General features: G+C 40.7%; 1 protein-coding gene across 8 annotated transcripts; it reads left to right on the top strand.

Moving 5' to 3' along the window:
* Positions 1 to 9,728: 9,728 nt before the first annotated feature.
* CALD1 (caldesmon 1) lies at positions 9,729 to 241,319 on the top strand. 8 transcript variants are annotated; one of them, XM_070369035.1, is made up of 17 exons: positions 9,729 to 9,873; positions 29,973 to 30,086; positions 80,955 to 80,995; positions 109,945 to 110,036; positions 133,776 to 133,887; positions 199,569 to 199,715; positions 203,371 to 204,457; positions 205,664 to 205,741; positions 211,791 to 211,933; positions 216,483 to 216,741; positions 219,373 to 219,513; positions 226,810 to 226,853; positions 226,959 to 227,037; positions 229,442 to 229,579; positions 230,085 to 230,180; positions 236,408 to 236,488; positions 238,943 to 241,319. In XM_070369035.1, the coding sequence occupies exons 5-17, from the start codon at positions 133,817 to 133,819 to the stop codon at positions 238,949 to 238,951; spliced, it is 2,373 nt and encodes a 790-aa protein (XP_070225136.1). In that variant the 5' UTR covers positions 9,729 to 9,873; positions 29,973 to 30,086; positions 80,955 to 80,995; positions 109,945 to 110,036; positions 133,776 to 133,816; the 3' UTR covers positions 238,952 to 241,319. The 8 variants fall into 8 exon arrangements, with proteins under 8 accessions (XP_070225136.1, XP_070225137.1, XP_070225138.1 ...); XM_070369037.1 differs by lacking the exons at positions 9,729 to 9,873; positions 29,973 to 30,086 and adding exons at positions 36,060 to 36,352; positions 75,989 to 76,059; XM_070369036.1 differs by lacking the exon at positions 29,973 to 30,086 and having other exon boundaries at positions 9,761 to 9,873.
* Positions 241,320 to 247,185: the final 5,866 nt, after the last annotated feature.

Below are 247,185 nucleotides of genomic sequence, written 5' to 3' on the forward strand. Positions count from 1 at the left end.
CATCTAAGTCATTTCGTCTTTTTGCTGGGCACATAATTAGACCACATTTCCCAACTTCCCATGCAGGTAGAGGCGGTTATGTGACTGAATTCTACCCAGTGAAATATGCAGAGGTGATATGTACTACTTCCCAGCCTGGACCACAGAACCCTGCCCCTGTCATCATCTCTCCTTTCTCTCCATTAGCTGCTGAATATAGAGGACTCCAAGGACCAAGAAAAGGGTGAATCCATAACATGGAAGAAACATTTCCTGAATTACACATGGAAAGCAGACTGTCAACCAGGAGAACTTCGCATGACTTTTTGTGAGTGAGAAATAAATTTCTATTGTCTTAAGTCACTGGGGTTTGGGAAACTTTTTTTTTTTTTTTTTTTTACAGCAGATAATAAATGCACCCTTCAAATAAAAACCTAAAATGGGACTACAAGAATGATAATCAAATGACATAACTTTATTCTTAAATAATCTATTAAACTATATGCCCTATGTTGTTCTTTGACAATCTGGATATAGACATCAATAGTCTCATCAAATTCAAAGGAGATAGCAGCACTCCCGGAGAAGGCAGTGGCACCCCACTCCAGTACTCTTGCCTTGAGAGTCCCATGGATGGAGGAGCCTGGTGGGCTGCAGTCCATGGGGTCGCTAGGAGTCGGACACGACTGAGCGACTTCGCTTTCACTTTTCACTTTCATGCATTGGAGAAGGAAATGGCAACCCACTCCAGTGTTCTTGCCTGGAGAATCTCAGGGATGGGGGAGCCTGGTGGCTGCCGTCTATGGGGTCGCACAGAGTCAGACATGACTGAAGTGACTTAGCATAGCATAGCATAGCATAGCAGCACTCCAGGAAAATTTAAAATGATATTCAATGATACTGTAGATCCAGTGTATCTTAATATCAACAAGGCGTGCATGCTAAGTGCCAACGGTCATGCCCAACTCTTTGCTACACTGTGGACTGTAGCCCACCAGGCTCTTCTGTCCATGGGATTTTCCAGGCAAGAATACTGGAGTGGATAGCCATTTCCTCCTCCAGGAGATCTTCCCAACTCAGGGATCGAACGCACATCTCTTACATCTCCTGCGTTGGCAGGCAGGTTCTTACCACTAGTGCCACCTGGGAGGTCCTCATCAGGACATTTTTGAACAAAATAGTGAAATAGGGGTACTACTCAATGAGCTCAAAGCTGTCTAATCAATTATACCCCAGATGATTAGTGGACACATTTAAGTATGTTCTGCAATTCCAGAAATATTGGGCTATTCTCTTAGCCTTGTCTTGGTCAGCATTTTTATTGGTGTCTTGCATGAGGATGTAATAAGTATGCTGATCAAATGTGCTTGTGACACAAGTCTGGAGGGGCTAGAAATGAGATATAAGATCACTGACAGAATCAAGATTCATTATCTTGATGTGCTGCAGTGCTGGGCCAAAACCAGCAATGTGGCATGTAATAAGGATAAATGCAAGGTCTTGTTTTTAGTTCCAAAAATGAATTATAAAAATACAAGATGGGGAACATGTAACTTGGCAGCAGTTGGTGTAAAATGGCTCTGGGGGTCTTATTTAACCAAAAGCTCAATTTGAGCCAACAGTGTGATATGGCTTCTCAAACATGTGCTTTAATCAAAGCATCATGGGACCATCATGAGACACATTAGGCAGTGTGCTCCTCAGATGAAACCTTGGGTATTATTTTTATTTATAATTTTTTAATGTATTTATTTTTGGCTGCTCTGGGTCTTCATTGCTTTGTGAGGGCTTTCACTGGTTGCAGTGAGCAGGGCTACTCTCGGCTGTGATACACAGGCTTGCCACCGCAGTGGCTTCCCTTGTTGAGGAGCAGGGCTCTCGCGTGAGAGCTGCAGGAGTGGTGGCACACAGGCTGGCAGGGCTCTCGGCGTGAGGGCTGCAGGTGGCACGCAGGCTCGGCAGTGGGGCCACGCGGCCTTTGTTGCTCCGTGGCATGTGGCATCTTCCTGCACCAGGGATCAAACCCATGTCCCCTGCACTGGCAGGTGATTCTCATCCACTGTGTCACCAGGGAAGTCTTTGAATTATGCCTGTAAACTTCTGTGTATGTCGAAACAGTGACGAACTGAAGACTCCATGGAGGAGGTGACGAAGGTGGTGAATAAAGATGTCTGCTGCCTTGCATCCATAGCATACCGCTATTACGCTCATTTCTCCAGCTTTGCACTACAGTCTGTCTCATCCACTAGGCAGGCTCCATGAATGAAGGGGTCCTAATAATTACAGCATCAACAATGGTTACAGGTAATATTGACTGAATTTTTCCTTATGCAAGGCGTTTCTCTAAACATTTTACATATATTCCCTTATTTAACCTCATGGCAGCTCTATGAAATGGATCCTACTAGCGATCCCCTTTTATGGATGAACTAAGGCATAGTGGGGTCAAATGATGGAATCGGGGCAAGTTTCAGGCAAGCTCTGAAATCCCCAGCCTTAAGCCCTCATGCTCAATCATTTTACTGAGGGAGAGTAGAGTGGTACATAGAAACCAAGTTGTACAAAGAACTGAGAGGGGCGGGTGTCAAAAACATTTTAAAAACACTTGATGCTCTTTAATCCTCCAGATTTCTTTGTAAATTAAGCGTGGCCAGTTTAGAATAAGGAAACAAGCCCAGAAAGACTACATTAGTTCATCCACCCATATGTTTATCAACATAACAAGTGTTTATCAACAAACACTTATTAAATGTCTCTTATACCACTAGATCATAGGAACTTTATAAAGCAGGTGTTATTTCTATTTCATATTTAAGGAAATGGAAGTTCTGGAAATGGAAGTTCATGTATACATATGATACATGTCTGGGTCCGACATTACATATTTTTCTTTCAAAGCTTGAAGTTGGAAGGGTCATTCTTCCTCAGTGTTAAATTTCACAGCCCTCTGTACTGGAAAGGGGTTTCCATATCTAATCAGTAATTGAGATCTTGGTTTCCAATATGATGTTCTTACCATAGGTTATGTGAAAAAAATCAAAGTGACATAAATGCAAAGAAGGGTCATCACTATCAGTAGGGATGAACATTCTTAAATAAACACCTGTTAGAAAATGAGATCATCCTTGGGAGGTGCTTTGAGATCTTTGGGAAATGTGATTGGGGTTGAGGGGAGCAAGCCGGGACGCCTTCCTGTCCAGACATTCCAGGCTCCAGGCCTCCCAGCTGTGGAATGTCTTGGAATGTGCTTGAATCAGTGTGGGCTGTGGAGTCTGGGAGCAGTAGGGCTCTGATAGCAGGGGCTGGTCTGGACCCACCTGGGACCTCTGGTGTGGTTCACCAGTGAGGTAAAGAAACTAATAGGAAATGCAAAAAGCCTGCCTGACAAGGCAGAAGACATGGGTTTGATCCCTGCATGGGGAAGATCCCCTGGAAGAGGAAATGGTAACCCACTCCAGTATTCTTGCCTGGGAAACCCCATGGACAGAGGAGCCTGGTGGGCTACAATCCACAGGTCGCCAAGAGTCAGACACAATTGAAGCTACTTAGCACACTTGCATGCACAGCTTGTCACTGCAGGCCTCCCTGAAAGCAGAGGTGGTTTCAGGGAGAAACCAAAACCAAAGAAGAGAGTGGTTGCTCTATCCTTTCTTACAAACACCCACCAAATCAGCATAATTTCCAGCAGGGGCTGTCCAAACATCTCCCTCACCCCTGTGACCACGGAGAGTTAGAAAGGCTGTGTCACCTATCCTTCCTTTTAAAGGAATGGTCTTCTTTAAGGTCAGAACTGAAAAGAAATTGTGGGCCCAGGCAGTGAAGGGTAAGGAGTTGGTAGTGAAAAGAGAAGCAGAGTGTTTGGTGCCTCAGTCCCAGAAGTTCCTGGGAACTCTCCTGCCCACTTCACCCTTTTAGTACAGATGCAAAGGCTAGCCCCTCTGCAGCAGCCTTTTAAAGTGCTGTCAATAAGGGATCTTTCAAGGATAGTTGGAATGCTCATCAGGGGAAAGATTTCTGTTTCTCTCCTGGGAGGCCTCAGAGACGTCTACATTTCCCAGAACTTCCCAGAAGAGAATCAAGGGGAAGGAAAATTACTGCTTAGACTGCAGTTGGCAGTGGCTTTGGGGATCAGCTCCCCGCACCCCAGGCTCTGGCTTGGTGCCTCTATGGGGAAGCATCTTTAACTTTCATTGCCAGGGGTGTTTTGCTTCTAGTGAGTGGAGGAGGAGATAGGAGAGGAAATAAAAGCACAAAAATGAAAAACAAAGAATTCCTGAAGGTCTGATAAGTTGTTCAGCTATGCACCAAAACATAAATATTTGGCCAAATTAGTTACTCCAAATGCTTTATATTTCTAAAATTGAGCCATAGTTTTGTTATACTTTGAAGTTTTTCAGCTCTTGACAATCCTGTGCAAATCTAAGGGGAGTGGAGCTTGGAGTTCATTTCCCTCCCTGAGATCCCAGCAAATACTTAGCTTCTTTTCTTTGAGGCCTGGTAAAATGATTTTGTTTTGTTGGTCATCTCTTTCCAAAGGGACATGTTCTGTGTTTGTGCAGTCACTCAAGTCAGCATTTTATTAGTGAACAAGCAACAAGCAACATGTGCTGGAAAATAATAGCTTGGAACTGATGAGAAAGCTCTAATGGTTATTAAAATATCTGCATCCTAATATAATCTGCAGTGATGCCGCAGCTTAATTTCTGCTCACCTTTTGTTGAATTCACCTTTTGAGATTTGCATGACTTCAATCATGGAGTATCTCATTACTGAAATCGAATTTACTTATGCTATGGCATGGCAGAAATCACTGTTCCCTCGGGCTGAAGAATGAACATCCATAAATTGAGTGTTTATATGATCCTCAGGCTGTTGGTTAATTTCCTTAGTGCAGTCCTATTACCTGAAAACTTGGGTTCACCTCTTGGTGGATGTCAAACCAAAAGACACAACCAAGCCAAGGAAGGGGAGATGGAAGGTTTTCTTACTATACTTGCAGCAAGTAAGGAGAACCAGGGATCTTTCCCAAAGCAGTGTTTTCCCGGACAGCAAAATTGGGGAAGTTTAAGCTAAAGATATTCATGAAAGGGTTTGAGTTGTAGGCAGAAACCAAACTTTAACTAATTAAAGTCAGGAGGGTCAGTAAAGGTCAACAGCCTCATCCTTTACGTTCCAGCTGACCTTGTGTGGTTGAGTGCTTCAGGCTAATCTTTACCTTCAAATAGAACTGGGACTCTTCACAAGTGGTATATTATCTTTGCTAGTGTTATTTCTCGTGCCATTAGAGTCTTTGTTTCTGCATTCTTTTGTTCCCTAGAGATCATTAATTACTGAGACTTGGTCAAGGGTATGACCAGGCTTGAGTCACAGAATGATTTAGGCCAAAAATGGCTTCTCTTATATCGAGAAAGCTATGCCTAGTTTTATTTCTCTGGGCATCCCTTCCTTAACTGCTTATCTGATCAGTTGTTTGCTATCATTTTAAAAAGCAGTGAGATATTTTAAGGTCTAGGAAACAATGTGTCCCTCTTCTCCTGCAGTACCTATGTTGAAGGAAGTTAATTATTTTTTTGAATTTATTTTTGGCTCTGATGGGTCTTTGTTGCTGCATGGGGTCTGCTCTAGCTGCAGTGAGCAGGGGCTGCTCTTCTGTTGTCGTGTGCAGGCTTCTCACTGTGGTGGCTTCTCTTGTGGAGCACAGGCTCTAGGTGCGTGGGCTTCAGTAGTTGCGGTTTGCAGGCTCTAGAGCTCGGGCTTAGCAGTTGTGGGCTTAGTTGCTCTGGGGTATGTGGGATCTTCCCAGACCAGGATCGAACCTGAGTCCCCAGCATTGCAAGGTGGACTCTCAACCACTCGACCACCAGGGAAGCCCGAGGAAGTTAATTAAACAAGGAGGGTATTAGATTAAAGCGGCTTTAATGCCTTAGTAGCCTAACCTAAGCCAAACCTAAGCAAACCCAAACCTAAACCTGTAGACACCTCAAGGTAAAGAAATCAAACCTAAGGAGCACCCATCAGAACAAACCAAGTAGATTTTCCCAAATAAGGCAACTGCTTAAGCTATAGTCAAGCAGATAATTGCTTTGTTTTGGCCTCTTCTCTATCAAGTCTCTACTCGAGCATCTATAATATAAATGGTGAAGCACTCTTGTTTGCTGGTACCCAATTCAAATCGATTTTCGCTCAAATAAACTCTTAAAAGTGTAATATGCCTCACTTGACCTTTTATCAAGGGGAAGATCAAGACAGAAAGATGAAAGAACCAAGCCCCATGGTTAAGCCTTTGGCCAGTGGGAAACTTCTTCTCTAGTAGTAGCTCACTGTGCATCATACTAATGAAAATTATTTTAAAAATTATTTGGCCGCGCCGGGTCTTAGTTGCGGCACGCGGCAACTTTAGTTGCAGCATGCGGGATTCTTTTAGTTGTGGCATATGGGATCAAGTTTCCTGACCAGGGATCAAAACCGGGTCCCCTGCATTAGGAGCATGGAATCTTAGCCACTGGACCACCTGGGAAGTCCCAAGAACTATTTTTGTTAAAGAAGACAATGTGTGGTGTTACTAAGAACTGTCACTTTCTAGGCAATGTGCTAAAGAAGTATCAAGCCTGCTCTCAGGCCCCAAATCTTTTGACCTCATTCCCAGGAAGCAAGACTACGGACCACCTCCGGATGTTGCTGATGAGAGTGAATGTGTAGCTTAGAGTTCAGGTCAGATATTTAATGCAGAAAATCAGAGGTCCTGCCTCTTTAGAGTTAGCTCTAAAGATTTATTCTATTCTCTTTTATTAGGAAATACTTGTGTTTGGGGATGGGGGAGGTTATGGGAGGGACAGAGCACGACTGAGTGTGTAATTTTTGTGTAGGAAACTTTGAAGATATTGAAAGCACAGGTGATTCACCTATATATGCAGACACTGACTGAATTACTCTGAAATTGTTTCTGTTGTTCGATCACTCAGTCATGTCCGATAATTTGCAACCCCATGGACGGCAGCACTCCAGGCTTCCCTGTCCTTCACTATCTCCCAGAGTTTGCTCAAACTCATGAGGATGAGATGGTTGGATGGCATCACCTACTCTATGGACGTGAGTTTGAGCAAGCTCTGGAAGTTGGTGGTGGACAGGGAAGCCTGGCGTGCTTCCCTGCAGTCCATGGGGTCACAAAGAATCAGACACGACTGATCGACTGAACTGAACTGAACATTTAATCAAAGTAAACCAATCCCAGTAAGCTTGCCAGAGCAAAATTCTTCAGAAAATATTATCTCCACATCTTCCTGGTCACTATCACTTGATTTTATCAAAGGAGCCTCTCCCTCTCCTTGACTGGCCCCTCAGTTCCTGCCCTTCCTAAGCCTTGGAAGGCCTGTCTCTCTTTTCTCTTGAAAGAGCAGATGAAACTCCTGTTTCTCCAGGAAGGCTTTCTTGGAGAAAAGGAGCGACTTGCCTTTCTCTGGACTTTTGCAGAACTTTACTTGCACCATTTCATGGCAGTTATTTCATTATGCTGCATTGTAGCAGTGTATATTCACATCTTATCTCTTCTACTTATCTCATCTGACTTATAAGCTCCTGGAAGGCAAGATCTGTGATATATAGATAGTCCCTAACTTAGGATTCAACTTACGATTTCTTGACTTTACAAGGATATGAAAGCAATATGTATTGAGTAGAAACTGTACATCAAATTTTGAGCTTTCCCCAGACTAGTGATATGCAGTCCAGTATGCTCCCGATGCTGGGCAGTGGCAGTAACCTTCTCTCCCAGTCAGTTATGCCACTGTGAGGATAAACAATGGATACACTCTCAACCATTCTGTACCCACACAACGATTCTGTTTTTCACTTTCAGTACAGTGTTCAATAAGTTACATGAATTATTCAACACCTTATTGTAAAATATGCCTTAGATGATTTTGCCCAACTGCAGGCTAGTGTAAGTGTTCTAAGTGCATGTATAATATCATATAAGAAATGAATTGCCAGTCCAGGTTCGATGCGGGATACAGGATGCTTGGGGCTGGTGCACTGGGATGACCCAGAGGGATGGTACAGGGAGGGAGGTGGGAGGGGGGTTCAGGATGGGGAACACATGTACACCAATGGCGGATGCATGTTGATGTATGGCAAAACCAATACAATATTGTAAAGAAAAAAATATATATATATGACGTTTGGTAGGTTAGGTGTATTAAATGTATTTTTAGCTTACAATATCTGAATGTAACCCCATTGTAAGTCGAGGAAGATCTGCATTGTACTTCTTGTCACTGTGCAGTCATTAAGCCATGCCTGATTCTTTGCGACTTCATGGACTGTAGCACATTGGGCTCCTCTGTTCTCCACTATCTCCCAGAGTTTGCTCAAATTCATGTCCACTGAGGGGTGATGCTGTCTAACCATCTCAGCCTCTGCTACCCGCTTCTCCTCTTGGCTTCAGTTGTTCCCAGTATCAGGGTCTTTTGCAATGAGTTGGCTCTTCACATCAGGTGGCAAAAGTATTAGAGCTTCAGCTTCAGCATCACTCCTTCTAGTGAATAATTCAGAGTTGATCTCCTTTAGGATTGACTGGTTTGATCTCCTTGCAGTCCAAGGGACTCTCAAGAGTCTGCTCCAGAACCACAGTTCAAAAGCATCAATTCTTTGGCTCTCAGCCTTCCTTATGGTCCAACTCTCACATCCATACATGACTACTGGAAAAACCATAGCTTTGATTAGATGAACTTTAGTTGGCAAACTGATGTCTCTAGTTTTTATTATGCTGTCTAGGTTTGTCATAGCTTCCTTTCCAAAGACCAAGCATCTTTTAATTTCATGGCTGTAGTCACCCACAGTGATTTTGGAGCCTAAGAACATAAAATCTGTCACTACTTCCACTTTTTCCCCTTCTATTTGCCATGAAGTGATGAGCCCAGATGCCATGATCTTAGTTTTTTGAATGTTGAGTTTTAAGCCAGCTTTTTCTCTCTGCTCTTTCACCCTCATCAAGAGGCTCTTTAGTTCCTCTTCACTTTCTGCCATTAGAGTGGTATCATCTGCGTATCTGAGATTGTTGATATTTCTCCTGGAAATATCTTGATTTCAGCTTGTGATTCATCCAACCTGGCATTTCGTATGATGTACTCTGCATATAAGTTAAAAAAGCAGAATGACAATATATGGACTTGACGTACTCCTTTCCCAATTTGGAACCAGTCAGTTGTTCCATGTCCAGTTCTAACTGTTGTTTCTTGACCCATATGCAGGTTTCTCAGGAGACAAATAAGGTGGTCTGGTATTCCCATCTCTTTAAGAATTTCCCACAGTTTGTTGTGATCCACACAGCCTATGGCTATGTGGATCGTAATTTGTATCTTCACACTATTTAGCATAGTACCTCGTACTTAAAAGGCACACTGCTATTTATTTAGCAATGAAATAAATGCAGCCAAGGCCAGATCTACTGCGCAGCAGTATACTGCCTGTGACCAAAATGTTCTTACAAATAAGGATAGAAAAAGTCAAAGCTCCACTTTCTAAGTTTCAAATAAATACTTCCCTGATTTTCTCTATCAAAACTCAATACTGAGCATATTAAATTTGGTCAGAATCAACTGAGCAGTTTAGAGTGTAAACTCAAGTAAACTCAAGTAAACATTTTTCTTTCTCTTTCTTTTTTTCTTCCTTGGGAACAGATGACACTTTACTGGACAAAAAGGAAAAATATCTGGGTGGGAGAAATTGGGTGGGGCCAGTTAAGCCCACATTCCACTACTAGATTTAGTTGAAAACACCAAGCTGTTTTCAAGAAGTCTGAATTTAACTGACTCCCTCACACCGTACTCAGGGGTGCCTTCCTTGGAGAACTGAAAGCAGAAGGAGTTGGGAGCTGAGAGTAATGCTGAACAAAAGGTAATTATTTTAAATCAAAACATATGCAGGAAGGGTGAAGTTAAGCTAAATTCCAAGGGGCAATTGCCACTCAACTTTCACTTCTCAGACCTATCTTCTCTGATAAATTTTCCCTGGTTACATAAAAAAAAAGAGGTGGGGTGGGGTTTGCTCTGCCGTTCTTTAAAATAGCACTTTTAAATAAACTGTCTCCTTTTAATATGCTAGTACCTCTCATCTCCTGATTGCCCTATGTATAATACCTGGTACGATGTGGTCTTAATATGCAAGTAATGAGAAGATGAGGAACAAGTGGTAGAAGAATTAAAAGGAGGAAGAAAAGGTAGGAAAGATAGTTCCTGTCCTGTTTACTCAATGTCTGAGAGTTCTGGGAGACTTGGGAAGCCTTTTGGTTGTGGCAATGGTAGAATTTATTTTTCAGTTTGTAATGCATAATGTTATCTCTCATGGTTGTGTGGATTTGATGAAACAACTGCTATTAGTTTGGGATGATTGGGGAGAATCTATGGGCAATCAGTGCAAAGAGCCTAACTGGGCTGAAATCTCCAGCAGTGATAACTTTGGGGCACAGAACTTAAGTCCTGTCATTTGGATACTTGGACTTTGGGGAAGGAAGAAATTGGTGAGAAATAATAATTAGAGATTAGCCTAATGAGGCTAGAGAAATGCAAACAGAGGCTTGTTTATGTTTCTTCACAAATACAGAGAAATGCCTGTCAGCCCTGGCCCCAACAATGGAAGTGACACCAGAGTGCAGAGCAAGGAACAGGACTCTCAAGGCCAAAGCCAAGAGAGTGAGATCAAGGGCAGGTGTGCCGCGGGTCTAGCCTTGAAGGGCTTCTGGCACAGAAGGGCACGATGCACCCCCAGCTAGGGACCGAGATGGACACTCTAACTTTATGAACGGATTCTGTTTAGCCAACCCTAGACAGGGGCTTTTCAGAGTTTCAGAAACAGCAGGGAGTTTTAATAGTGCCTAGGAAATACACAGATGTCTGAGAAGTCAGAGGAGCAAGAGTGGGTGACATTTCTGGAATTTTATTTAGAGAACACATAGATATTTAGAGCTCAGGGTTGGAGCAAAGATGTTCTTGATCTCACAGAAAGAGCAAATTCTGAGACCTCTTTAGGGAATGCAATTCACAGTAAAGAACAGCATTCTAGGAAAAGCAGGTCTCCCAGAACTAGAGAAATAAGAGGAAGAAAGAGAGAACGACCCCTTCACAAACCCCAAAACAACTGTTCTGATAAGGTGAGAGCACTGGGGAACTCTGAGTCAGGACAGGTACTGCCCCTCAGGATCCTGAGACCTACCTGTCCTCTGAGTAACACCTCTCCAATGGACGACTTCCTCTGGCACATTTCTGCCCATTGATGACCCAGCCTAACTTCTAAATCCTCCAATAAAATGGCACCAACCACTTTACCATCCTCTCCAAACATCTGGCTTTCCTTTGATCTTCCTCTTGATCATGAAATTCCTTTTCAAAACCCCATTGGTTGCCATGGATTTTTAAAAATTTTTTATTTTTTGATATTTTCTTCTCACGTAGGGCTTTAGCATTCCCAATGCTTTCTCCATTAGTTCGGGTCCATTCAGAAGATACAACTGCTACTAGTTATTTGAACAGAGAGAATTTAACATGTTTTTAAAGCCTGTTAATGAGATATAGAGCTGGTAGCAAAGTAACTAAAAGAATAAATCTGTGCATGCTAAGTCACTTCAGTCATGTCCGACTCTTTGCGAACCTATGTACCGTAGCCCACCAGGCTCCTCTGTCCATGGAATTCTCCAGGCAAGAACACTGGAGTGGGTTGCCATTTCCTACTCCAGTGGGTCTTCTCAGCCCAGGGATCGAACCCAGTCTGTTGAGTCTCCTGCATTGGCAGGTGGATTCTTCCCCACTGTGGCACCTTGGAAACCCAGTACCACTATCTATACATAATTTATTTTCAGTGATCAAGTCTAGCTCTTACTCCTGTACTAGTCTTATCTGTCGGACGTGTGTAATAATTTCAAGCTCACTTTGCTTATACTGCACACTCGGTAGGTTAGGGAGACAGTATGACATAGTGTGAATCCTGGACCACATTGTGTGTGTATGCACTCAGTCGCTCAGTCATGTCTGACCCTTTGTGACCCCATGGACTGTAGCCTGCCAGGCTCCTTTGGGTCCAGGAAAATTTCAAGGCAAGAATACTGGAGCAGATTGCCACTTCCTTCCCCAGGGAATCTTCCTGACCCAGGGATTGAACCTGTGTCTCCTGTGGCTCCTGCACTGGGAGGCAGATTCTTTATCACTATGCCTCCTGGGAAGACCCATGAGAAGACCCCTGGACCAGATTGCCCATATCTAAATGCTTGCCTTCCCTTTTACCTGCTGTGCATGCCTTGTAAACACAGCTTCTTAAATGTCTATAAGCTTAGTTTCTATAAGCTTCATTTCTCTGTCTGTAAAATGTAATGGTACCTACTTTAAAGGATTGTTTTTAAGTTTAATAGTGATATGCAGGGAGTAAATAATCCATGACAGATATCATTAGTATAAGGATATTAAGTCTATCAGTTATTTCCTTCTCCTCGCCAATGTTCTGTGGGTACAAAACACTAAGTCCCTCCCAATACTCTTATTCTTCTTCTCATCTTACACTTGTTGTCCTCTACAGGTACCACTTTCATAGGTTTGTCAAGGTGACTGTCTCCCCCTCCTTTAGTTTTTCAATCAAGTCACTTATACTCTGGTTATACATACTTCCCTGGCCATGCATCCGTCACTCCTCCCAGTATCTAAGACCATAGTTTTGTCTTTTAAATCTCGTTTCTCATCATCATCTCTTTATTGGGATGTTCAACTCCCACATCTGCCTTTTTCTTCCAAGCCTTTGCTGTCAGTAGAGAAATCATGTCTATCATCTATGCTATATTGGCTTTTGATTCCTAGTCCAAGGCCTCTTAGTTTCTTTTCAGTTAATGTTGTTCTTGCAGCATTTTAAACCTGAGATGTGCTGGGAGGAGATTTCCAGGAGCAAGTGAACAGGAATCTTCAAGTGGCAGAGGAATCATGAGAGCAGACATGAGAGCGTAAGATAATAACTTTCAAGAGCTCGGTGATCTGTCTTGGGTATTTGACTTGGACAGAATGCTTATTTCATATAGGTTAAGCAGGGCATCTCAAGACTGTCAGAAAATGAATCTGTCTTTGTTATGCCAAAGAAATCTGTTATCTAGTCAAAACAACTAATCAAATAATTTCCACATTAATTTTTCATTTTATGCTTGTATTTGCACATCCAGCCCAAAACTCTCCAAGGAATAAATTATTATTTCAGTATGTGAAGGTTTAGTTTCTTTTGGCTACTCCAAACCATCCAAATTATAAAAGTTAAACTATCTATCATGCTTCATAAAGGTACTTCCAAGAGCCAGAGAAGAGGCATCAGGAGTGGGGAATTTCTTATGTGTCCATGCATGTACAGAGTCCAAGCTCTAGGAATAAATGTGTCAAGAATGTGTAACTGCTGCCGAGTAATTATGCAACTTACATTTCTGCCAATAAAATTTGAGCCTGAGTTATGTAAGATTGAATTATAAATCCAACCTTTGCACCAATTATCACTGAGATGTGGAAAGAAGGAACATTATAAAGGGTAGAGGGGAAGAAAAATGAATGACAAGTAATAGTCTTTAGGTAAATCTGGGAGTGCACAATAAATGTTAGTGTTGGTTACTCTAGCTTGTACAGCTGCCACTATCATTTTTAATTCCTGCAACATGTCTTCTTTGTGACATGTTAATAGCACACTTGTCTCAAGGGTGCAAGCACAGAATAGGAGTGTAAATTTTTAAAAATGTCAATAAAAAACACCTATATTCTCCTGTTCAACAATGTAAACATTAAAAGTAACTAAAACTGACTTCCATGCCTAATCCCAGTTGGCTCCCAGAGGTACCCCCATAAACTGAGGTATAATCCTTCTAGTGCATTCACATACAAAGACATACATATATGTTATATAATACATATAATTATATAATATACATATTATATTATAAAATTGATTACTGTGTGTGTATGAGAGGATGTTTTATATATCTGGTATCATACCATACATGTCATTATGAAACTTACTTCTTTCACACAACAGTATATAATGAAGATCTTTGACTTCACTACATACAGATATCTCATTCTACTTAACTACTAAACTCTATCTGCATACAAATAAGATGTTTCTAGTTTATGTGATTACAAACAATTCTGCCATGAATAACTTATATGTGTGAGAGTAGAGGTTTCTTTAAATGGAGAAATAAAATTGTTAGATCCTAGGGCATATGCATTTTTAATTAAATGTGTATTGTCACATTCATATCAGGAATGCAAGAGGATACCATTTCACTATACCCTAGCCAACAATGATATTTTACATCTTGTCGATCTGAAATGGTGTTTCTTAATTGATGTGAAATATTTTCTCATTATTGATGTGATGAAAATATGCTTCGTTGTTGTTCCAATTTGCACTTTTTTGACTGTGAGTAAGATTTGACATCTTTGTATATGTTTATTGTTACTTGTATTTCCTCCTCTTTGAATTCACTTTTCATATCCTTTGCACACTTTTCTTTTTTTTTCAATTCTGGTTTCCTCACTTTCTAACACCATACACAAAAATAAACTCAAAATGGATTAAAGATCTAAACGTAAGACCAGAAACTATAAAACTCCTAGAGGAGAACATAGGCAAAACACTCTCCGACATACATCACAGCAGGATCCTCTATGACCCATCTCCAAGAATATTGGAAATAAAAGCAAAAATAAACAAATGGGACCTAATTAAACTTAAAAGCTTCTACACAACAAAGGAAACTATAAGCAAGGTGAAAAGACAGCCTTCAGAATGGGAGAAAATAACAGCAAATGAAGCAACTGACAAACAACTAATCTCAAAAATATACAAGCAACTCCTACACCTCAATTCCAGAAAAATAAATGACCCAATCAAAAAATGGGCCAAAGAACTAAATAGACATTTCTCCAAAGAAGACATACAGATGGCTAACAAACACATGAAAAGATGCTCAACATCACTCATTATCAGAGAAATGCAAATCAAAACCACTATGAGGTACCATTTCACACCAGTCAGAATGGCTGCGATCCATAAGTCTACAAGCAATAAATGCTGGAGAGGGTGTGGAGAAAAGGGAACTCTCTTACACTGTTGGTGGGAATGCAAACTAGTACAGCCACTATGGAGAACAGTGTGGAGATTCCTTAAAAAACTGGAAATAGAACTGCACACTTTGCTATTGGATGGTTTATTGATCTTTTCTTCTTATTGACATAGGAGTGTTTTAAATATCTTGGATTTTGATCAAGGCAACTTTAGGGACACCATTCACACGGTGGTCTACATGAAAGTCTCCCCCTGGTGGTGCGCAGTGTACAATGTACATAGTCACACTTGGCAGTTCATCTTTGGTTTGTGATGAATTATGTAAGCATTTTATCCTTAATCTGTCTCCTGTCTTTTAACATTGCTTGTGTTATTTTTTTCATAGTAGAATAATCATACCTAATCAGTCTTTTCCTTCATGTTGTTCGCCTTCTCTGTTTTGTTTAAAATGGTCTTTCCTACCAAAGGTAATGAGACATTTTCCTGAATTTCCTCTGATTGTTTTCATAGTTATTTTTTAATGCTTGTATCTTTAATGTTTCTTAAAATTATTAAATTTTGTAAATGATGTGAAATAGGAATCTAAACATTATTTTTCCTATTAATCATAACCAATAGTCCCAACAAATTATTGGATAGTTATCCTATCCCCTTATCTAAAATACTACCTTTATTATATACTCTTTTTTTCCTATACTCCTGACTGCATTTTGGGGTTCTACACTATGGTCTTATGATTAAAATAATATTTGGAGAAAGTACTCATTTAGCTACACTAGGGTGATCGCTATCTACTAATAACTGAGAGGTTGAGATTAAAATAAGAATCCATTCAATATTGGCTTTAATTCATAGTATACAACTTTATGTTAAACTTTGTGTTATAAATTATGTGAAATTCTCACTTCTGAGAGGAGGCTCAGTCTATCATATTAATCTGTCTGTCATTTTTATAGAGTCCCTACATTGAAGACCCTGTCTAGTTGCTCTTATAAACATATAATTAGAACTGGTGGATGTTACACAATGTCTCTGGTGCCCAGATTCTGGTGCCCAGCTAAGCAGCCAAACTTTTTCTTCCCGAATACTGTGCTTGACTTGAAAATGCTTAACCTGATTTAACCATGTACATAGTAAATTAATAAAAATTAATAACTATATCTTTTAACTTTAAATGAATAGATCACTTGCAACAAAAGTATAAAGCATTTGAGCTTTTCTGTAGGGCCATGGGGAACTTAAGTGTAAGATTCATCTGATAGCCCAGTTTGACAGATAGTCAGCACTAAATACACATTTGCAAGGTGAAAGAAGCTAATACCAGGCTTAACTTTAAAGAAAAAAAACCTTTTTTTTAATGGGAGTATAGTTGCTTTACAATGTTGTGCAAGCTTAACTTTTTAAAAAAGCATTATTATTATTTCTTTTTTCTAGGCATTTGACTGATTTGCTTCATTCAGAGTTGCTGTTTTGCTCTTATTGCTTTACAACATATGATATTAGAAAAGTTCAGTCTCTCAGTCATGTCCAACTCTTTGCAACCCCATGGACTGCAGCACACCAGGCTTCCCTGTCCTTCACCGTCTCCTGGAGCCTGCTTAAACTGATGTCCATCAAGTCAGTGATGCCATCCAACAATCTCATCATCTGTCATCTTCTTCTCCTCCTGCCTTCAATCTTTCCCAGCATCAGGGTCTTTTCTAATGAGTTGGCTGTTTGCATCAGGGGCCAAAGTATTGGACTTGGCATTAATCTGTCAGAAAACTTTAAGTCAATTTATCCTTTTCTTTGAGATCTATTTAAATCCAAGATTTAGTTATTTGTTTATTGGTTAAAAGAAAAAACAACCTGAGGTATAAATCTCATTGTCCATATTTGCTTTCCATGTAGACCAACTGAATGAAAACTAACTTTCCTCTTCCTTCTCTCCAGATATGCTGGTGTTTTTGAGTGATGCTAGCTTATTCTGACTGTTCTTTGCAACTCTGTTCTTTCTTAAAGCATGTGTGAGATAATGCAAAAGTCAAAGTCAAAGCCTAGATTCACAGATTCTTAGAACTGGAAATGCCTTGAGATATTCTAGTCTAACCATCTCATTTTAGAACTGGAATGAATGCCCTGTTGACACAATTTGATTTATATATATATATGTATATATATATAATAATTTTAGTTATATATAGTTAAACTTTATATGAACCAATCATTTGGGATAAGAGTCTAAATATATTTACAAACACATGAAGTTAACTCTTCTTTCTTTAAAATATCCATAGCACCTATTGAATGTACATGAATGTGCAATTATAAGAATGTGAGGATGGAGAAGTTACTGATTTTCACCCATTAGCCTGACAGGAATGGTTAAAATGTGAAACAGTTTCCAGCAACGTGTGGATTTCTGGCTGGCTGCTTTTTTATTTCAAAGTCTGTTTTATTTTCTGAAACAGTTCCTTATCACATTTATTTATTATTTCTCAAAGGGGTGCTGGGAAATATTCTGCCTTTATTGCTATTCTCATGTTCACACGTGAGAAAATCAAGTTCACACAGAGCTTAGCATTCTCTTCCTGGAAATATGTACTTAAAATAACCCACAAAACACTCAGCTATCTGTCACTCAGCTCAGCACCCTTTTCTAGTCCTTTCTCTTCCAGCCTGAGGGCTTTCACACAGATGAAGCTGATATTGCATGGAAATTCCCCAAATCAAGGCTTGTTTAAAAATCCCCAAGAGACACTGGACTAGGCATATCCCCATGTGGCTGAAAATGCATGCACACAAAATGATACCAATAAACTTGGGAAGAAGACATGTAACACCAAAACTGCACAATTAATTGAAGAGAATGGTTGTCTTCAGCAGGGAGAGGTGAAATAAGAGAATGTTGTGAAAACAACATTAAGTTTTATTTTTGCTTCTCCCCACCCCCATTCCTCATCCCAACCCAGTTTTCCAAAAGTATCTTATTCCAATATTTAAGAAAAACTTTAGTGTTTTTCTCTGCACACAGTGGAATTTCACCAATTTCTTCAGAATGACAAGTATCCGAAAAAGTTCTGCGGCTGCTAAAATCACTGTCCCACAATCTATCAAGAGTCAAGATCTCACAAGAAGAAAATTTGCAGTATATTAACTTAAAGTTAAAAACACACACACACACAACTGACAGCCAGGAGACCACTTGGGTTTTAATCTTAGTTCTGTGCTGATAATGATAACCACTCAAAGCTAAGTACTTTTTTAACAGTTTATAAAACATGTTCACATTTATTAATCTATTTGATCTTCATAGCAACTCTTCAAGGGAGCTGTTATATAAATGAAAGAACTAAAGCTCAGACTGTTTAAATGACTTAAAAAATCATTTTAGAATATTTATTTTTACTTATTTATTTGGCTGCACCAGGCCTTAGTTGAGTTAAGGCATACAGAATCTTTGGTCTGTGTTGTGGCAGGCTGGAACTTGCAGCATGTGGAATCTAATTCCCTGACCAGTGATTGAACCCAGGACCCCTGCAATGGGACTGCAGAGTCTTAGCTACTGGACACCAGGGAAACCCCTTAATGACATTAAGATTGCTTAATTTGTGATCTATACTGTTTCTGTGTTCTGAGGGCAGGTTCCTAACCTTCCTTTGCTTCACATTAGTAAATATAACATTTGCCGATTGACTTTACAGGAATGTATAGGAGAAAAGTGATGATACTATGAATTAAATGGTTATTTGGGATAAAAGTGCTAAATAGGTTAATTAATATATAATAATAAATAATAAGTTGAATATTATTTAAATTAAATAATGTATTTAAATTGAGTACTATAACATTGTATTAAATTAATATATACATTATGTATAAATAAATTAATGTATTATTTATGTGTAAATAAGTTTACACAATATATGTGTATATATAGGTAGATATAGATAGTTACCATTATTTGTATGTTATTATTATTATATGGCTTATTATTACTTTTGAAATATTTGCAACCAAGTCTTTGCAGTTTATAAACTATCTCAAAGGGATGGTATTTAGCAGGGACCTAGGAACACTCAAATTAGATCCACACACTCAAGCAGCCTTCTCTTTGAGTTTCTCAAGAGAAATAATGTACAGAAGCCAGTGTTGGGTGAAGTATCTTTTCATCTATTAGCTGGAGATCTGGCCCCAAATCCAGGATAACTGCCAAGTGAGATTGGCTGGATTAAATTGAATCTACGATTGAATCTTGGATTTTATCCCTCCATTGAAGAAGCCCATTAGCTAGAAAAATGAAGAGGAAGTATGTGAGGAGGGAGTGGAGGAGATGAATGGCCCACTGCTCTCCTGAGGGTAGGCCCAGCTCTCCTTAATACTGTGATCTGGAAAAGGTAGAGCATCTCACCCTAAGGAGATCTACTCTAAGGCTCCTAATGCCTAGAAAACTAGCCCAATCGGTGTCCTTGAACTTGACCAGTCCCTAGCAATGATTTTCTTCTATGGAAGGCAAGAGTGTTAAGAGTGCTGGCTTGAAAGAGTTGCTGAAAGTTCTCCTAGCTAACTGTTTCCAAAATAAGAAGAATCCCCAAACTTGGGAATGATATTCAGTTCAGTTCCGTCGCTCAGTCGTGTCCAACTCTTTGCAACCCCATGGACTGCAGCCCGCCAGGCTTCCCTGTCCATCACCAACTCCCAGAGCTATCCCAAACTCATGTCCATCGAATCAGTGGTGCCATCCAACCATCTCATCCTCTGTCATCCCCTTCTCCTCCTGCCTTCAATCTTTCTCCGCCTCAGGGTCTTTTCCAATGAGTCAGTTATTTGCATCAGGTGGTCAAAGTATTGGAGCTTCAGCTTCAGCATCAGTCCTTCCAGTGAATATTCAGGGTTGATTTCCTTTAGGCTTGACTGGTTGGATCTCCTTGCAGTCCAAGGGACTCTCAAGAGTCTTCTCCAACACCACAGTTCAAAAGCATCAATTCTTTGGTGCTCAACTTTGTTTGTAGTCCAACTCTTATATCCATACATGACTTCTGGAAAAACCATAGCTTTGACTAGACAGACTTTTGTTGGCAAAGTAATGTCTCTGCTTTTTAATAAGCTGTCTAGGTTGGTCATAACTTTCCTTCCAAGGAGTAAATGTCTTTTAATTTCATGGCTGCAGTCACCATCTGCAATGATTTTGGAGCCCAAATAAATAAAGTTTGCCACTGTTTCCCCATCTATTTGCCATAAAGTGATGGGACCGGATGCCATGATCTTAGTTTTCTGAATGTTGATCTTTAAGCCAACTTTTTCACTCTCCTCTTTCACTGTCATCAAGAGGCTCTTTAGTTCTTCACTTTCTGCCATAAGGGTGGCGTCATCTGCATATCTGAGGTTATTGATGTTTCTCCCAGCAATCTTGGTTCCAGCTTGTGATTCATCCAGCCCAGCTTCTCTAAAATTCATTCATTCATTCCATAACATTTTGTGTTAGGTATTACACTATGTTTTGGGATACAGGGATGAGTATTTGCTTGTGACTGTGTGTATATAGAGAAAGAGATATGGACAGATTATGAATAACTGACTTAAATGAAAACTTCCCAGAAATTGTCCACACAACAGAGAACAGATATAGAGGTAGTCCTTCTCTGGAGATAATTTCTTGGAATATAGATTCCTGTAGATTATGTGAAGATAGTCAATTACAAATAATATATAAATTTGAGATATGTAAGTTGAAAGAATTCAATGTAAATAGTAGAATAGGCAAAGAGAAGTGTGGTATTTTAGACCTTTGGACAGAAGAAAATGCCAGTATTCCCCCAATACTGTTTTAGGAGAAGTTCTCTTAGCAATGGAGTCCTATTCTTCCAACAGAAATGTTCCTTAAAGACTGGCATTTTCGTCAGTCACCACTGAAGAAGTGAAATCATCCCTCCAAACTGGCCAGCCTCTTGGGCTTTGGGTCAGAACTTTCCCTAATACCTCCCTCGGCATCCTAAGCTGCCTGTTGGAAAGGAGACTTAATTCAAATGGCCACCTCAATTTTCTGTCTCAGGATATATTTTAACTTTTAGGTAATAAGTTAGCACTCTAGTTTCTAAGGCAACACTAGTCATACCCACTTGTCTGTTATTTTTATCATGGCTCTAACTTTCCTGCCTTCCAGAAGAGCCATGAGAACCCAATATCCCCAAAAGCCTGTACATGGATAGTTCTGTTTGAGGTATGCCTGGTATCCATATGTGTGTGGGAGTTCACCTCCCCCAGCCACCTGCTCCTCTTAATTAGGATCGCAACAGCAAGACTCCAGGGTTCCTGGCCTAGACCCAGTCACACTCACCAGTCCCCAAGCACTGACTTGAACTCTCAGTTTTGGTCCTAGATTTGCATACAGTTGAATATAAATAGTTTTTGTCAAGGTCTTACTATTTCATTTGCTTGTATTTCCCAATTCTGGTCCCCCAAAGCAGTGTTGGGGGGACCTAAGTAAGCATAATATATGGCCCCAAATTTTAAGTATGATCCCTGTTTCTATTTCATTTTTTTTTTTTTTTACTTATTTTATTTCTTTCTTTTTGACCTCCCTGTGTCTTTGTTGCTGGGAGAGGGGCTGCGCTCTAGCTGTGGTGTGAGGGCTTCTCCTTGCGGTGACTTCTCCTGTTGCAGAGCACAGGCTCTAAGGCAGGCAGGTCTCAGTGGTTGTGGAGCACGGGCTATATTGCCCTGAGGCATGTGGGATCTTCCCAGACCAGGGACTGAACCTGTGTCCCTCGCACTGGCTGGTTCACCAGGGAAGTCCCTGGCCCCTGTTTTTAAAAGTTCTGTGCCTTGTTTACCACTGCATCACTAGGACCTGATAGTGTTAACAATGCATAGCAGACAATCAAGAAATATTTTTGCATTATCAATTCAGTTCAGTTCAGTCGCTCAGTCGTGTCTGACTCTTTGCGACCCCATGGACTGCAACATGTCAGGCTTCCCTGTCCATCACCAACTCCCGAACTTTACTCAAATTCATGTCCATCGAGTCAGTAATGCCATCCAACCATCTCATACTCTCTCATCCCTTTCTCCTCCTGCCTTCAACCTTTCCCAGTATCAGGGGATTTTCCAATGAGTCAGTTCTGCACACCAGGTGGCCAAAGTATTGGCGTTTCAGCTTCAGCATCATCCTTCCAATGAATATTCAGGACTGATCTCCTTCAGAATGGACTGGTTTGATCTCCTTGCAGTCCAAGGGACTCTCAAAAGTCCTCTCCAACACCACAGTTCAAAAACATCAGTTCTTTGATGCTCGGCTTTCTTTATAGCTTTCATTATCAATTAATTAACCATTAATGAAATAACTGGTTAAGCCATCGTTAGTTAATTAATCTAGGATGTAAAAATCCAAATGAAATAATCAAGTCAGTAATGGATAAATAGAAAATGAATCAGTTTGACATCAGGTTTGTAATTCATTTAAGGAGGGCTGTTAACTGAAGGCTGAGATTTTAGTGATGGTTTTCAGGTGGATCTGGGGCTCAGGAAGTATGAAGGAGGAGGAGCCAGGTGACTGAAGTCCCTGAGGCAGAAGGTGCATCATCAGAATGGGAGGGCGAGTGATTTGTATCAGAATCATCAGAGGAGCAAGAAAGAGGGTGATTATGAAAATCACTGTAAAATGCCAAGTCAAGTTTTGACTTTATTGTTTTGTTGGTAAGATGATAGTGAAGATTTCTGAGCAAGGAAATTCATGATAAAACCTAAAGTTCAGGGCTAAATATATATTTTTATTTAAAAATACATTTATTTAAAAGGCAAGCCCCTTTATGGGAAGGGGCCATACAGGGCCTTATATAGGACCAAGAAAAGTTTTAGTATGGGGAAAGTACTTCATAAATGTTTGTCCTATGAATAAATAAATGAGCGTTTAGTTCACAAAGCAACTTCATAACCATTTATCTCATTTAATTCTTACATCTGCCCTGTGAAACAGATATTATTATTCTCTGAGAGAGCTCAGACCTGGGCATAGGGGGGATGTCCAAATTGTGGGAAAAGAAAGAACAAATGGGAAAATCAGAGAGGTAAGACAACAGTCAGGACACCAGTGGCAGGAGCCCCCAAAGACAGAGCCAAGAGAGTCTGGGGGCTGGGGGAGGACTGCACAGGGGTCAGCTTTTCAGGGGCCACAGACAGGACTGCTCAGAAGCGGGGGAAGAGGGGACAGAAGGTAAAATGTCCAGGGCCAAGAAGAAAGGAGGTCACGGAAGAAGTGGGGGTTGGGGCGGGGGGAGACTGCATCATAAATGCATCGTTTGGAGAAATTTGACATTGAAAGAGAGGAGTGAAGCTCAAAGAAACAAGATGCAAGGTGATTTTCCCCCAAGCCTCAAACATGTTTTGGATAGAGGGCAATGACCAGTGCAGAAAGAGGCATGCATGAGGGCGCATGAGGTGAGGTGATGCTGGACAGCAAAGACATCTCAGGTCTCACACGCGCTCTCTCACTGATATCATGTGATCAACCCCAGCATAGCTTGATCAGTGGTTAGATGTATCTAAGTACATAGCTAGATTGCTTGTTCCAGACAGCCATCCTTCCCCATGTATTTCCAGACTCCACTATCTTTGAAAATATGTTTTCTCTTTTGTTGAATCTTAAAAATAGTCTTCCCCCCAAGAGAAATCACTGCCTCTTAGATGACATTCTGCCAGGCCAAAGCTACAAAACCTCACCCAAAATAGATCAAATATTTTAAATATTTTCTTATTTGCACCCTTCACAAGTATGCTTGCCATGCAAAGCCAATTATGAGACTGACTTTTTTTTCCCCCTGAAATGACAGAAGATATATTTTCTGGTAAAAAAGTGGACACTAGGTCTCACCACATGGTGTTGGTTGGATTTTAGCCAGCCTTCCCTAAGCCTGGGACAGGGAGAGGGAACACCTACAGCTGGGTTAACACGGGCAGAGTAAGGAGGTCTCTGTTAGCATTTGCCATCTGGGAGTCCAGCTCGTGCACGTGTCTGAGCTTCCCCATTAGAACAGTGATTCTCTAAAGGCAGGTGCAGTGTTTTTACAAGATTACAAAAGGCACATAGCCTAACACTAAGCCTTTCAGGTAATAGATGTTCAGAGGTTGGTTAAATGAATGAATGAATAAACAAAACTATCTGAGAAGAATCCAGTTTGCAGCTCTGAGTGACAAGAGGAATTTCTTGTGAATGAAACCTTTTTGCTTTCTCTGAGGGGGAAAGCAAATCCAACAGAAAGAGTGAGGGAAGAGTGGAAACCATGGAGCCATAAGAAATAGGGAGACAGAGATTTCTTGTTGGACACTGAGGGAATTGTTTAGTCCTGTTGGGGGGAAGTGGAGAACAATAACTTGTCTCAGATGGCCCTTCTTCCCTCCACACTGGATCTTCTCACTGGATCTCACTCCCTTTCTATTTTGTCAAGTCCTCACCCTTATCCCATGCAACCATGTCCTTCTTCTTCTACCTGGTGCCTTGGGAGACCAGCCCCTCCTTCTTTCTTCTTTGCCCCATAAGTGCAGGCTTTTCCTTCAACCATACCTTATTCATAAAACATAGGCTACGGCTTAAGGTGTTAGCCCTTAAGGGTAACTACTGTTTCCATGGTGTCAGAGCTTTACTACAAATGTGTGACTAAGTTGAGGACTTCCCATTCAGGGCAGATCCCCTCTCCTGCTAGTCAGGCTGGCCCTGAGTGAGGAACACCACTGGTCTGAGGACAAAGAAGGGCAACGGTTTTCCCAGTGTCCTATAGGTGACCACATACTAGTGCCCTGGAGAGAGAGTTCTCATCTGTATAGCAGTTTCTTAAAAAAAAAAAAAGTTTAAGGATAGAATAAAACCTGTGCACATGCTCTGCAGAATTAACAAATGTCATAATTTTGTCATCATTGCCTGAGATCTCCTTTTATACACTGCAGAAAAATTTGAAGTTCCTTGATTTCGTGGCCAGTACCACTCTCTCTCCCTCTCACGGGAAACCACTATGTTGAATTTTGGGGCTTCCCAGGTGGTCTGGTGGTAAAGAGTCTGCCTACCAATGCAGGAGACATAGGAGATGTAGGTTCAGTCCCTTGCTTGGAAAAATCCCATGGAGATCCCTTTGGCATTCTTGCCTGGAGAATCCCATAGACAGAGGAGCCTGGCAGGCTACAGTCCATGGAGTCACACAGGATCGATCACAACTGAAGTGACTTGGCAGTAGCATGTTGAACTTGGTGTGGTTCTACCATCACAGGTATTTATATAATTCGTAGGAGTAGGATCAATCATCCATCCCTTTTGGCTGCTATATAGTATTCCATCCCATACTTTAGTTTATATAGCCTCTCCCTCACTGATGGCTGTTGGAAATTTTGCAATGATAATGCAATTACAGATGATATTCCAAAGAGCTGCCTTTTACATGTCTCCTTGCTGAAGAATGTGGGAGTTTCCCAAGAAGATATACCTAAAAATGGAATTGCTAGATAAGAAATGCATGTATGGAACTCACTGGATGTTGCCAAATCATTGCAAAGTGAATGTTCCAATTTACTTTCTTACACAAAATACATACACATTACCAGCAATATTCAGTTTTTCAAAATCAGATGTCTTTTTCTTTACCAATTTGCTGGTTATGAACTGGTGTCAATGTTTGATCATGCATTGTCTGGTTACGAATGAGTTTGAGCATCATTTCATGGGTTTTTGCCTTTGAATTTTTTTGTGTGGATTGTAATATCCTATTCCCATTTTCCACTGGGTTTTTCTCTCTGTGTGTGTCTTTGTGTCTTTCTCTCTCTCCCTCCCATACCTACCACAATTGATTTTCAGGCATTTTTTGATATTCTAGATTCTAATCTTTTGTTTTATACCTTGCACATCTTCTCTTGGCTGTCTTTTTTTTTTTATATGACGCTTTTGTTGCACAGAAGTTTTTACATCTTGAAATCTTGAAGTAACTAAATTTTCTTTAGTTTAAATTTCTTTAGCTTAATTTTTACTTTATAGAAATAAATATTACTTAGCCTTTTCTGGGTTAAAAAATGTTTCAAAATCTCAGTGGCTTATGACAAACATTTATTTCTTACTCCTTGGTCAGTAGCAGCTCTGCTGGCCCTGGCTGTGTTCACTGGCCCAGCAGAGCTCTTTGTGTGTCCTCTTCGGAAACTCAAGCTGAAGAGCAGCCATGATCCGGGCTGTATTGGACTCCTGCTTTGCTATAACAAGTTACCACAAACTGGGGGGCTTAAAATGACAGAAATTTATTCTTCCACCATTGTGGAGGTGAGGAGTCCAAAATCAAGGTGTTGACAGGATTGTTGGCTTTTTCTGAAGACTCTGAGAGAGAATCTGTTCCATGCCTCCCTCCTAGCTCCTAGTGGTTGCTGGCCATCCTTAGCATTACAAATATTTATTTACTTCTTAGGCTGCGCCAGGTCTTATTTGAAGCACCCAGGTACTTCACTGGAACATGCGGGATCTTTCACTGTGGTGCAAGGGCCTGTCTCTAATTGTGGTGCTCAGGCTCCAGAGTCCATGGACTCAGTAGTTGAAATGTATGGGCTTAGTTGCCCCACAGACTTAGTTCCCCCATGGCATGTGGGGAAACTTAGTTTCAGACCAGGGATCAAACCCGTGTCTCCTGCATTTGATGGTGGATTCTTAACCACTGGACCATCCTTTTCTTATAAGGACACTTACCATTGGATATAGGGCCTACTTAGATAATCCATCCAGGCTACAGTCCAGGGGGTCAAAAAGAGTCCGACACAACTTAGCAACTAAGCACAACATAGATAATCCTGTATGATTTCATCTTGAAAGTCTTAATTATTAATACATCTGCAAAGACCCCATTTTCAAACAACATCACATTGACAGGTTCTGGATGAATATATCTTTGCAGGGGATGGGGAGACTCCATTCAATTCCACGGCGCCTGTTGTCAGAGCTAAGGGCAGACACTCAAGAGTAAAAGCAAAATGTGATGCCTCTTAAAGCCTCCACTTGGGATGGGCACATCATCACTTTCAGCCACATCCCATGATTCACAGCAAAACCCAGGACAAGACCTCCTAGGAGGAGCACTGTGGCGATACAAGGCAGAGGATATAAGCATTTAATCCCAGTCACAGAGGAAGTGAATATTTGGCTGTAAGAATCCAATCTATTACAAACCACATTATTTTTGAAGTCAAATAATACATGCAGCTTTCAATAAAAGGCAGTCATCATCTACCTCACCCACTCCTGTAACTGATCCTCCCCCCAGGCAATGGCTCTCAATGATTCCTTCTCAGCCTCCTTTTCTGGGCTCTAAATGGGGTGTCAGTTCCCACACCTCTTCTCTTCACTGCCTACATCATTTTTTTTTTCCAGGTAACTTATTCCTGGTTTAAAAATACTATCTATCAGTGGACAACTCTCAAAGGTGCATCTCCAGCCTCATCCTCCCCCCATAACACCAGATTTGTTCATCCCAGGACCTATCTGTGCTTCTACTTGGATACCTCTTATCATCTTAATATGCTTAACATATGTCTCGTGTGATTCCCACCCCTCCTTGAAATCTATACCTCCCTCAGGGGTCCCCGTTTCATGAAATAACACTCCCACTCAGTTATCCGGACCATGAAAGGAGATATCCTTGATTCCTCTTTTTCTCACATCCCTCATTCAAACCATCCAGATGTGTCCAAAATTCAGTGCTTTCTCAGTCCCCTGAGCACAACGGCCCTAGTCCCAGGAGCACCTCATGCCTAGGAGGAGGCAACAGCTCCCTCCAGCTTCTTCCCTCGCATTCGTGCCACCTATTCTGCACAAGTGCGTGTGCACTCTGCCAGAGTGACCCTTTTCTCTCTGCTCAACATCTTCCAGTGCCTTTCCCTCTGCCTTGGAACAAAACCCAAAGTCCTTGCCGTGGCCATAAGGTTCTGGATGATCCGAGCCATTGGAGGTCACTTCTCCCAATTACTCTGAAATCTCTGTTATTCTTCAGTATGTACCCGCTCTGCTTGCAGCCAGGAATGCCCTTCCTTCATGTAGTCTCACTGCTTACTCCTTCATTATTTTTTTAATCCACTTCTCTATTGAAGAACTTTTCCAAAGAGGACTTTCTGATTTCCTCTCTTCCTCTGCACTTTCTTATTTTTTCTGTACAGCACCTTCCCCTGCCTCATATTATATATTTATGTATTAGCTAATGTGTTTATCTGTCTCCCTTCATCGAAATGTATTTGTTCACAGTGAATGCCTGGAACAGGCCCTGGCATGTGGGTGAGACTCAATAAACATTTGTTCTGTGAATGAATGAACTATTGTAGGGGGAGTTGGTAATTGCTTTCATATTCCTAACAATATACTAATTCTACTATCTATTAAAAGTTCAAGAGTAGGCATTTATTACTAATTTCCTGCTAAACAAAATGCAGATTTAGCTCTCTTATCTAGCATCATCCTACTAACATGTTCTTGCTCATTCTCCTCTGAATCTAATTACATCATCACTGTTTTGGTGAACTCAACATGTAATGTTTACACAATTACAGCTGTAAAATTTTCTCACAGTTGACCTGTGTAGTGTACTATAGCCACTTTTCCTTTCTCATACAAATATTTAATTTTTCCTGAAATTATAATGACCTCAATCATATAGTTACTTGTTTTCTACATACCTATCATAAATACTTTTCCCAAGAACATATCAGTAATCTATCTACTTGCCTTTTTCTTAAAATATCTTGCCTGGAGTCCTCTGCTCCAGTCTCTACTGATTGGTTTCTGGACCAGCTGTTGTCCTGGAATTTTCTTTCACCATCATCATGGGACCACTTTTTACCTCTGTCGTGGGTTTGCATCCCCTGTTTTCCGATCCTTGTCTTTGAAGCTTCTTGGTTTCTAGTTTTAGCTCTTATTTTTTCTCCCTTTAAAATATATAACTTCAAGAACTTGATGACTTCAGAATACAATATGTTTTCATTCATTTTACTGGATGACCAGTGGGCCCTCTGAATCAGGAAACTTCTGCCCTTTAGTTTGAGGAAATTTTAATTTATTATTTCTTTTGTAATTTCCTTCCCACAATTTTCCGGAGTACTCAGATGTTGGCTCTTTGGTTGATTCTCTAATGTTCTTTTCTTTTCTTTATCCCATCTTGTCTTTTTCTTCTACTTTTCTGGAAAATTTTTCTAAACTTTATCCTCCACTTCTTGAATTGAACTTTTATGAATTTCTGTCATAGTATTTTTCATTTACAATAGTTCTTTCCTGTTCCCTGCAAATACCTTTTTACAGAGTATTTCTCTTGTTTCGTGGCTACAATATCTTCTCTTCTCTTCCTGAGAGTGGTAATTACTGTTTTCTTGAAGTTATATGGTAATTATAGCTTTCTTGAAGTTTTCTTCCATTTCTCACCCTCCCCCTTTTTCCTCTGAGTTTCTTTTTGTTGTTGTTGTTCTAATCTTTCTTCCAGAGCTTTTCTTTAACTCGATGTTCATATTTAAGAGTGAGATGCTAAAGAGTTGATTGAAAGTTCCTTTCAATTCACAGAAGTTCGCAAAAGGGTTTTGGGTGATAAGATAAACATTTCCAGGGTCCCTCAAATTTTGTGCCTTTAGATCCTTTTTCCATGGGTCGCCAGGTTCTCTGGAGTGGGATCCCCCAGTTTCCTTTCTGTGGAGTACAGGCTCAATGTTCCTTGAGCAGACTTTCATTTCAAAGTCTGTTTTCAGCACATGGCATCTTTTCTGTCCTCTGCTTTGCCTGACATTCTGAGGCCAGCACTTCTCTTCAGAAAATAAACTTCATGTCTGTCTGGTTGGGTGAGGAGTGGGTATCTGGGTTGGTCGGGGCAGAGGAGTATCTAGACTTCTAACTGTTCCTTACTTGGATTTTCAGCCTAACCTGTTTTCTGCTCCATCTCTCACCTCAGAGATTCCCAAGCTTCCACATCCTGAGCTTTTCCTGGTTCTGAGGCTAGAATTGGCTTCTTTCTTGTCCATCGGCCTTCTGCTCCACAGGGCCAGAGTTCAGTTTCTCAGCTCTGGTAAGTCAATTACTAACCATCCCGTTCACTTTCCATATTTCAGAATTTGGCTCATATCGACCTGTGTTGACTCTTTTCCAGTACTCTTCACCCTGTAGGATTTATTTATGATTTTTTATTTCTTTGTTATCATTTTGATGAGATTTGGGAAAGGAGCAGAAATAAATGAGGGATATGCATTTAATCTGCTGAGTTTAACCATATCCTCAATTTTTTTTTAGTCTTTTCATTTGTAGGTTCTGCTTTTTATGATTTAAGAATTCTGCCATCCTCTATCTTAAATATATTCTCCTATAATTTTTCCTAATCGTTTTCAAGTTTTGTTTTTCATGTAGTCTATATTCTTTTGCTGTGGGTGGAAATTCTGAATCTAATTGTATTATTTTCATATAATTGATTGTGACCTTACCATGAAAAATACACCATTTTCTCCCTAATCTATAATGCCTTCACTATTATTTTAAATGTTTTCATAAATGCTTGGGACTGTTTCTAAGCTTTCTACTTTATCCTATTAATCTATTTGTCTTATTTTAACTAGAATTGTCCTATAAATATATTGGTGCTTTTCTTTAGATCTTTACTTTTCCATATTACTTTTAGGATTATTTTGTCAAATTCTATAAAGTAGATCATTTAGGGATTTTAGTTGTAATAGTAAATATATAGGTTAATATGAGAAAAATGTACATGTTTATAATTTTGAGGTTTGCCATTTTATAAAAGTGATATATTTCACCATTCAAGCAGAACTTTAATGTCCTTAAATCCAGGACATAAGCATTTTGTAATTTTCTTGCACATATTTTGTTACATTTATTTCCCAGGTAATGCACACTTTTATTGCTAATAATAACATATTTTTCCACTATATTTTAAAATTAAAGATGGCTGGTTACAGAAACTCTGAATTTTGAATACTGAAAACCTGATTGCAGTAATCTTGCTAGCCTCTTTTAGTAGTTCTAATGTATTTGATGATTGTCTTTCTACATAGATAATCATATCATAAATAGCAAATAAATAAATCATATCATAGCAAATAGCATGTTTTTCTTTCTAATTTCAATAGCTCCTATTTCTTTTTTCTATTTCTTTGTCTTGGCTAGGACTTCCAATCCATTTTTTAATTGCAGAAGAGATAATAATCATTCTTGTCTTTTCATTAATTATAATGCAAATACTTTTAAATTTCATCATTAATTGTGATGTTTGCTCTATATTTCTGGTAAATATCTCTTATGTTTACAAAGATTCTGGTGCTAGTTTTTCAAGAGCCTTCTTTTTTCCCTATAAGTGATTACTAATTTTACCAAGCATTCAGTTTCAGTTTCAGTTCAGTAGCTCAGTTATGTCCGACTCTTTGCGACCCCATGGACTGCAGCATGCCAGGCTTCCCTGTCCATCGTCAACTCCTGGAGCTTGCTCAAACTCATGTCCATTGAGTTGGTGATGCCATCCAACCATCTCATCTTCTGTCATCCCCTTCTCCTCCCACCTTCAATCTTTCCTAGATCAGGGTCTTTTCCAGTGAGTCAGTTCTTCGCATCAGATGGTCAAAATATTGTAGTTTCAGCTTCAATATCAGTCCTTCCAATCAGTCCTACCAAGCATTATTTTTTATCTATTGAGATGAGCTTTCACTTTCCTTTTTTCTATTTTTATAGACTTTTAAACTGCTAATAGTGTATAATATATCAACAGATTTTCAGATTTTGACCATCACAGAATTGGCCCTTTATATATATATATATATATATATATATATATATATATATTCTTAAATATGGTTTAATACTCTTCTCCATTTCTGTACATCACAACACCAAGATTTTGCTGTTTAGGATCTCTCTGTAGAGGCTATAGAGAATGCAAAAGCTACGGTTTTCACCCCCTCTTATTTATGTGTTTGTATTGTGTAAGTGTAATACATATCAGTATATACTGATACACACATCAATATATAATGCAATATATATCACTGAAGAGAACACATTGATTAAAGAAAAACAAAAATTTGGCATCATTTCCAAACTTAAATAGTAAAAATAAAAACTGCAAAAGGAGCTGCATACTCTAAATGTATCGTGTGAAACAACAAGCATATTCAAAAATGTAAATTTACATCCAATTTCTCTGATCTTGTCATATATCACATTAGACCCATTTACAATGGCAAAACCCTAAGGTACTGCTATGAAGAGAACATGTTTGCTTGCTCTTGGGTGTTCTGCAAACAAACAGCAGAGCCCAAAGAAAAAGCCTGTTCTGGTGAAGCCTCCCACATTGGTGAATACCAAAGAACTGACTCTTCTTACTGGGTTGAGACATCAGGTTATACATTGACAGACAGTCATTTGGACCTCAGAGTACAGTGTTGAGAACCAGAAGCTTTACATTTAAGACATACTCCCTTCATTCAAATGAAACAGGATTACTGGAACGATAGGCAGGTCTTCAACCTGGGAACAAGGAGTTGGTTCAGACCAATAAAGCTACGAGTGACTGAGTCAAGTCAGTGAAGAACAGCAGTCAGGCACTAAAGTGTTAAAAGTACCCAATTTGAAAATCAAATGCACCCCACTACCCTAGCAGTATGGGGTGATACCAATCGACTTTTAAAACCTGTGGTCCTTCAAAGTCCATTTGGTATACTTTTATCCATTGCTACCACTGGGCACGTCCTATACACTTTGTTCACTGTCACCACCTCAGGCACCCTGTCCGTGACCTTGCATGTTTGCTGGGGTCAGGTCTGATTTACAACCCAGCTGTGAAGCCTAAGCTTCAGGTTTTCAGGCCCACTTTTGGGTCCAACATGGTTAAGTCCTTGGTGCCAGAAGCTGTGTCCCCATCCCTTCCCACCCTGCCCTTCCCACCTTCCTCCCATAATCTCTCCCGTGAGAGGTGCTTGTAAGTCCCATATTTGAATGGCCCTTTTTTTTGCACTGTTAGATTCAATATTCTATTTTTTTCATCTAGGTTCATAAGTACATTTAGTCTAATTTTCGTTTCTTTTTCCTTCTTTTTTTTTTTTTTTTAACCATTTTTATTGCCCAACTTTGATATTAACATTCTACCAATCTGATTTTATTGTTTATAAACTTGAGTTTCTGGACATACTTCATTTGAGTAAAAGAAGGTATGTGTGTGTGGGAGACAGGTTGTTTTACTGCCTTTTAAAATGTTTGAAATATCTGTTCAATTCTATAAAGTAGATATTTTAAGTTGAAAGAATGTATATTTTTCATGGAACTCAATGAATTGATTTTCATTTTGAATGAGAAAAGTATGGCTTGCTTTTACTTTTCCCAAATTGACACACTAGCAAAATAAAACTGCTCACCACTGCAGGCTTGCAAATACTCAGTTGGAAATGAAAGAATACAGTGAATCATCCAGGTGTTTCCAAATGTCTTTTTAGAGTTGTTATGGTTTGATCAGGTAGATACAGCCTATGCTAGGCAAGCTGTTCCTTATCTAGGATGATCCAAGTGGGAAATATATTCCACAGAAGTTTCCTATGTAAATCCTGTATTTTTAGTGTCATTTACAAATGACTTCTGGAAAAAGTGAATATTATTATCCCATAACAGAGATTGGCAACATATATTTCTTTTCTTTCTTTTTATTCCCTTTCCTTTTTTATTCCTGTTTACTTTTTTAAAAGTAAAAGGACAATGAAAAAAGAATTTTTCTATGTCATGGTGTATATTACATGAAATTTGTTAAATTATTCTTCCAAATACATAGTTCCTGCACAATAAGTCTATTTTCAAATACACAAAATAGGTTGAATGATTGCTCATCCACAAAACCCTGGACTCAGAATTTATCTAGGGAAACATATGTCTCTTTTCTAAAGACATAATCCAAAAATATTTAGCCATTTATCTCCTAAAAACCATGCAAAATGCATGACCTTTCCATGTTTCCTGCTGATAATACTTTCCCCATTTGTAGCACAACTTTTCTTTCCTCTGGAAAGCTGGTACTTATTTTATTCATAGATGGTAAATTATGCCCTGATCCTGCTCAACCAAAGGGTATTACTCAAACAAGCAGGGAGAATGCTGCTTAGGATATAATCAGCAGTGGCCATGGAAAGCAGCACATTGAAACAGGCCTCACTGAGTTACAGTCATACTGCCTGGAGATCACAGGCACCAAGCCTGTCTGGACACAAGTCCTATCTTCACATAAACTTCACCAGCCGAGTTGTTTTCAGAGCTCAGGGATGCCTGCCCCACCAAGTGTTCAAGCTCAGCAGTTTACCAGACTGCGGAGTGTTATTCTATCTTTACAACCTGTCCCCAGCAGCCCAAACTGGTTGTGTTCCCAAAGTTTATTTCCAAATCATTTCATTGGGATCAGAGAGCATTTTCCCATAGGAACAATTTTTATAAACAGTGGTGTTCCACAAATGCCTGGTTGAGCCACAGCGTACTTGAAATGCAGCAGTGACTGTCCTATTCCCACAAGCCGTTATTTATTCTGCTTCCCTGGGAAAGTGCATTCTGGGTTTCAACTTGGGATGCCTGGAGCTCACCTCTCCCTCCGCCTGGCAGCCTTTGCTGTAGATTTTTTTTTTAGGCTGTGCTGCAGTAGCCGTTGGAAAGAGGGGTCAGAGTAGCCTTTCCCCTAAAAAGGTGAGTGTAGGTTGACAGAGATGCCTCGAGTAACTTAGTGCTTCGAAACTGAGGAAGGAAGGAAGTCACCGATGGGGCTCAGTCACTTTCCCAGTCTTCTGAGGGAGGCAAAATGGGCAGGGACTTTCTCCTAAGAAGAGCTCATTTCTAATTCGGATCTTCCTAAATACGAAAAAGGCTTATACAAGTTATACCTAAGATTTCTGAAGACCATGCTTCTGGGCTTGTAATTAGCCAGGGAAAATATTTTAACTCCTTCTGGTCAGTAATGGAACAGTCTCCAAACACAGAGCAATAATGAATGAGGCAGAAATGTAGCACCTAGCCCCAGCACCTGGCTCACAATCTCTTGTTACTGAATTGAGTACTGATCGACTGAATAAATTCTGTATTGAGAAGTACAAGACCACAGGATATGTATAGACACAGGCTGCTGCTGCTGCTAAGTCACTTCAGTCGTGTCCGACTCTGTGCGACCCCAGAGACGGCATCTAGTTAATTGCAGTTCAGCATCTCCTAATCCTGATGCTCTCACGGCACGCATCCTACCAAGGTAGAGCAGTTTGGAGTACTTTCAAGAAGACGCCAGGATGGCAGTGTCTCTCTGTGGGCATATGCGTCCATCTGCAGCAACTCCAAAGCAGGTGCTAGGTCCCTTCTCACCCTCTCTGTTGTGCACAGTTTCCAGCAATATCTCTCTGTCGCCAAATCGGAGTAAACAGAGGGGAGAGGGAAGGAGAGAGAAAGGTGATGTGGAAAACCAAAGAGGATAAGCCAAGTCTATAGGACCCTGCCTGGATGAATTTCTGGCAGCATACTTATTCTACTAAAAAAAGACCTGCTTTTTTTTTGATGAGTTGTTTTTATAGCACATATTTTAGAAGGCTGTGCCTCTTTCAGTTTAAAATTTAGCCTGTACGTTGGACCTGGGTCCTAGCCATTTCAGGCTTTAAAATTGCATACACAATTAAATTCCATTTTGTATGTACAACTACTTTTAAAAGAAATAGGCTATCAACTCTTTCAATTAAAAAGCCTTTCCCAGCCCCCACCCCAATAAACGTATGGACTGTTAAGTTTGAGTTCCATGGACCGTGCTTTCTTTTTAAAGCTCCGTTTGTGTTCTACAAGACAGCCTCTTTCTCCAAGATTAACATTTCTTATGATTGTTCCTGACAATGGATTCACTTCCAGAGGCCCTGCTAAGGATAACCAAAAAAGGGCATGTAGCAGGCTGGTTTTGGCAGCCTGCACACAGTTTCAGAGCTTTTTAGGTCTTGGTTTTTTCTGATGAGTGATTTCCTGAGCATGCCTAGGGAATGACAGGCATCTCCACAGGCAGGCTGCATCCACCTCGGCCGGGGTGTCGTCATTGGCTGCCTATTAGAAAAACTACAGGACAATGCATACCACCGATGCCGACTGTAAACATAGGGGATATGTGTTCACTTAGCATGGACTTCTGGGAGGGGCTAAGGAAGGGCGGTCTGGAGTTTTATTGAATAGAGCAGTGTGTATTAGGCTGCCTGCCTGCCTGCCCTCTTGCTGTGCTCCTGCTTAAAGAAATCAGTCCTTCCTTTCCAACTTAGTCCCCGGGAAGAAGTTTCAGCCTACGAGGTAAGGCACAGAGGGCTTTCTTTTAATCTCCTCCAGAGAGCATGGGGGCTTTCTCTGGGTTTCAGTCAGCATTCCTGGGCAAGGTAGCTGGAGATGCAAGATTATAAAAGTCAATAAACCACGCAAATGCTTGGGATTGGGCTTTGCTGCCCTGCAGATGTTCCCGGAAGACAAACAGGATGAGATTTCAAGTTTTGTTCTTAGAGTCAGGATGAGAGGAGAGATTATAGAGAAACTTATATTCAGGGACCACTGGCAACTTTGATAAGATAGCCTTTTGTTCAGGAGTGCCCTGGGGATTATACCTGATTGCCATAGGCCAGTGTCAAGAGTTGTGCGGTGCCTATTTGCTCATGCCAGCCGTCTCTCCTGCATCTTTTATTATCAGAGATTTACGGAGATTTTGCTTTAAAAGCAACAATAACTTTCTAGGTGGATAAGAAGCCGAAAGTGATCATTTTTAACCAAACACATTTACATTTTATTCTGCTACCAGTGTTTAAGACTTGACTTCTAGAGCTGCAAGGAGATAAGATCGGGGGTGGGGGGAGGAAGAGCACTGTCATTTAGCATGGGCTGGGTTAATGTAACTGATCTGCTATTTGCCCAGACAGAAGATGCCTCCCGTGATCTGTTTCCTATAAAACCTAATAATGAGAGAATGCATGTGCTAGTGGGTGTGTTTTTAAAAATCGCATTTCACATCTGACCAAACTATTTCTTAAGAAATCCTATTTTCTGTTTGAAAGCATGCCTGAGTGTCACTGGAGAATTTGAAAAAGGTGTAGGTTGCAAGTTTGTTCTGGGAAGGGAGGGAGCAGGCTTTCATTTCCAGACAGTCAGACATATTGGGGCATCTTAAACAGTAGTGCAAGGCAGCTAGTTGGTAGTAGCCTGGAACTCCTTTTAGAAAGAGATGATTGTAAAGGGTGGGGAAATTTTAGTGGCAATACATGGTCAAAAAAAAAGATGAGTGAGAACAAAGTACTTGGTATTCATGGATCTCATCTGTTAATCAGACTATGCAAATGGGCTTGTGAGCTGGAATAGTGAAATCCTTCTAATGTGTTTGGCAAAACCAGACGTGGATGTCTAGAACTTAAGTGAAGACTAGGTGGTATGGGGCAAGAAAGGCAAATCTGAGCATTTTTTTCAAAAATAAACCTGGATATTAAAGGTTTCCAGTTCCAAATGACTGACTCGATTTGATTTTATTCCATGAATAGAGGTGGGTTTGTGTTGAGATTCATTAAATAATCTTCTGTCTTCGTATTTAAAAGTTTGAGGATAATTTTCGTGAGAATGCTTCCCTCTCCTTCTAGAAGTGATATATGAGAACAGAATTCCCTGTGAGTTTCTCTTCCTGGAACAGTTCTGAGTAAGTGTGAAAGAAAGGCTGCAGGCAAAGCTACAGTTTGATTATTGTCATTCCCTCGAAGAGATCAAGTTCCAAACTATTTACACAGTGTTTTTAATGTCAATCAAAATATGGAGAGCAGTTTCTTTCTCAGCTGCTCTCTAAACCATGTAGGGAATGTAGTTTGGGAGGAAATCTATAATCTTGGGATTTGAGGATAAATTCCATTTTGAAACCAACATCTCTGAATCCCTGACAGTTCAAACTTTGCTACCACTGCTCTCTCCTACCTTCCCCGTGTGCTCCCCACCCCCCAAACAACCACAAAAATACATTTTCTCAAAATAATGCTTCAAGTGTTCTACTCTACGTAGTGATGGAGCAACGGGATTTGGGCATTATACTTTAGGTAGGACTTCAGGCCACTCTTTCTGCTACTTTTGTTGAATATTAGCTAGCACTCATCTCCCCAAATAGTAAAGCAAAGGAGCACAATGAAACCACAGCGCAAAAATTTTTGTTTGATTAAAATCATTTAATAAAAAGAAATACAACAGCAAAAATGTGGACTAAAAAGACACTAGTGAAAAGTGATCTCAGCACACAGGAGGAACAGACAATAAATTGATCCATATGTAACATGCTGGGTTGTTTTCATTATTCAAAACCAGCAGAATGTACAATTTAAATAATTCAGATCAAAAGACTGCTTTAAATAAACTCACACTTCTTACATTGAAGAAAAGATTCAAACTGAAGTTTAAAGGATTTGAATGAGATGCATATAAGTATTCCCTGACAGTGAGGCCATTAGCAGTTCTAATTGGCTCTTGTGACTGGCCTGAGGCTCTGCTCTGGGGCAGATGGTATAGAGTGGTTCTGTACCTGGCCATATTTTCTGTTCTGATGAGTACAATGTACCCATGTACATGCTCACTCAGTCATGTCCTACTCTGCGACCCCATGGACTGTAGCCCACCAGGCTCCTCTGTCCATGGGATTTTCCAGAAAAGAGTACTGGAGTGGGTTGCCATTTCCTTCTCCAATGGATCTTCCCAACCCAGGGATCGAACCCAGGTCCCCTGAGGCTCCTGCATTGGCAGGAGGGATTCTTTACCACTGAGCCCCCTGGAGAAGCCCTCAAAATGTACCTTAGTAGACCTTTTCTTAAGAACACACGTAGTTATCAACATTTGTCATTTTCATGGTAGGATGGTTACTGGTTAGTCATTCTTTAGCAAGACAAAAAAATGACCTGTACATGGGCATGAGGAGGGACTGGCAGGTTCCCCATCTGCCTGCAGCCTGTCACGTGTCTCGGAAATGTGGTAGGGTGAGGCCATGGTGAGGGACCAGAGAAAATGCTGACGGGGTGGTATGCAAATAGCATGGTAGGACTAAGGAGGAGGTTAGAAAGATGCTGCCAAGGAATTTTCAGACTTTAAAAAAGAATTTTCTGGGTAAATTCTCCCAGGGCCCAAAAATAGAAACATTTTCTCCTTACTGAAAGGCCTTTATCCATCAAGTTAATTCAAGTTTGATATTGGAGAAATGCCCATAGGATTGGAGTAGTTGGTTAATTTAAAGAGATACTTGTAGCTCTGGCTTCACTCCTGAGAGTCAGTCTGAGTACTGGTTTTCCTATTTAAAAAGCCCAGAACTTTGAGGGAAGTCATCAATCTTTAACCTCATCTGTGCAATGGGCCTTCTAATGCTTCTCCTACCTCCCACAGTGGTTAAGATGTGTGAATGAGATGAAGCTGTTTCCCCTTCTTCTCTACAGGCTGTACGTTCCACTGCCTTCAATTTGAGTCCTTTGGACATTATGCTCATTTTGGCTGGCATCTCCCCTTCTTATCTATTTCCCCTAATTATCTGCTCCATTCTTCCTCATATTTGAAGACCTTTGAGTGATACCTGCTAGCTCCTGGTTCTTTCTAAAACCCAGAACCCAGAGTTTAGGGAATACTGGTCCACCCCAGTGTTGACTAAACTTTGGCTTTCATAATCAGAGACCAGGACAACAAAAGTTTCAGGAATCAAATAAGCTGGGTCATCAATGGTGTGAGGCCATATCCAGGAACCAGGAAATCTGAAGATCCTGGTGAATAGAAGACTAGTGACAAGGTGCTGACAACAGAATGGCCTCGGTAAATGAGGCAGTTTCTCTGCCCTCAGCCAAAAGTGTGGAACGAATCCCAGCATGTCAGGCCTGGGTCTGTGAGGAGGCTGAGGTAATCGAGAGTGCCTGGCTGTGGTTCCTGTTGGTATTGAGACCAGAGAGAGCCATGCATCTGGCCTCTCATCTCTGCTCACTTCAGTCTTCAGCACCCCCAGCTGGGTCCCCTGTGACAGACCCTGCGTGGCATCCCTTACTTCCTACCCCAGGCCTCCGCCTCTACCAATTTCTCTAGTTCTTCCATCCCCAGGCCAAACAACGGGGCTTTTCTGATCCAACAAAGACAATTTACAGTGGCTGCTGGGCTGTAGGGTGAGGCCCAGACAATAGCAGAAGGATCAAGCCTAGATATACTCGAGATAGGGAAAGCCTCATCACATTTTTAGGTCAAGGGAGAAGGCTGAGAGCAGATGCAGAGCAGTTTCTGTGGTAAAGAGCCACTCTTCAGCTCTCAGGCTGGCTGCTGGTGGATGAGTGTTGTGAGCAGAGGGGAAAAGGCAGGGCTCATGGGGTGGCTGTGAGGAAGAGCTGCGAGGGCTGCTCTGTCAGCTGTCCTTCCTTGTGCTGCTGTCGTTGTTTTCTCATGGAAGCCTTTGAGAAACTGATAAAAACTCTAATCCCTCAAGGTCCACTGAGAACCCTCTTTTCTGACTGACTTGTGAGAAACCCTTGAGCCAGTAGAGGTTGGGGTGGGGAGTGGGATAAAGTGTTGGTTCTCCCTGGAGACAAGAGTGAATGGGAGCAGAACGTGTGAGGAGGTGTCCTTCCCTGTTTCCCAGATTCTTTGGGAGGAAGACAGGATGGTGTAAATATACACATATATAGAAGGAGATTACCTCATATGGCCTCCATTTCAAAGAAAACATCATCTCTAGAGAAGCAGTTTTCTGTGGAGAACTGAGGGGCTGAAGAATTCAGGAAAGGCTGCTGTTAAGCTCTTAAGTGTATGCTGAGAACTTAGTAAAAGGATTGATAAGAATGGTTGAAAGAAAATGAATATTTGGGGGAATATTTTAGGTGAATTGGGTATTCTTACTAAGCGCTCATTTTAGAACATGACCTTTCTTTTAAAAAATGTATGTGTACCACTGATGGCTAACTTGAAGATAAATTACTTTTTAATAATTTCCTGAGGCTTCTAACATGGTTTTGAAAACATGTAGATGAAAGCACAGAACTGTAAGGAAGTCATCTCACTAGGAGGGGGATATATTAAGTAGGAATAGGTAATTAGTTTCTTTTACCCTCACATGCTACATCCCCTCTTGGCTCAAGCTGGGGAACTGGGCAGATTTCACCGTGTGCTAAAGAGGGGCAGGACCAGGGTGAGCCCCCCACCCCCACCAGAGAGCCTAGGGCCAGAAGTACCAAGGACCTTCATTCCACTGGAGTCAGAAGGGTCTAAGCCACATAGACATAAAATATACCGATGGGCTAACATGTGAATTACAGCCAGATAAGTAAAAGAAAAACAGCAAAAATCAGAAGTCAGACAGAAGTTAAAAACCAAGAGCTTGCTTAGCAAGGCAGTGTACAGACAGGTACAGTAACATATGTGAGAACTCTTGGCACACTGCTTGGAACAAATAGACCCTTATGTTAATAAGCTTCAGTAGCTTGAGTAAAGGGACAGAATGATAAGATACATGTGGAATAATAAACGGATGGAATTTCAAGGAAACCCAAGGATAGAAGCCAAGATAGGACCAGAGTCCAAGGAGAATGGGGCTGCAATCAAGGTGGGTCAAAGAAACCCAGCAGAGGTCCATGTGCTACCATTAACGTAACTCAGCTGCAGCACAAATGGCTGCTGCTTTTTGTTGACCTGCAGACTGGGAAATTTTTTCTGCGCTTCCTGGTTAAATTCTGAGGGAAAAAAAATGTGATTGGTTCAGCTAATAACTATTGTTTTTGGCAAATCCCTTAGGAAAATCAAGGGTTACTTGCATGCCTATGGATGAATTACCAGTGTGTCTGGCTGCAGTCGTCACCCCTGGGGAAAAATACAGCCCAGTGGGCAATTTTTTAGTTAGAAGAGAAAGTTAGGCATGGAAAGCAAATTAGCTGAAATGTCCAACAGCTGTCAATGAATATCATTTGAATTTTTATGTGACAGAATTTATAGAGAATCAAACACCCACCGTCAGAGTCATACAGTTCCTAATGATCACTTCAGCATGGTCTGATGAACCAGTCTTAAAGGAATTGGCCTGGAAGCTTGTACCATTGATAACTGAAAAGACAAGAATTATCCATTTTAGAAAGATTCCAAAGAAAACATGAGTATTTTCATATAAGTCATTTGTGTGATATGGCTCCCCACAAAATAAGGCAATCTTTAAAATTAAATATGCAATGACTTAGTAATGTTAATAAATAAAAATAACTATCAATACATCTCTTAGGCCTTCCCTGTCTCAGTTGGTAAAGAATCCGCCAGCAATGCAAGAGATCCCGGTTCAATTCCTGGGTTGGGAAGATCTGCTGGAGAAAGGATAGGCTACCCACTCCATTATTCTTGGGCTTCCCTTGTGGCTCAGCTGGTAAAGAATCCTCCTGCAATGTGGGAAACCTGGGTTCGATCCCTGGGTTGGGAAGATCCCCTGGAAAAGGGAAAGGTTACTCACTCCAGTATTCTGGCCTGGAGAATCGCATGGGCTATATAGTCCATGGGGTCGCAAAGAGTCAGACCAGACTGAGCAACTTTCACACACACATATCAATACATCTCAGTGTAAATCACAGTACTTAGTAAGTTAAATGCATAAAAGCTAATAAACTCTTAGTAAACGTTTCAGTTCTTGATGATGTTTGCAAGACAACAGTGCATGCTAAGTTCAGTCATGCCCAACTCTTTGCAACCCCATGGACCGTAGCTCGCCAGGCTCCTCTGTCCATGGGATTCTCCAGGCAAGAATACTGGAGTGGGTTGCCATGCCCTCCTCAAGGGGATCTTCCCAACCCAGGGACTGAATCCAGGTCTCTTATGTCTCCTGCATTGGCAGGTGGGTTCTTTACCACTAGCGCTACATGGGAAGCCCCTCAAGACAGCAGAACTAAATAGAAACAATTCATGGATTTTTAAAAGCTGGGCAAGGCCTTAGGAGTCATTTAGCCCAGGGAATGATAATAATTTTTCATCTGTTTGCCAACTTTAAACAGTTGGTAGTGACCATCTGGCATACTCTGTGGAGAAGGATTCTGAGGCTGAGGCTAAACTTCCTTTGGGCAATTAAATGCTGTCATTGATAGTGATGTCTGCTGTATAAGAAAAGAGCCATTGCTACTCAAGCACCACGTATTTCATGAGGTTAACGTAGTCTGTACTTTCCTAACCTCTGTACCTGGGACCCCTGGGATGCCACTGAGTTACTGCAAGAGGTAAATAAGTCCATACATGCAGCAAATGATGTTGACAAGCTGAGTAAACAATATGTGCTACTATTTTTCTAATTATGTAGGTGTATTATGAAGACAAAAATGTTAATTTATTGTAAACAGTTATTGAATTCATAGTAGCTTTTGGTATTGTGTTTTCTCAATCAGTGGACCTAAAACATGTAATTATATTGTGTGTGGAAAGGTTGGGGCGAGAAATTTGGGGTCTTAAGAAGAAATTCTTTAAAAAAAAAAAATGAACCAGTAATCTACTCTTCATTTTCCAGATGAGAAATTAAAGCTTAGCCACACCAAGTAAAATTACACACATATTAGTAGGTTTCTTTGATTCTTGTCAGTAAGATTCATAATGGCAGGAAACATTTTTTTTTTTTTTCCGTTATATACCTAATGCCTGGCACACCACAGAAGTCCAGTAAATATCTGCTGAATGAAAGAACAGACCAAGTGACTCGACCAAGGTCACCCAGTTAATTAGTGGCAAAGGTGGTTCCAGAACACACATGTCCTGAGTCCCACGCTGTTAATCTTCAAGTACACCAGATTGCTTCTCCTGGTAGCATAAGAAAATGTCCCTCCCATTTTAACAGTTTATGGATTTGGATTGTACACTGCAGCCCAATCTGCCTATAATCCAGGAGATCTTAATCAGAGTCAACTGTAGGGTTTTCTGAAAACATCCCTGAGACCCATCTACAGAGATTTTGATACAGTAGGATTAGAATAGGGTCCAGTTTATGAAAACTCCCTGTGATTCTGCTAAAACACCCCGACTCAGAAACAGTTCTGTACATCTGTGCTTAAAATAACTTATAGTAGATCCATGGAATCACTTACTCCTCAGAAGCCTTGTTGTTTAGTTTCAGATAATTTCTTTCCAAAAGTTACAGCTGTCTATTCCAAATAATCAGTATTGCTAAAGAGTCTCTCCAGAAGCACTAGAATATTTATCTGAAAATTCCTCCAGCTTCCAATACTCTTTTGGTTTGGCCGCAAAGTTATCAACCCTGTAAGGTCAAGCTCTCTGATGAGATTTCCAGTGTTTGCTTTTGTAAAGCACTGAAAATGTGGCAAGAATAAAATTTCTCATGGTATTTCCACTTCCTGTTCCAGCCACCATTACTAAGTGAAATTTAGGCTTCAGGGGAAGGGTGAATTGAAGAAAAATTGTCTCTTTAAGTGTTTCTGTCCTTAGGATGTTTTGAAGATTGGTTATTTTAGATATTTAGCTTACCAAGAAAAACAGAAAATGTTTTTCTCTGTTTTCCACTTTGTGGTAAGGAATGTACAAAGCCTCCACTCTCACCGTCTATCTCCTCTTAGTCTGAGGCCTCGGATGCTTCCCTGGGTGGCCCCTTCAGAAGTCTGTTAGCCCTAAGAGACAAGAGACCTCAGGTTCATGGACAGGGGGAGTAATTTGATTTTGGAGGACAGAAAATCCATCCCTAGGGTTTTCCTTTACACAACAGTCAGGAGGTACCTCCGCATTGCGCAGAAGAATCTGCTATATTCAGAGCACCAAGGACATAAATTATATTCACTAAGGCTGGTAGAGTTAAAACCATATCCGTATGAACAACCTGGTCCAGTACGAATGCCGGAATGGTTGCTATATTTGTGCCGATGGTATTTAGTTTACAGAGCAGTGCTTCCACAGCGTGCATGAAAGCAGAGCTTGCTGGAAAAAAGCAACTAAAAAGGAATCAGATTAGGACATATGTCTGTGTGATGACACAACTGTGACTCAGTCTTCTTTTCCTCTGAAATGTCTCCTTACCCAGTAGTGTGTGCAGCCAGCTCATACTAGCTCCAAAAAGCCAATTGCTAAATTTTCAAGATTTTGAGAACTAGTCATTATACAGTCATTATTAAAAACTAAATTACATAGACTTTCAGTTAAATTATAGCAAAAAACAAGGTTAAAAAAAATACTCAAAACTGATCTCTTCCTAATTATTTTACATTTTACTATTAACTATGCTGTCGAGGTTAGTTACATCTATTTTATCCATATAATGGAAATACCACCAAATACTGTGCAAGAGAACTTCTCCTCCCAATTCTTCATTCACTGATGACATGTTGGAAGCTTGAGGTCAACGATGATGGAAGTATTTACACCCTGGAAATTAGGAAATAACACAAATCAGACTCCCCGCCCCTGCCAACCCCCAGGGATTGTTATCGAACGTTTATTAGCACACCACTGACCCTAAAATATCAAGTCAGTAAAATTAATTGAAGAGCCAATCAGGATACCCTGATGCTTAGGTACACGCATATTCATAATGTATGCTTATGACTGCCTGTTTATTTGTTTACTTGTTTATTGTTTCCCATGCTCCTAAAACAAAGCACTATGAACTCAGAGACCTTGTCTGGATTTTTCAAGTGCTCTGACTTGAGCCTAAAAAAGTGCCTTGCCCCACATAAAGTAGGTGCTTAATATGTGAGTTAAATAATTAAAGGAATAAATGTCCATAATTTCTTCTTGATAAGAAAGCGGAAGCCAATATTCATGTTTGAATTCATTGATTGCTCTCTAATTGTATCAGTCCTGAGTGCTTACAACAGCCCCTGACACAGACCAAGTAGCTAATTAAATAAAAAATCTTCTTAACAATCAGATTGACAGATGAGGAAACTGAGTCACACAGTTAGGTTAAGTAACACATCTAATGTCACACAGATACTAAGTGGCAGAATCAGGATTCAAACCTGGATAAACTGGCTCCACAGTCCACATTCTCAACCACCACACTGTGCTGCCTAATTACTCCATTTGAGCTTGTGTATGTTTCTGGGGATGTGGCCTATCTGAGAACACACTTTAAAATCAGGAAGACTTGAGCTGGAATCTTAAACTTACCATTATCTGGCCCATTTCTTTACCTTAACAAGGGGGTCATTTTTTCCTTTTGTCATTGTTATAAGGACTAGAAATAATAGAGTTGAACTGTTTTGCACACGACAAGCACTAAGTTAAAAATCATCAGCTACTAGCCATGGCTTCCTATGGAGCTTATCTGTAGGCATGGGACTCCTTTTAAAAGTGCCAGTGCCCTTAGCTACCCATTCTCCCAAGTTCCCTACTCCACTGCTATCCTGTAGACAGAGCAAAAGGAGCCAAATTCTTTCATGTCCAGTCCTCCGGGAAGTAAAACTAGGACCAATAGATACAGTTCTAGGAAACCCTGTTTCGATCAGCATAAGCACTTTCTTGGAGAAGGCAATGGCACCCCACTCCAGTACTCTTGCCTGGAAAATCCCATGGATGGAGGAGCCTGGTAGGCTACAGTCCATGGGGTCACTAAGAGTCGGACACGACTGAGCGACTTCACTTACACTTTTCACTTTCATGCATTGGAGGAGGAAATGGCAACCCACTCCAGTGTTCTTGCCTGGAGAATCCCAGGGACGGGGGAGCCTGTTGGGCTGCCGTCTATGGGGTCGCACAGAGTCGGACACGACTGCCGAGACTTAGCAGCAGCAGCAGCAGCAACAGCAACCACTTTCTAACTAGATCTATCTGTCTCTGGAGCTCAGACAGCCCTACTCTGCAGAGGCAGACAACCCCCACCATCCCTTTCAACCACAGGATTTTCTCTCCTACACTTATCGTTGGGTCTGCTGCCTTGAACATTCTAAATCATCTTTTATCTAGTATGGCTAAAGAGTTTTATTATTCCTGAGACTGGGTTGTTTCATAGGATTTTTGTGTTTTAGACCTAGAGTGAGAGAGGTAGAGAGGAAAGAGGGAGAATGGGAGAAGGAGGAAGATTGAGACTTATCTAGGGAGCAAAGCACTGACCTTGGAAGATGGAGCAAACAAATAAAGTGACTGATAGCTCTCCTGAGCCTTTAAGTTAGAGATGGTTGTGAAGGTAAGCTAACTCAGTAAACTACCTTGTTGGCATACTTGTTACATGACAGGCACTGTTCTAGTAGAAGATAACTATCTCAGGTCAGTAAAGCAAATTCAGTTTAGTTGCTCAGTTGTGTCTGACTCTTTGCGACCCCCATGGACTGCAGCACACCAGGCTTCCCTGTCTATCATCAACTCTCGGAGCTCGCCCACACTTATGTCCATCAAGTTGGTGATGCCATCCAACCATCTTATCCTCTGTCGTCCCCTTCTCTTCCTGCCTTCAATCTTTCCCAGCATCAGGGTCTTTTCCAGTGAGTACGTTCTTTGCATCAGGTGGCCAAAGTATTAGAGTTTCAGCTTCAGTATCAGTCCTTCCAATGGATATTCAGGACTGATTTCCTTTAGGATGGGCTGGTTTGATCTCCTTGCAGTACAAGAGTCTCTCAAGACTCTCAAAAGTAAATCAGTTGCCCAAAGTCACACAACTGGCAAATAGCTAAGCTAGATTCGACGAAATTCCCTGACTCCAACCTTTTCCACTTCCCTACAGCTGTCTGTTCTGTGTCTTTCCCGGGAAGAGCGATGGAAACCAGAGCAGGAGGTTTCCATAACCAGTCATTATAATTTGTCAGAGAGCCACACTGCAGTTCAAATAGACAAGCACATTGTCTTTCCCTGCCATATAAGGAAGCAGGGCTAAACACCACTGCTTTCACTAGTGACTCAAGAGGTTATTCAAGTGAGTGTTCAATAGGATGAGATCTAGGCCTATAACAGCTTAAAAAAAAAAAAGTCATGTGCAGAAATATTTTTGTGTTTTCTTTTTCTGGTAGCAGAGATAGTTTAACAAGCAGGTTAACAAGCGTTTTCTCTAACACAAGAGGAGATAGTCTGTACTGAAAGAAAACTCTTTGTCCAAATATATCAAGCTGTTTTGGGTTTTAATTGTGTCAAATTTAGGTACTCAAAAGGTGGAGACAGCTGATTCTGTGAGGATCACGAGGGAAGTCCTCCACTTTGGTGATCAGCTAAAGAACCGGGGGCCTACTTTCCATGACAGCTGTTCTTAGTGTATTTATTAATAAGGCTCCACATTTGAAGTTTGGTCTTCCTGCCCCCAACTCAGAATGTTTCTGTGATCACCCTTCACCTTGCCACTCAGTCATAGTGTGAATTTCAGACGATAGGCCCTATGATCAACTCCATGGAGGGAGAAACTGAGGCATGAACTATCAAAATTATTTCCTCAGGATCATCCAGTCCCACTTGCCATAGGGACTCTTTCAGACAACTCAAAGAAGCATTCCTTAGTCTTCTTAGGGAAATGAAAAAAACTGTAATTAGTCTGGCGAGCTTCTCCTAACTCTCATCTTCCACCAGACTGCATCTCTAGGATATCAGTCTCCTAGGACTGCTATAATAAAGTAACACAATCTAGATGGCTTAAATAACAGAAACCTATTGTTCTGGAGGCTGGAAGTCCAACATCAAGGTGTCAGAGGAGCTGGTTCCTTGTGAGGACTGTGAGAGCAGGATCTGCTTCAGGAATCTCCCCTTGGTTTTTAGATGGCCTTCTTCATGTAAACATAGCATCCTCTCTGTATGCAAATTTCTTCTTCTAAAGTTACCAGTAGTGTTGGATTAGGGCTCATCCTAATGACCTCATTGTAAGTTGATTGCCTCTGAGAAGATCCTATTTTCAAAAAAGGTCACATTCTGAGGTACTGGGGGTTAGGACATCAACATAAGAATTTTGAGGGAGACACACTTCAACCCATAATATGCCCCAATTCAAAATAATGGTAGAAATCTATGAGACATACTTTTTGAAACTCTAAATACCAAAGACCCTCTTGCTGGTGGTATTCCATCTCTGGGTGTAAGCAAGGCTTAGCTAGAAATCACTTGGCCTTTTGAACTTGCCCTTGACATTTACTTTCTGCTTTTTGCAACACAAAATTCCGATCCAGGAAAAAGTCAAAAGAGGTCTCTGAAATGACGCAGCGAAGGGCAGCTTCACATACTGTGGCCTATCTGTGGAAGCCTGTGAAACCACAGTGGCAGACAGTCTGGTATGCGGCCATCAGAGGTGGGGGTGGGGGCTCGGTGGGAAGGCTTGCTCGTGGCAGCCTGCAAGGCTGAGAGGCAGAGAGTAAGGAGGAGGTGAGCAGCTTTGGAGCAGCAGCAGCAGATGGGACTTCATGTGTGCCTACACAGGGTGGAAAGCCAGGGTGGCCGTTTTAAGTCATTTTTATACATGCTGCTCATAACCACGAATCCCCCAATACAGGGGGAAATATAGGAGCCCAAACATATCTGTGCTCTGAATCACGTCTCTTGTCTTTGGTTTCTTCTATCTCTTCCCCATCCATCTTTAAGTTTTCATACACTGTTTCCTCTACAAGGCCTTTCTAACTTTATCTGTGTTTGGCATAATTGGTTACAAACTGTCTGCACATTATACCTGGTCTCCTTTTTTCCCCTCTTTCTTTAGCTATTGTTTCCTTTTACCCCTTCCTTAAAGCTCTTCTTGATGTCGTTGCCCAGGTTGAGTCCTGCTTATGGCTACTTTCTGTCTTTGGCCAGAGGTGGTCTATACAGATGGTAACTCTATCATTTATTATCTAAACCAGGAGGGAAAGGAAGAGCTATTAATAATTTTCCTAAAATAACAGTTCTAAACGGAGACAGCCCTGGGTAATTTGGGGTGGACCCGTTATCCATCCATGATTGTTTGCTGCCTTCCATAGAGCCTACTTCACTTAGCAACGGCTCTCTCTATTTCTGGATCTTAAAAAAACAACACCATTTATGTTCTGATTCTTCTTTTTATTTCCACTCGAGAAACCTTTTTGTATTTTTGTCATTGTGAGTTTCTATTTTCCCTTATCCCCTCCTCACTTTTCTTTCCTCTTCTCTGTTCCAGATCCTACGTCACCGCTCGAGTTCCTCTTCTTCCCTTTGTTTTGCTGCAATCTTGACTGCATCTCAAAGAGGCCACATCTGTTTGCCATAATACATGCAGGACACACATGCACGTTTGTTGAACACACACAACCACCGCCACCATCAAATGGGTCTCAAGTGAGTCCTTTATAGGACTGTCACCAATTCAGCACCTCTGCTCAGAGACTAGAACAATCTCTATCCTACATAAGCAGCCATACCTAGAACTATCACATGGATGCATTCTCTGTATGCATCTGGGATCTTACAGGGCATATTTTCAGTATGTGTACATGTATACACTTAGAGTTGAAAATATATGGCCTGAAAAAGATAATCAAAGCTGACTGTGTTGTGACTTCAGTAAACTGGAGTATTTTAGCCACTAAAGTAATATATACTAAAAATCTAGTAATGGCTGCTATAGGCTTAAAGTGAAAGTGAAAGTGAAGTCGCTCAGTCGTGTCCGACTCTTTGCAACTCCGTGGACTGTAGCCCACCAGGCTCCTCCATCCATGGGATTCTCCAGGCAAGAATACTGGAGTGGGTTGCCATTTCCTTCTCCACAGGATCTTCCCAACCCAGGGATCAAACCCAGGTCTCCCACATTGCAGGCAGACGCTTTAACCTCTGAGCTACCAGAGAAGCCATAGGCTTAACATATGTAGAAATAAACTTTGAGGTGAAAGATTAAGAACAAACATTGACTTAGATCTCTTTCAAATGCAGTTCTTTTTATGATTCAGTCATCTGCAACTTACGGTTCATTCTGAAAAATCACATCAGTTATCATTCAAGGTCATACAAGGATGTGCCTTCTCAACTCTAAAATGAGAAAGGCAAAATAGCTTCCTCTTGTGAATTACTGGAAACCAAGCCCTCAATTCTGAAATATTCGACAGTACAGCACTGTGTTGGGCTTCCCTGGTAGCTCAGCAGTAAAGATTCTGCCTGCAATGAAGGAGACAGGACCTGGGGTTTCAATCCCTAGGTCAGGAAGATCCCTCTGGAGAAGGGGATGGCAACCCACTCGTTTTCTTGCCTGGAGAATCCCATGGACAGAGGAGTCTGGTGGGCTACAGTCCATGGGGTCGCAAAGAGTCAGACATGACTGAAGAGTCAGACACAACTGACGTGATTGAGCATGCATGCATGTAGCACTGTGTCAGCCAGAAAAAGCTGCTTTTGTCCTTTATTTATTTAGTTATTTTAGAATTTGGATCATAATTTCCCCTCCTTTTTAAAGTACTCAAAAAATTAATAAATAAAGGAAACTGAAAGAAGGTACGTTTTGGAAGGAAATAAGGGTTTTGTTAACGTTTACTCCCTTCTTCCCTCCATCCTTCTTTTCTCCTCCCACTACTGGATCTCCTTCCCTTTCATCTTCCCCCCTCCTTTTTCTTTTGAAGGTGATAGGGAATAATTTATTAGAAAATGAGATTTGATTATAACAAAAGTAGAGAGAATTTTCACTAAAACCTTCTGGTCTGATTTTGGAGCCTATGGGAAAGACTGACTCAAGGCTGAAGTGTGACATCCTTCACTTTTTTTGAGGTGGAATGTACACAGAGTTGTAATATACATACAGTGAAGTGCACTAATCTTAAAGGTACAGCTGGAAGAATTTCTACATATGTATACACCCGTATAACTATCCTCCAGATCAAGATGGAGATGAATTCCATCCATTCTCCTCCAGCCCCTCTCCCCATTGCTGTACCTGGGCCCAGGGAACCACTGTTCTGGCCTCTGTCCCTTCCATCCATTTGTTCCTAGACTTCACGAAGGGGCATCCTATGTGGCTTGTGAAAGTTACCCTGTCACCAAGTCGGCCAGTTGCTCACCCCTGACCCTGCCTGTGGTATCCTTCACCCTTTCCATTGCTTTGCTGACAGTCCATTGAATGATTATACCCCAGTTTGCCTGGTGAAAAACTCAAGTCATTTCTGACTTTTGATGAATATGACTAGAGCAGCTAGGCATGTTGTGGACTCTTCCTGGTGGATCACGTTCAGCACTCAATTCTGTGGCTTTTTTTCCCCTCTATTATTTATTTACTTATTTATTTGGCTGCTCCGTGTCTTAGCTGCCCAGAGATGGAACCCCAGGCCCCCTGCATTGGAAGCACAGATTCTTAGCCACTGGACCTCCAGGGAAGTCCCTCAATTCTATGGCTTTTTCTCCAGGTAGTGCAGGCATGATACTGATGCCACAGCACTTGCCCCTCCCTGATCTTCTTCTATTTTTGTTGTTGTTGTTGTTTCTTCTCCCATTGAGATTTATTTGATTGAAAATGTTCTATAGCTGTTGGGTAGGAGTCGGACGTGACTGAGCGACTTCCCTTTCACTTTTCACTTTCATGCATTGGAGAAGGAAATGGCAACCCACTCCAGTGTTCTTGCCTGGAGAATCCCAGGGACGGGGGAGACTGGTGGGCTGCCATCTATGGGGTCGCACAGAGTCGAACACGACTGAAGTGACTTAGCAGCAGCAGCAGCAGCCATATGCTTTAGCCATGAAGTCCTTATGTCTCTCTTGCTTAGATATATCTTCTTTAAAATATTGATGATAATAAAATGAAAACTCAATTTTCAAACACTCTGCAGGGTAAGTATAATATACAGTTATGGCAATGACGGAATGGAAATATCTAGCCAAGGAGCTCTCTAGTGCCCCTAAGATTGGGTACAGAGATTATATCAGCCAGCCTGGAACTGCTGACCCACCTGTGCTTGAATAAATAGGAAATGAAAAGTATAGAGGTTTGAGAATTTTTTATGTGTCATAGCTTTCCATATTTCTGCTTTTAGTTACGCTGTTAAAACAGTCTTACCATTGGGAATAGTTTGCTAATTCTTTTTCCTGAGAGCATGTGCAATGAGTTTAAGTTTTTGCTATCTTGGTTCTTACGGTTTGTGGGTACCTCAGATTCCAAGTGGGTGGTCTCACCAAAAAGTGGCCCTGGTGCCTGCTTCATGTCTACAGCTGATAACCTGTGTGGCTTCGAACAGACTTCTATGCCTCAGGCTTCCTGATTATAAAACTCACAATAGTCTTTTTCCTTCTCTGTAAACCCAGGTAGGGAGCAGTGAGATCTGAAACATAAAGGCACTTTATGTAGTAAAGTATCTTTAGGACATAGTTTTCTTTTTTTTTGAAATATGAAGACTTTTTCTAGTTGGTTTTCTGGAAAGATATAAGTCATATTGAATACATTCTTAAAGAAAACTCTCTAGGTTCTAAGTTCAGCATTTGAAGTTTCCAAAAATTATGCTGTGCCTGACAGCTTCTGCTTTCTCTTTCTGGAAGTAAGTTGCCCCACCCCTGGTTCAGCCTTTCCTTCTCTTCCCTCCACCCGCCCCCCCACCACCCCCGCCTTTTTTTTTTTCCTTTTTAAGGCTTCTTGGACAAGCACATTCCTTTATATCCTTGCCCTAAAAAGCAGTATTGACCAGCATCTTGTTTGGAGACAATCTGAAACACCAAGGTGCTGAAAAAGGGTGGTTAAGACAAACTACCATCCAATCTGAGCTTTTTCCCTACTGTAGTCAGAAAAGATTTTTTACAAGCTTTTCTGAAACCAAACCACAAAGCGAACAGTCGCAGATCTTAGAATCTTGTCACCCTCCGATTCGTTAAAATTGTCTTCATCAGCATTTAAATTTCTAACACATGAGATCACATATGTGAAAGTGCTGTGCTTTGTAATGTCTGTGATTATAGTATCTATAGCCAAATATGTTAAAGTTTAAAAATGCTCTAGGAACCTAAGGAGAAGAGTAGAAGAAAAGCGAGTTTGATCCAAGCAAGAGTGTTCGGGCCAAGCTTGCACAAGCAGTCCTATGGGTGGGTCATGCTGTTTATTATTTTTAAACTAAAATTTTATTTTAGAATAATAATTTGTAGATTTATAGAAGAGTTGCAAGGACATTACAGAGTTCTCATATACCCACACCCGATATCCTCTGTTGTTAACATTGCTGTGCACATGTGTCACAGCAAATGAAACATTATCTGTAACATCATTATTAACAAAACTCCATAATGGCTCAGATGGTAAAGAATCTGCCTGAAACGCCGGAGACCCAGGTTTGATCCCTGGGTCAGGAAAATCCCCTGGAGAAGGGAATGGCTACCCATTCCAGTCATTCTTGCCTGGAGAATCCCATGGACAGAGGAGCCTGGTAGGCTACATAGTCCATGGGGTTGCAAAGAGTCGGACATGACTAAGCAACCGACACTTTCACTTTCATACTTTATTTGGATCACCTTAGATTTTGCCTAGTATTCTTGGCTTAATTTTTAAGCCCCTTAAAACAGAATTGTGCTTTACATAGTAAAAGTTTTATATGTACATCATTAGAGATATGGATGGAATATTATTGCATGTATGAAGATTGTGTAATCCCCTGAGGACTTTCCACCTGAAATACACAAATACTCCTCTGGATTCTGGTTTGTTTCCCTTGAAGCTGATGGCAGATTCCTCAGCCTGCTCTGCCTTGATGCCAGATTCTGGAACCTTCTTGCTGCTTTACTGAGATGGGTCATCCCAAACAAATGGTAACATCCAGCAACACCTCTCACTATCACTTTACAGTTTTAGGCAGAAGTACTAGAGTGACAGGGTTTATTTACCTGGATATTCAACTCCTGACACTCTGCTCTGAAACTGCATCCTATCAGTTATTTGTAAGAGCTTCAACACTAACAAAGGCAAGAAAGATGATCCATGATCCCCCAGACCTTGAAATCTATAGGTTTTAGCCAATTTAAAAACACCACAATTTATATAAAAAAAAAACCCTATTACTAAAACATAAATTATGGAGGGACTTGCCTTATAGAAGTTATCTCAGTAAAAGTCTTCCTTATGCTGAGCTTCCAAACTTTCTCTGAAATATGAGTTAGCAGTAGATAATAGTGGAAAGAGTCCATTTAATTCTGCCTTTGAGCCACTCGATGATGTCAGGCAGGTGACTCAACCTTTTGGTTGTCAGTTTTTGTAATGAAGAGGGTATACTAGATGTGGTCTCTCTTAGCTCTAATGCCCTGTGGATCATTGGCTTTATGACTTCCCCTCAAAAGGCTTGTTATTGTCCTTTCTATCAGGGTTACCTCTCTAATGTTGTACTTTTATTGGCAAATCATCTTAAAGGGAGAATAACAGCTAATTTGGGCATCCCTGGTGGCTTAGCAGTAAAGAATCTGCCTGCAATGCGGGAGACTTCTAGGAGATACAGGTTCAGTCCTGGGGTTGAGAGGATCCCTTGGAGAAGGAAATGGCAACCCACTCCAGTATTCTTGCCTGGGAAATCCCATGGACAGAGAACCGTGGCAGGCTACAATCCTTGGGGTTGCAAAGATCAGACATAGCCAAGCGAGTAAACAACAACAAAAAGCTAAATTAGGTCGCACAGTCATTAGAAATCAGTTGCATTCAAGGTATCCAGGCTTTCTTTTTTGTTTTTTTATAATGGTTTGTTTTTAAAGTAGATTTTGTGTGGAGATGTAACACATGCAATGAAAACAATAAAAATGAAAATATATATTAATGAGGAAGGTATCCTCTTGTTATATTCATATCAAAAAAATTAATTGAAGGAATCTACAAATCAGTGAGTGAAAGTGATAGTCTTGACTCAAAGATTGTCCTTAAAACCTCCTGATAAGAACATTATCATCACTGAGTTTGTTATCTATGTATAAATAAAGCTGGTAAGAGACACCTTCCATAAAGGAAATGATTGAACTGACTCTCAGATAGGAAGACATCAAAGTCAAGGAAGAGAGTAAAAGCTAAAGCCATGGAGTGGAAATGGTTACTGGGTTTAGCCATCTGCTTTGGTCTTTCCTGTTCCACATGTAGCTATACAGTTTACATAAAAATATCTCTCCAGAGGATCAGAAAGAACAGATTTATGGAACCAGATGTGAGTTAGCATTTCTACAGGTGTGGCTCTGCAGCTGAAAGAACATGTTGTACCAGGGATGGAGTTTCTTATTATGTAATCAATATAAATTACCTCTAGACTTTTACAGAGGTTGATAAAGCAAACATGTGTCATTTGGACTGGCCTTCTGATATATAAAGAGAACCTGCTCTACTTGGGGCACAACGTGAAAAAATGCACCATTTAGTATTTATGAAAGACTTGGTAGCAAATGCCATCACAGTGATCAGGCAAAGTCATTACAGTTTGCACCCAGAGGGAATAGCTGGTGAATAGATGGAAATGGTATATATGTGTTTTTCTTCATCAGGAAAGACAAGGAACAGGTCATAAATATTTATGACAGTTTTCAGCATCTGATAGTAAAGGGCCAAGAGAATGAAAATGATTAGAGGACTGGGGAAAAGAAAAATAGAACATGAGAAAAGATGAAAAAATTAAACTAAAGAGGCAAATATCCTGCTTAAATGATACATAAAGTCAGGACTATTAATAAAAATTAACTTGGTAAATCACAGAGCACTTTAACAATTACACAGAAAAAGAGGATTTGAAAATTCTAGACAGTGAGAATAAAAATTTTGATGGCTAATTAACTTTGGTCACTAGATTAACACAAATGTTTTGATTCTTTAAAAAACTGGGTGCTTTTATGTTAGATTATCTAATGAAACAAAAATGAATATTCTGACACTTCTCATTTACTTAAAGCTTTTTTGATTGAGTTTAACTGTATTTTTCAAATATCTTATATACTTATTAATTTTTTTAGTTTTTTAATCTGGTAATTACTAAGAGAGCTGTGATTGTGAATTTGTTTACTTCTACTTGTAAAATTTGTCATTACTATGGTTCACATGTTTTAAGGCTCTGTTATGGATACATGTATGTTCGTGATTTTTAAATCTTTCTGATGGAGTATTCCTTTCATCATTAATTCACCTTAAATTCTACTTTGCCTGCTATTAATATTGCTACAATGCCTTTCTTTCTATAGTTATTTACTTAATAAATTTTAAACCTTTCACATCAGTATTTCTATGTGAAATAAAAATTAAAAACATTTAACAAATAAAAATAAAGTGGCTCTTTCATAAATGGCATATAGACAAATTCTAAATATCCTCAAAGATTTTTATCATTCGATGTATAAGCCCGTTTGTTATGATTCATGATCTATAGGATGTTTGAAAATTCTGAAAACATAGGATGAACTTAATTTTTTTTAAAGACATGTATTTATTGGCTGTGATAGGTCTTCACTGCAACCCCAGGCTTTCTCTATTTGCAGCAAGTAGAGTCTGCTCTTCACTGGGGTGCACAGGCTTCTCCTTGCAGTGGCTTCTCTTGTTGCCAAGCACAGCCTCTAGGTGCCGGCTTCAGTGGTTGCAGCACACAGGCTCTGGAGTTACGGCTCTTGGGCTGTTGCTCTGCGGCAATTAGCATCAAACTAGTATCTCTTGCATTGCAAGATGGAGTCTTAACCACTGGACCACCAGGGAAGCCCTCAGACTTTATTTTAAATAGTAAATTAGCTACATTCTAACATAATTTGCTCAATATATTTTTCTTCAAGCTTCAGAAAACATTTCAAGTGAAGTGTCTCTAAATTTAAAGCAATGGGACCAATTATTAATCTAAAAAAAAAAAGACAGTATATACACTATTTTCCTTGAGTTTCCAGAATTGTTAGACCTTATGTGGTGTGTATATTATATAAGACATATTGCACATATTATTTGAAAATGGAACTAACCTGCAGTATAAGCATGCAAAATCCTTATCTGCTGTAGTCCCTGGGATTCTCCAGGCAAGAATACTAGAGTGGGTTGCCATTTCCTCCTCCAATGCATGAAACTAAAAAGTGAAAGTGAAGTTGTTCAGTTGTGTCCGACTTGTAGCCACCCCATGGACTGCAGCCTACCAGGCTCACTCTGTCCATGGGATTTTCCAAGCAAGAGTACTGGAGTGGGGTGCTACTGCCTTCTCCAATAGAAAGTTAACAGGTAATCTCTAATACTAATAAGACTACCAAAATCCAAAATCCAGTTTGATATTGGTGTAAGAATGAACAAACAGATCTATGAGACAGAAGAGAAACTACTGTCAGAAATAGACATCATATTCCCCATTTTTCTAATATTATTACTGTATAAATATTGCTCCTGGCTGACCACATAGTATATATTAATACTATTATTAATTTTTATTTCTTATATTACTACCTTCCTTCTCCCAACTCTCATAATTTAATAGTTACTCTGTTTCTTTTACCTGCTTACCTTTCTATCATTAATGCAAACATCAAACTCTTTTCAGTACAGTCAAATACATCAGGTAAATTGACTTTTTTTTTTTCTTTAAAGGTATCCTTTTTGGAAACTGCTTAGAATTTTTCTAGGTTTGTTGCACAGCTAGCTGTTCTAAATCTTTACTTCACAGTCATCTTAGGAATTTCCTTCCTAGGATTGAAAGGAATTTCCTTTGCATGTGGGTTGAAATTTGAATCCTGTTCCCTGATTCCCATTCTTTCTCTTTCTTTAATACCCTGATTTGATGGAGAAGATCATCTAGGATCTTGCTGAACATGGGCCCCAGTCAGGAAGATGCTCTGGAGAAGGGAATGGCTACCCACTCCAGTAGTCTTGCTTGGGGAATTCCATGGACAGAGGAAGCTGGCGGGCTACAGACCGTGGGGTTTCAAAGCAACTAACATGACTAAGCAACTAACACTTTCACTTTTCAAAAAACAGTCATGATGGTCGGAAAAGCTAGTTCTTACTCCTATTTATGTTTTTCCATGCTCAACTTCTTAAACAGAGATGATTCTCCTAATGGGAGAAATATAAACCTTGCACCTTGAGAATCATGAAGAATATGAGATCTGGAGACGTCTAATTGCATACATATTTAGACATTAATAGAATAGAAAATTCTTTCTGTGATAGAATCACTGGTTTATTAAGAAGTCTCAAATCACTTGGTGTATAAAGACAACATGGTTTTATGGGTTTGTTTTTTTTTCTTATTAGTACCTTTAACTGTTCTGTTTCAAACTTCCTTTTATCATAGAGTACAGGAGTCCCTTAAATACATCTCCACCCAGCATCCAAACTCAAGAAAGATAAATGTTTATTTTAAAATTTCAATCTCATCTCTTATTTGATTCAAAGCTCTGCTCCCACCTCTACTCCCAGGATAGTCTAGTGGCTTAGAGTTGCATGGCTGAGGCTCTTCAAAAACTCCCCCTGTCCCTCCTTCATCAAGGTGAATAACTGGAATTCTGGAGGGTTGGGAGAGGAGAGAAGGAGGAAGAGGTCTCTACTGGACTTCCACAGTACTGGTTGTTGTAAAAAGACCTACTCTAATTTGCCTGGCTCTTTATGGTCAATGTCAGTAGTCTCTAATTATCAGATGAAGTCACTGCTTCCTCCCAGATAACCTGCCAGATAACCAGGTATGTTACAATGGAAACAAGGCTCAGAAACTAAGTTCTGCACACATGCAAATATTCATTAGCCGGTAGGCACAAAAACAACTAGAAAATCTGTTCTGTAGACTTGGAGAAGCTCTCACTTTGTCCTTTTAGTTGCTCTGAAAAACACCTTTTACAAAAGGTTTACTCCCCGGCAAGTATTACAATATTCTGATGACAGCATCAGTTTCCCTTCTAGCCAGGTCCAAATTTTTAAATGGACATATTTGAAGCCCAAATAGGATCCTAGAGTTATGGCACTTCTCCAATGCAGGGCTTGCCAGATTCTTAATCGATATACACACTAGGATGAGATGCATGAACAAGTCTTTCTAGGCAAATCAATCATATATATTGACCCCCCCCCACTCATTTGCCAAATGAAAAGCTATTTCTGCATCCTTTATGCTAATTTATAGGCTTCTTAGGTATGTATTTAGATCGTGGTATTTGGGGCTTCCCTTGTGGCTCAGCTGGTAAAGAATTTGCCTGCAATTTGGGAGACCTGGGTTCTATCCCTGGGTTAGGAAGAGCCCCTGGAGAAGGGAACGACTACCCACTCCAGTATTCTGGTCTGGAGAATTCCATGGACTGTATAGTCCATGGGGTCACAAAGAGTCGGACTTTCACTTTCACTTTCAGTGGTATTTTAAACATCAGTCTTATACACTTTGTGGAGTGTATATTCCTAACTAGAGTCCTTCATATACTAATTAACAGAAGTTCCTAGCATACAGGTTAGAGTTAATTTACACACACATGCATTTGTTGTTGTTCATTGCTCAGTCATGTCTGACTCTTCGAGACCCCATAGACTGCAGCACACCAGGCTTCTCTGTCCTTCACCATCTCCCAGAGTTTGCTCAAACTCATATCCATTGAGTCGATGATGCCATCCAACCATTTCATCTTCTGTTGTCCCCTTCTCCTCCTGCCTTCAGTCTTTCCCAGCATCAGGGTCTTTTCCAACGAGTCAGTTCTTCGCATCAGGTGGCCAAAGTACTGGAGCTTCAGCTTCAGCTCCAGTTCTTCCAATGAATATTCAGGGTTGATTTCCTTTAGGATTGACGGGTTTGATCTCCTTGCTGTCCAAGGGACTCTCAAGAGTCTTCTCCAGCACTGCAGTTTGAAGGCATCGGTTCTTTGGCACTCAGCCTTTTTTATTCTCCAGCTCTCACACACATGTATAAATTACATTAAATACACTGAAGTATTTAAAAATAAAATTTCAACAGTGTAACATTGGTCATAACTCTGAACTAACTCTTTGAAAACCAGTAATGAGAAACGCATTCCAGAGGGATGAAAAGAAAAGTAGGTAAAGAGTCTAGGGTGGTAAGAAAATAGTACAACTAGGGGAAAGACTAACTTATAAAAAAATCTATGTTTACAAAGGAAATGATAGTAAATCCATGAGGCTAAAATCCATGAGGATAATATATTCCTTCAAGCTTTCCACTTTCGAGCTAAAATTACCAATATGATTTATATATAATGAGTCCATACTAAGTCGCTTCAGTCATGTACAGCTCTTTGAGACCCTCTGGACTGTAGCGCACTAGGCTCCTCTGACCATGGAATTCTCCATGCAAGAATACTGGAGCGGGTCGCCACGCCCACCTCCAGTGGATCTTCGGCACCCAGGGTTTGAACCCGTGTTTCTTATGTCTGCTGCATTGGCCGTCAGGTTCTTTACCACTAGCACCACATGGGAAGGCCCTTATGTATAATAATGGGGGTGCAAATAATATTCTTGCTACCAATCATGCTGCTAGCCTTTGACTGACATTGCTAATTAAACGTAGCATTCTTTCTCATGCCTTCAGAATTCTTTTCAATGCAGTATTCTAGGCAGCTGAAGCTGATAGATTAGAATTGACAGACAAGTGAGAACCTGGTGTAGGACAAAAGTCACAGGGTCTGTACAGTATATAAGACCTATAAGCAAAATTTTGAAAACCCCTTCAAATTTTAATTTCCTCATCTGTAAAAAAAAAGGCATGGCTGGAAGTTATAAGAACTAAATGAAATAATATAAATAACTTAGCACAGAGCCTGTAGAAGTTCAATACATATTAGTTCCCTCCTCTTGTAACCTTAATTTTTTTTTTATGAAGATGATATATGTTACTTTCAGCTCGTGTCTTTTCTATGAGAACAACACTTCATCTAGAACAAAATGTACATTCGACGCGGTACAGTTGTCTATATTTTGACTGTCAGTTTTAGTCATGTCTGTCATTGTTTGTTTTCCAACATGAAAAGAAAGGTTTAGGATAGTAGTCACATTGGAAAACAAAGACAATAAGATTAAAATTCCCTCAAATCAGCTTTGGAGCCACAAAAATATTAATGCCTTGCAGCTTACTCACAATTTCAAGAGGCTGTGAGCCAACATCTTGCTTTGTATCATAGAGGTGATGAGAACATATTTTCATTGCTAGAAAAAAAATTAAGCTATACAGACAGAAATGGGACATGAGAGCCAAATTCCACAAGAACACCCTCAAGTTTAAAGATTTTTTTCCCCCATAATTTGACAAAGTTTAGAAAACCAAAGACTATACACTTTTAAAGGATTCTTGGATAGCTTACAGATATAGTAAGGTCACCAAAACACTTAGCAGATATTGAATTTTAATAAAAGTACTTAAATTGATTAATATTAGTCTCAGAAATAGCATAAACTTAAAAATCAGAAATGCTTACTACAGTGAACATATTGTGACTAGTTGCCAATTGTCTAATTAACCCAACTGGCCTAATCCTCCATTTTAAAGGAATAGAGAGATCCTGCCTGTGTGAAGAGAATCAAATGGTTGGAGATGGCAAATCATCCAGTGAATTATCCTCTGCTGTCTTAAGCAGTGTTTTCTAGATTTTTCCAGTTTCTGACACACCTCTGAATTGCCAGATTATGCCTGATGAGGGTCTAGTCTCCCTTTCTCTGATTGGTTATAATTACCATGATTTATTTATAAGAATATGCACTATGAACACACTGTTGGTAGGATTTTTGTGTGTTGTTTTTCCAGTCATCAATATATTCTTGTATAGCACCATAAGTCAAAAGTGCCCTCTGCAACGGCTCCATGGAGTGAGGGTTACAGTCTACAACTGATGATCTGGCCATTGAGAGGACCAAACCATTGACTTCTTCATTCATGCTCCTCTTTGTGGTGGCGGAAGTTCGTCTCTTTACCCATACCCAAGTGTATGCCAGTTTTTTAATTGGGTAGCAGTTTAATGAAACCCAGAGTTTATCTGTGAGGTTTACTCAGGTTGTCATCTGTTCTCAACCTTTGTATTCTCAGTCTGAGTATAGCTCCCATTCCCTTCCAGCTGACAGTGCGGCTGCTAGGTGTGTGTGGGCAAGACTCTTGGCATCTCCTGGACCAAGGAGGAATGACTAACTACCCAGGCTACATACATAATTTTCCAGAAACATGTCTATCAACACAAGCCATCAGCTAAGAAGAATGTTTCTTGGTCCGCGGGTACTTTTGCATTCGCTCTCTGCAATTGAAAGTCAGTAATCCATAGTTCGGCTCATGTACCACCACCCCCTTCTTGTCCCAGTCAGACTGGATGGAGAAGTTTCCCACAGCTTAAACCTCTGTGTATTACATCTGACCAAAAGAGTTTACCATTCTTTTCTCTCCATTCCACCATTAGGCAGGAACAATTTTCATTGATCTTTGTATATCCTGCCCTCAATTCAACTGTAAATTACAACTTCAAGTCCAAAGTAGAGGATCAACAAATGCTGAATTGAATTCAGTTAATTGAAGACAGGAATGTTCACTGACACGATTGATACTTCTGGTATTATTCTGCCTCCCTGGGGACTCATAACTGGGGAGAAGGGTTGCCAAGTACAATCAGAATTGGCTGGAGAGTTTTTTCAAACTATCCAGGCTGATAGTGTGAATTGTGCTACTCAGGACATTCTGAAATTATCCTCACCCGTTCCCCCACCAACCCTCATCCTGGTTGAGAACCTTCAGAGAAGGCTGTCTAAGATTCACCATTCAGAACCTTCTATTTACTCCTATTCATTTTAATGAAAATTTCATAAAACTACCCATAGCTGTGTTTCCATCACATTTGACGCTTAATTGACTGATAGCTTGGGCGTGGTGGAAATGCTTAGCTAGATTATCTTAAGTTACATTTAAACAAAACTATTTACAAAAGATCTACTTCTTGGATGGGCTATTTTTAATGTTTCCTAAACAAGTTGTTGTAGGTGGGCCAATTTCCCTCTTTGCTTGTCACTTTAGAAGCCCATGTGGACATGTTCTATCCCCGATCTGGTTCTCTCACCCCACTGGCTACAGAGTAGTGGGTTCTTGTTTGAAAGGGTCAAAACATTCAGAATCTGACATCCAAAGTATGTGCTCTTTTCCCTTTTTTTTTTCCTTCTGGAGTCAAAACCCCTGAAGTATAAATCCTTTTTAAATGAAGAAAACAGTGCCAAAAGGAATGAAACATTTTTGGTCCCTCTCCAAAACAGAGAGATAGCACTGAAACAGGAAGTGGATGATTTAAATATCCACTCGGCATCTTGGCAACATACTTATGTTTGAGGGACTTAAGGTTAAAAGGTTTTAGTCTGGCCTGGGAACACTCTATCTTCCCTTAGGGTTTGGAGCTTTGGGGAAAACTTTTAAGCACTTATCAAATATTCGCAATTAGCCATTTTTTTTTCCGAGACCAGACTGTTACTAAGAATGTCACAGGACTGTGCTCCTGATACGTAGCCTGCCACCATTACTCTCCTGCTTCTTATGATTATCCCTTTAGCCATCTAGGCTGGTATGGTATTTTCTATAAAGAAAGAAGAATGCAGTCTCCAGTTCTGCTTCTCCCAAACCTGGAACTACACAGAAGGACTGAACAAGCAGAATACAAAATTGGGGTTCAATTGACTGTGTATCCCAGGGGCCACTGAAGGGCTCTATCCTCCAGGAAAATTTCCCTCTCCCCTATCTAAGCTCTTCAGTCTCTATACCTCTCTGCTCTCACAGCACCACCTGTCCATACCATTATCATTTATTTTCTTTCTCTCTTTTTCTTTTTTCATTCTTTCCTTCTTCCTTCTCTTCTTCTGCTTCTCTTTCATTTCTCTTCTTTCTTCCGGTTTATCCCCATTCTTTCAGGTAATGCCTTGTGGACCATTTGTTGAACTTGGGATTCTATTCTGTGTAAATCAGGAAGCAATTAGAAAGTTTTAAGCAAAAGAGTAATGTGAATTGACTTAGCATTTACACCTGACTCCTGTGTTGAGAACAGACTGGCGTGGGGAGAGTGGAGGAGGTGGGGAAGCTGATGGAGCTCAAAGAGAATGATGGCTTGAGTTAGAGTGGCAGTGATGGAGACAATGAAAAGTGATCAGCTTCTAGATATTTATTTTGAACATAGAGCCATCATGATTTGCTAATGAATTGAAAAGTGAAAGAGACACAGACAGTAAGTGGTATTCTGGAGCCAGCTCATTAGAGCTCATGAGAACCAATAGCTAAATTTTTAGGAATTTTGTAAGCCAGTTGTTAAACACAAACTGTATTACAAATTAATTATATAAACTTCTAATTAAAAGTTGTATTAAAACAAAGGTAATGAATAAAAAAAAAAAAAAAAAAGCCTCATCATTTCCTAGTTATTTTACTACATTTTACAATTACCTAAGCTCTTGAAGTTATTTACATCTTTGGTTATCTGTATGGTGGGAATATTACATGATAGAGAGCGAGTATGCATCTCTTTGAACTTAGTGTTCAGTTATGTGATCTTTGCCACTAGAAATGCATAACTGTGGGAGTATTTATACAGGAAAAGTTGGACCTTCTCCTACTGCCCACCCTGTTACAAAACTTCTTACATGTTTACCAGAAAATCATTGGAAAAAAGCAGTCAAAAATGAGCTCAAGGATTTTAGTTTAAAAAATTGGAAGAAAGGAATTTTCATTTACCAAGTTCAGGAAAAATGAAGACGTTGGGGGTTGGAAATCCATAGTTTGGTTTTGAACATTTTGAATTTAACATAACGACTATTCATCTGATTGGAATTATTAAATAGGGTGTTGGATATACAAATCTGGGGTTCAGGGGAGAGGTCCTGGGTGAAGATACTGTTTTTGAGAGTCATCAGCATTTTCATGATATTTAATGCCAAGTGACAAGATGTGATCAGGGAAGTGAGTTAGATAGAGAAACACAATCTTAGGACAATTTCCAGGGTCCTCCAACTTTTAAAGATCAGAATGAAGGCCAGGAACCATCCCAGGAGACCAAGAATGGCTAATGGAAGTAGAAAGAGAACCACGAGGGTGTGATGTGCTAGAAACCAAGGGAAGAAAAGACTTCCAAAGAGAGGAAGTGACCATGTCAAATGCTAATAGGCCAAGTGAAACAACGATCATTGGATTTAGCAACGTAGAAGTACTGATGACTCTGAAAGAAAAGTGGATAAAAAGCCTGATTGGTATGGATTTCAAGAGAAAATGGGAAGAAAACAGGAACTGTGAGTAAAGGCAACTCCTTCCAGATTTTTAAAAAATAATTTTATTTTTGTGTTTATTCATGTGTTTATTTTTGGCTGTTCTGTGTCTCGTTGCTACACTCGGGCTTTTCCCTAGTTGAGGGGAGCTGGGGCTACTCTTTAATTGCAATGCTCAGGCTTCTCACTGTGGTGGCTTTTATTGTTGCGAAGCTTGGCCTCTAGGGCTCACAGGCATCCTTAGTTGTGGCTTCTGGACTCTAGAGCACAGGCTCAATAGTTGTAGTGCATGGGCTTAGTTGCTCCATGGCATGTGGGGTCTTTCTGGGTCAGGGATGGAATCTGTGTCTCCTGCATTAGCAGGTGGATTCTTTACCACTGACCCACCTGGAAGCCTCAGAATTGTTATTGACAATGGAGCGGAGGATTATAATAGTTTTTGAAGTGTCACATGAGTTTAATAAAAGTTCTCTTTTCTTAATTGAAGATGAGATATATTTAGGCATGTTTGATGGTTGAAATAATTTGGTGGAGAAAGAAATATTGATGATGCAGAAGAGAAGTAGCAGTTGCTAAAACAATGCCCTTGGGAAGGATTCAGCTATAGGCAGATTGGGAAATATGGTGGTGGGAACCTGTGAAGTTTCCATCTGATTTCCTCCATTTTCTCAGTGAAACAGGAAGCAAGTTTATCAGCTAAGCTGGTAAGGGAAGAGGAGATTTTGGAAGTTTTAAGAGAAGAGAGGATGTTTAGACTCAGGAAACATAGAACTTTCAGGTAGCACTAAGGATCCACTCAACCTTAGTAGTAATGAATTTTAAGTAAAACCAGTCAGCTTAGCTGTGAGTTTCCTCCAGCTGGGTGCAGCTGCCTGCCTGCTACATGGAAAGAATTGTTTAGAGCAATGAATCATGGGGGTATCATCTGGGAAAGGAGGTGGGTGGCTGAGATATGTTGGAGAACAAGATCACTGGAGGAGAGGAGCTCAAGGAACTAGGAGGCCAGGTATTAGAAGGATCACATACATGAAATTTGGAATCACTGAGAATTTTGGCAGGTATCATGTTGAAAAGAGTTACAACCAGGAGCTAAAATCTTCTAGAAATGAAGGGGAGTAATGCAGAAATCAGTAAATTACTGTAACAAGAAGGAGTAATGGGTAGTATTTTTAGGGAGAAATGAGGGATGAAAAATGCCAAAGAGGAGAAAGGATACCTCCTCCACCCTCAAGCTCTGTGATACACGGGTGTGGATGACAGAAGGACTGTAAATTGTAAAGGGATATATGAAGCATGAAATTGAAGGGAATAACTGAAGAGTTTGTGATATGGGATCTTGGTTGATGATGGATTCTGAGTTCTAGAGAAAGCAGGTAGGGGGATGTTATGGGATCAGAACAGGAGATGCATAGAGCCAGCTGGACTTGGACTGTGGGTCATGTGGGAGGATCTGACGGTCTTGGGAGCCGTGCAGAATGTAGGGCATGTTATAGTCAGTCCTGATAGTCTCATATGCAGACTGCGATAGTAAGTCTGGGACTGTTGCTGAGAAGGGAGGGATTTCTTTCCAGGAACATGCAGAACTCTGGGGCTTCTTTTCCAAGCCAACTTAGTGATCAGTAGAGGCTTGTGAAGGGGTTGTTTACTAGGATTGCTAAAACTCTACAGGCCACCTTTACTCCTGCATAATATCTGTCCCTTCTTTCTAGCCCTTAGCTCACCAAGATTTGATACTGTTTTACTTCACAGTCCTCTGAAACACTAGAAGTTCATGCCTGTGTCTGTGTCCCTAGTCCTAGCATTCTCCTGTAATACACTCAGGAATATGAACAAGTGAATGAACAAATAAGGATTTGAGTGAATGGTAAATCTTTAAAGATCTACTGTTGGAAAAAAACGAATCAGCAAAGTGAGAAGCAGCTTCTGCTCCCACCCAAGATCTTTCCTCAACAGACTTCTCCCTCCTGAATCTTTTGAACTCACTAGACTTGTTGACTCCTACTGGCAATCTTAGCCAAGCCCTTCACGCTCTGTCTTTCTGACTGGACTGCGTCATCCTCTGTAAACAGGTATAACTCCAGTAAATGAAGGGCTTCCCAGGTGGCGCTAGTGGTAAAGAACCCGCCTGCCAGTGCAGGAGACACGAGAGACATGGGTTCGATCCCTGGGTCAGAAAGGTCCCTGGAGAAGGAAATGGCAACCCACTCCAGTACTCTTGCCTGGAGAATCCCATGGACAGAGGAGCCTGGTGGGCTACAGTCCGTGGAGTCACAAATAGCTGGACATGACTGAAGTGGCTTAGCACACAGCCAGAACATGAATCTGGTGACCAAGCCCCAATTCTCCTGATCCTGACCTACCTCACTGCTTGCCAGATTCTGAGAGAGGGCTTTGAGCACAAGTTTTGCCCCTTTCACTGGTGTGTTTAGGATGATCTGGTAAGCTACCTGGCCTCACTTTTGTGGCCCTCGAGAGCAGTATCGGGGACTTGCCTGGTGGTCCAGTGGTTAAGAGTCCACCTTGCAATGCAGGGATGCAGGTTCGATCCCTGGATGAGGAACTAAGATCCTACGTGCCACAGGGCAGCTAAGCCAGCACGCCACAACTAGTAAGTCCATGTGCTGCAACAAAAGATCCCACATGACACAATGCATTTCAATATAAATTGAATTTATATTGAATATAAATAGAATTAATATAAAACAAATATAAAATGAATTTCAGCTAAAATTCAATATAGCCAAATAAAATGTTTTTTAAAAAGCAATATCCAGCTGCATCCCCTCAAGCCAGAGCAAACATTGCTTATGATTGCTCTTCGTCCTTTAGTATACTTAGTCAATGGTGCCATCTTGTTTTGTAAGGAAATAGTAATTCTAATTAGTTTCAGGAGGCTTAGACTTGAGACCTCTTTAGGGAATAAGATGGGTGGGTTTGGGACTTTGATGTGGCTGATACTAACCTGAAATTTACTTATAAAATTTAAATTCTGCATTTAGAATTGTCTTTCTGAGAATGATATTTACTTTCAATTAACCATATTTCTTGTCACACTGTGGTGAACCCTGAGATGATTACAGATAAGGGCAAAGTCAGGGACTTAGAGATTGTTAGAAACTGGATGGATGAAAGCTACATGATCAGACATATAACCATAGAGAATAGGGTAAAATAGTATGTAGTTAAATGATAGAAGGCAGGGGTCAGATCCAGCCAGAACAGGAGAAAGAGTTTAAATGGAAGTCATCATGATCTAATAAGACTACTCGGAGGAGATGGGGTTTCATCTGGGCCTTAAAGATCAAGCAGGAGTAAGACAGAGACAAAAATATGTCATATGGAGATATTTATATTAAAGCACAATAGTACAGACATTATTGTAAGACTTTCTGGAGAATTCACTGACCTGATGACAGTGAAAGGTGAATGTACAGGAGTAATGAAAGGTAAAGTTGAGTCCACAGCAGCAGCTATGAAATGGCCTCTCAGCTCTTCAGCTGTTGGGGGTATAATTGCTCGATGCCTCAGCAGCTGCACTTTAAAGTCTGTGCTCTTGCTGAAACCACAGATCCCATGGAATCTTGCCAGGAATATTAAAGGAGGCTTGTTCCTGGGAGATGTGGGACTCCTCTGGTGGACAACTTGGTTTTGAGGACTACCCTAGGTCTTGACTGACTTTTTTTGTAAGATTGAGGGTTGGGGGAAGGACCATTTTTAAAGTCTTTATTGAATTTGTTACAATATTGTTTCTGCTTTATGTTTTGGTTTTTTGGCCACAAGCACGTGGGATCTTAGCTCTCTGACCAGGGATTGAATCCACATCCTCTACATTGGAAGGTGAAATCTTAACTACTGGACTGCCAGGGAAGTCCTTGCCTGACTTTCTCAGACCTGCTCTCTAATCAAAAATTATTCCTACTACCCACCTTCCTTCTCTCCCTTCTTCACAGAGCTGAGCCCTGCATCCCACTCTGTGTTTCTCTCAGCTTCTCCTAGTTCTTCACAATCACCAGCAGTGTTCCTCCAGTCAGCTGCTCTGATTTGTACCAGCTCATGCTGGGTCATCAATGTTGTACCCTAGTCATTGGTCTGGAGGAGTGACCAAACTAATGGTTTCTTATGATTTTTTAAGGTTGAGGGAATGTTTAGAGCTATGCAAGATGGATTCCTAACCACTGGACCATCAGGGAAGTCCCCTAAACTCTTAAATATTTTGGAGTAGCCTTTAAAATGCAAACTAAATATAATTAATCAAGTTCCACTTTCTCTAGCATATTAAAATTTCTAATTGGAATCTCCAAATTAATAGGTAAAGTTTAGAGAGTAAGGACACTTTGGGCATTGATCATATGAACAATGTTTTCTGCCAACTACAAGTAAAGACAATTTCATTGGTTCCAGTGCAGGTCACATTTCATTGACAATCCCATGGCTTCAGTAGGTGAGGTTTTACTGAATCAGACAGTATAATAATGAAATTAATGATGAAATCCCTAATGAAATCTGTTTTCTTCCTGGCTTTAACGCAGTCCCAGAGTTTTATTTTAACTTCTAGAAGCTGACAGGGTCTAGGGTTTTGACTAAGCTGAACAACTTTACTGAAGCAGCTGGACTGAGAAATCTGATGTTTGAACCAAATGCATGGAAAGAATGAAAGTAGAGATCAAATGTGTGTTAGTTACTTGTGTGTGCGTGCGTGTTCCACCTCTTCAGTCATGTCCAACTCTTTGAAACCCTATGGACTGCAGCCCACCAGGCTCCTCTGTCCATGGAACTCTCCAGGCAAGGATACTAGAGTAGGTAGCCATTCTCTTCTCCAGGGGATCTTCCCAACCCAAGGATCGAACTTGGGTCTCCTGCATTGCAGGCAGATTCTTAACCATCTGAGCTACTTGGGAAGCCCGAATACTTTACACTATTAATATATGACATTCTCAAAAGGTTGTTTTTTATCAAATAAAGCATTTAAAAATATATTTCCTCTAAAAAAAGTTTATTAAAAAGTCAAGTGGTATATATTCCTTTTGTGAAATATCAGTTTCTTAAGAATCTTCCTATTAATTGCAGTTATGTTAACCAGGGTCATTGAGTTGTGAATCCATCTAGTCTTCTCTTGACCAGATCTAGAACACTAGTTTTGCCCATTGCTTTCTGTTTTTCTCCAAGCCTAGCTAAGGGTTTGGTAATTTAGTTCAGTTAGGTACTTTCCTTCCGGTTGCAATCTTCCTTCAGTCCTAATATTTTATTTTTCTGGAAAAGTGCAAGAGCTTATATGCACAAATATAGACTATAGAGTTTTAAAATAGAGCAAAATGTTATATCAAATCAAGTGTAACAGCATCTGGTTATATGTGTATATCAAATCAGCAACTGTGTTCCCAGAAAAATTAGATGAGGTTGAGGAACAGAAGGATCCTACCATCACCTTCAGACTAAGAATCTCACAGCTTATCAATTAACAACATTTTATTGAAGGAAATTACTGGAGTTCTTGCATCTTCCAGTTAGTAATTTTCATATGCTAGAGAAAGTGGAACTTGACTAATTATATTTAGCTTGCATTTTAAAGGCTACTCCAAAATATTTAAAAGAGTTTAGGGGACTTCCCTGATGGTCCAGTGGTTAGGAATCCATCTTGCAATGCAGAGGACATAGGTTTGATCCCTGGTTGGGGAACTAAGATCCCACATAGCCTGGAAGCAACTAAGCCCACAAGCCACAACTTCTGAGCTCGAGCATGGCAACCAAAGATCCCGCATGCTGCAACCAAGACCCAAGGCAGCCAAATTAATAAATAAATAAATTTCAAAATAAATAAGTTTAGGATATCTTTCTTAGATCAGGTGTACAGTCACAGCAACAAAACCATTCCTAAACAGTCTCTATTCAGCCATTCTAAGCCAGCTGTGGGCTGTTTTGTATATGCTGTGCTTAGTTGCTTGGTTGTGTCCAACTCTTTGCAACCCCATGGACAGTAGCCCACCAGGCCATACTGGAGTGGGTTCAATGAGTTTGGAAGATTTATGTTTATGTTACTGCTTTGACTGAACTGGCATTTTAGAAGACTTTTGGAATCTCCAAATTAATAGGTAAAGTTTAGAGAGTAAGGACACTTTGGGCACTGATCATATGATCAACGTTTTCTGCCAAATACAAGTAAAGACACTTTCATTGGTGGCAGAGCAGGTCACATTTCACTGACCATCCCATGGCTTTAGTAGGTGAGGTTTTACTGAATCAGATGGTAGAACAGTGAAATTAATGATGAAATCCCTGATGAAATCTGTTTTCTTCCTGGCTTTAAAAATAATCATTTTATCTGTTGTTTTTGAAACAGTGGCTATTAGAGGTGTTAATTCATTGAGTTGGATTATTTATTGTAGAGAATGTTAATGTTATAACCAGAGCAGTGAACTGCTGTTTACATTTGCTAGGAAATGGTGATTGTTTGGGTTTTATTTTTATTTTCATTTTTTATCACTAGTCTTATGTATGGTCAAAACTGTCAAGAGTGTACCTTAGGAGGAGTGTAAGGTAGACAAGCTTGCTGTCTACAGGACTATGTCCAAGGAAGAGTTCCATTTAACAAACAGTTATAGTCTCAGCAGACACTTTCCTTCAGAAAGGGCTATTTTCTTTGTTTGTGCTTTTTGACCACTGACATTTATTTTCATTTTTTAACTTTCTATTTTGAAATAATTATAGATTTGCAGGAAGTTACAAAAATAGTACACAGAGGTCCTTAAGAACCCTTCACTCAGTTTTCCCCAGTGGCAATATCTTATATAACTACAGGACACTATCAAAACCCAAGATTCAACTTTGGTACAACCCACAGATCTCATTCATGTAGGAAGGACTTTTTAAAACAAGAAATAATTCATAACAACCACATTCGTCTTCTAAAACCTGACCTTCTTACAGGGAAGAACCTGAGTGTTGCTTATTGAGCACTTCTCCACACTTTTCAGAGACAAACTCACTTGGAACTGAACTTTTTTAAAAAATTATATTTCTTCTAAAAGATTATCTTCATGAAGTACAGCATGTTGAGGACAGAACAAAGTTATTGTTTCCTTTCATTAAGTATACAAAAGCTAAGTGGAAAAACCATATGGGAAGGTAGAAATCAGTTTGCACAAAGCACTTAGAAAGCTGAATGAGGCAGGAATTCTCTTACTTGCTCCATTATATAAGAAGCCTTTCAAGACAGAGGATATTGTTTTTTATTTCCCCATATAGGATTTGCCTGAAAAGTCACAGGTGTGTGGCAGCAAGATAGGAATTTTCAAACAATAGTTTTCCTCAGAGTAACCTTCAACTCACTGAGCTATAACCTTTTCTTAATGAAACCATGGAGTTTTCCCTTTTCCCCTTTTTCTTAGTTAAGTGTTTTCAAGTTTGATCCATATATACACAATATATGTGTATTAGTGACTTAGCACAACTCTTGTAGGCGGAGGCAAGTCACACACACACAAGTTGTTTTGTGTTGCTGGTTTTTTCATGGTGTACTTAAACTGGGCTTCCCAGGTGGCCCTAGAGATAAAGAACCCACCGGCCAGTGCAGGAGGCATAAGAGACACAGGTTTGATCTCTGGGTTGGGAAGATCCCCTGCAGAAGGGAATGGCAACCCACTCCAGTACTCTTGCCTGGAAAATCCCATGCACAGAGGAGCCTGGCAGACTACAGTCCATAGGTTCGCCAAGAGTCATGCACGACTGAAGTGACTTAGCATGCACGCACACACTTAAGCTGTTTTGAATGCAAACACCCAAATATTCTGAGGTGAGAACAGCTCTTTACTTGTCACAATTTTTATTAGCAACAAGATATTATTGAGGTGTAAGTGACTTACCTCTCTGTATGTTTAAGGCATACAGCATGAAGGTTTGATTTTCATATGTAGATTGTGAAATGATTACCACAATAAGTTGAGCTAACGTTCATCTTTTCTTATAGATAACGTAGAAAGAAGAAAAGAATAAAGGGAAAACAATTTCTCTTTGTGGTGAGAACTTACAGGATTTCCTCTCTTAACTTCCTATCAATATATATCATACAGCAGTGTTAGCTATGTTGTATTCCTCAGTTCAGTTGCTCAGTCGTGTCTGACTCTTTGTGACCCCATGAATCACAGCACCCTAGGCCTCCCTGTCCATCACCAACTCCTGGAGTTCACCCAAACTCATGTCCATTGAGTCGGTGATGCCATCCAGCCATCTCATCCTCTGTCGTCCCCTTCTCCTCCTGCCCCCAATCCCTCCCAGCATCAGAGTCTTTTCCAATGAGTCAGCTCTTCACATGAGGTGGCCAAAGTACTGGAGTTTCAGCTTTAGCATCATTCCTTTCAAAGAACACCCAGGACCAATCTCCTTTAGAATGGACTGGTTGGATCTCCTTGCAGTCCAAGGGACTCTCAAGAGTCTTCTCCAATACCACAGTCCAAAAGCATCAATTCTTCGGCGCTCAGCTTTCTTCACAGTCCAACTTTCACATCCATACATGACCACTGGAAAAACTATAGCCTTGACTAGACGGACCTTTGTTGGCAAAGTAATGTCTCTGCTTTTGAATATGCTATCTAGGTTGGTCATAACTTTCCTTCCAAGGAGTAAGTGTCTTTTAATATCATGGCTGCAATCACCATCTGCAGTGATTTTGGAGCCCCAAAATATAAAGTCTGACACTGTTTCCACTGTTTCCCCATCTGTTTCCCATGAAGTGATGGGACAGGATGTCATGATCTTCGTTTTCTGAATGTTGAGCTTTAAGCCAACTTTTTCACTCTTCTCTTTGACTTTCATCAAGAGGCTTTTTAGTTCCTCTTCACTTTCTGCCATAAGGGTGGTGCCATCTGCATATCTGAGGTTATTGATATTTCTCCCAGCAACCTTGATTCCAGCTTGTGCTTCTTCCAGCCCAGCGTTTCTCATGATGTACTCTGCATATAAGTTAAATAAGCAGGGTGACAATATACCACCTTGATGTACCCTTTGTATTCCTAGTACTTACTTATTTTTTAACTAGAAGTTATTAGCAATGAATTTAGTTTTGTGGGATAAGGATGGAACACTATAAATACAGAAGTACTACCTTAAGGTCAGTAATAAACCTGATACCATCTAGAATAGATCCAAGACTGGTTTGAAGTTTCAGCTACAATTTCATGCAGCATACTTTTTGCATCTTAAGTCTTAATGCTGGTTGATAAAAGGAAAAGTAAACTGCTTTCTGATAACCAATTATCACAGAAGGCTTTCTGCTCAAAACATAGATGTATTTTATTCTTGGGTTCCTCTGTTTTTGAAGGGTTCAGTGTTTATTGGAGGAAGGTTTATGTCAATTATCTAATCAGAAGCAGACCCCAGGCTCTGCCAGAGATATTTTGGAATGTACGATCTACTTCAAAGGAAGGTTCCATGTCTCTGTACCCAGATGAACCCAATTTTTCATAGTGAAGACCAAGGTAATTAGATTTTCTTTTTCAGAGCAAAAATTATTTTTAGGTTGAATTTAATGGGTCATATTTCTCTGCTCAGTAAATCTCACAATTATCACTCCTCTCTGGAAAATGTAACTGGATGATCCACCAGTGTGCCAGAGCTTCTGTGGGTCACCACGGAAGCAGGACGGATGGCAGCCATGCTCCAGGAAGCCCCTGGATGCAGTGTGAGGCTGGTGTCTATGACACTCTCCAAGATCGAAACCAAGCCATCGACTGATGGCAGTAGTCCACATGCCAACATTTTTGTTTGTTTGGAATGGAAAACTTTAGGAGGAAAAAGACAGGAGACTGGATGCCAGGAGTATGTGGTAGAGATTTTAACCATGTTCAGTCACTGGAGAAAATCTGAACTGACCACTCTAAAGAGGGCCTTTCTTTGAAAGGAAAGGCAGTAAGTCCAGATCTAAATTCTAGACATATGTCTTCTTCTCCTCTCTCCTCTATAAGCTCTTCTGATACTGTACAAAGCAAGAGGAACTGAGGACAAGGAATCTGACCAGACGGAAGAGTGACCCCAGGTGAGGCCCAGGAGAAAGAACCAAGGCCCTAGCATGGAGAATACACTTGAGGCACAAATGACTTTCTCTGGGAAATTAAAAAAGATTCTCCATGCTATTGCGTACCCTCTTACTCCATCTAAGCTGAGACCTTAAGTCTCAGCTTAGATGTCACTTCCTCAGGAAAGCTTAACAGACTCGTGTTTGGCTAATTGCCTTCTCTGTGCTCTGACAATGCGCAATTCTTCCTCTATAGCAAGATTATCATACTGCATTGTGATATTTGATTTATATATACCAAAGCCTTTGACTGTGTGGATCACAATAAACTGTGGAAAATTCTGAAAGAGATGGGAACACCAGACCACCTGACCTGCTTCTTGAGAAACCTGTATGCAGGTCAGGAAGCAACAGTTAGAATTGGATGTGGAACAACAGACTGGTTCCAAATAGGGAAAGGAGTACGTCAAGGCTGTATATTGTCACCCTGCTTATTTAACTTATATGCAGAGTACATCATGAGAAACGCTGGGCTGGAAGAAGCACAAGCTGGAATCAAGATTGCCGGGAGAAATATCAATAACCTCAGATATGCAGATGACACCACCCTTATGGCAGAAAGTGAAGAGGAACTCAAAAGCCTCTTGATGAAAGTGAAAGAGGAGAGTGAAAAATTTGGCTTAAAGCTCAACTTTCAGAAAACGAGGATCATGGCATCCTGTCCCATCACTTCATGGGAAATAGATGGGGAAACAGTGTCAGACTTTATATTTTGGGGCTCCAAAATCACTGCAGATGGTGATTGCAGGCATGAAATTAAAAGATGCTTACTCCTTGGAAGGAAAGTTGTGACCAACCTAGATAGCATATTAAAAAGCAGAGATATTACTTTGCCAACAAATGTCCATCTAGTCAAGGCTATAGTTTTTCCAGTGGTCATGTATGGATGTGAAAGTTGGACTGTGAAGAAAGCTGAGCACCGAAGAATTGATGCTTTTGGACTGTGGTGTTGGAGAAGACTCTTGAGAGTCCCTTGGACTGCAAGGAGATCCAACCAGTCCATTCTAAAGGAGATCAGTCCTGGGTGTTCTTTGGAAGGAATGATGCTGAAGCTGAAACTCCAATACTTTGGCCATCTCATGAGAACAGTTGACTCATTGGAAAAGACTCTGATGCTAGGAGGGATTGGGGTCAGGAGGAGAAGGGGACGCCAGAGGATGAGATGGCTGGATGGCATCACCGACTCCATGGACGTCAGTTTGAGTGATTGATGATGGACAGGGAGGCCTGGCATACTGCGATTCATGGGGTCGCAAAGAGTTGGACACGACTGAGCAACTGAAATGAACTGAACTGAACTGAGTAGACTTCAAACTTAAGAGGACTGGGACAATGTCTTTCCTGTTTATGGCTTTATTCTCAGTGCTCTTAGCAGTCTATCTAGCACATAGTAAATACTCACTATAAATGTGCTGTTTTGAGTTGGTGTAGTGGGGCCCAAGTGATATCCACACCCTTAGTGTTTGGGATACTCAAGACTGCTTAACAAAAGTACTTGCATACCCTCAGAACCTCAATCCAGTCCAGTAGTGTTGAAACCATCTCTATAAAGTTTTGGAAAGTTCAGTCAACAGCTAAGAAGCCATTGTAAAATCACTGTAGAGCCTCACAATAACTGCACATAAAACACATTGTTTTTATCATATTTATTATTTTTTAATCATAAAGTCCCTGTAGAGATGGAAAAGGAAAAATAGCTTCAATTTCGTAAGTGAAGAGAGTCAGACCTCACAGTAGAGAATTATCAGCCAAGGTTGTAAAAATTGACCAGGCTGTTTGTGGCACCTCCCAGACATGGCATCCCATAGTTCTGCACGCTCTAGTTAACTGCTGCTTGAATATCCCTCTGCCACCAGAGGCCAGTCTTTATTGCCCAATGGAAAGAAGAATTGTGGAACACTAATAATCCCCCAAATAAAAGTTTCTGTTTCTCTAGTCATCATCCAAGTTTTAAAGAAAGGATTGAGATAGCCATGAAAATATACCTGAAAAGGTAACAGGAACTGAAATAATGGGTCTAGTGAAAATCAGACGTTGTCTTATAATTTTGTTAATGTGCTTATTTTCAGCCTTCTACACAGTTCAGTTTTGGTTTTCAGGAGAATTTGAATCTAAAAAGGGAACTTTGAGTCATGCCTCTTTATATATATGATAACCAGAAACTTCTAAGCTATAGTCTAAGTGTAACTTCAGTCCATGTTGATGAGAGTAGTTGGGTAGTCTGTCTACACTGTGATTAAACTGACTGACCTGATGATTTTGACCCTGTGTACATGGACAGTAGGACTTCCCAGTTAGCACTAGTGGTAAAGAACCCTCCTGCCAATGCAGGAGACATAAGAGACGCAGGTTCCCTGGGTCGGGAAGATCCTCTGGAGGAGGGCATGGCAACTCACTGCAGTTTTCTTGCCTGGAGAATCCCATGGACAGAGGAGCCTGGTGGGCTACAGGCCATAGGATCACAGAGTGAGACATGACTGAGACTTAGCAAGGCACAGCACAGATGGACAGTAATCGAAAGCTATGAATAGAGGAGCTGCCCTTTAAACCATTTTACTCCAAAGTCCATTGGTTTCTATAAGAAAATAGTTCTGTTTTTTAAAGGAAGATCAGTAAAGTGTAGGAGAAATCTAACACAGGTAAAAATAAATAGAGCACATTTAGTCTTCCAGGTAAAATACTTCTGGGCCTAAAAGACTGCTGAAAGATATATGAAAGTCTAGATGTTGGATGATCCATTCAGATACTTTCGTGTGATATACAGAGTATTGAAAGAAAAGTTACAGTACAAAGTATATAGAAAATAGTACACAAAATAGAGAAAAAGCATCTGGCTACTGGAAGACATTTTGGCTGTATTATCCACTAGAAATGTTTAAGCGATCTGAAGGTCTACCGTATACCTTTCAGTTCAGTTGCTCAGTTGTGTTGGACTCTTTGCAAACCCATGGCCTGCAGCATGCCAGGCTTCCCTATCCACTACCTGGAGCTTGCTCAAACTCATGTCCATCAAGTCCGTGATGCCATCCAACCATCTCATCCTCTGTCGTCCCCTTCTTCTCCTGCCTTCAGTCTTTCCCAGCATCAGGGTCTTTTCAAATGAGTCAGTTCTTCACATCAGGTGGCCAAAGTATTGAAGCTTCAGCTTCAGCATCAGTCCTTCCATTGAATATTTAGGACTTATTTCCTTTAGGATTGACTGGTTTGACCTCCTTGCAGTCCAAGGGACTCTCAAGAGTCGTCTCCAACACCACAGTTCAAAAGCAACAATTCTTTGGTGCTCAGCTTTCTTTATAGTTCAACTCTCTTGCACATTTAGTGATTCATATAATTTAAAATGAGATTCCCTGTAAGCACTAGATGTCCATGGTTGCCCAATTTAAAAAAAAAAAAAATGTGTTTTACTTTGAAATTTTGGCCAATTTTTTTTTTTTTTCCTGGAAGGTAAGGTGGGAGGAAGCAGGGGGTGGTGGGATATGGTAGAAGTTTCAACTTTAAAATATATGTGAGCATTCCCATTATCTAAAAGAGGGCTCATAATGTAACATGTTGTTTTATATTAATCTTAGATTGTATTTATAATTAAATATAAAACTAAGGCTAAACAACTGTTACTATTATGATTTAAAATGTAAATGTTATATACCTTAACAACTAAAAAATAATAATGATATTGTTTTAAAATAGGGAAGGAACTGTAAAACATAGTGTTAAGGAAACAAATCTCCCTAAGTTTTATAGTGGAGAGTCAGGTAATGTCTAAAGATAACATCTGTAGTGAAAACAACAGTTATAACCCCAGTCTGTCTGTCTGTCTAGCCATCCATCTTTCCTTGTGTCCTTCAAAAATTTAGTATATAATTTTTACAAAAATGGGTAAACTTCAGCACACCAAATTCTATTGGCCAGACACTTGTAGGGGAAAGTCCTAAACTATTAACAAAATGAGAGTGAAAGTAAAATTCACTCAATGCTGTCCAACTCTTTGTGACCACATGGACAATGCAGTCCATGGAATTCTCCAGGTCAGAACACTGCAGTGGGTAGCCTTTCCCTCCTCCAGGGGATCTTCCCAGTCTTGGGATCAAACGCAGATCTCCTGCATTGCATGCAGATTTTTTACCAGCTGAGCTACCAAGCCCTGTTAACAAAATTGTTGAGACTAACAAAACAACTGACAACTTTGTGACTTTTCACCAAGAAGACGATGATGATGCTCAAGATGGTGTCAATCCTTGGGCTACTCTATCTTGTTTTAGGTACAGTACTGCTTGCTAAGTTAAAGTTATACATAGAAGGGAAATCAGAAATGTTCAGTTTTAGAATTTTGTATTTAATGAGATGCCAATAGCTACCTTTTACTATTGCAATGTCTGGACTTAAAATGAGTTTTGCCTCATTTCCCCGGTATGTGGGAAAATGTTATACTTCCTTGCTTTGTTGTGACAATCAATTTATTTGGTGAATGATAATGGGTAAATTGAATGAAGAGAGACTTTCTGGAATTTCTAGAATCATGTGTCTGAACAAGACATACAATTGATCGATTCAGTTGTCAAATGTGTTGCCCAACATTGTATAAATAAGGCATGTAGTAGACTGAGATTTTATTCTTCAGTTGAATGTCATATTATGGTGATTTTCATAAGAATTTTGACAAAATTGAATGTTATAATTTTTTTAAAGAAAGACGCTAACTAACACACTCCTGGAATGCTGTCAGTATTGAATAATTGTCTAAAGAGTGAAAGCTAACACTATAAATAATCTATGATGTGGATACTTCCTTATATAAAAGTATTTCAACTTTCTCAAACAGTGCCTCTAATCATCACCTTTTCAAACTTCCTTTCCAGATCTTAAAGCAACTTGTGCTACTTCATTTGAAGAGAATTAGGTATGTTTTATTGCATTTTTATTTATTTTTAATATAAATTTTTGAAATGTATTCCTTTATTTATTTGGCTGCTTTGGGTCTTAGTTGTGATACGTGGACTTAGTTGCCCTGCTGCATGTGGGATCTTAGTTCCTCTTCAGGGACTGAGCCCAAGTCCCCTGCATTGCGGAGAAGGCAATGGCACCCACTCCAGTACTTTTGCCTAGAAAATCCCATGGACGGAGGAGCCTGGTAGGCTGCAGTTCATGGGGTCGCTAGAGTCGGACACGACTGAGCGACTTCACTTTCACTTTTCACTTTCATGCATTGGAGAAGGAAATGGCAACCCACTCCAGTGTTCTTGCCTGGAGAATCCCAGGGACGGGGGAGCCTGGTTGGTTGCCGTCTATGGGGTCGCACAGAGTCGGACACAACTGAAGCGATGCAGCAGCAGCAGCCCCTGCATTGGAAGGCAGATTCTTAGCCACTGGACCACCAGGAGAGTCCCAATTGCATTTTTTATACTCGGCTTTCTATTTTGTGGTACAGTTGGTTGTGTCTGTCTCCCTGTTTAAATTCTTTGAAGACAAAAACTGTGCCTTCATTGACCTTTGTTTTGCTGCCTCTCCACTATGACTAGTACAGTACTTTATATATGGACACTCCAGACTCAGGTCAATAATTGTTGAGTTGCTTTGAGATGAAATTGTTGGGTAGGTTTTTAGAAAACTTCCTGTGTAACAGGCCTGTGACAAAGCTCAAATGTGATTGTGACAGAGAAAGTTTTGACACTATAAAGTTATAAACTGGTCTTCAGTTCAGTTCAGTTCAGTTGCTCAGTCGTATCTGACTCTTTGCGACCCCATGGACTGCAGCACACCAGGCCTCCCTGTCCGTCACCAACTCCCAGAGTTTACTCAAACTCATGTCCATTGAATCAGTGATGCCATCCAATCAACTCATCCTCTGTCATCCCCTTCTCCTCCCGCCTTTAATCTTTCCAAGCATTAGGGTCTTCTCCAAGGAGTTAGTTCTTTGCATCAGGTGGCCAAAGTATTGGAGTTTCAGCTTCAACATCAGTGCTTCCAATGAATATTCAGGACTGATTTCCTTTAGGATGGACTGGTTGGATCTCCTTGCAGTCCAAGGGACTCTCAAAAGCCTTCTCCAACACCACAGTTCAAAAGCATCAGTTCTTCGGCACTCAGCTTTCTTTATAGTCCAACTCTTACATCATCCAAACATGACTACTGGAAAACCCATAGTTTTGACTAGATGGGCCTTTGTTGGCAAAGTAATGTCTCTGCTTTTTAAAGACATTTTTCATCATTTAAGCTTCGAGCATGTGATACGTGACTGAATGGAATTCCTGGAGAAGTGTATTAACGTGTTCCAAAGAGCTGAATCCTGAGGAAAGGATTAGGAGTGCACCTTCAGAGATGCAGCCTAGTTTCAGCCCAGAGACCCCACAGGGACTGAGACAGAACTGTCTTTGAGTGTCTCCTGAGGAGGTACGGGTAGGCAGTGGACTGCTGCAGGGCAGGGGCTCTGGGTACAGTGCACCTGGGTATGGCTGGGTGCAGCAGACTTGGGTATGGCATAAGCCCTCTTGGAGGAGGTCGCCATTAACCCCACCATAGAGCTACTAGAACTTACACACGACTGGGAAATAGACTCTTGGCGGGCACAAACAGAACCTTGTGTGCACCAGGACCCAGGAGAAAAGAGCAGCGACCCCACAAGAGACTGACCCAGACTTGCCTGTGAGTGTCCAGGAGTCTCTGGCGGAGGCGTGGGTTGGTGGTGGCCTGCTGCAGGGTTGGGGGTACCGAGTATAGCAGTGTGTGCATGGGATCTTTTGAAGGAGGTCACCGTTATCTTCATTACCTCCACCAGAGTTTGGCCTCAGGTCAAATAACAGGGAGGGAACACAGCTCCGCCCTTCAACAGAAACTGGTGTTAGTGGTTATTATCATATTTCTTTGGAAGGGATGATGCTAAAACTGAAACTCCAGTACTTTGGCCACCTCATGTAAAGAGTTGACTCATTGGAAAAGACTCTGATGCTGGGAGGGATTGGGGGCAGAAGGAGGAGGGGACAGCAGAGGATGAGATGGTTGGATGGCATGACTGACTCGATGGACGTGAGTCTGAGTGAACTCCAGGGGTTGGTGATGGACAGGGAGGCCTGGCGTGCTGTGATTCATGGGGTCGCAGAGTCGGACATGACTGAGCGACTGAACTAAACTGAACTGAACTGATCATACCCATCTGTAGATTGGAAAGTTTAACTTTGGAGCCCTTAAGCAAAAATTCTAGAAAGTCTCCATTTATCCCATTTATCCATTATCATTTACTAATCTCTGTGGGTCATCCTATCAACCCCAACTGTCCCCTCATCTATGTTCCTTGAAATGCCAGAGTTGCTAAAGGCTTGGGGAAGGTTTGGTTTTCACATTATCTTCTTATGTACACCCTGACATCATCTCAAAAGTACAATTGGTATAATACTTACATAAAAGGTGTTTATGAGGACAAAATCAAACAAGTAACTAAAGACTTAAGCACTCAATATGCTTCCCAGATGGCTCAGCAGTAAAGGAGACATGGGTTCGATCCCTGGTCAGGAAGATCCCCTGGAAAAGGAAATGGCAATCCATTCCAGTATTCTTACCTGGGAAATCCCATGAATGGAGGAGCCTGGCAGGCTGCAGTCCACGAGGTCACAAGGAGTTGAACATGACTTAGAGACTAAACAGCAACAGCAAGCACTCAGTAGAATGAGTACAGAATAGATATTTGCATGTTTCACAGATTTTACACGGCAGCACACATCTGCTTGAAAAGTAAAAAATCCAGCCCTTTAGATGACTGATTCCAAATTGTCAAACATTAGGTATCTTGTCATCTACATCTGGTTGATAGAATGTGAATCCTCCCCCACACCCCCCCCTCCTTTTTTTTTTGCCAGATGGCTTCAGCCATAGATAAAGCATGGACTTTTCCATGTTTCACATGGTACTTGATGTTGTAGAATTCAGTTTTCGTGCTGTTCTTTTCTCCCCTCTTGCTATTGCCTGGATCTCATTAGAAACCATTAGTGATGTAATACTAAACCTATGGAATCTTAAACATGCTTTTAAAATCCTGCGGAATAAAGATGTCTCCTACCAAACCAAAAATGCAGTGGGAATAGACAAAGTTACATTTCTTTAAGAAAAAATGACTCATTTCATAGTTTCCAAACTGTTTTGACTGAAGCCTCTCAAAATAAACTTTCTGCAATATGCAGCCTTTGATGTCTGACTTTGAAAAAAAAATCATTTCTAAAGATACAATTCAGTCTTTTTTGGGTGTTCATGTATTTTTGCAGATTAACCTACTTTTATTTCAACCAGTGAATGACACAATATTAAATAGCCATCAGACTAAAAAAGAAAAGTATGTTTGAAGTGGTCTTAACTCCTACATAAACCAAATGTAAAGAACATGCCATATGACTTTTTAAATTACCACAAAAATAGAATTTCCAGAACATTACCAGAAAGGGGATTTGGTCCATTAAGAATAACAAAACAGTGTAGATGTCATGAAAGTGGAAGATTAGGAGTGCAGTTAAGCTTAGTAATGATATTTTTGATTCATATGCTATTTCCTCGGCTAGGCAACATTTTTAATTTTTCACAGTCCTGAACCTTAATCCTTAAAGGGTAATTCAAGTTTCGGAGCTTACATGCCGCAATTTGTTTGGGGTGGCGATTTGCCATTGACTTGCCTCCGGCTTCTTTCATGCTCTTCCTTGGGGGACTCAAAGGTGGTCATTTATTAAGTCCAGGTCTACATACGGCCACTGAAATAACTGGCTTTCAATCAAACCTTTATAAAAAATCCAAACAGCCCGTGCTTGTGCAGTTGATCAGATTGATTTAAGACATCAGTTGCTTCTGTGCAAACAACAGTGAATGAAATAACTGGGTAACTGAACAACCTTTTCTTTCTTTCTTTAATTCTTTTTTTTTTCCTTTTGAATGTTTCCCTTTGGAGCGGTGGGAAGGAGCTAGACTAAGACGTGCATTCTAGTTCCAACTCTTCCACCTCTGTCTGATGCTTGGCAAGTTCCTTAACCTCTCAAACCTGTACTTTCTCATCTACAAGTAGACAGAAAAAACACTCTCCTCATGGGTTTGTCTGAAACATTAAAAAAGAGATGTATGGCATTTGACACACACTTAGCATATGGTAAATATAAATTTCTTTCCAGTTGCCTGAATGGCATATACATAGCATCTTCTGCTTTTTCCACTTTCCACTTTAATGATAACTTCTCAATAAAAAAGTGAAGAGAATATTTGACACTCAAGTCATTAGACTCAAGTCATTCATATCAGAATCTAAGATATCTCTCACTTGGTCAAATTCAAGCTCTATAGCCTGATGTCTGAGATAATGGCAAGAAGGGCCTATTGTTGGAATTTATGTTATATTATGAAACCTGTGCATCCTCTAGAACTTATGTTATCTTCAAGCCTTCTTTTTCTTTCCTTTGTTTGGCCCTTTTAAGTCTAGTATCCAGTAATATCTCTAGACTCTTCTTGAACCTATATGCATTTTCAGCCTGGTACCAGCACTGCAAGTAATGTTTTCCAAGTGTTTACTACCCATAATTTGAAGAGGTTCTTCTATTATTTGGCCTGAAACTGTCATTTCAAAGCATCAAAACTGAGATAAAGCAGGGAATGGGAGATGGGAAAAGGGCAAGGCAACTAATATTTATAAAATGACAGAAAGTTTAATAGAAAATGAATGGGGTCGTACATTCTGGTAGGCTTGGATTTCATTCCAGCTCTGTTTCATTCTACTTCATAGGGTTGTTAAGAGGATGCTATGTACCCAGTTAAAACAAATCTGCTTTGCAAACTTTGCTAATGCTAGTAGACAGTTAATTTTGGATTCCTTCTTTCAAATCATTTACTTTAATGAGTAATTAAGGGAACTTCTCTTGTGATCCAGTGGTTAAGTCACTGTGCTTACCCTGCAGTGGGTGCAGGTTTGATCCTTGGTCTGGAGATTAAGATCCCACATACGATGTGGTGTGGCCAAAAAAGAAAAAGTAACTAGGGTAGTTTACGGTCTTTAAATTGCTATAAAATGTCTAAGTATTAAAGAGGGAGAGAAATTAGTATTGTTTTCTCTGTAAAGCATCTGCCTACAATGCAGGAGACCCAGGTTCTATCCCTTGGGTCAGGAAGATCCCCTGGAGAAGGAAATAGCAACCCACTCCAGGACTCTTGCCTGGAAAATCCCATGGACGGAGAAGCATGGTAGGCTACAATCCATGGGGTCGAAAAGGGTCAGACATGACTGAGCAACTTCACTTTCTTTCTCTGTGTAAAGATAATTTCCTAGCCTAACTTTCAGATTTGTAGAAAGTGAAAGTCGTTCAGCCGTGTCCTACTCTTTTCAACCCCATGGACTATACACGTTCATGGAATTCTCCAGGCCAGAATACTGGAGTGGGTAGCCAGCCCTTCCCTTCTCCAAGGGATCTTCCCAACCCAGGGATGGGACCCAGGTCTCCCACATTGCAGGTGGATTCTTTACCAGCTGAGTAAAGACCAGCTGAGTAAGTCTTATATATATTATTTCCACCCCCACCCCTTGAATTATTGCTAACCACTTTTATTGCTAAGGGCATCTGCTCTAATACTTTAACATAGTGGGTCTCACACTTTAACACTGGGATCATCTGGGGGACTTGTAAAACACAGTGCCAGGCCCCTTCCCCTGTCTCTAATTCTGTAGGTGTGAGGAGGGGCCCCAAAGTTCCACAGTTTTGAGTAAATTTCTATATTATACTGATGCTGCTGGTCTGAGGACTACATCTTGAGGACCACTAGGGTGGTATTTGGAGAAGGCAATGGCACCCCACTCCAATACTGTTGCCTGGAAAATCCCATGGACGGAGGAGCCTGGTAGGCTGCAGTCCATGGCGTCGCTCAGAGTCGGACACGACTGAGCGACTTCACTTTAACGTTTCCCTTTCATGCATTGGAGAAGGAAATGGCAACCCACTCCAGTGTTCTTGCCTGGAGAATCCCAGGGACGGGGGAGCCTGGTAGGCTGCCATCTCAGGGGTCGCACAGAGTCAGACGTGACTGAAGCGACTTAGCAGCAGCAGCAGCAGGGTGGTATTTTGTTCTAGATAACCATCAAACCCCAAGAGCTAGGTTTCAAGTTGTGCCCAGGTGGCAATAACCTTCCCATGTCAAAGAAAAGAGAAAGGTGATTGGGAGGATCAAGGTTTCCTGTGTGGCAGGCCTTCCTCAGGGTGAAAGTTCTCATTCTTTCTGAGACAATCTCTTACTTTTAGCTGGATTTCAAGAAAAACGTGAGAAGCAGGAACTAAATCTTTATTAGGTAGTGTCAGTCACTGAGTCGTGTCCAACTCTTTTTGACCCATGGACTACAGCACACCAGGCTCCTCTGTCCATGGAATTCTCCAGGCAATAATATGGAAGTGGGCTCCATTCCTTTCTCTGGGGGAATCTACCCAACCCAGGGGTAAAACCCAGGTTTCCTGAATTACAGGCAGATTCTTTACCATCTCAGACACTTGAGCCACCGTGGAAAACCTTATAAGGTATAGGCAGGCCTAAGTTTGCTGTGTGTATAATGTGTGTATTCTTTCAGAATAAGATGGAGATTTCTTTTTTACTGAAGTCATTTGGAGTGGATTATTGATCTATTCAATTTATAAAATTATATTCAATCGTACAATTAAAGAAAAGACCTCTATTTGCAAAATAGCCCAAAGTCATTTTATACTTACAAAAACAAATGATCGTGGCACTTCCTGTAGATAAATCTTCCTAATGATTTATGAATCATTAATAGCTCAATTCTTAGACCCAGGTATTAGAGTTAAGTGTTGTATCTGAGAGAGGATAACTCCACAGACTAACCAGAGGAGATAGGACAGGTTGGAGAGAAACAAATGCATCATTTCTAGATTCTTCACCGACTATCTTTTCATCCAAAGTTTCATTGTCACCATTTTAATTAAGATTTCAAGAATCACCAAACTTATTTCCTCCCTGACCCATCTCATTCTAGACACTGATTGTGAATCTTTCCAAACTATCATTTATATTTAAAAACCCTAATTCCTACTGACTGTTCCAAGAATAAAGTGTGAAATGGATATCCAAGGACATAATCAATACAGCATGTTTCCCCAACACTCCCAGCCATACTTTTGAAAGTGCTCGCTCATGAATTTAACTTGCGTGTTTCTGCTCAAATGGCTTTGCTCTGTTCCTGAGCAAGAGTGGAATATCCTCACTCCTTTTTTTTCTAGTTATCCTGAATCTTAACTCTACCCTGAGAGCCAATCTTCTCTGTGAAGTCTCTTCTGAGTACTGTGTGTATGTGTGTGTTATGTGTGTGTGTGTGTGTGCGTGTGTGCTCAATCATTCAGTTGTGTCCAACTCTTTGCAACTCTGTGAACCATAGTCTGCCAAGCTCCTCTGTCCATGGAATTTTTCCAAGAAACAATACTGGAGCAGATCGCCACTTCCTACTCCAAAGGATCTTCCCAACCCCGGGATCAAACCCGCAACTATTGCATCTCCTACCTTGGCAGACAGATTGTTTACCACTGTGCCCCCTGGGAAGCCTTCCTGAATACTGTGGGTCATCTAATCCATAAATAGCAGAGCTCTTCCAATACACCCTTCATCCTTTTACCCTTGAGGGACTTGAGGTCTGCAGAGTTCATGACTTGCCCAAAGTCCCGTGACTAGTTAGCAGTGTCACCAGAACCTAAAATTGAGGCCATTTAACATCTAGCCAGTACTTTCCATTACACAGCGACAGTTGTCCGAATTATTTAAACTAATCATAACCTTTTTTGTATTGTTGATTAATTGTTCATCATAAGTATGTAACCTGGAAATGACAAAGCTCTTCCTGGGTTATTGGGGCCTCAATCTCCATATTTCTAGGAATCCTCAAGAAAGAGAGTGCTGGGAATGCCTATGTTTTCCAGTCACCTCCTGCTCCAAATTCCTGTCATCCTCTTAGAATTTTCCACCCTTCCCTATCTCTCTCAGCTTCACCCTATGCATGGAAAAACTCCTTTTTTCCTGATTCCCACAAAACTGTGCTGTTTAATAGACTCTGATGAATGGTTTGAGGTGTTAGAAGGACATCATGGTACAGCCCAAACTGGATCACAGTTTAAAAGAAAATGTTAGACATGGTGGCCAGTGGGGCCTAAGGAGGAAGAGGGCAAATGAAAAGTTACCTGAGACTGGAATGGCTGCAGGGGTAAAAATCAGCTTTTTAACTCTTTGCCTAATTCTCTCCCAAGCAACTTGGGGGTGGGAACATTGTTCCCCTTTTACAGAAACAAAAATAGATCAAAGTGTTCAATTTACATAAAACAAAACAGTCATCTGCCCTGGGCTTATGCTCTTAGTAGCTCTAAGTCACAACAAAAATGTTGACGTTAGTTTTTCTTTAACTTGGGCCAGACTGAATTTTTAGGCAGCACGCCATTCCTCAATGACCAAGGCAAATTTCCGAGGTCAATGGTATATTTTTCCCTTTGAATTTCTGCACAGGTAGTTAGGAAAAAGCCTCGCGCAGGAGTGTGCAGAACGCCCTGAGATTAGGAAGAGAACAGATGCAGAACGTGGGAGCTTGCTGACGTTTACCGGGTGTTTCCTTCATGGCGGGTGTCATACTGCCATGTGAGATCTCACTTAGTTCCCACAACAACCGTGCAAAATAGATGCTTCCCATTTTTACGGAGAAATTAAAACAGTCCGCAAAAGTCATCCAGCCAGTAAGTGGCAGATCTGCAGTGCAGATCCAGGTCTGTCTGCCTCTAAAACATTTCTCATGCCTCAAAACAGCCGAAGAAATTGCAGTGCCTGATCAGATGACAACTGTAGCAGGCCAGGCACAAAAGTTTATGAACAAAGAAAACAGTAGTGGGAATGGAAACAAGGAAGCCCTCATGACTGAAACAGCCCAAGGAGAGTTCTCAGATTTGATGACTATTCATTTGTGGACTTCCCCGATGGCTTAGCTGGTAAGCTGGTAAAGAACCCACCTGCCAGTCCAGAAGATACAAGAGACATGGGTTCAGTCCCTAGGTTGGGAAGATCCCTTGGAGAAGGAAATGCAACCCATTCCAGTATTCTTGCTTGGAGATTCCCATGGATCAAGGAGCCTAGCAGGCTTCAGTCCATGGGGTCCCTAAGAGTCGGACACGACGGAGCACACACACATATGTATTGTATTTGTGATGAGAGAAAGGGTGAATTTAACACAGTATTGATATCTATAGCTGAGTACCAGGAGTAAGAAGCAGAGATGTCAGTCAGAGATGTTGTTTGCAGAAGATAATGAATGATAAATCCATGATGGGAAATGGTAAATTTTCTTTCATCCTTTCTTCTGTGTGAAGCTATTTGATTTTACACAAACTCAGAGGCCCTCCTACAGAATCTTAATTGGGTATGCTCAGTCACTCAGCCTTTATAACCCAAGAAGGGCAACGTATTCAATGTACTATCACTGAGAGCCTTCTTGGGCAACTTTTATTTATTCGTCTTGCCTGTGAGTGGGCAAGGCGGGCAGGTATCTGGTTTTTGTTACTGCGCAGAAGTCCTTACAGTTTTGTTGATGTGAACGGATAAGTACTAGCATCTGAATGGCAATTACTCTATGTCTAAACAGAGGACTCTGTGGCAGTTTTCTTACTAAAAAGTTGTTAAATTTGGCAATCCTCACTCTGTTCCAGTCATACATTTTCTTAGCCATATTAGGTTATATGGAAATAAGCCAGTATCATGGCTGGTGTATGAGCAGTTTTTCTGTACCAAGGCAGTTTTCTGGAGAGCCTTTTCTCATTAGTTTAAAAGGAAAAGAGGCAAATGTGGCTCAGAGTATATTTTGATATATGGCTGGAAAGAAAAATAAAATCTTGCCAATCCCAAAAAATATTAGGAATAGCAACTGAGACCAAAATCAGATTTTTAACCTTGAAGACTTGGGAATTTATTTGCTTTTGGGTATTTGGGTATTTATTTGCTTCTTAATGAAGGGCTGTATCAATTTATTAAAAGTCCAACTAACCTTATCACAGATGCGGAGGAAGAGATTAGAACAAAGTCACATTGACTGTCTCATATTTTCTCTTGCTCTTGTTATCGCTCAGTCTCTCATGTTAGAAATTCAGCATCTGCGTTCTGGACCCACTACAGTCTGAGTAGTCATAGACATTGGACTTAATTTCATTGTTCACCAAATGGAGATGATATATTCTGTATCTCACAATGTTCTTATGAGAATCAAAGGACGTAATGCATGATTCAACCATTAACGATGGAAAGTATACTTTCTCTTCCAATCTACTTTTAGAGAAAAGTGTAGCAGCAGGTTATTTATCTGGTTGCTTTGGTATGGTTATCTCCCTTTCATTCAGAATTTAATCATATGCTATTTTGACACCTAATAAAAATTCATCCAAATATTCATTAATTTATTCAGTTTATTGAGGACTTGTTCAATGACAAACTTAGTAAATACTCTATCTGCAAATAGATAATAAACCTATAAATTAATTAATCTATAATTAATTGATTCCCTATCTTCTCACTGGATATTCTTTTGAAATATTGAGTGTTTCTTGGTCAATTATTCATTTTATACATATTTGTTGAGGGATCACTATATTTTAGGTAATTGCAAAGGGATCAATGGTTTTAAAAAAAAGCAGACAACCTTTATGGAGCTTTCAACCTGGTAGGAAAGACAAACATTAAATAAATACATAGACACCAAAACATAAATGTCATTACAAATTGTGATTGTACATGAAGATAAATAACAAGAGCCACAAAAAAAAAATAATATGAAGGGAAAAAATCTTAAAAATCTTCATAGCTAATATCTTTAATTTATATACCTCAGCAATATAAATGGATAAAATACTTAAAGCTTTAATCATGTGTCTTGTGGTTGTGCTATAACAAAAAAATCATGTTTTGTGAGTGTTGCAGAAACTTTGTCTTTGTGGGTTTAAGGAAAGCTAAGGGCTATCCAAGTGAGAAATGTGCTGGTATTACTAAGGAAAGGTAAGGGAATCATTTTAGTCTTAGAGAACAGCATGACCTAAGGCCTGCAAGATTTAGATCCATGCAAGAAACTGAAAGTCTGACCAAATCACAAAATTAGTGATGCAAGAGGAAACTGGAGAGTGAGGCAGGGACAGATCATAAATAGCAGCTGCAGGTTGTGTAAATAATTGAATCTATAATGTAAGCGCACTATGAAGCCATAGAGGTATTTTGAGCAGGGCAGTGATCCGATCAGATTAGTGTTTTTTAAAAAGGTCTTTATTTGCAGAAGGCCAGAAAATCTGAACAGAAAGATGTGTAAAGGAGTCTCCTGGAATGATCAGAAGAGATAACGTGGCTCGGATTAGAGCAGTAGCAATAATTATGAAGATAAATGGACTGCTTCTCTAAATATTCGGGAGGGAGAATCACTGGGCTTATTTATTGCATGGGGAGTAGTGGGGAATATACGGTGAGGACAAAGCGGCTGGAAAGACTCCCGAGTCAGGGCTCAAGCAGTCAGGTGAATGCTAGTGCCATATTTGAAGATGGGAAAACTCAGGAAATATGGATTATGTTCAGTTATTAACATATTCTTTTTGCTGAAAGAAAAAGGAGCAGTGCTTGAATGTTTTGAGTTGTAGAGAGGAAACAAAAGTATAAACTCTACCTTCACGGTATTTGCACGGTAAGCATTAAGCCCACTATTGACACTATTTGACTTCCCTGGGCTTCCCTGGTGGCTCAGACAGTAAAAAAAATCCACCTGTAATCTGGGGAGACCTGGGTTCAATCCCTGGGTTAGGAAGATTCCCTGGAGAAGGGAACGGATACTCACTCCAGTATTCTGGCTTGGAATTTCATGGACAGAGGAGCCTGGAAGGCTACACTCCGTGGGGTCGCAAAGACTCGAACATGACTGAGTGACTTTCACTACCAGACCTTCTCAAACCACCTCCTATGATGCTATGGGTTACCTCACTACTAGGGCTTATTCCCTCTCCTTTCTCCCACTGTGTGACTGTGTGTACCTACCTATAATGTGTTTGCTTACAGTACACTTTTGTGTGTATTTTGCTTATAATACGCTTTTGAATTATCTCATTTCCCAAGACTTCAACTGGTCGGTCTTGAAAATGAGGTATTTGTTTGGTTTTTGGCTGTGCCAGGCCTCGGTTGTGGCATACCAGGCCTTTGCCGTGGCATCCAGGGTCCTTAGCTGCAGCACGTGGGATCTAGTTCCCTGACCAGGATTGAACCCAGGCCCCCTGCATTGGGAACATGAAGCCTTGGCCCACTGGGCCACCAAGGGAGTCTCCCAAAATTAGGTTCTTTAAAACAACTTTGGGAATGGGAAGTTGTTCTACAATCTTGGCAGTGCATGGATAACACTAGAGGTCTTTTCAATTTTGTCTTGCTATGAATATATTATTTGCTGTAACTCATCTGTGAGTATTTTGGTGGCATTGCAATTATTGTTCCAACTTTTCCAGCTGGTTATTTGAAAACAAGAATTCACATAAAGAAAATGTGATCAAGTTGATCCCTTGAGCATCACTACACCCTCTACATTACTTAACAATTAGAAACAAAGTGATTGAGATTTGGGGATTATGGTTTATATATAAGAATGACCATTACAATATTACTTATAACAGCCCAAACTTGAAATATATGCCCAGTCATAGGGGAATGATTATGTAAACCATGACATTGTTAATTAAGTTAAAAGAATGGTGTAGGAAAATATATGTAGGTGAAAAATATGAATACATAACATATTAAATTTGTTTTTAAAATACTATCGTATGTGTTAGTAAAGAGAACCAGAAGGAAATATATTTAAACTTTAAATCTCAGAGTAGGAGGGATTAAGAGACTTTAAAATTGTTCTCTACATATATTTCTATATTTTCTAAATTTTCTAGAGTGAAATTTATATTTGTATATTCTCCCTTTTGTTGTTGTCTTTTAGTCACTAAGTCATGTCTGACTCTTTTGTGACTCCATGGACTGTAACCCACCAGGCTCCTCAGTTCAGTTCAATTCAGTCACTCAGTCATATCTGATTCTTGGGGACTGCATGGACTGCAGCATGCCAGGCCTCCCTGTACATTACCAACTCCCAGAGTTTACTCAAATTCATGTCCATTGAATTGGTGATGCCATCCAACCATCTCATCCTCTGTTGTCCACTTCTCTTCCCGCCTTCAATCTTTCCCAGCATCAGGGTCTTTTCAAATGAGTCAGTTCTTCTCATCAGGTGGCCAAAGTATTGGAGTTTCAGCTTCAGCATCAGTCCTTCCAGTGAATATTCAGGACTGATTTCCTTTAGGATGGACTGGTTGGAGCTCCTTGCAGTCCAAGGGACTCTTGAAAGTCTTCTCCAACACCACAGTTCAAAAGCATCATTTCTTCAGCACTCAGCTTTCTTTATAGTCCAACTCTTATATCCATACATGACTCCTGGAAAAACCATAGCTTTGACTAGATGGACCTTTGTTGGCAAAGTAATGTCTCTGCTTTTTAATAAGCTGTCTAGGTTGGTCATAGCTTTTCTTCCAAGGAGGAAGCTAGTGGATGTGATGAAATTCCAGTTGAGCTATTTCAAATCCTAAAATATGATGCTGTAAAAGTGCTGCACTCAATATGCCAACAAATTTGGAAAACTCAGCAGTGGCCATAGGACTGGAAAAGGTCGGTTTTTATTACATTACCAAAGAAAGGCAATGCCAAATAATGTTCAAACTACTGTACAATTGCACGTATCTCACACACTAGCAAAGTAATGTGCCGGGGTCCTGCCCCGGCTGATCCAGGGTATTCGAAGCGGGGACGGCAGTAATGCTCAAAATTCTCCAACCAGGCCAGGCTCCTCTGTCCATGGGATTTCCCAGGCTAAAACACTGGAGTGGGTTGCCATTTCCTTCTCCAGGGAATCTTCCTGACCCAGGGATCGAACCTGCATCTCCTGCATTGGCAGGCAGATTCTTTACCACTGAGACACCTGGAAAGCCCATATTCTCCATAATAAGATGTATATCTACAGAGCATTCAGAGATACATCTGACTTTACAGATTTAATGATCTGAAACCTTTTTCAACAGAGTAAAATAGAAATAAAAGTAGTCTTGACAAGCATCAGTCTTTCAGTCTGTCAATAAATAATTGATGAGTACTGCACAAGTTACATCCTTGGGGATGTAAAGTGATAAAATGTTACTCCTCACTCAAGGAACTTATAATCAAGTGCCTGCTCTCCTAGATTTGCCCCCTTCAGATTCAAATAGCCTAAAAACATAATAAGGACAATTTTTATTTTTGTCTCTGAGCTTTTCCTTTTGAGATACATCAGGAAATGAAAGGGCTCAGAGAGAGAGAGAGGAAAAAACACTACCTGAGTAGCTTAAGTATCTATGCAGCCTCAATGCCATTTAAATCCTGGCTAAATTTAATGTTTTCCTCTCACATTTCTAGTATATTTCGTGTAATGTATTTGTAATTCTAACCAAAGTTCTAGGATGGCATTTGTATGCAAGCTTAGTTGTTCTGAATTATTCACAATCACTTATTTTTCATTCTTAGCAGTGATTTCTCATAATCTTATTTTGTGTTCCAAACATGTAAGAATTGTTGTCTCTGAAAAGTGCATTTTCTTTATAAAGCTGCAGGGTACGTTTTACATACATGTCAGCTCTATTCAGTCTTTATGTGCCTTTGTAATGCCAGAATTGCCATTTCAAAAGACAGAGAGCTACCCAGTATGAAATTATTTGGTGGTGGCAGTTGCCCAAAAGATTTTATTGAACTAATTTGTCTTTTTCATTTAATTCAATGAACTCAGCTATAAATGCTGTCCCTGATGAGGCTTCTCTTGGTATCTTTGTTGGCATATGAATAAAGACACTGCTGTTTAAAAAATGCTGTTCTTTAGAGATAAATTTACTATAGAATGTTAAATTTGAAATATTGTATTAATGTGAAAATGTGTTTTATTGATCCATCTGTATCTTCACTCCATGCTCCATTTGTTTAATCACACATAGATTTTTTTTTTTTTTTTAAGAGATCAGCCTGGGTTTAAGTTTGTGGCTATAAAGGATTGAAGCTGAGGTATTGTCCACACAACCATCAACCATCTAATATAATTTCCAACGAAATTGTTAGTAACAGGCTTCAGTGAGATTCTGATTGCCCTATTTGTATCCAGTTTGAATCTGGTCCCAGAAAAAATGACCCTGGATAATAAGTCAAGATTTAGAAATAGAAAAGTCGGAACATCTAGAGACATCACACATATTTACTGAGAAACTAACATGTACTCAGAACTCCACAAAGCACTGGGGATATAGAAAGAAGAAGACATTAAGAAAGTAGATCATATGTTAAGGGCTTCTTAATCACAAATTTTTTTTTCAAGAACTCAAGCCAAAAAAAATAACAAAAAAGTGAAAAATAGTTTAATATTTTTACTTTTCTCACTAGGGAATTAGCTCAGTGAGGGCAGAGATCTTGTCAGCCTGTCTCTGCCTCATCCTTAGCAGTTTCCATTTCATAACTAGAAATAGAATCTCAAACTGGGCTGATGTTTTGTGTCATGATATAGGAATAGAAGGCGAGCAGATCTCGAGATATTTTTCTCCCTGTGTCATGTGTGAGGAATGATATTCACAGCGAAGTCTCACTCTCAGGAACACAGAGAAGAAGGCCTTTTCTTCCACCCAAGAAAGATTCCGAGAATGCAACTGAGTGAGAGTCAGGTTTACAGAGATAACCTTGACTCTTTCCTAATGGTTTAATGAAGAGTAAATCACATGTAACCTCAGATTTCTGATGACACTTCACGGGCAGTGATGCTGTGATTGAGAATTCATGTGGAAAACCTCTGGTGGGCCTCCGTACCTTGACAGATCTATTTAGATGTTCAGGTACTTTGAGGTTAAGATGATTACTTGAAGGATTTATCGATTGTAGCACTCCCCACACCATGTCATTACTGCAAAGACAGTGCAAATTGTAAGGGTAACAAAGAAGTAGTTCTCAGGATTGTTGTTTTGAAAATTTTTATCCCATGATACCAGTTGGGAGTCAAATAAATGGATTTATCTGTCCCCTAAAAATAAATATAGTGATCGATTTGTCTTAAAATAAAACACAACCAACTCCTGCTGAATGAAATTGGTTGTTAAGTAACCAACTAGAGTCAGAGTAGTGTTCTACAAAGAGAAAAGATCTGGAGACCCGTATCTACTCACCACTAGCTGAGAGGCCTTGGACAAACCATTTAACTTCTCCAGGACTCTCTAGGTCCTGTTTATAAAATGTTTCCAATAATATTTATCTTACTGATATCCAGGGTTGACATGAAAATCATTTGGGAAAAGGAATATGACAGCTCTGTTTACTATAAAATTGCTTTTGTTTGTATTCTTAGTCCATTGATGATACCACTAGTCACTTGGAAATCAGTCCACAAATGACTGATCCCATTGATGATAGAAGCATAATTGCCTTGTGACCAACCACTTCATCCCTACCAAGCATTCCAGACATTTCAGTGCAAAAACAAGGTCTATGGGAAAAAGTCAAAAGGCAACTGATCAGAGGAATTCCACTGGCCCTTCCCAGGGCCCTGTGCACAAAATGGTCCCCTGTGCATTGTTATTTTGCTGTGTTTGCTGATGTTCACAGTTTCCAAGACAATCACAGACTGATAACTGGGGGGGTGATGATGAACAGAGACAGAGTGAGCATGATGTTATACCCATTTTCTGGTGCAAAGGCCCCTCTATCTCATCCATGGGGTTGCAGCCTTCACTGTCCACTCTTTGAGTTAAATGTGCAAATACATTATGCAGAGACTGAATTTTTAAATGCTGAGGAATGACATCAACCAGCAAATTTTTTTTTCAAGGCTACACACATTGATGGTTTTGTCTTTGTTACATGGGTAGGACAAATTGATTCTAGGTTCTAAGCCCTCAGTCCTACCACTGTTTACATTCCCGGTCAGACTTTTGTGCCTAAGGCTCTGAATCAGGTCTTGCCCTGGAGTGGAGGAGAAAGGTGGGCAGTGCTAGTTGATTACAACGTAGAGAAGAGGAACAGGTTCATTCCACTTTCAGTGTTATTTTGCTTTGTGGCTTTGCTCATCTTGAGCAACCAGCCATACAAAAAATGTGTAATATACAGTCCTTGAATTTTAATCAGTAGTAAAAGGAACACTAGTAAAAGTTCTAAGAATACTGTAAACAAAGTACATATTATATAATAGAAACAAGAATATTGATTCACAAAATCAATAAAGTGGGCTCAAATTTTCCACTGAGCTGACTGAATTGAATAAATAATCCAATTGCTTTGATTACCACACTGCTTCTTTCTGAATATCCAAAAGTCCTGAGTACTGAGATTGTAATAAACTGAGAGTCTAGTGGAACTACTGGGTTTGGTTTAATGAATTGTAACTAAACTTACAATTATCCAACTTATTCTATATGCCTGAAGTTTACTGCACAGCAAATATTTACAAGTTATTCACCTTGCATAGCAAGGATGTTGGAAAAACAGAGCCCTGCTGGTAGGAATATCAAATGGGGCAGCCACTTTGGAGAAATGTCTTATAGTCCCTCAAACAATTGAACATAGAATTACCGTATGACCCTGCAATTCCACTCCCAGGTATATGCCCAAGAGAAATGAGAACATATGTCTGTGCAAAAACCTGTACACAAATGTTTATACCAACATTATTCACAATAGGCAAAAGAAGCAAATAACAAAACATCCATCAACAAACAAAATGGATAAGTAAATTGTGATGTATTCATACAATGGAATATTATTTGGCCATAAAAAAGAATGAAATGCTGATACATGCTACCATATGGATGAACCTTGAAAACATTGTGGCAAGTGAAATAACTCAATCACGAAAGACCACATGTTGTATGGTTCTATTCACATGAAATGTTCACAACAGAGGACTTTATAGAAACAAAACATAGTTTAGTGGTTGCTTAGGGCTGGAAGATATAGGGGATATTATGGTGGGTGGGGAGATGGCTAAGATTGTGGTGATGATTGCACAAATCTGAATGTATTAAAACTATTGATTTACACACTTAAACAGATAAATTCTCTGACATGAATTGTGTGGTGTGTGAACTATATCTTAATAAAACTGTTATTTAAAAATAAAGTAATACCTGATAAATAAAATATACTCAATTGAAAAATAAAGAAACCACAAATAACCACATAGGCAGATGAGTGCCACAAAGACTGTATGCTTTGGAGATTTTAATGTATGTAAAAATTAAGTGTACCATTTAATATTACTCATGAGAGCCCCGTTATTTAAGAGTGCCTTACAAATAATATAAACAAACACCAGTGCTTGTTGATAATGATAATAATGGTGGTGGTGATGCTGATGTTTATGAAGATGATGCTGACAAAAACAATGCCAAGTCCACAATCTTTGGACTTCTAAAAATATCTACATTAGGTTTTTCCTGATGGGAGGCTGTTAAACGAAATGCCAGGTGCAGGCACACCATGATTCTGTAAAGAGAAAGATTGCATTTTTCTTAGGAATTAATGTCTCATATGTTTGTAGCCACGGGAAGCTTATCAAACACTGACGTCAGCTACTTTCCCATGAGAAGCTCAGAAATTTCATAATACCATAAATTACTTTCGCTTTCCTGCTTGCTTCAGACAAGTAGAGAACTTTTCATAAAGCTTAAAAATAAACATCTAACCCTCACCCTGCCACGGACACATTCTTAAGGCTTCTCTGATCAGAAATTATCTTGCCTCTAAAAATTCACCCTTATTCTTCTATTAACAATTGAAAAATCTTGGCCAATGCAAATAACATAATGGATTATTCCTATTCAAAAATTGTCCAAGAAAAAAAGAGGAAAGACTGCAGCAAATAGGAACCATTTTACAATATCAAAGCCCTTCTTTTGTACCATTATGTGATCTTATTCTGTTCAAATAAGAATTTTTTTCATCTTCATACTTGTACAAAATTGGCTCCTCTGTGAACAAAAATACAAGCTGTATCTTTGGCTTCCCATGAAATTTGAAGGGGAATTCAGAAAAACTTCCTTGGCTGCCTTGGCTAGTCCTGGCCATCTAATAAAAATAAGCTAAGGGTTGATTAATTCTTCTTTCCAGATAGAGAATAACAAAAGGAGGAGGAAAAGAAAGGGGTGATATTCATTGGGAGCCTATAGCATTCTAGATTCAGTAATGGACGCTTTATATGTTATCTCATTCACTCACTCACTCACCAGTGAACTTTTACAGAGTATTATATGTCATGGAATTTACTAAATGCTTGGGATAGAATTATGAGTAAGACCATTCCTTGCCATCAAGATGCTCATGCTCATACATACACTATCACCTGTAAAACAAATTATTAATAGCAAGTGGGAAGCAGCTGTATAGCAAAGGGAGCTCAGCTTGATGCTCTGTGATGACCTAGAGGGGTGGGATGAGAGCTAGGTGGGAGGGAGGCTCAAGAGGAAGAGGATATATGTGTACATATAGTTGCTTTACATTGTTGCACAGAAGAAACTACCACAACACTGTAAGGCAATTATACTCTAATTTTCTAATTGTAAAATAAATTAAAAGAAGCCCATGCACATAAGATGACAGCCCACTGTGGCAATGCCTCCATAGCAACATTAACAAAATACTACATAGGCACAGATGAGTAAAAGCCCTTCAAAGCAGTTATTATTATCCTCATTTTAAAATAGACTCTGCTGTGCATGCATGCTAAGTTGCTTAAGTTGTGTCCAACTCTGTGACCCTATGGACTATAGCCCACCAAGCTCCTCTGTCCATGGAATTCTCCAGGCAAGGATACTGGAGTGGGTGGCTGCCATCCCCTTTTCCAGTGGATCTTCCCAACCCAGGGATTGAACCCACATCTCTTATGTCTCCTGCACTGGCAGGCAAATTTCTTTACCACTAGGAAAAATAAGTAACTGATACCTAAGCTCATATATCTCTCTTAAGACCTCACAGCCTGTCTTCTTTCACAATTCCATGCTGCTTTTAAGGGAAAGACATTTCCAACCCGACTGAATACTGTAAAGCTTTGTTAGCAATCCAGGGAAACTGTTTGTTGCAGAATGCCAAGACAATTTTTACTTTCATTGGGTAATTGACTTTTTCTTGAATTATAAGAGCAATTTCCTTACTCTCTTGCTTTATTTAGTCTGCTTGGTAGCTAAATTCCTAACATAGTATTCTGTTGATACATGTTGTCCCTCTTATCTACTAGTTTATACAAATAGCTCTGTATATCCATATGCATAATCTCATAAGAATATGAAAAATGCATCCTACAAAAATCAAGAGATTCTCCCACAGGCATAAAAATTTACACTGAAATACAAGCACATTATAGGCAAGTGTTACTCAAGATACACAGGCAAAGACTTAAATGGAAACAAACAGTTGAAGCAACTGAAGGGGAAACTTTGTGCAAGAACTTAAGGTACACGGAGTCTGAGTGAACTCGGGAAGCTGGTGATGGACAGGGAGGCCTGGCTGTGCTGCGATTCACGGGGTCGCAGAGTCGGACACGACTGAGCGACCGAACTGAACTGAAAGCACTGGAGATAGATTTGGGAAGAGCAGTGGTGGAAAGTGAAGAGGAGACACCGCGGTTAGTGAGCAAGGGTCTGAATGCACTGCGAGGTTTTAGAGCATCTTAAGATGATAAGTAGTCCCTGTATTTGAATTGCTTTGGTATGGGCCACTTGCAAAAACATTCAATATTTCCCTTCTAAGATATAGTAAGCCAAAATATATATGTGGAAAGTTCACTAAGTCATTGGTAAATAATCCAGTGTTGACTTTTAATTTAGAAATAACTGGCCAAATTGATCCCAGCCTTCCCGACTGCGACTTTCCCCCTACAGAGTACATTCATTTGTATTCCTTTTTTGTTTTCTCTCAGTGTTTGTCTTTCTTTTTATTTTCCTGCTCTAACATATAGTAATATATGACTGGGAATATTAAATTTTCATAATTGTATATATTTTGAGCTCATAAATTCCCTTTAGTTGTCATCTTTCCAGATTGAGGCTTCATCTTTTTCTATTCACATGTTATTAAAATACTCTTTTTATTGATGTGTAGCATACAGAAAAGCACACAAATCATAACTATACAGCATGGTTCGTTTTCACAGAATGAGCAAAGCGATGTAGTCAGCACCCAGATCAAGTAACAGAACGTTACTTAGCACCCCAGGACCCCTCGTGCCCGCTTCCACAGTCAGGCCTCCTCCCCTCCCCTCCCCCACTGCCCCAGGATAACCGTCATTTTGACTTCTGACACCTAGTGACAGTTTTCTTTGTTTTATTTGTTTGTTTTTGTTGAATTTTATAGTAATGTAATCCTATAGAATTTGGGGGAGGGGGTGTCCAATCTCTGTTATTTAAAATTATGTTTCTGAAATTCATTACGGGAGTGATAATTATATTATTCTAATTTGCAACACCGTATTTTGTTGTTTGCCAACCACAGTTTATCCATATTACTATTGATAGACACTGAGGTAATTTCCACTTTGTGGGTTTTGAGTAGTGCTGGTCTGAGCATTCTAGTTCATGTTTTCTGATGAATATACTCATGGATCTTTGTCATCTATATACATAGGAGTAAGCTTTCTGGGTCACCAGTTAGACCAATATTCAGCTTTAGCAGATACTGCAGAATATTTTACCTCAGTGATTATTCCAACTGACATTCCCACAGCAGTGCATGAGAGTTACAGTTGCTCATCAAAACTTTGAATTGTCAGTCTTTTCAATTTTAGCTATTCTAGTAGTGTGTAATTTGAATTAGAATTTTCTAATGATCAATGAAATTGATCACTTTTCATATGTTTATTGCCATTTCAATATCCTCTTTCTGTGAAGTACCCATTAGAGTCTTTACTTATTTTTTATAGAGTCATATTTTTTTATTGATTTTTGGGAATTCTTTGAATATTTAAAAACAAATCCTTTGTCAGATGTAAGTTTTGCTAACATACATTTTCTAAATCTGTGGTTTGCCTTTCACTCTCTTTATGGTTCTTAATTTTGATGCAGTACAGTTTATCAATTTTATTCTTTTATGGTTAATAATTTATATACCCTATTTACAAAATCTTTGCCTGTCCCAAGATCATGGAGGTATCTTCTCTTTTCTGAGAGCTTTAATGTGTAAGTTTTCACATTTAGATCTATAATGAATCTGGAATTGGAGGAGGGGGTGTATGATAGATATATGATATTAAATAAAAGCCAAGATTTTCTTTTCTTTTCTTCCATATGGGTATCCAATTGAGGTACTAGGTGATGTTACTTTCCTCCAGACTGAGTTACTTTATCTTCTTGTGGTTTGATACAATTGGGGAAATTCCCTTTAGTTGAATTTGAAATTCACCTGCCATTTCCTATGATTCCCTTGACTTCTAGTTTGCCCCTTCTCCACAGATGAACTCTCCAAAGGTCTGAGACTATATCCCAAGACCCTTTCCTCTTTTTTTTTTCTTGCTTGCATTTTTTAATCAAAGTATAATTAATATATGGTAAAATTTTACTCCTTTTAGTGTACAGTTCTATAAGTTTTGACAAATACAGATAGTTGTGTAACTTCTATCACAATTAAGAAATAGATATATCAACTCCAAAGTAGTTCTTCCTTCTTGTACTTTTGAGTTTTTCCTACTCAGTGCCATAATACTGCAAAAACTCTGCTATGCTTTTCAGAAACATTGTTTCTTATTCTCTTATTTACTCTTGTCCTTTCCACTCCAAGTGTTCAGTCCTAGAAAGAGCTTTGAAGTTGAACAAGTCTGGGATGCAATTTCAACTCTGATACATGTTAACTATGTAACAATGAATCTGAATCTGTATCCTTACTTTGAAATAAGATACTAAAACAACTATTTTCGGTTTTCTTTTGAAGGTTAATTAGATAACAAATATCAAGTGCCTTGCACATAGTGGGTGTTCAATAGATTCTCCAAGAACTGTAAGATACATTTATCTTTTAGAAATAATGGAGAAGGGGTGGTGTAGGTGGTCCCTGAAAAGCAGTTCTTTTCTCTGGGAACCCCCTTCGATGCTGAACTTGATTGAACTTGTTTTATTCCCAGCCATAACAAGGTCATTCATAGATACTGAGACATACACATTATATATTTTTTCCTTAAAAAACCATAGAATTATACAAAAACCCTCTGAATTGGAGAGATCTTTAAAAATCTATTCCAAATGCTTCATGTTACAGATGAAAGAATTGAGGGGCCAAGAGTACTTCAATAACTTGGTCAAGGTCAACTCACTCATTAGTATTTACTTAAGTGACCCAAATTCCCTGAGATCACATATTTCTTCTCTTCCAAAATACTCCTAGGTCCCATATTCAACTATAAATGTAAAACAGAGACAATTCACAAGAGACAATTATTAATGTTTTATTGTTACTGGCGCATTTTGACTAAAACCCATAGATCTATTTTTAAATATTTTATTTTAATTTCCATTCCCACAAATTATGTGACTTCCTGCCAACTAAGTCTGAAATAGCTTCTTACCATTCCTTTCCCATTCCAAGGATTATATCCTGTAGTGTTTCATTCTTTTATTATTAAAAAATATTCTGCCTTATTCTCCAATGCACAAGACCGAAAGGAGCTCATGGAAACCCACAAAAGACAGCTCTCTTCAAGTTTACCAAGTTAACAGGAGTGCAGGGGGACATCTATTGTCCTGGGCATTGGATGCCCAGGTAACCAAGTGCATCGCTGGCATGCTCCCCGATGGCTGGAGACAGACGACCAGCACCTCTGCCATCCTCATGCTTTCTGGCAAAGGTGGTACTCTGACAATCATTTTTTTTTTTTTTTTGGAAGTCCCTTTTTGTTCAGCACATCTTTCAGCATTGTATATTCTGCTAATGGACAGTTAAGCCCGAATCCCATATGGACTGAACAACTTGGAAGAGTTTCCTGATCACAGAACACACAGTCATCTCATAAAACCCTCTACCTCCCACCAGGATTCTCAAAGGCTCTTCCAGAAACACTCTTCACATGAGTGACTCCTTAAACTAGAAATATATTTTCAGCCTAGGTATCTCCTCTTCAGAGAGACCATCGAGCACCACCCAGCATTCAGTGACCCTCTATCACATTAGGCTCTTTTATTTACTCACTATTGGAAATATGCGTGCTATCTGCTCCACCAGAATATAACTTCCATGAGAGCAGAGTCCTCGTTCCTCACTGTGTGTGCCGTCCTGGCTTAGAGAACTCACTCAATCTGTAAATGAATGTGGGCGTGTATCCTTGTCCTACACCTGTCAGGCTGAGTCTGCCCCCAGATTTGAATACTGGCTTCATTACTTACTAGCTGGGTGAATTTGGGTCAATGTGTCAAACACAACAAATTTCTCAGGGCTTCTCCTATGTTAAGAACATGTATCTCATTAGGTTGTTATAATGATAAGTGAGATATATGAAAGGAGCTTAGCCCAGGGCCTGGCACCAAAAACCCTTAACACACAGTAGTTATCAGAATCTCCATGAGGAGAGCTGAGTGTATTACAAAATTGTCATGGGGGATTTTTTAATATAAATATTAATGTTGAAATCAAAGGATCCTAACTCAACTCCACAGGGCAATATATAAATTAATGAAAACCCAGTTCTTCTTGTTGACTCCATGAAGTTATTCTTCTTTACAAAGGATCTCTAATTGAACCTTTTCGATAACTGCCTGTTATAATAAGTTATCATTTGAGATACTCTCCTTTATCCGACCTCTTGGTATCCTTTTGGAAAACGGCATCTTTCTGTTAAGACTTGTGATAGGAATTTTAAAGGAGAAGCATAACCACTTTTTGCAAGTATGTACTGTCAGTATTTTTCCATTTGCGTAACCTAGCAAGGTGCTAGGTCCTGCTCCTCATGCTACTGAATGGCTTTACCTAGAGGTTTCCTGAGGGTTTTAAGAAAATCACTCCCCTTAGAAGACTAGAAAGCTGATTGAAAGGAGAGAAATTCCTCCTTTCTTTTTATTACACCTTGATTCTCCCATAATGAATGCTTTCGTATAAAACCCCAATTTCCCCACATGCCTGAGCAGACAGTGCAATCAAAGGAGCAATAAATAGCACCTGGCCGTTTGCCACTGGCTGGGAAGGCGACTGGACCGAGGCAGCGGGGCTCATTTGCCTCACGCCGCCCAGTTCGCTCTTCCGGCCCCTCTCTCTTCATCTCCGGTCGTTCCCTTCCTTACCATGTCCGGTCTAGACTTAGCTTTGCCTGCAGAGAATTTCAGCAGCTGCCTCTGAGCCAAGTCAGTCCGTCTCTATATGCTGGGCACCGAACGGAAAGCTTAAAGGGAGCCAGCGAATAATGGTTCACCCAGGCAAGTAACTGAAGTTGCAAGGTAGCGGACAGTTGAAAATGGTCTTGAAACAGGAAGTGAGAGCTTCATCAACTTTCTGGCCCTTCCGTCCTCAATCTGAAAATAAAAAGTATATGTGAAGACAAACTCTGTGTTTAGTCACTCTGCTATTCACCTTATGGTTTCTCTCAAAAGTCTTTCTATCTTTGTCTCGCTAACAAGATGGTTCATTAACATATACATAGACTCTGCTGCTGCTGCTGCTGCTGCTAAGTTGCTTCAGTCATGTCCGATTCTGTGCGACCCCAGAGACGGCAGCCCACCAGGCTCCCCCATCCCTGGGATTCTCCAGGCAAGAACACTGGACAGACCAAAAAAGAAACATTTCCCCAGATCCCCAATTTCTTTATATTTTTCTTTATTTGTTCCCAATTTTAAAAATAAAAATACCGAGGGAATTGGGACCAGGGAAAAGGAAACTAAGCAATTAAGTAGTGACCCTGCCAGAGGATTTGGGGGAAGGTACTGAGGATTTTTTTTCCCTATAAGTTTAAATCTCTTGATTCATTCATTAGGTAAGTAACTCCCTGATTTCTTCTAGTCCTCTGTTCCTTCTATGAAGCCTGAGGGTCAAGAATGAGAGGCCTATGTGGAAGGGGTGGACTTCGCAGGTAGCTCAGTGGTAAAGAATCCCCCTGCCACTGCAGGAGACCTGGGTTCAATCCCTGGGTGGGGAAGATCCCTGGAGAAGGAAATGGCAACCCACTCCAGTATTCTTGCCTGGGAAACCCTGAGGGCTCCAGTCCACAGGGTAGCCAAGAGTCAGACGTGGTTTAGCAATTAAACAATAGCAAGAGCAACATGTGGAGTGAGTACTATAATCTGCATCAGCATCTGAATGTAAGGAACTTCTTGTAATGTGCAAATTTCTGGACACCTCTCTGGAATTTCCCATGTCATATTTTCTTGAAAAAGCTCTCCCAGAAGATTTTGATATGCAGCCAGTCTGAGAACCTCGATTCTAGGGGGACAGTGTACCATAAGTGCCATGAAGCCAGGTTCAATGGCTGTTTCTTCACTGGCAAATCTCAGATATGTTCCTGGCACATACAGAGGAGCAGGACCTGGAGGGGAGTCTCTCCCACCTGCACCCTACATGTGGACAGGGGTCAATGACTTGGAAAAGAAGTCTGAGTCTTTATCTCAGTGACTTGCAACCTGCCAGCACTTTAGACTCACTGGGGACAGTTGAGAAACACATATGCCTGGGGCCTAACCCCCCAAATCCTTGTTAGGTTGATCAAAGGAGGGTCCCTGGGTTGAGTCATTTTTTCAGAGCTCCTTGAGTGATTGTAGTGTACAGCCAAGGTCAAGACCATCAACTAACTCTTAGGCCCTTGAAGCTGCCCTGAAGTTAGGAGGGTCAGGGATCATGCCTTCCCTGCATTCTAGAGATGATGAAAGGAAGGCCAGGGAATAGATGCAGTAGGTCTGGATGTGGCAGCATGGGGACTAGGCACTCAATCCTTATTTATTTTTAAATTTACTCATGGGATTTGTTCTCGTCTAAACTCTATCCTCTCGTGCTATGCCAGGGCTTCCCAGGTGGTGTTAATGGTAAAGAACCCCACTGCCAATGCTCGAGACATAAGAGCCGTGGGTTCGATCCCTGGGTAGGGAAGATCCCCTGGAAGAGGGCATGGCAACCCACTCCAGTATTCTTGCCTGGAATATCCATTGGACAGAAGAGCCTGGAGGGCTACAGTCCATGGGATTTCAAGGAGTTGGACATGACTGAAGCAACTTAACGCACATGTACTTGTGTTATCCTAATCATTTAGGCAGTGGTTCTTAATTTGAGGGGGAGGGAAAAAGGGAGCAGAGACTACTTTCAGAAATGAATGAAAGTTAATACACAAAATCTGGCCTACAGTTTTGAGGAGTTCATCACCCTCCTCTAACTCATAGGTTTTGTTCACTCACTCAACAAAATTTCTTGATGCCCTGCTGCATGCTGGCAGAAGCCTAGGAGCTGCAGGGAACTAGACTGTAAGCCAGGCTTGAGCAACTTCTCCAGCTAGCAGATGTCTCACAGATTTTCTTGTCCCCCTTTTCTGCAGTTTTATGAGAAAGTCCTCCAATATGAGGCCCACAGTAGAAGGAAAGGAATTTAAATGGGATTTGGAGCTCTTACCACGTTCTGGCATTGTAACCTAGAAGGATAATTATATCTTTTGTCACTCCAGCTAGATATTAGGCTCCTTAAGATCAATGCCCACATCTCCAGAATCCTGAGCAAGGTACTGTAGATGTACGACAATACAACAGTTGAAGTGTGCATTTTGGACAAATAGGAGGAGATGTTGAGGTTGAGGGAGGGGAGCTGAAGGTAGCCTGAGTGACTGCTCAGGAATAAAGAAATGGAATAAGAAATAACACCTGGCCCTGCTAAACAATTTACAAGACCCTCAGGGTTCCCCATCCTTAGTTTGCAAACCAGCCTTCCTGAGATGGATACAAACCATTGATACCATGCTAGGCAGGTTTTTGTTTGGTTTGCATTTTACCTTTGAAATCTGAAATGAGAATCTAGGAATCTAAGATTGATTCCCAGCAGTGTGATTCCAAGCCAGTCCCTAAACTCCAAGAACTTCTAATTTTTTCCAATGCAAAAAACCAAAGAATGGGGTGGGGGAAGGCAGGGTGTGTCCTTAAGGTCCATGTGGGCCCCATTATTCTGCCAGAAAAGGCAAACGTTAAAACCCAGAGCTGCACTTCCCACACTCATACCCACAGCATCCTCGCTGCATCATGTTGGGGCAGGTTAGGGATGCAATGGTGATTTGCTGTTGCAGTTCATTATTTCTTTGGTCTAATATTTAATATTTGTTGCTGTGTTTCAAGTATAAGAGAGTTACCTCTAGATTATCTCCTAGTGCATTCTATCATTATTTGTATTCTTCTGGACCCTCCTCTTTTACCTATTAACCAAGCTCCTAACCATCAATAGCAGAAGACTTTGGGCAAAGCAAACGGTCCAAAAAGACTTTGAGAGTCTGAGGTTTAGAAGGTTTTGAAGGTGAACTTAGAAAAGGCCGTGTCCCTGACTATATTCCAATGCCTTTGGTCTTTGATTTTTGGCATTGGTAGTGCTCCCTGCTTTGTACAAACCATCTCTCCCCTCTATTATTTAGAAGAATTTAGGGACTGACTCTGTAATAATTGTATTAATTTTCTTTAAAATGCAAATGCAATATCTATTTATATCTGTGCTTTATTTCCCTTTAATGGTCCTAACCAACATCAGTACCTGAGAAAGAAATTGTATCTTAAATATTTGGAATAGTTCGACATTAACTAAAATTCACTCCACTATGTTTCCATCCTTTTATGCCAGGTAATCATTGAAAAGTTGAAGATCATCCAGCCGAATTCATAGAGATTGGTAATCAACCAGAGGTTCACGAGCAGACATTTGACTGCTTACCTGTGAGTAGAGTTTATGTGGTTTTGTTGGTGGGGAGGGCTCTGATCTTAGCAATTACATAGCCTTTCTGCCTGATTGTCTAAATTCTTGCACCTAAAGATGCATTGTGAGAAACCAAGGGTTCTGCTATGTCCTTCATAGTTTATTTACCAAGTAATCTAACAAGTTTGAAAGAATTGTTTACCTGTTTTGTAGTATTATTTTTTTTGCTTTATTTTTAATTTTTTTCCCTGCATCTATAGTATATTAAGCAAAACAGTCCCCAATCAATAATGCAGTTCTCACTTCCCAAGAATGTTGCTGACTTGAGGGAATAGAGAGATGATGAGTCAGTCTTCAGGGTAAAGGAGCTCACCTTTGAGCAAACAATGATTTCAGAAGGAAGTACCCTTCACTCTCAGCAAATCCTCCTCACCTGGAAGAACTTCTACCAGTAGACAGTCTACCTGGGGAGCAGCAAGAGGAGCTTTCAGGAGGTAGAGGATGGAGAAGCTAAAGGAAACTTCACTCATTCACAATTTTTCCAAGGCTGGCACCGGTAGGGAGAAGTGGTTTTCTGTGGCTGCTAGAGCAAAATACCGCAGACTGGATGGCTTACATAGCAGAGATTTATTTTCTCACAGTTATGAAGGCTGGAAGTTCAAGGTGAAGGAGGCGACAGGTTTGTTTTCTTCGAAGGCCTCTCTCCTTGGCTTGCAGATGGCCCTCTTCTCCTGTGTCTTCACTAGCACCCCACTGCCAGCACATGTTTGGAGTGCTCTCTCTGTGTCCAACATTTCCTCTTCTTAGAAGGGGCACAGGCATATCAGACTAATACCTGCTCTAAAGATTTCATCTTAACTTAATTACCTCTTTAATGACCAGATCTCCAAAGTTGTTTATATTCTAAGTTATTCGGAGCTAAAATTTCAACATATGAATTTGTGGGAACACAACTCAGTCTTTAATATCTGATCTTTTTTTCCCCCTATATGCTGATTTTTAGTTTGTTGCGTATGGACGGCTCTCTGAGTCTCCTCTCCTGAACTACCTTAGCATTTACATCACTCTTAGAATATCTAGTTTTCCTGCAGTATGTTGCAGTCCTTTGTATACATCTCTCACTTCCCTGTTTCATTACATAATTTTTGAAGCTGAAAAGTGTGCCTTTTACATCTTTCATAGCACTAGAGGAGGCTTTGTAAATAGTGAGCATTCAATAGTACTTATTAAATGAATAAATGAATGGAGAGGTAAGATACAAGTCTCTGAACCTGTAATTTGCTTTAAGACTACCTCCAAATAATGATTATTAGTGGTGCTTTCTCCATACTTGCTGCCTGTCTCCTGACTTCCAAAAAGTGGAAATAAGTCAAAGCTGGAGAGAGAGACTGAAAAAAAAAAAAAAAATATATATATATATATATGATTAACTGATGGCAGGAGACTTACCTTGCTCCTCAAAGAGTAAATAATATGGACCTGCCCCAGATACTGAGAACACTCTTTTGGGAGCCAAGAGGGAAGGACAGTGAGTTTAGACTGAGACCTGCTGAGTTTAAGGGCCTGTGCGACATCCAAGGGTGTGTGTCTAGAATACAAGGGCTATGCACGTCTGAAGCCCAGGTAATAACTAGAGATAGAAATTTTCATAATCATAACCTACACATAGGAATTATGAGGCCACCCAGAAAGATTGCAGAGGGAGAGGAGCAGCGGTTTAACAATGCCACGAGAAACTGCATGTAGAAAGTTTTCCTGGTGAATAACAGGAGGAAGAAATCTAAATGGCATTTCTAATGTAAGAACATGTGTATTAGCAACTGTGGATGTCTATTTCTCTCTTCACTTATTCCTTTGGTCCTATTTTATACCTTCTTCTGTCCTCTCCTTTAGGGCTTTGCCCCAAACCATTCCTGAGGAGCTTTCTCTACCCGAGCTTGCTCCTCTCTAGCCAACTCCACCACAAGCATGTGTTTGACTCCCCAGCTGCTTGCCCAGGGCTATCCTACATCAGCACTTCCCTTTAGGACCATTTCCTCCGTCACAATCAGAGCTGATCAGACTGGACAGTAGGGGAGGTCCAGAATTAGACTCCTCAGTGTCCAAAGAGACAGAAGGTCAGGCGGCTGGGACTCCTCTGCCGTGGAACATCGTCTTGTCCAGACAGTCAGTAAAGGACTCAGTTGAGGGGAATGTACCTCCTTTGCACTGAACCCCTTCCATAGTCCATTGGTCTCCCCACACTTCCTATGCCTTCAAGGAGGTTTTAGTGATATTTTCATGTTTCATGCGCAGGACAGAATGGGGCTAATGAAGCATGAGCGGACCAGGCCCTGAGTCATGGTGGCCATAGCAAGCTTCTCCTCTCTGGGTCTCACCATCAAAAGTGATTTCTAATTGGGCCACCTTCACCCCAGCCCTGAATTTCCCACTTTTTTCCTGCTTAGTGTGATACAAACAAAAGGAGGAAAACTATTCATTCATTTCTCTGTTATTTTCTAAAGTGTCATTTCTTTTCCTTGCTTCTCTGTGCCCACCCCCCTCCCCTTTCTCCATTGGTTCTCTTTCTCTAGCAGAAACCCATGATCTTTCTTTGGATTGTCTGATTATTAGCAGGAGAGACTGTCAGAGGTTTGTAAATGTCCTCCTTCTCTACATACCCCCTTCCATTTCTTAAAAATAAACTTTGAGATACCAGATTTCTTCAAGCATCCCCCACTTCCATACTTTCCTCTTGGTATTCTTCAAGTTGCCAGGAAAAAGATGCCCTTTTCACTCCGTGACCTAAAGTGCTAATCACACCTGTGTCAGTGGATTTTACATTAATTGCTATTTGTATAAAATGAGCAGGGAGAAATTCTGAAGTCAAGAGAAAACAGCTCTGCAATCCTTGCATGGCCTAGGTCGGGTATTCCAAATGAATGGTGGCCAGTAGCCAGCAGAGGTGCCTCCACACTGGATTTCATTCATTTCAGTCAGCTATAGGATTTGGGCTTCCCTGCTGGCTCAGAGGTTAAAGCGTCTGCCTCCAATGCGGGAGACCCGGGATTGATCCCTGGGTCGGGAAGAGCCCCTGGAGAAGGAAATGGTAACCCACTCCAGTATTCTTGCCTGGAGAATCCCATGGACGGAGAAGCCTGGTAGGCTACAGTCCACGGGGTTGCAAAGAGTTGGACACGACTGAGCAACTTCACTATACTATAGGATATGAAAAGAAAGATACTTTTCCTATGAGCATGTATAAGTTGTAAGCACCTGGCAGGCTTTGCCTTGTTTTAGAACAGCATAAATGGGAGTTTGTATGACCACTGTGGGCCAGTATTTTTAGAGTCAGTTGAAGCTCCAGATGGTATGGAAAGAGAAAGTTTTTTTCCCTGTATCTTCTCTTGAGTTTTGCAGAACAAGCCTCTCTGGACACTGTTGACACAATATTCAGCTTCCTGTTTAGTTCAAGTGTGTCTATACTTGTTACAGCAGAATCTGAAGGGATCACTTTTGCACTAAAAGTCTTTTCTACAGATTTCTGGTAGTAGCTGCAGAACGACGCCCAAGTTTGCTTAGGAATCAAGAGGACTCAAGGAGCATGAGTTCTCAGGTCTTCCCAGTTCTTGAAACTTTCATGATAAGGAAGGTGACAGGACATTCCAGCATCACCACGTGCAGATTTTGTAACTTTGGCCGAGTGGTGGTGTTTCCCTGGCCAGGGAATTGACCTGGCCTTAGGAGGCACCTCCATTAAGCACACATTCCTACCCAGCATGGCTGTTGATGGAAAGAGGTTTTGTCAGGGTGGGCAAACCAAGATCAAGGCACAGATAGCAGGGAGAAAAACAATGGTGCCAGGAGCTCTTGCCTAGAACTCCTTTCCAGACTTCTGTTCCAAAAAACATGAGTGAGTATGCCATAAAGAGGAAAAAAAAAAAAAGAATGATCCTGCTATTTAGCTTTCAAACAAAACTATCAGAAGTCTGAGGTTCCAACTGTGACAGGATTTGTACAGTTCAAGGACACAGACTCAACTACTTCCAAAGTTTGCTTTGGGATGTTCAACAAAACAAAGCTGCAAACATCTTGCACTAGTCCATGGAACAGTCCTCCAGTAGGGTTTAAAGGCTCAATCTGGGGGGTGGTGGGGAGGGAAGACTAAGACATTTTCCTTCCTACTATTTTCTGTATCAGGTCCAACTTAATGCCAAATTAAATCTAGATTTTTTTTTTTAATCGACTTTTACTGGAGGAAAAAGCAGAGCTGCATTCCCTGAAACAGATATTTTAAGGCCAAACTTATTACTTGGGTTTTTTTTTTTTCTCCTCCTTTTTGCTAATTCAAAACAAAATGTCTATCATTCACTCTAACACCAGTCTTTAAGAGCTGGAGACAAATGGAGTCTGAATATTCACGCCAACATGGTATAAATGAGCTGTGATTTCAGGAGGCTGGCTGTTTCTCTGACAGGGGAAAAGAGAGGCTGACTAGTTTAATATCTTTGGCTGAAAACACTTTGTTAAAGAGGGATGGAGACAGCCAACATTAATATCAAGTCCTATTATTTAATGACCAAGAACGACATACTGTGGAACGGGGCATCCTGAGTTTGGAGAGAAGTGTGTTTATCATATTCAGAGAATGCAGAGAGGGCGTGAATACAAACATCTGTCAGACCTGAAGGAAGGCGCTCTTCTGAAAGCACTTTCTTCAAGTTCTTCAAAAGATTCCTCCCATAAGTATATTATACCCATGACTGTGAATCTGACTCCATCACAGACTCTCAAGATGTATAAACATAAAGACATTTGTTATCATGAGGGACTCTGGGGACATATCTACTGCCTCCCCCAGCTTGCTGGCTAATGGATTAGAACTAAAAGATGCAGTTATAAGTCAGTGTTGGTGGGGGAGGCTTGCGACCACTGTTAGCACCGTCTGTCCTTTTCTTGCTCTTCAAACATACATATTCAGTCACTCATTAATGTATTCACTCCACAGCTATATACTGAATTGGAACTTCTCTAGCCGGTGCTATATTAGGTCTGGGCTACATTAACAATTCTAGTGTTCCTTCATTCTTCCTATAAAATGGACTTTTTTTATTGAATGCAGTAGAAAAATCTAGTGACTCCAATAATACACTCATTGACATAAATTGTGATTTCTGGTTCTTTTATTTAATTGGCCTTATCTTAACAAAGAGTCATAATATTTTATATATCTCTGCTGTCTCATTTACCTATCATTCTTAATTATGTGGTTTACAGGCAAAACACTGCAGAGCACTGGTTATATCTCGAATTCTACTTTTCTGAAAATTGCTTTGAAGAATGATGCTTAATTGTCCCCTGCCTTCTTTATTTCCTAAATTCTGCTTTCAAGAAGAATTTTTTAGGGACAGACATAACTGTAGTATCAAAATAATTGAAAATTAAGAGCAAAGTAAGGGTTTGTCATTCAATTAAGAGCAAAGTAAGAGTTTGTCATTTTTTTATTGGAATGCTCAAAGAATCGAAGGTGAGAGACCCAGAGTGATTCACTGTGAAAGCAGTGGTGTGTTAAGCCACAGAGCCCCTCATTTGAACAGATGTCTGTCACACCCCTGCCTAAGTTTTTATGTTTAACATTGTATTCTCTTTCTTAAAGGACTCCCAGATAATTTTCGGGTCCCACAAAATCTGTCTTAAGACAGACACTAACAGATAATCTTAGAAGATTTTGCTTCCTGTCTGAAATTAATTAAATGAAAAAGCAAAAAGAAATAGTCAAAGTGTGTTTTACTTTTTAAAGACTTTAGGATGAATTCAGCTTATTTTCTAAAGTGAACCCCACTTAAATGAAATAATAAATTAGTTTGCCAAAGCCCAAATGAACATCAACAAGATTCATTTTCATTTCATTGATAAACATCAAATATGGACTCCTCCTAACATCAAGCAAGCCAAATCCTTCCAACAGGAAACAAATTCTAGACAGGGTTGTTTGTAGCTGAGTATGGATCCTTTACGCAATTACATGGTCTTTTCATCAATGAGGTTCTTGCCATAAGCTACCTTGTATTGCTTCTTGTGAGAAGTAGCATAGTCTTACAAAGCACAGACTCTAAGGGCTAGGCTGCCTGGATGTAAATCCTGGCTCTAATATTTGCTAACTCTGACCATTTTTGGGCTCCAAAATCACTGCAGATGGTGATTGCAGCCATGAAACTAAAAGACGCTTACTCCTTAGAAGGAAAGTTATGACCAACCTAGATAGCATATGAAAAAGCAGAGACATTACTTTGCCAACAAAGGTCCATCTAGTCAAGGCTATGGTTTTTCCAGTGGTCATGTATGGATGTGAGAGTTGGACTGTGAAGAAAGCTGAGCACCGAAGAATTGATGCTTTTGAACTGTGGTGTTGGAGAAGACTCTTGAGAGTCCCATGGACTGCAAGGAGATCCACCAGTCCATTCTAAAGGAGATCAGTCCTGGGTGTTCATTGGAAGGACTGATGCTGAGGCTGAAACTCCAATACTTTGGGCACCTCATGCAAAGAGTTGACTCATTGGAAAAGACCCTGATGCTGGGAGGGATTGGGGGCAGGAGGAGAAGGGGATGACAGAGGATGAGATGGCTGGATGGCATCACCAACTCGATGGACATGAGTTTGGGTGAACTCTGGGAGTTGGTGATGGACAGGGAGTCCTGGCGTGCTGTGATTCATGGGGTTTCAAAGAGTCGGACACGACTGAGCGACTGAACTGAACTGAACTGTGACCTTGGGCAAATGACACACCTTCTCTGAGCCTTAGTCTTTCCATCTGTAAAATGGACTCAATAAAGATTGTTACAAAGATACTTATAAAGTTCTTAGAACTGTACTGGGTACATAGCACATGCTATACAACCATTGACTAAATAAATAAACTTCTCCATCTAGAATGAAGGCTAATAGATGAATTCACATAAGTTTACCCTTTAACTCCTCACAGTGCCTAGTCTGGCACATGAGAGCCATTAAAGAATGATTGTATAAATTAGGGATTACTAACAAGCAACCTGAGGTCCACACTGACCTGCAAGTGGGCTTCCTTTGCCCAGCATGGTTTTCTTGAAATTTTGATTTTGAATTTTTTTAGGGATGCATTCATTCTCCATTTCCCCACAGGCCACCACTCCCCAAGTATTTACCTTTTGGGTCCTTAGAAGCATTTGAGTTTGTCATTCCTGGTGTAAGTGAATGAACACGTCACATGTGAGCACTCCTGCAGTTAGCAGCAGTTTTATGACTCATTGGAGTAGGCAGATGGGGCCAGTGAGCCATTTCCACTCCCTGAAGCCTTACCTGATTAGCTTACCCATTCCTATTTCTATGTTAGAAGCCATAGAACAGAAACAGAAAATCAGTAAGTTGAATAAATATCTTCATGAAGCAGTGCCTAATATCACAAGATCATTTTTGTCATGGACTAACTTAACCATGGCTATGTCAGTCACGGCGAGCTAGGTTATGCTGGGGTTGGGGACCACTCAAAATCTTAGTGACTTCAACACAAAGGCTGCTCACTCATGCTTTCTCTCTAACCCTGGATAGGCAGGAGTCTCTGGTCCACATCACTGCCATCCTTACTTGGGGACCCCAGGGCAGAGAGAAAAAATACCCTGAAGGATCTCATATCAACAAATAAATGCTCTGCCCCAGAAGTGACGGGATACTTCTGCTCACAACTCATTGGCCAGAACTAGTCACTTGGCCCCAGCTGCCCACAAGGAAGCTGACAAGTACAGTTCTATAAGGTCCCCAGAAAGCGCAAAGGGTACGAACGGCCAGAGGTGTGGAATTTTTGGAACTTGGATTTTTAGGCCAGAAGTTTTTCATTTAGTTCAGCTCAGCAACCATTCTCATGTATCTGTAAAGGCAGAGCAAAACACCCAGCACTGTGAGGGGATATCAAAGGAGACGCAGGCCCTGGCATTGAGCAGCTTCACATTTGCTCAAGAGAAAGAGAGGTTATAACACATTTGAATAACAAAGCTGTATAGTATTGACCATCCAAAAGAACAGTGCTAACAATGCTACAGAGTTGAAAGACAGGATGCTTCTGGAATAAAGAGAAGACTGAGCTACACTCTAGAAAAATATATGGGATTTGCAGAAGGAATGGAGGGGACTGCAGGTTACAGAAGAGAGGAAACAGGGACAAAGGCCCAGAGGCAAAAATATTAGCTGGATTGTTGCAGGACTAAGGAAGTGGCCTGACTGTGGGGTCAGGAGAGGTGGTGGGTACAGTGGAGTCAGTCCATGCAGGGCCTCTGAGGTGGTCAGGGAAACAGGATGGTCGCTTTGGCGGGTGTGGGGAGGGGGGCTGGGGGAAAGACCATCCCTCCTCACTAACCCCTTCAAAACCCAGGCACCTAAACCTCCCAGGCATCAACTTATTCCCTAAACCAAGATTCCCGGATACCCAGTCTTCCCAGACCCACAGGGCAGTCATTGAATAGAGACAGTAGTAAACCTTGGGTTGCGCCTGTTTTCAGTTCCAGGATTTGATCGCTTGTCCTACTAACAAAAGAATATTCAAGTTCAAGTGAAACAGCCTCTCATTGCTGGGGTCAGTTCAGCCCTTTTGCTATGGAACATCTGTTTTTGAAATTCAGCTGAGACCCTGACTTAAATCTGTTTAACTTAAAAAGCAGCAAGAGAACATCTTGTTTTCATGAATGTCCAGGGGCTGTGTGTCAACAAATTAAAGGTCTGCTTGTGGTATTCAAAGTAGAAAAGCTGGTCATGAGATGTGTTGCCACTGGAGTAAATTTATTACGGGTTGTTCATTTCTTGGAATCATGAACCAAAATTTGAAAAAACAAAGTGGACCAGCTACATTTGAATCAACAAATTTCTGCCCAGTGGAGAGTGGGAAACATGCTTTTGTTGTTGGAAGGTCACTGAGTTGGGTGGTTTCTAGAAAGATGCCCTCCACTCTAGCCATGTGAAATTAATATCTTAAGTGGATTCCCTATGTCTGTACCAGTTCTGGCAGACCATATTTGATAGGTCATTATTTTTACATTACTTACATAGGATCTGAAGTTGGAGAGAAAGGGTGAGACTAGTTCACCATCCTTCAGATCTGACTAGCTTCTTTACTTTACTCTGCACTCACTTTTTTAGGACAGAAAAGTAGAGACAAGTTCGATTTATCAACACCTCGTGTTGTTGTGCAAGTGCCCGGCACAATCTAGATGTTGACATATATTTAATAAATACAAACCTCAGTCTCATACATTTATGTTCCCTTTATCAATGCTTGTCTGTAGTGTATTAACATTCTTTTTTGAGAAAGCTATTACTTCTTAAATCCTGTTTTAACCCAAAGGAAACCTTGAGTTAGAACTCTGCTCAATGGTAAGTAGCAGCTTGGATAGGAGGGGAGTTTGGGGCAGAATGGATACATGTATATGTATGGTTGAGTCCCTTCACTGCTCACCTGAGACTATCATAACATTGCTAATTGGCTATTTCCAAATACAAAATAAAAAGTTCGCAAAAAAATATTAAAAAGCAAAAAAATATACAAAGAAAACTATGAGTCATTCCTGTAGTTCTCTCTCATAGTAGCTTATATTTTCCTTTCCTAACCCCGTCCCAGTTTATATTTTATTGATTTATCGCCTGTCTCCACCATCAGACTATAAGCACAGTGAGGGCAGAGTAGTTGCATTCACAACCTATCTGCCACACCCAGCAAGGTAGCAAATGGTAATTCATACTATTTGTTGAATGTTGTTTTTGAAGTTTTGATTGTGATGATGGGTGTAGAGCCTTTACCAGTCTTGAATATGTTGTTGTTGTCGTCCTTGTTCAGTCACTCAGTCGTGTCTGACTCTTTGCGACCCCATGCACTGCAGCACACCAGGCTTCCCTCTTCTTCACTATCTCCCAGAATTTACCCAGATTCATGCCCACTGAGTCCATGATGCCATCCAATCATCTTTTCTGTCATGCCATTCTCCTCCTGCCCTCAAGCTTTCCTAGCATCAGGGTCTTTTCCAGTGAGTTGGCTCTTCACATCAGGTGGACAAAGTATTGGAGCTTCAGTTTCAGCATCTCTTGGATATACATGAATTTAAACTCAGTGAAGAAGACATTAGGACTTAAAATTCAGTTGAATATAGAGAAGCCTTTTGTGTGATGACACACTCCCACTCATTTGGGCATACTGTCTCCTGCAGGTCATGGCAGGATGGGTTGGTCTAATCATCCCTATGTTCTCTCAACTGAAAATTGTCAGACCACATCTGCAATGTGGCTGGCCAAGATTAATGTGAAAGCACATGGCAACAGTTTAGGACTTCTTTTTCCTCTCAAATAGTTAACTCATTCCTGGTAGGATTAAACCTATGACATTAGCCTTGTTTGTAACAATTTTTGATCCAGCAAGCTCCCTGGTAGACAGTACAAAGATCTATAGTCAGAAAGCTGTTTCAGTTGTCTGATGGGCATATGGCTTTGTGTGCTCATTCACTTGTCTGGTGGTCACCGTTTACTTTTCTGATGGTCAAGCAAAATACCAACACTTTAGCTGAGTGGGGACAAAGCGGATTCACTTTCTCTGTTTTACTGTTACTGTCTGTGTAGACAGGATTGAAATGGGACTTACTTGTGAGTTCTAAAGAATCTCAAGAGAAATGCTCATTCATTTACAGGAGGTGCAATTCCACAACACTTTCTTGCTTTGTATACTTGAAAACATTCCCAAAGAAACAAAGTTGGATGCAGAAAAAATAATGGGAGGAAAGAAAAATAATACTCTGAATTCTGAACAATTCTACTTTAATAGGTTGATCTGTCTGCCAGCTGGCCTCAGTGTTGACTACTTGTAATATATACTTTTGGTAGGCCGCATGTAGTTCTTGGAACTGTTTATATTAGACTGCAGAAACTTAATTATTCTGAAACTGGCAGGACTCGCTTTGGTTACTTAATACAGAGTTGCTTAGTCATCTTTATACATGGTGTGGACAGCATTGTTTAAGTGTGAAAATTTGGAAAATGCAAATGTGTTCTGAAGAGATTACAGGTCAGGTAGAAAAACAAGAAGTTATCGTTGTTTCAAGACGCTTGGCAGGTGGTTGCCACATGTTTTAATTTGACAAGCTAGGTGACTGTTGAGTTGAAGCCCTTGATTACAAGTATTTTTCCATTTTCTTTGTGAATTTTGTCAGAAGTAAAAAACTGCTGCTGCTTCTTAAATCATATTCTGATCCACATTTTGCAAAGCACAGATTTCCCAGCAAGACTGTGAGGTACTCTGGAAGACACTGTTGAAATGGCTTTCTTGTTTTCAGAAATAAATAAAAGGATGTTATTTCATGCTGGTCATTGCAACGATCCTTCTTTTTAATCTTCTGGTTTGAATGCTTATCTTGCCATACTTGAACTGCTGCCTTCCAAATGCAATACAGATTTATAGAGCTTCGGTAAGGAAACAAGCAGGCAAAATGAGTTTCTTCCGTGTATTTTAGAGTCTAAAGTGGCGCCGGAGGTCTCCAGGTTTTCCAGGAATGCCCATGGCAACCTCACACTCTTCCTGTGACCTGGGTAGGAGCTCCTAAGAGAGATGGTGAGAACAGATAAAGGTCCTGTAGCCAATGGGTAGTGACACCAAGCCGGGCAGGGTAGGTTCCTGAGAAAACATCCAGAACAGTGCCTTATGTTTCTAATTACCAAGCATGGTTACAGAGTAAAATCAGGCAACACTTTTTTTTTGACTGATGGAAGCATTTAAATCAGCTCTGAATGTCAGTGTTTTCTAATTATGATGGAGGAGTGGCAAAGCATATCCAAAGGCCTTGGAAATTTGACGTGTTCAACCCTGATTCTCTTCTTATTCGTTGTCATCTCTTCTTTCTCCTTTTCCTTTGAACGTCCCAGAAATTCCCTCAGTTACAAAGGCCTAATACCCTTCTTTTCTGAAACCAGAATGTCTTTCTAAGACAAGTTTCTTTTCCACTAGAAGAAAACAACCACAACTACAAATCTCAATAAAAATAGAGCTTCGTAGTGAACCACCATCCCCAAGGTTACTAAGAGTTCAACTGGAGGCATGACCTTTTGATCACGTCTTAGCCAAGTTCCTCTGTTTACCAATTAAATCCAAAAATAAGCAATGCCCTGGAACCCACTTTAACTCAATAAGTGTGAACTTAGTGCTGACTATAAGAGAAAAAAAAAATAGTTAAAAACTTTGAGGGTTGACGAAAATAAGTGATAATCACTAGGAGATTACAGCCTTCTGTGTGTTAGTCACTCAGTCCCGTACAACTCTTTGCAACCCTGTGGGCTATAGCCTGCCAGGCTCCTCTGCCCAAGGGATACTCCAGGCAAGAATACTGGAGTCGGTTGCCATTTCCTTCTCCATACAGCCTTCTAGGGAAGACAGATATGTGTTCACTAATTAAAATGCAAGCTCCAATAATACAGGTATCAGTAAATACTCATGTCGGTGAATACAAGATTCAGAGATCCTGTCATCTCTGCTTGTCGTAAGCGGGCTTACACTCTGAGCCATTCTTTATTTGAAGGAAAGTCCAGAAATTCCCAAACTAACAAATGGGTGAAACTACCATCTAAATGATTCATGAGAAAGGAAGGAGGAAGCAGTCTAGGCACTTTTCAATTTGTTATTTAACTTCGTTGCAGATTTATATGTTAAATTGTGTATCTATTACATTTGAGGGACATAATGGATAACGTCCCTCAGTTTGGCTTCAAAGCTTATCATCTTAGATTACAAACTCCTAGAATATAGTCTTTGCTGCTGCTGCTGCTGCTAAGTCACTTCAGTCGTGTCCAACTCTGTGCAACCACATAGACGGCAGCCCATCAGGCTCCCCTATCCCTGGGATTCTCCAGGCAAGAACACTGGAGTGGGTTGCCATTTCCTTCTCCAATGCATGAAAGTGAAAAGTGAAAGTGAAGTCACTCAGTCATATTGGACTCCCAGCGACCCCATGGACTGCAGCCCACCATGCTCCTCCATCCATGGGATTTTCCAGGCAAGAGTACTGGAGTGGGGTGCCATTGCCTCTTCCAAGAATATAGTCTCTAACTTGCTTCAAAATTCTAAAACATAGTAAGTGCATTTGATGATCATGATGAGTAGATGTTGAATAATTTACTAAGGAATAATTAATCCCCTGATCGTGATAACATGTCCTTCATGTGCAAAAATGTCACCAGTACAAAGTATCACTAGGGCATACCGTTGAATTGTTCCCAGCAGTGTAAATGGATTTGTATCCTGCTATGGGCTTCCCCATGGGCTCAGTGGTAAAGAATCTGCTTTTGATGTGAGAGACGAGGATTCAGTCTCTGGGTCAGAAAGATCCCCTGGAGGAAGAAATGGCAACCATTCTTGCTGGGAAAATCCCATGGACAGAGGAGCCTGGTGAGCTACAGTCTTGTTATTGTTCAGTCACTCAGTCATGTCCAACTCTTTGTGACCCCATGTACTGCTGCACACCAGACATCCTGTCCTTCACCACCCCCTGGAGCTTTCTCAAACTCATGTCCATTGAGTAGGTGACACCATCCAAGCATCTCATCCTCTGTCGTCCCCTTCTCCTCCTCCCTTCAGTCTTTCCCAGCATCAGGATCTTTTCCAGTGAGTCGGTTTTTTGCATCAGGTGGCCAAAGTATAAGAGCTTCAGCTTCATTCTCTGTCCTTCCAATGAATATTCAGGACTGATTTCCTTTAGGATTGACTGATTTGATCTCCTTGTAGTCCAAGGGACCCTCAAGAGTCTTCTCCAACACCACGGTTCAAAAGCATCAATTCTTCAGCACTCAGCCTTCTTTTTGGTTCAACTCTCACATCCATCCATGACTACTGGAAAAACCATATCTTTGACTATACGAACCTTTGTTGGCAAAGGTTCTGCTTTTTACTATGCTGTCTAGGTTTGTCATAGCTTTTCTTCCAAGGGCTATGGTCTATAGTGTCATAAAGAGTCGGACACGACTGAGTACATCTAAATTCTGTCACCTTATTAATCTCTTGTACTAGCAGGATACCTGGCTAAGGCTCTGGATCTTGTTGTTGATCACTAAATTGGAAATGTTAGATGAGAAGCCAATCATGAAGAGCAGACTCATGCGATGCTGATATTTTTATAGCTGAATAGACTGGAAAGGTCAGAGAGTCATGCACAAGTAAAACTAAACTGTTATGTAAAATATGGTGACCTCCGTACCATGTTTATAATTGGTGAAGAGCTATGGCCTCTGACCTTTTGTTCCAAGTAAGCCACTCTTGGGTCTCGTTGTGCAATTCGAAGTGTGATCTCTCTTCAGACAGTGTCTCAGCTTCTTTTGCATTCACTGAGCAGTCATTTCACTTCCCAGTTGAAAGTGTGCTCAGAACAGCAAGACTGCAGATCTGAAAGATCTCTCATAGATCAACAAAGAAGTTACTAATGAGAGGATTAAATGAGCACATCCCTGCTTTGAGAGGCTGCCCATACCATACCCCTCATTTCCATTCCGTCTACTCTAGGAGATATAAGGTCTTTGAAGACAGAGACGTCTCTGAACTGCGTAACACCATGGTAAAGTCACTTCATATTAGGAGTTGGAAGGCCTTACAGTGGGCTGTCCAATAGAACTTTCTGTGATGATTGAATGTTCTCTGTGCTGTCTTACATGGAAGCCACTAGACACATGAGGCTACAGAGCACTTGAAATGGGGCTGGTGAGACAGAGGCACTGAATTTCTAATTTTAATTAATTTAAATTACCTCCTGTGACTAGTGACAACCATATTGAGCAACCCGGCCTTAGAATCTCAAAAAATAGCTTTCCACTACAACCCTAAACAGATGGCCATTTCACCTCTACCTGACTATTTCCAGTAATTGGGTTCACATTTTCTCAGTAGCCCTACCCATTGTTGGATAGGTCCACTGGGACAAGGATCCTACCCTGATGTGACATCAGAATTAGCCTCTGGTATCAGGTATGCATTTAGAAAGCACATTTAGGAATTTTTAAAGCATAGCTATGCATTTTTTTCTCACCTGGGCATAGATTGGTGGAGAATTTCTGTCTTTGCCGTAGCAATTCGCTCCCATGATTTCTGATGCTTTTCTTTCTGGGCCATGAGAGCAACAGTGCCATATGCCTTTGCTGATTTGATATGTTCTGTTCTGTGTCTTTTGGTCTAACTGTCCTGGAGTTTGCTGTGAAAGAGTATTTTAAACTCTCGAAAAGGGTACCAAAGGAATAGTATTCCAAGTTTTTAATTCTTTCACTCTTATAAGAAAACTTTTCAGCTTGGTTTAGAGATGAGTCTAAACACCAGTCCTGGTTTTCCACTGATGGGCTGTGGTGCAGGGGCTGATGCCACAGTCCTATCTGTCTCAGTCTTCTTCCTTTAAATGGAGGTGAATCTACTTTTCTTATTTGGGAAGATCAGTGAAATGCCACGGGACTGTGAACAACTTAAAGTGCTCCAGATGGGTAGTAACGCTTGGAGATGAGACATAAAATTCCGAAGTGTGTGGTCTTCCCCAGTGTGGAGGCCAGTGTAGATAAACACCATCCCTTCACAAATCTAAAACGCCCAGTGTCCACTCCTCTTAAGGTGGAAAGGAGGCCGTGAAGACATTGATTTTTGTAACATTAAGACTTCTGTTTTCGTGTTTTGCAAGTGGAGAAATTATGAATAGAGAAAAAAGTAATAATGAAAGACTGAGCAGAGGAGGAAAGAAAAAACAGGTCATAACATGTTCATCTGCTCTTAGTAGGGCGTTGTGTTCTGTATTCCATTGATGAGAGACAAGAAACAACTTGAGAAGGCAGAGTTCCTCAGATTGATCCCATTCACTTTTATTTCCGTGTTCCTGGTCTTGACACATGTGTCTTAGCGCTGGCATTTTTTAAAAAGTAGCACAGATTTTTAGAGCAAAATGGTGAAGGTTGAGGTAAAGTTAAGTCCAAACTGTATGTTAGAATCCATGTGTTTATTTGGATTTTGAGTCCCAAATGAACTATTTAGTTGAGAAAAGAGTAAAGCAGGTTGATAAATTGATTTTTTTTTAAAAGGACAAAAGTTCATTTTCTATCGTCAGAAAGAAAACACTGCCAGGTCTACTGTGTAACTACTGCAGATGTGGGTTTATATAACTTTTGAGATTCATATATAGCCTGTTACCTAGGTCTTTAATTCGCTTTGTAAACACTGATCAGTCAGTAAACCACAGAGATGATTCAGCTTGAGTTACATTTTTCACTCTCAGCATGGTAAAATCAAGAATAAAAATCTAATAGTTCAAATCAGCTACAATTCCTGAGTGCCTACTATGTCCCAAGAGTGAAAAGAGCTTTTAAAAGGCTGTTTCTATTCCTAAGTGGCCTTAAGAATGAAAGCGTATGGAAAGTAAATTATCAGTAACATATTTAAGTACTAGTTAGAACAACTAATAAGCCAGGGCAAGGCAGTATGTTATAAATTATCAAAACTGAATGATGGATATTCAAAGAGTGAGATATCACTACCAAACTGGAGTCCTCAGGAAAGGCATAAAGGAATGAAATTTGAGCCAGGAATGAATGCATGACTGGACAGAAATGCATGAATGTGGACAATGAAACTATTCTGTCTGATACTGTAATGCTAAATACATAACATTATGTGTTTGGCAAAACCCGTAGAATGTACCAAAGTGTGAAACTTAATGTAAACATGAACCTTAAAAGCTAGAGGAGGTGATAGAATTTCAGGTGAGCTATTTAAAAACCTAAAAGATGATGCTGTAGAAGTGCTGCACTCAATGTGTCAGCAAATTTGGAAAACTCAGCAGTGACCACAGGACCGGAAAGAGTCAGTCACTTTTCATCCCAATCTCAAAGAAGGGCAGTGTAAAAGAATGTTCAAACTACTGGACAATTGTGCTCATTTCACATGCTAGTAAGGCTATGCTCAAAATCCTTCAAGTTAGGCTTCAGCAGTACATAAACCAAGAACTTCCAGATGTACAAGCTGGGTTTAGAAAAGGCAGAGGAACAAGAGATCATTAGTTGAATCATAGAGAAAGCAAGGGAATTCCAGAAAAACATCTCCTTCTGCTTCATTGACTGTGCTAAAGCCTTTGTGTGGATCACGACAAACTGGAAAATTCTTTAAGGGATGAGAATACCAGACCACCTTACCTGCCTCCTGAGAAACATGTATGCCAATCAAGAAGCAATAGCTAGAACTGGACACGGAATGATGAACTGGTTCAAAATTGGGGAAATAGTACAACAAGGCTGTATATTGTCACCCTGTTTATTTAACATATGCAGAGTACATCATGTGAAATGCCAGACTGGATGAATCGCAAGCTGGAATCAAGATTGCCAGGAGAAATATCAACAACCTCAGATATGCAGATGATACAATTGTAATGGCAAAAAGCAAAGAGGAACTTAAGAGCCTCTTGATGAGAGTGAAAGAGGAGAGTGAAAAAACTGACTTAAAACTCAACATTCAAAAAACTAAGATCATGGCATCCAACCCCAATGCTTCATGGCAAATAGAAGGGGAAAAAGTAGAAGCTGTGACAGATTTTCTTTCCTTGGGCTCCAAAATCACTGCAGATGTGACTGCAGCCAAGAAATTAAAAGACGCTTGCTCCTTGGAAGGAAAGCTACGACAAACCTAGACAGCATGTTAAAAAGCAGAGGCATCACTTTACTGACAGAGGTCTGTATAGTCAAAGCTGCGGTGCTTCCAGTAGTCATGCGTGGACGTGAGAGTTGGAAAAGATCCTGATGCTGGGAAAGACTGAAGGCAAAAGGAGAAGAGGGTAGCACCACAGACTCAGTGGACATTAATTTGAGCAAACGCCGAAGACAGTGAAGGACAGGGAAGCCTGGTATAACACAGTCCATGGAGTCACCAAGAGTCAGACGTGACTTAGTGACTGAGTAACAAAAACAACAAATCAATATTAGCTCGTTAATTATGATGAATGTACCACTGCAAGATTTTAGTAATGGGCTGTATTAGTTTGCTAGGACTGCTGTAACAAAGTACCACAAACTGCGTGGCTTAGAATAGAAGTTTATTATCTCACAGTTCCAGAGACTAGAAATCAAAGTGTCAGCAGGGTCCCTCTGAAGACCCCAGGGAATGTCTCACTCCTAGCTGCTTGTAGCCTGAGGCTTTCCTGCCGCACCATGTTCTCATGTGTTTGCCCATGATCTTCCCTCTGTGTTTATCTGTCTCTAAGTCCAAATTTCCCCTTTTTATAAGGACACCAGTCATACAGGATTAGGGCCCATCCTAACACTCATCTTAACTTGACTACATGTGTAAAGACACAATTTCTAAACAAGGTCGCATTCTGAGGTGCTGGGGGTTAGGACTTCAACGTATCTTTTGGAGGGGAATACACAGTTCAGTGCAAACACAGAAACACAGGGTCGGGGTAAAGGTGAGGGAATATATGGGTACTCTACTTTCTGCTCAGTTTTTCCTTAAACTGTGTTGTTGTTCAGTCACTTAGTCATATCCAACTCATGAACACCAGGCTTCTCTGTCCTTCACTAAGTCCCAGAGTTTGCTCAAACTCACGTCCATTGAGTCAGTGATGCCATCCAACCATATCATCCTCTGGTGCCTCCTTCTCCTCTTGCCCTCAATCTTTCCCAGCATCAGGGTCTTTTCCAATGAATCAGTTCTTTGTCTTAGGTGACCAAAGTATTGGAGTTTCAGCTTCAGCCCTTCCAGGGAATATTCAGGCTTGATTTCCTTTAGGATTGACTGGTTTGATCTTCTTGCTGTCCAAAGGACTCTCAAGAGTCTTCTCCAGCACCACAGTTCAAAAGCATCAGTTCTTCTGTGCTCAGCCTTCTTTATAGTCCAACTTTCACATCCATATATGACTACTGGAAAAACCATAGCTTTGACTATACAGACCTTTGTCAGCAAAATTATGTCTCTGCTTTTTGATACACTAGGTTTGTCATAGCTATTCTTTCAAGGAGCAAGTGTTTTTTAATTTCATGGCTGCAGTCACTTTCCGCAGTGATTTTGGAGTCCAAGAAAGTGAAATCTAACACTGTTTCCACATTTTCTCCATCTGTTTGCCATGAAGTGATAGAACTGGATGCCATGATCTTAGTTTTTTGAATGTTGAGTTTTAAGTCAACTTTTTCACTCTCCTCTTTCACCTTCATCAAGAGGCTCTTTAGTTTCTCTTCACTTTCTGCTATTAAAGTGGTATCATAGGCATATCCGAGGTTATTGATACTTCTCCCAGCAATCTTGATTCTGCTTGTGATTCATCCAGCCTGAAATTTCTCATGATGTACTCTGCATAGAAGTTAAATAAGCAGGGTGACAATACACAGCCTTGACGGACTCCTTTCTCTATTTGGAACCAGTTCATTGGTCCATTTCTATTGTTCCTTCAGCTTAAAACTACACTAAAAAAAAATGTATTAAAAAAATTTTATTTTTTAATTTAAAAAATATGATCCAGCACATAGTACATATTTGATTCATGTTGGTTACTTTTGAAAGTTGCATTGACTTAGCATCCCTGACACAACAGATTTTATTCTTGCTGTGTTCTGAGACCAGTGTTGGCACTGCCCCAAATTCCAAGGACCTCCTGCAATCACTCACCATTCACTTTATGATGATTTGAAGGTAGATAGAACTTAGCTTTCTCTACAAATTTCTCCCCCTAATAATGGAGTATTGGCCAGCTGCTGCTGCTGCTGCTGCTAAGTCACTTCAGTCATATCCGACTCTGTGTGACCCCATAGACAGCAGCCCACAGGCTCCCCTGTCTCTGGGATTCTCCAGGCAAGAACACTGGAGTGGGTTGCCATTTCCTTCTCCAATACTGGCCAGCTAGCTACCACCTACTGCCTTGACTATTTTTACACCTGTGTGCATGTGTGTGAATATACATATTAATACATGCAACTTCACACATGCACACACAAACACATACACACCCACATATGTGCACACACATATTTAAGATGACTTCCTACCTGCCACCAACCCTGTCCCAAACAAAAGCAGAAACTAGTTCTCCTTATAAAGGTGTCTCAGGAAATATCTCTAGTGAAGGTCACATATCCATAAAGGAAAAAAAAAAAAAAAACAACTTTGCAAAGGTGAAATATAATAATAGTTAGAATTCGTGATTGAAAGACGCACATTGGAAATTAAACTCAATATTTTTAAGGAAAAGAATCCTAGATTGGATTTAATAAGTAGATTTTAATTCCCAATACAGAGAGGGAAATGAATAAGGGAGGAAACAAAGAAAGTATCACAGAATGAGACACATAAAAAAAGGAAATGACCGAAGAAATATTGATGAGTATCTCCTCATCCCCCAAAAAGAAGTTGAGAGGGAAAAAGAAAGCAGAGAGAAGGAAAGGGAAGGAGGAAGCTTCAGGATGCTCTGCATGGAGGTGAGAAACGTGGTAGACACACAGGAGGCCCGCTCACAGCGCCATTCACCTGTGTCATCGGCTTGATAGTGCCGCTACCCAAAGGAAGGGCAGCATGTTAAGTAATTTGAAATCTCTGACACTGACTTACTCCTTAGTTGTACCAGCATAGACATGCCCTATTTTAAGAAAATCTGGTATTTGAGAACCCATATTGAAAAGACAGGTATATTAGTAGGTGATGGTTCTCCTGCCTTTGTAAAATGCTTTTTCTCCCTTGATAAAAGGAGTCACACCAAGGTTTTTCAGTAGCATGACTACAATCTCCCCAGCACAAAAATTTAGATTTCATAAAGCTCTTCAAGAACCCATCTGTCACATTCGTGGATACTTACCTCCTTTCGTCTGCGTCTGTCTTTCAAGCTACTCTGTCCACTTGCGACACTCACGAGCCCCACTGTTTACAGAAGCTCTCTGCCTTGACATGTCATCACTTGGTTGATGGAGAGTTTGTTTCCTGTCCAATGTTACTGGAAGGAGTTCAGCATCGACTGGGGGTCAGGGAGGAAATGAGAGATTACTAGCTGAGGACATGGGAGCTGCTGCTTCCAAAAGAGGGGAAAATTCACTTACAATTCTCCCCAGACATGGCTCTCCTTACGAGGAACAGTGCCAGGAAGGTTCAGAGAAGTTCTGTGATGATATAAGGGTGTGAGGATTGAGAAGACTTCCAGCTCCATCCTACAGTGGGACCAGCAAAGAGCCATTTTCACAAGCACAGACAACTTCTCCCCAAACACAGCACGTGTCCCAAAAGAGAGTCATCCCGCACCACCCGGTACAGAAATGTGCTTCTTCCACCACCTCAAGTATACCCGTCACACATCCGCCAAGCAGAGCCCAGAAAGCCATCATGTGTGTAGACGCTTCATTGAGCGCTCACTCCCTCTTTCTTCCTCCTAGTGCCTTCATTCAACGAGCAAACACCTGATTAGGTAGAGTTCCTATATGGTTGAAGAAGAAAAACACCCAAATAATAAAAGATGGGATCTGCTTGCAATGTGGGAGACCCGGGTTCAATCCCTGGGTCAGAAGATCCCCTGGAAAAGGGAATGACAACCCACTCCAGTATTCTTGCCTGGAGAATCCCCTGGATGGAGGAGCCTTGCAGGCTCTAGGACATGGGGTCACAAAGAGTTGGACATGACTGAGTGGCTAACACACACACACACGCACACACATGATAAAAGGTGAGGAGTAGGAGGAGGGAATGGGTCGGGGAAAAAATTTGCGTGGGTCGAGAGCCGGTGAGGGTGGCCAACCACAGCGACCACATGATGTTAATTAGCTGCACTTCCCGAATGCTCCAGGATGCCGCTTGGCTCTGCCAGCCGTGCGCATCTCCTCCCTGCTTGGAAATGTTTGTTTCACCACTCATAGGCACCTGCACTAGAGGTATAGTCTGAGAAAAAACCCAGCTGCCGCTGCCAGCAAACCACCAGCATGACTCCTCGGCTTGATGAGGCTGGAGCGAGACCCAGAGGCTTAGAGACTGCTCTTCAAGCTACTAGATAAATTAAGAAAAGTGAAATTGTTTGCTTACAGACAGAACCTCTTTCTCCTGTTTCTGTTTGCTGTTGCTATAGTTATTCCAGTAGTGGTGTATATACCACAAAAGACTTTACTGAAGGAAGAAGCCTTTGCCCCGCTGCACCCAGGGCTGTCCTCATGCACCCTGCATTGTGCTCAGTACAGGAGCCCACCCCAGGGAGACACGTGGCCTCTCAGGAGACCCTTGAATCACTTTCTTTTTTTTTTTCCATTCTGATAACTATGGAGAGATCAGACTGAAAAATATAAAGAAATTTTTTCTTGGTTGCTGAAGTAATTTTTCAAAAAAGAAAACTGATTTTTTTTCCTTTATAACTAGCTAAATATTTGGAAAAAACTCTTTGTAAGAGGCAGATAGAAAAACACTGAAAAGTCAAAAATCCCCAAATAAACACCCAAATTTGAATTTCTAAAGGATTTATGAGCAGTATAAATAATACCTTAGGGAATAAGAAGGGAGGGGGAATTCAAACGTTGTATCGTTTTGTTTTGGTTGGCTGAGATTTTATTTTTGTTTTTGTGGGTTTTTTTAAGGGGGGGAAATGCTTGGAAAAATAAAAGCATCTAGTGATTTCACAAGGTTTCTGAACTTGGCCTTAAAGTCTAAGTTTTGCTTTTCACTCCCTCACACAAAGATGCCATTAGGGGATGGCTTCAGGTTTTGCACGTCTCTCTCTTCTTACGCAGGGCAAATGGCTTGTCTCATGTGCACAGAAAGGGCTGGAAAATATTTTTTGTGATCTGAGTGCAGCACAGAGTCTAGGATTCCAGAGGAAGTGGAGGCCTCCCGCTCCACACAGGAAACAATCTTCAAGCAGGCCTTAAATGCCAGATTCCAGGCCGAGTTTAACTAACCACTGACAGCTCTGTAAACAAAGCAAGGACAAAAAGAGCCCGCTTCCCCTTTTCTGGTAGTCATTTTGGGTTTGGGGGCTGCAGGGGAATTCTGGAATACTTGACTCCATGGCACAGAGACGCAGGAAAAGCGGACTCCTCAGTTGAAGAGCTGGAAAGGGAAGATCTTTCTGGGATTAAAACCATCGCGGAGGAGGTAGGAAAGGAGAAAATGGTTGGGTTACAAAAAGCAGTGACTTCTGAGCTCTGAAAACAGTTTGATCATATGTAACTGCTTTGAAAAATGCTGCTGCACTGTGTTTAGTCATGGTACTCTTGCTGTATCATTCTGATATTAATATTCTTTTAGGATATGCAAATGATGCCTGGATGCTTGTATTATTTTATTTCTCTCTTTACTACTGCTTTTCTCTTAGTTCCAGACATTCCTTTTCTTGCCACTTTTCTTTTTCTCACTTGTGTTTCCCTTTTCTCTTTCTCTGTTCACTGATTTTTATAACTTTGGTCTGTAGTTCAGCAGGTTACAAAGAACAATATCAGTCAGTAGCTTTCGAGTGATCCCAGCAATATTTCAAGTCGTCAGACCTCTCTGTCTCTCAAGGTCTTTGCTTTAAAAAAAAAAAAAAAAAAAAACAAACCCTGAGATTCTGGGATTTTACTTATTTGTCTCTAAGTTGCATGAATGGGACTGAATTTAGCACATAAAGGACACAGCTTGGCTTGGGAGTCCAAAACTGATCACTGGCTACCTCATTCATCTTCTAAAGTGTTTTTCTTAAGAATAAACAAAAAGGGGGATAAAATAATGGTGAGGGGCTGAGATGACTCATCTATGATATCGATTTTGCTTCTTCCCCTTTAGATCCAGACGTTCTCTGGTCTCCCTAAATCTGAACCCACACCATGGATGATTTTGAACGTCGCAGAGAACTCAGAAGGCAAAAGCGAGAAGAGATGCGTCTGGAAGCAGAAAGGTAAGGTTTCTCTGTTCTGTTATACACAATGTTGGTTTCAGGCCTCAAAGATCATGGGCCTCAAGGGCCAAATATATGGCATGCTAAACTGTTTGCCAAAGCAGTTGTAGTAAATATTCCCAGCCATTAAGACTCTATATTCTGGGGAAACAAACATCAAGAAAAAGAGAGATTGGAGATTTAATCTGTGTCTTTCATATTATCCATAGACTTTTAAATGGCAAAGACAATGTATAGATAAAAGTTTTAAAATCACTTGTAATATTGAAATGCCAAAAAAAAAAAAAAGACAAATATTGAATAATGAAACCATTTAGGAAATGAAAGTCTTCGGTCTGAAAGAATAAAGGCAATAAGATCCGGATGGACCTCAGGACAAATTTTTATTCTTATGAGAAAAGCAGCCAAATCCAGTAATGGACATATTAAGGGTTAGTAGCTGGCAGAGTGTGTTATTGTGGAGATTGTAATTGAAAGTTGTTGTGTTGTGTGAGGCCTCTGTTGTGTGACTTTCAAGGGCAGGTTGGGGAAATAAAGCAGTGACATACGAAACACAGGACATAAAGGCATCTTTTAAATCTTTAGGCCTCAGAGCAAAGGACAGTGGCATTTAATGTGACTTACCTCAGACATTCATTTGAGAAAGCAGAATAGGCATTCACAGAAAGAAAAATGTTAAACAGTTATTTAAAACCAAATAGATTTTGCCTCATAATATTAGTAATTCCAAAAGATGGTAGTAAGATAATACCTTAGTGATTCTGTAGTAGAAAACTAGAAACTTACACTGATAGCAAAATATATTTAAAGCATGGGCTAAATTGCTTCAGTCATGTCTGGCTCTGTGTGACTGGTAGCCTGCCAGGCTCCTCTCTCCAGGCGGATTCTCAGGGCAAGAATACCCAAGGGGGTTGCTGTGCCCTCCTCCAGGATTTAAAGCATGGGATCTACTTATTTGTGTAGAGAATTCAAAAGAAGAAGGTAAGATTACTGCCTTTGATTAAGTTGGTCAGAGTGGATTGCTGTATGCCACGTGGTACCATGAACAGTACCTGGGCTCCGTAGGTTCGGATCCCACCTCTCACTTATGAGCTCTGTGGCCATGAGCAAGGGACTTCTCTCTACACCATAGCTGCCTTATTTGTAAAATAGGCATGACATCTATGTAGCTTCTGTGGTTGTTGTGAAGATTATTGAACTTAATAAATGGCCTAGACTAGTACCTGGAACATAAATGTATGCTACTATTTTTTTTATTGGAGTATAATTGCATTACACTGTCATGTTAGTTTCCACTGTACAATGAAGTGAGTCAGCTATATGTATACATATATCCCCTCCCTCTTGAGCGTCCCTCCCACCCCACCCCCACATCCCACCCCCTAGGTCATCACAGAGCACAGAGCTGAGCTTCCATGCAATCAGCAACTTCCCACTAGCCAGCTATTATACACATGGTAGTGTATACACGTCAGTGCAACTTTCCCAGTTCGTCCCGCCCTCCCCTTCCCCCGCTGTGTCCACACGTCCATTTTCTACATCTGCATCTCTATTCCTGCCCTGCAAACAGGCTCATTTGTACCATCTTTCTTGTATGTTATTATTTTTCAAAACCATTATCCTTAGCTAAACAAGTAAGAAACAACAGAGCGATATAACCAGAACTAAACATTAATGCCAGGAAAGGCAGTTATCATACTGTGATGAAACTAGCCAGGAAAGGCTCCCTGGAAGTGGAGAGTCATGGAGGAAGTTAACAATGGTGCTGATGAACGAATACAAGGGGGGCTGTGTAGAGGAGGGAGTAACATCTGCAGAAGCTCAGAGGAGGGAATAAGAATCCTGGTGCAAGAAACCTGCTGAGTGCTTAGGGAAGAATGAGTTAGATTTGTATATCTTGGGTGTTTCTATTTCATATAAAAGGCAACAGAGACTTCACCAAGAATGAAAGCATACTGTGGGATGTTATATACAGTGGGCTAGAGTGTGGGGTACTGGAAGGGTTAGTGTTGAACACACAATGATGAGGACTGAATCAGGGCAGCAAATATGGAAATGAAGATCAAATGTGAGCATCTTTAGAGGGAGAATTAGCAAATCTTTCAGGAGAGGGAGAAATTCAAGACAATCCTACAGACTGTAAGTCTGGGGAACTGGAAGGGGAAACTGGAAAGTGTTGCATGCTTGGGTAGGCATGGGGAGAGTGCTTAATTTCAGGTAAAACCACATTCAAAAAGAGATTTCCTTCAGACATTGAAAGATAGACACTCCAATCTTTATTCAAAATGGGAGAAAAATTATTATTAGAGAAGTCAGTTTGGGCAGACTCAGTGTAGCGACGGTAGCACAAAAACAGAAAATGGATGGTAGCAATGGTGATATGAGAGCAAGTGGAGACAGAGAGAGGTCATAAATACATAAGGGATGGGCTCCCCAGTGGTCCAGTGATTGAAACTTTGCCTTCTACCTCAGGGTGCAGGGAGTTAAGAGCCCACATGCTTCGTGGCCAAAAGACAAAGCAGAAAACAGAAGCAATATTGTAACAAATTCATTAAAGACTTTAAAAATGGTCCACGTCAAAAAAGAAAAAATAATCTTAAAAAAAAATAAAAGATGAAATGGAAACCATCACAGGAGACAAAAAATCAGGGAGAGGAGGAGAACCAGGGATAGCATGGGACAACCATGATGAGTGTATATGGAAGTTCTGTAGGGGTGTCCAGACCCACTGGAGTGTCCCTCTTATCCTTTCCAATGATGTGTTATGTGACCTCAGTTTCTCCTGAAGGTCTACAAGATGCTATACCCTGTGAATGTTTGTTCAGCATCAGCACTATGCTGCTGCTGCCGCTGCTAAGTCGCTTCAGTCGTGTCTGACTCTCTGCGACCCCATAGACGGAAGCCCACCAGGCTCCCCCGTCCCTGGGATTCTCCAGGCAAGAACACTGGAGTGGGTTGCCATTTCCTTCCCCAATGTGTGAAAGTGAAAAGTGAAAGTGAAGTCGCTCAGTCGTGTCCAACACCTAGCAACCCGATGGACTGCAGCCTACCAGGCTCCTCCATCCATGGGATTTTCCAGGCAAGAGTACTGGAGTGGGGTGCCATTGCCTTCTGCTAGGAACCGTGAAAAACGGGAAATATAAATAGACATAGTTTCTGTCTTTATATTCTTCATGATGTGCTAGGACACCAAAGTACAGCAGAATCAGAATACAGACCAGGCCAGGACAAGGGGGCAGATCTAACAGAATTGAGGCTAGAGGGATTCAAGAGTGGGTACAGGCAGCTGGGCATCAGGCTAGGTCAGTATCTTCAACTTCTTCCTTGATTGTGTGAATTGGGAAACGGGAACTCAACAGGAAAGGAATAATAGGATGAATTTGTTGTGGTTACACCCATACTATAATTACAGTGAATGAGCTACATTCTTTTAGAATTTTGCCTAAGAATTTTCCATACGTCTACACGGTTCGTTTCTTCCAGTTTTTGTTTTGTGTGGAAGGATATGTCTTCCTTTAAAGTCAATCGTGAAAGAAATACACCCAGTAAAGCTTAGCTAGGTACACTTAATAACCTAAAACAAATTCACACAAATTTGTACTACTTTTGTTCAACTTACATTTCTTCAGGGATATTATAGTTCATGTGAATCCTTTTCTTTCTTTTTCTTTTAGATAAATACTTAAGACTTCCTTATATCTGTACGTATTAAGTTTAATGTTTCAAGGAGAACACTTTAGTTATGTTATTCTGTAATTTGTTAAGCAATCCCATGTCCACCCTATAGGATTTTGTAAAATCTGATCATTTATGGAAATGGTGAAGGTCAGGCTTTATGGTCCAACCAACTTTGATGGGAAATTTCAGGGTGTGTACAGGAAACAGATGTCCAGAATCAGGAATTAAGAGCCATCTAAAAGCATCTGAAAGGGCATAAGACCCTGGGCAAGTCCCTCTTCTTTTAGCTTTAAATCTTGGCTTCTTCATCTGTGACTGGAGTAAGGGATTGGCAAAAATTTTTATTTTTCTTTTGCTTTTGGTATTGTCTAGTTTGTACAATGATCATGTGTTTCTTGGCTTAAAAGCAAATAAAACAATAAGGCAGATTTCCATTTTGAAAAATAAGATTCTATAGGCTTTGGCATTGTACCTGGGATCAGGATGGAGAAGATCAAATTCTCCTTTGGGTTTATGGAACTAAAAGAAAGAACTCAGCCTTGATTTGGAGTGGCCCTAAAGCTCAAGGCTGCAAGCTCATTCATTCACTCACTCACTCATTCATCAAATTTTATTGGGCTTCTACTCTGCTTCAAGCTTTATTTGGGGGCACTGAGGATAGACCAACAGAATGACAGAATTGGGGAAAGTGTGCTTAATTCTTTTCAACCTGTGTAAAGCCAGGTGGTGATCAAGCAACTGTACTCATACGTCCTTAAATGTAATATGTACTCTGATATTCACTGATAGTTTTTAAAGATGGCTTATGCCCTTTGTATGCTGTACCCCTGCAGAGAGTGTGGGGAAAACGGTAACACAGAGAAGAGGCTGTTGACTTTTCCTCTTCTTACCCACAAACCCTTTCCAAATAAAAATACCCTGTTATTTTAATTAGTTGTTATTGAGTTTGACTAGCAGGTGCTGTTCTACTTTGCAATGATAAATAATTTAAAACTTGTACTCTCACCAGATGTTAAAACCATGAATTAAAATGAACCAGATTCTTTACACATTTTATTTCTCAGAAATAGAGTTTTAAAAAAGATTACTTAAAAAGATAACTGTACATTTTGGGCCATGCTGGCTTTTCAGGGTTTGGGACTGACAGTTCTTCACTGCACCTCAACTGCCTTGAGACTCTTGTGCTCACCCTCATTCCAAGGGTTTGCAGTCCAGTGCATTTCAAATCATTTTGCCTGCCATCACCTAGACTGGGAGCCTAGTTACATCAAAAATATACTTCCCTTCTTTGTCGTGCCTTAACCTATGCATCTTTTTACTATTCACTTGTCCAACATACTCTGTATTTTTGCCTAGAGAATCATATGGACAGAAGAGCTTGGCAAGCCGCAGTCCACAGGGTCACAAAGAGTCGGACATGACTGAGCAATTAACCCTCGTCCTTGTCCTTCACTTGACTTTCACTCTGAGTCCTTAAGATGAAGACTTTAGACTTGGTAAAGGAAATACTTCATTCAGTCTTTAGATCTGGTAAAAATCCAAAGACTATCTGTTGTATCTATTTGGTACAAAAAATATGGAATATCTCTAAAGTACAAGATACTATATTGAACCAAAGGGATGAGCTCTCACCAATCCAGGCAGTATCCCAATAGCCACAAAGTGCGTATCATAGATGAATTAGTAACTTTAGAGCCAACTTGATCAAAAGGGGAAGAAAAAAATTTCAATAGGCAGAATGAATTCATCAGATAATCTGTGAAAATCCTAAATGTTTTATTTCTAAGAAAAAAATGCTATTTGTATACATCTCAAATTAAACTGTACTTCTGAATCAATTACCTATTTGAACAAACAATTTGTTCTGCTGTCTATTATTCTTTACCTATGTCATGGGGATACAAAATGAATAGGTATATTCATTCATTCTGCTTCCCTTTCTGTTCTTTTATTTCAATCCCTTTCTACCTCTGTCTCTGTACTCCTTTTCTTTCTTTAAAAATTTTTGGCATGCTGCACGGCGTGTGGGATCTTAGACCCCAACCAGGGATTGAAGCCGTGCACGTTGCCATGGAAGCATAGAGTCTTAACCACTGGACCACCAAAGAAGTCCTGTCTCAAAAAAAAAAAGAAGTTCTGCCTCTGTATTTCTTAGTGCATCTTGATGTGTTTCCCCCTGGTCCATGTGCATCTTTATCAACACTCGATCCGCTTGTTTCTATTTCCATCTCCTCCTAATTATCTATCCTGGATTATGCGTAAACATCCTTTTGTATCATCAGGGAATACATTTTCAAAGGGCAAAATGTAGGGCAAAGGGATACATTCTCAAAGAGGTCAAGTTCAGCTCTCTCTCTGTTTAACAAGTCCCCCCCCACCCGCAATGCCAAGCATTTTGTGTGTATCTGGCAAAAATGGACTGGACACAGCACCAATAAAATGTATGTGTGAATAAAACACACGTTCTGTGTAAACGAAGCAACACGGAGAGGCCTAACAGTGAGAGGCAGTAGAGCTTAGCAGTCAAGGGCATGGACTTGAGCATTACACAGCTGTGCTGTCAAATCCAAGGTCTGCCGCTAATTAGCTACATGATCTTACATATTATTCATTCTTCCTAACATTCTTTTTCATTATCTGTAAAATGGGGGAAATAAGACTATCCACTTCATAGGGTTTTTGTGGGGATATAAAGAGATAATACATGTAAGTATTAACACAGTACTAATCATCTGCTAAGTAGCTTCAGTCGTGTCGGACTCTGTGCGACCCCATAGAGGGCAGCCCACCAGGCTCCCCCGTTCCTAGGATTTTCCAGGCAAGAACACTGGAGTGGGTTGCCATTTCCTTCTCCAACTAATCATCTAGTGTTTATTATTTAAATAACAATTTACTAGTATTTAAATTATTTAAATAATAATTATTTATTACTCATTGGATTACTTTTATTTATTGACTGTTATTCAATAAACATCAATATTAAATTACTTATCTAATCTGATTCTATGCAACACACAAAAAATTGAAGAAATATTTTATATGTACCGTAAAGCAAAACAAAAAATATGGAGGTTTTCTTTCTACACTTCTCAAAGGACACAGGAACCTTAGGAAGATGAAGAGCAGGAATTTGCTGTTGAGTGAAGAGTTTTGAGGATGTGACTGGTAACAAGGTCTGTCTCAGTAAGAAGTTCAATTCAGTTCAGCCACTCAGTCATGTCTGACTGCGACCCCATGGACTGCAGCACGCCAGGCTTCCCTGTCCATCACCAGCTCCTGGAGCTTGCTCAAACTCATGTCCATGGAGTTGGTGATGCCATCCAACCATCTCATTCTCTGTCATCCTGCCTTCAATCTTTCCCAGCATCAGGGTCTTTTCAGATGAGTCAGCTCTTCCCATCAGGTGGACAAAGTATTGGAGCTTTAGCTTCATCATCAGTCCTTCCAATGAATATACAGGACTGATTTCCTTTAGGACGGACTGGTTTGTGAAACTCTTTAGGATTGACTCTTCTTAAGAGTTCACATCAATTTAAACTGAGATCTTCTATTACATTTGGACAAAAGGGTTTTGAGCTTTGAGGTATCTGCTGAGAAACCTGCAGTGATGGTTTATCCATGAAGAGAGCTTCAGTGAGACATACTTTTCCCTGCATTTAGCTTGCTTTCAAAAGCAGCTCTCTTGCCTTCCAAGACGTGCACTCATTGCATTCCCAGCTCCTGCTTTCCATACCCGAATGTGAGTTTCTCTTTCTGATCAGAAGAAAGGCTGCTATTGTACAGTTGTTATCAGATTCAGCGGCTCATATATGTAAATAGAGGGAGCGAAAACACTCATGCTGTTGTCATCGTTCATGCATTTTTATAGGCCTCTGAAATATACTGATGATTAGACATTTGAAAGTAAATATTTTTATTTCACTAAAAAAAAACAATTTTTTAAAGTTCATTGAGGCTAAGTAGTAGCCTCCCAGAACTCTATCACTGAAACCTTTTTACATGATTTAATGGTGTGACCAATCAATGATTATACAAAAACACTTTTATTTATAGTGCTTAGTGCTGTGACATTGAAATTTCAAATCAAAACAGTTTTTGTTACTCTGTAATCAGAAAATTATTTTCAACTAGGAAGTTAAATAAAATATTCCTCTGAAACTGTCTAAATTATTAGAGGAGTTAAATTTGCTCAAAACTTCCCTTCAGTTCTCTCAGCAAATTCATCACTCCAGAGGAACAAAAAATTGTTAAGATTTGTATCTGCATTTTTACTTTTAAGTTAAAAGATTTTTTTCAAGTAATTCATTTGAAAGAGATTTAAAAATATTTCTGTAAGGTTCTTATATTTATTTGATGTTATGTAGGGTCAGCCTCGGAGAAGGCAATGGCACCCCACTCCAGGACTCTTGCCTGGAAAATCCCATGGATGGAGGAGCCTGGAAGGCTGCAGTCCATGGGGTCGCTGAGGGTCAGACACGACTGAGCGACTTCACTTTCACTTTTCACTTTCATGCATTGGAGAAGGAAATGGCAACCCACTCCAGTGTTCTTGCCTGGAGAATCCCAGGGACAGGGGAGCCTGGTGGGCTGCCGTCTATGGGGTTGCACAGAGTCGGACACGACTGAAGTGACTTAGCAGCAGTAGCAGGGTCAGCCTAACTTGAATGTAGGGGCACTGAGAGAAGGAGGTAATTTTCACTTAAAGGATCTTTAATTATTTATTTGTGTCTAGTCACATGAAAATCAAAATATATACACATATTCACATTCTTGCTCTCTTTCTCACACATCATAAATAGACATTATTTATTGCCTCTATTGATGTATAAATGATCAAATTATAAACGATGAAGATGGCATAGTTGGACCAATTTCCACTAACCTAACAATCCTTCTAGTCCTAAAAGTATCCTACTTTATGAGGATCAGTAGATCAAGAATTCAGGATCTGCTTGAGGTGACACTTGTTCAGTAGGAATGAAAAATCTAGATTCTTAAGGACTTCACATGCTGACCTGTAACTTCATTCTTAGATGGAAAAAAATGTGGCACATACATGAGTCAATATAGTTTAAAATAGCACTGAAAAAAAAAAAAGAGAAATAAAATAGTACTGAAATTTTCTAAACAATTTCTATATATGACTTGTAATGTATCAGTCTTCACTCACCTGAGGAGAGACAGGACAATGTAGTGGTTAAGTATGTGAATGAGGAAGTCGGACAGACTTGAGTTCCATCCTGACTTTGACAACTACTGGTCGGGTAACCTCATGACAAATAACTTAAACATCTCATGCTTCAATTTCTTTATGTATAAAAATGGGGATAATTATTCTACCTTACAGGATCATTGTAAACAATAAGCTAGTTAACCCATGTAGGCAGATTAGCACAATGACTGGCATAGAGTATATGCTCAATAAATGTTAGATGTTATTATTAAAGTCATATTAATGTTTTGGTAGGCTTTTGGTACAAAATAATATTTTACTGGGTTTGAATTTTCACTTGTCCATCAGGTCAGTCATTATGATTTGTTTCATCCTTCTTTCCTGTATTGATCTGTACACTTGCTAAGACACTTGCTAAGATACTTGCTGAATACTTTCTACTGAAGTTGGGAAAGAATGAAAACTTCTGACCATAAATAAGTCTATTGCACAAATATAACTGCTGTATGAGTATTTCAAAATCACATATTGTAGCTATGAAAAATTAATCCATTCATTATAAGTCTTTATCTTAAATATAGCATATAAAACTTAACTGAGAATATTACCTGAAGAGTTCAATTCAGCAAAAATAGTTCTCAAGTTGAAAAAAGTATAACCAGATTTTTCATCCAGTGTTAAAAAGGAAAAGGAACCATCATTTGTTTAGCATCAGCCAAGTGCCAGGCTAGGTGATGCACTTTATACACTTGGTGTGTGTGTGTGTGTGTGTGTGTGTGTGTGTGTGTATGCTCAGTCACTCAGTCATGTATGACTCTTTGCAGCCCCATGGACTGTAGCCCACCAGGTTCCTCTGCCCATGGAATTTTCCAGGCAAGAATACCGGAGTGGGTTGCCATTTCCTACCCAAGGATCTTCCACACCCAGGGATCAAAACCGCGTCTCTTGCGTCTCCTGCATTGGCAGGCTGATTCTTTATGTCTAGCACCACCGGGAAAGCCCCTAAACACCTTATATCATTTAATTATCAAAACAACTGTATGACATTATCTCAGTTTGTTCACTCTGTTATAACAGAATACTGTAGATTGAGTGGTTTATAAACAATTGAACTTTATTTCTCGTGGTTCCTGAAGCTAAAATGTCCAAGATAAAGGCAACAGCAGAATCACTGTGTGGTGAGGGTCTGCTTCCTGGCTCACAGACAGCTGACTTCTTACTGTGTCCTCTCCTGGCAGAAGGAGTGAGGGAACTCTCTGAGGTCTTGTTTAAAAAGGGCACTTACCCCATTCATGAGGGTTCCACCTTCATGACCTAATCACCTCTCAAAGTCCCCAATTCTAAATACCATCACATTGGAGATTAGGTTTCACATATGAATCTAGTGGGGGGACCCATTCAGCTTACAGCAGACCTGGATATTATTATCCCTATTTTATAGCTGAGGAAACTGCATGTCTGAAAGATTAAGTTATATGTCCAAATTCTTATAGCTGTGGACCACAGTCTGGTTCTGCCTGCCCTAAATCTCAAAACCTTCTCACTGTAATAAATTGATCAATAGAATTTTTCCTGTTTCAACTGGCTGTCTTGGTTGAAGATCCATCATCTCTACAATGCCAAAATAACTCCCTAAGATACAGAGGGGAATCATTCAAAGAAGTTATGTGGCAACAGAGAAAATGAGGTCATTGGGCTTGATTGAACTACCCTTTATGCTTATTCAGGTAAATTACTTACATGTGTAGACAAAGTCATTGTTTTCTTTGCCCTCAAAAAAAATCTCCCATGTTATTCCCATTTCACAGAAAAATAGAAACAGAGAAGATCAAATTTTCTCCCTCCTAGCCAAAGGAGGTTGTTAGCATAAATCCTCTTGACTTTTCTTTGGATTTTTCTCAATAAGATTGTGTTTACCATTAGGATGGGACTTAGTCACATCGTCACTCATGAAATCTATGGCTGTCACTAACTTTATAGATAATCTGCTGCAGCGGAATATTACTTTTTCTTTTTTGGACCACACACTACTTTGAGTCTCTGATGAAAGATATAGAGACTCCTCCAAGAAAAATTTATATATGCACCCACAAAACTTGGCACTTACTTTCAATGGCGTCATGGTCCTCCATCCACAGACCTCGTGGGGGCCCTTCAACATGGGGCCAAGAATCCCTGATCTAATGAATTTTAAAAGTTCATTTTACACAAGAAGAAACTTATCTCAAGGGATGTGGACCTCCTCAAGATCACCCAGCTAAGCTGGGGCAGAGCCTGCTGGCACGGTGCAGGCTCCTGAATAATGGAAGTGTGTATAAAGATGCCATGGCTATTGATTAGGAAAACAGAGCGTGCTTTGGGGAATAAAGATGCCATGGCTATTGATTAGGAAAACAGAGCGTGCTTTGGGGAAAATAGTGTACACTAGAGTGTAAGATGTTTTTTAAATTTAAAAACAGCTTTTGGATAATATTACAAAACAAAAGGAGACTGTAAGATTACTTCACAGTGAGTAAAATGAAAAGCAAAGAAAGATAAGTAGATAGGCACAATGAAAAGTTAATTGTTAGCAACTAGGAATCGAACTTTGCCATCTTAGTCAAGAAGGAAAAGAAAACTGTGGTGATTTTCCAAAGAGAACCCCGTTGCCATCAATTCTGGAAGCATTTTATTTGACATATGTTGTCTTGGCAAGATTTCTTTATACCAAGCTTAATTATGATACTAAGTTATCATGTAGGATTTCTCCTTCCTTACCAGTTTTATTTGAGCAATTCAAACTCATCAAAGGATTTTTCTCTCTAAAAATGAGAGAGGTAAGAACTGATATGATTAAAGAGGATCTCATGTTTCACCTTTATCATGACAATCTTTTGGGAGAATGGGCAGCTTTGAGTGGGACTCAGACATGAGGATGTCTCCCAGAAAGCAGAATCATGCAGACTTGGGTGCGAGTCCTGGCTGGGTTAGGAAAGATGATTCTACTTAGTCTCTCTGAGCCCATTTTCTCATCAGAAAAATGGCCTCATAACAGTTCCTCCTCGTGGGGTTTCATATAGATTACAAAGCACTAGGTAGATAGATGACTGATGATAGACAAATGGATAGATAGTAGAATATATATGCTATATATGGCATGAATACATGATATGATTGAAAAGGAAAAGTGACAGTGTTAGTTGCTCAGTCATGTCCTACTCTTTGCAACCCCATGCACTATAGCCACCGGGCTCCTCTGTCCATGGAATTCTCCAGGCAAGCATACTCTTGGGAATCTTCCAGACCCAGAGATCAAACCTGGGTCTCCTGCATTGCGGGCAGATTCTTTACCATCTGAGCCACCAGGGAAGCCCCATGATTAGTGCATGGTAAATGTTGTCGGTGCTAGTTTTCAGCTGGCTAGAAGACAGAGTAAGGAAGGAGCTATTGGGAAAGCCTTCTCTAAAGTCATCTCCCAAGAAACTAAACCCCTCTCCAGCTACATTCTGGGGTTTCTGAATCACTGAGCATGTGCACAGACCCTATGTCTTCAGACAATCTGGTTTCCAATCTACTCTATTTCAAATCTGTTCTAGCAGTCACTTTGAAAGTGATGGGAGAGTTATGGATATGAAGTCTCCATGCTGAAAAGAAAATCTACCTCCTTATTTTAAAGTCTTTTTTTCTTCCATACTAGTTTGAAACCAAGATAAAAATATAGGGTAGTCTGGTATCTAACATATCAAGAATTTTGTATCTTGATAATTTATGTATTAGTTAACCACATATTCTAAATAGGTTTTTTTTCCTGCCTAGTTGAATCATGGTCTTTTTTTCATATTACATAATTGTGGTTTCAATACAGCTAAAGAAGTAATTTAAAGACTCTCAACATAAAACTGTACTAATAAAATAAAGAAGTTATGTGCCTAATTTTTACAAAATAACTTTTAATCACTTTATTCTAAATTAGTGATTTTATTCATTTTAGTTATGAAAAGCCAATACATACGAAATAATATTATGTAATGTGTACAGAGATTATAGAGCTTCCCCGGTGGCTCAGGAGCGTGCAGGAGACAAAATTTGATCCCTGGGTTTGGAAGATCCCCTGGAGAAAGGAAACAGCAACCCACTCCAGTATTCTTGCCTGGGAAATCCCCATCCATGGGGTTGCAAAAGAGTCAGACACAACTGGGCAACTAGACGACAACAATACAGAGGTTATAAATCATTGTAATGCATACACTATAAACTTATTCATCTTAAGACCTAGAACATTTCTAGTACCACTGAAACTCCCTCTCCAACCCACTCCCTTGCCACCACCGCCCCACCCACAGAGGTAACTAGAACCTTGAAAAATAAAATTCTAAATAAGATAATATGAACCTAGGTGATAGTTTTTCTAGGACCCTGTGATCCAAAGTTTTCCAAAGATTCTTTCCAGACTCAAGTGAAGGTGTTCTTGAGAAGCCCGCTATTCTCTGAGAGGGCAACAAATTTGCCTTTCTAAACATAGAGGACCAAAGAAGTCCTTCTGTGTCTATAGCTGGGAACTTTGGAGAAGTATTACAAACAAAGAATTCTCTACAAGCAAAGAATGCTCATCAAAATCAAATAAAGTGTAATGAAGGCTATCAAATATGTATGCTGAATACATCTATTCTGCTCACTGGTTTTCTGACTGACCAGCCAAGCATAAGAGATCTGCATTGCAGCCATCATTTGACCAGGTGGGAATAGTGGACAGGAATGATTACAGACTATTCCAAATTCTTATTCAAGGAGAATCTATCTCAGTTGCTTTGAAGTCTTCTAGGGAAATTCTTGACCTTTATTAGCCCAAAAGTTCTTAACATTGTTACAAGAACATACCACTGGATGTGAAACATGAGCATGTTGGAATGAACAGTGGCTATATAAATGGATTCTCATCCATCTGTGAATGAAGTTAAAGAAGAATAATGTGCATACCTTATGAGCAAAACCAGTTCTTTTCATGAGTTTGCTATAAAATAGGTAATGTTCATCAGGAGTCGGAAAATCAGCTTTCAGTCTCATAAATCTTCATTAATATTCAGATTCTTCCATTTTAAAATCTTTATGAGACTGCTGAAAAGTATAAATTTGAACTATTTGTAAATAAAGGATTTGATTAATATGTTAAATATGCAAGCTGCATTCCATGGCTTAGTTATTAAGCACTTGAGAACACAACTTTTTAAAGAATTTTGGAAGAATTCACCCTCATTTAAAGCCTTAATTTGCTAATTATAATTCATTTTTATGTATGCAAATTTTAAACAATTTTCTAATTTTTTTAGTCTGGTTGAAGTCACCAGACATTCTTGAACATATTTTCAAAACAGAATTTCTTTCAAAATATTACATAATTTGTACGGGCCTTCCTTTCATTTGGGCTTCCCTGGTGGGTGAGATGGTAAAAAATCTGCCTGCAATGCAGGAGTCCTTTCAGTTACTCTAGATTAGTGAGATTTGATGTTACATCTGAGATTATTACCAACTAAATAAATTAAAATGTGAGGGTGTATTTTCCATTTTAATAACCCCCTACATCACATACAGTTCCTTTGTTGGAATAAAAATCTTGGTAAAATACACATCAGCCTCTATAAATAGCAGCCATAAGCCTGTACATTCAGGAGAGTCTCCAGAGAGTGTATTTTAAACTGCACACTGTTTAGAATAGGAAATTCTTCTGATGTTCATATTTTCCACTGTGAGTGACATGTTCTATTCCATGTCACATATTCATTGGCTTCCATCTTCTTATACTATTTAGGGATCCAACTGGTAGATTCCAGAAGATTGCTCAATATGTGCTTTTTAGTTTCTTAAGTGGTCTGGGTCTTACTGCCCATGGGAATTCTGCACAATGAGGGGCTCTCCAAATGAAAACTAGATAACTTCCAGAGCTGGGCCCAGCAACTAGGCCATTGAAACAGTACTTTATCTTTGGAGCTAGTAACTCTACTGTGTCCATTCAGTATTATAGTAGTCAATCCATTTTTCATTCCCACAGAAAGTTTTGCACTGTTGGCAAGACTTTCTGGAGAAATCAGGAGCCTAATATGGAAAACTACTGAGCAGGAAGTGAACAAACAGACAAACATGATGAGATGATGGGTTGTCGTGCAGATTCCAAGACAAGGCGCCTCAGCAGTTATAATTACACTGCATCTTTCCCAAGGCACTATTGGTAGCCATAGTAGCTATATGCCTCTGCCCACTCTCTCCTTGACGAGTCCTTCTGTTTCTCTAATCAAAACTGTTGTGTAAATCTAATTTTTTTTTAGTAGGGGCCCATTTTGGAGATCTAATATTCCCTGGCCATTTCTCCTTCCTTGATGAAGAGGATGAGAAATTACTATTTAAGGGGACTTGGACAAAAGTTGTGATATACAAGGAGTTGATATCTGATGCCCTTCCTTGCTGATACTCCCCTTTCAAAAGCCTTTAACTCTTCCGACCTAACTAACCATGAAAGCAAAACATTCCTAATATATGTATGTTTTCTGAGCCGGCACCCTCAGAGTATATCCTGGCTGCCCAGGGAGTATCATTGCTATGGATGGTTTATGAACTGAACAGGATGAAGCTTTTATAAAATTCAAGGCTGAGGCAGGATGGAAATTCCTAATCCTTTCATTTCTAAGTGTCTTATACCAGAGGCACGTGAATATAAGTTCTATCTCATTGAAACATTTATCAGAGCGATGGTAGTGTGAACTAGGGAGACGTGCCCTTCAGAAAGGAGTTAGTTTTCGGTAAGAATGGTGACTGAAGCCAGAATTACTGCTAGGAAACATCCTGGCATCATGTTGGGTTGTGTGATCAGAAATTAAGACTCTCTTCCCTGCACGCTCAGGAAAGAGTTTAGAAATTCAAATCATTGAACTCAGACTTGCAAAGCACCACATCCAAGAGCACACAGTCAGTGGCAGCGTTAAGTCTGGAAACTCTGTTATTTACTTTAGTTCCGGTGCTCTTCTCTCTGCATTGTGCTGCGCCTGACCCCTCCAACTGCCTCTAACTCCATGAAAGAAAGTACCTGTTAGATCAATGATTAAAGAAAAAGGACCCTGTATAAAGGTTGAGCAGATCTGGGCTTCCTCAACAGTAAAATAGAATTAACACTTCTCAGGGTAGCGGAGAAAATGAAAAGACATACAGACAAATACCATCAGAAGTGTCGGGCTGCACATGACAAACGCTTATCAGGTAGAGATGCCGGTATGATTCGTTTAAGTCAAATTCACTTCCATTTAACTCTATGTGTTGTGGCAAGTTTCCTTCTGGTCATATACTGTGTTTCAGACCTTCTGGTCATATAATGTGTTCCAGAAGAATGTTCACACTTCACATTCTGCTGTGTTATGCTGTCTAACTGGCCCTCGGGCATTCAAGTCTTTCAAAAATCTGACTCAAAGAAAACGCTGTAAAATGTTACCTCCCACTCTCCCCAGAGCCTGTCACCCCTGCAGAGGCCTTAAGACCTCAAATGCAGATTAAAAGATACCATTTTTATCTTCCCTTTCCTAGTGGTGAATTGAAGAGAAAATTCAAAAGATTTTAAAATGATGACTTTATCCCATTCAGAATTAAATCCTGCTGTTAGGTCACTTACCTGTCTGATTTTGCATCTAAGTGAGCAAAAGCCCTCAGGCTTAGAGGGATTTTGTGCTGCTCCACACCACTGTCCTTTCCTTCTGAAACTCTTATCAGTGGTGAACTCTTACCTTGAAGCCCCATCTCAACAGTCATCCTCTGGAAGAGTCCCCAGTCAAAGTGATTGATTTCCCACCTTGGGTTTCCCGTAGCACTTTTCTGGTACAGTAATTATTATCACCCATTTTATTTCTTATTTGTTCACATGTCTGTTTCCCCCACCAAACTGAAAGCAACTCCAAATCCAAAACTACATCTTACTTTTATTTCCCCAAAGACTCATACTCAATGCTGAAGAAATGAATGAAAAAACAGCTACTTCAATTTATATCTGTGTAGCAAGGCAGAACTTTGCTTACTTCAATAAGCTATTTAGGGACTTCCCTGGTGGTCCAGTAGTTAAGACTTCACCTTCCAAAGCAAGGGGTGTGGGTTCAATCCCTAGTCAGAGAGATATGATCCCACGTGCGTGAGGCAAAAAAAAACAAAAACAAAAAAAAACAAAACCCAAAGCATAAAACAGAAGTAATATTTAATAAATTCAATAAAGACTTTTTTTTCTTAATGGTCTTTAAAAAAAAATAAACTTTCGGGGGGACTCAGAAACATTGGTGGCCTCTGGGGTATTCCCTGAGTACCAGCACCATCCATACAGTGCTGGAGGTTCCATCACTCTCCTGACAAACCACTGGAATTCTGACTTCCTGTTTTTGTCTCTAGAGATATGAAGAAACTTACCTCTTGTATTTCTCTGATTATTAAGGATAGTGGACTTCTGTTCCATGTAATTTTTGACCATTATGTTTATTTAGTTGCCTCATGAAGGCAAATGATATTAATATGGTAAGAGTAGATTCCCTTTGAGCTTCCCTGGTGGCTCAGCAGTAAAAACATCTGCCTACAATGCAGGAGACCTGGGTTCGATCCCTACATCAGAAGATCCCCTAGAAGGGAAAATGGCAACCCGTTCCAATATTCTTGCCTGGAGAATCCCATGGACGAAGGAGCCTGGTGGGCTACAGTCCGAGTTGCAAAGAGTCGGACACAACTGAAGGGACTTAGCAGCAGCAGCAGCAGCAGCAGATTCCCTTTAGCTGGCCTATTTGCTCTAATACTCAAACTCTTAAGTGTTATTTGCAATTAACATGTGCATTGTGAGACCAGATAATCATTGAATTACAGGGTTCGTACCAAGCTCCAAAGAGTCCAACAGTGAACAAACTATATAATCAAAAATTTCTCTAATGAAAGACCAAGTTTGTGGTCTAGAGGAGTAAACTTCTTCAGCTAATCCCAGGAGGATGGGCAGAAGTAGATGAGAGTTAGGGTCAACCTCAGATGAGTATTTACTAACACTCTTTCTGAAATAGAGAGTGTTTAACACACAAGTTGGGTCTAAAGTTTAGACTCTAAATAGTGCACTGTTTTCTAGCATTGGGATGTTTTACCAAGGGGGAAAAAAAGAATAGAGAAAGATGTTAGAAAACCCAAGACTTTTAAACCAAGATATGGACAGTTAACTTTATTTTCAGTGAAATGGAAAACTTTTTGTTTTTATTAATAGTTTATACACCTCCAAAAGTATTGTTTGGAAGAAAGAAGAGAAGCATTTATAAATAAATGTTTATTTATAAGTAAACTATTTATAAATAGTTATTAATCAAAACTCTAAGATTCAGATTAATTTAGTAAACATTGGCTATGATACAACACAGTAGGCACTAGGTTTCTTAATTATAAAAGTATAACCTTTGGTTGATTTGTTACCCTAAAATTTATAATTAAAATGAAGTTAATGAACTGGAACACCCAGAACAGATAGGCTTGGAAGCATTATAGAATAGTCTCAGAATTGTATCTTTTAATTTTTAATTTAATTTTTAATTCTTAGATTCACTGAAAAAGAGTCAAAAGGAAAGATAATTTGAAGTTATCCTAGAAAGACACTGAATTCTAAAATACCTATGGGAATCTCAGATTACATCAGCTTTCTCTACTTTGAAACATAGTTTAGAAAACTGAATGCATATTTCAGGTCACTGGCTTTCAGATTTGACTTGACTGAATGCTCCTTTTTATATAAGTATCATCCACTTTATTTTCTTTGTTGTCTTCATGAGGTCTTAAAAAGCTTTCCAGATGGCTTTTGACTTCTAAATAAGAAAAATGAATATGTTTTTTTAAATTAAATGTTTTCATCAAAACCCCTTCCCTGTCCTGTTCTGTAAACTAATGAACAAAATGGAGCTCTATTTGTTTTTCTTGCCTTGGTCTTAATAATATTTTTATTTCATTGCTCAATAACTTCAAAGTAATATAGTGTCCTAAAGCTGAAGAGCTTCCTCCTAGTCTACTTATAACCTCTTGTCTCAAGGCATATCATAAAGACACTCAAAAATTATACAAAAGAACATTTCTAATACATTCAACACGTGTCAAATTACATTAGGTCTCCCAGATGTAAGCAAATGGAATCTAACTGCAATCTACTCTATTAGTCAGTCTGGACTACTGTAGCAGAATGCCAGAGACTGGGTGGCTTAAATAGAATTTATTTCGTGTAGTTCTGGAAGCTGGGAAGTCTAAGATCAAGCTACTGGCAGATCTGATGTCTGATGAGAGCCCTCTTCCTGATTTGCAGTTGGTTGTTTCCTTGTTGCATCTTTATACAGAAGAGAGAGACAAAAAGCAAGGCTTCTCATGTCTATTCTAGTAGACTAATCCCACTCATGAGGATACCACCTTCATGACCTAATTATCCCCCAAAGGCCCCATCCCCTAGTACCATCACATCCAGGGTTAGGATTTCAACATATGAATTTTAGGAGACACAAACATTCAGTCCACATTCCTGATGGTATCAGTAAGTCTGGAAAAAGAATGGGTTAGTAGAAGAGGTCTGCATGGGTGCCAGGTCCAGGGTTGGCACTGGGTATCTAGGAATATCCAGATAAGATAGACCTTGACTCTCAGGGTTTGTTCATTCTTGTGATGTGATAGATATTTTCTCCACTGAAGGAGATATTTCCCCACATCTCCCCTTAGTTTGGGTGAAATCTTCTTTATGGTGCTCTCCCTTCCCTTTGTTCTGACTCCATGTCATAAATCAGTCTCTGGTGAATGAGACTTCCTGACACTCTGGCGTGGGAATTGGGGGCATCCTGGTTGGGAAATAGGAGCTCCCCAGGCACTGAAGAAGGAGATCATCCATTCTATCTTAATTAACTGGCCTTAACTGGGCATTCTGATGCACACATCAGTTTCTCGTGAGTCTGTGAGCCAGTCAGTCTCTTTGAGACCTGTCCATCCTGAGAACTCTCAAGATTCAGTGGCTGGGGCAGCAGAGCGTCTAGAACTTGTACCATGAGAAACACTCTGAAAAAGACCACTCCGTGGGAGTATCTGGTAGGACCTGGTACTATCTGGCCTTCTTCATGCAGCATCTCTAGTCCATCGCTGTCCCCCTTTAACCCAGAGAGCAAATGATGAGAATTATTTCAGCATCTGCCATATGTCTGACACTATTTTAGGCTGTATCAGATGTCAAAGAGGTGTTAGGAAACATCCCTGCCAGAAAACAGGTGAGAAGAGGTATAAACACGTGAACAGTGAGTAAATAAGACTCTCGTATCCATTCATCAATTTCTATCTATAGAAATAGATATTTCTATAATACTAATTCATGTGATCTGTTAATCACAAAATAGGACAGTACCTTAAAAAGTGTCACTTATGTAATATAAATAGTAAACACTACCTCCAAAGTATCCAAAACACACAATGGGTTATTTCTCTAGCAATAGGAACAAATCGATATTTTAATCCAGGTCTGACCACCTAATAAAGAAATCAAGTTTTTTTCAGACCTTACACTGTATCTCTGGAAAAAAATCTGGATTTGATTCCAGCTCTGAAAGCCATGTGTAAATTTTATATCCAGATGCATAAAGTGGACATTCGAAAATCAATTTATGGTGTGGAAATCTTTAGATATTTGAGCAAGAGTGATACACACTGTGAATTCCGTGGCTTATGAACTACCATGCTTCCTTTGAAGATGTGACTTTTTCTCTGCACCAGAATTATATTGAGTCCCCATGATAGTTTCTTAATTTCCTTCACAGTTTAATTGTGTCTATATGCAAGAAATCTATATTCTAAAGTTATCACCAAGGGCCAAATCCAGTTTCCTACAGGCAGAGACCATATCTTTCATGTACACACTTCTTCCCTAGAATTATATAAGGTATATATTATTATTTTCTGAGACCAGAACCAGGGGTTTATAAATGTGCACTAGCAACCATTCATTCAAGAAACTGATGTTAGAACCCTACTATTTCCAAGCACTGTCTTACTGTTTTAAAAATGTGTTTCAAGCTGGAGGGTGGAGGGGAGTTGGAGGCATAATCTTTTTAAGATAGTAACTTTTCTTTCCAGGAAAAGAAAGTAGTGCAGCTAGCTAGAGCCCTCAGATTTTAAAAAGAGCTTAGAGACTAGACCTAAATAATTGCTGCAAAAGAATTTAAGCAGAAATGGAACCTCACAGCAAGTTAGCTGGAAGGGTTGAGTCACACATAACACAACTATTTCTCACATGCAAGCAAGAGTGGGCTCGAACTTTCTCATAGCTCCTCCTAAGATGATAGATTACGAAGAAATAAAGCCAAAACTAGGAAGACTTTATAGAGGTGGAGCCAGACACTGGTTCTTAAAGAATCACTGGAAATTTAAAAGGCCGTTTTAGGGAAAAGGAGAAAGAATAGCCTCATTGGGTAAAGGCAGAACACTTCAGGAGATATTGGGAAAACAGTGGCAAATGCCAATAATCTTTCCACTGAACCAAAGTCTCCTTTATGATCCATGTTAGGGTACATGGCACCAAGGATGTTCATGTGCTAGATTGCCGATGGGTACAGCTGGAGGTCACGATTTCCTAAGGGGACAAATTAGCAAGGTAATGCTGGGGTTCAATGTTTGGCCTTGAGAAGGAGAGAGTGCCCTCCTTTTAACTGAATGGTGGGGTCTTGAGCAGAGGACCTACATTTCACCGTGAAAATACAGAAGCATCAAGGCAGACTGAAATGATGTCTCACTCCCGTGCACCCATCCTGTTTTATTCTAGAACCAAATACATACTAGGGTGGCATTGATGGTGAGCCCACTGGGCCAGCCGGGAGGAGAAGAGGGGAAGAATAGTTCACAGGATTAGATCTCAAGAAAGCAGATTAGACAGACTGAGGAGGAACACTACCTCCTGAAAGGGAGAAAGGGAGAAGGTCATCCTGGGAGAACCCATGGCGCACTGAGTGACTCTGAAAGTCTTCTTTCTTTAGCTGAATGGTGAGCACACAGATGTTTATTATAGTTGCTTACTCCTTGTAGTTTGTCTAAGATTTAGAATAAAATGTAATTTTAGAAACGTACAGAAACCTTATAACCGGCACCCATATATCCTCAATCAGATCTGCCTATGGATGTCAACAAAATGACATTACTAGTGGTATAATTCTTAATGATCCCTGCTGATGCAAGACTAACTCCACCAATAACTTTTTTTAAGAAAAAGAGTCCTTCTGTTTCTAGAAGTCTGATTCATAAAACCTAACAAATGGTGCATTCACCCACCATTTGCAACCTTCTGTGGCTCCTGCCGCTGATTCCCTGCCACAGTGAGGCCCTGCCCCCACCCTCCACCACTGCCCTGGGGCTTACTTGAGACCCTCCATTTCCACGTCAAAGATGCTGTCTCACACCCTTACTACAAACTTTCAAGTTTCCAAAGTGGTCCTGCGTTTCCTTCACTCTTCTAGAATTCCAGAACGGCTGTGGTTATAGAAGTGTGTGTGTTGGGGGGCGGGGGGGCCCTTTCCTCTGCCCCTCTTTGTCACCAGGCTACCAAAACTCAGCCTAGACTCAGCAAACATCTTGTGGTTTTGGTGAGTGGTTTCCCTTTTAGACTCAGAAAACACTTTCCGCTTCCCTGAAGCCCACCTTGGTCCTCAGGGCACAAACAGGTATGGCAATAGGTCTTAGGTCAGGGGCCAATTCCAAGGCATGGGATAGCAGACAATGCGCCAAACCTCCATGTGGATCAGCTCCCTAGACCCCCTTCACCACACAGTCACACCTGCCCAGATGCATCTCAGTTCCAGTGGTGGGCATAACTGGCCCTGAGGCTGGGCCACCAGACACATCAATTATCCTCTCATTTCAACTCAATGACAGAAAAAAACAAATTAACTTGGTCAAGGCCATTATTTGCTCTTTATGAAGCTGTGTGCCCTAATTTACTTATGCAGCACATATTACAGAAGGGCTGCTCTATGCCAGACATTGTGCTAACTGGGGTGAGAGGATGGGGTATGAAGATGGGTAAGACACAGTCTTCATCCTCAAGGAGCTCACAGCCTAATAATGGGAGGTAGAAATATGTAAATATACTCGGAGTGCAGTCCAGGGCCTTGAACTCTATGCTGCTTCAAATAGATCATTAGAATTCCCAGACATTGAAATGTAGGTGTATATATGCTCTCTGAAAGAGCATGTCCTCCTTTCTTGAAATCATATTTTGTGTTTCAAGCAGGAGGGCAAGAAAAATACTATAAAGAGTAACCTGAAAGAACTGAAAAATGAGCCTCTGGAAATAGTATGAAGGACTTCGTATGAGGGTAATTAATAACAACAAAAATAGCTTAACATATAAATGTTGGAGATAGATTGACTAAACAACAAATCTGGAAAAAAAAAAAAAAGCCACCCTGGATTTAGCACAAAAATTAATGAATGATCTCTATAAGAGATGCTATTATCAACATGAAAACAATGTTAGGATGTGTTAACAGGAATGTGGCAGGCAGTGCTGGGACTTCAGCCAGCCACATTCAGCCTTGGTCAAGCCTTTATTATGTCCAATTTTGGTTTCCCGTTTGAAGAGTTGTTAAATTTCAGGCTGATATTAAAAGGATGGAAAATAGGCATTGGCATCTGGCCTAGAAAAGACGAGACTGAAGGATGACTTAATACCTGTGGCCCTAACAGAGATAAGTGGATTTCTATTTCAGGCACGGGAAGTCTAGTTCAATCACCGAATAAATTGAGCATTTAAGAGTGATTAAACACTGGGACCTTGACCATGGGATGTCACCTTAGAAGTAGAGGACTTCAGCTGTGCCACTTTCAGAATACTGTTCACTCTCCATCTTGCATTAATATTTTAGAATGCATATCTTATCTCCCTTTGGGACTGCCCTTCTTATCTTTGGAGGCCTCATGGCTCTTAACTCTATGACTTGCTGGTAATAAATATCCAAATAGTGTTAGGTAGGGGGAAGGTGCTGGAATGGAAACTATATGGCCACCATTATGAGGTAGACAAGAGAATGTAGCAGCCCAAGCTGTGTTAACAGGCCTGGAGTGAGACCAGAGAATAGTTCAGAGAATTGTCTCAGCAAAGGCCGTAAACATTCTTGTGATGGACAGGGTGCTGCACTGAAAGACTATGAGGAGGGGTAAATGATGACTTTCTAGAACAGTCCATACAGCCCTCTACCCCCTCCCCTGCCCAGCCCAACACACATTCCACAGTGGGAACTACAGACTTTAGCTAAGACATGATATGGAAGGAGAGACAAGGAAAATACTGGATGGTAGAGAGCAGAAGAAAGAAGGAAGAGTAGTCTGTAATTTCTGCAAAAGGAGATGGAAAAGGGAGAAGCATTTCACAAGAAGGTTTCTCAGGAAAATCTGTTAAAAAAGCAGTAGTCCCGGGAAAAAACAAAGCAATATCATTTAAGTGAAACATGCTCAGTACCATTCAGGGAGGGGAATGGGGAGGAGGGTGATGCCCCAGCTGTGGAAGAAAGACTCTGAGAGGCCACAGGAAAGGAGGAAAGATGTAGTTAACCCCTTCGCTCCTGTTCCTGGTTAGCGGCTGTCTAGGCAAGATCTTTTGCCTCATTCTAAGAGTGTAGTGTCTGAATTCCTTTACAAGAAAAACTTTCTTCAAGAACTTTTTGAAACATCCTCTTTAAATTACTTGAATGGTTGCCTCTCACGTGTTTAGATATCCTTAAGTTGCGTTTCTGTACAAGGTGTGTGTGTGTCTGTCTGTCTTGGGTGCCTTAGGGTAGTCCACAGGGCACTTCCCACATACCTCTCTTTTCCCTAGGGAATTGCTCCAAGGTAGAAGCTGTTCTTAAACAACCATTGCAGACCATAAAATCTGGAACAGATCATGGAGCTCCTACCTCCATGAAGTAAAGTTATTTTTAATCATATTTTATTAATAGAGGACCACCCTGTGGTGGGAGCTTATTTCTTTCTATAGCACTGACCTCCTTCAAACCTTCCCAGCCCAGAATCTCTTTGACGAAAAATGAAACAAACTCTCTAGAAATGGAGGGTGCTATCAGTAATTTCCTTGATGCTGGAAAAGATTGAAGGCCTGAGGAGAAGGGGACAACAGAGGATGTGATGGTTGGATGGCATCACCGACTCGATGGACATGAGTTTGAGCAAGCTCTGGGAGTTGGTGAAGGACAGGGAAGCCTGGCCTGCTGCAGTCCATGGGGTGACAAAGAGTTGGACACAACTGAGTGATTGAACTGAACTGATTAGTAATTCAAGAGTGACCCAGATTTTCATTTCCACTAGTAAAAGAGGCCAGAAATGTCACATGTATGAGGCCTACTCTCTTGCTGAAGGATGACTGGCCCAGCTGTTCTTAGTACCAATGAAGGATCATTACTTTGGCTCTCAGAGACACCAGTTCTGGCAGTTGGACCCTGAGTACCTGTATCTGTGCTACACAGTGAAAGCACATGTGCTTGCTGGTCTCTGCAGAAACAGACGCTGTTCACAAATTGCTTCTGGTATGTTCTTTCTGATTCCTCTCACCTTGCCTCTCCAGCCCTGGCGGCTGGACCTCAGAGGGCTACCTGGAAGCAGCTGCCTACTCCAACCCCGCTCTCGTCTTGTGAGTCTCTCATCTTCCTGCCTCTCAAATGCATCCAGTCTCCCTCTCATTGTCCTCTGTGCTCTCCCTCTTCCATACTGGAGTCTGACCGAGCCCCAGATTCATTCCTCTCTTTGCTCTTGTCATGTTAGTACCCTATTGGGTAGCAGGAGTTACGACATCCATTAGTTTTACAAACTGAAGACAGACAGCTACTTCCCAAACACATTCCATTAATTACAAGGGGCCAGCTACAAGAGTGCATGATTTCTCTCTTTCTATCTGTACAACTAGGGAAATAACTCGGTGGATATCTTTTATATAGCTGGCCATTAGTGTATTTTCAGTGCATGAGTGTCAGCATGTTAGTGGAAAATTACTAAATTCTTGCTCTCCTCTATGTGTGTGTGCATGTTTGTTGTGTGTGTGTGTGTGTATGTGGAGAAAAAAAGTCTGGCCTGGAAGAACCACTGAATTTTTTCCAGGCTAGTCGATTTTATGAATTTATTCTGATGATGCCAAAATTATACTTGCCACCTCAAAATTGGAGTGGGAGTGGGAAACAGGAAATCAGGAGGTGAAATGTATTCCCAAGGTCAGTTGAGTCCCATAAGCAAATGCATTGGTTTTCTATCTCTGCTGTAACAAAGAACCACAATCGTGGTGGCTTAAAACAGCACAAACTTACTACCTATTGTTCTAGAGGTACAGAGTCCAACACAGTTCTCTCCAGGCTAACCTCAAGGTATAGATAGACAGGGCTGCATTCCTTTCTGGAGGCTCTAGGGGCAAATCCATTTCCCTGCCTTTCCAGTTTCTAGAAGCCGCCACATTCCTGGATTCCTGGCCCCGTGCTTCTATCTTCAGTGCCAGCAAGGTCATCTCTCTGGCCACTATAGCCATATCTCCTCGTGACCTCAGCGGGAGAGGCTTATCTCATTGTAGACATTTTGTGACTAAGAGTGAGCACATCTGGATAATCCAGGATAATCTCTCCACCTCAATGCCTTTAACTTAATCACATCTGGAAAATCCCTTCTGCCGTGTAAGGTAACATATTCACAAGTTCTGGGCATTAGGACATTGGATGTCTTTGGGAGAAACATTATTCTGCCTGCCACAGCAAATCACTGAATTTTAGAGGAAAAAAATTAAATGGGAAAAATATGATAGAAAAAGGAATGGCAAAATGCCTCAATGCATGTATCTATCACAGCTTTGGAGCAATAAACTCAAACCAAGTCAGTATTTTATTAAAGCCTCTTGTGTAATCTCTAATTTTATGAGTGTCTTGTGCACTTTAAGTAGTCTATATACATTGAGTGATAACATACGTAATCAAAGGGATGTTTAAAGGTGTATATTCATTATGTGTGTGTATTTAGTCGCTCAGTAGTGTCAGAGTCTTTGCAACTCCATGGACTGCAGCCTGCCAGTCTCCTGTGTCCATGGAATTCTCCAGGCAAGAATACTGGAATGGGTTACCATTCCCTTCTCCAGAGGATCTTCCCTACCCAGGGATCTAATCCAGGTCTCCTGCATTGCAGGCAGATTCTTTACTATCTCAGCCACCAGGGAAGCCCATTCTTCATAGTATACGGAGATAATTAACTTTAAAATTCATTAAACTCTATTACTCTATAAACTATGACTTTGAGAAAAGCATAGGACTTAAGCAGAAAAACAGCCAACATTTTCTAGTTAGTAAAGTGAAGAGAGGATTTAATCTAACTAAATTAAACTTCTTTAAGTTGAGCACAAGAGTACCTGCTTTGGTTCCTCCCCGTGACATGGGATGAATTTTTGAAATACTCAGTGCTTTTGCATCCATGTTTGCAATGTGAAGCCATAGATCGCAAAGATTTTTTTTAAATCACGTGAAGGATGTGAATCAATGTGTGAAGGGGACTGTTTCTCCTGCTATATACCAAAAGAATCATCTTAACCTTACATTGTGGAGATCTGAGTCGTTCAACTGATTTAACAGAAAGCCAGTCCCATCAGTATCTTGGTGCCCCAGCAGCAATCTGTTCATTGCTTGTTAGAGATGAAGAAACACATTCACAACTCAGGCCTACACGGAGTGTCATCTCCAGATAGAATCAACACCACCCCCTCCACAGGGGCTGGAATCTGGCTGCTTTCCAAGCTCTTGCTGACCAGGCTCCCTTGCCTGGCCTGGCTGATGAGATCATCCCACCAAGTGCCACGGGGGCAGACCAGGCCCGCTGTTGCAACATGTTCCTTCCTCAGGCTGTTGCCTTCACTTCACCAAATGCCCTGTATAACACAGCATATCTCTGATCCACTGGCTCTCTTCCCTTTGCCTTTGTATGCATTTTTATATCATGCATCTTCCCCTGAATAAAAGGGATAATAGAGGTTTCTCAGATTTGATTTCTCAGTGGGAATTGTTTGCTTTGGAAGCCACCTACACCAATTCTAATTGAGAACAGAGCTCAGAAGGAGGGCCTGAGAACTGCACCCGGATGAACTTTTTGGTGGGCTGATTTCCGTTGATTTCTTTAGCATTGGATTGTGTATGTGAGTGATTCCAGGGTCGACTGTTTTACAAAAGCCTGGGCACGTGGATCAATCAGTGTCTTTTTCTTTAACTAGTTCTCTACCTTAGAAGGATTCTTTGTAATTGATCATATAAAGTGTTCATCATGAAAGCTACTGGGGATCCTGGGCCTCGCTGTCCAGTCATAAACATTGTGGAAATCACGAAGCAATCTGGGCCCTTTACAACCTACGTCTAAACATGATGAGCCTCTATTAGAGAGATTACAGTAAAAAATAACAATCAGCTCTCTGATGATCCTGTGCGGAGGGAAAGGGTGGGGAGGAGTAGATTTGGCAAAGGACAAGCCCAGACTTTCGTCACAGGGACAGACCAAAGTGTTAACACAAAGGGAGAACCCGGGAGCATCCCGCACACTGCATTTCAGCCCAGATAACATGGCACTTCCGCGGGCCGGGTCCACGCCCTGACCGCCGGAGGGTCTCAGCACCTCTGCGCCCGCCCGCCGCCCTTCCAGCTGCAGACATGCTCGCGGGATCCGGATCTCAGGGAAGACGCAGCCTGGCCGCGCTCTCCCAGTGAGTGCTCGCTTCACCTCTTCGGGGGTTTCTTCTTCTTTCTTATAAAGGAATTGCTGTTTTTAAAATGCTTTTTAATTGTGGGAGTGGGAGGAGAGAGGAGAAGCCAGGAGGCAAAGGAAGGCAGTGAGTATGTAAGTTTCAGACCCGTATGGAACTTTTTTGGTCTCAACTTGGTGGTGGTTCTGATTGGTTTTCCTCGGTTCCATTTTTTGGGGTGGTTCGTAGACCATTTGCGGGGGGTTGATACCTAGGCACTGAGTTTTCTTATTCCAAATACCGATCCACAAAGCATCGGGTTTCTAAAGATCTGCTGTTAATTTAGACCTGAGCCCTCTGCTCGGAATGATCCATCTGCAGGGCTCAGAGACTTTGGCTAAAGCACACATTGCCCAATCCTTAGAGTCAACAGCCCAAAGCCCTTAATACACTGACCATCTGACTGTGACAGAACAAGACCCAGAGCACATGCTATTGATCAGAGAATTGTTCAGATAACAGGCTCCAAAGTTTAGGATCCTGGAATCTTAGAATGTTCAAGCTAGAGGGGCCCCTAGGGCTGTTTGCTGAATCCTATAGACTGAGAAACTGGAACCCCAAGGGGCAACTCCTCTCACCCAAAGCCAGACAGCAGTCAATAGCGGGGAAGCCAGTGTCTTTGTACTTGCAGGCAAGGGCCCTTTTCGCGCTGGCGTTTATGAGGTTTGGAAAACTCTCTGGGTCTTGGGAAAAGGTACCGCACAAGAGTAAGAACACCAGATGGCCTTTCAGTAAATCTGTCCCGTTTTTGAAAGTTTTGGCGTCGATTCAGCATGACAATTGTTGTTCCAGTCGCTCCAGCATCTGTGTAACAGTTCATCAAATAAACAGGAACTCAACAGGGTCCTAAAAAACGAGACCCACGTCCACTGCATTGGCAGATCCCTTGGATAACCAGTTTCTTTGCGTGTAATCACTCAAGTGTGAGAGCGAAAAGGGGTGTCAGAGGTTATCTGTATGGCTATCAGACTGGTTGGGTTTTTTTTTTTTTTTTAGCAAATTTACTGTTAAGAGGAATTCTGTTACATAAAGGAGATGTTCTGATCAAATGGGTGGTTTTGGATCTAGAGCTTCTCTTCACCGCTGTAGTCCCCATTGCTCATCACCCCCACTCCCCATCCTTCTCTACCCCACCCCACTCTACCCACTCCACCAAAACTTCCTTGGAATCCTAGGTGTCCGTGGAATTTGAGAAACCCTCCAATTGTGTTCAATGGCTCAATTTCCAATGAGGAAACTGAGGCACATGGGGTAAAGGGCTGGCCCCGTATTCACAGCTGATCAACAACAGAGCCTGGAATGCAGGGCAAAGAGCCCAATCTGGGGGGTGGGTGTGTGTGTGTGTGTGTGTGTGTGTGTCAGTGTGAATTCCTGGTCCTGACTCTTCCCGCTTTATCATGCCCTTGCTTCTATCAGTTTACTTTCTCCATATCTCTCTCACTCTTATCTACTCATCTGTCATTACCTGAATTTCAGCAGTTACTGCCCCCTCCCCCCCCACACACACCTGGACAGTTCTAATTGCCTCCTATCTGGTTCCAGCTTCAGTCTCTGTCCCCTTTCTGACCGTGTCCCCTCCGGCCCTCCCACCCCTCACCCTTGAAGATAGAGCTCACTGTCCTCCACGTGGCATTCAAGGTTCTCCACAATCTGCCTTTTGTATCCCTTCCCATTCTGACTGCCCCCTGCTCTGGCCAAATCAGATTACTCACTGGTCCCCAGATTCATTACATAAAAGCCACCTCCATTCCTTGGCTCACCCTATATCTTATGTGGAGAACACTCTATAAGCCTCAGTTTCCCCTCCGAAATGGAGGAATTGAACAAGATTGGGGCTTCTCAAGTGTTCTATGGAGACCAAGGGTTCCAAGGAAGTTTTGGAGTGGGTAGGGTGCGGTGGGATAGGGAAAAGACAAGGGAGTATGGTGGGAGGTAGAGGCAATGGAGAGACGGGGTGTGATTGGAGAGTACAGTAGGGATGAGCGGCTCTATCTCATGTGCTTCTGACTCCATTCCTGTCCTTCAGGGCCCTCGTCAAACGCTCCCTTTCTCCACAAGGCTTCCTCCGCTCCTCTTTTGTCTCCACACCACTAACCTTTGTTGTCCATCCTTCTATTATTAGCTTTAAACTACAGATAGTGGTGAGCATGCCTGTCCTCTTGCAATAAATGGTAATTCACTTGAGGGTAGGAACTATTTTGACTCTTTGGACCTTCAGCTTCCAGCATGGTGCCAATCAATGATCAAAAAATATTCTTTAACTTTCCCATTATTGGATAAATCAAACTCAGTTCATCTAAGTTTACACTTTTCATCGGAGTCATTTGAACACACCAGAGCTTCTGGACCTTCTGCTTGGGAAGAAGTTTTAAGTTAAATGCCAAAACAGATGCCCAACGAAACGATTTCTAAATTGCTTTGCATTTGCATCAGATAATTTCTCTCAGTTTCATCACCTACGGAGCAAGATTGGAAGTATTTCTTTTATGAGGTACATTAAGATTCCTAAATGCCGAGACCTACCCAGGGTCATGTTATTCTCAGGGGCAGTTGTGAATGGTTTTTCAGTTCTTTCTAGTTTTCAAGGTGCTGTTTAATTTGTTCCTGGTACGATTATTGAGAGATTCTGTCACCCGCGGTCTGATATTTTCACCACTTACTTTCTCATTTTCCCAAAGCCCAGGTGAAATCTTCTTGAGTCAAGATATGGGGTTTCCTGTAGATAGCCATGCTTCGGTCACCTTTTGTAACAAACGTAGAAGGGTATATAAATTTTTAAACCATGATACCAAAGAAACGTAGGAAATTTTTTAGTTCATGCCACCGTTTTCTGAAGAAACTAAGTTAAAAACATGACAGGGAAATAAGCGTATCCGGGTCTAGTGGTTCCACTCACTACTCACAGTAGCCAAGACTATCAGGAAACCCCGTTTGTTACAACTGTGTTCAAGGAAAAAGTCAACAGTCTGGGCAGAGGAACATTCAGGCGTCTCCTCTCTTACCAAGTAAAGGGCATGTACATTTTGTGACTTTTGATTTGTATACCAAACTGGCCATTTTTGTTCACTTTGGAGTTCAAAGTTTGGCTTTAAATGGTTGACTTCACTGGACCTCTTATCTGGTTAAGGGTAAAATTACCACTTTCTGTTAGTAGATAAAAAATAAGAAAGAATGGCAGAGAAACGGGCAGTTACTCTTTGCCAGCATTGGGCACTCTGTGAACGATATTGCTGAATTTCTGCTGGAATGGTGACTGTACCAAATCTTTATGGAAATGGTCTCGATTTTCTTCATGTGTCTTCCTAGCCACCTGGCCACAAGAGCACTGACTGGGTGCCTGGTGGCAACAGGCCTTTCTTTCCCCCCTGGTTGATGCAATTTGCATTGCTCACTTCTCTTTCCCTCTTCTTACCTTTAACCTATTTCTATCCTTGACATGAGCGCTCACTTCCTACTGATTCTCACACCCCCTCCCCAGTTCCCCCAAAATGGCTTTGCAGAGGCCAGGCTAGCTGAGGCCAGAGGAATGGGGGCTGGGGAGGTGTTCCTCTGCCATCTGGAGGCTAATATGCCTCTGGCATTCCCAACTGGACCAGTGAGGATGCCCTTTTCCCCTGTAGAAATGCAGTTTCAATTCTCAGTACTAGCTTCAGATATATCCTGGGTTTTAAAAGGTGGTTGTGGGCTGGCCCGAGATCCCAACTGCCATGTATAATAATGTTTGAAGTTCCAAAAACCAATTTGCAAATTAAGGTTTTGGAAACAAGCTTTTCATAAATGTAGGACTGCCTGAATTCATTTCCAAGCCTAATTGAGTTTTTAAGAGGAGCCTTTAAAAATCTGTAAACCTCACTCATTTCCATGTATTCATTCAACAAATATTCATTGAGGGTTTCCTGTGCCAGTTAGTGCTGCTGGGACTAGGCACTAAGAACATAAAAAAGAACAAAGCACAGGCTCTGGCTTCAAGATTATCTAGTCTTTTGACCTCCCGCCCACTGCAGGAATGCTCCTCTGTTCTCATCCCACACCCACCTCCCAGCAGACACACATCCCCCGGTCCATCAGGGGGCTGCCGTCAGAACGGACAGACACCTGACCAGCGCTGGCTGTGTTTCCCTGTTTTCTCTTTCCCTCTGACCCTCTGAAAGGAATACTAGTTTCTATTATACTTGAGTATAAACTTAAATACAATAAATTTATTTTGTGACTCAGTATGTCAGTGACTCAATGGACATGAGTTTAAGCAAATTCTGGGAGATGGTGGAGGACAGGGAAGCCTGGGCTGGTGCATGCCATGGGGTCGCAAAGTCAGACACGACTGAACTGACTAAGTACACAGGCACCACATATATATACCCATATATCTATTCGAAACAAATGTTTCACAAAATAATGCTCACTCTTGCTATGTACAGTGCCCTCTGATATTTTCTTTTTTCAAGTTGTACTATTGATTTTTTTCACTTTTATTAAAGTATGACTGACAGATAAGATTATTATACATCCACAAGATTCTCCAGGCAAGAATACTGGAGTGGATTGCCATGCCCTTCTCCAGGTCAATTATTAAAGTCTAATTGACAAATAAGCTTATAGTATATTTAAAATGTACTATATGATGATCTATAGATCTATGTATTGTAAAAGAAGTCCCATAGTTAATTAACATATTCATCACCTATCATATTTAGCTTTCTTTCCTTTTCTAGTGAGAACACTTAAGTTCTACTCTTTTAGCATATTTCAGTTGACAACAATGTATTATTAACTGTAGTCACTATGTTATCCATTGGATCGTTAAGACTTTATTCACCTTATCACTATAAGTTTATAGCCTTTTACCAGCCTCTCCCCATTTCCCCTAGCCTCCAGCCCTTGGCAATCAGTATTCTCGTTTAAATTTTTTATTCAAGTTCCACATGTAAGTGATAGGATGCAGTATTCGTGTTTCTCTGTCTGGCTTATCTCAGCGCAATGCTGTCCGTATTCATTCATGTTGTTGCAAATGGCAGAATTTCCTTCTTTTAAAAAAATAAGTTTTGTTGGCCTATGGTTGATTTACAGTGTTGTGTTAGTTTCAGGTGTCCTTTTTAAAGGCTGATAGGATTCCACATTACTGTGTACATATGTATATATTACAATATTGCGTATTATATATATTTACATACACATGTATATGGATCTCCATTCATCCATTGATGAACACGTAGGTTGTTTCCATACCTTGGCTATTGTGAGCAATGCTGCAGTAACATGAAAATACAGATATTTCCAATATAGTGATATAGTTTTTTGCCCTCTGATATTTTCTTTAGTCTATATTTCATTAAAAAATGCTAGTCATAACCTACTAAGTAGCCCCTGACCCTGATAGCTGCCTGTTTCAGAGATCAGCCTAGATACTTAAAGAGAGGCTTTTCAAGTGGGAATCAGAGGGTCTTGATTCTGGTCTAACTCCTTCAGCAATAAGCCCTGTGATCTCCAGGAAGCCACTTCATCTTGCTACAATGCAGCTGTAAGATAGAAATGCTCGTGTCTGCTCAGTGTAACTTGCAGGGTGGTAAGACCATCCAGTACAGTGATGTGTGTCAAAGTATATGGAAAAAAACTAAGTACTAAACAAATGCAAGTTATTATTAAATAGCCTTATTTTTCCCAATTAAAATTTAATATCAGAGGAACAACTTGGGGAGACCATTTGTTCTTTATAGAGTTGTGGAAAGATCCTTGCATGGGCTATAATATTATGCAACTTCACAAATGAAAATCTCAGAGTGACATTTGTTTGGGATGTTGTAACTAGGTTTGTATTTAAGAAGCTCAGCCAGGTCATCCTCTTTTCTCTGCCCTTAAATCCTTTTTCCGGTTGTAAAATCAAGGAAGCTACTAGGTGGTCGGTGGATTTTTACTTCTGAGCCAATTTGTGAAGGAGTGTGCTTTGCCTGATAGTATCTGCTCTGGCCCACTGCATTGATAAATGCTCATTTCCACTGCTATTAAGACTGCTTTTTATTAAAAACAACTGACATTAAATAAAAGTAATGAGTAAAGGAGATAGCTTTATTAAGAACGGTTTAAAACAATAAATTTCTAAAGAAAATATGGTACTTTTCTCACTGACCATTCACTTTTTTTTTATAACCTTTATTGTAAACCTCATCTCATGCAGACATTGATTAGAATGCTTCTTACATCTTGATATTGCTATTTAGGCCCTGGTATTTTAGGCTGGTATTTTCTATGCTAATGAATTCCTATTGAAGGTCTAACCCACACTAGACAGGCTCTTCCAGGCTAGCTCTGTCTTTTCTTTCCATGACTTCTTTCTGATAGTTACAAGGAATAAGCACTCACCTTTTCTAGAACTCAATTCTGTAAGTCACTATGCCTTACTCTTTATATGCAACAGAGATAATACGTGCTTAGTTACTCAGTCGTGTCCGATTCTTTGTGACCCCATGGACTGTAGCCTGCCAGGTTCCTCTGTCCATGGGGATTCTCCAGGCAAGAATACTGGAGTGGGTTGCCATGCGATTCTCCAGGGGATCTTCCCAACCCAGGTATTGAACCCAGGCCTCCCGTGTTGCAGACAGATTTTTTACCAACTGAGGCACCAGGAAGAGATAAAATAACAATATAATAAAGTAAGGACTATACTCACCCCAAGATAATTAGCCACTTTTGCTCCTTGAAGAGTGAAAACATTCTTGCACAGATCAGCGATACCCCACCAAAGGCCACAGTTCATAATTATCTTGCATAGTTTCCAGAGAAGGGTACATGAAATATAAAAAATTTAAGGAATTTTTTCAACCTAACTTTAATATGGTTTCATGATATTTATAGCTTTTGTGTAATTCCTATAGCTTCTTAATGAATTAATATGATATGTCTAAGAATTGAATTGAAAATAATGGTGTTCACACAACTTTTTAATAAGAGTAAATTTAAGGTCCACGGTGGCCAGTGTATACTGAACTTTTGAAGCAGAAGAGATGGCTTTAAAGAGGAGCTGGTCACTCACCTCTGCTATTTCTTAGGTAGTCTTTCCAGAGTGAAACAGCCCTGCTGGCTGGGAAAAAGGTCTCCGTACTCTTTCAGACCCAGCTTTCAAAGCGCTAAATGGGCACATTATTGGCAGGTGAAAACTAGAACCTGACTCCCACATCTGTTTGGACTTTGATCTTTGATAAGTGTGTGATTAAGCAGGTCTGTTAATTTCAGTGGGCCTATGTTTCTTCATATGTGGGGTGGAGCAGGTGGGGGGAAAGAAAGGTTTAGTATCTGTCTTGCAGGTTTAGTGAAAATCAAAGGAATTAGTTATGTGAAGGTGTATAAACCACAGCAGATAATCAATCAGTGTTAAATTATCCATCTTCCTCTCCCGTAAGAGCTCTTCTTTTCCTACAGACCCTAGAAGAGAAATGGCTTGATATCTTACACCAACAAAGCTACTGGGGTGTAAGATGCTGGGGCAAAAGCCGGGTGAATTCAGTTTGTGGTTGACATGTGTTCAAAAAATCCATCTATTTTTAAAAAATCAGAGGAGCTCCTCATCTCAGATTTTAGTTGTTCCATGTACTTCCTACTTAAAAACTATAACCCATACTGCAATACTTTGGAGAACTCTTAAAGTTAAAAGAAACTTGCTAAAAATAGGCTTTGGGGGCAAAATATAAAATTGCTACTTTCCAAAACTGGCCTAAACCAGACACATTGTGAAGGAGGACATAGTAAGAAGTAGGGATTTGTTTGCCAAAAACTTTGATGCCACCAATCTCTAAGTAAGCTTGATAGAGAAGGAGAGTATAAATTAAGAATATTAACTTTGAAAAAGTGCAGATAAAGTTAGAGCTGGACTCAAATCCTAGTTGCATCATTTTATTAACTATGTGCCCTTGAGCTGATTACCTAATCTCACTGAGTTTTTTCAGTTTATTTGTCTATAAAATGAGGAAAAGATATGTAAAGTGGTTAGCATGGTGCCTGGCACTTAGCTCAAAAAGATGTGTGTGGGGTGATAGACAGTGATAATTACTGGCATTAACTGGATGCCTAAGGGAATGAGTCTGAGGTAGCTTCCTGGTACAGTAAGCCCCCTACACATGAATCTTCAAGTAGTGAACTTTCAGAGATGCGAACATGCATTCCGTCAACATCAGGCATGCGTGAAATTGCAGCTTGCCCTCCGTCTCCTTGGCAGTCCTTCAGCTCTACCATCTCCCACCTCCACTTCCTCCTCCACTCAGTAACTCTTCTTGCCTGTTCACTCAATGCCAGCCTCTATGTATTAGCTTACTACTATACTTTTCAAGGTAATGTTCTGCAGGATTAAAAATGTTTTTTTTTTTTTTTGTTTTTTTTTTTTATGTATTATGTATGTGAAAAGTATACTATTACAGTACAGTACTGTATAGCCAATTGTGATAGTTGGGTACTTAGGCTAACTTTGTTGGACTTACAAATGCCCTCTCGGAACAGAACCTGTTCATATGTAGTGAACTTACTGTATTCACAGACCTGTGAATGACTGTGATGAGTTGTATTAGTTTCCTAGGGTCACATAACAGTACCACGAACTAGGTGGCATAGAACCACAGAAACTCATTGTCTCTCACAGTTTTAGAGGCTAGAAGCCTGATGTCAAGGTGTCTGCAGGACTATGCGCCCCCTGAATCCTATAGGGGAAGATTCTTCCTTGCCTTTTCTGGGTGCTGGTGGCCCCAGCTGGGCCTTGGTTTGTGGCAGGATAGCTCCAATTTTTCCGTTACTTCTCATGACATTCTCCCTATTTCTCTTCACATCATCTTCCCGCTGTCTGTCTCTGTGTCTGAATTTCTCCTTTTTATAAGAACTCCAATCATTGTGGATTGGAGTTCACCCTAATGACCTCATCTTAACTTGATTACATCTTAATTCCAAATAAAGTCGTGTCCTGAGGTACTGGAGGCTAGGACTTCAATGCATTTTTGGAGACAACACAATTAGACCCCACATAATTATGTGGGTACACAGAGTCCCTAGAATTAAATGCAACAAACCTGGGCCTTACCTCTACATTTTAAAGTTTGCTGAGGTCTCCACAAATTGAGCAAACCTTCTGTATCCTGGAGATACCTTATGTGGAAGTGGTATTCTGATGTGAGTTTGCTGAGTAGTAGATATTTCTGGAGGGATTCCCAGGTGGCACAGTGGGTAAAGAATCCACCTGCAGCGCAGGAGAAGCGGGTTCAGTCCCGGTGTTAGGAAGATCCTCTGGAGGAGGGCATGGCAACCCACTCCAGTGTTCTTGCCTGGAGAATCCCATGGACAGAGGAGCCTGGTGGGCTGCAGTCCATAGGGTCATATAGCATTGGACATGACTGAAGCAACTTAGCAGGCACGCACACAGGTACTTCCTGATCACTAAAGGACAAAAGCTCCTTAGGCTCAAGCATTATGGGGCTTTCCTTTTAACCTCAGTGAGTGAAGGGCACCCAAGAAGTATGTACGTATAGCATAGTCTCTTCTCACCCCAAGGGAAACAGCCTTGAAGTCATAAATTGAACCATGCCAGGCCTGTACGGGTTAGCATCATGGGAAAGATTTACTTTCCACTTATTCTCCCTCCCTTGTATACATTTTTAAACTTCTGACCTTAATTAAACATTCAGTTTGACCCAGGGAAGCATTATAAGTCTGTCTCTCTCAGATCTGAAGACTTGCAGGCTGGAAGGGAGATGCTGTAAAACATTCCCTCCATCCAGGAGCTTAAGAAGGCTAGTTTTATGAGTCCACCTAGAGCTACAGGTAAATCTCAAACCAAGACCCTCAGACACCAGAGGAGCAAAAGGAACACAGCAAAGGTGAGAACTGAGCATATGAGGAAATAAAATTATAAGTTACAATGGAAGGCAACTTCATGAATTAGATGGGCTACTAATTCAATGTAATGAACCACACACCAAAATAAACAGTAGAAGGTGCTTGTAATTGCTGAGAGAAATTAACAAAGTAGAACCATGTTGTTGTTCAGTCGCTAAGTAGTGTCCAACTCTTTGCAACCCCCATGGGCTGAAACACATCAGGCTCCTCTGTCCTCCACTATCTCCTGGAGTTTGCTTAAATTCATGTCCATTGAGTTGGTGATGCCATCTAACCATCTCATCCTCTGTTGTCCCCTTCTCCTTTTGCATTCAGTCTTTCACAGCATCAGGGTCTTTTCCAGTGAGTAGGCTCTTTGCATCGGGTGGCCAAAGTATTGGAGCTTCAGCAGAAACATTCGATCCTTAAACTGAGTACTGTCTTAGTTTCCTCGGGCTGCCTTAACAAAGCACTACATACTTTAAACCAACATACTACATACATTAAACCAACAGGCAGGGTTGTTCCCTTCGGAGGGCCATGAGGGGGAGTCTGTGCCAGGCCTCTCTCCTAGCTTCTCTTGGTCTCCTGGTCATCTTTGACTGTCCTTGGCATGTAGATATATCACTCCAGTCCTCTGCCTTCCTCTGACATTCTCTCTGTTTCTTCACATAGTCTACCTGCCATGCATGTCTCTTTCTGTGTCCAATTTTCTTCCTTTTTATAAGGACTCCAGTCCTGTTGGATGAGGGCGCACCTTATGACCATCATGACTTGATTACCTCCGTAAAGGCCGTATTTCCAAATAAGATCACCTTCTGAGGTTCTGGGGGTTAGGTCACCAACCAATCATTTTTTTTTTTTCATAATTTTATTATTTATTTATTTATTTTTGGCTGTGCTGGGTCTTTGTTGCTGCCAGGCTTTCTCTAGTTGTGGCAAACAGGGGGCTACCCTCTAGTTGAGGTGCATAGACTTCTCATTGTGGTGGCTTCTCTTGTCAAGGAGCACGGGCTCTAGGTGCTCAAACTTCAGTAGTTACAGCACGTGGGCTCAGTAGTTGTGGATCTTCGGCTCTACAGACTCAGCAGTTGTGGTGCACGGGCTTAGTTGCTCCAAGGCATGTGGGATCTTCTCCAAGACATGTTCTATCCCTCCCAGATCAGGGATAGAACCTGTATCTCCTGCATTGACAGGTGAATTCTTTACCACTGAGCCACTAGGAAGCCCCCAACCTGTCATTTTTAGAGAGGACACGCTTAAACCCATTACAGGTTCTGAGAGATTTAAAATACTTTAACATGACATTGCATAGTTTAATTCATAAGCAGTAAGTGGGATAACTTTCTAGTACAATTAAAATGCCAGCTGACTGAAGGATATGGGGGCAGTGTCAGGCCATCTGTTTAAAGCCATTCCAATGACACTCAGAACCAACCTCTATGTGTAGAGTTCTGAACCATCAGTTCCCCACTAAGTTTGGGTGTTAAGCCAGCCCCAAAGAATAATAGAAAAGGGGATTATCCTCTTCTACTGGCATGCATGTGTTTTCTGGAATGGGAAGATAAAGCTGTCTGATGATAAATTTTACATTTTAACGACAAGTGACACGGGGACTAAGAGAGAGACAGAGAAAATGAGAGATAAAAGGCATTCCACTTATTGCACATTTTTAGCCCCTACTTTTTCTCTCCACACTCCACCCCTCAAAAAAAAAAAAAAAAATACAGAGACAAGGTAGTCAACAGAGAAAGAATAAAGGAATACCAACAAAAGAATATTTCCCTACATTTGTTCTGCATTTCTAAGCTTTCTCTGGTGTTAATATTCTCAGTGAAAAGGAGTTTAAGATCCTTGAGTAGAAAAATCTACCTGCCCAGTTCTCCCCTTCATGCTGGGAAACAGCAGCATGCCCTGGAAGACATAAGCACAGAACCTATTTTCTATATGATAATGAAGAGGAGGAAGAGAAGGATGGTAAAAATAATAGTAATAATAATAATAGTTAGCACTCATACAGTACTTAGAATGTGCCAAGCCCTATGCTAGTACATTACAAATATGAGTTTATTTAATTCTTCAACAGCAGGACGCGTTGAGTGCCATTATCTCCATTTTCAGTCATTTCAGTCACTCAGTCGTGTCTGACTTTGGCAACCCTATGGACTGCAGCACACCAGGCTTCCCTGTCCATCACTAACCCCCAGAGCTTGCTCAAACTCATGTCCATTTTACAGATGAGGAAAATGAGGCCAAAGAGGTTGATTCACTAGCCCTCTTCCTCCCTGTGTGGGTGTGTAATGCCTGGCTTCTGCCTCCTGGCTGACTCCCGGCGGCTCCCTCCTTTCTCCAGCTAACACGGATGTTATTCCAGGCCTGTACTTTCACAGCTCTAACCTCTGGTCTTTGAGTGGGAGAATCTGGCAGCAATTGTAATATGACATCAGATCCTGCTTGATGAGCAAGCTTCTCCTCCTGGTGGAGCAGGGCTGGATGGGGTGAGACGAGTGGTCTGGTGAGGGTCTTTGATCTTTCATGACTCTTTAACCTTAAACAACCCACCCAGGGGACTACAGATTGCTTTAAGGGCCCTACAAAGAGGCAGTGAGTGTACCTTTCCCCCATGATGGGAGAGCTGTACCATTAATAATCATGTGGCTTTCTTATGCTATTTAAAAGAAAATAAACTCTTTGAGTAATTTTGACCTTTTCCATATCTTAACTTCTCAGTCCTGCCCTGTCAAAGAACTGAGACCTGAAACGAAAGAGACAAGCTATGTCATAGTTGTGCAAAGAGCCCAGACTTTGGGGTCGGCCAGACATGCAAGCTAAGATCCTACAGGTATAAGCCTGGGCAAGTGACTTGACGTCTCTGGGCCAGGTTTGTTCCTCTCGTCTGTACATGGGATCTGTTGTGTGTGTTCAGTGCTGGTGTAAGGGTTAGATGAGGTGCATCCTGTGCATTGCCTGACACCTGGTCAGTACAGGCAGGTCTCACTTTACTGAGCTTCACAGATACTGTGTTTTTTTACAAATTGAAGGTTTATGTCAATGCTGCATTGAGCAAGTCTATTGATGCCATTTAATCAGCAGCATTTGCTCTCTTTGTGTCTCTGTGTCACACTTTGGTGATTCTTGCAATATTTTGAACTTTTTCATTGTCACGGTATTTGTTATGGAGATCTGTGATCAGTGATCTTTGGTATTGGCGTTGTTGTTCAGTTGTTAAATCATGTCCGACTCTTTGCGACCTCATAGACCGCAGCATGCCAGTCTCCACCATTCTCCCCTATCTGCCAGAGTTTGCTCAAATTCATATCCATTGAGTTGGTGATGCTATCTAACCATTACATCCTCTGCCGCCCCCTTCTCCTTTTGCCTTCAAACTTTCCCAGCATCAGGGTCTTTTCCAACGAGTCAACTCTTCTCATCTTTAATATTACTATCATAATTTTTGGTATTTTTAGCAATAAGGTATTTTTAATTAAGGTATATAAATTGTTTTTTAGACATAGTGCTATTGCACACTTAATATACTGCAATATAACATAACATAACTTTTACGTGCCCTGGGAAACCACAGAATTTGTGTGACTAGCTTTATTGTGATATTTGCTTTATTGCCGTGGTCTGGAACTGAAACTGCAGTATCGCTGAGGTTTTCCTGTACTGTACAAATGGGAGTTATATATCACCATTGAATAAGCCCCCTCATTTTTTTTAAACAATTTGTTTTTAAAAAATTGTTTGCTTCATTCATTCAAAGTCAAGGTTGGCTGGTCTTATACATTCCTTTTTTTTTATCACCAATGTTATTATTTCAAATGGATAATGGCTATTGTGTTTGGATCATTAGCCTTAGAAATATTGAACTTAAAACTTTAACACGGTGTAAAATTTAGTGGAATGAGTTGTTGGCTACAGCACCCAGATGGCAAGGTGACTCCTGGAGCCACCTCCAGTCTCCTGGTGGAGGGAGGGGGGGGCGTAAGCACTTTTTAAAAAAAAGTCCCTAGGGGAGCTTGACGGAGAAGGCAGTGGCACCCCACTCCAGTACTCTTGCCTGGAAAATCCCATGGATGGAGGAGCCTGGTAGGCTGCAGTCCATGGGATCTCTAAGAGTCAGACACGACTGAGCGACTTCACTTTCACTTTTCACTTTCACGCATTGGAGAAGGAAATGGCAACCCACTCCAGTGTTCTTGCCTGGAGAATCCCAGGGATGGGGGAGCTTGGTGGGCTGCCGTCTATGGGGTCGCACAGAGTCAGACATGACTGAAGCGACTTAGCAGCAGCAGCAGCAGCAGGGGAGCTTGAGGACTTAAAATCTCTGTGGTAGGCTTCAGAGCTCCATCTGAGCAGAACACCACAATTCTATGACATCATTGAGATGGAAGAGAGCATCAGTCAGAATAGTTCAAAATTACGATGATGTCCTGACTCTGAACATAAGTCCCTCATCTTCTCTGAGCCTATTTCCTCAGTGGCGAAACAAGGATGATAGCAGCGTCTGCCCCACTATTGAGAGCGTGTACGTGCTGAAAGTGTTTTATAAACTCTAGTTAAAGTTAGAATTGTGTGGATGGATCTGAGTTTCTGAGTTGGCTCTGAAAACAGCTCAGCCACTAAACAGGATGGGATTGACAAGACAGCCCTGCTGACACAGATCATAACAGGGCAGCATCTCATTTTGACTTGGAAGCTGTTCCCAGTTGTACTAAAGTCCTAGAAAAAAAAAAAAAAAAGCCTGGTTTAAGTGGTGGAACACTGTGAAAAAAGGAAGAAAGTGTTTAGCTAGGACAAGAGTCAGAGCGTAGCCAGGTGAGAAGTAGAAAGACAGAAGGAGTCAGGGTTTTTATTTTGCTTCAGGTTCAAAACCGAAGATGCAAATGACACCTCTAGGTTTGGGTATATGCTTTAAAACTGGGACAGGCCATCTAAGCCTAGCCCTTCTTTAGGTTAAGACCAGGTACTCACCGATTATACATATTCAACTCCCTGGAAGCATTCAACTTAAAATTTCTTGCCTGCATTTCTAAGTTTCAAAAACACCCTTCAAAAAAAAAAAACAAAAACTGCATTTAAAAAATATTAAGATTGTGTTTTTTTGGTTTGGCTTTAAAAAAATTTTTTTTTTTTTAAAATCCAAAACCATAATTGTGGCCTACCAGGATGGATTCTCCTCCCATACAGAGAGGATTTAATTTTTCCAGTCCCCTCCCTCGGTGCCTGTTACCCTCTGCTCATTTTTGATGAACTGCACATGTTGTAGAAGCCACTCCTGGGCCTCAGACACGAGCAGTCTCCCTCGCCACTGCCAGTGTCCTAATAAGGGAATGAACAAGCTCCTATTGGTGAGCTAAGAGGAGTCAGGCGGTGGATGATATTTTTGCTGATTGAGGAGGATAAGGTGTGGTTTGGCAGGTACCTCGTTGGTTTGGCTGGCTCCCGAACTAGTTTTTTTTTTTTTTCTCTTTTGGAGTTCAAATTCTGTCAAACAGGCACTCAGAATTGTTTTCTTGCTTAAAGCTGAGCTGAGCTTCAAGAGTATCATCTTGACACAGATCATCCACGACGGGGGAAAAGATAGGAATCTGGAGTGAGATGAAGTTTTCATCCTGAATGGAGGTTGAGGGGCTGCCACCAGAAGGAAGGTGGCATCAGACTCAGTCAAATTTGGTCATGGAAAGAACATGCAATAGACCACTCATCATACTTAACCAGTGTTTCATAGGTTTACAAGTTTTATCTGCACAAAAATATTACATAACATTCACTTGCTGCCAGCAAATATTGATATACCCTAATTTTAAAAAATAAACAAGAATATCTAGGATCATAAGGACAAGTGTCCCCATCTATTTCCACTCTGATCTCAAACTACTTGCCCACTACTCCTGTCTCCACTCTTGTTTTTTGAATGACTCTCCGTTGCCGTTTAACGTGGCTGCATCTGGCCAGAACTGTTCCTCAGTCACTCATTATGAATCAGTATTTCTCAACCTAGAACCACTTGGGGAGCTTTAATGCCTGGATCGTAACCCACAGTGGGTCTGATTTAATTGGTTTGGGGCACAGCCTGGGCAGAAAGATGTTTAAAAGCTCCCCCAGGTGATTCTAATGTGCACCCAAGGTTGAGAACTGCTGCTCTGAATGCATCCTCTGTTGTATTGTCCAAGGTCCTGGATGGCAGGGCCAGCGTCTCTCTCTTTCTGATGTTTTGAAACCTCTTTAAAAGAGAATACAACATGTATATGAAACGAGTTAGACAGGTTTCTTCTCAGGTTGGTAAGTTCAGTTCAGTTGTTTTAAACCTAACAATAGAGACTTGTGCTTTCAACCCAAATCAACTTCTAGACATATGGGTATCATTTGAACTTTACTTTCCATGCATGCAAAGGAGTGAAATTCTCTGCCAACTAGTCAAAAAACAGTGATTCCATTTTAAAGGTGTAAGTAATGATGTTATATTTTAATGTTTTCTCTGTGTTTATACAAGCTATTCATCTCTTGATATTTAATTTAGTTAATAAATGCTTCTTTATTTGACTTTTCTTCTAATATTAACCAAACTTCATATCCTGAAACTATGAACTTGGTATCTCTAGCAAGGATAGTATGATATGACTGAGAAATTTTTAACAACTATTTTTAAGCGATCCATCTTTGAAAACAAGAGGATCTGAGAGTGTAGAACCACCATAGAGAGAAGTTTTGAATTTTGGAAAAGTCATGATCAATCAGATGTCCAGAATAACTTATTACTCTCAACTTCTTCACTGGAAATTTCATTATCAAAGAAAAAGGTCATTTAGAAATTCAGGAGAATAGCCTACACTCTAATTTATATGGACTATAGATTAGAAAACCATCACCTAAAAATTGACTTACAAGTTAGAAACATGGATGGGATTACTTAGGGCAGCAAGTATGTTGAATAAGACTAGAGCTGAGGAAGACATAGAGGAAACTGCAAAATATTTCATAAATGATAGGCACAGTATTTCACATAGGAAAATACGGTCAACAGTGTCAAAGACCTCTGTGAGCTCATTTAAAATGGGGTCTGGAAAGGGCCACTGGACGCTGTGTTCCAAAGTGTAGCCCTAGAGAGCACAATTCAGCAGTACAGTGTCATTGGGGATTATGGCTACTAATGCCTGGATCAAAAATAGTCAACCTAGTGTTCAGAGACATTTAATTGTTGTTGTTGTTCAGTTGCTCAGTCACGTCCAACTCTTTGTGACCCCATGGACTGCATCTTGCCAGGCTTCTCTGTCCTTCACCATCTCCCGGAGCTTGCTCAAACTCATGTCCATTGAGTCGTATCCTCTGTCATCCCCTTCTTCTGCCTTCAATCTTTCCCAGAATCAGGGTCTTTTCCAATCAGTCAGTTCTTCCTATCAGGTGGCCAAAGTATTGGAGCTTCAGCTCCAGCATCAGTCCTTCTAATGAATATTCAGAGTTGATTTTCTTTAGGATTGACTGGTTTGATCTTGCAGTCCAAGGGACTCTCAAGAGTCTTCTCCAACACCACAGTTTGAAAGCATCAATTCTTGAGTGTTTAATAACCAAATTGAAATGTTCCTTTTTTGTTTGTTTGTTTATTTTGATCAGTTGGACAAGTGGGTAAGATGTCTGGAAAGTGTCAGTTGCTCAGTCGTGTCCGACTCTTTGCAGCCCCATGGACTGCAGCCCACCAGGCTCCTCTGTCCATGAGATTTTCCAGGCAAGAATACTGGAATAGGTAGCCATTCCCTTCTCCAGGGGATCTTCCCAACCCAGGGATTGAACCCTGGTATCCTGCATTGTAGGAAGATTCTTTACTGTCTGAGCCACCGGGGAAGCTTCAAGATGTCTGGAGATAAAATCACTTCATGAGCCCTTTGTAGATACGTCTCTGGGTGAGTTTAGGTTAGCTACAAAGTAGATTAAACTAATTTAGAAGCCTAACTCTGAAAATAGATGTAAAATAACAAGACTTCCCATGATATAGTGGAATTAGCTATTTTTTATTATCTTAACAATTTATCCCATGAGTTACAGAATCTGTTTTGACTAAAGCACATAAATATATTTCTAAGGGACTGCATAACTCAAATTTGCTTAGTTTACCTACTTGTACTGAAGTATTTTTGCTTTCTACGCACATTGCAAAAGGCCAAAACCAATACTAGGCTTGATAGTGAGAGGAGAGAGAATATAGAGGGATAGAAGGATTTTATAAGGGAAAATGATACAAGAGAGAGTGATGGGAGTGGTGGAGGAGGCATGCGCCAGAGTAACAGGGAAACAAAGAGTTTCTGCTCTGCTCACAAACCATACTGAGGCCAGTCCTCTTGCAGGAACAGAGACAGGCTGATGGCAGGTGTGCATGTGCACACACTCACACACACAAGCCTCTGAAGCAGGCCAGGATCTGCAAACAAATGAGAAAACACTAGTTGACTCAGTTTAACTTTAGTCCCTGACTATTGACTATATTCTAAAGTCAAATATCTTTCCTGTTCATAACCATTTGGTTCTTCTTACCCAGGAAAACATACATTTTCCAGCTCTAAACTCAGAGTCTAAGTCTAAAGTCTAAGAGGATTTCTGTATGTAGTTACAACATAATCTCATACATAGAGAAAATAGCATTCAAATGAGAAACAAATTTATAATAAGTGCATTACAATTTTGGCATTTTTGGCCAGTGAGCTACATTTTCCAGGTACTCACAGAGACACTGTAAGATGGCTTTAACTAGTAGCTGTTCCCAACTTCTAGCAGGAAGGACTTGAGAGAAATGTGAGGTATTGGGGTTCTACCCCCTGCATTTCTTTGCTAACCCTCTTCTGTCTCCAAGCATAGCGTGGAAGCTGCCACTGGCACTCCCAGTTCCAAGTAATACAGCTCTCTTCTATTACTTCATAGTGTTGAAGTTCAAACCTGAGAGGTGCTTTCTTCCCGCTGTGAATGATTAGGCTTCCAGTGCTGGAACTCATGGTCAGAGAGCAAGTCCCATGGCCCATGCAGTATGGCCATGCGCACAGCTAGATTTCCTGACTCATATTCACAAGCCAGTGTAGAGCGTCTGCCTTCTCGGAGACTCACAAAACTTCTGAATGAGTGTGCATGTTCATGCACACGTGTGCCTTTGGGACATCCTTTGGGGGTGGCTTCTAATAAAGCTCTAATCACTCTAAACATCATTTTCTCAGTAAATACTTGTGAGCCTCGTGTAGAATTGTTGGCCTTTCCCTATTCATGAAACTGAGTCACAGCTCATTGATCTGTCCTTTGGGGAAGCATTGTTGTCCTGTATTTGACACTAAAACTTTTAAATAGCTTCATGTTGCCTCATTTGTCCTTTCCATATCTGATTCAGTTAAATCCACATAAATTTAGGCAGTTCATCTCATATGCAAGGAACTGAATTAGCCTTCATCATTGTTAATTAGCCGTATTGCTCACTGTCTTTTGCTGTATGCCTTTCTTGAATTTACTACTAAAAATACTTATTAAATACGTACCTTATGCAAACACATTGGAGAGGAGGTCTAAAAATATGTATAAAACATGACTCTTGCTTTCAATAAACATGAAATAGTATGAGAGAGAAAAATGCATGAGTGCTCAGTCGTGTCCGACTCTTTTTGACCCCATGGACTGTAGCCTGCCAGGCTTCTCTGTCCATGGGATTTTCCAGGCAAGAATACTGGAGTGGGTTGCCATTTCCTTCTCCAGGGGATTTTCCCAACCCAGGGATCAAACCTTCATTTCCTGTGTCTCCTGCATTGGCAGGCAGATTCTTTACCATTGAGCCACCAGGGAAGATGTACGAGAGATAGGACGTTACACAAAGAACAATAAAGCAATACTGAAAAATATCTGGAAAAACCGCAAAGATTTCAAGGAAAGAAGGAATTCCTTCCAGTTGACTTCCATTATGTCTGGTAAGACTCACACAGATCTGAGCTGTCCCTGAGGGGTAGAGAAGCGCCCTCTAGGTAAAAACAGAGAGGCAGGAAGAGCGCAGTCAAAGAGCAGGCAAGAAGGTATAAATGAAGTTAAACTAATAGGAAATGAGGCTTGACTGATGCTTATTATGCTTTCTGGCCCTGACACCTTCACTTAGTTCCCATTTCCAATCATGTGACTGGTCTTGAAGGAAGAGCAGGAGTTCCTCCCCCAGAGGTGAGGCGACCCTTGCTCTTTCCCATACTGTGACTCCTTGCAGTTTACTTGTAGCTGGTAAGTGCATCTGCCGATGGTATAGCTTATCTAGTTTAAAGTAAACTAGCCTTTGTGAATGGAGAAGGCAATGGCACCCCACTCCAGTACTCTTGCCTGGAAAATCCCATGGACAGAGGAGCCTGGTAGGCTACAGTCCATGGGATCGCTAAGAGACAGACACGATTGAACGACTTCCCTTTCCCTTTTTACTTTCATGCATTGGAGAAGGAAATGGCAACCCACTCCAGTGTTCTTGCTTGGAGAATCCCAGGGACGGGGGAGCCTGGTGGGCTGCCAACTATGGGGTCGGAGTCGGACACGACTGATGCGACTTAGCAGCAGCAGCAGCAGCAGCAGCAGCCTTTGTGAAATGGATTCAGATTTCTGGACTCTGAAGGATTTCTGTAGAAACTGCAGCCTGACGGGAATACTGACCATGTGAACCCAGGGCAAGTTGAGAACGAGCTCTAGGTGTCACTAATGCTGCGAGTGCTTACCTACTGAGCCGCACAGGTCACCTGTACCTTTCAGTGAAGAGCTTTCCGCAAAGAGTGAGGAAGGTAACTGTTTTTAGAGGACGCTCATGCAGCAGAGAAATCATTTGGGAAATAATCCCATTGCTTTGTGACCTTTTTTTTTGGTCTAAAAGATGTACCTAAGACTATTGGTTTTCAAACCTCACCTTGGGACCAGCCTTTTCTAATCTATTAAAAGAAACCTCCCAAGCAAAACATAACAGTGGATTTGAAGCTGTTTATTTAAAAATGTAAAACTAAAATAGCTTTGGCTGACTTTAAGCGAACTGGTTAATAACACGACAAACATAAATTTCCTAGGCAAATTTCACCAAGATCTGCATAGTTGGGGGAGATGGACTCTATTAGTATAATGTGTAAAAATGCCAAGCCAATGATGTGTTCTATTTGTATCTACCTTTTAAGAGTTTTTGTTTTTTTAATTAAGTTATAGCTGTCATTTAAAATCAACTATCAAAAATAAATTGAACTTATAGACCGATTTTCAAACTACTGATCCAGCGTGTTAAACTCAGAGTTTTCAAAAAATATTTTATGAACATTAACAAATTAAACTTATTTTAAATATTCTAAATATTCTATTTTGTCATCATTATATCTTTTTCTGTTTTATAAATCTATAAACATTTAAACAGTACTACATGTATATTATTTATAAATAATTGAATATATACATGTATGTGTATGTGTTCATATATGTACATAAGCATATATGTGTATATACATATATATTTTCAAATTTGTGGGAAGCACACTCTCTGTCATAATTACTCAGCTCTGTATGTGACTGCTTTCACATTTGAATGCCAATCTGGGGATGACTATGCTCCAATAAAACTTTGTTTACAACAATAGAATGTGGGCTGGATTTAGCCCTGGGGCCATAGTTTGCCAATCTCTGATTTAGATGACTGGAGCCGTTTGTTAATCTACAGAATACCCTAATAAAGCTGACCATAGTGTCATAGGTTAGGAAGAAAACAAATATGGGATATAAAGACCTGGGTCTAGTCCTGATTTTGTAATTGCTTGTGTGAGTCACTTCACCTCTTCAACCCCACGTTACCATGTATAGCATAGATTGAAAATAACCTCCAACATTCCTTCCAGTTTAATTATTCTATGTTTTTAATATCTTGCCAGATTGCCACAGTGGTAGACTGCATCTGGGATTTGATGAACAAGCGGAATAAGTCAAAATTTGACTTACTCTATGTGGGCAAAGTGGAGACAAGACAGTGGAGAATGTGGCAAGAATATAAAAGAACATAATGCCACTCTGAAAAATTGGAAATCATAGTGTATTGTTCTTGAAGCATCCTCCACAGTGCTTCTGTTCTAAATGATTGTAGGATTTGCTGAACTGAAGTCTCCTCTTGAAGCTAAGATTTATGAAGCCCTTGATATTGGGTAGCTGGCCCTTTATTTCTCAGAGAAAGCTGTGGAGTGAAATGAAACACCTGGAGTGGAGACTGAAACTGGAAAAGCCTCCCTGTGTGTTTCCGTAGGGCCACCGCCATGGAAGAAGCCTCCCGCCTTAAGCTTCGTAAAATGGTCAGTTTACTCTTCCAGTTACTGGAAGCTGTCCTTCTGCGTGTGCCAAGCACAACTGGAGCCTCACTAATACCCTTCATGTACTCCAAGCCCCAGCCAGGCTGGATTGTTTGCTTTCTCATGTCCATATTTCCTGACTCTGCAACCTTGCTATTTGAGCTCTTTGTATGCGGGAGGATCCATTTCTGTCCCCACCCCCAGCCCTAGTACTAAAGATCTACACTTTCTCCATGTACTTCTCTGATCCCTTAGCTGGAATTGCCTTCTTCCTCTTCTAAACTTCAAATCATTTCATCAACATTTCCTCTGATATTTACTGCATTCTACCTACTATTTCGTTCTTATACATTTTTTAGCTTCCCTATCAGATTACAAACTCTTTTCAGGGTTTTCATCTTGGTTTCCACCTTCAGTGGCTTGAATAGAGTAAATACTCAGTAAATGTGTGTTGAATGAATGGATTAATTCCAGTCACCTAGGTGTCAATTTGCATGTTAAGAGTAGCATTAACAATAAGCATCCCAATACCGTAAGTTAAAATGCCACATTCATATCTGGCACATCACCCACCACTTCTTCAGAATCTAGACTGCTCATGGCCCACCACTCTGATGTCCCACTTTGTCCTTTTCAAAGTCTATGTTCTGCGTGGATCAGTCATCTGGTTGTAGAGAAGAATACATACAAGATTAGAAACCTATAAGGGCTTCCCTAGTGGCTCAGATGGTAAAGAATCTGCCTGCAATACAGAAGACCCAGGTTCGATCCCTGAGTCAGGGAGATCCCCTGAAATAGGAAATGGCAACTCACTCCAGTATTCTTGCCTGGAGAATTCCATGAACAGAGGAGCCTGGCAGGCTGTAGTCCATGGGATCACAAAGAATCAGACACGACTGAGTGACTAACACTTTAATACACTTTCAGAAACCTATAAAGCAGTGCCAATGCTGTAACTTTGTCATTTGTAATTAAAAATTTTTTTAAGTTGGTTATCTCCCCTACTGAAGCAGTGCCTCCTGTACTAGGTAACAGTTTTAAAGAACTAATGATTGCACTGGTATCTACTCAGAAGATTGCATAAGCCTTGTTGGTTTACACTCTGCTGTTGGGATATCAATCTGCTGGTACAGGACAGGTACCTCAAGCAATTTAAGTGTTATCCAAGAATGTTTCTAATGCCCATGTCCCCCTCTCTCAGAGCCCTGGCTGTCTGATTCTTAAGCTGTTGGTGATTCTACTTCAATTAACATGCATAAATGTGGGAGCTTAGCTATTGAATATTACATTAACTATTTAAGTGTTCACATTTTTATAGGGGTCTTCTATTTAACCGTGGAAGAAGGTTTTTATCTGGTTTGGTTTGGTTAGGCTGGCTCTTTAATCAAATCACAACAAATAGGTGTCTGCTTTATCCCTTACCCATGGTGCAGGTCCCAGTGTAGGTTAACATTTCTGTTGACTGAGGAAGATGATCCACCAAGCACAGAGCAGACCCCTTGACTTCTTTTCCTAACAGTAGGGAGGTTGGACCATCAGCAGCTGTTGGCTCCCAAGTCCCCTGCAAGAATAAGTGTTCTTCCCACAGGTCCAAGCTTCAGGATTTAGCCTTTCATTTTCCATTTCCTGTCTCTATCCGAAGTTTGTCTTTCTGCTTGCTACTGCTTGTAAACAAAACTCTGTGGTCCTAGCATAGGCAGGGAGGCTATGAGCCAGCTGGATGTTACGTATGGGTATGTGTGCACTCAGTCATGTCTGACTTTGCGCCCCCATGGACTGTAGTCCACCAGGCTCCTCTGTCCATGGGATTATCTGGCAAGAATACTGGAGTGGGTTGCCATTTCCTCCTCCAGGGGATCTTCCGGACTCAGGGATCAAACCCGCATCTCCTCTGTCGGCAGGCGGATTCTTTACCACTAGTGCCACCTGGGAAACCCATAGATGTCAGGTCAGGTTGTGTGATACCTCTAGAGTTGGGGACGTAGTAATCACCCCTCAAATGTGCTTTCGTGTTAGAACAGTCCCTTCACTCACCAGAGTTGCCAGAAACCATGCTCCAGTGTCATATCTCTCAGTATATTTGAGCTTTTGGTTTCTGAAGAAGAGAGGAGGGAGAGAAAGGGGGGGTGGTGATGGGAGGCCATGCCACCCAAAGGGAAATGGAGCCAAGAGAGTGCTAGAAAAGAGGAAATGAATACTAAATCTTTTTCCAATTAAGAAAAAGGAGAGTGGAAGCACGAAAGCTCCAGAGGGCACTTTTGGGGGAGGAGAAGATCATAAAAGGCCTGTTATGAAAATCCATTACCCATAAATTTCCCTGCATTTAGCACTGCCTATGTAGAGAGGATGCTGAGAATCCTCTCAGCTGACACAGGACATGTGACTTCAGTTAGCAATACCCACACGCCATGTACCATTTCCATCAGCATGTCTGAAATATACTGCTTTCCCTTACAAGAATTCCTTCTAATTACTCACAGGTTCATCTCCTCTTAAGGACATCTTGTTTTTGTTTTTCCAATCACTTTGTTTCTTTTGTCCAATATTTGGCAATGTGATAGCAGTACCATAATTCAAAGCCCCACCACGTGGAATTATGGGCCTTTGTACTGCATCATACAAGTATTTCAAATTTAGGGGTAATATGTGAATTTCTAGATCACACTAAGACTCATCTAAAATGAGTTCGTGTATTCACATTTGAAGATGGCAATGAAAATTTCTGCTTCTAGGAGATTGTTTTTGACTGTGAAAAGAATATGCTTGATTATATATCTGTGGTCAGATGTAGTTGCATCCAAATTGGCCTTTGGGTGGGGTTTTACCTGCACCCTGCTCTCAGGTAGTTTTTTTTTTTTTTTTTCAATCAGTTGTATATCCACGTTCAGACCTACATGGGAGAGAAAGAACTGGCAAGATGTAGCATTACCAGTCATAGATACCTGGGTCTTATGAATTATTTTATCACGTTTTATTTGAAAATAAATTACCTAGGCCCGAGGTTTATTGACCACATCTATTATGCACATTAAAACAAGATTGTCCTTACATAGATACATCAGGAAACAGCCTCAAGTCAGATTTTACTTTTGACTGATAGCATCTTAAAAAGTCTAAGTTTATTAATGATCATATTTTATTTAAGATTCTTACTAGACAAAGAATCCTAGGTTGAGGATGAAGAAAAAGTAATGTTTATGAAAACACAAGTAATAATTAGGTTTATCCCCCAGCCACATTTTATACCAGTTGAGTTTCAAATTCAAGTTAAGAGAGGAAAGTTTGGTTGCTTTATTTTAATTATCTTACTAGCCACTTAAACATTTCTCTTACTCCTTGTCATTCATTTCAAATCAAAGCTTAACTTGAATTATCAAGTGAGAAGTAAAATATATCTTCTCCGTCATCAACCTTCTCTTTCCATAACTACACTTTCTAAACATTTATAAATTAAAACTAAACTGTATCTGACCAAGCTTATTGTTTGAATAGGGTGGGATCGTGGGAGTGGTGCAAATTCAGTCCTGTTTGTGACAGAATAAATAGAGTTTACTTTATCTCAGGAAACTGCCATGGAATTATCCCTCCAAAATCCGTGTTTAATAGATTTGACAGAAGCATTGTTCTTTTAAAAAATGTGAAAAAATAGCAATTCAAAAAGAAATAAATCCCGATTCTATTCATTTTATTTCTACTGAATATCACCAACCATCTGTGGAGTTTTAAAAAAACATGGCACCCATTGGATAAAAAATTAGACATTTATCTCATCCAAACTAGAATCTCAAGAAATGTTTGGGAAACCTATGTCTCATCTGTCATTATAAACTACAGGTATTTATATAAATATAGATGAATCTCAGAAGCATACTACTGGGTAAAAGAAACTAATCACAGGATTCATACAGTATGATTATATAAAGTTCTAAGAAGGCAAAACTGAAAACCGAATTGTTTAGGGGAATATCTGTTGGGGTAAAACTACAAAGAAAAGCAAGAAAATAATTAAAATAGGAAAAAATCAGGCTAAAGGTTATTTGGAGGCCTTGAAAAAGAGAGGCGGATGGGATTGAAGAAGAGCATGTAAGGCGCTCCCAGGTGCTGGTGTGGTTTAAGCTGGGTAGAAGGCACATGCTATTGTTTCGTTATTTTTCTTTTAAGTGGTCATGTACTTACACTCATTCATAGGTAAAATAGACTTCATGCTAAACATCTTTTTAATTTAAAATACCGATCCCAAACAACTAGAGTTCATTTTTTAAAACTTGCCTGTGACTATGTGTATCAATTCAGAAGTGAGTCTCTAAGCTTAGGAATCTGCCAGAGCAGGACCCTTCTGAGAACTGTGTTCACATAAGCCCTTAGCCATAGAAACCTGAGTCACAATTGGAACTCCCTGTACTCCCTGATACATGATCAATCAGACCCGGTCTATTTATCTGACAGGACGTCACAGTTACGATTCTAAGAACCAGCCTGCTCCGAGAGTGTGAGGAGGCAAGTGGAGAGATCTTTCTCCCACTGCCTGATGGTTGTTTCTTTCTAATGTGTTCTGCAACAAATGTTTCCTCATCATGGTCTGTGGTTATAGAAACTCCTGTGATTATGGCCGTCACCAGTATATAAAGCATATGGTAGACTGGTGATGATAACTTGTGGTGACAACATATATAAGAACCCTGAAGTGTGCAAGCACACAGTGTCTTACTACTGAGAACCGAAATATATGGCTGGTTTGCAAACTTAGTAATTCTCATATGTGTGTGTATGAGGAGATGGAGTGGGACATACCTTTCTTCCTAAGTAAACTTCTTCAGAGTATCATATCCCCTTGCATGCCAGCACTCCCACAAAAGGCATACCCTGACATAGCAATGAATCCTACAGTGAAATTCAGCATATTTTTACCTTCATTACCAGGAAAAAAAAAAAAAAAAATATATATATATATATATATATACACACACACATTCTAAATGAGAGGGGCTTTCTTTCATTTTGGCCTGCATTAATTACTAATAGACCAATTGACTATTGGCTATTAATTCATTTCTAAACATATTCTGACCTGAAAATACTTTTATTTTCTTGATTTTTTTCCTCCACTGTAATTTTCAGTGCCTTTCTTTTAAGGAATCCAAGGAAAAACATTCAGAATTGGACCTCATGTGCATTAAATGAAGCCACAACATTTTACAGATACCACATATAAACAAAATCATATTTAAGAGCCTGGAATGTATCTATAAACCTCTTTTTAACTTTCAAATACACAATAAATCTGTAGAGCAAATATGACTCATTTCAGTAGCTCAGGATTTTTCCCTCCTGATCACAGCATTGCCCGAAATTTTACTGAAAACATTTGAGCAAGAATCGCTTGCATTTCATATTATGAAAAAAAAAATCACTGGGGTTTTTTGGTGCATGAAAAACAATACTGAAAATATGTATGAATCATTCTGCCTCCTAATAGCTGATGAGTATATTTTCAGCCCAAAGGAGGTTTTAGCTCTAAGTTGGATCCCATTGTAAAACCCAGGTCAAGACAATGACATTGTCAGAACCAAGAATGATGGAAATCAAAGAAATGTAATTAAGAAGTTGGCCTTTGTGGCTAAACCCCAGGCTGTCTTCCTCCTGAGTCTGGCCCACGTGGGGAATGTACAGCTGCGGAAAACTGGGGGCAAGATCACATTTGGGGTTGAGTATCTCAGTTACCACCTGGAATCTTTTTCAGCCAGCACCACCTTCTATCAGATGACTCCTTGCATGAAAGCAGAGTTATGGAGGGATACAGGGAGATGAAAGCTGAACTTGGGGTTCAGCTAAGTGTCTACTGGTCTGCAACTCACTGTGAATCCACAAATGATGAGCTACTGGTAGAAGTCCTTCTTTCAGGTAGCGAATTTATTTGTTCTGTTGGAATTTTAGTTGCAATATTCTCTTTTTGAAGTAGAAGAATGTGGCAGAAACAATCAAGGGACAGAGAGACTTGGAAATTTTGATCTGAATGAGCTCTCTTTAAGTCTTTTGTACACAGGCCTCATTTTAGTGCCTTGAGCCTTTTGTTTTCCCCAAGGTTTTTGTCACTTAATCAGTGGGTCTGCATGTGTGCTTACCAAGAACAAGGAATACTAAAGGATGGAAAAGGACTTGAAGGGGATAAGTCCAAGTCTGTTCAGTGGCATTCTGGTAATCTTCTATATACCAGTGGTTCTCCAGCAATGAAATTACTGAGAGAGTCCCAAGTTTATATCCACACCAAGTGTTTCTGTAGTCTGATAAATAATTTTTTAAGGTATGAAAAACTGTTCTCCAAATATGTATTAATATACTGCTTTATAAAATACAGATTCCTTTCTATACAGTGTTGAATTTATAGGCACTTTATAAGACATTTTTAATAGATAACAAATGTATAAGCAATTGCCATAATATTTTATTTTTTCTTGATATTTTAAAGGGATTCATATTTCTCAAGTGTTACTAACTACTGCTATAAGATATGGAAAATTAAATCTTTTCTGTAGTGCTCTTAAACTTTTAATAAAATCAGCCCTCTCATAAAAATAGTTATTATTTTTTCTTGTTCTATTTTTAAACACAGTTTCCTGATAAGAGATCTTGTTAATAAAATGTTATTGCCAGAATTTTTACTTGAAAGTTTAAGGATTGTGTACTAGATTTCAAATCAGAAAACAGCCAAAAAAAAAAAAATTTTTTTTAAGAAAAAAATCAAAGGAGATTGAGGGTAATATTCTTCTAACTATGGAGAACATGGGGTTAAAAAAAAACTCTAAACTGTAGATGAAATCATAAAAAGAATTTTGCCAGTGTTGAGCAAGTCTTGAGAAGTGTTTGTTGGAGAAGATGGGATTCAGGGGACGTTGGGGCAGGCTGACAGCTAGTGGCTTGCTCCAGTATCTGACTGTGGAAGTCTCTGCCACTTCCTCTTTCATCTAGTATACATTTAGACCCTAGCCCAGCCAAATGTAAAGACGCTGAGTCCTCAGTGGTTTCATTATTCGCCATGTCTGCAAAACTTTTATTTATTTGAACTTTCTATCTAAAAGGCACAGCTCGTAACATGATTACCATGTTACTTGAATACACTGAGGCAATAGAAGTCTGGTGGTAAAGACTTAAAAAGTCTTTGGTGTGAAAGCCACAGCATTCCAAGAGAGTTTTCCCAGTGCATAGATCTGTTTTTTCTTATAATATAACACCAGGATATTTAGGCAGTGGTTCTGGGAATGGAAGAAAAGCCAGTCCTTTCTGCTTTTTTCATACCACTGACACAATCAAATAACATCATGTCATTACTATTGACTTTTGAGATTGGTCAACACTTATTCCGGAGAAGGCACCCCACTCCAGTACTCTTGCCTGGAAAATCCCATGGATGGAGGAGCCTGGTGGGCTACACAGTCCATGGGATCGCTAAGAGTCGGACACGACTGAGCGACTTCACTTTCATTTTTTCACTCTCATGCATTGGAGAAGGAAATGGCAATCCACTCCAGTGTTCTTGCCTGGAGAATCCCAGGGACAGTGGAGCCTGGTGGGCTGCCGTCTATGGGGTCGCACAGAGTCGGACACGACTGAAGTGTCTTAGCAGCAGCAGCAGCAGCAACACTTATTCATACACACACACACACAAGATCGTCTCTCTCCCAGACATCTGATGTGCCATTTTGCTGCCCTCAGCACTTGCCTTCCTGTGGTAAGATCAATCACGCCTTTCTCCAAGTGTTCTCTAAAACATGAGGAAAGGCAGTTACTCAGTAACAAAGTGTAATGCTCCAGAGTAAACCTGCTTACACCTAGGCTGGGTGGGAAAGTCAGGGATTCTGGTTAATTGAACATTTCATTTAATAAGAGGTGCTTTACATATCACTTGAGATTTTGTTATTGTTGTTCAGTTGCTAAGTTGAGTCCAACCCCATGGACTGCATTTGCAACCCCATGGACTGCATTCCCCAGTCTTCCCTGTCCTTCACTATCTCCCAGAGTTTGCTCAAACTCATGTCCAGTGAGTCAGTGATGCTATCTAACCATCTCATCCTCAGCTGGCCTCTTCTCCTTTTGCCTTCAATCTTTTCCAGCATCAGGGTCTTTTCCCATGAGTTGGCACTTCACATCAGGTGGCCAAAGTATTAGAACTTCAGCTTCAGCATCAGTCCTTCCAGTGAATATTCAAGGTTGATTTCCTTTAGGATTTACTGGCTTGATCTCCTTGCTTTTCAAGGGACTCTTGAGTCTTCTCCAGCACCACAATTCAAAAGCATCAATTCTTCAGTCCTCAGCCTTCTTTATAGTCCAACTCTCACATCTGTACATGACTACTGGAAAAAGCATAGCTTTGACTATATAGAATTTTGTTGGTAAAGTGATGTCTCTGCTTTTTAATATGCTGCATAGGTTGGTCATACCTTTCCTTCAAAGGAGCAAGTATCTTTTAATACCATGGCTGTACTCACCATCCACAGTGATTTTGGAGTCCAAGAAAATAAAAATCTGTCACTGTTTCCACTTTTTCCCCTTCTAGTTGCCATGAAGTGATGGGACTGGATGCTGTGATGTTAGTTTTTCGAATGTTGAGTTTTAAGCCAGCTTTTTCACTCTCCTTTTTCACCATTATCAAATGATCATTTGGGATTACTTGTTTTTAAATAAAATGCATTTGATTAAAACTTTAATAAACATATTTAATCTTTCTCAGATGATTCAGAGGAAACCCACTGCTTGTGAATCATCTGGGAACATCAATTATCTTTGTAGCGTAGGATACAGTAGACTGGTTACTGCCAGCATCTGCTGAAGTTTCACAGAAAGAACAAATGGATTGTTATGCTTTCATTGCAACCCAGTGGGTGGTTAGGTATGATTTTTACTGGTCAGCAGCATCTCAATACATGTAAATGTGGTGTGTGGAAAATCAGAAATGTTAACATTTTGTCTTTAACCAAAGCCTAAAGCAGTTGTGCTATCACGTGGGTGTATTAAGGATACTGTGTTCTCAACTGTCATTTTGAGTAAGTTTTTATTATGGTGAAATTAACACTCACACGTGACATACCTTTTTGGAGGGCAGTTTGTCAATGTGTATCAAAAAGCCTTTAAATGAGCATACTCCTAAACTCAAAAATTCTAACTTTTGAGAATATTTGCTAGATAAGTAATTGAACAAGTGGTAAAAGTATATCTGTAGTGAGGTCGGTCCTTTGCAGCATTGTTTATAAGAACATAAATTTGGAAAAAGCTTAAATGCCTGTCAGTAGAAAACTGGTTAAATAGATTATAGTACACCATATACATATATTTACTACATACATCCAGTCAAAGAATACTGTGTTGCTGTTGAAAATTATATTTTGCTAATGTGTTAAAATAGTAATAAATAAGGTAAATTAGAGAAATTGTTTCTAAAATAATGTATATATCATGATCCAACTTGGTTAAAAATTAAAATGTCTATGCATGCATAGTTCTTCCCTGGTGGCTCAGATGGTAAAGAATCTCCCTGCAATGTAGGAGACCTGGGTTCGATCCCTGGGTCAGGAAGATTCTCTGGAGAAGGGAATGACAACCCAACCCATTCCAGTATTCTTGCCTGGAGAATGCCACGGACAGAGGAGCCTGGTGGGCTACAGTCCATGGGGTCGCAAAGAGTTGGACATGACTGAGAGACTAACACTTTCATGTAAAGATAGGACAAGTTCTGGTAGATTGCATTGAATATTAATCATATTTATATCTGAGGGGTGTGATTAGGAAACTGATTTTTACTTTCTCTTTTATACATTTTTAAATGTCTGGTTTAAGAAAACAATAAATGCATGTTACTTTTGGAGCTAGAAAAAAATTTAACAATTAAGTTTTTTCAATTTTGAAAGAAAAGTAATAAATCTGTGGTAGTAGTATGAAGGGTAGTTGTCATGGGAGAAGTCTGAAAGCTAAGCAGCCACTGTGTGCTGTGACCTTGGAGAGCTGGTGTAGGGAGGCTCACTTTCAAAGAATTTCCACACATATCAAGTCATTTGGCATGGACACAATTTCACGTATAAAGTCAACTGATAAGTCATTGAGCCAGCAACTGGGCACATTCTGATTCAAAATACCATGAAATCATTTGTCTCCTTTTTTGTTTTTAACTTTGAAAACAATTTTAACATGTTTCTTTATTAATAGCCATATGTATTAAATAGATAACTAATGAGAACCTACTATATAGCACAGGGAAAAAAGGAAGGTACAATCTGTAGGACATAAATGAAGCTAACCTTAAAAATACATCCCAATACACATTGCTATGCTGTGCTGTGCTTAAGTTACTCAGTCATGTCTGACTCTTTGCAACTCCATGGACTGTAGCCCGCCAGGCTCCTGCGCCCATGGGATTCTCCAGGCAAGAATACTGCAGTGGGTTGCCATGCCCTCCTCCAGGGGATCTTCTCAACCTAAGGACTGAACCCAGGTCTCCCACATTGCAGGTGATTCCTTACCATCTGAGCCACTGGGAAGATCATGAATACTAGAGTGGGTAGCCTATCCTTTCTTCAGGGAGTCTTCCCAACCCAGAAATCAAACCAGGGTCTCCTGCATTACAGGTAGATTCTAAACCAGCTGAACTACCAGGGAAGCCCCAATACACTTAGGTACAGACAAATACTGTTTGATTCCACTTATACAAGAGATCTAGAATAGTCAAGTTCATAGCATCAGAAAGTACACTGGTAGATGCCAGGGGCCGGGGGTGAGGGGATGGGAAAGGAGAATTGGGAATTAGTGTTTAATGGGGACAGAGTTTCTGTTTAGGAAGGTGAAACATTCAAGAGATGGATAATGGTGAGAGTTACATGACAGTGTGGATATACTTAGTGCCACTGAACTAACTGTACAGTTAAATACGGTTAAAATAGTACATTTTATATTTTACCACAACAAAAAACATTAAAAATAAATAAATGTCCTCAAAAATTTAGCTCTGGCAATTGTGTGTCCTAAACAAGACTCTACTGATGGAATGTACTGGTAAATTGTAAGCCAAATAGGAAAAGGGGTATATCAAGGCTGTATATTGTCACCCTGCTTATTTAACTTCTATGCAGAGTACATCATGAGAAATGGCTGGGGTGGAAAAAGCACAAGCTGGAATCAAGATTGCTGGGAGAAATATCAATAACCTCAGATATGCAGATGACACCACCCTTATGGGAGAAAGTGAAAAGGAACTAAAGAGCCTCTTGATGAAAGTGAAAGAGGAAAGTGAAAAAATTGGCTTAAAGCTGAACATTCAGAAAACTAAGATCATGGCATCTGGTCCCATCACTTCATGGCAAATAGATGGGGAAACAGTGGAAACAGTGGCTGACTTTATTTTTCTGGGCTCCAGAATCACTGCAGATGGTGATTGCAACCATGAAATTAAAAGATGCTTACTCCTTGGAAGGAAAGTTATGACCAACCTAGACGGCATAGTCAGAGAAGACAATGGCACCCCACTCCAGTACTCTTGCCTGGAAAATCCCATGGATGGAGGAGCCTGGTGGGCTGTAGTCCATGGGGTCGCTGGAAGTCGGACACGACTGAGCGACTTCCCTTTCACTTTTCACTTTCATTCATTGAAGAAGGAAATGGCAACCCACTCCAGTGTTCTTGCCTGGAGAATCCCAAGGACGGGGGAGCCTGGTGGGCTTCCGTCTCTGGGGTCACACAGAGTCGAACACGACTGAAGCAACTTAGCAGCAGCAGCAGCAGGCAGCATAGTAAAAAGCAGAGACATTACTTTGCCAACAAAGGTCCGTCTAGTCAAGACTATGGTTTTTCCAGTGGTCATGTATGGATGTGAGAGTTGGACTATAAAAAAAGCTGAGCACCAAAGAATTGATGCTTTTGAACTGTGGTGTTGGAGAAGACTCTTGAGAGTCCTCTGTACTGCAAGGAGATCCAACCAGTCCATCCTAAAGGACATTAGTCCTGGAAGGGACTGATGTTGAAGCTGAAACTCCAATATTTTGGCCACCTGATATGAAGAGTTGACTCATTTGAAAAGACCCTGATGCTGGGAAAGATTGAGGGCAGGAGGAGAAGGGGACGACAGAGGATGAGATGGTTGGATGGCATCACCGACACAATGGACATGAGTTTGGGTGGACTCCAGGAGTTGGTGATGGACAGGGAGGCCTGGCGTGTTGCGGTTCATGGAGTCACAGAGTCGGACACGACTGAGCGACCTAACTGAACTGAACTGAAGCCGTATGAAGTAAGAAGAGACAGTGGAGATGATCTGGTTGTTCAAGGTCACTCCTCCAATGAGGATTCTGAGATGAAGGAAGACTGAGTGTGACCTGGCCAAGACAGATGGCAGATCTAGGTGGTGTCAGAACTAAAAGCCAACAGCCTCCACCATGAAGCTCATTGGGTGCGTGGGAGGAGACAGTAACATCTCAAATTGTTCAAGTGTAATGGGAAATTAAGGGCTTCAAATGAGATTCCATTTTTAGGAGATGGGAGAGTTTTGTTTCTGGCATAAAGTGTCCCATATGGAGCTTTTATGTGACTTGCTTGTCTTGGAAAAGGAAGGCCCCAAGTAATAGCCAAGACCTCATGGCTGAACCAGAGATGTAGAAAGGCAAATTAAGACTTTCTGTTTGATTAGCTTGGGAAGCCATCATTAAGGACTCATTCTCCCTGCTGTGGTTAAAGTTGTCTATTGAGAAATAAGCCAAAGGAATATGAAGCCAAGAATCTGAAGACTGAAGCCAAACCACTGGGAAGGGCTTTTGACTGCAAGCTACAATGTGATTGAATTAGAAAAGAACATTTGAATCTTGTCATGCTGTCACCTCGAATTCAACAAGTCTAAAATTGAACTCATCTTTCCTCACAAAGCAGCTCCTCCACTGCACTTTCCTATTAACAACAAAATACTACACTGTAGCTTGCCTTACCACAACACACCATGATTTCTTTTGATTATCACCCACTTCCAGACAAGGCAGTGTAACGCAGGTTAATCAAAGAGCTGCAAGCTAGGGAGAGACCAGTTGTAGAAACCAGGTTTTCTGAATATTAATCTAGTTATCCTTTAACTGTATCACACTACCCTTCCCTCCATATTTGTGGAAATAAACCAGTCAGCTTTATAGAATTACTAAGTGACAGTTTATTTATACTGGCATTTGAATTTTGCACACCAGCACATTTTAGCAAGTATGAAGTCAGAGTTTCTTAAGTAGCAAAGAGCAAACCAACCAACCTTCAGAACTGTTCATCTTATTTTGTAAGATACCTAGGTCCAAAAACATTCATAGCATTTGTATTATTGAAGTCAAAAGATAAAGTACTGGATCTAAAAATACCTAGTTTGTAAATCCAACAGGAGCAAACTTCATCTGCCCTGTTAGGTTTGTTTTGTTGGTATAAATTGTATGATTTCATTTGTAAATTATTTTAGCTTAGTCATGATTGATAGGCATGTTATGTTTACATATCTGCATTTCTATTTGTAGATATGTAAGTAACACTGTTTTAAAAAAAAAAGCACTTGAACTCCAATGTAAAAAGCAGTCTGGTGCACAACGCAGCTGCATCCCAACCCATGGAACCATCAGGTCACCCAGCACTGCTGTGCCTTCCCAGCGCTCTGTATCTCAGCCATAGCCCTCTCTCCAGAACATCCAGGCTAACCATGTAGGCCTTCTCCTTTTGAGTCTGGGCATCTGCTGCACTCCAGCTCCAACTCATCACTTGGGAATAAATATTAGAGGAAACATATCTAACTAGTGATTCCAATTGTATAACTTCCCTAAATAGCTCTTTGCTTCAGATTAATCCAGGAAGCTAAATATCACATATGCCTGTGAAACCCTCTCCGCCTCTTCTACTTGCTGTTCTTGCTGCTGTTGTTCAGTCTCTAAGTCATGTCGGACTCTTTGTGATCCCATGGAGTGCAGCACGCCTTAGCCCACAGGTTCTATCTAAATACACACCTGTAGGCTCCCATGAGGTGCCCCAGTGTGAGGGTGGTGGGACACTAAAGCAGTTTTAGAACAAAGGAGGGGGCCATCGAGGGCACTGCCAGTGGCTCAGTGATAGAGAATCCACCTGCAATGCAGGAGACATAAGAGACGCAGGTCGGATCCCTGGGTCAGGAAGGTCCCCTGGAGGAGGAGATGGCAACCCACTTCAGTGTTCTGGCCTGGAGAACCCCATGGACAAAGGAGCCTTGCAGGTTGCAGTCCGTGCGGTCACAAAGGGTCGGTCACAATGAGCACACACACATATCCATAGAGGGCCCTGCCCTGAGTGTGAAGCCTCTTCTCAGTTGTCAATGAGACCTTCTTTCTTCCATGAAAAGGAACTACAAGGGAAAAAATAAATCCAAGCAAAGAGGATATCCTGCTTTGGTTTTTAGTTAGCTATTTGGCTTGTTAATGCCAGATTCCTGGCTTGGTAACATAACTTGATTCTTTTCTGACCTTTGTGAAAATGTATCCACAAATAATTCATACAACATGCTGAATCTTTTCGATGAATGTTTTGATTACTTTCAGTTCAATTCGTTGGATTTCTGCTTCTAAATCTTTACTAATCATCAGCTTAGTAAAGAAATCTAAATAAGCTAACCCACAGTCTTCAAAGGCAGTTGCTGTTGTATAAATTTTTTCAGTCTAAGCTGTTATTTGATCATTGTCAATTATCCTCTGTAGCTATTGGACTAATGCTTTTCAGATATTTAAAAGTTTAAAAACTCATCAGATCAGGTCTCTAAATGTTAAGAAACAGAACCGTCCTCTTAGAACTCTGTGGTTCAGTAAGTAGTCACGTTCAGGGTCGATCCTGCCAAGAAGCTGGTAATGATGGTTGGCATTTGGCTCAAGAGGTGGTGTTTTCAATGTTGCAGAATCGCCTACCAGCGGAATGACGATGACGAGGAAGAGGCCGCCCGGGAACGGCGCCGCCGCGCCCGACAGGAAAGGCTGCGGCAGAAGCAAGAGGAAGAAGCCTTGGGGCAGGTGACCGACCAGGTGGAGGTCAACACCCAGAACAGGTACTGTCCTCTTCGGAAGGGCACATTTCTCAGTCGCTTCTTAGCCAGTCTGTTGAAAGAATTGTGTTGGGCGAAGCACTCCCTTCTCAGCCCAACTCAGTCTCTACACTCTCTCTAGCTTGTTTAAATTCTTGTGCGGCCATTATTGGCAACTCACCAGACTGGACAGTTGATCTGATTTAGACATCAGGACACCAATACTCCTTTCTTCTCACCCCCTATCCCGTCCCCTAAACAAACCCCAATTGAAGGATATTTTCTTTGTAATCTAGTAAATTTTTTATTTACTAAAAATCACGGGTCATATTCTTAAATAAGGAAAACTATTTACATTCATTCTTTAAGGTATTGTTATCTGTTCTGAACTAAAGATATATTAGTTTAATAGTCCTCTGCACCTACCAGTAGCAGAGAGAATACTTCAATTTTAAAAGTAGGCATGAATTGCAGATGTCTTATTCTTCCTAATATACACCCTAACCCAGTATTCTCTGTTCTCGGTAATATTCTGCAAGGTGCAGAATCCTGTTTGATTTAATGTAGTTATTCAAAGAAGCTTATGAGTTTAGTACTGCATTTTCCCCTATATCAGTCCTGGTGGAAATCAGGAAAGTTGAGATATCTTAGTAATAAGTTCAATTTCTTATAACAAGTGTGTGTTAGTTGCTCAGTCGTGTCCGACTCTTTGCGACCCTGTGGACTGTGCCCGCCAGGCTCCTCTATTCATGGCATTCTCCAGGCAAGAATACTGGAGTGGGTTGCCATTCCCTTCTCCAGGGGATCTTCCTGACCCAGGGTCTCCTGCATTGCAGGCAGATTCTTTACCATCTGAACCATCAGGGAAGCCCTCGCTTCTTCTAAAGGGACTTTTAAAAGTTCACACATACAAGGTCACACGGTGCATTATGCTAATAGTTAGTATATGTCATGTATATGCTCCAAGGTACAGAAAAGATGAGGATGTTTGAGGGGGAATGGAGCAAAAGATAATTTGATTTTAAAATTATGGAATGGTTACATATAATGAAATCATCATATAAGATCTTTTGTGTGGTTTTGGTTTTAGATTCTCTTATTTTGTGCATATTGGGAGGAAACTGTATTTGATAATCCCCTTCATTCAATCTACATAGAAAATTCTGAAGGGAAAGAGTTCTGACCTCTTTAACGTGAATTTCAGTGGGTGCACAGAAGGTTTCTGAAGGCAGTCGCAAAAATGCTGGCAGGATGACTCAATCAGGAAGCTTCTTGGTTAGGTGGACAAACAGACCTCATCCCTCAGTAAGTACCTCCTAATTAGGGAGGGTGTATAGCCAAGAGGTTGAGGTTTGTTCTTTGGGGTTCACCACCTGGCTTTGAATCCCAACCTGACCCTCCCTTCACTAACTCTATTTTTTCAGTTAAATGGAAATAAAAATTATACCTTTGTTTAAGGCATGTCATTAAATTTAAATGAGATGATAACACATGTAAAATGCACATAATAATCTTGGCCATTATTAGGAAGATGGTAGCAGAATCTTATAAATCAGAGCAGTATGGTCATCACTTCCTTTTCCATTTTTGAGCTGAGGGAGATGGGAAAAAAAGAGTTTAAATACCACATTTTACATTTTAAGGCCTTCCATGAATCTGGCTATTAGGGAATAATCAATAATGCCATAAAAAGTTACTGGTGCCTGTAGTTTTCTTGCTTTTAAAATCTTGCTCCTACTTGTATTTCTCTTCTTTCACAATTTACTATTACTAGTTATTTCATGCTATTGATTGAGTACAAAATTCTTTTTTTTTTTTTTTTTAGTAGCTCATATTCATGTAATTTACCTCTGACATGAAGAATAAGTATTCTTGGGGCTAAGCAACTGTAATTGGTACTCAGCTTCTACTGATAATAGCTATCCTGATTTATAAATAGCAAATAGCAAAAAAAGATTCAGTAGAATCTGTTATTTCTTAAGAGTTCTTTAAGCCAACTAGCATTTTGGAATTTGGGGTACCTCTTAAAAATTATTTAAATTCATTTGGTCCAAATGCCTCACATACATAGATTTTTCCCCTTAAATTCTAAGCTATTTGCGTTTTCAGAGAAGTTTAACCCTTATGTGTCTAATTCATCAACATGATGCCTTACAGCAACAGCGAAGGCCAAGAAAGTTTAAAATCTAGCCTCTACTCTGCCATTTCTTATTGTTAAAGGTGAAGTGTGTTTTTCCAAAATTAAGTGAACTTGAACTTCAAAAGGGCCAAGGTTGGTATGAACCATGAAATTTGATGGAGTTTCAAAACACTGCAAGACATACTTTTCCAACTCTGGTCACAGTCCTAGGATCACATGACTAGTTGTTTCCTGCAGTGAAGACCGACACGCCTGGCTTGGGCAGTGTCCAGCCAGCATCCCACAGTAGTGAGCATGGTGATGGACATGCTGCGATTTGGATTTTAGAGATTTTCTCTTCTTATTTTATAAACATCAAATCTAACTGTTCTTTGTCTACTCTAGAAAAGAAGGGCAAGAGACCCTTTCCTCATGGAAATCTTGACAAAGAATGTAGACGGTATATTATGTATATATTAGTTAGAGCAACATCAGCTGCTTTAACAATGATTTCCCAAACTGGGTATTTCTGATTGGTAGAACTTGCCCCCTATCTTCTGTCCCCTTGCGAGTCTATCAACCTCAGGGGCTTTGGAGTCCTCTGATCTAGCCAGCAGACAGAGATTGACAAGGAAGAGAATGTACCTCTGCTTCTTATTTGTCCTGGCCTGGACATCACACTTCTACTCATACTTCATTGGAATTATTGGTCATGAGGCCCCACCCAGGTGCAAGGAAGAAGGGAGGGTTAGGCAATGACTTGATGGGCAATGACTTCCTGTGACTAAGGAAGGAGGAGCATGAATTGTGGTGGACAGTTGGATGTCCCCACCGTGGGGGTTATTAGCCTGAATATAGCATCTGTGCACTATTATTAATACATACACTCCCTTCCTCTCAAAGTACTTTGTGTTCCAGAAATCCAGATCAGGAATTCCAGATGACTTGGCAACATGTGGGAACACTATATGATATGAGAGGAATTTGTTTCTTCAGTTTGGTCCTTGTCTTAATTTGAGTTCTCCAAGAATCAGATTCTGAAACAAAGATTTAAGTACAGTTTATTTTTAAAGTGATCCTAGGAAAAGCTGGTAGCAGTGTGGGAAAGTGAGGCAGAGAAGGCAATGCAACCAAATCAAGGTTTTCTTTCTGAACAAATTACCACTGTGAGTATCTGGAGCTCACCTCCACTGGGCGCTCTAAGATCTAGTGTGCTGCAGGTACCTCGGAGCTATCTGATTCCAAAGGTGAAGAGAGCTGAGGTATTTATTCACTAATGCTCATCAATTTTTGCTAGAGGCACAGTGCCCAGGGGGCATTAATGCTCAGCTCTTCTGTTTACAGAATAGACTCACCATGGCCAGAGAAAGACCATGGACAAAGGTTTGCATATGTGTCATTGAAATCCAGGCAGGAATGTACTAATATGGGGTTATATATGGGGAGTGTGTGTATATGTATTTCTCTATGTATCTGCTGTAGTTCCCACGTGGCACAGTACATGAATCCAGCTGACCGATTAATCAGCAAGCTGTCCTTGGTGTTGTTTCTGTTGTCCAGTGTGCCTGACGAGGAGGTCAAGACAACCACCACCAACACTCAGGCGGAGGGCGATGATGAGGCTGCTCTCCTGGAGCGACTGGCTCGGCGGGAGGAAAGACGCCAAAAGCGCCTCCAGGAAGCCCTGGAGCGACAGAAGGAGTTTGACCCAACAATAACAGATGCAAGTTTGTCGCTCTCCAGCAGAAGAATGCAAAACGACACAACAGACAATGAAACGGCGGAGAAGGAAGGAAGAAGTGAAAGTCGCCAGGAAAGGCAGGAGCTGGAGGAAACGGAAATAGTCACCAAGTCACACCAGAAGAATGATTGGATGGAAGCGGAAGAGAAAAAGAAAGAAGAGAAAGAAAAGGAGGAAGAAGAAGAAGAGAAGCCAAAGCCAGGGAGCATTGAAGAAAATCAGGTAGAGGTGGTGGTAGACGAGAAAACAGCAGACACCCAGCAGGAAACAGTAATGCCACTGAAAAATGGGCAGATCAGTACAGATGAGCCTAAGACCGAGGAGGAGGGGGAAAGGGGCTCAGATGAGATTCTCCAGAATGAAAAGATGGAAGAGGAAGCCAGGGAAAGAGCTGAGGCAGAAAGGGCCAGGTTGGAAGCAGAAGAAAGAGAAAGAATTAAAGCTGAGCAAGACCGAAAAATAGCAGAGGAGAAAGCGAAAAAGGAAGCAGAAGAAAAAGCAGCTGCCCAAGAGAGAGAAAGACAGGAGGCAGAGGAGAGGGAGAGGATCAAGGAGGAGGAGAGAAAGGCAGAAGAGGAGAGGCAGAGGATCAAGGAGCAGGAGAGAAAGGCAGAAGAGGAGAGGCAGAGGATCAAGGAGCAGGAGAGAAAGGCAGAAGAGGAGAGGCATAGGATCAAGGAGCAGGAGAGAAAGGCAGAAGAGGAGAGGCAGAGGGCGAAGGCAGAGGAAGAAGAGAGAGCTAAGATAGAAGAGCAAAAACGTAAGAAGCAACTAGAAGAGAAAAAGGGGCAAATGCAAGAGAAAAAGATTAAAGGGGAAAAGGTAGAGGAGAAAACAGCAGGGAAGGGGGTCAATGAAAAGAAAGTACAAGAAGATAAACCTCATACAGCTGTCCCAAAGAAACAGGTACAGTAAACCTTTTGCACCAAGTGTGTGATGCCTGCAACTTGCGAGAAATGTAATGCACATCAAATTTGGGACTGAGGCCACATTCCTAAGGCCCCACGTGCTTAATCGTTTGGCAAGCTGTTCATTTTTTTAGGTCATAGCAATATGCAAGCATAGAGCAATCAACTGAGGGCTAAATATCCCACCAACCAAATGTACTGATACAACCAGAGAGAAGTGAATTGCTCTGTGCTTGATTGCTATGAATACCAGAAAAAATGAATTAACCCAAAGATGACAAGTGTGGTGGTGCTGCGCTGAAATGATTCTGCACCTGCATCTAAACTCATTCCTTCTAACAACTTACCTCTCTCCACAGGTCTACATGAGGCAGCAGGACCATAACTCCTCACCTCATCTGTTGTGTTTGGCATCTAATAGAAGATGCTAAAAGTTGGGGTGGGAAACTGACATGACGAATCATGGTCAGAAATATCTTAAGAACACAAAAATAACCCCCTTGAAATTAACTGGTAATAAAGGAGGGAAAGGAGCCATTTTGGACCTTTTATTAAAAAAATGTCAGAATCCTGACTTGCCGTCATGTAGACCTGAGCCTAATGTAGACTTGCAGAAAGCCATTCATCTGGGGCAGCATCAACTTAAAACTGGTTGGTAGTTACAAGCACACATTCTGCTTCTTTTACCATCTGGGTGATACAGATTTATGTAGCACAGGAAGAGTGGAATGGGGCTGGGGGAGTGTCTGTAATCTAAGAAACATTTTTTTTTCTCTGTCTGCAAGGCTACATTAAAAGCACTATAGAGATGCTTGTGTATTCAGCTTTCCAAAGAGAACTCTCTGTCGCTAAGCCTGCATTGCATTCAAGTCATCTTTCACTTCTGCTTCTTACAAGGGGCTCATAAACACAGCTATCGTAAGAGATGATCAGGAACTAGATGCACCAAACACTCAGGAGGTTTTCAACACTCACGAGAAGCACCACATCACGCTGGACCTCAGTGAGCACGATGGCAGGCACACGAGGAAAGATTTGGTGGGAGGAAACTATCCCACATTGCTGTTAGAACCACTGGCACTGGGGAAATGTGAGGATTGGTACAGCCACAGAGAAGTCACTTCACGCCACATGCAGAGTGACCTGAGCACCCTCTCACTCTTGCTTTTAAATAAGTGACCTTACCATTCTTGAAAATAAAAAGGAAGAAGAAAGGGGGGCTAAAGTGCCAGCTAAAAGAGAAAAGTCCCAAGAAGACAAGGCTGCCTTCAAAAAAGAAGAGGTAAATATCACTGAGAAGGAACCTAGTCATAAAGCACAGAGAGCAGTGTTCCATGACGTTTCAGGTCAGATGATCTCAAAACTGTAACCTCTAACCCAGTATTTTTCAAGCCGTGGCTCATGATCCATTGAATGGTGAAATCAATTGAAAGCAAAACTAGTTAAAAGTGTCAATCTGCATTGTTTTAATGAAGTAGAGTAGAAAATATCAGAGGGCATCGTGGCCACGAAGCGTTGCATTGTGATATAAATTGTCTTTTCTACTATGGGTCACAGTCAGAAAGCTTGAGAAATACTTCTCTCATCAACCTTTCCTGCTTTCTACTCTCCTCAAAAAAAGCTATTTTTTTTTTCTTTGAGCCATCCTACTTTCATTTCAATCATGAAATATTTCCAACTGGCTTTGATTAATGATTTAACTTTTCCAAGGGAAAACACTCCCACACCTCTCAGTAGAAAATCTGATGAACTGAAGATGATATTTGGTTTTCAAAAGAAAAGCTTGGCACAGTGTTCTGCATTGCATTTCTGAGGCACACACAGGAGCTGGTGCCAGGGTGTTTGACTGTAGGTAAGTAGTAAACAAGTCAGTGGACCAGAGGCTGCTGCAGACAGCATGTCATTATGTCCCGACATAATCAAAATGCCACATCAGAAAGCCTGACCTCAGGACTTCCGTGGCCATCCAGTGGTTAAGACTCTTCGCTGTCAATGCAGGGGGCACAGGTTTGATCCCTGGTTGGGCAACTAAGATCCTGCATGCCACATACCACAGCTTAAAAAAAAAAGGAGAAAGAAAGAAAGCCTGATCTTGTTTTAACCATCATGCTTATGTTAGCTCCAAGCAATCCTAAAAATGATGATAGTATTTAATAAGCTCAAAGTACTTGATCGTGGTAAACTAAATTATCAAACATAAGATTTGAAGTACTCTACTTGTGGGACTGAATTGTAGTTATTGAGCTCCAACTCAGATGGACTCTTGCTACATTTTTCTGCCCATTATAGCACAGAATAAGACACAGACAAATCTATATTTAGCAAATAGATGAGATTTAATAGGAGAATGATTATTTTCTTAAACCTTTTTTTCCTAAGATTCATGTAAAAAGAACTCTAGTTCATGTTATATTTATTTTGTTTTTGGTATGTGTTCCTCCCATTTTCTAGTAGAACTTATGGTGGCTTGGGAGTAAAAACCAAATGTGAACACTGCCCAGTTAAAAGCAGGAGAAAGCATGAATGCTAAAAACTAGAAAACTAAATTTGGCTCTAATGAGGCTGCTGAGAAATTTGTTGAACATGTTGGGAAACAACTGTTCTCCTTCTGTAACAGAAAAACAGCTACAAATTCATTTCCAAAAAATGAACATTACTTTGGGACTAAACTCAGAAATATCCCACATATATTATTTATTTCGCTTCCCACATATATATTTATATATCCCACATATATTATTATTTAGCTTCATCTCTAAAGCTAGCATTTTGTGTGGGGGAATATCTTTAACTTATTTTTAATTGGAGTATAATTGCTTTACACCACTGTATTGGTCTCTGCTGTGCAACAGCATGAAATCAGCTATGTGTAGACACATACCCCCTCCCTCTTGAGTCTCCCCCTCAACCACCCGTCCCACCCATCCAGGTCATCAGAGAGCTGAGCTCCCTCTGCTATACAGAAACTTCTTGGGGGGAATATCTCTAAGTACAGGAGGAAGAGGGCATGAAATCATAGCTCGGTGATTACATTTCTGTGGAGCAGGAGAGGCGGAATGACTCTATGGATTCTGCATTTCATTCAGTTCAGTCAGATGTGGATTGTTTTTAATGACCAAGGCATTCTGTGTCCACGTTTTGTGTCTGTGAACTACAGGGAGCTCACCAGCAGCCATCCCATCAACCTTTAGCTTCTTTTCAGATAAGGCCCCCAGTTCAACAATGGCCGTGGTTTGATTTTAGTCCTGCCCCTTTCTCAGTCTGCCCTCCAGCACATTCCAGTGTCCCAAAACTTGGCCTCTTTTTGCCACAAGAACAGATTAGCTCCTTAACCCAAGCTTTGGGGAAAAACAAAAACAAAAACTTCCATTCCTGTTTTAACATTGCATATATAAATTACTAGTTGAATAACTAGGTTTTCCCCTCTCCACCTGTTTGTGTAGCTACTCCACTTAGATAACTTTAAATCATAGTTTATGTGATGTGGCCATTTTAAATGCCCTCCTTCTACCCCCATCCCGCTTTTTGTTCTCTACTCTCAACAAAAGTCTTTCCTTTCATGGAGTTAGCAAGAAAAGGAAACACAAACATCAGGTGAGCTACATTTCCAGAAGTTACTCCAATGCCTTACACAAAACCTTCTTTCTCCCACTGCAGTTTAACTGTTTGTGGCAGTGAATCACAGATGACCAGTAACCCTGAAACGTAATTTAACTTTTTCTTTTCCCCAACTATAAAATGCCTTCTTTTAATTTTTAAAAAATTTTTGTTGAAGTACAGTGTTGTATTTATGCTGTACAGCAAGTGATTCAGTTATACATATATTGTGTGTGTGCATGAGTTCATGCTCAGTTGTGTCCGACTCTCTGCGCCCCCATGGACTGTAGCACACCATGCTCCTCTGTCCATGGGATTTGCCAGGCAAGCATACTGGAATGGGTTGCCATTTCCTACTCCAGGTTAATCTTCCCAACCCAGGCATCAAACCCACATCTCTTGTGTCTCATGCATTGGCAGGCAGATTCTTTACCCACTAAGCCACCTGGGAAGCCCTTTATACATATACATATATTCTTTTTTTATCTACATTCTTTTCCATTATGGTTTATCATAGGATATTGAATATAAAATGCCTCCCTGTAAAATGCCTCCTTTTAGTTCTTCACCCCAGAGCTTGTTTTTTGTTCTGGCCTCTAATAGGAAAACAGCTTCCAGCAGAGCTGTTCATATAATAATGAAACTAATATTCATATCACGTAGGCCAGAGCCTCTCACTAAACATCAGGGTACATGCTGGTCACCTGGGATCTTATGAAACACAGACTCTGCCTCTGTGGGTCTGGGTAGAGCCTCAGCTCCCCAGGGAAGTCCATGTTGTCCATGGACAGGGCCATTCATGTGATAGACATTGGGCCTGGAACAGGAAGTGAGGCTTCTGAATCTAACAAAAGTATGTTCAACTTAGTCTGAAAAAGTGTAACTTGCACCTGTTCTTATCATTCTTCTGGAATCAAATGATACAAAGCAGTACAACAGAGAAACTGGTGTCTCAGTCCCTTTAGACTTGTTCACAACTTTTTGAGTGTCTCTCTGGCACAAGAGTATGTCACTGGAATTCCTACCCCTACACACATACACCCATGTGTTACCCCACTGATCACTTTTTTTTTTTGGCTGTGCTATACCCAGTTGTGTCCAACTCTTTGTGACCCTGTGGATTGTAGCCCCGGCTTCCCAGGTGGCACTAGTGGTAAACAGCGTGCCTGTCGATGCAGGAAATGCAAGAGACGTGGGTTCAATCCATGGGTCAGGAAGATCCCCTGGAGTAGAACATGGCAGTCCACTCCAGTATTCTTGCCCAGGATAACCCCATGGACAGAGGAGCCTGGCGGGCTACTGCAACAGGGTCAGACATGACTGAAGCAACTTAGCATGCACAGACTAGCCTACCAGGGTCCTCTATCCATGGGATTTCCCAGGTGAGAATGCTGGAGCAGATTGCCATTTCCTACTCAGGATACATGGCCCTGTGTTAATCCATCAGCACAGATTCTCTTCTTGGTAACATTTTGATCTAGAGGCTCTAATGCTTTTCCCAGTGGGCTCAGAATATCCCATTAGCTTAGGCTGAATCTGCTATAGAAGCCAACCCACTGTGCTCCTTAAAGTGTTACGGAATTTATTTATTCATTTCCCAGAAAGAAAAAATAATTTGCAGTCAGCATTAAATTATCATTATTTCTTTGGGAATTTTTTTAAGTCTTCCAAAGAGAATATAAGCACCACAACTTTGCTAATACAGGAAGAACTTGAAAAAAAAGGATGTTTCTTCTGTTAGACATGTATGGTTTTATAAATCTATTTTATATTTTATTTATATATTTATATATAAATTTATTTATAAAATATATTTACATTTTTATTTTGGTCAGTAAATTAGATAATGCATTTGAATATCTCTGACTCCAAAATAAGAGAAATGAGTTTCTCTTTGTATAGTGCTCCACAAACTGTAAGGTGTGACTCACAGTTTCTTTCATGGGTTCACTGCAAGGGGACCCCCCCTCACCCTTAAATGTGTATCCCCAGATACTTCTTAACCAGGATATAAACTCCCATCCATAGTTTCTCGGGCTATTCCCAACAATGGTAGGTCAGAATGAAAAGAGACCTTGCTTGCTCCTGCCTGTCCAATAAACACTGATTTACCACCAAGCAAGGACAGTCGAATTAAAGCTGCGGGACAGACCAGGAGCTTCCTTCTCTTCTCTGAGCCTCTCAGCACAAATCTGGAGCCAAGAAGGAAGGCACAGGATGAAGGATTAGGAAGGGATCATCTAGCCCAACCCTCTCTTTTCATGCACACGGAGCCAGCATTCCAGAGATGTCAGGTGACTTAAAGTAACAGTTAGATTGTTGACAACACTAAAACTAAAACTCAGATTTCCTGACTTTCAGACAAAGCACTCAGAAAGAATAGCAAAATAACAGCCTTCCTCTTCGGCAAGTCCAAGGGATGTCCTAGATATATGCCACTTGGAGAAAAATTAAAAGTCATAACTAGCTAGGGCACCATGGTAGTGAATAGTCCATCGATAGTAATTTAATCAAATAATACTCAGCAAAAGCAATCAGGCAAAGGACTACTGAAGACCCATCAGTAAAAAGCAAAAAAAAAAACCCTTTTCTTAGTAAAACATGCACTTTGGTGGGGGTTAGGTATTGGAAGCATAACAACTGCAAAGAGGTGAGTGATCAGGTAAGGGGTGGGACCGTTCTTGGCAGCCCCTGGAGCCCTGAGTTCTTACACCCAAACCCTCCTCCTTTGGTCTCTTTAGAATGTTAGTGCTTTGTCACTGTTTGTCTTCAAATGAGCAGTAATGAACCTCAGCTGTTCTCACACTCATTTTTTAAGAATGGGTGAGATGATAAAGGTAATTTGAACTCCTTTACCTCCCCCCAAAAAGCTATGCAAATTCAGTATACTTTGAAACAATCTGTCTCACTGTGAGGAACTTGTAACACAAAGCCTACATGTGCACACAAAAAATTAAAGCTAATACCTGCTCTCCATGTACCACCTTCCTCTGTCTCCCACAACAATCGCAAAGCCACTTTCAGAGACTAAATTATCACCTTCAATGGAAGTCAAGGTCAGCCCTGGAATTTTTCCTTTGCGTTCTATCTTTAATGCTTTAGATGACTACAGACACGGCCCCGCAGGTCTCTGTGTCATCCCTCTAAAGGTAGGGTTATTATGTCTTCTATCCTGAAGACTCTAGTTATTCATTTGATTAAAATACTAGGGTGGTCTTCCTCTGACATCAGCCAAGACTGACTTGACAGATCTGGCTAACTCAGTAGGTTTCTTATTTCCTCCTCAACACATTCAAGTCCTTCTCAAAGAAGCACCCTTCATCCAAGAAGAAACCTGTCCAAGTAACTTGGCCATTCTCCCATCAAGGCCACACTAATAATTGCTCTTCCCGGTGGGAACTGAAAACAACCCCTCTCATGTGGAGTTTCCATAACATAATGGTTTCCAAATGGTAACACCTCCGTCACTTTTGAAAATAAAACCTCAGTGAAATAAGGGATGATCCTGACCTCCTAAAATTGTGGTCAGGGTCTTTGCTCAGAAGCTGGAGGACCATAGCTCATGCTCCAAGAATTTCCTCTGATTCCAGGTCTACCACATCATTCTCCAGTGGTTTGTTTAACTTCTCAGTTTTCTGGCTTCCTAACAATGTTGGGTTTTATTTGGTGATACCAACCGAAACCTAATAAGATTTTTATCGTTATGTTCCTTCCTGATATGTACCATTGGTTAGCTCAAAGATGAGAAGACTAAAAAGGACAAAGAAAGCAAAGACGTTAAGAGGTTCTTGGATGCAAAGAAGGGATTTACAGAAGTGAAGTCTCAGAATGGAGAATTCATGACCCACAAACTTAAACACGCCGAGAATACTTTCAGGTAAGAAGTTAACAGTGACTGTGCTCATGTGTGAAAAAAAAAAGTCAGTCTCCCTACCCTGTGACTCCAGACAGAAACGTGCTAACAGGCAACATACTTGTGTTGTGAGGTCACTGGCCATTGTCTTAGAGATACTCCGTCAGCAGATCAGGCTATCAGTCACTAACAGAACAGCAAGCCCTGCTCAGACAAGGTTTGATCTGCTTTTCCCATTATTTGACAAGGCAGATCAACCCTGCTTGGTATCTATGTTTTTGTTCACTGACCTAATACATTCACGTAAGATCAGCTTATTAGAAAACATTATCACCGGAGTTCATGTCATTGATTCATTCTCTGTAGGGTCCAGCAGACTTCATAAAAGAAATTTCTCAATACCATTTTCAAGGATGTATTTTCTAAACGTTGTAAATTAATTGTTGCAGAAAAGGAAGATTGCCCTGTGGCCAGATACTTCGGAAACATTCAGTCATTTCAGTTCAGTTCAGTCGCTCAGTCGTGTCCGACTCTTTGCGACCCCATGAATCGCAGCATGCCAGGCCTCCCTGTCCATCACCATCTCCCGGAGTTCACTCAGACTCACGTCCATCGAGTCGGTGATGCCATCCAGCCATCTCATCCTCTGTCATCCCCTTCTCCTCCTGCCCCCAATCCCTCCCGGCATCAGAGTTAAACTAAATAAGTTACGTCTCTTTACCACAGGACTTAGAGAGCCTTTGATGTTATTTTGCCTTGGAGAATCTCTAAGAGGGAGGAAGAGGGTGAGCAACTAATGCTCCAGTTTGGAAAACCCTCTTGCAGAGCTTCAGATTCCCCTTTTTCATCCCCTCTCCTATCACATTGAATACATCTGGGCGATTAAGTTTAGGACAGATAGACAAGTGCGTGCATGCTAAGTCGCTTTAGTCCTGTCCAACTCTTCACAACCCCATGGACTGTAGCCCACCAGGCTCCCCTGTCCATGGAATTCTCCAGGCAAGAATACTGGAGTGGGTTGCCATGCCCTCCTCCAGGGAATCTTCTTGACCCAGGGATCAAGTATATGCAGGCAAATCCTCACTTCTAGGTTGAATATGGAGATTCCCCCCACCCCAGCCCAGCTTTGTAGAACTCAAGTTACAGAAGCCTGCCATGGACACCTGACTACCTGACTCTTTGTGCCCCATTCCTACACACACTAGGTCCAACTGCTGGTGCCAAATTGCAGTCTCTGTTATGTCACCGGCTGCTGTGCCAAACATTCTGGAAAAGAGTGGGGTCCCTGTAATGTGGATTCCCAGAGAGTTGTTCTTTGGCGGGTCCCTTGCCTGTAGACCCTGTTTTTTTTGCAATACTTCAAATAAGAAAGTTCCAAGCAGGTATTGTATAGAAGTCAGACTGCTTCTTACACCAAAGCATGGGTAACACTCAGAAGCAAGCAGAACTATGAGGGACAGACATTTCTAGCCGCTTTAAGATGCTAAAGTGTTAGGTAAATATAGTTGTTATGCGCACAATTTTTCTACACAAAAATTTGAGCAAAAATCTAGTCACAGTTTTACAAAAGAGCTGAAAGTACATGGAAGAAAAGATGTGTATACAAAGCCTAAATAAAGTGTGAAGGAATGAGAAGGGAAGAACCTATTAGATGTTACTTGGGATTGGCAAGAACGTAAATGTAAAAATTACATTTATTAGGAATTCATAGAAAGTCTAGAAATCAAGCTGATTCAGGCTGGTAAGCTGAGTGCAGAGCTTGCTGAAGTGCCAGTCCTTTAATGTGTTAGAGCCCTAGAACAGTGTCAAGTTCATGAAAAGTGTTCAAAGAATATTACCTAAAAATATTATTGTTTAATTACTTAGATAAGACCCTGATCCTGGGAAAGATTAAGGGCAAGAGAAGAAGGGGGTGACTGAGGATGAGATGGTTGGATGGCATCATCAATTCAATGGACATGTGTCTGAGCAAACTCCCGGAGATGGTGAAGGATGGGGAGCCTGGCGTGCTGCAGTCCATGGGGTTACGATTGTCAGACACACCTTAGCGACTGAACAGCAATAAGAATTACTTGATAGTTTAAAATACGTGCTGTAGGTGCAAGTACAATTTTATTAAGAGAAATAACTTTATAAATCTGTCAGTAGAAAGAAGTTTGGTTAATAATTAGCAAGCTTCTCAACCAGTTTTAGTCAAAACTCAAATTGACAATTAACATGCCCATTGTTTGGAAATCCAGAAAACTGGGTAACTCGAAAAGACAAGTCACAAGAGACGGCAACAGACAGAGGACTGAGAATCATAATTGGGACTCTTGCTTTAATTTTGCTATGTTTTGACAGAAGAAAACGAAACAAACTGCTACCGTATTATTAGTTTTTAATTTAGCTGCCAACGTACGTTAGTTGTAGTTTCAATTAGAAATTGATCCCTGTAGAAGCAGAGACACCTCACTTTGCTCCAAATAGTTATACAGTGAGGGGAGCTGGGGAGGAGTGAGAGCCTCTATTTGGATTAGCTTAGTACCTATTAGTCTAACTGAAAACTAGCTGTGTTCATAGTGAAAGGTCTATATTCATCTCGACTTTCACCTAGCAAAGCCACAGAAAGAGAACCTTCTGGAAGAAATTTCCATATTAGTGGTACCCTAATGCTCAGGCCATCCCAGCACATCTGAGCAGATGTGATGCGGTCAAAATTCTTGTTCCTGTTTTGAGCATAGCTCCTTTTGTTGATTTAATTACTTTTCCCTTTGACAGACCCATTTTCTTATAGCTAGATGTTTTCTCTAAAGTATGACATGAAAATCTCAATTCAGGAGAAAGTTAAGCACCCATCACCTAAGGAAACCACCAGTAACATTTTCCCCAGATACTCTTTATGTGTATACATTCAAAACACACATAGATGTATATATGTGTATAATTATAAATCTCTGTTTTAAAGTGATTCTTTCACTGAGCATAACAGTGTATCTTTTTGCTAGCTTTCTGCACCAGTGAGTATAAGCCTACAGTTATGTTAGAGTGTTTTTACTGGGTGGATGGGTCATGACTGATTTAACAAGTCCCTAATGATGGGCATCTGAATGTCCAAAATGAAGATTGAGCGACACCTAGTGGAGTCCAGAAAAGTTTCTATGTATTAGCAGTCCTACCAAACAAAACACTAAGAACAGGAAGAACCAACTCTCTGAAGATGGAGAGACTTTAACTGAAAGGAGAGGGTTCCTCTCTGGAGTCACAGGCCTATGGACATTTAAGACTTTGAAAGAGCAATATCAAGTCTTAAGGGGTCCCCTAACCATGGGGTCGCTAAGAGTCAGACACTACTGAGCAACTTCACTTTCACTTTTCACTTTCATGCACTGGAGAAGGAAATGGCAACCCACTCCAGTGTTCTTGCCTGGAGAATCTCAGGGACGGGGGAGCCTGGTGGGCTGCCGTCTATGGGGTCGCACAGAGTCGGACACAACTGAAGCGACTTAGCAGCAGCAGCAACCTTGACTGAGTTAAAAATAAGAGTTGACCTTTAGCTATCAAGAACCTAAAATGATATTTTTTAACTTTTTAACCTCAACTCCTAGTAAGATATAAATTTTACATCATATCCCGGTACACATCTACATATGTATTTATAACTGAAACAAGAATGTCAAGAAAAGGTCGTTTCCCTTGTTCCATGCAATACCCTCTGATATTTTCTCCTTGGTTCTTCTAAATGCTAATTAAAGTCCACTAAATAGAGTTTACAAAATGCAGCTTGAAAAGCATAGTACTAAAGGACATAGTTTATTCAGAACAATCTCACTATTTTAAAAGCATGAGATGCATGCAAAAAACCAGTATCGGTAACTATGTAATCTTGGACTCCTTTTCCGTTCCTCCTCTTGCTTCATAACTGGAAACACCAGTGCTATTCTCTGCATGGAATAAATGATACTAGACCATGGTAATTCATCTGTTACAAAAGTGTCAGAAATGGGCCACCTATGTTTAGATATAGTTAAGAATGCCCTCACTACCTGCTAATGAGTATTTATATAAGATTTCCTCCATTTTTGTGGCTCAATAATATTCCACTGTATGTACTTTTACATTTTTGTAATACGTTCATCCACCAATGGGCACTTAGGCTGTTCCCATGTCTTGGCTATTGTAAATGATGCCACATGACTATGGGCGTTACGTGTATCTTTTTGAGTTAGTGTTTTCATTTTCTTTGGATAAATATCCAGAAGTGGAATTCCCGCATCATATGGCAGTTCTACTTTTAATTTTTTGAGGAATCTCCATACTGTTTTCCGTAGTGGTTGTACCAATTGACAGCCCCACCAACAGTGCCTGTTTGCTTCCATTGTACTACCTAGGGAACCCAGGGTAAGTGGCAGAGAGGGGATTCGGATTCAGACCTGGGAATTCCAGATGGACCCCAACTTAGCCGTGAGGGTCCGCTGTCCAGTGAGGGCAGTGGAGATTTCCGTGTGGGATGCAAGGCCTGCAGACCGACCTCCCCCGCTTCCAGGGGCGGTGAGGGTAGGCTGCAAGGCAGACGAGTGCCCCTCCTTTGCAGCCGCGCTGGAGGGAGGGTCAGCGAGGCCAAGGAGGCTGAAGGCACTTCCCAGGTGGAAGCCGGCAAACGGCTGGAGGAGCTGCGCCGCCGCCGTGGGGAGACGGAGAGTGAGGAGTTCGAGAAGCTCAAGCAGAAGCAGCAGGAGGCGGCCTTGGAACTGGAGGAGCTGAAGAAGAAGAGGGAGGAGCGAAGGAAAGTCCTAGAGGAGGAGGAGCAGCGGAAGAAGCAGGAGGAAGCAGAGCGAAAAGTGAGAGAGGAGGTAAGGCGGGGCGGAGCGCGGTGGTCTCGAGCCTTCACTTAACCCAAACTCACGAGTACGCGTCTCTGTGAACATTCTGACCCTGGAAAATAGTTTCTTCCCTGGTGAACTGCTGCTGCCCTTTTGAACGTGAATTCTTACAAATGCATGAATCTGAGCAAACTCCTGGAAACAGTGAAGTACTGGGTAGCCTGGTGTGCTGCAGTCCTTAGGATCACAAAGAGTCTGAGTCGACTTAGCGACTGAACAACAGCAGCAGCTTGCTGTGTGCTAGGTGTGGTTCTAAAAATTTATACACATTAATTTATGCAGTTCTCCTAAGATCTCTCTGATATAGATAGTCTTCTCATCCCCATTTTACAGATCAGGAAACTAAGGCACCGAGAGGTTTTGTAATTTTCCCGAGGTCCCACTTTTCGTTGTCTTAACGCATGAACCTGTAAATGTCCCTCAGTAAAGACTGTGAGAGCAGAGAAGGATGAAAAAGTCTGCAGATCAGTTACAAGAACCAAGAGTCACATGGTAGTTGTTTTTTGATATTTGAAGAGGTTTCATAGAGAAGATTTTCCCAAAAATCGTTTTGGGGGTGTGTTAAGTGGAAGAGTAAGTAACTAGATTTTCACAGGCAGGGACAGTACCTGCTTTGTTCATTGCTGTACACCCAGGACCCAGCACAGCGCCAGGCGTGTAGCAGGAGCCCAGTGATTATGAGCAGATGAATTTGTTCCATCTTAAGCAGAACTGAAAATGACAGATAAAGTTACAAGAAGGCAAATTTTGAAAATTGAAAAAGTGCTTAACCAACTACTGTAGCATTGCAGTAGTTTACAAAGAGCATTTTTTCCTTGTATCCTGAGGTACATTATTTATCCTCATTTTATGGACAAAGAAATGGGAATCAAGTAGTTTGACTGACTTGTGTGAAGTCACTTGACTAATAATAAGTGATAGATTTGCTGCTGCGACCCAGCTTCTCCAACTCCGCCTAGAGCTTTCCACACAAATCTCCAGAGACTGTGATCTCCCATCATTTAGAATATGCAACAAGACTTTAGATGACTTTCTGACATGGATCCTATACAAACATTCCCCAAACTGTGCGGAAAGTTTGGATACATTACTCCAAGGTCTCGTTCAACTCCAGCTCTTCTTAAGCCTGCGACCTTTGGTTAGAAGGTAATTGGAATGTTTGTTTTAGAATCAGACCCTCTGCCACTGGCAAGCTGGGACCTTGGGAGAGTCACTAGACCGTGAGACCTCTTTTCCTTATCTGTGAAATATCTACTTTCAGGATTGTGGAGGTGATTAAATCATGATATTCAGGGTGCCTGGTACATAATAGACACTCAGGAAGTCATAGTGTTCATTCCTGTTATTGTTATTGCTGTTCTCTAGAGGAGCAAAGTATCAATGAAAGCAGAGGAGAAACATGGCCTCTGAGACCTGAATTGGACCTCAGAGATGATTTGGTCTAACCTCCTACCAAGCACAGTGTCTTAGTGGCGGCCGCTATAACAAATTGCTGCAGACTGGGTGGCTGATAAGACATAACAGATGTTTGTCTCACAGTTCTGAGGCTATGAAGTCCAAGATCGAAATGCCAGCAAACTCTGTGTCTGGTGCAACCGTTCACAGATAGCAGTCTTCTCGCTGTGTCCTCACAGGGCAGAAGGCGTGAGAGAGCTCCCTAGAGCCTCTTTTAGGTTCCATTCTCATGGCCCCCAAACCCCCACCTCCTAATGCCATCACTCTGGGGTTAGGATTTTAACACAGGGATTTGGTGGGGGAGGGTGGGGGCATAAATATTCAGTCCACAATACACAGGATCTTTCTGCAGCATCCTCTGACACATGAACATCCAGTTCCTGCTTGAGAACATCCAGTTTGAAAACTACAAAGACTACATAAATCTGTCAGAAAACTGTTCCTAGAGGATGTGCAGCCTGATGAGAAGACAGAGTGTTCTAGGCCAGGAATGAAGGCACCGAGGGGTTGATGAGAGGGATTGTAAACATCCGTGGTTTCACCACTAGGGGGCAGTATCTACACCATTTCAGATTTGTCAAGCTATCTAGAAATAATCTACTCAGCTAAGGAAGGGACAAGCAAGAAACCATCTCTTGTACAATTTAGTAAATATAGTACTGTGTGCCTTGGCATATGGATGATCTCATTTGTCTTCACATCTCTCCTAGGAAGTAGGTAGAAGTGAGAACTTATTTTACGTACACAAAATGAAAGGCCAGTGTTTGATGACTTGACGAGGTGATGACTGTGATGACTGTCCTGCTGAGCATGAGTCTAAGCATTCTACCTGAGCGTTCTCATTTAGTCTGTGTTAAATCCCTAGTCGGTGGATACTATTATTATCCCCATTTTACAAATGAGGAAATGGGGTAGATAAGTAACATGGCCAAGGTCACACAGTTTGGAAGGGGCAGTGCCAGAGTGCACATCAGCAGCTGGACTCAAGCGCTCAGGCTTAACCTCTGGTGCCACCCTTGAGGAAGGGCTAGCATCTTTTCTAGAACCCGGATCTTTCTCTTCTAGGACTATGACCATTCCCCTACAGCACTCTTTCCTTTGGGCTTGAAGCTGATATTAACGTCCTTATTATTTGCTCTTTCTTAGGAAGAGAAGAGGAGGCTAAAGGAAGAGATTGAAAGGCGAAGGGCAGAAGCTGCTGAGAAACGCCAGAAGATGCCGGAAGATGGTTTATCAGAGGACAAGAAGCCCTTCAAATGTTTCACTCCTAAAGGTTCATCTCTCAAGGTATTTTCCCCCAGAAAACCTTCTTGTGTTTACTAAAATATGATAGAAACATGATTTCAGCCCCTGATTTAGTTATTGATTATTCAAAGCTTTTGTTCCATTTATCTTTTTGCTCCGTCAGCAATTTCATAGCTTTTTTTCATTTTCAAGATAGAGATAGGAGAGAAATCAAGTGGAGTACTTTGTGTCTTTTGATTATTAGATCTTTGATTAAAATGACCTCTGCTGATTACCTCTGGATTTCACTGACCCACACTCTCTGTGTGCCTTATTACTTTGAGCAATTAAAAGCAGAAACATTGAAACTATAAAATAGGCAAATATATTTTAAAGGTTTAAGCTGCTTTTTCATGCTAATTTCATTATTTTTCTTTGTCATTATTAAGAGCAGGACAGCTGGGGATGGCACAGGTCAAATTTCAAAGCTGTTATCAGCAAAGGAGATGAAATGTGACTCGGATAGGCTCCCTTGCCAGGATGAGTTTGGTCTGACTACTCCCTTCAGTGGGCATAGCTCCTAATAAAGGAAGACAGAAGCGCTGCTGAGAGAATGAGCAGGAAGGAGCTGACTCAGGGCGATGATGGGCTGGTTGAGATGGAGGGACAAGAGCGTAGACTCAAATATGTATTTTTGCTTATACAGTTAGCATGTTTTGAGTCCCTGGCACAGTGAAGATACTCACTGATGTAGGGAGTACGTGCTTATTGAATAAATACATGGACGAATGAAACTTTAGAGATTGGAACTTTGAGCCGTTTTTATTTTCTGTCATCCTAGCTAGGTTACAAAGCCCTGACAACAGGTAAAGGCAGTATAGAATCATAGCCAGGCTGCAGCTGGTTAATGTGTGTGTGTGTGTGTATGTCTATCAGTGTGTGTACATTTTGATCAAAAGTCAGTTATTTACACTTACACTTATTACCTGTTTCACATGGAAACCAGTATGTTTTATTCCTAGAACATTTCCTTTAGTCTTTAGGATGGTCTGGGTCCCAGTTTACCATGGTTCTGCTGCTGCTGCTGCTGCTGCTGCTGCTGCTAAGTCGCTTCAGTCATGTACGACTCTGTGCGACCCCATAGACGGCAGCCCATTAGGCTCCTCTGTCCCCGGGATTCTCCAGGCAAGAATACTGGAGTGGGTTGCCATGGTTCTAACCCCTCCCAAATAAGCTCCTTATACTTCAATCTCATCTCAAGGCCTGCTTCAGGAGGAGTTTTCTTATTTGATATTTATAACAAATCTAATATGTGCAATGAACTATGAAGGAGGGAAGCACAAAGCAAGGTCACTGTCCATAGGGCACTCATATCATTGACCGCCTCAGGAAAACTCAAGAATTACAAGGGTAACCAAGTGCAGACTACCAGCTCAGTGAGGTCTCTGAGTGGAGCAGAAGGAGGAGAGAGAGGCTGTGTGGAGTAAGTGAGCTTCATTTATGGATCTGAAATTTGAATTTCATAAAGTCTTCCTATGTTACAAAATATTCTTTTGAGCTTTTCCAAACCATTTAACAATGTAAAATGTTCTTAGTTTATGGGTGGGTGGAGAACACAGGCAAAACTCTATTTGCATACCCCTGCTGAAGGAGAACGGAGAAGGCAATGGCACCCCACTCCAGTACTCTTGCCTGGAAAATCCCACGGATGGAGGAGCCTGGAAGGCTGCAGTTCATGGGGTCGCTAAAAGTCAGACATGACTGAGCGACTTCACTTTCACTTTTCACTTTCATGCATTGGGGAAGGAAATGGCAACCCACTCCAATGTTCTTGCCTGGAGAATCCCGGAGATGGTGGGGGTGCCTGGTGGGCTGCCGTCTATGGGGTTGCACAGAGTCGAACACGACTGAAGTGACTTAGCAGCAGCAGCAGCAGCTGAAGGAGAAAGAGCAGAAAGATGCAAACCCTGCTCACTTTAGACCATCTCTGCACAGCCACTCGGTCCCCCTCTGTCTGGGTCCATTTCTTCCTGGCTCATCGAAAATCAAAAAAAAAGAAGTGTCCTCTCTCTTTCAACCTTCCTTCAATCGCCACCTGACCTACGCTTTCCTTGAACTGTGTGTGGGAACGTGAGAAAAGTTGTAGTTATCGAGACTTATAATTTCTACTTTGTTTTTCAAAAGAAACTGCAACCCATCCTCTTTCTTCAAACATCTCTCTACCAAGGTTCCCAACTTAGCTTCTCTAGTGTTTCCATCAACCAGACTCCAGAGTTCCCACAAAGCCATTTATCTACTTATTCTGGTAGAGAAGGACAGGAAAGCCTGGCAAGTTGCAGTCGCAGTCAGACACGACTGAGCAACTGAACAACAGTGTTCTAGTAGAGAGGCATGTGTGAGCCATCAAAATTGACATATAAAAAAGAAACTTTCAGTTTCTGTGTAACAGAGACGTGCTTTCAAGAGTAGGCAATCTAGTGTTTTTCTCCATAGTATGTGCCTTGAAGAACCTGCTGTGGCTCTTGTTTTATAATTTCATTTCATGTCCTACAATTGAAATTCCTGCAACTGTTGACACTTTTGGCCCTGCAGCTTTTATAAATGGTCACAAGCTAAGATTGTCGAATGCCGGCGGGAGGAGAAACATTTGACATCTGACCACACGATATTATCCACTGGTGTATTTTGTTGGTTTCTCATGGCTTACGTTCCTCGTCTGAGAAGCTCAGAACCCGGTTTCTCATAGTTAAATTATGCTGGCAGTGAATGAGCTTTCTTACCTAAGACATACAAAGAATAAGTTTTAAGTAAATTAAATTTATAATTTTGTTTTTATTATTATTATTTTCATATACTCGTGGTGGAAGGAGTGTGGAGTTAAGAAGAGCACCAGTTTGCTGAAATGTGTGTGATTTTCCCGTTTTATTAGGACCACAGTGCCACCTCTTGGTTTATAGAAGAACCAGTTTCTCTCTTTAAACTCCTTACACAGAACAAGTAATTTACAAATTTAGTAGAAATTGTTACATTACCCAGAGTCACTAAGTGCAAACATTTGCCAGCAAAAATGCATCAATAAGTCCTGACAAAATGTGATGATGAGATCAAGCTGTATTGAATACTGTAGATACAGAAGGAGACGTTAGAGTCTAAGAGCCATAATGTGAATAAATGTGACTGCCAACATTAACAAGATGATCCCCAGGTCAGAACGATGCTACAGGTGCTACAAAGATGCTAGCGGTTCTCCATTCTTCAGTCCCACTGCTCTGCTTGCTTCTTGGTTCCCCAAATCTTTGTATGTGTGTCTGCTCTACTAAAAATGTCCTTTACCCTCCAACACACACACTCCCCACCCTCACTTTCATGAACTCATTTATAAAGCCGTGTAAACTATAAACTATAAAAATCAGCTCAAATACTAGAACATCTGAAAAGCTTTCTCCAACTCTCCCATTTTTTAATCTTTAATATGGTACCTACTAGGTTAAAGCGTCTGCCTCCAGTGCGGGAGACCCGGGTTCAATCCTTGGGTCGGGAAGATCCCCTGGAGAAGGAAATGGTAAACCACTGCAGTATTCTTGCCTTGAGAATCCCATGGACGGAGAAGCCTGGTAGGCTACTGTCCACAGGGTTGCAGAGAGTCGGACACGACTGAGCGACTTCACCTTCACCTACTGTTTAGGTTTTTAATAATTTCTAAATTTTTTTTTTTTGAAGTACAGTTGATTTGCAATGTTGTGCCAGTCTCTTCTGTATAACACAGTGACTCAGTTTTACACACATATACATTCTTTTTTAATATTCTTTTCCACTATGGTTTGTCCCAGGAGACGGGATGTAGTTCCCTGTACTACAGTAGGACTTTGCTGTTTATCTACCACTGAATTTTAAAATTTTCATTTATGTGTTCTGCTAGTCTCCCCTACTGACTCCGTGCAGAATTGGAGCCCTATCTTATACACCACTGGTGTTTAATTTTGTATAATAGGTTTAGTTCAGTTCAGTTCAGTCGCTCAGTCATGTCTGACTCTTTGCGACCCCATGAACCGCAGCACGCCAGGCCTCCCTGTCCATCACCATCTCCCGGAGTTCACTCAAACTCACGTCCATCGAGTCTGTGATGCCATCCAGCCATCTCATCCTCTGTCGTCCCCTTCTCCTCCTGCCCCCAGTCCCTCCCAGCATCAGGGTCTTTTCCTGGTGATGAGTCAACTCTTCGCATAAGGTGGCCAAAGTACTGGAGTTTCAGCTTTAGCATCATTCCTTCCAAAGAACACCCAGGGCTGATCTTCTTCAGAATGGACTGGTTGGATCTCCTTGCAGTCCAAGGGACTCTCAAGAGTCTTCTCCAACACCACAGTTCAAAAGCATCAATTCTTCGGTGCTCAGCTTTCTTCACAGTCCAACTCTCACATCCACACATGACCACAGGAAAAACCATAGCCTTGACTAGATGGACCTTTGTTGGCAAAGTAATGTCTCTGCTTTTTCATATGCTATCTAGGTTGGTCATAACTGTCCTTCCAAGGAGTAAGCGGTGCTCACATATAATTTATTGGTTTGTTGGTTGTTTGACAGACAGGTTGTCAGGGATAAAGGTTGGATGGATAGATGAGTGAATAATATTACAAGTGCCAGTACATTATGTGGTTCTAATGTATTTTATCTCATTCAGAAAAAATTTAGCTGGGAACTTTTCCTCCAAAAATACACTTCTAAGTTCATGTTAAAATCAGAAAAATAAGGGTTTTAAACCCTTTACACCTCATAAACTCGGGGATACTGATAGCACATTTTTGCATAAAGTTTAATATTAATGAGTTAGATTTTATCTTTGTAAGAAATCATTGGAAAGGATGAAGTGCCCTCACTAACATCTATAAAAGTATTGTTCAACTGATATTAGGAGTGAAGCATGTTTTCCAAAAAGCTTAAGGTTATTTATTAATAATCTCTGAGTCCTAGGCCAACAGTCTAGAAAAAGCCATTGACATTTCAAAGATTGTAGGCGAAGGTCAGCTGCTCCAGTATTCTTGTTGTTGTTGTTCAATTGCTAAGTCGTGTCCAATTCTTTGTGACCCCGTGGACTGCAGCACGCCAGGCTTCCCTGTCCTTTAGTGTCTCCCGGAGTTTGCTCAAACTCGTGTCCATTGAATTGGTGATACTATCCAGCCATCACATCCTCTGTCGCCTCTTCTCCTCCTGCCCTCAATCTTTCCCACCATCAAGGTCTTTTCCAGTGAGTCAGCTCTTTGCATCAAGTAAACGAAGTATTGGAGCTTCAGCTTCAGCAGTCCTTCCAATGAATATTCAGGGTTGATTCCCTTTAGGATTGAGTGGTTTTCCCTCCTTGCTGTCCAAAGGACTCTCAAGAGTCTTCTCCAGCACCACGATTTGAAAGCATGAATTCTTTGGTACTCAGCTTTCTCTATTGGCCAATGCTCACATCTCTACATAATTACCGGAAAAACCATCAGTTCAGTTCACTTCAGTTGCTCAGTCGTGTCTGACTCTTTGCGACCCCTTGAACCACAGCACGCCAGGCCTCCCTGTCCATCACCAACTCCTGGAGTTCACCCAAACTCATGTCCATTGAGTTGGTGATGCCATCCAACCATCTCATCCTCTGTCATCCCCTTCTCCTCCTGCCCTCAATCTTTCCCAGCATCAGGGTCTTTTCAAATGAGTCAGCTCTTCGCATCAGATGGCCAAAGTATTGGAGTTTCAGCTTCAACATCATAGCTTTGGCTATATGGACCTTTGTGAGCAAAGTGATGTCTTCACTTTTTAATATACTGTCTAGGTTTGTCATAGCTTTCCTTTTAAGGAGCAAGCATCTTTTTATTTCATGGCTGTAGTTCACCATCCACAGTGATTTTGGAGCCCAAGAAAATAAAATCTGTCACTGTTTCTACATTTTCCCCATCTATTTGCCATGAAGTAATGGGACCAGATGCCATGATCTTAGTTTTTTGAACGTTGAGTTTTAAGCCAGTTTTTTCACTCTCCTCTTTCAACCTCATCAAGAGGCTCTTTAGTTCCTGTTTGCTTTCTGCCATTAGAGTTGTATCATCTGCTTATTTGAGGTTGTTGATATGCACAATTCTACGGTAACTATAATCCAGTAGATTCCTGAACAGGACAGAAAATGGACCTATGTGCTTTGCACATGCAGTCATATGCAAAGGTGTTACTATTTGCTGATGACAGAAGATGCATGGCAAAGGCTATTTCTAGCCTGGAGTTGGGTATCATAAGGAGTCAACAAATATTTGCTGGCTTATGAAGAACATTTGGATTTGAGTGATGCAGTTTTAGTAAAATACAATGCTTGATTTAGCAGCTTTAGTTGTAGCAAAAATTTCTAGCTTTAAAAAATATGTATTAAAAAATACTAAACTATCCGTCGGAGAAGGCAATGGCACCCCACTCCAGTACTGTTGCCCGGAAAATCCCATGGATGCAGGAGCCTGGTAGGCTGCAGTCCATGGGGTCGCTAAGAGTCAGACACGACTGAGCGAGTTCACTTTCACTTTCCACTTTCATGCATTGGAGAAGGAAATGGCAACCCACTCTAGTGTTCTTGCCTGGAGAATCCCATGGACGGAGAAGCCTGGTAGGCTGCAGTCCATGGGGTCGCACAGAGTTGGACACGACTGAAGCAACTTGGCAAACTATCCATCAGTATACTCATAGGAGTTTCTCTGGGCTTATTTCCTTATTTCCCACTTGGACTACTAGGGTTTTCATGAGAAGCCTCAGCCATTCCTGGTGAGCTGTGCCCCAGTTTCACTCAGCCCCATATCGGTCTTCTACATTCAGGGCAAATTAAGTTCAGTAATAGCTATCAAAATTAGGAAACCAGGCTAAGCAGTAAGTGAACAGATCACAGTTCCTGGTTATCATTCTTATATATACAAATATCAAATCATTATGCTGTATACCTAAAACTAATGTTATATCATTTATACCTCAATAAAAAATGAAAAAAATTTAAAGTATGTCAGAAAGCAAAAGCAAAAAAAGTTAGTCTTGAAATGTGATTGTTTTGCTGTTGATTTATGTTTTTTCAGAGGCATTTTTATTCCATTCTATCTAGTCTTTGTTTCCAGAACTTCATATTTCTCTGTCTTCTGCCAATCCTACCTTCATCTCCCAGTATCACAAACCTCATTATCAAATACCTAATGTGTCATTTTCCTCCCTAGCAGAGGTGCTGTGCACAGCACCCTCTTACTCTTTGACACTCTTTGGTGCTTTTATTCCCCAGGTTCAGGAAAAATAATAGTATGGACTGAGAAACCCTCTTTATAAGCTGAAAATATTAACTGGTTTTATTTTTTTTCCTATTCCTAGATAGAAGAGCGAGCAGAATTTTTGAATAAGTCTGTGCAGAAAAGGTAAATATGGTTGATTGTTGAATTGAGAATCATCAACCATTTGATGTAATGGGAAAATTCTCTCATATTTTTATGCATGTCTGTGTGTGTTTATTTACTTAACAGTGGTGTCAAATCAACTCATCAAGCAGCAGTAGTCTCCAAGATTGACAGCAGACTGGAGCAATACACCAGTGCAATTGAGGTGAGAGACGTCCTCGATGTTAGGAAACTGAAGTGAAAGTGTTAGTCACTCTGTCGTGTCTGACTCTATGCGAACCCACAGACTGTAGCCTCAGTGTTATGGTCAAACAGAAATCAACTCTGATTGTATAAACAATCAGAGAAACACTTAGGACAATAATCAAGTCCAGTAGTGTTAGAATGTTAATGATGCTTTATTATTTTGAACTAGTTATAGAGAAAGCAATAGTAAAGATAAATTATAGAAAAGTTTTAAATAAATTATTTACTACTTTCCACCTGAGTGTTCTTTAATGAAGGTGTAATTTTTTTTAATGAATTTGTTACTTAACTGTATTATTTATATGTTCACAAGTATATCTTCAATATTCTTAATTCCTTATAAAAGGTGTTCCCATATATAGTTTAAACAGGTCCTTTACAACCATGACTAGTCCTTCTTTGTCTATAAGAACTTTTATTATCAAATAAATTAGTAGTATAAATTAATATAAAGATGATAGCCAGCTGGAATTTAATAGTCAATTTCAAATTGATTGTTTTATATTTGAAGGATCATAGTTTTATGCCTCTGTCTAATCCAGCTTTCTTTCCCCACTGCCAGTTGACCTAGGAGTTCTACTCAATTTGGAAATAATGTACATTTCCAAGTACCAAAGCACTAAGAGGGTAGGGTGCCATTGATCAGGATGCAATACTGATTTTTTTTCCTCCTTTGTGTAGACTTTCGTTTCAGTTGTCTGCTATGATGTAACTGGATCAGTTCAATTTGATTAGATCCTGCCCTTTGTACTGCAGAGTGGAGATGCCTATAAAATAGTTTGTAATGATGAGAGGGAATAAGAAAGCGTTCTGGATGGTTTACCAAGTGAATAATCAAGTCCTAACATTCACGAGGAGATTTTCAGAAGATTAAATGGCCACTAAAATATAAGACAAATAAGACAAATTGCAAATAGTTTTTTTCTGTGGTTGAATTGGTCATAACTCTAACAGGGTTAATGAAGCCAAGACTATGGCTTCAGCCTTTACGTAGTCCAGCAGTGGGGCCACTCACCCTGGCTGCCCACCTTGGTGACACATGCCACAGGCCCCAAAGCAGGACCAGGAGAGAAACTGCATGATTTAGGGTGTGTGCATCACTACTGCTGGAAAAGTATCTTGGATGCACATCTTTCTTTTTTACACCCGTTCATTCCTCCTTCCAGTATATTCTCCATGCAGTGGTCTCTCAGTCTTTCTCGATGTTTTGGCACATCCCTATCTTTGTTTCTTGGCATATACTGTTAGCTCTGCATGAAACGGTGTTTGTGCTTTCCTTCACCAACCTCTTTGAAGTCTTCCATTAGATCTGGGTTTAAATGTCTCGTCCGCAAAGTGGCCTACTTTTGCCCCCCTTAACTAAGTGTGTCGGAGAAGGCAATGGCACCCCACTCCAGTACTTTTGCCTGGAAAATCCCGTGGACGGAGGAGCCTGGTGGGCTGCAGTCCGTGGGGTTGCTAGAGTCGGACACAACTGAGCGACTTCACTTTTCACTTTCATGCATTGGAGAAGGAAATGGCAACCCACTCCAGTGTTCTTGCCTGGAGAATCCCAGGGACAGGGGAGTCTGGTGGGCTGCCGTCTCTGGGGTCGCACAGAGTCGGACACGACTGAAGCGACTTAGCAGCAGCAGCTAAGTGCGTGCTCAGTTGCACAGTCTTGTCTGACTCTTTCCAACCCTTTGGACTGTAGCCTGCCAGACTCCCCTGTTCATGGGATTTTTCTGGCAAGAATACAGGAGTGTGTTGCTGTGCCCTCCTCCAGGGCATCTGACCAACCCTGGGATCAAACCCATGTTTCCTGCATCTCCTGCAGCGCAGGTGGATTCTTTACCACTTGAGCCACCTGGGAAGCCCCCTAAACTAAGTACCACTGTCCTGTTCTGTGGTCTCTTGGCATGCTTTCAGCTCCACACTCATCTTTCATAGTACTTATTGCAAGGTGAAATAATACTGAATAACTAGTTACCATCTGTCCTACTAATGTCAGTCCAGTGGGGCTTACAGAGCAGACTCTTGAGTGCCACCATGTCCCCAGAGCCTAACACAGTGCCTGGCACACAGCAGGCACTCAAGAAGTGTCTGTTGAAGAAATGAAGTAGCATATCACTATAACAATAAGTGGCGGGGGGAGATGCTAATGAAAAGCATATTTCAATTTGAAAAGATCCTCTGAAGTAGATATAATGGTTTATTTGGAAATAGAGATGTTATCAAAATGTATGGAAATTATGAGTCACTTTTGGTGAAGGTGTTTACCCAATGAATTTGTTGAGTGATAACGTTGAGGCAGACAGGCTTACTATAGTTTTATGAGAACAAACTTATCAGCACCAATCCTAAAAATAATTCACATACTTCAGGGAACAAAAGCTGCAAAACCTACAAAGCCAGCAGCCTCGGACCTTCCTGTTCCTGCCGAAGGTGTCCGAAACATCAAGAGCATGTGGGAGAAAGGCAATGTGTTCTCATCCCCCTCTGCTTCGGGCACACCAAACAAGGTGAGCAAGGGTTGCTGTCTTTTCATTCTGGAGGTTGGATCCGCCACCCGCCCCCGCCCCCCCGCCTTTTTTTTCCCTTTTTTTTTCTTTTAGGAATTACATAGTTAATTACAAAAGCAGTGAAGAAAGTATAATTCTTACTTTCTTTTGCAATGACCACAAAAGCAAGCTCAGAAAGAGTGTGTTCCTGAGGTTCATATACTATGGTATGTGATTGTATACTGAGGTTGTATACTATGCCCTGGCCAGAGGCCTCTAAATACAATGCCCGGAGTTCATCACTAACCTTGGGATTGGCAGGGGAGGGGAAGTGCAGGGGGAAGAAAACCAGATATCATACGCTTTCAATATCAAGTTCAAGGTTCATTTTCCTTAAAATAGTCCGTATAATGATCAGCAATTGATTGGTGCTGTATGAAATAATACTGAATAGTATTTTGAGGTTGCTTTGAATTTCCAGGTAGTTTTTTTTTCCCCTTTAACATTGGATGCTTGACCTTTACAGGAAACCGCCGGCTTGAAGGTGGGGGTCTCCAGCCGCATCAACGAATGGCTAACCAAAACGCCCGAGGGAAGCAAGTCGCCTGCTCCCAAGCCTTCTGTAAGTAGCTCCAGGTTTTTCTGAATGTCTTTGATAGCTCAGCTTCCAGCAACTGAAGAAAACAGGCTGTTGGGAGTTTTGTCTGGGAAAAACAGGGCCCCTGTTCTTGGCTGCGACTGCTGAGTAACAAACAAGGAGGGGCTCAGATGAGAGAGAGCAGTCCCGAGCAGCTGCACTGTCATTTACCCAGAAGGTAGAACGGAACGGTCATCACCTCTCCTCCTGGATCGCGGAGGCAGTTCAGATTTGCCCTCTTAACTATCTGCGTGTTTAGTTTCTATTCTATGAGTTAAGCTAGGAATTTGAAAATGTCAAATGATCTCGGCCATTTCTGTGTCAAGAGCACCCCTAGACTTAGAATGTTATGCTGGCTATCGAACTCACATTTTCTAATTTGCCTAATTTCTGTAACTTAACACAAAAATACAGTGATTAGGTAGTTGTTGAAATAATTGCTGTAATTTCCTTGTCAACACCTCCAAAGAAAAGCCATTTAAAACAAAACAACAGTAAGACTAGAAACTATAAAAACTGGTTATGAATGTTATTTTTGGAAATTTAAAATCTTCTTATTAAGCATGGCTTTCTTACTAAAAATATTCTCTTAACCTTTTCAGTGAATGTATATGGTAGTTGCCTTGCATTTATCATTATAATCAAAAGACTTATGAAGCTCCCTACTGTCCACTGGTGAGCTTTCTCTGTTCAGTTGGCTTTTATAGCTTTGTTGGTGCCCAAGGTAGCAAAAGACTCTGCTGTCACAACTACCCCATTCCAGAGGCAGAAGAAAAGCTTCCCAAACCCTAGGTCTCTGCACCATTGAGCATTTAATTGCACCCATTGGCTCCATGTTTAATCTCCAAAGTCACTAGAGTTTATCACCTTTCCAACTGAAAAAAGAAAAAATGGAAATATTTCCGTACTCTTCTTGGGTACAATTCCTTATAATCAATTAATATTCAGCCTGAGATTCTTTACCTAAAGGCCTCACAGAGATATAAAACTAATGTGAACCTAGTTTACAACTATTGAAAAGAAATCTTTTTCCTGCTCCCAATAGATATAGATTCTTTGTGACTGTGGACTGTAGCCCCTGAGACTACTCTGTCCATGGGATTTTTCCAGCAAGAATACTGGAGTAGGTTGCCATTTCCTCCTCCAGAGGATATTCCTGACTCAGGGATCGAACCCACATCTCCTGTGTCTCCTGCATTGCTGGCAGATTTCCTTGCCCTCTGGGCCATCAGGGAAGTCCTCAGATATACGAAAGGAGGCCTATAAAAGGAGATAGTAGGGCTTTCTGGGTGGCCCTAGTGGTGAAGAACCCGCCTACCAATGTAGGAGACTTAAGAGACACAGGTTCAATCCCTGGCTCGGGAAGATTCCCTGAAGGAGGCATGGCAACCCACTCCAGTATTCTTGCCTGGAAATCCCATGGACAGGAATCTGGCAGGCTACAGTCCACGGGGTCAAAAAGAGTCAGACATGACTGAAGTGACTTAGCACACACAAGGCAAGGGATGATACCCTCAAGGTATGTGATCTTTAGTGCCTCAAGTTTCCCTAGCACCCAAGGTGATATAAAGAATGGAAATTATTTTTTAATGGCAGGTAATATAAAGTTTTATGGTTCGAGACCAGTGTTTATCAACCTTATTGAATTATCCCTTTGAAAACCTAATGAAATCTAAGGACCCTCTCCCCTAAAACATTGCATATAATACAAGTTCAGCAAGTTTGTGGACCCATTTAAGACTTCTCAGGATAGCAAGATAAGAAGAAAGAGGTGTATGTTTTTCTTCTTTCTTCTTGGATGAATATGGCACGTTGCTAAAGGAGGTGGTCAGTTTTTTACATGTATTTGCAACCTTGTTTCATTTCAGTCCCAGATTATACTCATATATTTGGTCAAGGACCTGACCCATACTCTTTTATCAACACTTTAACTGATAAGCCTATCATCTATTTCATCCTAATGGGAGTGTTAAAAAGATTCAATTCAGTTAGTATTACAATAGGTATAGCTGAGTCAAGGTTTCCACAAAAATCCCCATTTTCTGGGAATTATTGATGACCTCCTAAAAATGGCAGGACAAACAGGCATTACAGGGAAATTACAAAATCATTGCCTGCTTTATCTAATATTTAATAAGTAATTTGCTAGACTGTCTACTAGGGCAGGGTCCCCAACCCCCAGACTACAGACCAGTAGTGGTCTGTGGCCTGTTAGGAACTGAGTCACACACAGCAGGAGGTGAGTGGCAGGAGAGCAAGTGAAGGTTCATCTTTATTTACAGCTGTTTTCCATCACTTGCATTACCGCCTGATTCTGCATTTTGCTGAATTGTATAATTATTTCATTATATTTCACAGTGTAATATAATAATAGAAATAAAGTACACAATAAATGTAACACATTTGAATCATCTTGAAACTATTCTCCCCTACCCCTGGTCGACGGAAAAATTGTCTTCCTTGAAACGGGTCCGTCATGCCAAAAAGGTTGGCAACTACTATAATACTGTGTAGAGAAGAAAAGGAAAGAAGAAGGTGGCAATTAGTATACATCAGAATGATCTCTTTTTCCCCATGTCCCATTGGATTTTGTAGACTAGTGTGGCTTCCTTGATAAAGGCCAGGTCGAAAGATAATGATACATAATTGATGTTATAGATAAAAGGCCAGCTTGAGTATTCTTAATAAGCAACTTTGAGCTTTGTGCACATTCCAAGTGTAGTAGACCAGCAACATGTCATTCAGGAAAAGAAATAACTTGGAGTTCAACAAGGCAGGATTGTGAACCACAGACAATAAGGATTCAACAGAAAGGAAATGAAAATGTCCAAACTACTGGGAAGAGCCGGAAGGGTCCTGTAGATATGAGTACATGAAACTTATCAGACAAAAGGTTAAATCCAGGAAGGCGGCTTAGAAAGTCAGGTCAAGAAAGGCTGTTTAGGTCTTATCCAGGGTTTTTCACTCTGGTGGCCTGCAGCTAAGATCTGTGTAGACCAGGCCATCATGCTTTATTTTCCCTTTTAAAATTATAATTCAAACACATTTTTGAGGTGTGGAGGTATGCACTCTTTAATTTGTCAATTCCCTCTTTTTCAAAATTTAAAATTTTCTTCCACCAGCCACTTTCGGCTTTTGTGTTTCTAACCTGTCTCTTCATGAAAGGCATGTGAGTTTGACAGCCTGGGGATTCTGGTCAGGCCAACGCTGAGCTCAGGATGTCAGAAGATTGCCTAAGGACAACAGTAGAGAGGAGGCTCCCAAAGCCACCCTTCTAATTGGGGGCCATAAGCGATTTATTCTTAGCCCTTGGTTTCTATTCCTTGGCATATGTGCGTGGAGGGGAAAGCCAGGGTTGTGTTTCCAGATGTGTGGCACGTGGCCATTAAGGAAAAATCAGAGATAAGTTTTCTTACCAAAATAGTGCTCACCCAGTGAAACCTCAAGAAGAAGGAAAAGAGATTCGTGTTCAGTTCTAAACTTCACCTAAGATAAAAACCATCCTCTGCTGCTAGCTATGAATTAATTTTCATGTAATTAAAAGTGCTCAGAAGCTTGTCAAATCAATATTACTTGGGGTTTCTAAAAATCAGTAACTTATTTAAACACTGATCTATACCTTATTCTTTGCTGGGACATCTATTGCTATTTGTGGGTAGAATTTACAGGACTTCAGTGTCACTGTGTAAAATTCTGAATATGTCTGTTGTACCTGGTTTGTCTGTTCTTTGTGTCTAAACTACATGTTATATACAGCAATTAAAATGCTAATTTATCTTTCTTTTTGTTTAAAAAAAAATACCAACTTTGTCCTTCTCAGCTGAATTCTCTTCTTCATTCTTTGATCTCTGGTTGACTGGAAGTCTGCTTTCCTGCCTTCATTTTTCCCTGTTCTTCTGGAGTGGGTCTTTCTCTAAAATGTAGTAGTCCAGTCAGGTAATTTCATTTATATTTCCCATTTGATTTAAAATGCCAGTTTGCTACTTGGATGTTAATATTTTCTTTAAATGGACTCTCTAAACTCTTTAAGTGACCTCAAAAGATTCATAGGCAGGATTTAAGGGAGATACAATTCATTTTCCTCAGTAGAAGAGTATTCACATTAAAAAAAAAAGTATTTGTCTTATATAAATCAAATAAATAAAGTAGTAATAGCCACTTTCCAGAGCTACCATTAGCATGTTCCTGATTATAGTCTCCAAATTTTTTAAACAGTCTTCCAGACAATTTGGCAGCTTCTGCCTACATGGAAATATACAGTGGAACTTTTCAAAAACAACCTGATTTGTTGCTTACTGGTTCCAAGTTAAATAGGTGTAACTCTCTAACAGAATATCAGGAATCCACATCACAGTGAAAATCCAGAAATTTATTAATAATAAGATTAAGGTAAATCTGAACTGCTTCACATGATACTATTAACCAGTGCATCTTCAACATTACAATCTCAATAGTTATCTATGAAAAAACATATGTCCGCTTAGACTAGTGTCCATGGATAAATGCAATTGCTGTTAGCTTTGCCTTCTAATGAGAAAAGGGTTTGCCAAAATAAACATTACTATTTCAGTAAAACACATTTATTTTCCAGAAACTGCCTTTGCCAAGGACTAATATAAGCAAATGTTAGAAGAAAAGTAAATGGAAACAGAAATTTGGATCCTTGTCTAAGCCAAATTCATTATGAGGTAGTAAATAAAAAATCCAAGATATATAGCTGTTATCGTATTTTAGTGTTTTCTTCCCAAGATTTTCACGGGTTCTTGCATATGTCATCAACCTGTCAGTTTCTCTTATGGGTACAGTTTGTAGTAAATGTTTACTTTCATGGGGCTGGCTTCTCCTGATACACTTCTGAATTACCACTTGCTTCTCAGAAAACATAAAATTATTTTAGTCTGAGAAAAGTGTAATTACAAAAGTGTCCTAGATTGGGCTGCCCTAAAATAGTGGTTCCTGTGCAAGTAGTGTACTTGGGACGTGAAGAAAACACTATAGGAAGTGAGGCGGGAAAAGAAAACAGCCAATTAAGAATGTTTATTAAGCAACTCACTACGTGAGCTTTTAAACGTAACCCCACTGGGAAAAACCTAGAAGCCATCACAAAACACATGCTTCTAGTTACCCTACCTGAGGCGTGAGCGAGTCTAAGAAATAGTCTCTCACCAAATCTCATGGATGAGTGATTGAAGACTGCTCTTAGGGATGACTCTGAACATCCAGGTTGCCCCCTGGGTGGGCAAAGTGGGCACCTGTAGCCTGAGGAAGTCCTCAGGCGAAGAGATGCAGGGTTGGCCATTGGAAGTCCAGCTGATATGCATTAGTCTTAAGGGCTGGGGGCCGTGAGGCCAAAAAGAAAGCTAATTGGCAAGGGATGAAGTGTTTATCCAATCCCCTGAAAATTATTTATTTATTTTAGGTATTTTTTAATTTTTAAACTTTTTATTTTATGTTGGAGTATGCCAAAAAATTGGGCTTCCCTGATAGCTCAGTAGATAAAGAATCCACCTGCAATACAGGAGACCCTGGTTCGGTTCCTGGGTCAGGAAGATCCCCTGGAGAAGGGATGGGCTACCCACTCCAGTATTGTTGACTTCTCTTGTGGCTCAGCTGGTAAAGAATCCACCTGCACTGCGGGAGACCTGGGTTCGATCTCTGGGTTGGGAAGATCCCCTGGAGAAGGGAAAGGCTGCTGCTGCTAAGTCGCTTCAGTCGTGTCCGACTCTGTGTGACCCCGTAGACGGAAGCCCACCAGGCTCCCCTGTCCCTGGGATTCCCACTCCAGTATTCTGGCCTAGAGAATTCCATGGACTCCATGGGGTCGCAAAGAGTCGGACACGACTGAGCAACTTTCACTTTCATACCAAAAATTATTTAAAACCTATGTGCTATTCACTTCTAAGGACATAGAAAGTTAAAAATAGGCTATCTCATTTTAAATATGCTTATATTCCAATTTTACAGGTCAATAAACAGTAAGTCCTCAGTGAATAACGGGACCTCAGTGCTGGATAGTTTGAGCCCATTCTCGTGTCACAACATAGGTCAGGGTCTATATAAAATCAAACAATGGTTAGCAATCCTTTTGATTCAAACCATTTCACATCACTCGGATAAAGTGTGTTACACAAATAAACAACATGTGATTTATTTAGACCTGGCCAGAACATACAAAGAGCCACATATTAATTTTTCTGCTTTCTGTTCATTAGGATTTGAGGCCAGGAGATGTATCTGGCAAGAGGAACCTCTGGGAAAAGCAATCTGTGGACAAGGTCACTTCCCCCACTAAGGTAATCTACTGGGAGATTTGTTTTTCATGGGTTCATTTCCTACTGTATCCTGCAGTGTGAGGTCCCAGGGTCAAATGAGAAATAGCACTGATCCACAGTCTTGCCTGAGTAACCATCAGTTTCTAAAGACCTGTATATGGTACAGTGAAGGGCAGTGTCATGGAGCCTTCAGCGTGGTAGGTTTGTCAGTTACACGAGGTAAATAGTCCAGATCCGTGAGATGGTTCCCAGACTTTCCAGAAACATCGTAGTGAAAGGGGTGTTGATCTATACCATGAAACTCTTTCTAAGATATTCTAAGTCCAGGTTTGAAGATCAGAATTTTCAGATTGCCCAGGGAAGAAACTTCTCTCTCCCTACAGGGTAGTTTTAAAGCTGCTTTCTGGAGCCATTCTAAGGGGTCGCATTGCCAGCAGCCTAGGACTCAAGGCTGATATGACAAAAAATTAAAATAACATTCAAAAGTTAGCAAAATTTGCTACCCTATGAAAACTAGTGGCTAAGGATGTTTGGATTTGTCTTTTTTTTCTTCTTCTGCTTATTCTTCATAAAGGGGACTCTGGACAATACCTAAATGATGCATAAACTAAAAACAGGACCCCTTGTTGTAGCATTTTATTTCAAGTAATAATTCCAGTCTTCTCTTTTGGTAGAGAGAAAATTGAAAAAAGAAAAATCAGGGAGTAACAGTTAGTAAAATTAGACTAGTCTGCTTATGGCCAGGGTAGAACTCCATACACAGAAGCACTTTTTAAGCAACTTAGGACTGAAGAACATCTCAAAAGCATCTGAAGAATCACTGCAATTCACAAAAGGGAAAGAATTGCTTCCTCTTTCCTACTTCTGTGTGCTAAAGTCTGGGCTGTTAAGTCTGAGTGTGTTATTCCATCTTCTCTATTAGTTCTCAGTTGTTACATTCTTGTCATAAAATCCACTGGGCCAGCCTCTCTACTTAAATGACTTTTAAATAAGCTTTCTAAATAATCGCTAAATATATTAAAAGTATCAGTAATAATTATCACCATTACAAATCGCTAACATGTAATGAACATACACTATATACAAGAAACTGTTCTACCTTCTCAACCTACCTTATCTTATTTGACCCTCCAGTCACCATTATTTATTTTATTTTTCAGTCACCATTATTATTATTAGCCCCATTTAGATCTGAGGAAAATGAGGCACAGAGAGTTAAGTAACTTTCTCAAAGTCACACAGCAAACAAGGAGCAAAGCCTGGATTAAACTCAGGCAGTCAGATCTGAGCCTGCATTCTTAACTATTATACATGATGGGGTTTTTATGAGAATTGCATACTCAATAGAAAATATAACATTCTGAGTTTCTTATACAGTTTTCTCCTGGTGGAAGGGAAAGGAGTCATTTTTCAGTTGTTCATTAAAAAAAAAAGAAGAAGAAGTTTTGTTGGCCTAAGCCATTATGACCCTTCTAGGAAAGATCTTTCATAAATGACAGTCCAAATGTTTATATAGTCTCCTTTCTGAGTAGGAGATAGCTGTCCATAGGCCATCATCACAAGTTTAATAGATCCCCTCTGGACAGCATTCCTCTGAGGCAGTGTTCTAGAAAGTAAAGATACGGTCTGGGATGGTCAGACTCAGACAGCACCACTCACATACAATACAACACAAACGGTACTCCCTGAAATTGTGCAACATTGTGATAAAGGGTAAGACTTCACACATACCAGCCCCTCCTCTTTGATCTATACCATGAAACTCTTTCTACAGTAATAATAATAACATAACCAGCAGTCCCAGAGCTGAGTTTATGAGGTAGCAAAGTAGACAGCTCCTTTGGGCCAAAATGTCAAACTCACTAGTGTCATGTCATGCAGTAATTCCTTTGAAATGAAACTATCTATTTGAAATTGCGGATTCACAACAACTCAACATTCATGAATACTTCAGCAAAGACTTTTATCAGCTAGCAGAAGAAAAGAAATGGTGTACAATGAGACCATGGATCAGACATGTTTCTAGGGTAGGGGTGTATGAATAGGAAGTAGGAAATGAAAAACCGGAGAGAACTGAAGATAAGCCTAGTCCGCTTTACCATCATGCCTTGATGTGGCCTAGACTAAGCCATTCAGTCATGCATGCCTATCTTGGGATGCATATCATAGAGTCCTGGCCCTTATAGTAGTTAAAAAAAAAACAACAAACCTCTTTGACCCTGAATGCCATGAGCAAGGCTCCAGATCAAGATATGAAAAAGGGAATATAAAGAAGAAAAAAAGAGGAAAGTGAAAAAAACAACAGAGGAAAGGATAGACTGAAAGAACAGGAGCATATTTAAATGAAATGCCAACAATAATCCTCCCTTTCATAAACATTTATTCCTGCCATATTATGATTCTTTTTTTTTAATCTGACACAAAATGTCTAGCTGAAACACCATGGCCTGCCTATTTAAAGCTTTCTTCTCTTAGCAGGTTTGAGACAGTTCAAGAAAGAACCCAAAGTAGCCGCTCAAGATGCTGGACCAGCTCAGTTGAAGAGGGCTAATTTGCTCTGTTTTATATTTATGTTGATTTACTAAATTGGGTTCATTTCCTTTTGTTTTGTTTTTCATTATCCCAGTAAACCCATGTATATTATCACTATATTTAATAATCACAGTCTAGAAATGTTCATGGTAAAAGTACTGCCTTTGCACAGGAGCCTGTTTCTAAAGAAACCCATGCTGTGAAATAGAGACTTTTCTACTGATCATCCTAACTCTGTGTCTGAACAGTGATACCAGCCACATTGAAAGTCAACAAAAGGAGATCCGAGTTGGAAATTGCCTGAGGAATGTGCAGTATCCAGAAAAATGAAACCTAGTGGTTTAAAAACAAAACAGAAGTCATGTCATTTCTGCACTTTAGAATAAAGCATGGAAGAAATTATCTTATAGGCAATTATAACACTTTGTGAAAGTAACCCACTTCAGATTTGAGATACTGCAATGTTTCTCTTCAAAATAGAAAGATGTACGGTTAAGGTATTACTTTTTTCATGTTGATGAATATCTAAATTGGGTTATGATGTTAGCTGACAGTGGTACTGATTTCTTTAGGTTGGTTGCTTTGTGGATTTCTTTGGTAGTGATAGTAAACCACATTTTAGATGACCCTGATCATGTATGTATGTGCATACATGTACACAAACACACTAATGGTAGAAAGCTTTTTTATGTGCTAGGCTATTATATTTAGCAGTATGTCCCTGTAACTAGCCAATATCACTGCTTTTTAAAAACTAAAAATCACAATATTATATTAATATTTCATATTTGCCAATAGCAACATGGCAGAATAGGTATCGATATGTTTCCAATGCTGGATAACCTATAAGAGAGATTCAAAGTGTCAAAATGCATTGACATTTTCTATAAAACATAGTACTTAGTTTATAATTAAGAGCAATCTTGAAGTCCAGTGTGAATTGTACCAAATCTACCAAACTTAAAGCTTGCTCAGAACTTCACTCTTAAGAATCAAGTTCACAATAGATTGGCTTAAATGCTATCTGAGTTCTCTTCCTTCTCTGAAAATTAAAGACAAGAATCTTAGTGACAAAATTGTACAGCTTAGAATTCCATAAATAAGTGTACTAAGACCAACTTTGACTAATCTCTGGAAGCAGAAAAGTAAGCAAAAGCCACTATTTAGGAGTCATGACCTACTTACATCTTTAACATCTTTTTAGTTAAACTTTTCTACCTTTATTAGTCATTGGTACTTGCCATAAGTTGATAATGTGCTGAGCTTTCAAAAAATATATATGTAATTTTCATTAGTTTTACCTTTTTCCCCAAGAGTCTGTCAACTCATCATTTGTACACACACAATCCAGATATCAGATCTTCTTTTAGCTCATATGCATTCATCTATTCTTCACAATAAATAAGAGTACTCCAGTGTCTTGGCAATATGTTCTAGCATAGAGCTATACGTATAGTGTAGTTCTATAAACCTATACCTCATGACTTACCAAAGTTATCTTAGTATCAATTCCTACCACAATGAGGGAGCCTCCCAAATGACCCTTTTCTAATCCACAATGTTCCCTGGGGGAGCTTGCCAGGGTAGGGCTGGCATGAGGAGTGACTAGCGCCTTCCAGAGGCTCTTTTCCTCGAAAATCAATATAGAGTTGTTGACTCCTCTAGCTTTTAGCACACCTAGGCCAAAGAAAGTAAAGCCAGCAATATTGCACAAGTCACCCACCCATGACAGAGTAGACATGAGTCTATGATAAGATGAACTAGAATTCACGTGCAGTGTCTGAGTTAGCACTGACTCCCACGACTGGAGTGAAATGGATCAAAGTTTGAATTATGGCCTATATCGAGATAAAGTTTCTTTGTTGTACTTTTGAATAAGAGCTTCTCCTGATCACTGTTATATATTTTTTTCTAGAAAGTCTAAAGTTAAGAAGAGAATATATCGATTGATCCTGACTTTTATTCCAGTATTTGGATGGAATAACTTTTAGGGTAGATTTTTGTTTGGTTTGAATTTAATTTTTTGAAAAAGAAACTCCTCGTTTACTTGTTTCATTACAATTCTCTTTGTTATCTTTTTAAGAGATAAACCTGCAAGGTGACTAGCATGTTCTGTGAATCTGCCATTCCTGAAAATTTTATAAACACAATATTTTTCACTGATAATTGATCGCTGCAATAAATATATATTGTGAAAATGCATCCACAATAAATGGAATTCCTCCAAATGTCTTTGCCTCACTTGTTTTATGTACTATATTGATTACAAGAGTTCTGTCTGATGTAATAAAGATGATGGCATAGCAAAATGTGTATTTCAGATTGAGTCTTGGATTCATTTTTTAAGGAAGAAAGCTATTTCATATTATTAGATACTTCTTATTACAAGCAGTTTTTCAACAGAACATTAAGAATCGCTCTGACTGGGACAACTGATCAAACATATATGGAAAGTTTGAAAAGAGGGATTAAAAACTTTTTCTTAAAAAAAAATTATCAAATGTTCCTTTCTCCTCCTCTCATTCCCCATGTTGTCACAAGTCATTGCTCTTGCTCCTGCGGTGGCAGTATTGTTTTCTAAAAGGCAGTGTCTTTTATAGTAGAAATATCCATTTAATATATACTGCTATACTGCTAAGTCACTTCAGTCGTGTCCGACTCTGTGCGACCCCATAGACGGCAGCCCATCAGGCTCCCCCGTCCCTGGGATTCTCCAGGCAAGAACACTGGAGTGGGTTGCCATTTCCTTCTCCAATGCATGAAAGTGAAAAGTGAAAGTCAAGTCGCTCAGTCAGGTCCGACCCTCAGCGACCCCATGGACTACAGCCCACCAGGCTCCTCTGTCCATAGGATTTTCCAGGCAAGAGTACTGGAATTGGGTGCCATTGCCTTCTGCAGGGGGCTTCCCTGGCGGCTCAGAGGTTAAAGCATCTACCTCCAATGAGGAAGACCCGGGATCGATCCATGGGTCGGGAAGATCCCCTGGAGAAGGAAATGGTAACCCACTCCAGTATTCTTGCCTGGAGAATCCCATGGACGGAGAAGCCTGGTAGGCTACAGTCCACGGAGTCGAAAAGAGTCGGACACGACTGAGCGACTTCACTTTCACTTTCAATATATACTATTTGTCTATAAAATACTATTTGCAAGACACTAGTGATTATATTTAAATCCAAAGGTATTTTTTCATAGCAGTTTTATATATTTAAGTAGCACTACTTGAAATCTGAGGCTCGTCTTACAAAGGTTTTATTTATTTACTTGTATTATTTTGACTGTGCTGGGTCTTCATTGCTGTGTGCGAACTTTCTGCAGTTGTGGCATTCAGGCCTCTCATTGCAGAGCAGGGACTCTAGCACACGCGGGCTCAGTTCCCATCATGGTATATGGGATCTTAGTTTCCCCCACCAGGGATTGAACCTGTGTCCCCAGCATTGGAAGGTGGGTTCTTAACCACTGCACTACCAGGGAAGTCCCCTCATAAAGGTTTTAAATTGTGAGTCCAGAGGCTCTGAACAGTCCCCTCAGCCCTGTTCATAAGACTGATAAAGAGTTAGCAAACTACTGTACCTTAAAAACATTAGTACTTTTGACATTTCCATCCTCATAAGGACTCTAAGTTTAGACAATAAGATACTTATCATCAAAGTCTATCACAAAATTAAGCAATGAAAAGCATACAGCCTGTAGTACTAGTACCAAACTGATAGGATTAGGGATGGGTCAAAGTTAGTCCTACAATGTGCATATTCAGGGTTTGAGCTCAAAGATGTTACGGTCTTGTGTGTGATGTAGAAACAGGTCTGTATTAGGGAGTTTTTTCTACTCTTGCTTGCATGTGTGTTCCAAGTAGAAAGATGGATAAGATCTCATGATCCTAAACACATCTTCCACAGAATAAGGAGATGGCCTAATAAGGTCTTGATTTGAGTGCTGTGTCTATTTGTGTTTAAGCTTATTAATCATGTTGTCCAAACATTCTATATCCTTACTAATGTTTTGTTCCTTTCTTCTAGCTATGACTGAAAAAGGAATGTGAAAATCCCCCTCTATTATTATGGAGTTGTCTATTTCTACTTGTGAATATATTAATTTTGCTTTCATATTTTAAGCTCATGGTTTTGGTGCATACAGAAATCTGGAATCATTTTCCAAGTGAATTGAATTATTTTAGTATTACGAAGTGCATGTGCCTACTAAGTTGCTTCAGTCTTGTCCAACTCTTTGTGACCCAATAGATTGTAGCCCACCAGGCTCTTCTGTCCATGGAATTCTCCAGGGAAGAATACTGGCATGGGTTGCCATGTCCTCCTCCACAGGAAACTTCCTGACCCAGGATTGATTGAACAGTGTCTCTTAAGTATCCTGCATTGGCAGGCAGGCTCTTTACTGGTAGCACCACAATTATGAAGTGATGCTCTAATTATAGAAAAGATTTTTGCCTTAAAGTTTATTTTTTCTATTCTTAACGTTGCTTCCATGGCTTTCTTTTGGTTAGCACTCGCAGGTGGCTCAGTGGTAAAGAATCTGCCTGCCAGGGCAAGAAACACAGGAGGTGCAGTTCAATCCCTGGGTTGGGAAGATCCCCTGGAGTACGAAATGGCAACCTTCTCCAATTTTCTTGCCTGGAGAATCCCATGAACAGAGGAGCCTGGTGGGCGATAGTCTATGGGGTCCCAAAGAGTCAGACTGAGCAACTGAGACTTGGCAACTGCTAACTTTACTTCTACCCTTTTACTTTTTTCTTTTTAACTTCATTGCCTCAACGATTAGTTGTAGTTTTTGGTCTCTTATTTTTCAATTTTTTTTTTTATTGGAGTAGCTTTACCGTGTTGTGTTAGTTTCTGCTATGAAGCAAAGTGAATCAGCCACATGTGTACATACATTCCCTCTTCCTTGGATTTCCTTCCCATTTAGGTTACAACAGAGCATTACAGTCGGTTCTCGACTCTTTTATTTTCAACCTTTGTGTGTGTGTGGTGTGTGTGTATTTGATGTATAACTTTCTCTACCCCTTTACTATCAACATTTGTACATCTTTAGTTTTAGATATACGTTCACTTAGCCTGGTATCCATGGATAAATGCAATTGCTATTAGCTTTGGCTTCCTAATGAGAAAAGAGTTTGCCAAAATAAGCATTATTATTTCAGTAAAACACATTTATTTTCTACAAAATACCTTTGCCAAGTACTAATAGAAGCAAGTGCTGGAAGAAAAGTAAATGGAAACAGAAATTTGGATCCTTATCCAAGCCAAATTCATTACGAGGTAGTAAATAAAGAATCAACATTCTAAACTCTGTTCCCCGTAATTCCTCACAAGAGATTGCTATTTCCTAGGAGCATGCCTTGAAGACAGCCCCTTGTCAAGGGGCAAGTTGGAGCCACCGTGCTCCTCTTGAAGCACACGGACAAAGAACAATAACAGCACTGAAGGCCACCACGGCAGACTCTGCAACTTGGCCCAGCCATGAGATATCTGCCCTTCCCCCAGCCCTGAATCATCCTCACACAACAAGGAACTAGCACTTGGAAGAAAGAGGGGATGAATGTAAATAGTAGAACATCACTTTCCTCTCACTTTCTGTCACCAGAGCTAGGGACAGATTTGGGAGGTAATGAGGAGGACACTGAATCGAGTTTGAAATTGAACATGTACTGCATATCAAATATCAGATAACCCCAGGTGCTCCTGGGATCCATACGGATTCCTCAGCCAAATGATGACAAGGCCTCTACAGCCACATAACCACTGACTTCTGTGATGTCATAAATAACTGATTACCCTAGTCATCTCATCTTCTCATTTAAGTCTCTGCTCAAAATGATATGACCACACAGAATAAATCACATTCCTAACACAATTTACATTTGGCCATATGTTGCTAAAGTGACCTTAACTCCTGATTGCCATGCCAATAACTGTACCTTTTGGGTTTTTCTTTTCTTTTCTTACTATTGCCTTTTATACTGCAGGCTTAGAGGAGATGAATCCATCCAAAAACTGGAGGAGGAAAAGTTACTGCACAGGTAAAGCGGACTTCCTAGGAAGCAGAAGCTGCTCCATGTGGAGTGTATCCCTTAACCTCTGATAAGATCATAGACAAGGGGAACAAAAACTCAATATGCCATAATAGACCTTTGGGATGACGTTTACTCCTTCCACTTTAATTTGAAGGCAAAGAATTTCATTTTCACTATATTCTACTGTCAAATAGGAGAGTAAGTTTTTCTTAAAAAAAAAAAAAGCTAAAAAGCAACAGGTGCTTAAGGACATCATTTTAAATTCATCTGGGGAAGAAAGAGGTCCTAATGAAACCTCTTTCCTTAAAATGTAATGACTCCAGCTAAACCAGCAGTCCCCTACCTTTTTGTCACCAGGAACTAGTTTTGTGAAAGACAATTCTTCCACAGACCAGGGGTAAGGGGTGGTTTGGGGATGATTCAGGCACATTTATTGTGCACTTTTGGCTCAGATGGTAAAGAATCTTCCTCTAATGTGGGAGACATGGGTTCAATCCCTAGCTTGGAAAGATCCCCTGGAGAAGGGCACGGCTACCCACTCCAGTATTTTTGCCTGGAGAATTCCAGAGACAGAGGAGCCTGGTGGGCTACAGTCCATGGGGTCATAAAGAGACACAACTGAGCGACTTTCACTTGACTTTATTTCTGTTATTATAATATGAGCTCCACCTTAGATCATCAGGCATTAGATTCCATAGGTGGGGGACCCCTGGGCTAAACAGTTCTGCCTAGTATAATTCATAACATGGTCTTCTCTCAGAACCATTGTACTTGCTGATTCTCCTGCCTGCTAAGGTCTCCCCCTAGACATCCACGTGGCTCATCCCTTTCCTTGCTTCAGGTCTCTGCTCAAAAGTCTGTTCAGAGAGACTTTCCTGGACTGTTCATCAGGAGAGCCACATCTACTGAGGTCCACCCACCAGAGTACTCCCTATGCGCTTTAATTTTCCATTTTATTTCTCTCCACGCCAATTATTATCAGCTGGGTGCTTTTTTTTTTTAACACCACCCTTATGGCAGAAAGTGAAGAAGAACTAAAAAGCCTCCTGATGAAAGTGAAAGAGGAGAGTGAAAAAGTTGGCTTAAAACTCAACATTCATAAAACTAAGATCGTAGCATCCGGTCATATCACTTCATGGCAAATAGGTGGGGAAATAGTGGAAACAGTGGCAGACTTTATTTTGGGGAGCTCCAAAATCACTGCAGATGGTGACTGCAGCCATAAAATTAAAAGATGCTTGCTCCCTGGAAACAAAGTTATGATCAACCTGCTGCTGCTAAGTTGCTTCAGTTGTGTCCGACTCTGTGCGACCCCATAGACGGCAGCCCACCAGGCTCCCCCATCCCTGGGATTCTCCAGACAAGAACACTGGAGTGGGTTGCCATTTCCTTCTCCAATGCATGAAAGTGAAAAGTGAAAGTGAAGTCGCTCAGTTGTGCCCGACTCTTAGCGACCCCATGGACTGCAGCCCACCAGGCTCCTCCAACCATGGGATTTTCCAGGCAAGAGTACTGGAGTGGGGTGCCATTGCCTTCTCCATGATCAACCTAGACAGCTTATTAAAAAGCAGAGACATTACTTTGCCAACAAAGGTCCATCTAGTCAAGGCTATGGTTTTTCCAGTAGTCATGTATGGATGTGAGAGTTGGATTATAAAGAAAGCTGAGTGCTGAAGAACTGACGCTTTTGAACTGTGGTGGTGAAGACTCTTGAGAGTTCCTTGGCCTGCAAGGAGATCCAACCAGTCCATCCTAAAGGAAATCAGTCCTGGGTGTTCATTGGAAGGACTGATGCTGAAGCTGAAGTTCTAATACTTTGGCCACCTGATGTGAAGTGCCGACTCGTTGGAAAAGACCCTGATGCTAGGAAAGATTGAAGGCAGGAGCAGAAGGGGACGACAGAGGCTGAGATGGTTGGATGGCATCACTGACTCAATGGACATGAGTTTGAGTAACTCCGAGAGTTAGTGATGGACAGGGAGGCCTGGTGTGCTGCAGTCCACAGGGTCGCAAAGAGTCGGACATGACTGAGCGACTGAACTGATTGGTCTGTCTTCTCCCAGTAGCACATAATCTCCACAAGAAATATCTGTTTTATTCCCTTCAAAAGCCTTCCACAGGGAACAATCCCTGGCAAGTAGTAGGGATTGAATAAATACTT

This window comes from Bos mutus, chromosome 4, assembly GCF_027580195.1.
Source record: "Bos mutus isolate GX-2022 chromosome 4, NWIPB_WYAK_1.1, whole genome shotgun sequence".
Taxonomy (NCBI): domain Eukaryota; kingdom Metazoa; phylum Chordata; class Mammalia; order Artiodactyla; family Bovidae; genus Bos; species Bos mutus.

Bases quoted from the DNA above. Each gene is read 5' to 3' on its own strand.
- CALD1 (XM_070369035.1), top strand. From the start codon at position 133,817: ATGGATGATTTTGAACGTCGCAGAGAACTCAGAAGGCAAAAGCGAGAA. The intron at 133,888-199,568 runs GTAAGGTTTCTC...TCAATGTTGCAG, and splicing joins ATGCGTCTGGAAGCAGAAAG to AATCGCCTACCAGCGGAATG. The intron at 230,181-236,407 runs GTAAGTAGCTCC...TCTGTTCATTAG, and splicing joins CGCCTGCTCCCAAGCCTTCT to GATTTGAGGCCAGGAGATGT.